Source organism: Anas platyrhynchos, chromosome 16 (assembly GCF_047663525.1).
Source record: "Anas platyrhynchos isolate ZD024472 breed Pekin duck chromosome 16, IASCAAS_PekinDuck_T2T, whole genome shotgun sequence".
NCBI lineage: Eukaryota > Metazoa > Chordata > Aves > Anseriformes > Anatidae > Anas > Anas platyrhynchos.
In genome coordinates, this window is record NC_092602.1 from 501,154 (window position 1) to 785,877 (window position 284,724).

The window sequence follows — 284,724 nt, forward strand, 5'->3', positions numbered from 1 at the left end:
TTTTTCTCTCAGGTCCTAGTTTTCGGAATTCCCTGGTGAAAGCTTAGGGTAACCTGGCATCTGCGTTGCCTCTTGGAATTGTCTGCAACAAGACTTTACTTCTCCTTTTCCCGTCAGCACTTGTCATTTGTGAGCTATTGCTGACAAGGTCACTGGTGCCGGATTTGTGGCCTGTCCCTGCTGACCCAGCAGGCCCGGGGTTTGCCCCTGACAGCAGAGGCCGCTACCATTGCCAAAGAGCAGCCGGAGGGCTCAACATGGCTGGGGCAGCAGCTGCTGTCACTTCTGAAGGGGGAATCTGCAGTAGACAGGTCTAACAGGGATGCTGGAAGTGATTTCCAGCAATGCCTTAGCCCAGAGAGGTCCTACAGAGAGCCTTTCACCACAGAGCTGGGTGCATGGGGTAGAGGGCCTTGCACAGGTGTCTGTGTGGGCAGCAGGCTGGCCCCTCTCCACAGCCCTCAGTGTCTGGAGTCTGTCTTGGGAAGAGCAGCAGCTGCAACAAAACAGTTCAGACTAATCATTTTTTCTGCTTTCAGCAGGGAGTCTGTCAGTGGGAAGGATGCTTATTTTACCTGAGGTCAAATGGCTGCACATCAAATAGGAAGCAAGGTGCATGCACCTCCATCCCCAGCCTGGCGTTGGAAACCTGTGGCTGGGCACCAGATAATGGCTGCTAGAGAATGGCACCAAGGCAAGGAAGAGCTTGTGCAGACCACCTTGGTTTGGGCATGTGGGCAATTCACCGATATATTCAGTGTCCAGGCAGCGAGAACTTGTAAATGGGTGTGCTGGCGCACCCTGTGGTGGGCCACAGTGGTGCCTGTACCAGGGAGCAATAGGGAGGCCTGAGCCCAGGCTCTGCTGGAAGGGGCGGGAGGATGGCGTTCCACAGCCTCTGCCTGGTGCCGAGTCACAGCCTGGCCTGGGAAAGGTCCCCCTTGGTGACAGCCTGGTGGCTGGTGCCCTTGGGACACCTTTGTTCTGGGACAATGGGTAGTGATGGGCTGTGTGGTTCATACTGCTTTGTCTTGGGAGAAGGCTCAGAGCAAGAAAATACCACTTTTTCAAGATGTTTATGAGTACATAGTATAAATGATGATATCTGTATAACGTAAAAAACTGATGCATAGTGTAGCGTAGTGAGCACTGTCACTCTGCTCTGTATTTGGCTCTGCATGCAGTCCTGTTATGGTAGGTGGGAAGAGTTTCTTGTGAATGTGTTTTCAGAATAGGGCTATAGTTTGTGACTGATACTGCTGTGAGAAATTGGTTCCCTGCAGACCTGCATGGCACGGCTGTGCCCCACGTGGCTGGGTTAGCTGTGTGCCAACATGGGCGCAGCTCTGACTCTTTGTGGACAAATTTCTGCCTGCTAAGAGTGTGTAATCATCAGCTATAAATTGAAACTTGTATGGCTTCTTTTAGTAAATGCAAAATTGAATTTTTTTTTTTTTTTGAACTACACAGCTTGCTTAGCTTCCAGATGGCAAACCAATATGAAGCAATGGAAGTGCAACATGGTTTTGTTATAATGGATATGTAAACGTGATATTTATTCACTGCAGTAGACTGCTGTGAACCATATTCCAGAAGTACCGTTTTAAATACATTACTTGGCTGCACAAAAGAGCGTGGTCTAAAATGGACTTGCAAGGAATCTTTCTTTTAGTGGATGTTTTTTAATCATTGAAAAAAAAAGGGGGGGGGGGAGGTTCTTTTGCCTTAATGTGTGGACTGGGAAATGTCAGAAAAAAGTCTGTTTGTGCTTTAGAATTTGTGGTGTGGGTTTTGTGTTTTTTTTTTTTTTTACCCTAATGTTTTTTGAGTGTACTCTGAGCTTGTCTCCTTTCCTTCCCTCCCCCAAACCACAATATCAGTCTGAAAATGTCCTGATAAGGCAACTTAATATGAATGTCTCAAAATTCAGTTGATTCAGCTGCATTTGGGAGCTACGTGATGTACTTGGAAGTGTTCTTGTTCCTCTATTCTGGTGAGCACAGAAGGGTCCTTGCCATGGGGTTCCTTGTTCCAGCCTTGTCAGTCTCAGCTGAATCTTTGCATTTTCAGAGGTGAACACCCATGTCAAGGAGTTGTTATTCTTCCACTTCAGGCCACGGGGCAACACTTTCACTGTTTTGAATAAATGGGAACAGGCTGAGCAGCAGAAATCTGCTCCTCCCTTGCATGGCGTGCTAAAGGCACCTGCAGGACCAAGTTTGCTCTGGTTTCCATGAAGACCTGTGGGGATTACCACCAAGTTACCTGGAAGCCCGGTGTCATTTCTCTCCTTGTTTTTAAGCTGCTTTCCAAACAAACAAACAAACCAAAAAACAAACAAACAAACAAACAAAAAAAAAAAAAAAAAACAGAAAGCCAGGTGACATCCTTGTTTTTGTTGGCAGCTGCTTGCGTCTCCTGCAATGGAAAGGCATGACACCTTCTCTTCTTTTGGCCACTGTATTTACTTGGCAGGATCTGAGACAAGGTATGGCTTACACATGGGGAACCACTGGCATCCAGCTCTCACACAGATGGTGTGAGATGCTTTGGGGCTGATACTGATGCTTCATGTCTGCCATAACTACTAAAGTCAACTGTAAAGCAAGAGAACCAAGTTACTGTTCTCAGCAAATTTGTAAACAAAGTGAACACTGCGCCCCTTGAACATTACTGGTGAGGCCACTTCCTAGAATAAGCAAGTGCTTTGACACAAATGGCTGCCACAGTTTTGTGAGGGCATATTAAAAGACTGTTAGATAACATGTACCTTTGCTTACAACTCTGGGCCTTCACCCTGACCTGGAACTGTGGCAACAACCAACCATGGGAGGGACAGGGATGAGGCTGTGAAACACCAAGGTGATAAATTCAGAGCAAGAAAAAAAATCTCCTTTGTATTTAATTAATAAATCTGTTCCTTTGTGTGAATTTTGACTACAAGGAAAAAAAATTTCACACTAAAAAGACTAAATATAGCCCAACAAGGTGTCCACCTGCAGCAGTTCAACAGGCTTTTCTCTTTTACACTTTTCTGTGGTCTAGTGTAGTATAAATAAATGCCATTGTTATGTACCCATGCAATAGATGAGGAACATGGGACACTGCTCCTGAGCATGCACATAGCATGCGTGTGTGAGTGCAGCAAATGCCAGTGCTCCAGAGAGGGAGGTCTGGCCTAGCCGGGGGGGGAGGCATGGCTTTCTCAGCTTGTTGGGCTTGCTCAGCACAGGCTGGAAGGATAGCCAGGTTTCAAGGTACAGCTGCAAGTTACATTTCCAATAATTTCATTACATCTACCCTTCAGATTTTATGGAGCCATTTGCTCATTTTAGGCAAACGGAAAGAATTCCAATTTGCTGCTAGTTCTGTCCCAGAAGAAGAAATAAGGCAAAACTGGGAGAGGCATGGCTAGGATTATCCTTTGTTACATGAGAAGATCGTTTGTACTTCCAACTTGCTAGAGACTGTTATAGCTTACTGTGAAGGTAGAAATCTTTCCAGTGATTTAACAAGGATTATTTAATCACCCACTTAAATGCAGTTGTTCTGGCTGTATTCTGACAGTCCATGTGAAATATGCAGTATGAGGAGGAAAAACAAAACAAACAAACAAACAAAACAACAACAAAAACAGGACTGAACGATTTTGTGTTGCATTTCCAAAACACTTCTGAGAAGTGAAGTGAATTTGGTTACTGTTTTGCTCATGCTATGGCTCCACAGGGCAAAATCTTACCCAGAAGAGAAGTTTTGCAACACTGAAAAGAGAATCCTGGCCCTCCAAAGGACAAAGAACAGCTTTACCTGAGTGATTTATATGGTTCCCTTAAGCAGTGGTGAGCTGTGCTGAAACTGTTTGTGTCCCATGCCAGTGGCTTCAGCAGGTCAGCTTGCTGGCAGGAAACCGACTGATTCAGTGGCTGTGGGCTGGGTTTGGCCCTGTCAGTGCTTGAGCTGAATGGATAGGGAATGAGATTTTTAAAAGCTGAGCTCTGATCAGTAACCAACAGAGATGATTGTCAGAGAAAGGTGATGGACTGTTTGCAGATTTTGAAAATTTCTATCAGTGGTATGGCCAAACCTGTCCCTGACTTGGGCTGCTCCTGCAGTTGTGGATAATATCCATATAAAATGTTATCTTGCCATGTGCAGCTTCTGTTTTCCATGGTGTTGGTGTATGTTCAGTTTTAACATGATAGTGCACTAGTGTTGCCTGCCAACATCCAGAAGTAAATGAGGATTGATACTGCTCCAGTTACTCAAAACCTTCGTGTTTCTAGCAACTGAACTTGTGACCTCCAGCAGGCTGGCACTGACATACACATCAGGAACTTCAGTGTGTTGAATGGGCACATGAATATATTCTGGATCCACTGGTGATGTATCTTTCAACCACGGAGCTACTGAACAGCATTGTCATAAAGCCTTGTTCCTGCTTTGCTTTTTAACCATTCCTGACAGATGGATTTTAACATCCTGATCTCTCCTCAAAGAGATGGAGTAAATAAGTGATTCACTTTAAATATTGAAAAAGTACAGTTACCCTTGTCAAGAAGAATAAAATAGCTTTGTAACTTGTAAGAAGCTCACAACCTGCTTGCCACAGATCTTAGCTCTGCAGACATTGTGTGTAGGATGACAGGCAGGCAAGCCGTGCTCACCAGGGGATCAGATTTGCTCAGGGTTCATCAAGGCAGGATACTGCACACTAACTAAAGCCCAAGATCTACAGGTCCACTCTGATGGGGAGCAGACACATGGGGCTGAGCCTGGGACTAAAACTGCTTGCATGGGGAAACACACAGGGAGCTCCATGGTCACCATGTGAACTTGCACTGTGAGCTGAAGGCACACAGTGGAGGTTTGCAGTTGTTGGTGCCTGGAGGAGGCAAGTGCTTTCCAAACCAGTCTTACATGAGTGACGCTGACCACCACAGAATGAATTTTGATGCTGTCATCATCACTTGACAGTCATTTTCAAGTAAGAGCTCATGTCTCTGTAAGTGTGCTTTGTGAGATCTTTTTGCAGCCTGTGGGTGTGGAGCCCCACAGCTGCGAGCGAGGCTCAGTCCCTTGCCACAGTGAACAGTGGGACGGGCTTGACAGCTGATACCAAATTCTTCCTTTCTCGGTCCCTTTTGTTTGCCGTCACTGTTAAACATTAACTAAGTTCAGCACCTTACTTTTGTTCCAGCCTACTGCACAAATGACCAGTGCTGAGGAGACACGTGGCTCTCTTCCACTTGCAGGGTCACCTCTGCTGCATGGGAACCTGTACCTGGTGATGTTAAATCTGTGCTTCTTATAATTGCTTATTGGTGGACAAGGTCCAAGTGGCTTTTATTTACTCTTCCCTGTCAAATCTGTGGTGTATGAATATTAATGCCTTTCACTGAAATGCTGAGAACTTAGCTGTTTTCTAGGTTATGATGTGCAGAGCTCCTTAACTGCGCACAGGTGACGTTGTTAGGAAGCAAGTATGTAGCTGCACTGAGCAGAGGCTAAGCTGGCAATGTGGAAACTGTGGGTGCCTCCTACCTGCAGTTACTGAAGAAAAGAAAGAGTAGAGAAAGCATCAGAAAGAGTCTGCAAAAAGTTCTCAGGGGCAGTTTTGTGGCAGCCACCAGCTGCTCTTGACTCCTTGGTTCAGGAGCAGTGTTTGAGTGAAGCCTGTTGCTTTCTAGATGCGTTTGTGCTTAGCCAGTTAGCATTATGTGTGCTGCCCATCTGTATATTTTGCTGGGTTAAAGCTCCTTCTGAAAAAGGCTGCAAAGAAATGTATTTGATTAACTTAGTTTGCAATGTTCATGAGATTTATATATATATATGATAAAGTTTTAATGTGTTCTCTGTTTTGCAGATCTAACTCCTCCTTTCTGTCTTCCTCGTGGAGCAGAAGACTACTGTTATAGGCTCCACTTGCTTCTTGTTTTCCTAACCACACCATTAATGGCGTTGCTACAGCTGCAGTCATTCTAGTCTGCCATTTCCTTTGCTACCTGGTAAAACTTGCTGCACTGAAAAAGTAATACCTCCAATGTTAGTGGTGAGAGGAGTGTTTTGTGCTTGTTACATTGCCTGCAAGTGTCAGAATCTCTGCTATGAGAAATACCCTGTTATAGTCAACTTACTTTAAATCAAGCTTTAGTATGGCAACATATTAAAGAAAATTTCCATTTCTTGCACCAAATGCTCATACACACAATTTAAACTTCAATCTTGGTCCACGGTTCTTCCAGTAAATACCTGGGCACACCCCATCTTATAAAGTACTAATGGATTACAGCTGGAATAGCAGATTAAAAGGAAGTTAGAACACCTGCCTCTGATCACCATAAAAACATCAGCAAAACCTTTTCCTCGCATTACTGATGGTTTGCTAACTGCATGGAAAGGATCTGTAACAGGTATTAATTAGAGTGGAATGTTTGCTAAGTGCTTGTGCTTTAAAATAAATACTAATATATCCGAGGAAGTGAAAGAAAAGCCATGGCAGTTAATTTCAATGGATCCTGTTAGTTTAGTGGGGAATCTGATCTTAACCAGTGTTTGAGATTGTTTAGTAACAGATTTATAATTTACATGAAAATGAGCTATATGGTGTGTTTTTTGTTGTTGTTGTTCCCCCCCTTAAGCAAAGCCCTCCCCCTGTACTAGTTTTGTTTGTGAACTATTTCATGGCCTGTCTGCCTAACCTCTGTTGTCTTACCCACCCCTTGCAACGCCTGTTTGTTTGTTTGTTTGTTTTCCAGTTTTGCAACAAGATTTAAAGCACCTTTTCCCCGCTCCATGTTATGGTAAAAATACTTTTCTTGGAGGTTCATAAGAGAGAACCAGATGGAAAAATAAACAACAATTTATTTTAAGGAGTGTTTTAGGCAATAAAAAATATATTTCACTGCATTGATTGCTTTTTTTCTGAAGGCTAGATTTCTTTAGCCCTCAAATACATAAACAAGTTGTTGTAAACTTTTTTTTAAAATTTAAAATAACATGTATTCATTTTGTCATTGCATTTCAATACTTGTCATTTCTCGAATTTGATTTCTGTAATATTATAGCAGCAAATTATCTTCAATTCGAAGCTTGTGGTAGCAGGATCAATATTCCCCCTCCCCCCCTTTTTTTCCTAGTTTATGTTACTCTATATTAAGAAAGTATTATTTCTATACCTCCATTTAAAGTAGGAATGGACATGTTGGATTCCATGAATTTCCAACAACTAAAGGAAGTAGAACTTGAAGGTAAGCACCAAATAATTTCATCATATAACTGCAGAAATGTTCATGTATGACTATATCTTACAATTTTGAATGGCTGAGGATTCAGTATATTTCATACAGATAAACAAGCTTTATTTGTCTTTTGCAGATTTCCATAGGTATTAACATTATTTTCTGAAGGATTAAACTTCCTTTTTTTTAGAAGAGATTGGTAAAATTGTGTGCAATGTGTTTTCTGATACAGAATTATTAAAATAAGGTATATAAAATAATGTGTTACTCAATGAGCTTACTTGCCATTTTTTCTGATTTACAGTCATGTTTGTAGCTGTTATGTTTACGAATACAGCATGTCATGCTTTTTGTTGTAACTTTCCCTCTTTGCATGTATTTACACTGGAAGTCAGAACATGCAACAGTCAGACTGTTCTAATTTTAAGACTACATCATAAACTTTTAGCGCAAAAGAAAGAAATATAAGTAATTTTCAGTCAATTCAAGTATCTTCTTATCTCTATTTAAATTGCAACCAGGAAATACTAGCTCAATCCACATAAGAAATTTCTAATTGCTGGAAAATATTTTAAAAACCCCTTCAGGTATAGGTTTTAAAAACAAAATTTCATGGGGACAAACTTCAGATTTCAGCAAACAGTCAGAGCTGACAAAATGAAATATAGGCCATAATTCTGAAAATTGTGCCTGATGAGGAAAAATAACTGAGCGTTTGTTACACAGTCTTCAAATTCAAATCAAATATTATCTGCAATGACTTTTTCATTATTATGTAGTATTTGTGTTGGACAGTTAGCAAAAGCAGACGCTTATTTTCACTTAGCATTAAATTGTAGATAACGGTGTCTTCTGAAGTTAATGTTAACTTCAGAAAATAATGAGACTATGAAAATTTAAGCTAACGTTTTTTTATTATTATTTTTTAAATATTCATATGCCAGTCTTAGTGATGTCCTGGGGTAATCACTGCTTGAAAATAACCAAATGAATAATGGATTATACATTTCTCACTGCTTACTCATTTCTACTGTGCAGTAGCAAAAAACAATCAGAAACTTTTGGCTGTTTCAAAGGTTTTGACATGCCAGTGTCCCCACAGAAATAACTTTCCCATCTCAACCAAACTATTATTTTCTCAGCTGAAAGAGGAGCTGATGTTCTGGCAGGTAACAGAGCTTCTGTGGGTGCACAGAATGCTTCAGGTGGAGCAGGACCAGCTTCAGGTTGGGATCTGGCTGCCCTGCACTGGGTCCCGCTGTGGCTGGGGGATGTCTCTGAGAATGGCCCCTCCAGGCGCTGTTCCAGCCGATGGCCAGAACGAGGAAGGGCTTTTTCCCTTTGGGAGTGTTGGGATTTCCCATGTTGCAGCCTCCGGTGCTACCTCTGCATTTCTGCCAGTGCCAGAGGAGCCTGGCTCTACCTTCAGGACCTCCTGGTACTGGGATGTCTACCAAGACGTGCCACTCAGTTGTGGATGACTCACATGGAGAAAAGAAAGAGAACCTGTTCGGTGGCTGTGATTAAATGATCTATGGAGAGGCTGTGGATAATTCTGTGGCATGTCTTTGATTCATGACAAAGAAATCTGTCATTTGCCATATGCTCACATTTTGTAGCAATAACATTTTTTCCCAAGAGTCTCAGATCTCAGGAACTGTATCAGAAATACTTTAAAGACTTTTTCTATTTGTGTTTTTTTTTTTTTTTAATTTTTAAGAATTAGTATCAGTAACTAAAATTTCTGCAGAAACAACACTAAAACCTAGTGGCAGTGATTGTTACTCTTTTGTTGACCACTGCAAAAATTTCAGTGGCTGACAATTATTTATTTATTTATTTATTTTGCTCAGAAATTCTGCACAAAGGACTTGATCCCAATCAATGAAGTAACTTATGAAGATGAATGCCTTTCTGCAAAGACAACTCAGACTTAGCTCTGCTGGGTGAGTGAATGCTCTTAGAGATGCTCCTGTCTCTTTTGCCTCTCTGCCTAATTTTCCCCTGCCCCAGGGAGCTGCCCTGCGTGGTGCTTACAGATTGCTACCCTAAACCTGTGGGTGCTCAGATGTCATGGAAATTCAGTTTGTGTCTGTCATTAACAAGTATTTCTGTGAGTTTCCTTTTGGGGATGCTGTTTCAGAGAAAAAAAATAAAGGGGGGGGGAGGGGGGTGGGTGCACAATGAAAGACAGTGCTCGTGTGTCTGGTATTGCATTTTGACAGCATAGTCTGAAACTTGGGACTGTAACTGGTTTTTATACAATGCTTGCAATTTAATAGCCTAAGGAATATTAAAAAAAAAAATCAGAAAAATAATCTTGGGAGTTTTCTAACTGATTTTATTAAAGACTTTCTATTTGCTTGAATTTATATGGAAAATGGATTTTAATCAAAAAAGACTAACTAGCAAGACCATAGCATTGCCTTGAAAGGTTTGACTCATTCTTATCCATACTTAGGCTGGAAATGAATGATTTTAAAGGAGTGTACAAAAGTAACAAAACCATCCCTTTGCCCAGGAAAACAAGGGTTTCCCTAAACTCTGAGGAGGGTGGGAAATGAAACTGAGATTATCCAGACACTGCAGCCTGTCATGCCTGTCACCAGGGTGTTTAGCCACTGGGGCTATTCTATTCACTGCTATTCTTGATAGCCTCCTCTTCTTCTTCTTACCTAATGCAGACAGAATTCAATGAGCAAACCATACAAAACAAAGTTCTGGCATTTACAATAACTTGAAAAAATAATACATCAAAAACAGCTTTTGGAGGCATATTTTCAATGTACTTCCACCTGAGGCATTGCTTACTTGAGGACAAACGGGACCCTTGATTAGATTTGAGTGAAGTTCTGGTAGTTCCAGTATACGCAGTACCCTGTATCGCTTACACTGCCCCATTGTGAAGTGTGGGTTATGGCTCTGATTTTCCTTCCCTTTCCTCCATATAGATGTATCTCAGTGGCTATTTTAATTTATTTAAAAATCAGGCAAAAGAGACGAGAATGATTTACTGATGTAAAGCGTATGTATTTTACATTTTGCTTTGCAATGCACTCTACTGACAGAATCTGGAAGTAGTTCTGCTGTTGCCCTGTGTCTTATTTTCTGGTACTTTTTCTGATACTTGTACTTAAAAAAAAAAAAAAAAAAAAAGGCAACAAAGCAGATTTTTTTTAATTCTGTGTTTTTCCTAGATTTGCTGTATCTTTTTGAAATGCAAATCTCAATATGAATCATCACAGTCGTAGAGGTACTAGTGCTAACTATTTGGGCTAGTTATCTTCCTTCTGTCCTTCAGAGCAGCCATGGGTTTCTCATTGCTATAAACACAGCAAACTCAAATTTAATTTTAAAACTCTATTTCCTCAGGTTGGAAGCATGTTTCATTCTAGAAAACCATGTATCTTGTTTCTTTCTTTAATTTTTATCTCTAGATTTACATGGCTTTCTGTTTTAGAATTGCATATCCAAGACTTGAACAAGGAATTCAAGGTATTTATTGAATTTGAACTTTGTAGAGATTCTCTCAACCCCAGTTAAAATCCTGGTACACTTATTTAACATGCTTCCTGATTTTAAAAACTTGTTTTAGCTCTGACTAGAATAGTAGCTAATGCAGTCAGCTGCTGCTTTTGGAGCGGGCTCTCTGTCTTCCTTGTTTCTTATGGCCTCAGAAGGCAGTCCAAGGTAAATTAAGGGGATGTGATTATTAGGGCTTCTGAAAGATTCAGTAGTCACCAATGAAAATGTATAATAAAAAGAACCAAGCTACACCAACAAGTGAAGTCCCTGAAAAAGCCCAGAGGCAAAATGGCTATAATTAAAACCTGAAAGCAATGAGTTCATAAAGAAGTAAACGAAGAGGAGGGCTCTCTGTAAATGATGATCTAAAAAGTGTTCTGGGTTGTGAGACCTCATTTCAAATGTATTCATTAAATAATATTTGAATCATTTAACAGTTTGAACTCTACTGCACTGTTAATATCTTCAGGGGATTTTTTTTTTTCAGTTACAAAGAAGTCTTTGTTCCTAGTCTATGCTTGGGCTGTGCCTTGGATATTAGTTGGAAACCTGATAGCCTGACATTGCTCGAAGTCTGTGAGTACAATGTGAGTCGTCTGCAACTGGGATTAAAACAGGCCTTTTGTACCAAGATGCTGAGAGGCCACGTGATCTTGGAAAAGCAATGGTTTTGGATGGCAGGAGATGTTTAACCCTTTGTGCTTGTGGCAGGGAGCCAGGCGTGTTGCTGCGGGAAGTAGAACCCGAGTGTTTGTAGGGGAGGAGGTGGCCCAGGGGTAGCCAGGGCCCATACTGCTGCGTGTATGGGTTGTTAGAATACTTGAGTAGTTCCTGTCAAATTAGCAAATAATGCCTTGTACAGAGAGCATGCGGGCATATCCCCCAGCTCCTGTCCCTGCCTCGCTGCCCAGCTTGTGCTTGCTCCCTTTGGAACAGGTCCCAGAAACAGAATTGCAGGGGTTGGAAGGGACCTCCAGAGATCATTGGGTCCAACCCCCCGTCAGAGCAGGTTGCCCAGGTAGGCGTCCAGATGGGCCTTGAATATCTCCAGAGAAGGAGACTCCACAACCTCCCTGGGCAGCCTGTCCCAGTGCTCCGTCACCCTCACCGTGAAGAAGTTCTTGCACATGTTGGTGCGGAACTGCCTGGGCTCCGTTTTGTGGCCGTTGCCCCTTGTCCTGTCCCCACAGACCACTGAAAAGAGGTTGGCCGTATCTCTTTCTCCCACAATTAAGATATTTATAAACATTGATAAGATCCCCTCTGTCTTCTTTTCTCAAAGCTGAACAGACCCAGGTGTCTCAGCCTTTCCCAGGTCCCCATGATATGCTGTAGGTGTGCTTTTAAAACTGGACAAGTCAGGGCTATGAACCAATGTTCACCAATGGCTCAGAAAGATGAGCTGTTCTGTAAAAATTCCTGAAGTAACGTTATAAATAATAAATACAGAATTATTTTTATTTGCCTAGTGATTTTTTAATTCTGGGGGATATGTTCTCAGGCTTTGCTCTGTACCACAGAAACTGCAGCTTGATTTTCAGTCAAGACTGGGTTTTTGGGACCCTTGCACAAGTAGTGCTCTGAACAAGAATTTTACCAAAGACCTCCAAATGCTGGCAGTGGGAACGTATTTGCTGTGTTAAATGGACATAGATGACAGTGAAAAGTGAAGGATCCTCAGACATGCAGCCCTGTGGGGGATACCCAGGAAAGGCTGGTGCAGGGTGAGTTCCTGCAAAACAGCAACATCTAAAAATGCATGTGATAACCTGTGCTGCTCCCCCAGAGCAGTACAGCTCTGTGTGGGCAGAAAGGCTTGCTTTTGCAAGTGACAGAAGAACTTGCAGACACAGCGTGTAAAACATCACCTGATTTCAACATGTGAAAAGGAAGCGCCAAGGTGTATGCTGTTGTGAACCTAACGCTTAGAGAAAATTAAGTCATCAAGGCTTTCCAGGATAGCCTCTGGTTTTCTCCTTTCACAATAGTTCAATTTATAAGATGATGAAAAATGAATTACCTTTAGTGGTTTTCTGGCATTTCCCACAGTGAAAGCTAGGCTTCTGAGATACTCAGAGATTGTTCCTGCTCCACCAAGTTTACATAAAGTCCCACCTGGGTCAAGTTTAAGAAAACAGCAGAACAAAGTCAGTCATATAAACTTAATAATAAAATACTGAGGGGAGTTAAATACTGATTATCCGTATAGAGAAGTACTATTTTTTTATTGATGTTTCTCTGAGTTATTCTAGGAAATAGAAAACTTCTACAGTTCCTGCAGCCAAACTAATTCTTTTGTGTTGTTTATATGATTCAATTCCTTTTTTCTTTTTCATCACAATCAAAAGTGAAACCTAATAATGAGCATTTTAGAGATGGAAAAAAAAAAAAAAGAGGTATATTGTAGTCTGATTATTGTAGATGGGAAGGTTTGCTTCACCATTTCCCAGAATTTTTGAGACTAAATATACAATCTCAATGTTGTATTTTAATCATCCAATTTTTTCATGATCTATGTTGGAAAAATTGAAATTAATGCAACAGGTATGTCTAAGTGCTCTATATGACTTACAGATTTTTCACTGAGCTGACATCAGTGGGACCCAGCAGATAATTAATGCAAAAAGCTGTTTGTACCAATGGAAACCCATACTGATATTGTGGAAAATATAGTAATCCTTACTGAGGTATTTGAGAAAATATACACCTTAAAGTTGCAGAGATTTTATTTTTAAAGTAAACCACCCTACCTTGCAGAAGAAACAAACAAAAAAATCTTTGTGGAGGGCTGAGTTATGAAATCTTTGCAAATCTCTGCTGAAAATATTTCAGTAACTTTTATTATTCAGTTAGGCATTTTTTTGAAATGGGAAGTAGTCAATTTAGTACTGCAGAAATCAAGTGTCTTGAGGAATTTGGTTCAAACTTTAAAGAAAACATTGTTGGCAAAACTAAGCATGAAATATTTACATCTGTAAGATGAACTTTTCAGAAACTGAATGCAAATGAAGCTTTACAGATGAAATTGTCTTTTACCTCCATTACAAGAGCATGGGGATCTGCACCCCTCTCAAAAAGGAGCCTTTCCTTACCCACAGCTCGTTCCAGTTCTCGGGCATTAGAGGAGGCACGCACCAAGAAGTATGGTCTCCTCTTGAGGAGTAAATTTTCTCCTTATTCTGCTCTGCGTTTGCTGCAGTACTGAGCTCATCTAATGACTTCACACATTTGCCTTCTGAGTTGTTCTAGTCACTGAGTTCACTTTGATTTTGAGGTAGAGGGGGTGTCATAGTTTCCTTAAGTATTCCAGGGAGAAGCACTGAAAACTTTCCTGGTAATGTCAGCCACCAGACTTAGAAACCTGTCCTTCAAAATGTTCAAATTCCTTTTATTGCATATCCCTGCAAGGGTGGAAATCACTGCCTGGAAAAATGTCTCAGCTTTTTTGCAAAGTAACTCTTGGGAGCCTGTACTCTAAAGACAGGACTCATCACTTCGGATGGTACATGACATGTAGCAGCAACCAAATGCTTTTTTGTTGTTCCAGATGGCTGCACTACCAAACACTGTAGAGGTTATTTAGTAGCTAAAATTTGTACACCTGAAGCCTTAAATATTAATGAAGGGTATCTTTATAGAGCTGGGGGTGTAAACACCATGGAAAAGTAAGATGTGGTTTTGCTTGATGGAACAGCTTAAAAGATTTCTTGCTAATGGCTAGCTGGGCTAAAGTGTTTTTTTTTTTTTGTTTTTTTTTTTCCTTCTCCTAGCATATGGGCTTGTTTTGTACAGTTTATGTGGTGGTTTTTCGTTAGATTCTCAGTGGTAATGAGCCCACACAGTTGATTGCTGCAGGGAGAAAAAAATCATTCTGAATAGGTTTGCTGAATAATTATGAACTGAGCTGAACTCTTACATTTGCTTACTAATTGTATGGTTCGTGATGTTTTATGTATGATGCATTCATTTTATTAAAAAGGATTTTCTTATTTTTTTTTATTTTTTATTTTTTGCTGAGCAGCAACTTTTCTCAGTGCAAGTTAAACTGGCACAGTGGAAAGAGCTGAATTCAAGTCTGATGAATTGATGTTTGAATTATTTAAAAAAAAAAATCAACCCCACTATTTCGTTTTCAGAGCTTGCAATATGAAACCCAAAATTGTGCTATTGTCTTGAGAGTTGAAATAAATGAATCCCCTCAATTTTGGATTTGGCAGGAGCAATTACTATTGTTAACTTAGAAAATAATCTCCTGCAGCTAAAACTATTTAAATAATGCCTTTCCCTGCTTCCCTCAAAATGACCAAAACCCAAAGATTGAAAGTAAAAAAAAAAAAAAAAAAAAAAAGTACTTTTCACTATTTGGTACATCTTCTCATGAAAGGCTTCCTCCCTCCTTGGTGTAGCGGCTGTGGCACTTTGTGACTGACCTGTTCCTGACTGTGATGGTAACAGTCTGGGGGAAATCTACCACGCTCCCCAGCATCGTGCTGGAAAGCCATGGTGTATGCGGCGCAGTTGTCAGCTTCTGGCTGTGTTTTGCTCAGGATATGTTCCAAGTTAGAAACCAGGCTGAGCCGCCTTCTGACATTTAGCAAATAGTAAATGTTTATACCAAGAGCCTGTATAACACTATAGCTGGTACAGTACCTTACCATTTCAATCAGCTCACTGTTTTTACTGTCAAAATATTTAGGCTGATATTATTTCCATATTTGTCATCAGACAGTTATACAATACTCCCAAGCTGCAGCCAGATGCAGGGAGTGCTTCCTGTGAGTTACTGTGCTGAAACTTTCGGTGTTGAAATTTGCTCCTAGAAGATGCTGATGTTAGGCCAGAAGGAGGTGAGCAAAAAAGCCTTCTGGTACAGCAGGCTGCGGAAGGAGCGAGCAAGCAGTTGGCCATTGCTTGCCGACTCAAGTGGCCAGCCCAGCTGATGTGGCCTGGCAGGGACACTTATGCTGCTTGGCACAGACAAGAGAGGACGGGAAACAAGCACCAGCGCTTGTCCAGAAGCATTCAAGATGGCCAGCCCATGGACCAAGGAAGTCTCCATCCCGCTGCTGTGTTCTCCTTTACAGCATCATTCTGCTCTTCCATAGAGAGACAGTGCTTCCTCCACCTGAAAAACAAATGGACGCTGCATCTTCCAGGAAATGCAAGGTGAGTCTTCTGAATCACTAAAAATGTGTTGTTTCTGAAGGATTTGGGCTCTTAGGTGGAAGCCAATATACATAAATAATTGCAGGAAGCATCTGTGAGAATACCCTCTTAAAAGCAGGACCCTCTGATTTGGAGAAGAGATGTAATTTTGCAGAGGCCTGAGGTCCTTTTACACCAGCAACAGTAATTCTTCACAGCAGAAATCTATCTGCCTTACTGGAGTAAGTTCCTTTCACAGCAGCTGTCACACAACTTTCATCGTATCTCTGGCGCAGAGAGACCAGGCTATTTCCCCAGAGATCTAGCTATACATAAATGCAACAACAGAGGGTCGGCTGTGATACAAAGGGTCAGCTACAAATGAAACCCAAGATGATTACAATAGTAATTAATTTTCAAGAATGTTCCTGCCATACATTGTCCAACTGGCATGTGGTATCTAAAGTGGAACATATCTTTTTATGCCATCCCACCACGAACACACAACAAGATAAGGATTGCAGCTAAGCTAGAAGCAGTGTTACTTCTCTGAGGACACTTTGCTTGCTGGCCTGTTGCAGCAAGGGCTGATCAGGTCCTTACCCATGTCAAAGATTTGCCAGTGCGAGAGCTTCAGTGCTGTTGTGTGACTGTACCAGGAGGAGTGGCATTAAAAATCCAATATTGTTTTTGTTTACCATCTTCTTCCTTGTTTTGTTGCACTTAAAGTTTTGATTGGCACTCTTAAAATTAATTCAGCTTTTTTTCTTCTCCCCCACCCCCTTTTTATTTATTTATTTTTTTATACAGGGCCATGAACTCCAGTCCTGCTGCCCGCGGCACCTGCACCCAGGGGAACCACCGTGCTTTTGGCACTGCGAGCCTGCTGCTTGTGCTGATGGAGAGGCACACGGCAACACGCCAACTGCGCTGCCTGGAAGGGTAACGCAGGGAAAGATCTCGCCCGCTGCAAGAACCTATTTAGCTGGGGCACGGTGCAGCCTCTACTGCAGTCAGCAGAAGTCGTTCGTGCGTGGGCCGGGTGGCTGGGGGAGAGCTGAGAGGGGCCTCGGCTCAGACGGGCCCCGTGGCGCTGAGCCCCAGCTCCCAAGCGGAGCCCTGCGAGCGCTGCGGCCCCCGCCTCTTGTCGGCACCACCGAGCTGCCCGCGGCAGCCGCCCTCGCCCCTCGCCGCAGCAGAACGCGGAGCCGGGACGAGGCCCGGGGGAACCCGTCCCGAGCACGCACCCCGGCGCCCGGCTCCGCGGGGCCGCTGCGGGCGGGGGGCGCCGGGGCCCGGCAGCCGCGGTGCTGCTCCCCCCCCGACGGCCGGGGCTGCGCGCGGGGCGGGCGGGCGGCAGGGGGCGCTGTGCCCGTTCGGAACGGCCGCTCCGACGGCGCGCACGCAGGCGCAGAGGGAGGCGCGGCGGCGGCGGGCGGCAGCGCGGAGCCCCGGGAGCGCGGGGCCGGGCCGAGGCGCTGGGGGGGTTGGGGGCGGAGGGGGGGGCGCGGGGCCGCAGCGCTGCCGGGAGGCGCGGCCGCGGGCCCGAACCGGCGGCTGCGGGGACACGGGCCCGGGGGAACGGCGGCTCCCCTTTGTCACCGCCTTCCCGCTGCGGACGGGAGTCGCTTTCTGCTCCTTTGTGCCGCCCTCAGGCTGCGCGGCTCCTGCTTCCTGCCCTGGAACCAGCCCGGCCCCGCAGCCCCCCTCTCCCTTGTCACTTTGCTAAGTAATAATTTCCACGTCCAATTCCATTTCTCTTCTAGTTCTGAAATCTCCAAGCCATCAGCAAGGAGGATAGTTCACATGAAAACTAATTACACAAAATCAATATTTAATCACAGCGCAGCATCCTGATCCTGCAGGAAAAAAAAAAAAAGAAAAAAACCTTCAAACTCTCCTGCCACATACAAATACTTCTCGGCCGCGCACTTACAGATCTCTCTTTATATTTATTTATTATTTTGTGTGTGTGGAGCTTTTTTTTTTTAAGCTATTGACACGTGCGAGCTGCGACCACCTCAAGCGCCTCGCCCTGCCGGCTGTTCCCAGCCCCCCGGCGCTATCGGGCATTTATTTCCCCCGGGGATGCCGCGCTCTGACTCCCCCGCTCCCGCGGTTGCGGGCAGGGCTCCGGGCGGCCCCGCTGCGTCGCCGGGCGCTGGCCGCGGCCGGACCCCGACGGGGCGCCGCGCTCGGGCTCTGCGCCGGCCTCGCTGGGGCGGCCTCGGGCCGAGCCGCTCCTTGTGCCGGCTCCGCCGCACCGGGCGGCCTTCGGCGCCGCGCTCGGAGCAGCGGGACACGCCGCGGCCGGCGAGCGGCGGAGACCCCGAGCCCCGCCGCTCGGATCCGGACACCGCGCCCCGCTCCCCGCCGCGCTTCCCCGGCCGCGCTCCGGGGCTCCGGTCCGCCGGCTCGGCCGGGCCCAGCGGCCGGGCAGGGCCGGGCCGGGCCCCGGGGGGCTCCGCGGGGGCTCCCCCGGCCGCCCGCGTCCCCCCGCGCCGCGGGAGCAGCGGCGGCGCCGGCCCGGGGCAGCGGCCGGAGCGCGCCGAGGGGGCGGGCGGGGCGCGGGGCCGGGCGCTCGGCGGAGCCACCTTAACGGCGAGCCCCGCCCCGGGCCGCGCGGCGCTCATTGGCGCAGCCCCGATGGCTGAAATTCATCGCTGAAATGCAAAACTTGTTGCTGCTCCGCCAGCGCCGGCTGAGAGCGGGGGAGCGCGCGCGAGGGGAGCGCCGCGGAGCCCTCCCAGCGCCCGCCCGCAGCCCCGGCCCCGGCCCCGCCGCCCCGCCGCCGCCGGAGCCCGGCGAGCCGCCGGCCGCGGGCAGCGAGCGGCGAGCGCCCGGCGGGCCGGCGATGCGGCGCGCAGCTGCCGGGCGCCGGAGCCTATGAGCGGCGCCGCGCCGCCCCGTCGGCTCTCGGGCAGCGCAGCGCGGCCGGCGCCGGGCGGCAGCGAGCGGCGAGCCGCCGGGGGTGAGCGCGGGCGGGCGGCGCGGCACGATGTGAGCGGGGCCGCCGAGCCGCGGCGGCCGGAGCGGAGGGCAGCGGGACGGCGGAGCCGCGCGGGCGGCCATGCCCTTCTGAGCCGCGCAGGATGTTCGGGCTGGAGCAGTTCGAGCCGCAGATGAGCAGCCGGAGCGCCGGGCAGGGGGAGCGGGGCTTCGGCCAGCCCGGACTGAGCATGAGCGCGCACTTCAAGGCGCCGGCCTTCCCCGGCGGCGGCCCGGCGGCGGCGGCGGCGGTGGACCCGGCCCTGGGCGCGCTGGGCGAGCCGCCCCTCCTGGGCATGAACATGAGCCTGGCCGGCGACGCGTACGGCTTCCCGGGCCGCGGCCCCGCCGAGCTGCACGGCGGCGGCATGCAGCCCCCGGTGCACGGCTTCTTCGGCGGGCAGCAGCCGCACGGCGGCCACGGCGGCGCCCACCACCCCCACCAGCACCACCCGCACTTCGGCGGCAACTTCGGGCCCGACCCCGGCGCCTCCTGCGTGCACGGCGGCCGGCTCCTGGGCTACAGCGGCGCGCTGGGCGGGCAGACGGCGTTCGCCGACGGCTACGAGCACATGGCCGAGAGCCAGGGCGCCGAGGGCTTCGGACAGCAGCGCCCCGGGAACCTGCCCGACTTCCAGCACCACAGCGCCGGCGCCTCCAGCCACGCCGTGCCGGCGCCCTGCCTGCCCCTCGACCAGTCCCCGAACCGCGCCGCCTCCTTCCACGGGCTGCCGGCGGCCGGCTCCTCCGAGCCCCACGGCCTGGAGCAGCGGCGGCTCCCCGCGCAGGGCGGCGTGGACTCTCTGGAATACAATTACCCCGGCGACGGCCCCGCCGGGCACTTCGAGCTGCCCGTCTTCTCCCCGTCGGAGCCCGAGGGGCAGCTGCCGCACTACGGAGGCGGGCGGCAGGTGCCGGCGGGCGGCAGCTACGCGGGGACACCCTCCCTGCCCCGGCCGCCGGGCATGGCCGTGGCCAAGGCGCACCCGCCGCAGCAGCACGGCGTCTTCTTCGAGCGCTTTGGGGGGGCGCGGAAGATGTCCGCCAGCCTGGAGCCGGGGGCCAGCACCAGGCACCCGTTGATGCAGCAGCAGCAGCAGCAGCCGCCGCAGCCGCAGCAGCCGCCGGGCTTGCTGGCCAGACAGAACTCCTGCCCGCCAGCCATCCCTAGGCAACAGCAAACAGAAGCCAATGCTCCCAACCCCAACTTGCAGGACAATGGGCCAATAATGCAGAACCAGCATGCACAGTTTGAATACCCTATTCACAGACTGGAGAACAGGAATATGCATCCCTACACCGACCCCGTGTTTAATATGCAGCACCCTCCTCCACAACAGCCACCAAATCAAAGACTGCAGCACTTCGATGCCCCCTACGTGAGCGTCGCCAAGAGGCCGCGGTTCGACTTCCCCAGCAACCCCGGCGTCGAGCGCTGCGCCTCCTGGGGCGGCAGCATGCACGGCCCCGCCATGGAGAGCCACCTCTCCCCGTCGGCCTACCCCGGCCTGCCGGGCGAGTTCACCCCGCCGGCGCCAGAGGCCTTCGGGGGGCCACTGCCACACGGTGGCCCCGAGCACCCGGCGCTGGCGCAGCGCCAGAACGCAGCCCTGGTGATGAAGCAGATGGCCTCGCGCAGCCAGCAGCGCCTGCGGCCACCCAGCCTGCAGCAGCTGGGGCACCACGGTGAGGTGGGCCCGCCCGGCGGCCTGCCCCCGCCGGCCTTCGAGCGCGAGGCCGGCAGCGGCCGTGGCTTTGACCCGCCGGCGCCGCACCTGGCCCCTGACGGCGCCTGGTTTGCGGGGCCGCCGCCACCTGGGGAGCTGCTCCCGCGGCGCATGGCAGCGCCAGGGCTGCCGGCCGAAGCGGCCCCCCATGAGCTGGGCCTGCAGCCGGGCGGCGCGGCTGTGCTCTTCCGTCCGGGTGCTGGCGGGCTGGGGCTGCAAGAGCCGCTGCGGATGGCAGGCGAGGGGCCGGCGCAGGCCCTGCCCTCACCCGGTGTCCACCCGCCCTTCGCGCCTGCCATGGGCGGCCTCTCGCAGCTGCAGTCGCCGGGCGGTGGCGTGTCGCTGCCCAACGCCCCTGCTGAGCGCCGTGGCCCTGCCGACTTTGCCGCCCAGCCAGGCTTCCCCTTCGGGGCAGCCGCACGGCAGCCAGCGGCCCACGGTGCTGCGCCTGCCCTCAGCGCCTCGCCGGGTGCCTATCCGCCACCCCCGCCTGAGTTCCCCCCGCCGCCGCCACCACGGCCTGCCGCCAGCAAGCTGGGCGCCCTCTCGCTGGGCTCCTTCAGCAAGCCGGCCAGCAAGGACAACGTCTTCGGGCAGAGCTGCCTGGCCGCCCTCTCCACCGCCTGTCAGAACATGATCGCCAGCCTGGGCGCCCCCAACCTCAACGTCACCTTCAACAAGAAGAGCCCGGCTGAGGCCAAGCGCAAGCTCAGCCAGGCTGAGCCTGACCCGCCGCCATCAGCTGCCCCGGACTACTTCCCAGCAGGACCGCCGGCAGGCGGGGGCAGCGCGGGCAAGGCGGCGGGCGCTGCCCCGCTGCTGCCTGCCGAGAGCAGCCTCTCGCCCGGCTACGCGCTGGAGCCGGCGGCCAGCGGAGAGGGGAAGGCGGGCGGCGGGCGGGGGCGGGGCCGCCGGAAACGGGACAGCGGGCACGTCAGCCCCGGCACCTTCTTCGAGAAGTTCTCGGCCACAGAGGGCAGCGGGGCTGGCGTCAGCCCGGGGCAGCCGGCGCCGCCAGCTGCGGGGGCCCCGCCAGGGGCTGCAGGCACGGAGCGTGGAGGGGGCACCCCGCATGACAAGCCCCTGACCTCACCCTCCTGGGGCAAGGGCGGCGAGCTTCTGCTGGGGGAGCAGCCCGACCTCATGTCGTCGCTGGACAGTGGTATCCAGAGCGTGACCAAGTCAGACGGCAGCTCCCCGCACGTGGACTTTCCTGACGAGGTCAGCACCAGCTACGGCAACGAGGACGAGGTGTCCTCCAGCTCCGACAACACCGTCTCCAAGCCCACCCGCAGCCCGCTGCTGGGCGGCTCGCCCAAGCTGCCCCGCGGGGAGCACGCACTTCTCAACGGACAGAAGCCCCTGGCCCTCGGCCTCCTCAATACATCTACCTCGACCCCTGACAGCTACGGGCTCAGCACCACAGCGGGCGCCCACCCTGGCACGCCGGGCATGGAGCAGGTGCGGACCCCCACGAGCACCTCAGCCCAGGATGAGATCCACCCTCTGGAGATCCTGCAGGCGCAGATCCAGCTCCAGCGGCAGCAGTTCAGCATCTCGGAAGACCAGCCCTTGGGGCTGAAGAGCAAAAAGGGGGAGTGCGCAGGGCAGAACGGGGACAGTGACCTGAGCAGTTGTTGCTCAGAGGGCGTTAAGGGTGCCATGAGCACCATTGACCTGGACTCCCTGATGGCGGAGCACAACTCCACCTGGTACCTGCCCGGCGAGAAGGCCCTGATGGAGGGGCAGGAGGAGGACAAGCCCATGGTGCCGTGGGAGAAGCCCAAGCCCCCGAACCCCAGCAAAGAAGGTATCTGTTGCCCTGCGCGGGTTCCCACGGGGAGAGACCCTGGGCTGCTCTCAGGGCAGGGGAGGTGGTGGGGCTCTGAACCCTGGACACGGGGCACACGCTGGCCCCAGACCCACTCTGCCCCTTGCGGGAGCCGGGGCTGGTGCCGGGCACTTTCTGGCACCACGGCTACCGGATAGCGGTGCTGGGGGCAGCTGATGGAGGGGACAAAGCGCCTGCTGCCCCGTGGGGACCGGCCGGCGCTGAGTGTGGTGGGACTGCCTGCCCCTCGGGTGACGGCCCTGAGCGCGGTGTCCTCTGCCGCCTGCTCTGTCCCCACTGGCTGCCTGGCATGCCCGGGGGCGCTGGGGAGAGGGGCTCACGGCAGAGCCCCGTCATGGTGCTGGGCGTGGGGTGCTGAGGAGAGGGCTCCCTGCAGAGCCCTGTGCCTGCCGTCCTTTCCAGTCATTCCCTCCAAACTTAGAGAAGTCTTCCTAAGCTGTGAAAGCTTGTATTTGTTAGTGGTGCTCTCCCGCCGGTTTCAGGTATTTTCCTGCATGTGTTAAAACCTTGGTAGCAGTGTGACATTGAACTAAAAGGCTCTTGGCATTTATTTTATTATTAAAAAGGAAATTTAAAATAAGCTTCCGGGTCTGGTATAAAACTTGCATAGTTGACATCTGCTTAATTTCGACATTAGTTGTCAGGTTTGATCCTTCCCCATGTCCAGAGGGCATCGTAATTCTCGAAGCTCTGAAAAAAATACATTAATGGAAACCCTCTATTATAAAAGCTGTTTAGGCTAAAGATAATTATGGATTCACTTGGTTTCTATTTTATCTTATCAAATACATGTTTTTTTTAAGCTGCCTGACTATATGTGAATATTGCAATAGATGCACATGCATTTACCTGCTGTGTGAATGCACACAGGTGATTTCTTGATGCGCTATACGTACACGTGCATAATTTGCGCAGTATAAACTCATTATGTGAGCCTAGGAAAGTTGTTGTTTGGTACTACTTGTGTAGCTGGGAATTATTTTCATTATGCCTAGTCTTACAGACGGACTTTTTTTTTTTAGTATTATGTGCTTAGTAATTTCACTAAGAAAGGTGTTAGGAAAATCAAAAGGGAGCTGAGGTGGTTTGAAAACTCATCAATTTCCTACTCCTGGTTCTGGTTGGCTTTCCAGCTTTGGCTTTCTGAAGCGTGAATCCTAGCCCCCACTGTTTGTCTCTTTGTTCATGTTTAATGCCCAGCTCAGGAGACTCTCATTTGAAGCGGGAGTGTTTAGCATGCACAGCAGACTGTAGGAAGCCCATCAGCATTCTCCATGCTTCACCCAGGCAAGGACATAAATTGGTTTGTTTGGGGCCTTTCTTTTCCATTTTTAAATGGAGTTGCACACAGCATCCTTCCTGGCCCCTTCTCTTTTATTGTTTCTTGTACACAACATCTAGATCTGACTGGATCAATAGCTAGTTAGCACAAATCACAGTTCCTGTCAGTTCTACCTTGGCAGACTCGAACACATATATACATTCTCTCACAACTCACACACACTCCTCCCTCTCAGACACACACATGCACATAATATGCGTATGTACAGATAGGAGCATTTACGCATTGTGCTACACTTAAAAATAGATTTTAAAAGAGCAGCTTATTCCATAGATCTTAATTTCATGGAATAAAAAAAGGAAAGAAATCCTCACAATCCTAACAAAACAATGAATAGTCTGTGCATTTATTAAAAGTGTAATTTGGCTTAGAATTATGTATATTTCATGTATCTGTGTCATATGGAGTGTTGCCTTCTTTAACAGCACTCCCACGTTCACTTTGATCATCACTATTCTTAGTAACATCTAGTGAAATAAGTAATTGCTTTCTGGTCGTGATAACCACAATGTTGCTGTTAAAACAGTTCATCACTTGGAAGGAAAACCATTTAATCAGTGCTCCTATATAAGGATATGTTTTAGTATTTCAAAGAGTAAGCACAAAATAACGAACCAGTTTTACAACAATGGATAGAGGCACTCATTTTGTTTTACACTTGAGTCACTTGAAGGATTTGAATGGACTGGTACTTCGGATGAGAAAATTCATGCACACAAGTAGAGAATTTACCATAACTGTTGTTGGAAGTGATAAAGATACAATAGGTGAGATAAAACAGGCCATTCTCTTTGGTTAGTAGAAATAATTTGACTTTACATTACCATACACTTGAGTGTTTGAAACTGTTTAAGAAAGAGCTTTATTTTTCTGGTGATTGAGATTTTAAACCATTCTAGTCAACTGAGATTTGCATCGATGGTATTTTTTCGAGCAGTTCCCTGTTGTACACAGGTAGGATGAATGCGCAGGTTTCAGACAGCGCTCTTCCCAGTTCCAAGCTGTTACTAAATGTGCTTAGTACTACACTGGAGGAGTGTTTGCTGTGGCACACATTTTGTAATACTGTGTAATATTATTAAGAGTGAAATTAGTCGTTAGAGCTAACTTCCCTAACCAACACACATGCACTGTTGGTGGGCTATTTCATTAGACCTACTGAGATGGGAGAGAAAATGTTCTGTAATTTATTCATAATATGAGGTTGTTGTGATGCGTGTTGATTCCTCTGTGGGCTCAGGGAGGGGTGGAAGAACGGCTCAGACTGGTGTGAATGACCAAGTTTTACCGTGGCAGAGCGCTGAATTCAGCATGCCGCCTTCTTGCTGCTCTTCTCTGTAGGAGTGGCGTGTGTGTGCGAGAGGCATTTAAGCCTCTGTTCTCCTGGAGCTCTTAGAAGGATATTTTTGTAATTAACAAGCTCTCTAAAACCCAGCAAAACCAGGAACGTTTTGAATATTCCATTAATGCCTGGATTACTGATGGAAACAACTTGTTCGAGTTGTTTTAATGACTGTTCACATTCCTTATAACTCATCACTTTTTCATACTCGTAGTATTAAAATGATTTGCTAATACCTAGCAATCTATCGGAGTTTTAAAGGTAGATGACAACAGATAACAGCATTTCAGACACCTGTGCTGTAGGTGCCCGTGTAGTATATATACACTTATATTATTTAATAACTGCCTTTAGCGAGTTCTGTGTATATGTCTGCATTTTTCTTCTCATTTTAACCTAATGGTGACTGCTCATTGTTTTTCACTGAAACGTAGTTTTCAATAAGGAATCTTCTCTGACATATAGTGTCTCGTACTAACACGTACTATGTGAAGAGGCTGTTTGTTTTTCACCAAAAATGCATTATAAAGTATCCTGCTTTCCTCTGCCATGCAGCTAGAGCTGGAAGTGCAATGTGACAATATTCAGTGTAGAGAGGTCATGTTGACTTCCAATACCATAGCTCTAACTAACAAAGAGTAACGAGATCAAATTCACATAAAAACCTAGCACTAGTGTAATGGGTTTCTGCGCTGCCTGGTTTGACTGAACCAGAACAATTTTCCTTCAGTGACATGTTGATTAGTATTCTCCAGGAACCCAGTAATTAGGTTCTACTGGGCTTTCGGCTTTAGTCATTAATTGAAATTTTGAAGGTCCCATACTGCATATGTCAGGTGAAGACATAAAAATGTAACCTAGAACCAAGCAGGTTGGTTGGAAAAAAGAAGAATATAGTCAGATATTCTGTGGCTGTTGCACTGCTCTGTGCTGATATGCAAGTGTGGTGCAGAATATTTTAGATGTTATCCTGGAGTTTTTGTAAATATTTCATCATAATACCGAACCTACTATTTGAATGAGCCAGCAGGCCAAAACTGTTGAAGAAGCAGGATGTAACATTCGTAAATTACTACCAAATATATTAACAAAGGACAAATTTGGTCCAGATGCAGCTATGAGCCTTTGTTTTCTTTCTTTTCCTGGTATGTTCTGTTGTGTGCTTTTATTTTAAATGCAGCTAAATTCTTTGAGAGGTTTTACCAAGGAAGTAGGTTTGTTTACTGGGGCTGACTTTGTCCGACCTCTTATGAGGTATTTCAAACACTTAAATATCATTTCAAGCAATATACGATTTGAAACGGAATTATACCATAGTAAGGATTGTTGGAAATGAGTTCATTGACTAAGCTCAGTGCACTTTGCAGTGATGAATCTGTGATTCCTGATGATGCTTTGTTTGCTTTAAAGAGCTGTTTAAACGTACACCAGGAATTTTAACTGTTAGTGAAAAAAATGCTATTACCTTTGCCAAGAAGTTATGCGATATATTCCGCAGCTATGAAATACACATCTTTAATAAATGATCTGGATTAGCAGGCAGACTTATGAGGAAAAAATACTCCCATTGCATATTGTTGAAAAGATTTCAGTGTGCATTAGGTTTGGGTTTAATATGTTCTTTTAAACTCTTCTGATCTATTCAAAAAACCGAGAGGTTGGCTCTGGTTGACCTGGTTTCATTTGGGTGACAGTAGTACTCTAATGTCTACTTTGACAAACTGTAATTTTTAATATTTTCTTACAAGAAAATGGTCCTGTTTAGAAACATATATATATATATATTTATTAATATTTTGCAGCACTGTACTTGTAGACTTTTCTAGCAAATATTAGAGAAGGCAAGAGGTAGAGTTTTTAGTATTACTTGCTATTGCTGCTATAATGCACTAAAATATTTAATGCAGAAGGTGTGTGAATTTATTGTGATTTCAGTTACTAGCGTAGCCACTCTATTTGTCTTTACATCCGTCTATCCACCTCTGGACTGCCTAGCTGTATTTGAATTAATGCACATCACAAATTTGGTTTGCACCATGATACTTTCTTCTAACAAAGTCTGCTATTTTATGATGGCTTGTTTTGTTGTGAAATTAGTTTTAACAGGGATGTTTTGTACATGCTAGGTGTGAGAGTGTGCATGACATTTGAGGGATATATTTCTTGAAATTAGTGTGTGCATATGTTTTAGTTCTTTACCTATGATGAAAAAGGAGATGGATTAGACTTCATATGTATCTATGAGCATAGGTCAGAGAATAGATTTATTCTGATCTATGATGTATTGCTTAATGTCTGCTCTTCATTTTTAACATGAAATAGCTGCTTTTTTCACAATGATCTAGTGCAACGCTGTGCTATAAAACCATAAATAAGTTTGCATAAATGCATAAAATTTATTAATAGTCAATACCTGCAAATACAGTTTGTTATTACTTATATAGAGCAAATGATAAGGCATTAAACAGTCTAACCTAAAATTATATAGACTGCCTTTATTTGTAACAGTTGACTCCCTTCTTCTGCAACGTTCAGTATGAGGTTTTGGTATGGCAATATGTCTTTATGTGGCCATATAAAATTTTAGTACTAGACAAATTACTGTACATTTTTAGTCTCAGGTTTCTTGTGTATTTTAAATGTGAGTAGAGTATCCACAGAAAGAGTGAATCCAGCTCTAAAATGAATCTTCAAGTGGCCCAATATATGTGTGTTTTTTTTGTGTTTTTTGTGTTTTTTTTTTTTTAATACAAAATTTACCAAAATATCAGGAACAGTTTAATTACGTAATTGCTAGCACAAACCTAGAATATCAAAAGTGATGAGTTAAATTGTGTTTAGTGGGATTTTTCCCTTTTTTGTTACTAGGATAAAATGTATCGTTCTTACCATGTTTCAGGCGGGAGTGCTTCATATGCAAAAGGCATAGATAATTAATTTCAGACTCAAAATACGTATCTGTAGCAGGCCTCTGCTCCAGCCAGTAGCAAGCTTTCTGTCAAAGTATTCCTTTTTCTTTCTCTACCATTGAAAAATCTTAAGCCCTTGAATATAACACAATTTGCATCTGTAAATGTATGCTTTTATTTTGTGGGATGTTTTTAAGATGGAGGTGGGGTTCTTTAGATATATAGAATTACGCATGTCATTTATTTGAGCACTGTTCTTAAGAGAGAGCTTCTGTTTATGAGTATATTTAGGACGTGGCTTGCTTCTCCACTTCCTCATCAGTAAGTTTTTGGGCGAGGGACAGAGAGCAGGGCACCTTCTAGAAATTAAATAGGTGAAGCTGTGTAATCTCCCAGGGATTCAAGGTCCACCCTGGCTTCCTTCATCTTGGTTAGAATTTTCAGCTTTTAAAATGTAAACTGTATTTTTCTCTGTTTTGTAGATAGACCCAATTTGCACATGGTGTTAATGTGACTGGCTTATGTAAAAATACCAATATTCTTCGCAGTTAGCTGCTTTTCCTTTGCAAAACACGTTTTTGTTGATGCAGTTAAAACATTACTAATTATTAGTGACCTTTTTTAATGCAAAGATTTATTATTTTTTTTTATTATTATTATTTTTATTTTACAAATTTAAATATGGATTATGTGTCAATGTTTCCGAGTCAAATACTTTTTAAATTTAAAGCTGAGAATTGAACAGCTGGATGTCTAATCCATTAATTTTTACAAGCTGACTTTCTTAATACTTCAAAGAGAACATCCTAGGTGACACCGCTTTGCAGCTCCCCTCCTCAACGCCCCTTCTTCTGGCCTCTCCCCCAGCGCTTTCCTCTAAGCCTTCACATGCAGCTCATCTCCTTGCAAATGACAAAAGCATATGTATGTGGGGAATGCATTTTCCTTAGTTGATGTAATTAGTTGTATGATTTGATGATCCAGAAAGGTACTCTCTATGAAGTGTTGTACTTTCTGCCTATATACTGATGCAAAAAATATCATAGTTACTATTTTTTCTAGTGGCTTTCCACCCTTATTTATTTTTCTATGGAAGCACAAGTGTTTGTGTTCAGCAGCCTTGTGTTTTGGGCTGGTGTGTTTCAAGTGATTCTGTGAAGACACCTTAAATCTGGAATGTATCCCTGTCAGCTGGTTCTGACCCACCCCAGCCATTTTTAAATATGAGTTTACAAAGTTTCATCTGGCCTTAATTATATAGTAACTGTTCATTATATCTTAGGATTTTGTTCCCTAATGTGCATGCACTGGTCACTGGTAGCTCCTGAAAATGAACCATTTCTTGTCTAAATGCTTAACTTGTGCTGTGTGTCTTTAGTTGCATAAGTCATGTGTGTTTGTTTTTAATTTTAGCAGTCTATTTGAGTCTGTTTGGTATTTTAGCATAAAAATGCAGTGCATGACACTGCGCTGTCTAATTTTTTATTGGCTTTTGAGGTTTGTCTGAAGAAGCTTTTTTTTTCTGTTTTGGTAAGCAGAAATCTGGTTATGTTTAAGTGCTGCATTGATAGATTTTTACATTAAAATAAATACAATTTATTTGAGAGTAAACACAGAAACAACACATGTATGAGCTCTGAAGAGCTCTGCTAGTTCCTCACTGCAGAATGTTGTATTAGAGACTGTGCCTTTCTCTAGTGGCTGGTTTGCCTAACCTTTTGGATATATCTTTTTCTGTGTGTAGCCTTTAAGAGATGAGATGAGGAAACCGAGTTGCTGCCCTTTTTTTTTTTTTCCTTTTTTTTTTTTTTCCTTTTAACTCTCTTAGCTTGAATTCTGACTGGTGGGCCTTTAGGACTTGACATTCTTGATCACAGAAAAACCTTTAATCAGTTAGCAGTTGTGAAAGTGTGTGGGTTTTTTTTTGTTTGTTTGTTTTTTTGTGGTAAAATATATTTCTTAGAGTTAAGTCTGCATTTAATTAATTTTGTGAATTAGTATTCACAAAATACTAGAAAGCATTTGTATTGCTAATAGAAAGATCATCCTGAGGCTGAGGAAGCATAGTTAATTGAAAAAGCAACCATTTGTAAAGTGAGGAAAATCTTAAAACACTTCATACCCTAATTAAGAATATACTCCTAATTTAAAATTGAAAATTTTAATTTGCAGTGTGAAGCAGGTACATGGAAAAAAAAATGGAAACAGTTCTAGCCTTCCTTTCTCCTCAACCCCCCAAAATGCAGGTTAAAAAGAAAGGCACAACTTTTTAAAAATTTATTTATTTTTTGTAAATACCCTGAAGCCGTTTTGCTATGAAGATGTAAATCGATTTATTAGCGTAGGAAATGGAGGCTGGACTAAGATTATTATCCGGTCTGAATTTTAGGAGCTCCTTCCTACAGAAATCTCCCCCGTCCCCTTTTTTTTTTTGAAATAAATAATCTTACCCTATCATGGCATTTTAAAGCCTTTTGGTCTTGGATAAGAGAACTCATAAAAAGCATGTGATGACAGTGGATGATATCTAAAAAACAGAAATGCAAATGCATGCCAGCGAGGGCTGCGTCCCCAGGGACCCTGCGTCCGCGTTCCCTCCCAGCCGCTGCTGGAGGTGACGCTCGCGATTGTCTGTAAGGTTAAAGCAGGCGGAGAGAGGCTGTGCGAGTATTCCTGTCTCTTGGCTAGATGGCACAGTTGGTCAAGTCATTTCCATTGCACTTGTGGATGCTTGGGTATTTGTTTGATTTAGATCACAGTGGAGTATATATCGAGGTCCCACTCTATTATTATTTTTATTATTTAAGATCGTCTGTATTGCACCATAAACTGACACGGAGCTTTATGCCATGCTTCAGAAGCCTACGAGACATTCCCACTGCTCGAGCTTTACCGTCCAAGCCAGATGGAACGGAGATGCTGCGCGGCGGGTGCTCGCCAGCGCCCAGTGCCCCTGCGCAGCCGCTGGGCGGGAGGCGGTGTGGGGCAGGATGGGGCTGTGGGGCAGGTGGGGGCTGTGGGGCAGGTGGCAGTGCCTGGGTGTGCCAGCAGGGCTGGGGCTCGTGGCTGGGTGGCACCGGGCAGCGTGCAGTGGGGCCGGCACTGCCCGCGCAGGGTGCGCGGAGGCAGCGTGTGTCAGGACGAGGGTGGGCAGCATCTCGGTGCTCTGAGCACTGGGTCACTCGCAATTTCCTCTCTTGCGGTCGGCGGTGGGAAGGGCACGGCGGTGCTGCCCTCCTCGGTGGGGTGCTTCTTCAATCCTGGAAAAAGAGAGGCGGCAACTACGGTTCTTCTGATACAGTGTGTGAATGTAATAACCTAAATACATTTCTGTCTGAGCAACAGGAAAAAGAAACTGACACGATGTGAGTTTTCACCTCCTCCAGAAGCCTAGGGATAGAAGAATCATGGGTGTTTCTTTTCTCCTCTCTCTTCTGGGACGAGAGAAGAGGAAGATCTTCCCCCCTGCCAATACATGTCGATGACTTGCGCTAGCTTGTAAATAGCGGCCGCACGGCATCACCTCATTTCTTGTGGTATAAACCTGTAGCTGTCCTGATGTCATACTGCTAAAAAAGGACATCTCTTAGACATGTAAGGCAGTTGGATGACTTTTTACATGTAATGTTATAGGTGGTTTTGATCTGACTCATTTGTTTTACTATTTTTTATTCGTTCCAGAATGATGCACTGATTTATTTATTTTTTTGCGCAATCTGAAGAATAGCCCATTTCCAGGCCAGATAGTATTTTAAAAGCAGGGAAATAATAGAAATGTGCCTATTGTTTGTATTCTACCCCCACCTCACCCCCAGAGGAATTCCACAGTAATCATAATGAAAATTGCCACAATCTATGAAACAATAATTCTGCAACACTTTAAAAAATAGTGTTATCATTCAAAGTGCAAAGCAGCTGGTATTTTATGGTGGAACAGATTTTATTGTTGCTGGATATAGGGTCAAACACTTGCAACACACTGTTGATTTAAACAAACCAAAAGTACAAGTGCTTTTTTGAAGATAAAATCAGTACTTTTTAAATTATTATTATTTTATTTTTCTATTTATTTTTGATACTGTAGTTCCCCTCTCTAAGTATAGATACATGCTGTTCTTTTCATGCTAGGAGAAAAAGCTAGCATCCCAACTCTGGTTGCTCTCCATACAAGTTCTTAAGTTTTAGAGGCAGAGGGAAAAGTAGGACTTTTTCAAGCACAATTAAAATCTCATATTAGCAATTTTGAGATAGGAAGAAGGGAGAAGGGGAGGAAGGGAGAGAGAGAGAGAGAGAGGGTGGCTAGCAAGTGACTTCTTCATTCTTGTTCTTTTTTATTGTTTGCAGTCAATGGGATGTTTTATACCATCTTTTTTAATTCATCGTAGCTGTCTGCAAAATGGATGTGAATTCAGATGGCTCAAAAACAGCGCTAGGAGAGTGTGGCAATTGTCACATGAAAATCTGTGGTGAACTCGGCAGTAACCTCAGTTATTTGGTTAACCTTTAAACTCTGCATGCAAAATAGTACTACATGTTATATGATAAAGTCATTTGTTCTGTAGATAAAGCAAGTTAATACACTGAATTCCTGATTTTTCTTACTTTAACAGAGGTACTTAGGAAAAATGAAGAAATTAATTTGCTGCTTTAGATACACCATTTTTCTGGACTGTAGGAAGGTTTGTTGTAGTCTGTGGTCAAAACTCTGATAAGGGCTCGTCAAAGTGCAGCCTGAATTTCTTGCTGCAGGTATGGTACTGTAAATCTTGTTTTTATGGACTGACAAACTTTTGCTTTTAAAATGTGTTTTTTTTTGTTTGTTTGTTTTTGTGTTTTTTTTTTTTTTTTTTTTTTTTTTTTTTTTTAAACAAACCAATGAAATTTTATTCCAAGTAATTATCCAAATTCTCCTGTATTCCTGAGTGGTTAAAAAGTAGTTTAAAAAGTCTCTTCCTTGAATCGGGCAAATATGAACTTCAAGAGCTGGAAAAGCATACATTGAGAGATTGTGATATAATTACATTTTTATGTCTACCTATTAAGCATAGTGAAGGGTTGGTTGTTGGCCTTAAATTTGGAAATTGCTTACTGTAAAGCTTAAAACAGAAGTAGATTCCTGTAATTAGTGCTTTGCAGTGAGAAGTATGGCAAGGTAAAGGGAATTAAAACTATTCGTTGTCCAGTTGTATTTCTATAACTGATCCACTTTCATGTATTTGTTTTGAAGGATAAAATTATTTGTAATACTGATTTTCAGAAATAAGCTAAAAAGTGTCAACATAGGAAAAATGAGGTGAAGAATATCAATGAAGAACAATTAGAAAATATACAACTTTAACTTCTCTTGTGAGCACTGATACATTATTTGCAGGATCAGTTTGTTTATTAACCACAAGGCCAGTATGCCATTTTGTTTTGTGCTTACTTGAGTTTGAGATACTTGATGATAAAAGTTTTTTAAATTTCAGATTTTAATTTTATGTTCACCCTTAATTGTACCAGATGAGGCAAACCTAGTCAAACATTGTCCAGTCAGCTTGAGTCTGCTTTCACTTTTCCTTGGTTTTATTCATTTTGCCTGATGGCAATATATGAGGCAAATTTGGATCCTAGTGTCAATTGCTTGAAATTAGTGTTTAGATTATACCCAATTTGAAATGGTATGGAAATATTTATAGTGAGAAGTAAGCATTTGTTTATGATGATAAAATTATTATTATTTTTTTTTCATTGTATGTACTAGTAAACAGTATAACTCAGAATATTCCTGTGCAGTTTTTCAAAGTGATCACCCAGCACCATTTTACTCCTTGTGTATGCTTGAGACTCTGCTACATTGAAGAGGAGCTGTTTGTGATTCATGCATGGAAGAAAGACCAAGCCTTCTCTTGTTCCTTAGAAAAAAAATACCTAAACTACAGCATTTTTCCTCTTCGTGTCTAAAACACAGCTTACATCATTAAGGATTTTTTTTCCCTCACCTTTTGCTACCATCTTTTAACATGTATTTTACTTGCCTTTTCCTTCCTTTTTGTGGAGCTTCTCTTGGAACCTGCTTTAGGGAGTTGTATTTTACATGTTTTTGAAGACCACTCCTGCTTTCCACAGTGGTCTGGCCCAAATAGAAATGTGAAAAGTTCCCATTACTGAGCTGTAAAAGAATACTGTAAATGGGTTATGCAGGAAAAAAAACCATTTAGATAAAAATGCAATTTTCCCTTTCACACACGCTGCTAAGAATTAATAGCACATTCTTTCTAAATGGGTACTTCTATATTATATTTTCACCTTAATGAAATTCTTTCCGAAACAGGAGTGTTTCATTTAAAATTTTAGAGCAAAATTGATCTGTCTTTAATTCTCAATGCTTCTCTCCCCCCCCCCCCCCCTTCACTTAAATCTCACTGAAAAGACTATTATAGACTCTGTTGGAACTTTCTGGAAAATACCCAGCAGGTTCACAGGTGTGTTTCAGACAGTATCACAGTTTGACTCTCCCTTCCCTTCACAGGATGCAAGTTATGGGGCATTTCTTACCCGCAGCTCTATTTGTGCTTTTTGATCGAGCGATGCACGTGCCACTTGTCTCTTGTTGGCTGTTACTCGGCCTGGGTCCGTGAAGCAGTGGTGACAATAATGTGTTGCTTCCAAGTCATTTTTGCAAGAAGTACTGCAAAAGAGAGGACTGCCCAAAGCAAAGGTTGGATGTTGGATTCTGCTTGGTGGTCTCTGTTGGGAAATGCTCCATCACTTCAGCACCCCTAAAGCAAATTCAATGTTCTGCAAAAACACGGTGTTTTCTTTGCGTACCTGATTTTAATACAAGCCTTCGCTCTAAAAAGCAGGTAACTGCCTAACGAGGCAGAGGAGAGGGAGGGGTGCCTGGTGGCAGCACAAGGCGGGTGCTTGTGGGGCTGTCCCACGTGCAGCCTGCCCCAGTGGTGGTGGGACAGTCACAGGAACTGGTCTCCATGGGACATGGGGGCTGGAGGTTTCACACAGTGTGGAGCTGTAAGCACGTAGCTAATTTCGGGTGACAGTAATTTCTTCCCATCTGCGGTGTTAGCATTTCCGTGCTGTTTTCTTTTTAGAGCAATTATATCACGAACAGGCCCCGATGTATTGCTGTCACTGACTCTGGCTTCATGCAGTCGTGGGTCATTAGCTTGCACATGTGAAAGCCAAGGTATTTTTTCTTCCTTCTGACAGCTTTTCCTTGGATTAGAAGGAGCAGCTCTCTGATATGAGTGAGTAGCGGTGATTCTTCCATTGATGCAGGTATTCATAAGACAAGCAAGTGCATTTGGGGTATAGCAGTCTTCCCAGCCACTGTGCAGTAATGTCATAAACGGCCAGTCTCAAGAGATAGAAAACCAAAGCATATGTTCATGCTTTTAAACTGTTTCCTTTTTAAAAGTTTTAATATAATGGTGGGAACAACCTTCATTGTAGGAATAGGACTAACAGAAAGATGCCTGCTTCAAGCAGCTTTTCATTGATGAGTTGCAGTGGGAAAAACGCTTCTATTAAATAAACTGTTTGGTGTTCTCAAAGTATTAGTAAAATAGTTCCTAGGTATAAACAATACGTGTAGTGATGAAGGCACGGATAGAGTTGATATACCCGAAAACCCCCATGTTCAAAATAAAAATGTACTTTGACAGTAACACAAACTGCTTATGACAAACTGCTCTGGGAGGGACTTTCTGCTTGGGATATCCTCCAAAATGTGAAATGTAGGAAAAATATAAGGAAACATCTTGTAAAGCCACTGTAGAGCACTTGTCCATAATACTGCTTGAAAATGTAATTTTGGACACCTTAGTTGAAACCAAAATCTAGCTGGACTGTTGCAGGCATCCCGTATTGAGATTTTAATGGCTTTTTCTTTTTTTTCCCCTCAATTTTTCTTCCCTGCTTGTGTTTATAGGGCCTGCTCCTGTGTAACTGCAGTCAGTGAAAATACTGTTTTTGACTTAAATGTTAAGTAAACACAATCAAAGAAGAAAACAGTGTTTGTGTGAGTCCATATTTGTTAGTTTGTTTTGAAAGTCAGGCTGGAACTGCAAAGTAAACAGTCTTGAAAATGATCTTGAGCATTTGTCACCCGGGTGAGTCAGTCTAGTGTCCAAGAGGTCAACATGTGCCCAATCACCGCCTGCTGCATTTCAGACAAAAGAATGGTAAGATTCGGTTTTGATGCAGAGGCAGCTAGTGCTTTGACGAACTTTGAATTAGTTTTTATTTATTTATCTATTTATTTATTTATGTATTTATGGGTGGACAGCAGTGCTTTATTCAAAACCATATGCCTTTTGTACAGCTGATAGGAAGTAAATTTGTGCATGCTGCAGGGGAAAAGAAGTTCCTCACTCCGTCTGCTAACAGTCTTGTATTCATTCAGACTTGCTCTTTGCCACCTGAGGAAGATTGTGACATCATTCCATTTTCCTATGTTTTGTGCATAGAGTTTGCATGGAAACAACCTGCTTCCATAGGTTTCTCCTTCCCCCCCCTCCGACTTGTGGATTGCTGGGAAATGGATCACAAAACTCTGGAGTAGGTTGTTCAAAATGTATTCTCAACCTTCCTTAACAAGTATTTATCAGTTTGTGCACTCCAAATTGGAAGCACTTGCAATTTTCAATTTGTGTTGCTACGTTACTGAAGTGACCTCGTATTGTTTTGTTTCCTTCTGACTCTTGCTCCTGACACTGCGCTTAATAGAAATTCTGCTTTTAAAAGAAGTGTTTGTAGTCAGCGAGTCTTTTACTGCTTATAGTAGTTTTCTGATAGCCTTCCAGTCAAAAATGAAAAAAATACTATACTTTTTATTAAGTGGGTTACATAATAGCTATTTATTCAGTCACAAAATTTCTCTTTTGTGATTCTCTTTTTGTGAATCATGGTAGTTCAGTGAAGATTTTAAATCATTATTTTTACAGCCAAATATGCAATTTTCCGGAAGCAATGTTGAAAATTTAAATATTTCAGTGTAGTTATTTGTAACTCACTAGTTTTGTATTAATAGATTGGTTCTTGAGTTTTTGTGCAAAATTAAATGTAACCCCCCCAAAAAAAAGATTGTTCAAAATAACTCTTGACAAGAAATATTTCTGAACAGTTAGTTTGCTTTCTCATTTGTTGTACTTGAAAATGTAGAGTGTTACACCGAGTGCTATTTTTTATTATTATACAGAAGAGGTCTGGAATCCCGATGAATTCTGAGTCCTTATTTTGCTTTGGGGCAAAACCACATGCAAATGCAGAGCCTTGATTATCTGCCATTCAGTAAACATCACTGTGCGGCACTAGTCCCCCCGCTCTTGAGGTGAAAAAAAATTACTACCAAGCCTGAGTGTCTAGGTCTTGTGCAGCCATTTTATTTTTAGGACATTGGAGTCTTAGAAGGAAAAAGAAATAGAACGAGCCAAAATACTGGCTGCTCCCAGATTTCTGTTGCCCAGTTTTGGTGCTGTAGGACAAAAGTGCCTGCTATTGGAAGTGTTTGCTACCCTTTTGTGAACAGTTAACTGTTCAAGGAACTCTGCTTGATTCCACTATAGGTATGAATTTCTTACATGTCACTTTTTTTTTCTCTGTTGCTGCTAATTGTGCCTGGCATGCACACTGCATAATAAGTTGTACATTGAAGCATTAGTTGTTACAGTAACAATCTTAATGGCCGTTGTTTGTTTGCTTGCTTTTTAAATAGAAACAACAACAACAAAAACACTTCTCATCTTCCAAGACACTGCTGTTAAAATAATTTTCTCTTTGAACATGTCAAGATTCTGTCTTTGATTATATACTGGATTGTCTCTCGTCATTGTATATTTTTTTTTTTGATAGAAAGACATTTTTCAGTTCATCACAGTTCATCCTCAATCCCAGTAGTTGTTTGTTTTTTTTAAAAGAGACTTTGTATTTAAGGTATTTAAGAATGTAGATAGTCAAGAAAATAATGGGTTTTTATTTTATATTTTCCTGTGATTTTTTATCAAAATCCTATGTGATATATAGCTTCCTTTTACAATTCGAACATGCACTTTCAAAATAGCACTGTCTTCAACTCTCCTTTTTGCTTTTGCATGAGAAATCATTTGAAATTTTTCTTCCTCATTTTCATTTGCAGCTTTGATGATTTACACTACACAAAATTATCAGTAATTCTACCACCAGTTTATGTAGATTTATAAAAGTTTGGGAAAATAAGAGGATGAAAAAGTGGTTTTAGAAGCCTACATAATGCTCATTCTGTTACTAAATGGATGTGAAAGATATTTTTTTTTTCTATCTTGTGTACTGCTATTCTCTGAATCTGGAAAAGCATTAGAAAACTAATGTTGGAAAAGAAAATGGGAGGAGATACGTGACTGAAAAGGCATTAACACTCGTTTTTGTGCTTGCTGAGAAAAAGGAAAAGAGGAAAGGATGAATGATCGTGGCCAACTTTTAAAAATACATGTGAAAATTAGAAAACACTTGGAAAGGGGAGTGGGCTGGTGCTGTGTGGTAACACCATTCTCTCGGCAGCTCTGCTGTTCAGCATCACTGCTCTCTGCTGTCTGCTGTGTGGGAGTGGTGGAGGCATGGCTCCAGCTATGCCGCTCCAGTGACTTTGAGGCCGGTTGGTTTGTTTGCTTGCTTGCTTTCAAGGTGTCTATCTGGCCTCGGGGCCGAGTGCTCTGCTGCTAGACCCTGCGTTTTCTGCTCTCCATGGAGGGCTTGTTTGAAGCAGGGCAAGCACTCGCTGAGGCTGCTGCCACCAGAAGCTGTTTTCTGTTTTGCGTGGGGTGTGGCGGTGGTCTGTCCCTTTCCCTGGGGACACGAGGTTACCTCAGGGCTGTGACTGGGCACGGTGCAGGTCTCCAGGTCTCCGGGCGAGGGGCAGGGTGAGCGGGCACTGGGAGCCGGGCTCCTTGCTGCCCCGGCCACCCATCCACTCACAGGGAAGGGGCTGGCGCGGAGATGTGCCGCTTGTTCAGCCTGGCGCCTTAAGCTGTGGTGCCCTGCTGGGTGTGAGGTTCACGATGAAAGCAGAGGGCAGGGGACTTCTGAAAGGGAGGGGTCTCTGGAAGGACCTCCCAAGCCTTCCAGAACAAAGTGGAAGCACAGGGGCAATAGTTGGGGTTCCGCGTTTCAGCCTTGCATGGACAAAATCGTTTTGGTCTGTGTGTATGCAGAAGTGCTTCCATCACTGAGTGATGTTGATGGCACAGGGTAGTGGGAAAACCGGGTGAAAATGGGGTTGGTAGAGCTGCGTCCAGCAGCGAACAGCTTCGTCCCGTGGGAAGTGGTTCTACAGAAATGGCGGCAGACCCAAAGCCTGGGCAGTGCCTAGAGGCCGGTATCTGATCGCTGTGTGCACGTGCACTTACAGTGGGGTATTGTACAAATGCATTACTTAATGCCTATATTTTTTTGAAGTGTTGAATACAACTAAATCAAAAGATAACCTCTGTTAAGGTTTGCCTACTTGATTTCATTTGATAGAATTCTTTGCTGTAGTGTTTGTAAATCCTAGATGTTTTTTTGAACAGGAGCTCTCTTCCCTTGTGTTTGGTAAGGAAAGAGCTAAAAAGAGCTCACTGTGTCTTTAAACGTGTGGATCCTCAAAACCTCTCTAGGAAGAAGAAGGGGGAAGGGACCCTTTCAGGATTAATTAAACAGAGATGTCTTGCCAGTAGACTTCAGGGTTTTACTGATAAACACCAGCCCATCACCCATGGCTGGTGGTGGCTGCTATTATTTAATCACAGCTATTAAAAGAAATCTGAGAAATCTTCCCTTTCTCCTCCTCCTGTCTTCCATTTATCTGTCCTCCCAACCTGTTTGTTTGTGTATGGTTAAGTTTTCTGTGCCAGTGAGAAGCAGAGTGGAAATGTCAGGGGTCAGGCTGCAGGCAGGCAGGGGAGCAGTCAGCCCGGCTTCAGCTGCAGTCTTTGACTTTCTGAGAAATCTGAGATATGTTCCAGGCAAGATTAACTCTTTGCAGCACAGCTGCCTTGCTGTGCCTGAAGAATATGAGTGAAGATAGGTATGTTAAGAAATTGGTTTCAGTCTCTGTCATGCGTATATCCTTGTAGTTTAATTGGTGATGGGTGCTATTGCTTTCATTTCATTCACCCTCTTATCTAAGACGAGCAGGCCTAAAATTTCATCTGTCTTGGCAGCTGTGCATCTGGAAGATGAGGCTGCATGGATACAAACCTGAGAAGGACGGAGGATAGAATATTTATTGCAGTGCTGTTATGGATACCTGTTTCTCAGCGTATTTTCCAGGAAACAAAGCATTCATCCACAAAGGGTGTGATACTTCTTTTTGAGTAGAGGCATGGCTCTGAGCGTGCCACTCAGAAGTTGTCTAAAAAAGATTCTGAATGCCCTTGTCTTCAGAATAACCAGTTCTGACATTGGACCAGTTAACCCAGTATCCCACATGCTTTAAGATATATGTTGTACAGCGTGCTAAATGTGCAACAGCCCTGGCTGATGGAGAAGTGACAGTTGGAGTTTAATGAGAGTTTTGGTTGCGTGACTCATGTGGCGCTACCTGCATCTCACCCTGCCCGTGCAAATGAAATGTGAGTCAGCTGAGGGTGGAGATTTTTGTTTGTTTGTTGCCTTCCCTGCATTTGTATTACAGTAGTGAACTGGGGTTCTTAAAATCTAAGTCTTGCCTGGTTTGACAGCAGCAAAGTGCAAACAGTGCCCTGTTTGAGACAGTTACAGGTAAAGACTAGAGGTAGCCCTTACACATTGGATAGTAGTTTCTTCATATTTGTCTTTATTTCCGTAGCAACGTTGTTCCTTTAGAACTTGCACATATTGAACAAATGGGCCTTTATCCAGGGAGCAGGATGTGCAGGAGGGCGTGAAGGGACAGTCATCCCTGATGAGTGCTGGAGTTGCGTTTGCGAACAAAGTCTTTTCACAAAGGGGTCTTGGTCTAGCTGCTTTGTTTCTGATCTTATGAAGGTGTCTGTAAGCTTCAAACTTCTTGGAGACCTTGTGTATGGGAAAGTAACTTGCTGTCTAATTAGCATGCACCCACAAGATTATTCTGTGCTACATAACCACTCTTTATAGGGGTGATGAATAGTCCACCGCACATTTCTTTGTTTTAACTTATGTGAGTTAAGTAATGTTATCATGTGTGTCTGGAAGAATGAGGCCAGTTGTGCTTGCATTCATCTCTCAATGGCTCCCTGCCAGGCCTGGAGCATATCGGGCTGCAGGGATGTTCCTGTTTTCTCTTTCACCATTTGTGCTGTGCCTCTGCAAGTCCGCAGCTCAGCAGTGGGTGAAATAGATGCTGCTTCCTCTACGTGTACTTGTACAGGAGCATTCTGTGTTCATGTCACTTCATGCTATTTGCATACTGTATTTGCTTTAAACTTACTTTTCCTCCACCGGTTCTCTGTTAACTTAGTTAATGTAAAGTTGTGCTGCTTGGCTGAGCCTTGGGGAAAGCTTTACTGAGTCTGTACATTTTTCTTCTGGAGGCTGGGTGATCAAGGAAAAAGCTGGGACCCTCCCTTCTAGTGTCTGTGCTTCTGTAATAAATGTTGTAAAAGAAAGTGCTGTTCAGCTAATATATTACTCCTAAATGTCAGGATATCTGGTTGTCACTGTGATGTTAGATTCTAGATTAGCCCCTGTGAGAGGTGTTAAAAAAATTCAGGGATCCTGTGTACAAATCTTCACTTAAATTGAACGATTCAACATCTTACTGCCCAACTTGATAGGCAGTTGTAAAGGTGTCATTTAGAAAGCTGTTTTTGTTTCCATCTTAGTGCTGAGTGTTTGTAGGCATGGCCAAGGTAAGACCAAGATTTATCCAAGTCTAAATCCATATTATGAGCAGTTTTAACAAATAGCTGGAGTTGCATATGGGGCACAAATGAACTGCAGTTTCTCATTTGCTACTCCTATAAAGACTCCCCCTCACAGTGAGATATGTAGAAACTTGTAGCTTTAGGTTTGAAGATGAGACTGTCCATATTGTGTTGTACTGGCCCATTTTGTTGATTTACTGTCTTTTGAAACTTTAAAGTTAACTTTTAGTTGAAGCAGTGAAATTCTGTCTATCCATGACTTTGTTCCTTGAACAGCTGTTTGCTCCTGATTTGTTTCTATTCTGAGAACGTCATGAAGACTCTCCACAGTGAGGAACAATTGGAAGAAAAAGATGAGCTCATGTTTTTCTTATCCTAATAGTGACACTTATAGGCTTCCCTAAGAAAGCCAGGTTTCTTTGTGTTGTGTTTTTTAAGGTGAATTTCCCCCACTGCCATTTCTCCTTCACATGGCTGTGTATTTCTTTTATCTGATGATTTTTTGTTTTATTTTTCTTCCAGATAGATTTACTTAAAAAAAAAAAATGCTATTCAAACAAACCTTCGTCCTCCATCAGGTTTATGACCTCCAGCTGAATCAACATATCTTTCTGCTGCTTTATGGAATATTTCTGAATACACTAAATCCATTATTTGGCAACAACATTTCCATCTCTTTCTGCAGCCAAAATGAAATGTTGGGTATACCAGAATTTAAATTTTTTCTGTTGTAGAAAACTTTTGAATCTTGTTGAACAAACTCAAGCTTTCTGACAAATCTGTGTTTTTTTTTTTTATTATTTGTTTGTTTTTTTTTTTGAGTTACTTTTCTTAGACTATTTAGAAATTGTCCACAAATTACTAGGAATTTGCAAATTACAATTTGAAAACGATTGTTTTTGAAGGGGTACATATGTGCCTTCTGTGTTCATTGGCACAGGGTGGGCTGGGTGGTTTCCATCTCTGATGTGTGTCTCTGCAGGTTCTTAGGGTGAGACTCAGGCTTTGTTCTTAGGTCTCTGGTCCTGTTTTATTCTTACTCAGTGGTGAAAGTGCTTGAACTCCTTTTGATTTTAGGGAAGTTGTTTCCTGAGGTCTCCTCTTATAAGCCACTACTTCCAAAACCAACAAGCTGCAGCTGGAAGTGTCCTAAAGAGGAATGAGATGTATTTCAAGGTAATGCTATAAATAAATGGGATGAAATAGATAAAGATCCTGGATGCTGTTTCTTCTTGCTTACTGTAAGCCTTCGGTAAACTACAGTTGTATTTTCACAAATATCCTTGAGCTTGTGTGGTTTAACCCAGAGCGTTAATGTACATTATCACCATTTCTTCTTGTGCAAGAGCCTCAGATGTGTGAGGCCCCTGGGAGTGATTGACTTTGCCTGTGGCAGTTTTGTATTATGGTCTCTCGTAATTGTGAATTATAGATATGGCAGAGGCAGTTCCAGGAGCTGCAGGCAAAACTGGGGAGAAGATGGGGGGAACTGAAGGATGAACCTCTTGTAGCAGCTGGAGGACTCTAGATGCCCCTACCCTGGCAGCCAAGCTGGATGCAGGTCTGACTTTGGGATATGAGAGTATTGCTTCTGTTGATTTCTTTGGGAACAAAATGACTACATATGTAAAAGGCTTCATCCAACTGTATCTAAGCCTTCTCCTCACAAGAGATTGATAATATTTCAGAGACAAATTCTTTTTTTTTTTTTTTTTCCCTCACTAGACTAACAAGTACTCATTTAATTTGCATCCTGAGACTAAGCGACCACAAACAAAGTTCTTTGAAGGGAATCTTCCTCTTTCATTTTGTTTTCACTTCATTTAAGGAAAATAGAGATTTCCATGTATAATTTGCAGGGCTTAAATATCCTACTTAGTGTTGTCATTTCTATTTCTTTCTCCCAGCAATTATGTAGAAGCTCTTGCACAAATCTGATGAGAGAAAGCTGGAATTTACATGTTTCTTCCTCTGTTTCACTCTGTGCATAATCACTATCTATTCATTGCCTTTACAAACTCCATTAATACACCCACTTTCCTTGCCTGTGTGAGTGGGCATTTTAATGCTATTTTTGGAAGCCTGTTCTGCCTATTGAAACTCATATTGGGCTGAAGGTAATATTAGTACTTTTGACCTGTATGTCCTCAAGAAGAAATGAGCTTCAGCAAAACTTACGAAAACGATACCACTGATTATTGAATGAGCTGACTGTTAAAGTAAATATTGTTCTTTCAGTTACCATCCCCTGGCTAAGGTTCAAGTTAGATGGTGCAGCCAGCAGAGTGAAGCTCAGACCAAACTCAGAGGCATTTTTTGTTATTTAACATGCATTAATAAGTTCTGTCATAATGGGGGGAAAACAACTCACAGGTCTATAAAACCTGGTTACAGGCCACAGGTTGGGTCACCACCTGATGACAGTTCAGAGCTTTTCTGTGACCGACAGTGAGCTCCCAGGTGCTTTGATTGGTGGTGGACAGTTGAGCTGTGCCTCCTGGAGAGGGCAGGTCTGGGAGGTAATCCAGTGCATGGAAATTGCAGACATTAGTCACCATTGATCGGATTAGTTCCTTGTTAAATATCAAGGTGGCAATTTAATGCAGAACATGTAAGTAGAGTTTATTTCAAATTTGGTCTGTCCTGAAGTAATACTAAACAATGTCCAGGAATTGGGTTTAGTTAATTGAGTGTGTATTTAACAATTCTGGTTGACTTTTGTGCAGACAGAAATTTCTCACTCAAGGTTTTATGCAAAACCTTTTATTTGCTCATGCATTCTGGCTGTCAAGAGATGGATTTCACATGGTCTGGAGTTGTGCATAAAGCTGTCATGTGATAATTTGCGTGCATGTGAAATAAATTTGAAAATACTGAATATAAAAACCAGCTTTTCCTTACTCGTCATGGGTGTGTGGGTTGTTACCGTTGGTGAAAATAGGCTCAAAGCATTTAGTTAGTGCAAGTGAGTGACGTACGCCAACAGTAGAGAAAACATGGAATCAGTCAGCCAATATTCACTCCTACTGCGGAGTTCTCCTTTTCACATTGCATACTGAATACAGAGGTAGAGACATGGCTGAAAAAGCTGCTGTCCTTTGAAGTGAAGATTGGAGAAGTTGTTTGTAACCTGTTGTCCTAATACTAGGTTCAAATGTAAATGTAATGGATGGAGATCAGAGGGGGGATTTAAGCCATTAAAAACTTTCTGAGATGAACAAAAGTGGTTTGATGACCTTTTCTGACACCTGCCACTGAGAAGCGTGTAAATATTTCTGTTTTAGCTGAACCTGTCCAATCCTTGCACTGGGCACGGAGACGTTTCCCTCAGAGTCACCGGGCAATAGGGAAGACTGAACTTTATGTGAAAGATAGCTTGCCCAAAGTGGTTGAGAATGCTCTGGTACCTGTGAACTATTCACCCAGATTAGCTTTAGGGCTCATAAATGTCTGTCATTTGACTGGCTGTCGTTCTTGCTGGCAAGTATTTTATGGGTTTAGAGAAGAGAATCTCCTTTCTTACAAATGCAGTGTTTGCCAAGTATTTTATGCATAACTCCTCAAAATGAGTCATGAAGAAAGTCTCTACAGCCATTGTGAATTGGGGGGGAAGAACAGGGTGGCTTTCTGTTTTGTTATGAGTTGAGGCCCAAGAAAATAATTCAGAGCTCCCAATGGGTTCACTGGCCTCTAAATGGTCAAATGTACAAGTCAGGCGAGTTCTGTCAACTGCGATGGGACATTGTAATTTCTAGGGTTCCACTTGTTTACTCTAGGAGCTACCCAAAACCAATTTGACTGTTCATGGCAGTTGGTTTGGTTTGCTTTTTTTATCTAGCTTTCCTCACTTGGGCAGGGACGTAGCTTCTCATACCACGCAGAGCTGAGGAGAGCGTGGATCAGTGGCAGCACTGGGGGAGATCAACCAGTTGTTCAGAAGCTGTATGGTTGGATTAGTTTAGGCCACAGGTGAAAGTTTGGCTGTCACAGCTCAGCTTTCACTTGCTGTTACATGTCAGCTGTGATTTGTCTGCTCTGGGGAAGGCAGGACTAAGCTAGCAGAAGCAATACTGCGGCACCATAGCTCATGATGGGATATGGTTTGCAAGAATGGTCTTTTATTATGTGAGAGCTAAAATCCCCTGCATCATCCTCTTCAAAATGGGGGCTGTCCGAGCTTTCCAGTGTGGTTTGCATATTTGCAGTAGAGCTAGCATGAGCATTATAGTGTTAAACTGAAAAGAGGAACTGGTGGTAGCCAAAAGAGAGGAAGGATATGAGTTAAAAACAGTCCATTGCACCATTCTGCCTTATTCTCATTTGTGGCCATCTAATAGGGATCAGGAGCTGGTACTATCCCAAGGTATACAATGATTTTTCTTCAGGACTTCTGTCTTCCCCACTCTCACACAAGTCTTATGTTTCTTTTCAGAGAACATAGTTGGAAAAAACTATTTCATTAATAGCTTTCAGAGAAGTAGGTGTAGATGGTTCATACTTTTCTGTAAAACCATTTTCCTAAATGGTGAATTCTCCCAGCTTGGTAGAGAGCACAGTTGTTGTTTTTGTTTGTTTGTTAGTTTGTTTTGTTTTGCTTTTTAACTGCAATGTCTTTTTCCTCATCCTGACATCATTTTCTCTCCCAAGCACCAAATGATAAGATGAGGGGAAATGGCCTCAAGCTGCGCCAGCTGAGGTGTAGGTTGGATATTAGGAGACATTTTTTACTGAAAGGGTTGTGCAGCATTGGAGCAGGCTGGCCAGTGAAGTGGTTGAGTCATCATCCCTAGAGGTCTTCAAGAAATGTGTAGATGTAGAACTTAGTAGCATGACTTAGCGGTGGACTTGTCAGTACTAGGTTAAAGGTTGGACTAACTGTTTTTAGAGGCTTTTTCCAACCTTAATGATTGTATAATTTGTGCTATATCTTCAAGGTTATGCAATGTGTAAGATGACTGCCACCTTTTCCACTGATTGGGTTAATATTTTTTTCTACTTACTGGTGTTTTTACCAGTTTGTTAGCCACATGCCAGTGTCGGAAGAATCTGTGTTTGTCTTTAAGTGATATTCATCCCTAGCTTTGTGCTAGGGCTTTAAGGAGCAAACTGCAGTCTGACTGTAACCCTACGGCCATCAGTAAGAGAAGTGACAGCAAACCCCTTAATGCAGCCGTGGGTTTGGGGTGCCTCCCTGTTGTGGTATGCTCATCCTTCCATTGCTCCTGTTGAAAATACGAGTGTGAAGTGAGGCTAAGGTAGAAAAAAGAACAATATGTATTCGCAGCAAGCACTCTGACTCTTGTTATCTAAATTCTGGGCAAGCAGTGAGCACTGATACAGCTCCATGCCAGCTCTGAGACCACTTAAAGCAAAATAAACATCTTTGCAGCATGGTCTGATACATGCTCCCCTTAGAGTTGCAGGCACCTCCAATTAATCATGCTGCCTGTGCAAGAAGAGGCTTTGAGGATCAGAGGACATTGCCAGACTTGATGGTCTGATGGAGGGGTGGGCACTGCCTCAACATTAAGGCTAAATGGGCTGTGTTCTCAGCCAAGCGAGCAGTCGCAGACATTCCTTGCCTTTCCTTTCCTTTCCTTTCTTCCCAGGCAAGAGATATCTTGTCTATATAGAGCAAAATCAAAAGCTTTAATGAGCAAAGCTCTTGGTTCTGGTCAGCAGGATGTATTAGTGGTGCGGGGCAATGCTCAGTGTTGTGTGTTTTTGACTAAAGAGCCTTCCCTCCTTTGTGAGGAAAAGGCTTTTATAGTGTAGCACAGCTGGCTAGATCTCTGCCATAAATCTATGGGCTGACCAAGCTGAATGACTTCTTGAAATGTTAATGAATGAGATATGACCAGTATGCTGGAGTTGGGGTATCTATGCGTAGCATTCATGATGAGCAAAGGGGAATCTCCTGCTCCCTGTTTGGAGTGTGCTTGTCATTATGTGTCGTAGGCCTCAGCTGTGCATCTCAACAACCATGCATGCTTTTGACTTTTCCTCTAATTCTGGTGATATTGAGGAGGGTGGCATCTTTAAGCATTTTATGGGCTTTAAGGATTGCACAAATCATGCAAAATAAATGGAGGAAAAAAATCAGCATACAAAAAAGGTTTCAGTAACAGCCCATAGCCGATGACAGTCTCTGCCCCAAGAGATTTAAAGTTAGAAGAGAGAGATCCAACCCAAAGCAGGGGTGCAGGATGCCAGAAGTGAGGGGAGCTGAGCAGTGCAATTTTTGTGGAGATGTGTTTGTGTTAATAAACAAACACAGAATGTGTGCTTAGGTATGCTCTGGGCTCGAGAAAATACCTTTGTGCAAGGTTTTGTCATTATTACACTGGTAGGGGAGGAAACGGTTCATTTGTTTATAAACAAAAATGAAGTAGCTTTGTTTAAAAATAAAATTTTATAAGTAAATTAATCTGTGGAGACTCGGTCCACTGTGCAGAGAAACATGAAATGTTTTCAGACCTTATTTTTCTTGAAAACTGAAAAAGATGATTCTGTAGTGTGTACAAATGCAGAGCTATGTGCCTGAACCAATATGTCAAACTGTCATGTGGGAGATTTGGTGAAAAACATCTTGTCCTAGGGGAATAATTTTAAACACTATATGTAGGTTTGCTGCCTCATAAGAGATCATTACTCAAATCTATTCCCTCTTATGGTAGCTTGGCCTCTGCTTAACGGGCTCAGAGTGAACAGAAGCCCATTACTGCATCCTTTAAGAGTGGTTATCGGGTGGTAGAGGGGGAACTGATCTCTGATCAGGGAATATAGTGTTTTTGGCCAAATCATCTGATTTAGCCTTAACAAGATCAGTAGCAATCCAGGAGCTTTACGCCTGGCTGGTCATTGAGGGCGGGCTGCGGCGGCCAGGCCCACGCTGTGCAGCGCGGATGGGACTCAGGGGCAGCGCCGAGCCGCGGCTGAGGCTTTGTCAGAGCCTGTGAGGAAGTGTAAGGGACAAGCCCTAAGGCAAGTGGCCGTTCCAGGGATCCTCACCTCCTGTTTGTCACTCTAATCTCTCAGTAACGCTGAAATGTAGAGTGGAACCCCTTCCAAACCAGACCGTTACCAGACTGTAATTGTGCACTCTCGCTCGCTCCCTGCTTGTCTCTGTCTCGTTTCTTTTGTTGTTACTGGCTTTGGCAAAAATTAGAGAAATTGCATGAGCTGCACCTGAAGAGTAGCATAAACTCCTGTTGCCTCTGTGTGGCATCTGCAGTAGTGCTGGCGGTACACTGTACCTTCCTCAATTGGTCTTATCTCTGATGAGAGGATGCACGTAATGCATTCTAGCGCTACCGGTGAACTCTTTTTTTAATGGGATTATTTTACCTAAAAGTCAGGGCACATCTGAGTTTGTGTAGTATTTCTTTTGGGTTGTCACAGTTAAGAGAATGTATTTAATTTTCAAAAATGTGCATTAAGATGCTACATGATGGAAGAGGCTTTATGAACAGCTTAATGTGGGCTAAGGAAACAGGCAGTGAGAAGAAAGCTGGAAGGAATGGAAGTATATACATGTAGTGTCTTCAGGAATGAGGAAAGTGTCAGGGTCTAATCTCACTAAAGAGAAATGTGTTATTCCTGGGCAAATGTGAAAAACCTGTCTGTGGCGTTCGCACTGAATTTTCTGCTCAAGAAGTCCTTGTCTTCTCCCTGTATCTTCACTGTAGACTAGCAATGCCTGTGACAGCAGCAAGGCTCCTTGTCTGCACTGGGGCTCTGTTGTGTGGTAGTACCCGTGCCTGCATTAATACTGTGTAAACAAACAGCAACCTTTTATTTTCTGAATTCATGCATGCCTTTGCAAAATAGAGCAGAACGAAAGAGCAGCTTCCTAAACGTGTAAGGTCATAGCAAAAGGAGCAAAAGGATAGAGGGACATGGGAGTAAGGCTGGGTGCGAGTCTTTTTACTTTTGCTGTGTTTTTCTGGTTTTGTTTTTTCGGGGGTCTTAGAGATTGAAATGTGTTCGTATGGGTAAAGCCTGTTCAAAAGCTTAATGTATAGCTTTTGCCCAAAAGCAAACTTTAATATTAAAAATCAAAGCTTTTTAAGTCACTTGCGAGTGTGAAAGCATCTGTGCGTATATGTGCTGCTGTAAAGAAGAGAAACGTGTTTTGTTTTTGTTGTCCTAGCTGGATGTAAATGTAATTCTTACATTTGGTTTTATGTGTTGCTGTAACTGATGAATGCTACAAAACTATTCAGAGAATACTCTTGAGATATTTACCTAGAACCTACAGTTTGTAGTGTAACAAATAAATTTGCTAGAATCTTGGAAGAACACAGGGGTGTGAGGGGTGTGAAAATGACCAGAGTTAATTCACTTCAGTGTTCAAATGAATGTCTGTAAATATTTTTTTTGACATAATCACCCAAATCTTCCAGATGTTGTGGCTGGCTCTTGGAAATGCCTGTGCACAAGCTGAGCTAATAATATTAATCAAACCTCATGCTAACTTCCAGGGCATTCAGTGATTATTGCAGGAATTTTCTCTGCTGTGAGCAATTTTGCACAGTTGGCTGGGATACATAGTTGTGTGTGTGTGTTTTTTTCTAGTTTTTATCTTCTGAAATACAGAGTATGGGCTGTTGCTACGTACAGGATAATGGGTAGGATGGAGTGTTATGATCAAGATAAAAGGAAGGAATAGTTTCCAGTGCTAGGGATTTAAGCTCAATACTTGCAGCAACTGGCTTTTAGGTCACTTTTAGGTCGCTTTCAGACTGACCGTAGCTTTTCTCGCTTGCTCTGTGTGACAATAAGCGACCACCCGAGGGAAGGGCAAATGGCAGCATCAGAGAAACGTCGCTGTAGCTGAGGGCAGCTTGCTTGGCTTTGCTGTGCAGATGGGTGTCACCCTTGGACTGAAGGACGTGCCCACCACCAGAGCATGTAGAGGAATGCTCTAGAAGAGAATGACTATAGACAGAGGATTCAAAATAGGCAAGAAATGGGGAAAAAATAATTAATTCATGAAGGCGAGTGGTGAAGGTGAAGGTGAAGAATTCATGTGGTGCTTGAGCCATTTCCAGACTCTTTTTGATCTTCGGACACTAGTGCTTTTGGTTTCATGTCTTCCATATGAACATGTTGTACGATGTTTTAACTCTGATCTCTACTTCAACATTTGACAGCAAAATTAACTGTTTTCAAGTGGCACACACAGTCCTGCAAACTGGGTAGTTTTATAGCATCTGTCCTGCCTTATGTCATGTCACATCCTTCAGTTTCAAAGAAGTCTCCACCTAGACTGTCTGTAGGTCTTCAGTATGGAGAGGGTTCTTCCTACAAGGGTATTGCTCATACAAATAACACTTCCAACTTTCTTGTGGTAGTTGCTAAAAGAGGCAGTTGTGCAAATTATGTTTAAACGTAATTTGTACAAAAAATCCTTGCTTTCAATTAGGTGTACTTCATGACTGACAGTGATTTATCTGAAACTTGGCAACTGCGAGGCAATGAAGTGATGACACCATCTTGCATTATCTGACTAATTTTAACCTGCTGAGTCCCATCAGTCTCTACTCACAATACCCCTCAGGACTGTGTGCACCACATAAAGCGGGAGCTGTGACATTGTTGGTTTGAATAGGGCGGAGAAACAGCAAGGAAGGCTGGTGAAACAGATCTGCTGGGAGAATATTACTGTTGTTACTGCTTGTCCAAAACAAGCATCAAGTGATATCTTGTGCTTAAGAACATGATTCTCATCAGGTGGATCAGAGCAACTTTCATTTTTTGATACAAAAGGTTCCTTCAGAAAAGCATTGTAGTTTTGCCAAGTCAGAAATATGTTTGAAAAAATTAATTTGCACTGGGTATTTTCCACTAGATTGGCTTTGAGAAAGCTAATGCCACTTTAAGACTAACTGCAAGCCCTCATTCTCTTCCTTTTTGTTTTGGATTTCAATGCATCATTTTTTGCACTCTTAATGAAAGGCCAAGACAACCTGAGCCCTTACATAATGGTATTGAGTTAGCACTGGTTGTCACTGTCCACATGATACCTAACTTCACAAGTTAGGGTCCTGCTCACCTCATATGTGGATGTTCCTCAAAGGATGGTGAATCCTGTTCGTCACTGTGGGATGCATTTTGCATTGATTCCTTTATCATTAGTTTGCTTATGGATTTTATCCACAGAAAGTATTTTAAACATAATTTACAAGTAAATAGAAGTATCTTTTTTATTTTTTAGATACTTCTGGTGTAAGAACTTCCTCACTTAATTATTGGCTGAGGACCTGGTGCTCTCTGTGTGTCACTGGTGTCTGAGTGATGGATGCAGACATTGCTGCTCGTACCAGCAAAGCACGGTGGAGCTCCAGACCTGTCTCAGCAGAGTGCCTGGACATGCGCAACCTGGCGCTGGTCTTGGTCTGGGAACGTGCTTTCTCTGCTGCTTCTGTCGGTGTCCCTGTGTTCCCAGCTGAAAGGCTGGTCTCTTGAAATCCTACAGTAAGTGCTTCTTGCTAAACACCACAGATATCCTCAGGCCTCTTGCAACAGCAGTTCACAAGTAGCACTCTTTCCTCTTTTTCTGCAGCAGAGGAAGAAAGCTGCTGTCACAAAGACTAATCTCAAGGCACTGGCTTTTCCTGTACTGAAACCAGCATGTCCTGTACATTCAGGGAGACCTAAGAATAAAAAAATAATGGGTACTGTACATTGCAATGGACCTGAACAAATACGAATGAGAAAAACATTTCTCTTTCTCAGTTCTTTGCAATATTTACTTAGGGTTATTGTTTGTTTATGTGTTTGTTGTTTTTATTTTCTCTGGTTTCCCCGAAGTGCCATGATAATCACAGCTTGGGATTTGCTCATCTCTACTTATGCATTAATACGTTAATCACGTATCGGTGGATTAGCCCATGTTGCGTTGCTCCCTGCTCTCCACCGTGCCTGCAGGATGCTGCAAGTGCACCAGCTCCACAGCACAGACGTGTCAGTGGTGTGTGAAGGGCCAAGGTTGAAGTACTCCCCCGGGGAGGTAGGAATGCTTGTTATTCTTCAGAGAGGCAGCAACAGACTGTACATCGAAGGGAGGAAGTCTGGGATGTGAGGAGGCAGTGAGTAGCAGGAAAGAAGAGTAAAAGTTATGAGCCTTTAGGCAAAGAAAGGATGTGCTATGCTAAGGCAGTCATTGAAATCATGCAATGATTATTACATGGAGAACTGCTTGTGCTTCGTCTCTGCTAGTTGGTATTGTATATTTATCAAAACTGAGTAAAAAATCCAAAGCAAATTAGAAGACACCGTAATCCATTTTGGGGTTTAGAAAACATCTATGTCCTGCTGATTTTCATTACAGCAGTAAGTGAGTAAATCTACAGAAATTGAAACCAAAATGACACTGTGCTAGGCCGAGGTGTGTAACATAGCTCTACAATTCATTTCTCAGTATGGTGTTATGATACTGTTTTCAATAAGAACATCTCAGATATCCTATAATCAAGTATTTAAAGCATTTTCTAGTTTAAAGCAGGGACTTCTAGACTGGTTTAAGGTTATTTTTTAAGGATAAATGTAATATCACTATAACTGAGTAACAGAGATGTTTGGTTCCTGTTTGATATCTAAGTGAAACAAACACGAGCTGCCCCATGAGGTGCAGTAAAGCTATAGACTGCTTAGGTCTGTGGAACACTGGAAGGACAACATGAAATAAAATCTTACCGAGGTTAAATTCACAGCTATTTTTTGGTAAATGTGGCATGTTCCAGCATCAGCCTCACCCATGCAAGATGCTCTGAGTCTATCAGAAAAAAAATGCAGTAGCCTGCCCTTGCTCTTGCTGCTGTTAGCTCTTTGTGCTCTGGGTGAATATGAATGAAACGGTGAAAGAGAGGAAATGCAGGCTGCCTGTCAAGATGTAGCTTCTTGCCTCGACTCAAGCTGTTACTCTATTTACTTGCAGTTTTTGATCCCACTAAAAGTCCTCCTTGCCGGGGCTGGAGAGGGCTGTCTACGCTGGCTGGAGCCTCCTCCCTGTCCGCAGCAGTGGCGCTCCTGGGGGATGCGTTATCTTTGAGAGGATTTTCTTTTGTTATCAGGCTGGCTTGTCCTGGAGGGAGGGGAGCAGCAAGCAGCCTCTTCTGTGCCACTGGCTGGCCAGCAGGAGCCACAGCAGCTACGAGCCACTGCTTTTCCACCTCAGAAAGCCTTTAAGAAGGACCCTGTAGAAGGGTCATTAAGGAAATGTGAGAATTTACAAGGTGAGGCCTGAATTTGGTGTTTTTTGTTTTGTGATTTGACTAAGAGCAATGGAGGAAATCTAAAGAATTGATTGATGTCAGGGAGGAAGAAGGTGATGAAGGAAAGATATCCGTGGCCACAGTGGGCATGGGAGGGGGGAAGGCACATGGAGGCAGACTTTGAAGATGACAAAAACGTTTTTACCACAGAGATTACTGAACGTGTTAAGAAGGAAAGCAAGGAAAATTAATGGGTAACAGCCAGAGCAAGTTGTGAGTACGTGGTTATATACTTTGTAAGCAGCATTTTAGCTACTTTTCATATTAATTGTAAAGCACAGAGGAAAAAGGCCTGGAACATTGTTAGGGGTGCTTTAGTTAATCTTTTCGTTTTCTGTGGTTAACAGAAACTAACAGGGGCTGAAAAATCATACAAAAATCTCAAAACATATAAATTATCAGAGAAATGTTGTCGCAGTATTGCATTAAAACAGGTAAGTAGGGAAGCCTGTACCCGTATGAGATGACGAGGAGAATGACAGGGGATACAGGGAGGCTCGGGGCTGGTTTCTGCTTAGAGAGGCTTCGGTGTTGCTCTCAGCCAACAGACGGTGCACAGGGGTAAGGACTCCCTGTAATGCTGTAGTCCAGAACATGCATAGCTAATTGCGTGTAAATCCACAACGTTCAGCCGTGTTGACGGCTTGACTTAAAGCCAGCACATGCAGAGTTGAACAGCTCGGGTGAGGAGAGACGGGTGGGATGCAGCAGCGCGGGCGAGGACGGGGCACAGGCGCTGGGTGAAGCGGGCACGGGTCCCCCTGCCGGGGCTGTCCCTGCCCAAACTCGCGGCCGCCGGCGCCCCGCATGCTGCTGGCGCAGGTGCACTGCACGGTTCTCATAACACTCTCTCTGTGAACCCTTTCCAGCCCACGACCTTCCCCCGAGCAAGACCTCGGCGGCGGCGCAGACTGGCAGCCACTTGCAGTGCCTCTCGGTCCACTGCACGGACGACGTGGGCGAGGCGAAGGGCCGGACTGCGGTGCCGACGTGGAGGTCCCTGCACTCGGACATCTCCAACAGATTTGGGACTTTTGTGGCTGCCCTGACTTGAACAAAAGAAATTATTTTTTTTTCCTCTTTTTAATTTCAAAGGGCCGCTACTGCTAGGTGGACTATTTTTCTAGGTTGGTACCTGCTTAGTGGCGTATGGACTGGAAAGGGTTAATTTAAAGTAAACCTCAACCTTTTTTTTAATCTTCTGCCACAGTATGTTACCAGTGTTAACCCTTCTGCAGTTAGCACACTTTTGCTTAAGATTTTCCTGCTAGACCACGTTTTCCCATTATTCTGTAACCTTGGCATACATTTATAGATGAGGCCTTTTCCTTTTTCATCTCAGCGTATGTCCAAGTCACGTATGTCATAATAAGACAAAGATACTACTTCTCCTCCTCCTTTTCTTCTTTTTTTTGTTTTGTTTTATTTTGTTTTGTTTTGTTTTGTTTTGCTTTGTTCAGTGCTTATTACAATGGTAATCCTGAAGAACAGCAGTTCAGGAATAAATGCCAGTTAAAGTGAAATTGTCATCATTATGTTATATATTGACACCCAGCTTTTGCCAGTCACGTACAAACCAAACAATTAATGCTCTCTTGAACATTCAGGCAGTGATCCTACCCTTTCCTGAGAAAATTGTTTTGTTATTAATAATGCTCAGCCTGCACCTCCCTCCCTCATTTGCTCTGCATCTCTCTTTGCGAGGTGAGGACAGGGCTCTGTTTGTTTGCTGCTCTGAAGCCCAGATACAGAGCTCTGTCATGAACGGGCTGGTTCAGACGCAGCCTGGAAAGGCATACAGATGTGTCTCTAAATAAGTCTATCAGGAAGTTTGCCTAGTAGTGAATTGTCCTTATATTCTCCACCAAACACCCAGATTGCAGTAGCATTGTCTTCCTCTGTCGCTCACTTTGAGGAGTGAGGGGTGCACGTGCTCCCGAGCAGGGTGTGCAGCCTTGCATGTTCTCCGTGGTGTTCCCAGAGTTGCCACTTTATAACTGCTGGAGGAAAAAATCAATCCCCCCAGATCCATTGAACTCCTTCTCTGTTGCTCTTAGCGTGCAGACCCGTGTCCTGGCCACAGGAGCATTTATCTGGGGGAGCTGCCCCAGCTCCCACCGTGGCTGTCCTGGTGCGGTGGCAGCAGGTGAGCAGTGGAGACAGCACAAACAAGGGGCTATGTGACCCAGGTCGGTCAGGACAGGGAGACTCCAAGTTAGACCCCCCCCCCGACTCAGTCTTGGTCCTGATTTTGCCATGCATGTGAAGAACAACATTATTAGATGGACACAATAAAAGGAAAACCATACTTTCCTGGTCTTGATAGATAATACTTGTTTGAGAAAAAAAAATGGAAGCAAACCAGATAAAAATACAAATGACACGATGATCTGACACTCCTCTGGTTTTACGTAACGCTGTCTATTATTTGTGCATCCTCTGTTTACAGGGAGTGTGAGCAGTCCCACCCTTGTTCAGGCCAGCCTGGCTTCCTTTGCTCTCTGACGCTTAGTACCATCACTGGGGATTTAGGTTTTAGCTGTGAAATAAAAGTCGGACTCTCTGGAATTATTACTTCTCCCATGAATTCATAAAATGTCCCTTCCCAAGGGATAGAGTTCTAAGACTGCTTTGTGTTTTTAGATGATTGTTTTGAGCCTTTAATTATTTTGAAGTAAGGTTTTCAATAGACATCAATGGGGAGGGTGTTCTGCCTACAATGCTAATGGCACAGCGCAGTCTGAAATTCTCACTCTTGATCATAAGTGGCATCAGAAAAATTCCAAGAGTTTAGAAAGACAGTTCTTTCTTGTTATTTGAATGTGCTCTTATTAACCATGCATGGATTGATTTCCTTTTATGGTTCTGGTCAGTGACTTGATTTTGGAAAAAAATTTGGGGTTCTGGACCTTGATTTTTAATATTACTTTACTTTTTATTGAAGCTGGAGCTCCCACTTGGATGAGGATTTTTGCCCATCCTGAAGCAATGGACTACGGAGTCGCCTTATGCCCACTTGGTTTGGAGCAAAAAGATGTGATATTTTGTACCTTTTATAGGTGTATTCGCTACTGAAAGTTCAGAGCTTTTCCCTGTACTTGCAATAAAATATCACTGTCCATGGTAAAATATCTTCTGGTAGAGTAACAATTACCAGATGTCACTCTGGAGGATGCTTCTTTGCCTGTGATTACTTAAGTCCCAGTTCATCAAAATAAGTGTTTAACTTTAAATCCTGTCTAGCAAAGCGCTTGAGGATATGCTAAGCTGTAGGATTTCTGTATCTGGGGTAAGTGCTTTGGTGGATTTGGTCTGCAGTTTTAATTGTTTTGTTTTAGCTTGTGCTTGTTCAAACTAGGTGTGTCTTGGAGTAAACCCAACAAAACACATGCCTAGACATACGATACTGTCTTTCAGCACTTACAGCTGAAAATTTAGGAAGAGTTCATGGTCTGATGGCATTCCTCTACCATAGCTCAGGCCTGATGGCTTACTTCTTTGTTTTTTCCTGCTGCATTCAAGAGAACAGGTTTTTCAAGCTTCCTCAGGTCAGGGATGCACGCCCTGTGCTACCAGAAGGAGACCTTTAAATGAATGCTGGATCAAACACTGCAAACTTTTTTTAAAGAAAATCCTTCTGTAAGTAGAAATACATTGATTCAGTTGGTCTTTATACATCCTTTTCTTCGGGTTTGCTCTCTGCAGCTTGTACTTCTGTTCTGGAGTTGCTCTCATTCACTAGGGCTTTATTTTCCCACTTGCTTATAGGAGTATAAATTGGAAACAATTCCATAAAGAACAATGGAATTCTAAGTATTTTAAATCATATGAAATGATAGGATGGGGTGTACTGAAACCAGGGGGCTTAATGTCAGTTGGTCAGCTGCACGCTTGGGAAGTGCACGGGGCTGTAGCTCTCAGCATCAGCTGAGAGTGCTCCCACATCGCTGGGACTGTTGGGGCTGATAGTGAGGAGTTAGAAACAATGGTTGACCTTCTTCTGGGCCTTATTGTCCATACAGTTTTGCTAAATAATATGGCTATGTGCAGTCCTCTCGCTAACCTGTACATTCATGCTTGCTGAATTCAAGTGACGTTACCAACTGAGCAAAAGGAGAAGACAGAAGCTCTGCTTGGAGGAGCTGTTGGCAACACAAGTACCAGTGTGTGCTTTTATGGTTTCTTTGCGTCTTGCCAAAGATCAGAACAGACACGGTACATATGACGGACGAGTACAAGTGTAACTTCATGCTCATAACCTGGTGTATTTGGTACTGACAACATACACAGAAGGCTAGAGCTTTCTCACAAAGCTTGTATTGCCTGTGGTAATTTTACTGCTCTCATTTTCTCCATTAATTTGACACTGAATGCACTGTTTTTTTAAATCTTATTTTATTTTTAACATATATAAAATATCAGCATAGCCCTACAAGGTAAAAATTGAAATGATTTAATTTTGGGAGTAATGACACTTTCAGCCAAAGAGTGTTTGAAAGCTGTAGTTAAAAACGTGTTGTGCAAGAGGTAAGTTGTGCTCTTTTGTGGAGAGGGAAACTGAGGCACAAATGTTGTCCACCTGAGCTGTGTCAAAGGCAAATCCATGACAGAGCTGAGCTATAATCTACATTTGACCCCTGGCTTGCAGCCCTCATCGTTGAGCTGTTCTGTGCTTCTGCACAGTGCTAGGCTTCTGAGGACGGCCTGGTACAATAAAGAGGGACATATAATGAGTTACAAGTTCCCCAAGTTGACTGCATAAAGACAGAATAATTTAAACTTGCACCTGCACATCATACATGGCTTCCAGAAGTGAGGGTGTTGTACTAAGAACTCAACGATCTGTGGTAAATACACTGCTAAGACGTGCACACTTCTGGCTTTATATTTTGAACAGCAGCTAAAATAATGTCTCCATATTTATTTTGGAAAATTCTCTCCATCTTGCCCAGCGTTTTTGGTTCTTACACAGCCCTGTGCTGTAGGTGCTGGTTTAACTGGGAGCTTGGAAGTTGCCTGTCTTCTTGTTCTTGGCGTTGAAGGCTCAATTTCCTCCTGACCCAGGTTGCTGATCTTTTTGGTATACGTTAAAAGAAACTCTGTACTTATTCTTTAAGTTAAAGTATAGTAGCAAATTGAGCAAAATATCTTTTGCATTTAAATTGAAATATCTCTTTGCCAAAAAGAAAAGAAGGGGGGGGGGAGGGGAGGGAGGGAAGAGTAGGACTTATTTATTAAATACTCCTGAGAAATTTTTCCAGGCCATTTTTTCATGGGATTAATAGTTCTCTGCTATTCTAGTTCAGTTGTTAGGAGCATCAGTGAGAGAGGAGTTAGACTCATTTTTATTTTGTTACGGTGAATTTCATCAAGTACGTAAGGATTTCAGTGTGTGATTTGGGTGGAAGGGAATGAACATCAAAGTCATGTCATCCGTGTCATTTAGGGAACTTTTTCAGATACTGTATTTAGATGTGGTCATGCTAAGGCTAGCTGACCTTTCCAAAACAGGAAATCAGTCTGAAAGCTTCCAGGAACCAATGATAAGGCAAAATGTTCACACATTTCTTAAAGAAGGAAAATGTAATGTGACCACAGGTCACCAAAATACTTAAGCGGGGCGTGCTTGCTCTACTGTTGGGAGGGAGGGAGGAGGTGGGTGGTGGGTGGGGAAAAGCAGACAAAAATAAAACAAAACAAAAACCAACAACAATTAACTGGTAAATTTTGATTTTTTTAAGCTGCAGTGTAAGGTTTTCTCAAATACTAGATTCACAGCTGTTCAATGGATGGTGCATAAGAGCATAAGCCATTTTTATAAAATTGTTTCTCCTTTATTGCTTAAGGCTAATGGAGAAAATAGTCTAATTTTGTCATAGAATTCTCTGTTAAAATTGTTGGTTTGAGTCCATCCGCTCATAGATTCTGACTGATGAAACTGCAGGCACTGATTTCCGGCAGTTAAAACTTTATCACTATTCACTACCCAAGAATATTACAGCTTTAAAACAGCCTTAAGCAAAAGGATGTTATTTCTTTGTTCTAAATTTGGTTCATAGAAAGGAAAAAAAAATCAAAACACTGGTAATCCGTACTGCATAGCAAACTCTTCTGAAAAATGTTATTGCACATGTAAAATATGAAAACTTGACTCTGCTGTGTGTTAGGCAATCCTGTAATCTTTTTTTTTTTTTTTTTTGGATTCTTGTTAAATTCATTTCTTAAATGCTTGGTTGGAAGACTGTGACAATAGCTCATGAAATTGAGTGTTATTTTTCTTTTTTTTTTAAATATGTAAAGTGCAGTCTTCTGTATTCATGCATATTGTACATATCTGTATATGTTTTACTGAGCAACTAAATAACAATAAATATGATGTTAATGGTGGCTATTGTATATTTCATATTGTACTTTTTAATTTTTGCAGCAACTCTTTTTTTTCCCTTAAGATATGAAGAAGTGAAATGATGGTATTCACATATATGTAAACCTTGGGCCTCGTGATAATTGGGACAAATTTCACTAGAGATCTGGCGAAATCCTCACTCTAACAATTGGCTTCTCTCACTGATACGGCTTCCACCCAGAGCCTGACTATTAAAAAAACACGTGTGGGGATACAATCTTTCCTAGTAACTAGGCTAGGAGGATTCCTAGGCTTTGCAGATTTCCTTTTTGCATGCAGTGAAGTGCACCTTTTCTTCTCTGGTGCAATGACAGCATGAGCAATAGGGAGTTCTTGTTAACAGCCCCTTGGCCAAATCCTGCCTCTCAGCTTGCGTGTTTCTGGTTCAGACCGACAGACACAGAGCGTAGCAAGGTTGGACCTAACTGGTCTGACCAGGAACATCCTTTTAGCTGAAGTCACTTCCCCTGTGTGCAATTACAGCAATTCCACAAAGTTTGCTGAGCTACCTCACCTGTGGTAAAGGTTCTTGATGAAGAAATACAAACCTAACCAGGACCAACAGCAAGTCTGAAATTTGGCAAGGCTCTTCCCTGCATTTGGAGGATCACTGATTCTGTCCATGTAAGGTGGAACACTGAATCTTTCGCAGAACATCTTCTGGCAAGATTTTGAGTTAAATTCTATGAATTAAAATTAAACAGGCTAGAGGTCTTACTAAGATTCTAAAAAAAAAATCCCTTCGTCTCTCAGTTATTCAAACTTCAGACTCTTTAATCCTTTCATATTGCTGCGAGCTTTCCAATGAATCCTTCAGGAGAAATGTCCTATGGTATTTTCCAAAGGAAAAAAAAAAAAAAAACAACAACAACCCAGGCAGTGCTCAAACATGTTTTTGAACCAAAGAAACACCCTTCCATATCTTTCACGCTCAGAGGAAACACAGAGAAGAATTTTCTTTCTTTCTTTCTTTCTTTCTTTCTTTCTTTCTTTCTTTCTTTCTTTCTTTCTTTCTTTCTTTCTTTCTTTCTTTCTTTCTTTCTTTCTTTCTTTCTTTCTTTTTTGTTTTGCTATCACATTCAGCGTAAGTTGAGATTCAGAAAGTTGTGCAGAGCTGAAAGAGCAGAATCATAAATTTTGGTGTGTAATGTAACAGGATGAACCAATGCATCTCCCACACAGCTAGTGATGTTCTTGCATCTTACCAACATTTCTTTATGCTGAATTAGGTATCTAGTAACTAATAGGTAATTCATTAAAATATAAATAAAATAGCAACACACTGTATTCACATAATCCCTCTGCATTCTTTTGTAACATTGAAAGCACAAATGGAAAAATAAAAGAAACTGTTTTGAGAACCACTTCAAGTCAGTTGAGGGAGAAAGCTTCACTTCATGCTTTTAATATTCTTGGAGGGACTGAACAATTTGCGGAAGAGACATAATCTGTTTTAAAGATGTGAGCTTATTTCTCATTATTTTGGGTAGGTATAGAGGTAACAGAAATGTGATAACCTTGGCTGTGAAAAGCTGTTTCATTCTTAAACGCTCTCCCATACTAAATCTGTTAATTATATGTTAGCTACATTGCGACTCTAGCTTTAAAAATAAATAGCTTGTTTACTTGTTTCTATGTGCAACCCTTCTGAGAAGTAAAACTTGTGTTTTCACAGCTTTTTGCTCCTTGCTGTGTAAGCAGTGTGTAGGTTTTTCCCCAACATCCATCTCAAGCCCATAACTTGTAAGTTTTTATTGAAATTATTTTTTTCATTTTGGTTCTTAGTGATTTTTAAGTTTGGGCTTCCTTTTGATCCAGAAAGAGGAAACAACGTTCTTGGAGGCTGCATGATTCCTTCTTCACAGCTGAGATCCCCAGGAATTGAGCTCTCCTGCTCTTCCTGTGCAGCCCAGTTTCCCCCCAGGGCCAGATGCATAGTTTTGGTCACAGGGAGCTTCTGGTGTTCCTCACTCCTCTTGATTGCCCTTGACTTCTTCACAGTCCTCCCATTCTAAAAGAGATGCTTGCATGATGGTGACTCTTCAGAGTTAAGATCATTATGCTACTTTCAGCTGTTTGGGTATTTGGGACATTCCAGTGCAATTTCAGTTTCAGCTACTTTGCCCAAGCACAGTCTTGGGGTTTTCTGGGCTGTTCTGCTCACCTCAGCATGTCCTCTCTCTTTTGCAGCATTTCTCTTTCCCTTCTTGTAAGCAGAGGCTCTGAAGCTTGTCTGGAGGAGATGGATGCTCCTGCAGCCATGCCTTGCGCTGGCTCTGTGCCGCTCTGCCCGTCTACTGGGTGCTAGGAAAAGCCCCCGTGCAGCAGCTTTCTGGCTGCTGAGCCCACGCCCTTCCCCAGCTTGTTTAATGCACTCTCATTTCTTTTATTTATGTGGTTATTTCACTAAAAAGGCCATAAGCTCTGATAACAGTTGGATTCATGCAGCCCCTAAGTACACATGATGGCTGTTTCTCAGCTAAACCGGCTTGCATGCGAAGACTCCTCTGCTGATAGCAGCTGGAGCTGCTCCTCCAGCGGCCACAGTGTTCCTCTCCTGTCTTTTCCTGGCACTGGAAAGCCAGGAGGAGCTCGCTGTTCATTGTGCATCGAGTAAACGAATGAACATCAGCTGATTGATCTCTGATTTCCTACTTCGTGCTGGCCTTACGTGTCGTCTAGTAGTGTTGTGACCTCTGCGGATGCTGGCACGTGCTTGCTTACCTAAATCACTTGCCTTCGTGCCCAGTGCTCTGTGTTCAGAGAGGAGATTCTGGTCTGTGTCAGTGTTAAGCAAGCACTACAGAAAAGCGAGTGGTTGGTTGGAGAGCTTTTGTAGTTCTTGCTCTCCTAATCGTTGCTCCCTGTGCTCTGAGTCTGTGCTGAGAGCTGAAATCTGGCTGTAGTGTGTCTCTTTTCCCAAGTCATTTAACTGACTTAATTATGTCCTTTGAGTTATTTTTTGCATGAGGCTTTGGAATTCTTGTCACGGAGGAGACCCTATAAATATGTATTGCATGTTCAGCAGTCAGGGATCTGTCCAGAGCGCAGCTGGATCCAGTGTGCCGAGATCTGCCCAGCCCCTCTGCAATCACCTGACAGTGCTAACAGCCTGGAAAACAAGTGGCTGCGTGGCAGTTTGTGCAGCTCAGCTTGTGCACGGAGGATGCACGTGCTTTTCTGTGAAGGCTGCTGCAAATATGGCAAAAGAACTCGGCACTGCTTTGTGACTATTTTTTGCCAGTAGGAGTTAAAAGTCATTAGCCCAAGGAGCCCTGAGGTCTGAACTATTCTAGGCTTTGGAAGGAAAACACTTGTCTGATCCAGTGTGAAGCTGCACACGGCAAAGATGAAGAGATGCATACGGCTTTGTTGTTTGTGGGTTTCTGTTTTTCACTCTCAGAGTCATTTAAAGCCTTTTTCCCAGGTTGCTGTCTGTGCTGACTGCTTAGAGACTACCGCTGATTTTGTGAGAGCATGGCAGAAGGCACAGGTTTCCCTGGAAATGGAAGTAAATAAACACAGAAATTAAAATTTCTGTGAATTACATTCTTGCGGCTGAGAAATGTTAGAAGACGGAGTTATGATTTGCTTTTAATATGAATCACGTACTTCCAAATATCTCCAAAATGCCTAGCTGAGGCAGTTGCTTTCCTGCTTGGTGGCCACGTTTGGTAGCCTCCACAGCCAGTTTTAGCTTTATGTTCAATATCATCACATACATTTTTCTTGTAAAAACATTTGAAAACTCTTTGCTCGGCTGAACTCTGTAATGCTGTGCCTGCTGGGCAGAGGTTGAGATAGAGGTGATGTCTATTCTCAGCTTTCCTTTTTTTTGAAATGTTGCAGAGCTTATTAATGATAATGCAGAAAGTGGAGGTGATGGGACCTGAAGAAAATCATTTAGGTCGTCTTTGGTTAATTAGTGCAGGATTGCTCCCTCTTCTCTAATTCCCAGAGCTCTGACTAGAACAACACTGAGAAAGCAGTGGGGATGCATTAACCTTTTATTTTAAAAACAGAAAACAAATGTGCAAAAACACCCAAAAACCCCAAGCCTTTATCCCTAGCTGTCAAGTGGGGATAACATTCAGCCTGATGGAAGGGGAAAAGATCCCTCCATCTGTACAGCCTCTGTTGTATTTGCACCACCACCTTCTAGCACCCATGGACAGTGGTGGTGCGCTGCCAGGGCCCTGCTGGGCAGCCCCTGTGGCCCCCCCGGCTGCCCCTGGCTAGAGGATGGTGCTTGGTGCTCGGCACGGCACGGGATGTGGGAACGTGGACCCCTTCCCATTCTCGCTTCACCTCGGACGAGTGCTCACCACAAAGCCTGTAGGCAACACTCAGCTTTATTATTTCCAGCTTTATCTTGTGTGTGTCACCACCTGTAAAACTGGCACAAGGGAAAAACTGGAAGCCCTGGTTAGCAGTTGTTGTGTCCTTTGGCATCAAATGTTACTAATCTGCAGAGAAACAAGCAGTTGAATTGGCAATCGATGTTTAAAGTTGAAGCATTAATTTCAGCCTCCTTCTTGAAGGAGGCTGAAAACTTTGGTGTTATGAGGGCTTATGTCCTGGTGAAACATCCTGAAGGGTTTGTAATACATTGGGGTTAACTGGCAGAGAATATTCAGTGCTGAGCTTCAGGAGGTGGGAACTTTTCTCAATTTCCTTTTATCCTCTGTAAAATGCCCCCTCTCCCTTCCCCCTTTCTTCCCCCCACCCTTTTTTCTCTTTATAAAGCTGGAATTCTTCCAGACTCTGCTCTGGGCTTGCAAGAAAACTTTACTGTGTAAATTTGCTCTTTGTGTTGGGAGTCCTTTGTTTAAACAGCATTGTGAGCTTGCTGGGGAGGGATGGAAAGAGGGGGAGCTGGGAGGAAGAATTTGAAAAGCCCTGACCCCTGATGAATAAAATCCAGCACATTAACACATTCTTCAATAAATTCATGATTGCAGATAAGGTGGGAGTCCCCAGGGCTGGGCTTTTCATTAACCCCCTGCTGGCTAACCCAAACAGACTGCAGTGTTTTGTTAGCAGGCTAGGACAAGCAGACCCCTTTTGTGGCGGAGGGGCTGAGCATGCATGGGGAGATCTCCTATAGGAAACCAGGTTACAAAATGGGGCTCTATTTCAGAACAAACTCCTTTTGGTTAGTTTGATGAGATTACAGAAGGGAAAAGGCCTTAACAAGGGGCTTATTGAAGCTAAGTAACTGTTCTGAATACAGTGAGGACCAGGGCAGAAAACATATGATTCCCAAGTAAATAGGAGCCTCTACAGTATGGCCAAAACAGCAAGGCTGGACATGCTCAGAACGGTTATTGTGTGGCTTGTAGGATCTGAGTGCACCCCAAGAGCGACCGCCGGCTGTGGATGCTCGCCCAGCACACCCACACTTGAGCGGGGTCGGGCACCTGCACGGCATGCACAGTGCGGATCACACCTCGTGTGATGTTTCAGGCTTTGAAACCATACTTGTCCTTCTTGTTTCTGACGGGAAAGTTCAGCTAGGGAAATGCTTTGCTTTTGTGGAGTTTTGTCCCCCCCAAAGCCTCCCTCCCATATGATGTAGGTCTTCTGGGTTGTTTATTGGAATATTTACGTTTCAAAAGGGTCTGAATTTTGTGGCTTTGCTCCCAAATCTTGTTGTGCCAAGCAACTCAGATTATCATTCAGCCCAAAGAAATGTATTTTGGGGTGAAAAACAGAAAAATCACAAGTTTGTTTCAGTTTCTTCCTGCCTGCTAGCAGTAACTCTGTGCCTGTCTGAGGCTGCTGGTGCACAAGACTGCCTGTCCTGAGGGCCGTTGTGCCTGCCAGTGGACTCCAAACCTTTCACAGAGCAGCTTGTGCCCATGTCAAGTGACTCCTGTCCCTCAGGAACAACATCAGGTATTCTGTATGTGATGCTGCACATGGAACCAGTTGTGCCATGCTGTGCATCCCTCCTGCTGGGGACGGCAGCCTGCAGGTCTCGCCAGCTGCTAGAGGCAGCACTTCTGCACCAGGGCTCTGCAGTCAACACCAGTACTGCCTTCAATATTCTGCCTTTTGACTTTGCAAACGTAACTTTGTTCTAATGCAGCTGTTTGGTGGGTAACTTTATTTATGTAAAATATATAATTTCAAGTTATTTCGCATTGCTACTAGCAGAAGGATTTTCTTATCTTCCACAGAAGACAGTTCCTCTCTCTCAGAGGAACCGATAATGTGCCAGACCTGATTGTGCTCCTGGGCCCATTGGTATCGCATCTCCTCTCGCGAGTGCAAGGAAGCACCACACACATACATGATTTATGGGGAGAAGAGCAAAGAATGAGCTCTGCGTTCCTGTAAACTCTCTGCCTGGGTCATGGGCACGCAGGCCCCATGTACAGAATCTTTTTCTGCAACTCCAGAGAAGCCAGTCTCCTCCTGGGGAGGCCCAGCAGAGTGGCAAGGCTGTTTGGGACTGTGAGCACTGAGTCAGGGACATCTTGGCTCCCACTGTGCCACGACAGGCCTAGGAGATGCTGGGTTTGCATTGCAGCAGTGCCTGCACCCCATATATTAGCTGGGTGAAACCTCAGGCTTTGTGTTGTGCTTATCACTTGCTCTGCTGGCACTATGGGGGAAACAGCTGGTGATTTTCACCTGAGATCCCTTATAAGCTAATAGATGTCTGCTGTGGCCTTCTCTGCCAACAGCACTGTGAGGAAATACAGTGTGGGCTGCTTTTAGTCTGTTTTAAACCATTTAGATTTCCAAGGTTAATAAAGATAGAGAGACAAGTATTATATTTTTAATTAAGTCAAATGATTTTAATTTATGAACCCTCAAGGTATCCATGATGCAGTGAGACTAGGAATTGCCGTTTTCCCTAATTAGCATCTGATGCCCTCAGTGCTGGGACCTGCCGGTGTCTAGCACAGTGCTCTGCGCAGGTTTTGGCCTGGAATAACCCCAGTGGCTTGCACCCTGTGTGAACAACCTCCTGAATGTGTTTGCCTTGTAAACTTGATACACCTTATCAGTGCTCGTGCTCACAAGCCTTAGTAAAGGCAGTCTATTGTGTTGAGAGGTTACTGCTGCTTCAGTGCAATTTAATATTTTACCATTGCTCTATCTTATTGACAAGATGCGCCTGGAAGAGGAAAAACACGGTTCTTTCCTTCAGGTAGGTAGAAATGATCAGCTCATGCTCTGGCCATGAATACCTGTGAATTGCTGCTTGTTTGCCTTGTGCTAGACTGATGGGCATTTCTTTCCAAATATCCTCCAAAGCCAGCATTGCTGACCCAGCAAGGGAATTGGGTTTAACATTTTGCACGTTAGGCTGTGAAGGGCTGTCATGTTGGACTGGGAGGAGCAGACACAGTTCCTTCTCATGGAAAATGCATCTGCTCCCTGCATTCCCTGCTTCCTGGGTCTCTGCTGGAGCTGAGGCACAGCGGGTGTTCCCTGCTGTGCACCCTGCTCAGGTGAGCAGCACCGTGCCACGCTGGGCATGGGTGGGAGGGGCTGCTCAAGTGTGTGACACTTCTCCCCCCCCCCTTTCCACTTATTATTGCAGAGTTTGCCTTGTAAGCAAAGCTGATTTGTACATGTTGGGGCTCATGCTCTTTATCCTGCTGGCTGTGTTGATGCGTTCATGCTCCACAGAGGGCTCAGCCGCTTGGAAAAGCCCCGAGGGCAGCCGGTGCCGAGTGACAGGGCCCAGGTGCTGGGGCTGGGCTCAGCAGTGGGGGGCTGCGGAGAGGCTCTTTTCAGGGTGGAGGTCAGGAGATTAATCTGAAAGCCAGGTTCTGTGTTCTTTCCTCCCTGGAATAATTCAAGTTCAGCTCCTTTCAGGCCTGGTAGCTCCCCAGCAGGCCTGGAGTGACGGCTGGGAGGCAGCAGGAGCCGCTCGTCCCGGCAGGATTTCCACCCGGGGCTGGCTGCCCACGCAGGCTGCCCGCGAGGGCTGGGGCTCGGGTGCTCTCTCTCCTGCACGGCCGCAGCCTGCTGCAGCTGGCCCAGATGCTGGCCCCACCGGTCGTGTCCACGTGCAGCTTTGCCACCCGCGTGGCCGTGGTGGCCCTGGGCAGGGCACCCCACGCCTGGGAGCTGAGAAGTACCGCCTGGCCAGGGGACAGCACAGGTGGTGACTGACCTGACAATTAAGGCATTTTATCTTAATCTGAGCTGCTAAGAAGTATCCCTTTTTCCACGATATACGATGCAAAGATCAGGCCGGGAGGGCCACGCGGGTCTCACGCAGTTTGCAGGGAGCACACCCGGTCGCATCCCGGCAGCGCTGTTGCAGCCTGCGATGGGGCCGGCTTGCTTCTTCAGCTCTTTAAAGGCTGTTTGTGTTTGATGGGCTGATGCGTATCAAATGCAACCCAGCTTCCCACTGTCTGCTCTGTTAAACCATCAGTATTGCCCTCTGAAAGATAAAACACCCCCTCCCCAAATTTCTGATTTCACACTGATGCCCAAGCATTCTTTGGCAATTTGACCCCATTGTATTAAAGTAGTTAAATTCCTTAAGCATGTCCTTCTGTGGATACAGTGGTAATATTTTTTACATAAATATCATCATGGCAACAGCGCTGGATACCTGGCTATGTCAGGAGATCTGTACCAGTGGGACTTTGAGACAGCAGGAAGCTCCTTTAGGCTGCAGATACAAACACCCACGATACAAACACACAGGACTGAGGAAGCTGCTGCATGTACCAAGGTGCTCTGACACCCCTTGCTGCCTGCAGCACTGCTGCAGCTTGCACAGCCGTGTGTCCTGGTGAGCAGTCCTTGTGCCTTGTGTGTACAAACACTGCTGGTATAGCCCAAAGAGCTGGGTGCGGACCAGCCACCGTGGCAAAGCGGGGGTGAATGCTGAAATGTTCAAACAAGAGTCTTTCTTGCAATTTCCCTTTACCTTTATGCTGGATCTCACTGAAAGCACTCTGGACACCCTATTTCAGTGCACAATGGGACATGGCTATTGGACCTGGGCTGGAAGCCCTTTCTGACCCAGGAATTACCCACTGGGTCCTTGGGCAGCCTGGGGAAGAAAGGCCCCAGGAAGGGAAGCAGCTTTGGTAAATGCAATAATTTAATTGTTTTTTTGCTAAGTGGGAGAGCTGGAGCAGAGATCTGTAACAGTTCTGCATCTGATCTGCTAGCCCTTGCTTCAGAAATTACCCTGTGTGATGTAGTCACTTGTGAGTTAAGATTTAGTTTCAAATGTCTTAAGTTATTATTGATGCTTGAAAAGGTTACATCTGCAACTCATTTTCTATGTCATTGACGTTCTTTTCTGACAAATAATTTCAGAAATATGCAGCAAAATGTTTTGGCCCACAAATGCTGCAGCTCACCAAGTGTGCAGACCACATCTTTACACATTTTGTAAGAAAAAGCTTAACTCCTCATGTGCTCTTGCAGCTCTGCCTTCCTCAGCAAGGCGTGAGGGTGACACAAAGCACGTTTTGCTGACCTGGCAGTGCCCACATGGGTGGTGCGAGGCATGGCGGAGCAGAGGGCGCGGGGCCCAGACCCTGCTGTCGGGTCTGGTGTACAGGGCTGGCCACGTCCCTCTCTCCAGTGGTCACTGCATGACGGAAACCCAAGGGAAGAAAACAGGTAGGTGATGTTCTAGTGGCAGCCAGATCTTTTGTTCTATAGCAACTTGTCTTAGGAAGGGAATACTCTTGGGTGCCCGTTCTTGGTAGTTTGTTAATGCCCAGGCTTTAAAGTGCAGGTGTTATGTGGTGTCAAGACTAGAGTTTTAGACAACAAACCCTGCTGTCTCATTGCAGATCCCAAAGGAGTTGTAGGGTGCAGGTCCAGCCTGCTCCCGAGGGACACCCAGCTACAGCTTGCTGGCTGAGGAGGGGGCACACCCCAGAGCCCACCCAAGCTCTGCACGCTGTCCCGACGTGCTGCTCGTGGCTGTGGCCGAGCCCCTTCAATACACGGATCACTGGCATGCTCCTGCAGCTGTACAACTGCAGAGGGAGGTGCTTTCACTGGGCTTCCCAGCTGCTGTCACAATGTGGTAATGATTTCAGGGAGACATAATCCAGATTGTTTGAATGAGAAAGCAGTAAGTGACCTTGGCTTTCTGGTTAATGCCCAGGTGTACGAAGGGGAAATAATAGAGAGTTGTCTCATAGGAATCATCATCAAAGCCAAGTATCATTCAAGCAATTTACTTTGGAAGGTGGAACTTGTCTTTTTATTTACCAAGCACTGCTGATGTCCAAGATAACATTTATATCAGATGGAAGCTTTTAAAGTGCTGCTCAGACAGGGCTGCTGACCTTCTTCTGGTCTTATTAAATGGTATGCATTTGACACACTCTTTTCTGTTATCTAAATTACCAGCCTGGCTGAGAAAGGTGGCTGAAGTAGTGAGCTGGGTGAGGTTAGATGTCATCTCAGTGTCTCTGCTTGATGTGCCTTTGCAGGCAGAGCTCAGCGGGAACTTAGCTATTGGGATGAAAGCCGTAGCTTAACCTACAGGCAGTTTGAAATAACTTCATTGTAGAGCGGTATCCAGAGTGAAGATGGGACTCCACAGGAACGCTTCCCTTTCCCCAGCTTGCCTTTGTTGTCGCTACTTTGGTGAATATTAAGAGGGGTTGCTGACCCTTGCAAGCCCACGACCTCTGTATCTGAAAGGCTGGTGGAGGAGAGCCTTCTTCTCAACCTTGCAGAGCCAGCCTTTCACCAGTACTCCCCTTTCTTTGCCAGCATGACACTATGGAAATGCAAGCTATGGAAATGCACCTTCAGAGCTGCCACCCTTGGAGCAGATTTGGTGCTCTCCCACCATGTGTGGCCAGCCGCTCCACCTCGCATGCCTCAGGCAGGGTCATGCCTTCCCTGGGAAGGGAATCAGCAGGCAGTCTGGCTCACATCCTGCAAGTAAGACCTGGTGGATCATGTGGCTGATAACAGTGCAGAGGGAACTTATCTGGGAAGAATGTGGGAGGCACACAGCTGAAGGCTGCATGTTGATCTAAGAAAATTGCATACGAGAGGCTGCAGTGACTCACCTAAATGCCTTTCCTGTGCAGCGTTACTGTATGCCATTACTCTGCATGCATAGGCTGCCTGTCCATCACTTGCCATCTTAATGCCTGGTTCTTCCATCATAAGGGTAATACTTAGAATATCATTTGTTAATTTTGGAGAAGGCAAAGTGGGGGACCGGATTTTAATTTTACAATATCTTCCTGTTTCAGGAGCTGTGATACCCTGTGTGTAGGTCTGGTGCTGCAGGTTCCTGCTGAGTTTGGGCAAGCTGCAGTGAGGGATCCAACACAGCACACAGTCTGAGTCTCACAAGGCACAGCACCTCTCCTGTAGATGTAGGAATTTGTTCCTTCCAGGAGCTGGACGTATAGGATGGAATCTGATGAATTCAGTGGCAAGGTCCTGGTTCATTGTATGAGGAGGAAAAGGTTCTGTAACTAGACCCTGCAAAATCCACTATGCCATGCTAGTTACCATAATGGACCGTGACTGTATTGCAAGAGCCAGCACAAACAAAGCTGGTTCTTTTTCCTTTGCACTGTTTGGTAGCTGGGCCTACCACAACTTATTTCTGCAGGTTTGTTGAGTTCTCTGCAGAAGACAGTCTTAGGAGCACTGATGCTATCTGAGGGGAGCCCTAGCCAACCCCTCTGGGGGGGCCGGGTGCCAGGCCTGAGGTCCAGGCTCATGCCATGCCCTGGGCTGGCCCACGTGCGTGCTGTGTTGCACCACAGACGCAACAGTCCTTGTGCTGGGGTCAGCTGCAACCAGAGCTGCCCACACCAGCCCTCCAGGGTTGCTGTGCAAACCACCCTGTGTCTCATTTATGCTTGTTAAAGCACAAGCGGGCTCCTAGATGGCTCTGGTGAGCAGTAACTTCATTAGTGACTGACCTCGTGCTAAATAATGCGACTGGCCCATTGTGTGGGGAAGCCACCCTGACATAGAAGGTGGCCCTCCTGTGCCATAGAGGATGCTCTCCTGTGTCACCCGTGCTCTGCAGATGGTTCCAGTGGTGGCTCGTGTGGCCGAGGCACTGCTGCCTGTGACCTGTGTGCCAGCAGCCCATAGCCAGTAGCCTCGTCCTCTGAGTAAACGGGAGGGAGAAGGGTTTTTGTGACCCTAAGCCCCTGCCCTGTGTCCCAGCAGCAGCCCAGCCCAGTGTGGACAGGCCCAAGGGATGCCCGTGGTGCATCTGGCCTCCTTGCAGCAGATTCCTCCCCAGGCGGCCGCACTTTGTCCTCTGGTAGGTGTGCCCCCGTGGCCCAGGAATATCTGAGTAGACAAAAATGGATGAGCTATTTCTATGGGGATTACAGCATCCTGTGGTCTAATTATTTCTGGCACCTTGCCCGTCTGAGTGCCTCTTCAGTGAAAAGAAATAACAGCTTGACTGGGATATGCTCTAAAAGACAAACTAACACAATTTTGTTACCTTCCTACTGAGGTGTCAAACAGCAGTTTTAAACACTTGCAGTGGAAGGGGTTGGGACTGCTATGAAAACAGCATTTTGCTCTATTACCAGGGCAGTTCTGCAGCATGCAAGCATTGTTCACACGCTTGTTTGCTAGCTGCCCAAATGTGGCAAATGCTGCGTCTCGCTCCTGGCACACAGGAAGGGCTGCACATGCTGAGCTGGCGTGTCCCTGCGGCCAAGGCAGTGGTAGAGCTGTGTGCCCCATCAGTGTGACCGGTGGCTGCTGCTCGGGGGCTCGGTGTGAGCCATGGTGCGAGCTGACCGGGCTGCAGGTAGCTGTGTGCAGGAGAGGCTGGATCAGCCCACGGGCTGCTGAGCGGTGCCGGCTCTCCAGAAAAGTGGCAGCTGCTGTCTACAGCTTTGAGCCGGGCAGCGCTTGAGATGCTTGCAAATCAGTGAGCTGTTCATCCTTGATAAAAGGCATTGCTGATCTCACTGCGTAAACGCTCTGGGCCTTAACAGGGCAGGAGATCAGTCTGGTGCTGTGGATACGGAGGCCTTCTCTGCCTTTTACTGGTGTATCCATAACCTGGTGATTTCCAAGATCCTCAGCTGAAAGTGATGGGAAAAGGGAACAGACAGCACTTCCTCGCAGGAGGGTGTGACCTTTCCAATTTGCAGGCAAATGTGTTGGAGGAGGGGAATTAATTGAAGTGACTTGATAGATTTCTTGCTTGTATGTAATATGAACTGTATCCTCAGAGTAAGAGGATTCGTGAGCTCTTGGTGGGCTGTGCTTGGAATCACAGTTCATTTCCCCTTGTTGTTGAAAGTCTAAATGAGCTTTCTGGCTGTAATGAGATCGATGTGCACAAGGCTTTGATAGAACTAGTCACAAAGAATGACTTCTCCTTCCGGAGCAAACGACATGAAAACGAGCATTAGGTTTTAGGGCTGACCGCAGCTCCTGGCAGGTGCTGGTGAGAGTCAGGCACCCACTGAGACTCCCCCTGGGGTCGCGCAGAGCTGCAAAAGGCCCAAAGCAGAGCAAAGGCAGCGCTGACCGTGCCTGTGCAGCCATCTGCCCATCCTGTGGGTGCTGCTGAGCCCAAAAAGGGGTGCAGAGGGGCAATGGGGGGGATTTGCGCTGTGTAAGAGGAAACTTTTGTTCCTGCTTTCGAATTAAACTTTTCTGACCTGATTAGAGAGTTTTTGTGGTATTCCCAGACTATCTGCCTGCAATGTGTGCTTAAAAGTAATGTTTTCTGTGATATTTTTCTCCATAAGATAATAGAAAATGCTGCTTGTACCTCAAGTTAGCTCAGCACTTGTGGGAAGATCATTAATTCCAACCTATAACCACAGCTAAAAAATATATTGCTCCTTAGCCCTCCGCTTCATTGCCCAAATGAAGAATGGCAACATGCAGACTTTCTTACAGAGACTTATGGCAGGGGGTTACTGTGCTGAAGTGAGACAAGAGACCTGCATGTTCAGCTGGGTTCCAGCAGCAGGCAGAGGCTGTGGGAACGTAGCTTGTGGTTTAACGGAACTGACACGCAGTTACTGCGCTTTTCTAATTGGTCCCTTTATTTGAAATTATTTCCTTGTCTGGCCCTGGCTGTTTCCTCGCCTTCCCTTCCTTGGCTCTGTTCCTCCGGGTGTGCGGAGGGACAACCCCAGCACCTCATGCCCTGAGCACAGGGCCCAACCAGCCCTCCCTGCTACCAGCAGGAAAAGTCTCCTTTGTGTGTGTTTGGCTTTCGATTCCGGTCATTTTTTTTCGTAATTTGCATTGTAGGGGCAAGATCAATAGAGCCCCTTTTTAAGTTGGAGATAAAAAAACATAATTAACAGTGTTAGGGCTTTAGTTAATAGTATTGGTTAAGGATCCTAAATAACCTAATCTGTGGTGTGTCTTTTAACTGCAGTTTTGGCTTGATCAGATGAAGGCAGCTAATGGGTCAGTTGTCATTTCTTTATGGATGGGAATATGGATTAACTTGGAAAAAGAAAATGTGTGTAAAGAGTATGTGTGATGCAGCTTGTACAGAACGTATGGAGACATGAATCACCTTCAGAGCCTTCAGGCAATGAGTTTAAAACCTGCATGGAAGTACACGGAAACCTTATTTATGTTGTGCAAGATGTGAAAGATGCTTTCGGTTGATGATGGTCCTTGGTAGCAAGTAAAGTTTGCAGGAGATTTCTTCACTGCCAGAGGCCTCGGGGTGCTTGCAGCCAGCCAGGCTCCCGGTGGGGTGAGGAAGGTCCGAGCTGACAGAGGGAGTGCGGAGCGGTGTGGAAGTGCCAGGGGGTCACGTCCCTCGCCCCAGCCCTGGTGGCTTGCTTCAACAGCCTTGCGTGAGCTGTGAGCTGCCAGGGCTGGTGGAAGGGCCTTCATGTGGCAGTCTGCTTATGGATCATGCATGCAGCACACAATTGTTGAAAATTAGCCTCCTAGCATTGCTGGATTTAGAAAAATATTTGTGGTTTAGTTTAATGGTTATACAGTAAGTCACTTGAGCTGAATTTTAACATATGTAAAGGCAGAGCAAGGGAAGACCCTGTGAGTATTTCTGGACTCCTGAAGTATCTCCAGACTGGGGCTGTTTCTGAGTTCCCAGTTTCTGCCCGTGGAACCAGTGCCCTGGAAGGGTCTCCTCAGCTCCTTGCTGCCCCTGCAGTGCCTGGCTCGGGGCTGCCTGGGGAGGAGCATCAAACCAGGGCTCATGGGGAGTTGGGTCTGTGTCCACCCTTCCAAGTGCACCAAGGAGCCCCAAAATGTCCCTTCCTTGCATGCACTGCGCTGTTGTGGATGAGAGCAAAGAAAGCCAGAGCGGGCTGCTCCTCTTGCTGGATCACAGTGCTACCTCGTGCTCTGCCTCTGCAGATCTGGAGGTGCAGAAGCAATCTGCTGCCCTTACCATGACGTCGCCTGCGGGACTCCTCCAGCAAGCGTCTTCCACCGTGGCTGGAACCCGGAGTAAAGGAGAAACGGCTGTAGCAGGAAGCGCTGGGCAGGGCATGCACGGCCACTGGGCTGCGGGTTTCCAGACAGGCAGTCGTGCCATGGGGCAGGACTGGTGATCCCCCAGCCATGGTGCTGCTACTGTGCTGCGGGCCCGAGCTGGCCCAGGAGTGTGTGGGAAGGGCAGGGGCTGTGCCGATGCCGGCTGCCTGCTGCTGTCTCTGCTCTGGGCTTTGTGCTGGCGCGGGTGGCACGCGCTCCCCGGAGACGTGGTGCAGCAGCAGGCTCTCTGGTCCCCTCCCAGCCCTGGCTCCCCTTCAGGCAAATGGACTCTCACACAGAGAATACAAATGTGTGATTCCTGCCCTGGGACTGTTGGCAGCTGCTCCCACAGCGGGTAGGCATTGTCCCTCCCTGGCCAGGCTCCCTGTCCCAGTGCAGGGTGCGGCGGGCGGCTGCCTGCCTGGGCCTGTGGCTGGGGGACGCTGCCCAAGAAGGGCAGAACCTGCAGTGGGAATAAAGTGCTGCCCAACACCTGGCCTGGCTGGTGGCAGCTGTGGTGCTGCTGCGAGGTCGGTGCCTTCAGAAGCCACATGAGGTGCTGGGGGGGAGCAGGGCCTGCGCCCTCCCGCCATGGGCCTAGGGAGCTGCTGGGAGCCGGGCAGCCGCCCCTCGTGTGCATCCTCCCCATCCTGCTCCAGAGGCAACTCGGCCACGCAGGCCCCGTGGCCATCGTGCCCTGCAGTTTTATTGGTGCTGCAGCTCAGTTCTGGTTCCTCCAAGGAGGGTCGGCAGCACAGCAGTGGAGCTCTGCCCATCTCTCACCCATTCTTTGGAAGCGCGGTGGGGGGACAGCCCTGGTTGCTTCCATGCAGCTGCCTGCTGGGCCTGGATGTGACATTTGGCTGGAGCTGCAAGGCCACCAGGACTGTGGAGCTCTTTCTCTGCAACTCATTCTCCTGGGGCACAAATTCCATCTCTTAAAACACTTAATAAACTGAATAACAATGGCTTGAAAGAAGTCAATGAACACAGTGACATCCTGGGGAGGTGGTGGAGTGCTGGAGGAGGAGAACCTGTGAGAAGTGCAAGCAGAGGAGCTGCTTGTGGAAAAGGATGCTGTCTTTGTGCTCTCTGGGTGAGTGCCACCGTCCTCCTGTTATCTCTGCTCATTTCTAATTGATTACATTTAGCAGAGTTCTTGGTGCCAGCAGTTCATAATCCTGTAGTAGATTGGTAAGCAGAACCTGAGCTTTTGATTTATTTGCATGCTGCAGAGCAAAGGGAGGGAATGTACTTGTGCACTTTCTGATTGAAGCAGGATAGGGACTTTGGGGAATAAATAATGTGATGACACCAGGACTCGTACACTTGTTCAGCTGCATTGATTTCATTCAAAGGGTCTCACAGTTCTATTGATCTGGGTCTTTCTGCTACCTGCAGAGCCTTGGGAGCAAGAGGGACAGTCCCAAACACGTGAGTGCCTGTATGATATTTTACCAAAGCCTTTTGCTGCTTTGCAAACAGCTGCTCAACAGCTCAGGGGTATTTGCTCAGGTGCTGGTGTAGGGGAACAGTCTCCCCAAAGGGTTATGTAGTTAATCGTTGCTAGCTGCCCGTTATGGACGGGAGAACAAGAACCTCTGTATCTGCTTATATATTTAATTACTCCATTGTAAATAAGCCAATACACAGGCTAACCTAACAATTAATAACCAAAAACAAAACAAAACAAAAAAAAACAACCCCACCCACATTCCCAGAACGGTTGTTTCCACTAGCTCTTCTCATGACAGAGCTCCTTGCTCCTGTAATAAGGGAGGACACAATCTTCAGGGTCGCTGATCCTCTCTGTCTGTGCCAGGCCTGTGTGCTCCCCATCCCCCTGACCCTCCTGGATAACCTTCTCATTCGTAACTGCTGGCCCCACTCTTGTCTTTCAAGGGCTAAACTTGTTCAAATGAATCACATTTGGCATATCTCCCTGTGGTGCCTCTCCAGATAAAAGTGGTCCCAGCTCGCATGCTCTATTTTTGTTTTGTTTCTGTATGTGACAATTTTCTCTATACAAAACCCTCTTTTGTCATTTTGTAGAAGAGATTATGGGGCAACAAGAGCCCGCGTTTTTTATATCCATCTTGCACTTTTGCAAGGCTCCACAAATGGCATTGTTGATGGCCAAGGAACAATGACATTTTTCTTTTCCCATATCTGATGTGATTAAAGGAGATGCGGAGCAGAAGTTACACTGAAGATTATTATGAACAGTGGGGACCTTGCTAATGGACACAAAACACAAGGGAAGATTTTGGCCCCAGACTTGCTTCCTGTAAAGTAAATCTCCTTTTTTTTTTTTTTTTTTTTTTTTCTAATCTGCAAAAATATCTGAAATTATTCCCTTGATAAAGACTGTAAGTGGACAAAATGCATCCTTCATGTGTCCTCCTGGCCAAAAGTGCCTTTACGTTGGACCCAGCTTGAGAGCAGCCACCCTCACTCCCTGGGGTGCTGCATGGCTGCGGATGGGTAGAGTGCATTTAGATCAAAAAGCTTGTGCTTTTGAAAAAAAAAAAAAAAGAAAAAAACACGCAAGCAAGCTGTTAGCCAAGGGGCTATGGCCCTTTTAGAAAGATGAGAAAGGAACTTGCATTTAAAGATTTTTAGCTGAAAGGGGCCTGAGACATCTGTGAAAGAGCAAAAGGTGTAAAAGATGTTTCTTAGAGGCTGGGTTCAGTCCTGGTTTCCTTGAAGTCCTTCCTATCAAGGAGGGTAGTGCTGGGGGGAAGCAGAGAGGTTGAATAGTCATGGAAAGAGCCTTTTATTTATTTATTTATTTATTTATTTTCTTCTCTCCCCTTGCTTCCTGAGTAAATAAGCCTCACTGTGAACAGGTGCCTGTTCTTCACCGATAACTTGGGAGCCATGTTGTCAGGTTGCAACCCGGTCTGTTGAGGAAGAGGGTCTGGAAGTCGGGGAGATGATAAAGTTTGTGCAGCGTGTTCAGGGGCTCGCTGTGTGCCTGCCCTCTGCCCATGCTGGCTGGGACAAGTGAGCCCTGCAGCAGCTGGACTGCACAGCTGGGAGCGTGTGGGCGTGGGGGTAATGCCTGGGCACTGGTGAGCCAGCAAGGGGAGGGATGTGGTGGTGCACAGATGCCTCAGTGGGGTAAGTCTCTGCCCAGAAAGTCTTCTGGGGCTGTCTTCTCTGTGTGCCTTGCATCTAGGAGCCCTCACCCTCTATCTTGGAAGGGGTGCTGCCGTGGTTGTCTACCTGGATGAGGGACTGCCTGGGTGCTAGCCTGAGTTCTGGAGAGGAAGGATTAATTTCCCTACCTCCCTTGGATTTGGCCATAGCCTCCCGTGTCTGTTTTGGGGATGGTCAGCCCTCACATCTTTTCCCTCTGTTTTCCTGCAGTTTGCATTGTCATGTACTTTGTTATTGATATGTAAAACAGCTCCTTTGTAGACTCCCAGACACTTCAGGCATGCTGAAAGGATGACAGTATCAGGCTGTGGCTGGGTAGATCCCTGCAAGCAGATGCAGATGCTTTCGGCACACATGGTGGGAGCAGGTGTGCTCTAGGCTGTGGTCACAGCCAGGGACCACCCTCTGGGCTACCCCAGGTGCTGAGCACAGGCATGATGAGTTAAGAGGGAACCAGGAGACAGCAAGAAAATGGTGGGCTGAAGAGTGCTTGTGTGCTTGGGTTCTTCCTGGATCCTGGGCCATCTGAAACCCAGATACGCACAAGCAACAAGTCTTGCTGCTGATGGCAGCAAATGAAGCAGTCTGGTCTGATAATTCACAAGGGATGGTGAGACCTTGAAGGAGCTGGACTGGCAAAGCTTTAGGTAACTGCAGTACCCACGTGGGCTCTTGGTAGCAAATCCCTAGGAGAGGAGTCATGAGCATAGCTGGCAGAGGGACGGGAGCTTGCCAGCACTGGAGGGTGCTTTCCATTCAGGTTGATTTTGTAAGCCCTACCCTTCATTAGAAGGCCTTGCTGGCTTATGTTTTGGTGTATCTCCTGTGTGTTCTGCTAGATTTTATTCTCTCTCCATTGAGAGAACCTTAAGCTGCTCTCTGTAACTTGGATTAAAATGCACGCAAGTGCAAAATACCTGGCCAGGAACTTATACTACCATCTGTTCCATGGACGGGAACTTATATTACCATCTGGGTGCTGGTGCCAAAGGTGGGCGAGCACGGAGATGTCCTGAGCAGCGAGGCAGAGCACGTGTGTGCATGCATGAGATGAGGTGACCAGGAGCATTTGGGTCTGCAGGCTGCTGAGATCTGCAAGATCTTAAACTTTTATTTCAGTTTTCAAAGTTGTGGAAGAAGGGCATCTAAGGTCTTTTTTCAGTGACTGGCACCCTCACGAGGAATTAGTCATCCTGGCGCTGACAGGGAGAAGGACATGCTTTGTATTGCAGTTGTATTCTGCAGTGAGCATACTGTTTGCTATTTGCTCTCCCCCCTTACAACTTCTCTGTGGACTCATACACCGAAACTGGTATTTACCAATGCATATTTGATCTACTGCGTGATGCTGGAATGCACAGCTGAAATACTGAGTGGTCTCCATCCCAAGGCCTGGCTGAGCCTCGCAGCAGGCCCTGCTTCACGGCACAATCAGCATTGTTTCTGCAGACCTGACTGAGGAAAGCTGAGGGGCTGTCAGATCCTATTCCCAAACACTTTCAGGTGCAACCATCCATTGTGAGGCTGTTGCAGGTCTGAGGAAGATGGGCTGGTGAGAGCACAGAAGGGGGCATTCAGCAGCGACCTGCTTGACCCACAGTTGTGGCCAACTGTGGCATGGTCTGTGGGGTCTGGGAGCTGCCTGCTGGGCTCCCAGCGTGCGAGTCTGGGAGCTCGGGTCAGTTGGGTTCGTTCTTGTTTTTCAGTACAACTCCCTGAAAGTTGTTCTTACTTGGTATTTCTCCTTGGGTTTGTGACAGCAGCTCCACTATGTATGTGTGAACCAGAGAAGGTTCATAAATAATCAAGTTTCTGGTGGCAGATGACTGATACCACGTTTGGTGCTCTCGAGCCAGAACAGATGGGTTTTCTGTCCCGAGGTCCATAGGCTCTTTCTAGGGAAAGAGGGGCACGCTGGGCTGCGTTGGGCCACAGCATGCAAGCTATGGCAGCAAAGATTATTGCCATGAAGATAGGACACCCTCCTGGTGTTTCCTCTGCAGCTTTCTCAAATGCATAATAGACTGCATTGCTTGTGGCAGTGGGGAAGCGTGTTCACACAATTCCCTGGAAGGAGAAAAAAAATATATTATAAAAAAATAACAAGAAGATTTTGGCAAGCACTTTCTGCAACACATTTGGCCCTGTGCTAGCACAGGAGGGGTTAATCCCATCTTGAAAAGCAGAGCGCTGATGTCTGCTAAGCAGCACAGTGCACAGTGTGTTAATAAAAGTGGAAGTTGTACAAGAAGGGAGAAAAGCTTTTCTATCCACAAGGTGAGGTAGGAATACAATGAATCAAAGACATAGGTATTTCATAAAGCATGTGGCAGGAGGCAGCCCTTGGATTACTAGAAATAATGTGATATATTAGCCCTTGATTTGGCAGAGTCTGCCTTATACTAAAGAGGAGGAGAGTGTAAATTGTGATGATTTGTGTAGAGTTTCTGACATTATCTTGGCAAAAAAGGACCATCTCTACAGATAAATGCACATGATCGAAATCGTGCATGTGAATTTTTATGTGCACTCTTATTCCATGATTAGAGGGGTCTTGGATGGACACTAAGAGATCTATAGTAAATGAGCCTCTCTAACAAATACCACTTGCAGTCTCAGGGGGAAGGTCCCTGTGTGATTTTACTCTCAGTTCATGTTATCAGACTGTGTGTCTAATCCTTAAGGAAATTATTTTGCCAATACCAAGACCCTCAGGGTTTTAATGAAGTGTCCCAGGCTCGGGGATGTGCCTGTGGGTGAAAGAGGAGCTCTCCTGCCCACTTTGGGGGCACAGGAGCTCCAGCCACAACACGCCTCAGCAGATGTGTGCTCTGACCTAGAAGCACAAAGGTTCGAATATCCCACGTCCTCCTGGGGAGACCAGGGGGCAGGGGACACGCGTGCTGTGCTGGGAGCAGGCAGCCTCCTGCTCGCTGCAGGAGAGGCAGGGTGAAATACCAAACCTTAGGGTAGCGCCGGCGCTGTGCTTCCTCTGTGGTAATTGGCTCAGTGACTTCCCTCCGCAAAGCTGCCCACTGTAAATTTGCCTGTAAATGAGAGAGAAAACAGATCCTCAATCTCTATCATTCTGACTTAGAGCTTCAGCTGTCCGAGTGAAAACAATTGAGAACATTTGTGCTCCCTTTTTTTCACCGATAGACTTTTTTCTACAGTTGTTGCTTAACACTCACTCTATATACAAACGCGCATTACTGTTTTCAGCCATGCATTAGAAATCCTGACAAACTGCCTGTCCAGGAAACTGGACATACTGTTAAAGTCATCACTTCAAAATCAGCTCGCTTTATATTTAGGCTTTCAAGTCAAGGGGTTTTAATTTAGGTGTTTAATGTTAAATTCCAGTTTGTGGTGTTGCAAGGCTTCAGGTTCTTAGTTCTCTCTACATAACTCAAGCTGCACTTTGAGCGCACTGCCGGGATGTGAGGTTTTGGACTGAGTGCAACTCAGCTGGCTGGAATTCGTGTTGGTTGGATTCTGTAGGGTAGACCAGCAACTGGGTGACTCTTCTAAGATCTGTGCAAGTCAGGTCAATGCTGATACTTTGACGGCCACCTTTGGGTTTGAAGCCCCTGGCGCTGTGCTCTTGAGCCAGACGAGGGGACTGTGCTGAGTGTGCCTGGGCTGCCTGCTGGCGCCTTGGACTGGCAAACGTGTGTATATGTGGGCATGGAAGTCCTATAACAGCACAAGCCCTGTTTTCAGAAAAGGAAGAGCATCTTTATGCAGACTCAGGTCTCTGGTGAAGTTCCTTAGCTCTCCGTTAAGGACAGATCCTGCTCCTGATGGTGGTGGAGCAGCACGTGGCGCGAGCCCTGTCTGCAGGGTGTGCTGCCACGCTGCAGTGTGGAAGCAGAGGGCAGAGGTGGTTCCTGCAGGGAGCCCCATCGCCACGTGGGCAGGGGCAGCCCTGGGGGGCCTTAGGGGGTGTACCCTGTGCCGGACGTTTTGCACAGCCTGTGTAACTCCCCGAACTATAATTCTTTCTCCTCTGTTATTTCACTGGCTCTACGTGTTCCTGATTCATATAACCCAGAAAAATCAACAGTTGAATTTAGTATGACTGAGTAATTCATATGGCACAGGTACTGACAGTGGTAATTCAGCCTCTAAATTATGATCATAAATTTCCACAGCATGGCACTGCTGAGGGGGGTGATGATTTTATTGGGCAAAGCGGAGTCACTCAACTAATTAAACAGGGAAAGAAACCTTCAGCTGCTGTTAAGCGCAGCGCTGCAGCCGTGCAGCCAGCTTACGGCACGGCACGAGCCTGCTCACACACGTGTTAGAAGTGGCTGCATTTGCTCTGGGCCTTGGCAGAGGCTCAGAGGCAGCGGAGGTGCGGGGTGGGCCCCGGGGCCGGACAAGAGCCACAGGCAGGAGCTTTGGGGCTGGGACACCTCAGTCTGGGTGAAGGACAGGCAGAGGGGCCCGGCAAGGACGTGCCCCGTGCTCCGGCTGCGGCGCTGCCAGCTGTGGTGGCTGTTAGGCGCTGGCACACGTCTCTGATGCCTGCATGCATAGGACTGACTTGGTAAGAACAGGATCTGAATTCCTGTGTCCAATGGTGAGTTAGTTTTCTAGTGCTGCTCTGGGTAATAAAAAGTCTTTAAACATTTTATAATTTGGCATTATTGAGAGGCTAAAACATTGCTATTGCTTTCTGTTTCTGTATTACAAAGGAACAGCTTTGGCCTTTGTATTCTCTGCTGAGCTCATGTATGGCGTTGTGTAATTAAAGAAATGCAGTAAGCAGTGAGCACCCCAAGTCTAAGAGTCAGGCAAGGAAATGTGACACCTCCTGGTCCCTGCTATGGGAAGGAGACGGAGTATGAGGACACAGTGCAGGTGCCAGCAGGTACATCGGAGCAGGGTGCCCAGCAGGGATCCTGGGGGTGCGTGGGACCTGACCCGCTTCGGATCAGGGATGCCTGGGGCCCTGGCAGCTGCGCCAGGGAGTGTCCCGGTGCTTTGCTCAGAGGAGAGGTCCTTGTGCTGCAGCCGTTTTACTGCCTTCCTTCTGTGAGCCTGTGCGAGCGCTGCTGTGGATTGAGCTGCTGTAGCCCCTGTTGTGGGCACTGCTGGTGTTTGAGCTGCTGGTATTTTCAGTGTGACCTGAGGGATGGGGAAGTGCCCCAGGTACAGGCTTTATGGGAACCTAGAACCTGCCAGGCAAGTGGCAGCTCAAATCTGCAGTAAAAATGCAGCTTGAGGAGTAGGAGGCACTCTCCGCTGCTCAGCTCAGGCTGGTGGAGGCCACGTGGAGCAGACCAGGGCCAGTTCCTGCCGGTGTGCAGGTGAAACCATGCTCACTAGCACAGCATTTGTGCCATCGTCCTGGGTGGCATCCATGGGAGCATCAGGGCAGGGTTCCTGCTGAAAAATACAGGTAGGCCATAAGTTACTGAACCGTGGGAGGGGTTTATGAGCCAGACATGCAAGAATAGTTGAAAGTTAGAGAAAATGTATTTATTACAACACTTTTCATGGGCAAGTTATCATTTTGTCAAACTTTATTAGAGAAAGTAATTAATGGGCTGTAAAAGGTGCTAGTGCGTAGCCAGTAAAAGACCTAGTCCTGTGCAAATTGGCAGTTCATAGATTTATGGTTCCTTCTTTCCCCATTTATTAATATGGAGAATGCACATGAAGTGTGTTATATATATCGGCCGATGAGCCATTGTCTGTGCATGGGAGCCACGCTCCTGAGGGCTGGCTGTGAGGGCAGGGGTCCAACACCCACCCCTCCCCACTGCTGCCCCTCGGGGTGCCCTGTGTGGCCTGGGGGTGCTCGGTGCAGGGCTGGGAGGGGGCGGAGGGGAGCGGGGAGGGGAGCGGTGCCTGTCCCGGGGCAGTGCTGCCGGGTGTCCGGGCTCATCGGGCTGTGCCCATCAGCCGCCTGCGAGCCAGCCTGCTGCTGTTACCAGCATCCCTCTGCCTAGCCGAGCACCCGTGGTGCCAGGTGTCTTCTGGAGGAATGGAAAAATGAAAAGGATGGTTGAAGCCAGGCCAGCGCTGTCTCCTGGCCTTCCCACCCTGCGGTGTTGTCGCGTGTCTCCTGAAACTCTGGGTCTGTGCAGAGCGTTCACCTGCCTGCGCTCACCTGCTGCTGCCTTCCTTCATCGTGCTGGATACGCACACCGCTGCTCCTCTGCAGGCGTCACTGCTCGGCTTCCTCTGCTGTACCCTCGGCACTGACTTCATTTGAACCCAGCCATTAATTTTTTTTTCAGAACCTGTCGGATAACCGATCTCAAAGCCTCCAGCACTTACTAGGTTCGCTTTTATTTTGGTAGCACTGGTGTCTGATACGCTCCTTGGGTGCCCAGGGTGTGTTCACGGGAGCCGTGATGGCTGGGGCAGTGCACATACGGTGTGCAGAGCACTGGGGCACAAACTTTAAACATATTTCAGGAGGAGGAGAGCAAATGGTTCCCGTTTGAAGGTGTCTGTGTTCTTCCAGCCCAACAGACAGCTGCTGCCATCAGAGGTCTTTGTTTCTCTCACCGAGAGATGGCTTGAGAAGCAATCAAACGCCAAGGAGAGCCGTGTGCCTTGCAGGAGCCATGAGCTGAGTGGCTTAGAAGCAGGACGCGTGGGGTGCCGCAGGAGGAGGGCAGGGATCGCAGCAGCTGCCGCCCATGGGCCGGGGCGCCAGGAGCTGTGCCAGCCCCTCCCGGGACTGCGGCGTGCACAGGGCTGGGCAGAAGCGGCGGCGGTTTCTATTCTGTGCTCTTGGCCTCCGTGCAGCTCCTGCCTGTCCTTCCAGCACCGGGACCTTTCCTTCCAGCATGGCCGAGTGCTCCCCTGGCCAAAGGTCCTTCTCTCCTTGGCCTGATCTGCTCCTGTCCCAGCTCTGCGCGCGGTGTCTTGTTTTCTCCTGGGGATTACGTTAATACCATTGATTGGTTTGTTTTAAATAGCTCTGGCTGCTAGGTCATTATTACTAGATGCTGATGCATAATTTATTGATAGAAATATTGGCTGCCTGGTAGAGGGGCATTGACTTCCACCTGTTAACCCTTCACCTGCCCGCATGACCTCTTGTCATTTCTGCAGTGTCATGATGCACAGCTTTTTCCAGGCTGTGTAGGGTGATTTTATTTTCCAGGACCTCCCTTTTTTCCTCCTTTGCAAGAGGAGACAGGCGGGTCTGCATTAGTGACTACCTTAACAGCCAGGAAAAAAAGTGTGTGGTTAAGTGGCTGGATTGAAAGTAGAGCACATGTTAGCACCCGTGGCTGGCACTGCTCTGTGCTGCCCTCGTGTCTCCCCTTTACAGAGATAGGCTCGGAAAAGTAGCTTTGCTGTTGTGAGCCTTGGCTGGAGGAGGATGAGCTGGTGCTGCTTTCCTCCAGGGAGCTGAGCCCAGCTGTTCCTGCTATTGCGGGATGCTGCCAGTCAATATGCAGTGGGGTTAGAGCCTCCGTTTCCAGCCTGGAGCTGGCAGTTTGCTGGAAACCTATTGGCACGGGCCAGGCTACTGGCAGAGCGTTAAGACTGCTGCATTAGGGAGCTGTTGGCCAGGCCCGGGGAGTGCCTGATGTTTAAAAGATCAGAAACATGAAACCAGAACTAGCCAGTGAAAACAAGGGATTTTGCTCAAGCTCCACAATTGCTGCCTGCTGCTCTGCTTCTGCTATTATCGCACCTCCTACAGTGCCAGGAGCTAATCCAGGCTTCCCTCCGTGCTGGACTCTCAGCTGCGTGGAGCTGCTGAGCCTGCAGCCGGTGTGACACTTGCTGGCCCTTGCCCCGAGGACCTGGGGCTTGGTGCTGCTGGTGACCAGGCATGCCGTGTCGGTGTCTTTCCATCACGCCCCGAGCACAGGGCAGAGGGTGAGACCCCTGCACCAAGCGTGGCACACCCAGGAGGCAGGCTGTGCCATTTGCCTACCAAATCCCAGCCGCAGTGGCTGTACAGTCTTGGGAGAACCGGGCTCCTACAGTTGTGACCTGCAAGAACCAGTGTGGCATGGGACCCATGTGTGTTCTTCAACAGAAAATGTGAAGGACAGGCGTGTATCTGCAGTACCAAACCTCTCTAGGACTTGTCTCCCACCAAGAATTCGTAGCCCTGAAACCTTTCTCTGAATTATGCCCTGCCTTTCGAATCAGACGAGCTGCCTATAAAGAGATACTTTGTGTAGATTATTGTAAGAAAACAATCTGGGATCAAGCACTTTCCTTTTCTGTAAGTCATTTTTAACCCCGAGACACAGAAGTGTGTGTGCTCTTGCTGTCTTTTTCTACCCCAGGGAGCATCTACCTAACTCCAAAGAGATGGAATGAGCCTGGAGCATAAATCCCCAGAAAGCAGGGGAGTGCTGTGCTCCTGGTACGAGACGGGGATCTGATCTGTCCCACCCACGAGACGCCTGCAGTGGGTGACATGAGTCTCACATGGTGAATATCCCTCAGAAACTGCAGAAACTGGGCCAGGTCTCTCTGGTGTAGACAGGCATGTATATACATGTGTATATATTTATACATATATATATATGTATGTATATTTGGGGGGGAGGAGGGAGGAGAGATGGGGCGAGCAGGGGAGATTTTGTAAAAGAGAGCTCTTGAACTCGTTTAAGACCGAGCCCAGACTGCAGAGCGTTGGGTTGCTGACTCCTGTTTTATGGTCCTGCCTGCCCATGCAAGTGAGTTTCATGCCCTCTGGCATCTGCCCTTCTGCGATGTGGTTAAAGCCCCTCTGAATGGATGCTCACATCCTGGCAGCGACCTGGAAGTGTTGTAGAGCTAAATGCCTCAGTTCTGCACTCGTCTGGGGAGACAAGGAAGCAGCTGGCTACTTTCTCAGCAAGCTATGGTCAAATGTCTTTTATCTAGCATTGTCCTGGTTTTCTTTGCGGTGCTGACATTCGTGCAGATCCTACTTTCTGTGTCCCTTGCCTCTGCTGCCAGCATGGCAGAAGTCTTGCAGGCACCTCTCCAAGCACGCCCTTCATCTCGTGTTGATCAATAGGCTGCTCGGGGTGTGCTGCTAGCTGTAGTTTTGCTGCTGTCAGTGGAGACCCACCCATGCCCACCCTCTGCAGTGGAAGGAAGGCAACCAGATGTTCCTTATGGGCTCAGGAGACAGGAACAGGGAAACAAAGCTTGGCCAGCATTCATGCTTCATATTGCTGGTGTGCTTTACTGGGCCAAGGAATGCTGCTCACACACAGCATAATTAAGGGCCTTACAACACAATTGTGCTAGGACTTTACTGAACAGGCCCAGAGTAATCCTCTGGTGGGTTCAGCAGGAACTGTATGTATGTTTTCTACACCAGTCTTTGGCTTTTGACTGGGACATGCATGCTGATGAGATGTAAGGGTATCGCAGTCTAGATCTGAATGCTTTCAAAGCTTCTTCAGAAGACCCTTGGTGCCCTCCTGGGCCAGGAAAAATACTCCAAGAAAGGCTGTTTGTATGGTGTCTGGTGCTCCAAGACAGAGGAAAGGAAGGAGGACGTGAAAATGAGTAATCTTTAGAAGTTATCCAGATCTAAGTTGTCAAAACATACTTGCAGGTCTTCCTGTTCTGCACCCCAAACTGGTTTCTGTAGTTTTTTCTGTAGGTTCTCAAAATCTTAGAGAAAAAGAATTTTTGGAAGGGAAGGAAGAGAAAATTGATAAACTCAGATGCTAATTTCACAACTGGAAACATAAGTCACGTTCACATGGCAGAGCAGCAGCCAGCCCATTGCTCTTGGTGTGTTTCTACCCATGGTGATAAAGCTTCACAGAGCAGCAGTGGAGGGAGCCTCACCCAGAGGCCTGACAAGGGCATTACCCCGTTGCCTGGGTTGCTTTTCCTGGCTGTGGCACACTGATACCCTGGCTCTACTCACTGTTTATGAAAGAAAGATTTATGCTTTTTGTTTGTTTGGTTTGGTTTTGGTTTTGTTTTGTTTTTCAACAAAAATGTTACCGTTCCTCAGGAAAGTTCATTTTAAGCCCTTTGAAGGTTTTTAATGAGCAGGTTTGTTTCTAGCCTGGCTCAGGCTCCCCTCCAGCCCCTCCAGTGCAGTCCTAGCTGCGCCCAGGCACGAGGATGCTCCGAGGGCAGCGAGCACTCTGCTGCCTGCGGCTGGCGGTGTCACCTCTGTGCTGCAGGTGGGGGTCATCCCCTGAGCCGAGGCGGGGAGGGCACTCACAGGAGGCACAGCAGGTACAGCACTGCGCAGCTAATGCAAGGTGTCTTGGCAGGGAGCAGGACATGAGGCGTGTGGGGCTGGGCTGAGGACGTGCTTCTCCAGAGACAGCAGAAGTAGTTTGATGTGCAACTGCAAAGCGCTGTTCTAGGCTGGGTTTGCTGCGGGCTGCTACAAGCCTCTTCTTTGTGTCCGTGCAGGGCTTCCTTCAGAGACAGCACAGGAGGGAGTGTGCTTTGGTTTTTCATCTGTCCCCACTTAAACCTCCTAGCCAGTTTTGAAGCTCCATGTCAGGCTGGGGACTCCTTTAGCACACAGTGTTCGTTCTCAGTGAAGCCTCGAGCAGCTGTTTTTCTTGGACATGTTCCCTAGGTTGAGAGTCAGCACATGCTCACCATGAGATCTATTTGGTAAGCGTGTTGAGAACAGCGATAATCTTGAGCTAGTTTGGCTTGCATCTGAGGAGCAAAGCATGCTCAGTTTAGTATTTGAACAATATTTTGGAGCTGGAGTCTGCTGTTAAGTTCAGTCCTATAACTGCAGTTCAGATAGTTACCACACGAACTCAGACGTGCACCTACCCAGTTGCCTGTCGTCTGTCTGTGGATGGCCCGTGTACCATGGATGGGGAGGAGAAATGGAAGAAGTTCAGTCATTCATAAAAATGAATAAATGAATCAGTGTTTAATGTGTCCTTTGAGATCCTTATGCACACAGCTTGCTTCTGCATCCTAGAGAAACAAACCTGTGCCCGGCTGTTCCGAAAATTTTTGCCTTTTTCCCAGAATGTATCTTTATGAAGAACTTTAGATCTTCTGAGTAGGGTCACAGTGTGAAAGGTCCTAAGGACCAGCTTGTCCACTTTCCAGTGTGTATATTCTCTTTCTACAAAGCGTGAACACCTGTATCAGAATATTGCAACTGGGATGCTTTGAATCATTTTTACCATCAACTGTGTTTGAGTCGCTGCTAACATAGAACTGTGCTTTACCTTTCTCAAAAGATCACATGAGGTGATTTAACCTGATATTTGGGGTTTCGCAGGAAGATTAGCAGTTGTTAAAATGCAAAATCATATGCTATTGATGATCCATCACCAGCAGCGATTTCTGGGTCATTATCAAGGTGACACCTCAGGCACAGGATGCCACCCAAGGCCCTGCCTACTGGGAGCGTGCTCACAGGGCAGGTTCCTGTGGCATCTGCTGTTCCAGGCTTTCAGACCAGCGCTGCCTGGTCCACATCTGTACTTCTGGCTGTGGCAGAGAAAAATCTATCTGATTTTTCTGGTCATGCACTGCAGGCCAAACCCTGTCTGGCCCTTTCGGGATCTGGCCCCATGGCACGAAGCAGCGCAGTGATGCTGTTCCCTTGGCACCTCCTCTTCCTTGTGCTACTCAGATGCAAAATCATTTTTGCCAGCACTGTCTGAGTGCTGTGACTGCCAGTTAAATCAATTGAGACAAATCCCCCTTATGATAAGGAAGAGCTGAGTCGATCCAGATGTAAAACAGAGGAAGACTGAGCGAGAGGTCTCAGGATGGAGGGGCTGTGCTGGCTGCTGGGCTCTGCATACCCGTGGCACACTGTGGTGCTCGGGTCTTTGGCCTCTGGAAATGCAGCTGCAGTAGCTGGGCACGCTCCTAAGTCTGCATACAGGAGTTGCTCAGAGAAAATCCAGCTCCAGGAGTTGTTAAAAAAGATTTGTGCCTGAACGCCCACGCAGCGTTTTGTACATTCACCCACTCTGACAGCGGGGGATTGGGATCCCATCCGAGCAGTGCTGCAGCTCAGCCGTGCGCTGCCTGGGATTTGTGGGTGCTTAATAGCGGGAGTCAAACACTACTGTACCAACAGAGAGATAATGTGGAACCGAACGCATGCTGTCCTTACCGTGTGCTATTTGTATGGAAGAATAATCCATAAATCAAGATATTACAAGGTTATTTAGCGATTCTTCAACTGTTATACATGTGTCAACAACAAATAAAAGAAGCATTTGATAGCATTAGTCCATGTGCCAGGAAATCCTCCTGGTTCCTTCCCTTACCTAAAGAAGGGGAGACCTAAGGCTATTTGGATTAGCACACTGTGCTGCGATGCTCCTGCACAGGCAGTGCTTTCTTTCAAAGCACTGCCAAGAATTTGCTTGTCACAGAGATGTGTAATGTGATTGCAGTGGAAAATACATGCAAATGTTTAGCTTCCTTTCTTTTTTTTTTCTTTTTTCTAGAGGGGAAGAGATCTTGATTAAACAGTAATTAAGAGTGTTTTGGACAACACGAGGCAGTCTCTCTCCCAGGTGCTTAATAAGTGCCAAGACTGTTGAGTGAAGTGTTTATTTAGCATAGTAATAGAAGGTAGTTATTGCCAGGCTTACCAGAACCACATCTCTATTGTATATGTAACCTTGGGCAGCATGTGCTGTGCCTACCTCCAGCTCCTCGCCTGCCTGTCTGCCGTGCTGCCGCTGTCCTGTGTCCAAGTGGGGAGCGAAGCTTCAGCAAGACCCCGATGCTCGGCACCTGTGCGGGCAGCCCGAGGAGCAGTCCGTGGTGCGGGGTGTGATGGCAAAGTCATCCCTTGTTGTGTCTGCGGGCAGGGAGGCGCTGAGCTGGGGTCTCTGCGGGTCTGCCAGGCACTTTTCTTCCCCAGATGCTGTCCTTCAGTGCTGCCTGCTGCTTGCGGCATGGAGTGGCTTCAATGACTCGATGAGGCCCTGGCAGGTCTCCTGAACGTGGCTCCTGTGCGGGATGTCCTGCTGCAGGCACTGTCCCAGCAGAGAAGCAGATGTGCCTGCCGATAGGCACGTCATGGGTCTGCATCTGGTCCCAGCTGGGCTGCAGGGCCGAGGCCCACACTGCTGGGACAGTTACTGGGCAAAGATATTTTCTGCAGCACTGGGATTATAGGGTAGAGAAAGCAGCTTGTCTTAGATTGCTGGCATTTTTTTTTTTTTTTCAAAGATGCTGTTTGCATTGATAGATTTTTGGATGATGCTCTAGCAAAAAAAAAAAAAAAAAAAAAAATCAATGTCCCAGTGATTGTACCAGGAAGGGCAGTCGATTGGTGAAAAAGCTGCAGCAGGCGTATTGGGAAATGGATTTTTTCTGCCCTCCAGACATTAGCTTGAAATTCTTTGAAACGAGGAGAAAACAATCTGTGTCAGAAATGAAAAATTAAGGAGGTTAATGTGGTGCCTTTTCCACTTTTAATTTCTTTGAATTCCAGGATGTCCTTGGACACTGGCAGGAGCAGAACGAGTGCCCTCCTGCTGGCCCTGCCCTGCCCTGCTGCTTTTGGGGTGCTCTGCGCAGCCCCCTCTCTGTCAGGACAGACGGACGGATGGACAAGCCGCTGCCAGGCATGGGCTCAGGGCAGGACCGGAGGCGCTGTGCCCGGGAAGGCGTTGTGTTCACTATTGTGCAAGACCATTGTTGTCGGTGTTTGTTAGCAATAGATGGGGGGAGGACACGTTTCTGGTAAGCTTGCTCTTGAGTGTTGCAATAACTGGATGTCTTTAGAGATCAGCTGCTCGATTGAGGTCATTTGCTCAACAGTGTTAACGAGCAGTAATTTAGGGTCTCTGAGGGGGAAGCGATGTAAAATGTTCAGGCAGGGGACTGCTTCCCGTGCAAAGACACTCGCTGTTTTTCTGTGAGGACATGCAAGTGGGCGCACACGTGTACGTGTGTGCGTGCGCTCCCTGCACCTCCTGCCGTACAGGTGTCTCCTTGGGACGCGGCACGGTGCGCGAGCCTGGTGCATGCTGGTGGGGAAGGGCTCTCCAAGGGGAAGGCAGAGCAGGAGATTTCATGCCGTTGTTTTTCTGCTTTGGGTAATTGTCTGTGCTTCAGCCTTTCTAAACAAAATGCCTCTTTCTTTACTGTGGGGACCACTTTTCCCAGTCCCTTGGGTGGTCTTTTTATGCAGGTTTTATCCACTCTATGGAAGGCTACAGGCAGCCCTCCAGAGAGATGGAAAAACCTCTGCTTGCTTTACCCTGTTGCAGAGGGAAAAAAATGAACTCCCAGAGTCCTCTTTTCGGGAAATTAAAAAGCAAGACAAACATTATAAAGGATCTTAACTGCCAGGAGGCTTTTCATCCCCGCTGAGCTTGGGGGCTGATTGGCTCTTCCCGAGCTGCAGCACCCTGCACTGCCCTGCCTGCCCGTGGCTCCAGCTGGCCTCAGCGCCACTTCGCAGGGCAGTTTGTGGGTTCTCCGGGAGCAGCCCCTCTGGAGACAGGGGCTGAAAAGCTCATTGGATCCTGCCTAGGCCAGGGCAGGGCAGACAGCCCGTTTGGGGAGGTCTGTCTTTTTTGCTGGCTGTGCATTACCTGTCAACTAAAGATGATTGCTTCTAATGGATTTCTAATTTGAAATTTCTGCATGGGGTGCAGTATGAATCAACTGGACAGTGGTGCACAAGTCCAGCTCACCTCCACTCCGTCTCTGAACTTCTGCATCATTGTGCAGGGTGGTCAGTAGAGTCCCGTGCTGTTTACTGATTCCTGTGTGCATATTTCAAGGCATCTTCTCCCCAGCAGTCCCGTGGACCCAGCGCAGGCCGTAGGGAAGACAGGGAGGTCCCATCCCACTGCTCCCATGCCTTTCTCAGCCCCAGGCAGTGAGTGCTGGTGTGCAGCGTGCTGGCAAGTGGCGTACTGGAGCTGAACCTGTTGTTCTCTATATCAGGAAAAGGAGCAATCTCCAAGGTTCAACTTTTTGTATTTTTCCCCTGAGCATTGGGATGGGCCATGGATGAGGCAAACCCTGGCTGAACAACCTTTTGTCTGCCTCAGAGCAGAGACTCCAGTGTGCTGCGGGACGTACCCTGCTCCTGCTGCAGGTGGCGGGGATTTGGTGAGGATACATGTGAGGAGTGGGTCTTTTCTCTCCTTACCTGAGTGGGCCAAGTCATATGGGTTTAAGCTAGGGCAGGATTTGGCACATTAAGTTAATAACATGGATCTAATTTAGAGAAGATGTGTATTTCCTCAGCGTCACTGTCATTATTTATTGCATCAAGAAGGAGGCAGAGACAGCGGCCACTTGTTCCATCTGCATGAAACTCTCATTCGATTCATTTCTTTTTATTTTAGCTTTGCAGAAGTGAAGAAGAAAATCACTGAAGTTAACTGTGAGGTAGCAGGGAACAGCAAAGGACATATGGGTATGTAAGAGAAGCAGATGGCCTATCTGACTAAACCACATCATATAAGTTTATGAGTCAGGCAGGTGCTCTTTCCTGCTGTTTTATAGTGATGTCTTAAGGATTTCCCTTTTGATATACGAGGGCAAATCGTCAGCCGAGCCCTTCTCTATCAGAGGCTAATCCAAAAGTAAATCACTCTAAAGCAGCAGGAGAGAGGTCTTGCAAGGCACCCAGTATAGAGATATTCTTTTGTTATAAATCATCGGAGTCATGTTCTTAAGAGATTATGCTGGAAAAAGCAAACAATATAAAAAGGTCAAATACAAATAGTAAAAGTGAAATAGTTTGTTGCCTTCTTCTGTCTACTCACAGAGGAGAGACCACTCAGCCGGGAGGAGAGATGGCTCGGCAGCCTCACCCGAGCGCGATGAGAGCCCGGGACGGGGCTGCTTGGCTTAGGCTGGGGGAGGAAGGCAACAAGGAGCTCTGCCCGCTGGCCCAGGGCGCCGCAGGGCTGTCCTGCCATGGGGTGAGCGCTCATCGAGAGAAGCAGCAGGAGCAGGGAAGGGCGAGGTGTGTGTTGGTCTGGCCTGTCGGGGATCAGTCCCTGCACGGCGTGTGCGAGGCAGGGCAGTGGGTGTGGGGTGCCCCTGGGCACACCGGTGATGGCAAGGCAAGGGTCCCGCTCAGCTGTCTCTGGGTTGTGCCCCACTGAACCCGGTTAGTGGGCAATGCGCACCTCATCTCTGCTCATACTGCTGTTGGGGAAATCCTCTCACCACAATCCTGATACATGATTAGACCAGGCATTAAACGGCTTTGCTGCAGCTCCTGGTATAATATCAAAACTATAGGGAAATGTAAGTGAAATAACACGCTTGCTGCTGGCCTGCCATATGGACGTGCTGTCTGAGAGGCTGGTGGTGATGTGTCAGCTCGGTGGCACATCCCACTGTGCAGTGCGCAGTGCTTCATTTTGCAGGAGAGATTTATTCCTTGTGCTTCAGTGAAGCCTGAGCCTCTGCCTCGCCAGGCAGGAAATACAAATCCGGGACCCAGCTCTCCTGCTGGGAAGGAGCTTGGCAGCAGTGCCCTTCATTCAGGACCACGGTCTGTCTCCTGTTGGCTCTGTGTCACTCTTCAGCATGCCCTGCTCAGAGCCCAGGGACACAACACAAGGCTGGGGAGCGGAGCAAGTGCCCTGTGCCCCGCAGTTCCCACCACAGTAACTGGTTGCAGCTAATACCTCTTCAGAAACACTGTACTTCTTCTCTGAAGGATGGCAAACTGTGTTTGTGGATGTCCGGAATCCCAGCACCCTTCTGCACGAGGCTGGACGACCTGGGGGCAGTTGATCTCTCTCTTGCCTTTTCTTCCTGCTCAGTGGTGTTTCCTACACGGTACCTCAGGGCTGGCTGTGCTTCACTGCAGCAGCAGGGGTTATCCTGTGCTGTTGCAGGGATATGGTGAAATATATATATAACCAAGTAGTTCTGAATTAAATTTTTAAATCAATACATTGTCAGTCTGATGTATTTGCCATGAAAAAATGGGGACTGATCAGTTAACCCTTGGCAAATTTATAAGCAACTAAACACAAAGAATTTTAGTTAGACATTTTTAGACATTAATAGACAGTCTTACTAATGAATGGGACTTGCTGCTGCCCCTGGCAGGGGCAGGTGCTGGATGGGGATGCTGCATGCAGCTCTGCCAGGCTTGGCTTGTGTATGCTGGAGGAGACTGGGCTAGGGATCAGGTGGTGCCCTGTGGACCTTATCATGAGTGCCTGTTAAAGACAAAACTTTCCTGTAAGATTTCTGTTTTCTTTTAAAAGAAACAAAAACAAAAAGCCTCCTAGGAAATGAGATGCAGAAGGTCAAGTTAATGAAGCAAGACTGCGCTGCTAAGTATTGAAGAGTTAAGATATGCAAAACTTAACCTCAGGTGCACCACTGTGACTCTGCCCCCTTGTGCATATTCATTAAAATACAGTCTCTAATTACATGTTGTAAATTGTCTGAGCTGCATGTGCCTTTAAAAACAAAAGTGAAAGTTCTGTTCTGCTGTGCACGGTAATACTGGTGGGTCATCATTATGAGGCCATGAGGCTGCTAAGCTGAGGACTGCTGCTGCAACTTTAGCTCTGCCAGGTCAGACATGAATGCCTGCCCATGCAGCCACGCGTTGGACTGCCTTGTATGTATGCCCACAGATGAGATCTGACTTCTGTACTGTCAACGTGCTGGTGCACATCGATAGAGATGCTGCTTGCATCCACCTAACACCCACGGATGCTCATTTGTAAGACTTCTCTTCTTCATCCTGACTTCTCTGGTGATGTTATAAACCTGGAGTAGCTGGACTGAAGTCAGCAGCTACCCAAAATGAATTGGAGGAACTGGACTGAAGCCCAGCTTAGTGTTCCACCTCCACTCCTGAAGGAGATGGTGGTCAGGCCTCAGGTAAACCTCCGTGCTGTTTCACGCTGAGCTCCAGTAAAATGAAGGAACACTCTGGTTTGTAGCCATGTCCCTTCCATGGTGCAAGTGCAGGAGGACAAGCACAGTAACTTCTCGGAGCAACGTGACATAAAGGGGTCTGTAGAGCTGAGCCATTGCCACTAGCCGTGTGTGCCTTGCAGGCTCAGCCACACAAGAAGGGCAATTAGGATGCAACAATGGGTGGGGGCTGGAATCTCTTGGGTTAAGAAAATGGATTTAGAGCATTTTAAAAAGATGTTGCTTCTGTTTTTCAAAATGCTTCTCTCTGATAAGAAGTAGCACATAAGACCGAAGTGAGAGGAACCTAGCTTTTTAACCTCCTAGAAACATTAGAACTATATTGGCTGTGTGATCCCTCTTCACATAGTGTCCACACAGAACTTACATATTGCTTAATCCTGTCTAAAGCCAACCAAAAGTGTGCAGAATCTCAGTAGTGTTTTTTCTCCTTTGTTAAGAGCTCAGGTGAGCGTTCTTTCCCTTGCCCAGCATCTTGACACAGATGATATGGGATACATTGTTTTGATAGAAACTTCCTACAGTATTTCCTGCAATAGAATGTGCAATAGGAGGCTTAATGGTGCTGGCATCTGATGTTTTTGTTTGTTTGCTTTTTTGTTGGTTTTTGTTTGTTTGTTTTTTGGTTGGTTGATTTGTTTTGTTTTTTTTTTTTTTGTTTTGTTTTCTTGTGGCCTCTTCCTGGTTAACTTCAAACCAGGTGTTAGTTAAAGGCAATGGTATGAACTCCAAATTAGAGAGGCAGGCTATTTACCCATTTCTGAAGACAGCTTTTAGGTGTCTAATTCTAATAAGTTGAAAGGAAACCCACCAGACATATGAGCGTCAGCTCTTTGCTGATAAGAACAGAGCAGTTCTGGGTTCTGTCTTAAGGCTGCCAGACTGCCATGTGTCCAGCATCAGCTTACACCCAGCGTGCTTTTGAATCTGATGCATAGTGAAGGAATAAAACTAAAACTTGGATAGTGGAACATAAGGTGTTAGCTACCTGAAACGAGTGCCCACTCCTGAAGCATAGTGATGCAAGCTGGGTTAGCTCCAGAATTGCTAATTGAGGTGTTTGCTTTCAGAAAGCATAATGATCAAACATCTGTCTTGAAAAGGGATGTAAAATATCCCATTTTCCCCTTACTTATTTTATTATTTTGAAACCTTTCTACAGCTCCGTGTCATTCCTGCCATTGGCTATTCTTTGGCTCCCAGCCCACCAAACACTGAGTATCTCAACTCAACAGTGTTGTTAGAGGGTGCTTGGTTATCTTTGAAGATTCAGATCTGCATGTCTTCCTCAATATCTGGTGCTAAGCTAAGCTCCTACCTTCAGTGTCTTTGCTGAGGAGCACTTGAACTCCACTAGAGTTTGAGTTTTAGAGCAGGAGGAGGTCAGATAAAACATGCTTTTTCTTCTAAGATGATGGTGCAAACAAAACTGTCCTAGGAAAGAGTTAATATTGGTCTGTCTGCAGATGTCCTGATGGAGTGAAGGCAAGCAATGATATTTTATATCATTTTGATATCTGGTCTAAATTAGGCCCGAGGGAAAAACTGTGGCCTATTTAACCCAGCATCTGTCAGTTATCATTATTTTCAGATAACTTTACAAGTTTCAAGTATAAAATTTATATTTGGGGGGGAATAGGAAATGAGGCTAACAGGAGCTGGATTTGGCTACAGTACTTTTGTTGAAACAGTTTGCAGCGGCCTTCTTGAAGTTGTTACGTGAGAGAAGAATTAAATGAGGCATAGCGATGTGGCTGAAGCTGTACACTCACCAGGAGCAGTGTGGAGGATGGCACAAGGAAGCTGAAGGGAGGGCATTAGCAGTGGTTTTCGATGATCAGTCTTAGTCTGAGTTGCAGCCTTTGGTTAATGGTGTTGCAAGGAAAAGGGAGTGGTCTGCCAGTGCCTTACAGCTGGGAAAAAGACAAATGTGATATGGGGGGGGAATTTTCACTAGCAGTGCAGCTGTGCTCATGTCAGTCCAGAAGACAGAGGGAAGACCTCCACAGGTATGCTGCCAACCTCCAGGTGTTTGTTTCTTTCTACCCACCCTGAGCACAGCCAAAAAAGTTCCTGGAGCAGAGCAAAGCCCAGGGTGAGTCACTGCTATGTGCTGGTACCTGCCCGGCATGTCGGGGAGAAGGGAGAGCTGGGGGTAAAAACCTTATCATAATTACCTGAAGCTTCTCTTGGTGGTTACCAGGAAACAACATATTTCTGTAATGTTTTTGTGTGGTTGCTCAATTATTAAACCATATGTGGTGCGTGTAGCACATTGGAAAGGGGACTCCTTCCTGCCTCGTGCAGATACCACTGGCTGCAGTCAAGCAGCTAAGCAATTTTTGTACCTACCGTCATCTGAAACCAAGCAGAAACTCTGAACTTCTGGTGACTGACTAATGCAATTGCCCTTTTATTTCTTTGCACTTCCTTCAGGAGTGAAGGGGCTCAAAAGCCTACCCCTGTTGTAAATCCTTGCTTGGGCTGCAGGCATCTCACTGAGTTGCAGAAAACAGAGTTTAGCACCGGTGGAGAAGCTCAATTCTCATCCTTCCAGCAGCCTCCCCTCTATATGTGCTGTGTGGTGTGGTAGATACTTGTTTTTTGACATATTGGGATGTGCTGAATGGATTTTGTTGAAACAGAGACTAGAATTTCAAACCTCTTGTATAGCAGCACCTTTCAGTGCTTCTGATTTTTGTAGCAGCTCGGAGTAGAAATTATAAATTGCTGGTGAACACAGCGCTGTCTTCTGTAACAGAGACTGAAATTTACAGATTACGTCAAACCACTGCTCACCCTTCCAGCTATTTTCTAACAAAAATAACGTTAAATTCTCTAGGAATTGAAGCATTTTTATTTATTTATTTATTTTTGTCCAGCGAGAAGAAGCTCCCAGCCCTGGGACTGGGGATGTGTTTTGGTATGTGGTGCTGGTATTTGCTGAGTTCTATTAGGCAGAAACTTACTAAAGTAGGAATCAACATCAGCAACTTCAGGAAATGATTATCAGTTAAAAAGAGTACTTGGCAAGTTGGGAAATGTTTATCTTTTATTACATGTGGGATAGAGCCTGAGTCTGGGATAAAGAAGGGCCATTTCAGAGACTCGATAACATGAGCTGCATTATTAGTCCATGCTGTTCATCAGAGTGAGGTGGTGGCAGGCTCGTTCTACCTCTCCCTCACCTGTGCACGTACCTGACTCCTTTAAATCCTGTGCAGGTACCCTTTAAGCTGTGAACTTCTGCTGCCTGAATCTCCCACATGTTTCTGTTGGCTATGTAACTGCTCAGCTTCTTCCTGTTTGCGTTTCTGGAAATATTTATTTGAAAACAGGAAGAAGGAGACCTCATTTGTAAGAGAAGGAAGGTGGTGCACAGTGACTGTGGGATGTTGTAGATGAGCATCAGGAGCTGCACAGATGCTCACCAGGACAGGTTATTGTGCTCTCTACCGGCTGAGCTGTGGCTGCTGGGGGGCTGACCTGTGCCACATGAGCACGTGAAGCCTTGCCGAGGAGTGGGCTCCAGGCCCACGCCTCCTGAGGACGGCAGCACAGTAGCAGGCCCTTTGGGGCTGTGCTGCTTGGTGGGCATCCCGCAGCCAGGCCCAGGGGTTCATTTCCCAGCTCCTCTCGCACTCCTCACGCAGCACATGCCTGCCCCAGTCCCGTGCAGTGGTGGGGCCCTGCAGATGGAGGAGAGGTGCTCAGGGGCACCTCAGGCACAGCCTCACCCTCCTGGGGGACCTGGCGCCTGGAGCTCACCATGCTGGCCCCCGCTCCGCAGGCGCTGGGAGCGCTGCCTCCAGGCACCCAGCTGCGCCCTGCGGGCTCCGTGTGCCTTCTTCCCGCAGGGCACGGCCGCGGGGCTGGGCAGCGGCCTGGCGGGGGAACGGGTTTGCGAGCTGAGGGTTCACTGTTCCAGCACGCACGCTGGCTCTGGGGTTTCGAGGTGTGCCCAGCCCTTCTTATGTAATCTGCTAAAATGCCACGTTGTGTAAGGCTGTTGTATAACCAGGGTGCAGGCAGATTTGGGGATTTCAGCATTGAAACAGCGTTTTCTGTCGAGCATTCCCTCCCTTGCAGCCTGGAGGGGATAAGTCCTAGGGACTTCCCATCTGCTTTACTGCACACCTGCTTTCAGCTGGGCGTTAGGACAGTGCTGGCTCTGTGGGTTGTTTTTTTTCGTTTTTCAGTTTGGAAAGATTATAAATAATAACTGTTAACACCTGGAGGCAGAGGGGTTTTGTGTCAGGTTTCCAGGTACTGCAGATGCTGATGTTAGGGATGAACAACGACTGGCCATTCAGAGCTACAACTCCCCTTCATAAGCCAACACACAGGCTAGCATTCAAGGTGTCTCTGCCCCCTTTGAAAACCGTGCTTGCATTGTGCCAGAGACCTGGGGTACAGGCCCGGCCAGGACTGCTCTGAGAAGCCTTTTGCCGTGTGGGAGAGCTCTCCTGCCTGCTGAGACACCCTGCACCAGGCCTGCAGGCTGGCTTGAACGTCAGGAGTACAAATGATTGCGGCAGGGTGGTGTGTCTTCTGGCTGCTGCTTTGCCAGCTTTGCAAAATCAGAGCTAGGTGGTAGCAAATTGTACAGGGCTCAGTGATGGCCAGCTTGCCTGCTAGCAGCTCCTGCGCTCCTGTACTTCTGGTTTATGCTTTGGGTCATATGTCCCTCACCTCGTTCCTGCTCAGTGACCTGCCACTGACATGATGGCATAGGACTACAGATAATCAGGGCTTTCAGGTGAACTAAGCACATTTCTGTTTATAGACGTCTCATGCTTTATTTATGCACTTTCTTTACATAGACCTGTTGTAATATATAAACACATTCTGTCCAGCACATGGTAGTAAACAATAAAATGACCTGAGATCACACTCCTGCACCTCACACTCTTAGACCTACCAGCGTGCTGTGAGTGCAACTTATCAGCTACAAAAAAATAAAAATAAAAAAAATCCCTCAGACAAATTAGGATTGCCCACCACCTGCAGTGCCCCTTGCTGTGCACTGCTGCTGCCCAGCTCACCCTGTTGTTGGTGCAGCAACTGTGGTTCCTGTGCCTCCTTCGGGGCTCAGCACGCTCCCCACCATTTGGCTGTTATGAGCCTGGGCTGGCAGCTGATGGTACTGGGGTGAGCAGAGGAGCGATGGACTGCTGTGTGCCAGGGGAGCTGTGGGTGCATTGGCAGTCCTGGTCCTGCCCCATGTGCAGGGGAATGGTGGGCCTGTGCTCATGGTGGGGCTCTCTGGGGGAGTAATGCACTGCCTGACTTTGATCGTGGGGTGGGGTGGCCTCATCCTGCTGCGGTGCGGAGGGTGCAAGACAGTGCCCAGCCCCTGTTGGAGTGGGCCTGTGGTTTCCCTGCCTCGCTGGGGCTTGTCTGGACTGCAGACACTTCTCCACGAAACCTGCTCTGGCAGGACAGGCCTTTTGCCAACAGCACGGAGCTTGTGAAGCAGCAAGTGTCAGTGGGCTCGCTGCCTCGCCTGCTTCCCCTGCGTGCCGAGCAGCTTGAGCGCGTGCTGTAAATGAGGCAGAGGGGCCGTGGTGCAGGTGGGTAGGAAACATGAGTAATGGTGACTCATCAGCACCAAGCAACATGGTGCGTGCCGGTGCTCTGGCAGCACGGCAGTGGTGGCCATGAGAGCTGTTCCTCCGTGAGTGTTATGCAATGGAAGGGTTGTCTTTAAGCTGAGGATGCTTGGCACAAGTGGTTGATTCCTGCTCCTGCATTTAGCAGCCGCTTCCCAGGAATGAAGGCAGATGTGGTGGGAGCCCGGTCCTTTGCAAGATGTGACACAGCCATTGTGCCTGTACGCGAGTGAAGAGCGGCTTTGCAGGAGTCTCCTTGTTCAGGCAGCGCTGCCTTGCTCCCTGCCCTCCTGTTTCCAACTGACATTACCATGGGCACCACACTACCTTTTACAAAGCTGTCTTGCAGAGGGAATGCCAGGTCTTCCACAGCACTGGCATCTCAAAGGGGTGCTTGAAACAAGCTCAGAGGGGAAATGTATCCTACTGCCTCTGATCACACTCCAGTGACAATGGCACGATTTGGAACATGGCAAACAGGCTTTGAATGTCAGTGCATTGTTCATAGTGAGATATGTGTCATGTTGCATTAGCTCAGGCCGACAGCTACCGGTGGGAAAATATTTCTGCGAGTTCCTCGGAGTGCCCCCACCTCCTACAGGCAAGGACTTGTGCCTGTCGTGGCAGTAGCAGAACTACCCAGCCAAACTGGGGAAGCAGTGAGACCATCTGGTGCCTGAACACATGCAAGGTCATCTGAGCCGTGTCCAAAGTGCAAGCCTGCCTTGTGCTGGCAGCATGTTCGTGAAGAAAGCATCTGACTGTTCAGAAGATAAACCATTGTTTTATTTCTTGATAACCTCTGCGCAGAGGAAGAGCAGTGGGGTTGGTGTGACTTGGTGAAAGCCACCATGGCCAGACAGAAGGCAGCAGCTGGCAGTGGGAAGCGGGGAAGCCTCCTTGTTCCTGTCCGCAAGCTGTGGAAATCAGAAGCTTGAAGCACGCTGGGTCTTTTATGAGCGTGGAGAGCAGGACAGAGCGCAGCCTCCTCCGGGGAGTGCAAGCAGCCTCGCGGTGCTGCACAGCCAGGTAACGCCACGGAGGGTGGAGCAGGAGCGTGGGAGGAGGTGAAGCCTGGCACTGAGACCCAGCTGGGTGGCAGGGAGGGACTGCGGCCGTTCGTTCAGAGCCTCGTTAATCTCCAGGATAGGAAATCTCTTTGGAGCCATCCTGAGTGCTCCTTTTTGGGCTGGTGTGACTCCTGCACATCTCTGGGCAGCAGCTCCTACAGGCGGGCTGGCTGGTGGGGGCCGTGGAGCTCCCAGCCACGTGTCAGGGCCCTCTGTGTGCCCCCGCCTCGCATGGCCATCAGGGTGCCTCATCCAGGCCCAGCTGCGTCACAGGGGGGCTGCAGCCCTCGAAATGCCTGCCTGCTCTCATTATTTTGTTATTCCAGCATCAGCTTTTTTGAGAGCCTCTGTCTTTATTTTTTTCCAATGTCGAAAAGGTGAGGAGGTCAAACGCTAATGCAGTATTTCTTTCCTTTCATAAAATGTACCTAGCAGATGAGGAGTGTCAACACCGATTTGTTTTTCAAGTGTTTCTGCAGGATTATTTTCTTGTTAAAAGTGACAAGGAGGTGCAGAACTGTCGGCCTTTAGCCAGAGATGTCATTTTGTCTTCGTGTAGGTGAATGGGCACAAGATGACAGAGCACTTTTTTGTGGGAAAGATGAAAAGCTGATCCCAGTTTAATCATTTCCTTGAAATGCAAAAGGTGAACACGCTCCTTGTCTTTCTCCAGTGTTCAGTAATGAGAGGTTGGAGAGAGGAAGAGGCTGTTGGGCCTCCGTTTGTGCAGGGTGTTTCCTAATATGTGTTTTTGTGGAACTTTTTTCAGTACTGATGTAAATGGCTTAAGCATGGTTATTCCTTTGCAGCCTTTTTCAAATTTCATTGCCTCTTTTGACAGCCAAATCTGATGTTGCCTTCAGCAAAGTAAGGTGTTTCCTCTTGTAGCTGCAGAATGGGCGCCCGGCTCAGGGCTGCTGGTGTGTCGGCCACCCCTTGGCATGCTGCTCACGTCCTGGCACCGGAGATGCACGGAGCCATTAAACGCCGTGCTCTGGTCTTTCGCAGCTGATGTTTGCTGGCAGTTAAGGAGACTAATAAATGACTCGCCGCTTGACGTAATCATTAAAGGGTCTGCGATGCTGTTAAAATCCTCTCCTCTCCTGCCTCTGTGCAGGCCTTGAGTGACCCTCCAGGAGAGGGAGCGTCGTTGATTAACGATGCCACCCGCTGTGTTGGTGGTGGGACGGAGCCGTGCTGGCGTGTGCGTCACCGCTTCTGGCACTGCCACTGCCAGCGGGCACAGGGCAGCGCGGGGACCGGCGGCTCTGCCCAGGGGGCTGGTGGTGGGCTTCGTCTGCGCTGGCAGGGGTTGAGCCAGGGGAGCCAGCAAAGCAGAGAGGTGGTTGTGTGGAAGGATTCGTGCCCCCGAGGCTGCCTGTGCACTGGGCTGCGCCTGTCCATGTCTCCTTTGCAGGGTTTGTACTGGTGGATGCTGGCCTCCCTCCCCGTGCTGAGGTGTCTCCTGTAGCTGTGGGCAGATCTACACATGCAGCTTCTGGAGCTGATGCTCATGGGGTGCGTGCCAGAGTGTTGCAACCTGCGGGAAGAAGCAAGGTTGTTCCCGTTGCGATTCAGCTGGGCACTGCTCTGGCTCTGCTTCCTTTGTAGGTTTATCTGTCCCGTGTGCTACTGACTTCGCAGCACACACGGTGTCCTAGCTGAGGCTTGGCCAGACAGGGCTTTCCTGCGAGAGATTTCCTTCACTCTGTGTTGTTTCAAACAGTTTTCTGCCGCAATCAGGTGCGGCAATGAAAAAAGGACACTTTGCACTGAAATCAGAATTGTGCCGTTAAGGTACGTGTGGATAGTGAACTCTGATATCACTGGAAGTTGTTTTTTCTCAAATTCTCTTGTTCTTTTCAGACGGTCTGACAGGTCGGTTTTGCTTCAAGTCGGTCAGAGTAAGGAAAAGAAATACACAGTTTTTAAAAGATTTCCACAGTGATACTTCTGCAGAGAGTCTGCATTTTTTCCTGTAGCAAAGCAATGCCAGAGACTAGCAACCACGTCTTATTTTTTTTATAAGTAGAATGATGAAAATAACCTCATGTGGCAGAGCCCAGTGCTCCCAGACTCAGCAGCTTTGTGCAGATTTCCAAAGCTCCAGAATAAGAGGTTCATAGAGAAAGCTCTGTTTTCTGATTCCTCTTTTCTCTTTAGAAGTTGTGTTCTGTTGAGCTGTAGCGGAGATACCGCTGCTACCAGTGGAGCAGCTCCTCTGAGCCAAACTGTTACATGCTTCTGTACCAACTGAAGACACTGACCCGCTGCATGGAATGTTTCCTCGCTGCCTCTCAGCCCGAGTGATGTGTGTGTGCAGACAGGTTGCTAAAATGGATTTTTTCACATCGGTTGCTAATATCTCCTCATGAAGGCCCCGCAGTTTTAGGACAGCCTTGCTGAGGCATTTTAACAGCGCGCCTGTTTGTTCAAGCTGGTAATAAACAATTTCCTTACATGTAAAAGGATGAAGCAAAGGTAGCTTTTGGAAGGGAGCCAATTTGAAGCTAAAGCGGAGTGCTCATAATCAAGCTATTTAGCTTTCATAGGGGAAAAAAAAAACCAAAACAGAGAAACAACTAACCTGGAGGCAACGTATGAAATGATACCTGTAGGGAGATGTCAGACAGCAGGAGCAGACAGAGCAGTGTGGAAGTGGGTGAATCAGTGTATTCTTTTGTCATCACTCCAAGTTCTGAAATCCGACAACTTTGGAGAAAGTTGTAGAGAAGTAATAAAAAGGCAACTGACTCACATGGAAACAACATCAGTGGAATAAATCTATGCAAAAACAAAGGGAGTGAGGCTCAGGCTGTTGCAAGAGAGACTCTTTGGTGGGGGAGTCCAGTATCCTTACATCTGTGCTGGTGGAAATGTATGTATTAAAGCACCAGAGGTGGGTCTAGCTTTGTCTAGAAATGAATTAGCAGAAGTAAATAACGTATACCCAGCTTCCCCTGAGTTCTGGCTTCATTAACAGTGATATCATCCTTCGCTTTTAACAGCTTCTGTGATCTCAGGGCAGAGTATTTTAAAAAATAAAATAAAAATCAAGATTATTCTTTTGTTTGGAGGAGGAAAAACAAAACAAAACAAAAAAACTGAAAAGCCCTGAAGTGACCTTTTATTCTAAGTGAAGAAACAGGCATGCTGATGGCTTTTTCAGATACGAAGACTCACAGCAAAGCAACCCAAATGCTAGCCAGCCCTCCTATATGGGAATGCTGCCGACAGCGTACACTTGGCCCTATTGTCTCTGAGCTTGTATGGACTAGTCAGTGGGAAATGAGGTATTTCCTTTTTGCAGCTTGCTTGCATTTGAGTGCTGGAGGTCAGATCCTGCCCTAGCTTACACCACGGTGAAGCCAGCATCATGCTGTTGGTTCTGTCCAGTTTACACCAGTGCGAGCAGAATCAGATTCTGCTCCCAGGTGTCTGGGAGTTTTGACCTTCTGGGTCTTTTGGGGCATCATAAGTTAAACATGTTCTGATTAGCCTGCACTGTAAATCCAACATTTTAATTCTTTCCACATGTAAGATCCAGTCTAATAAGCCAAAGTTTAAGTCCATGCAATCTATTTGGAATAACCATATGGATTAGGAGTCAGACTGTGCTTTTCTGCTTCTTGTATTTATACTAATATAGAGACGTTTGTTAATGCACATGTAGCTCACGCTGGTATCAATTTTTAAAAAATATTACACCAAATGGCTTGCATTAAAATATTTGAAAAGCAGTAAAACTGTGAAAATTTCCTCCTTCTCTCACAGACTGACACACAACTGTGGAACGAAGCGTCTGCAGGCAGCACCCTTTGTCTCTCCCAGCAGGCTTATCAGTGGGGCTGAGGGACCCCTGCGGCAGCGCTGGGTCACCCTCAGCCCCTCTGTGCCGTGCTGCGGTTCTCCACACCTGCTGGGCCAGAGCCACCAGGCACAAAGGGAGAGCTGCCCTGGGGTGAGGAGGACCCAGCTGGATCCAGCCCCCTCCCGTAACACAACATGCTGAACCAAGGTGAATTTTGGGCACGGAGAGACCAGGGTCAGTTGTGTGTGGTGCTGGCTGCCAGGGATGTCTGCCCTGTGCTGCCAGAGGTGTTCCAGGCAGGGCTTCACCCTGACGATGCCCTCCGCATGCTGGGAGAGAGGTTTGGAGATGAGAGCAGCAGGGCTGAAAGCTGGATGCTTGCTCTGATACTGGAGCTTTTGCATTTGGCAGTCATCAAGGTTTCCTGTCCTTTTTTTTTTTTTTTTTTTTTTTTTTTTTCCCTGTGGTTGCCTTGTTACCTTAGGAAGATCCCCTTCTTCCTGTCTTTCATTTGTCTTACCAGCGCGGTTCTTTGACTTGTCTTTCTGCTTTCCTGTTTTTCTCTTATTTCAAATCCAGAATTTTATTTTAAATACTATTTTATAAGAAAAATAACAATGCTGTGCTTTTTGAAGCTTTGCTATTGTGCTCTGCAGGGAGTGCCCCTCAGGAGAAGGCTGGGCAAAGCCTATTTGCAATCATCTTTCCTCTCAGCACCTGCCAGTGCCGGCTGGTGGTGGGCTTTCCTTGTCCATTCCCAGCCCTCACATGGTGCACGTGAAGCTCTCAAGTCCCTCGTTTACTGCTAGCACTTGCTTTGCCACGCAGTATTCCCATGCTGATCACCATTTCCTGAGCAGCAATGCGAACCTCCTTGACCATATTTTACCCATTGTTTCTGTTTCTTGTTAATGAAGTAGTTGCTTCGTTATGTTCCTGTAGCTGGCAGTATGAGGGCACTGTGGAAGAGAATATGCTGAGGATAGTGAGATGAATGTCCCCAAAATGAGGAAAACGATTTCAATGTGTTAGTGGCTTTGTTTGTTTTAAAGAGGAGTGGGCTTGGCTTTCTCAGAGACAGGGAACACTGATGCAGATGGGTAGTGCCTTCCCTGGGAGGGCTTGGAAGTCCCCTTGGTCCAGCGTGTGCAGGAGCAGCGTCCCACAATGTACCAACACCGAGGAAGTGCTGGAGCAAGCAGAAGAGTCCTCATCTCAGAGCCCTCAGTCTTTTACTCATGTTGCATGGTCTGATGGCCAGACATGGCCTGAGGAGTCAAATATCTTCTCTGGTCCAGAAGGTATTTCTTGTAAAGATGCATTTTGACAAAAGAAGGGAGCCTGAGTTACTTTTCCCAGGGTAGTGAAAGCATCTGGGCTAGGATTATAAAGCAGTCAGCTTGTTATGGAAGCCAGAGTCAGGACCTGGGGTCTGAATGAGTGTTGGAAAGCATTTCCAAGTGGGAGTTGCACTCTGCCATCCGTCATTTGTTCAGACGGAGAAGAGGGAGTCAGTGTGAGACATGGCAACTTCTTCCTCCCTGTCTCCAGCATTAATCTAAATGCCAAAAAGCAGACCTTGTGGAATGCACCGGCATTATTGAAAGCACTAGCCTCTAATTCCATATGGCATGAAAATATCCCCCAGGTAGTGTTTAACAGACACCCAGCACTGTCTCACAGCTTGTAGGTTAATGCAGCCAGCTTGGCTGTTTATTCATTCCGGTATTAGGCCATATTGAGGAGCCGTTGTGTTAGGCTGCCTAAGGTGACAAGAGAGCCCAGGGAGAGAGGAGTGCAGTGGAGACGATCCGAACGCTGTGCTGGAAATTGTTTATTGAAAGGAAAGGATCATATTACACTCAATTTTTGCTGAGTTTATCTTGGTTTTTATCAGATTACACACGGGATAACTCATCAATATTGTGATCCTGCTGACATGTAAGTGAGTCGCTGCATAATTCATGGCTGCTGCAGAGCTCTGGCAATAGGAGGCACATACTTAATTAGGCACTTCACCGTTTCACTCTTTTGGAGCAGCTCCGGGACTGCACCCGTGGAGGCAGATGCTGCGGTCACCGTGCCTGCAGCTGCCTGTGGCTGCCTTGCAGAAGTCGTGCTGTCACTGTCCCATGGCATCCCAGTACTCTGTGGCAGAGGTGCTGTGTTGTGGCCTCGTAGCACAGCCTTTCCCTGGGACACGTGGCAGCACATGCTGTCCAGGTGCCATGGTGCACGTTTGGGTGCAGGACCATGCAGCCTGTTGCAGGGTGGTTCAGCCCGTGCTATCTGCAGAAGGTGTTGTGGCAGAGGGACTCTCCGGAGCCACACTGCTCTTGAGGTGACCGGCAGGGACCTGCTGCACGTCTCTTCGCCTCCACGCACCAGTGTCCTCCCTGCGAACCGTGCCGGCAGTGGGTGCCTGGCCCTGCGGCGGGGCTGCCCATGCCAGCTCTCTGCGAAGGAGAAAACTTGAGGCTGATGCATGCAAAGTTCAGAGCTGAGCCCTGAGTCATTAAATAACACTGTAATAGGCAGAAAATGCAAAGAAAACTCAGTAATGGCCTGTTAATTTTTTAATGCCTTTATTGAGTAAGAGACAAAGTAACTAATTCCCTTCCCTGTGCTGAACAATTCAATAAATTAGCTTTACAAAGTTCGGAGCAGATCAGAGTACTGCAGCTTTGATTCCCGTGCTTCGCACTGGGGTACACACAACTTCTGCAATGTTTCCGTCCCCTGGGCAATATTTCTAGGGATGGAGTTAAAGGAATATTACTTCCTCTTTCTTCTTCATTACTACCTGGTCTTGCGAGGCTGCGTCACAGCCCACTAAGACTGTTCTCAGCTGTCTGAGAATTTAGCTGCTTGGGGGTCAATCTGTCTGTCTTCTGGCTCTCTTGCTGTCCTTGTGGTACCTATTACTCTTGCAGCATTATCAGCAAAAGTGCACTTTAAAAAGCTCTGGTTCTGCCTCCACATATCCTGAAATGCTTTGTGAATTGAGGTTGTGGTGATGGTGGAAGAAGAATAGGTGTATTACCTTCTGCATGATGTACAGCTGATGGTACAGGCATATTTTGACCTATGGAGCCAAATACACTCAAAGTAGATCAATACATTGAGAGTGATGATATATTCAGCCCATGCTGTGTGTATATTTCAGTGGTGACGTCTCTCACAGGGCTCAATTTCCAAGCATGAGTGAGTTGATTTGAGGCTTGCATCAGCAGCTGGCACCTAATGCGGGATTTACGTGGGCTAACTCCAACCAGCATCCCCAGGTTCAGAGCACGCCAGCCTGCGCAGGGTCATGGTCTCAAAATGACGTGGCAGGAGCTGCTGCACTGTCGCCACAGGCTTGGCAGAGCCTGCAGCAGGAGCAGTGATGCTGTGCTTGCTGCAGGAGGCTGCTGGCACCTAGGCTTGGCTGCATTTTTGCTGCAAAGGGGAATAGCAGCCCATGTCTTCTGCTCAGCGAAGCCCTCTTCACAGTTGCCTGAGGCGTTTCCCTTTGCACTGTGATGTTAGTGGCATGAAGCATCATGAGCCATGCACTGGCTGATCAGCAGCTGGGGCGTCTTTTCGAATTGTCCACGTTTTGTGCTGTGTGCTGCTGGCAGCTGGCGGATGGGAAGGGCCGGGTGCTCCCACCCTCGGACCTTTCTGCTCTGCCACCTCCGCCTGTGGCCCACCTGCCCACAGGATGTGTGCTCTGGTGAAACCTGGAAACCAAGGAGGGCCAAGGATCCGTCCCATGGGGTCCAGCCTCTGTGAGGGCTGGGGCCCAGGGCTGGGGAGGGGAACGATGTCCCAGTGGAGACAAGGCATCCTCCTGTGCCCTCAGGGAGCATGTTAAACTGTGATGGCGAGGGGTGTGGTGTCTGTTAGCTGTAGCGTTTAGTTCTGAGAACTCACATTACCCATAAAAACATCCTGTCCTTTATGAGTCTTCTCAAGTTTGGATCCAGCACCTTTCTGCAGCAAAGTCCTGAGCTGAATTACATGTTTATGGAAAAGCCTTGCTTAGCAGTTCAGAATTTCTCACTTAGGCTTCACTCATTGTCTCTTCCTCCTTTGGCTTCAGGACAGAGAAATGGTAGCTCCTGCTCTCCCTTCTCTGGGCCACGTCTGATTTTATATATCATCCTTATCAGACCCCTTCTTAGTCTCCTTCCCACGGTCAGCAACTCTCCTGGGGTGTGGAGTCACACTCACGCAGGGTTCAACGGTGGGTCCCTCCCCAGCAGCTGGTCTTTTATCTGGTTGTGTTCAAAGCCGTGTGTGTGCCTCCCTTTCTTTCACAAGCTGTTTGAAAATGTATCATGGATAGTTAGATTTTTTTTTTCCATTTTTGTGGTGCTTCCCTCCATTAATTTCCTGGTTGTAGTACATTACTCATGGATAATTAAGAGTGAGCTATTAATACAACATTTAATATTCAAGTGCAGTGAAGAGGAGAGAACAATAAGTCAAGGAATCATATACTACAAGGCATTTTGGTTTGGTGATGAATTTTTTTTGCTGGCTTTGGCTATCAGAGCATAGTGCTCCTTCCATTTAAGTATGGTCCTGAGAACTTCATTTATTGATAGAATACAAATAGGACATTAAATCAGGGGAAGTGAATTTGAATTGCTGGCCATATATACAATTATGAATGGGATTGGCTACTTCTATCTAGTGTATCTTAAGTTAGGAGAATTATGTTAGAGACAGCTAAAGAGAGTTTAGAGTGTCTTAAAATTAATGAGATTGAAGTCTGTCTAGGAAAAACAATAATGCCAAAATGCAGTTTGAGCACTGGGGCCAAAAGATTGCTTTACAGAAGTGATCATGCTTTATCCAGATGGAGAAACGTTGGTCTGGTAGGTTGTGCACCAGCATCAAATAAGTGTGTTTCAGCCTGAAGTGCTTCTCCTTGCCCCCCTCCTCGCACACTGGGAATGAATTGATTGCCAGTAATAGAGAGGAGAAGGAAGCTTGCAGCCTGACTCCATGCTTCTGCGCAGCTGGGAGCTGAGGCGATGATGAAGCACAGCACAGGGCTTCCCAGCCTTCTGCCTCTCCAGTTTCTGGTGTCTGATCCTAGCTCTGAGCTCCATCGCTGTGTACCTGCTGTTGGGTGACCGACCCACAGGTCTGCAGAGTCCGCTGCTGTTACAGGATTCTGGAGGTGTCCTGTGGAGCCTGCTCTCTGTTCTGTGCCGTGTCCATAGAGCTGTGCAGGTTTTCAGGTGCCTGCTTTTTTGTATCATGTGCTGAGGCAGCCAAGGAGAAGGAGTGTGTTGCATTTCTCCTTGTGCCAAAAATGTGCATGCATACTTTGGAGATGAGGAGTCAGATTTAGGTCCATGAGCAAATCCCAGGCAGGAGGTGGTGGCTGTGGCAGCGTGTGCCTGGCTGTCGGTCACCAGCTCCAGGGCGGGAGGTTCGGGTGGGCTCCCCGGGGAGCTGGGGCACCTGGGGCAAGTGCAGAGCCTCTGCCCCACATCGCAGCTGGGCGAGGTGAGAGCCTTCGGCACAGCAGTGTCCTGCCCAGCCCAGCTCTGGCCGGGGTGGGAGCACTGCGGGGGCCCTGTGGGAGGCTGCTCCTCCAAGCTGTGCCCCAGGAGCTCTCTGGAGACGGAGCGCGTAAAGATGTCACGAGTCAAGCACATGTAAAGGTTGCCATTTACAAGCAAGTAATTGCAAGAGTTACCACACAGCTGTCTCTGAGACAGCACAGGGTATTATTATTTATATCCAGTCCATTTGCACGCTGCTCGGATGTGAGTCCCTGCCCCCAGACAGAGCCATGGTGCTGCGGTCTGCCAGCAAGCACTGACTTTGATACGGTACCTGGTTTTGCTGCATCGGTTGGCCAGCTGTCTTCCCGTGATGTGGGGGCTTTGCAGCCAGAGGAGGGGGGCTCATCTGTCGCCTGTGTGCTGGGCTACCCCGTCCAGATTTTGCATGCAGAGATGTCCCAACATGGGGCTTCTAGCAGCAATGACAGCTGCACCTGATCACGCACACTTGCATGCACAAACACCACACATGTAAATACTTGTGCATTATTTTGTTTGATGAGCTGAATAATTGGTTGTTTACAAATCGGAAAGGGTAAGTGTGCTTGTGACCTTTCTTCTTGAGGATTGTTTATAGTTAATGATGATCCTGCTAACTATGCCCGTTTCTTTAATGGGGCTGTTCTCTCCTATGGGCAGTGTCTGTGCTCTCTGCATCCTAAACACAAAGTCCCTAATCTCTGTAGGGATAAAAAAGACCAACCGATCCCAACCGTTCTGAAAGAGGGAATGTAATTAAACATAGGAAGTATATTGATTCTCAATTAAGCAGCAACAAAACAAATTATTTACTGGTATAATAAAAATGTTGTCAGCGTTGACAGTATTTAGACATAGAGCTTTCCTGAGTCCATTGTGTACACACATTTATAAGTGTCATATAAATAGCTACTTTTGTCAATGAGAAACACTCAGTAGAGCTGCCTGTTGTAAAATAGTGTTGGCCTCTTTGGGAGCTCGGCTGGTAGCAGTGAGGAGAGGTCTGTGTCCAGCTGAGGCTGGCTAGCACCCCTTTGGCAGGCAGTGGGGCTCCAGCAGCGCTGGCGTCCAGAAGGCCGCTTGCCATTACAGGTGCCAGTGCCTGCAGTGCACGGCAGGGCTGAGGGCTGTGTTTGGTGAGACCTGGATCCTCAGAGGTGTTCTACATGCAGTGTAAGCATTTAAAACAGTTCAAGCATCCAAACCAGGTTGGACTTGAACATCCACCCTTGCAGACCCTGTGCCTGTGCTCCCGTGCTGGAGTTGGCAGCGCCTGGTGGAGCTGCAGCGCGGTGCTGGCTGCTGCTTGGCTGCTGCTGCTGCCTCCCATCCACTCCCCTCTCGAGACGGGTGCTCTCTGGGCAGATATTCTAACTGTTGTCTTATGTAGCTTGTGGTGGGTCTGCTCTCTGGGCATCTGGGTTTGGGTTTCCCCAACACCTGGCAGCCCCAAGATGCTTGGCTGGAGGAGCAGCGACTGCCAGGCTGCCAGTGTTCGAGGGGCAGCAAAGGGTTGGCTGGGAGCTTGAGCTGTTCTTCACCACTGGTTTTGTACTGGGCTCACCTGGCTGTTTACTGGGAGAGAGACCTACTCAAGTTTGGTGTGAGAGAAGTCAAAAAACAAACAAACAAAACCAAACAAACACTAATGCTAAAAGCAGCTCTGTGTGCACCACATCACTGGATGGCTGTGCAGCTCTTTTGACTTCTGTGACCTTCGGATGCAGGCATGCTTTCTGTGAAGAGGAACACCACATTTTGGTATTTTTTCCATTTCTTTAGGCTGGAGCAGTGTGAGTGTGTGAGGAATGTGGGGGAGGGGACGGGTTTCAGCAAACATTTCCTTACCAAAACAGCCCTGACCTTTGCAGGGCTGAAGCTGTCTGATACAACAGGCTGAACCTTTCCAGAGTAGAGCTCGAACCTGAAATGTTTCAGAGCAAAATTGATGGCTGCTGCTTCAGCCCCAGTGTTTACATCCAGCACTCGCCTGGCTGCTGCTGTGAGGGAGGGAGAGGGCCTTGGTGAGCCCACGTGAGAGCTGTTGGGTCTCATCCTCTCCTGCCAGCGCTCAGGGATGCCCATGGGCAGCAGAACCAGCCCGTAGGGTGGGGATGGATGTGGGATGGCTGCATGGTGCGGTGTTCTGGTGCACTCAGGCCCACGGGGCTGGAGGAGGAGCGGTGCTGCGGGCAGCGTACCCCACGGGGATGGCCGAGATGAGGCCGGTGTTGGCGCGGTGCCGGGTGGATGGCAGCGTGCGTCTCGTTGGGGGCAGGCAGAGGTGCTCCGTTCATCAGGAAGCAGAGGGGCTGTTTTTCCATGCACAGGACTTGAGTGCTGTTAATTGAAACCAAGCGGGGAGCGTTTCCCTGCTCCTACCGTGTGTGATAATGGGAGCCGGGGTGCGGGAGCTGTGCTGCCCGGCTGTCCAGCGGCCGGCTGAAGGAGATGCTGTTTGCGTGTCCTGTGGTGAATAAAATTAATCAACTCTTTACGTCTGAATGACAGCCCAGGGACTGTACTCAGGCTCCAGCTCTGTGTGGAGTGGCTTCATCCCAGTGCAGGTCCTCTGGGGCCTGGAGCCTTCGATTCATTAGTTGTCAGGCTTGTAGGTGGATTCTGCATTAGGTCTTTAATTTAGTGTATTGCCATGGGCTACTGACCACATGACACCGCTCAAGTGTGAGCAAATCTAACAAGGATCTGGGACTGCTCTTTAATTTGGTGAGAATAACAGAGTGAATAGGGGCCCAGAGAGTGTTAATCATAAAGCAAAACTAGTTGGAACCAGGTCAGTTGGTGCTGATTTTCAGTATAATGTGGATGGAGATGGTAGCAACAGCTCTGGAGCTGCAGCTGCAGTGTGTGCCCTGCTGCTGCCGGCAGGCAGGGAGCTGAGCCCTGTCCTCTGCTGGTGGGCGATGGGCCTGTATGGGAGGCACCATGCAGCACATCAGTGAGAGCGTGCCGTTATATGCTGTTGTCTTCTCTTCTTTTTCTCTTGCCTCCTCTCGTCAGCTCTGTGCTGAGGTCCTGCAGGCCCAGCACAGTGCCTGTTGGGGCTGATGGGCCAGCACGGAGCTGTGCTTAGCCCAGGAGGGTGAGCTGGGCTGAGCACTGTGCCTGGCTGCCGCCCTTGTGTCCAAAATGCCCTTGAAAAGGGGAAGATGATGTTAACGAGCTATGGGAAGTCCAGGAGGGTAAGCTTTTTGCTCTCCTGTGAAAAGGCAGTACTACATGTCAGCCCTAGCTCCTACCCACACATACCTTGATTGTACTTGGAATCACTCAGCATAAACACCTCCCAGAGCTGCTTGAGCCTTCTATTAAGTAGCATCCAGTCCCCATGGTTAGATTTGTTTCATACAATAAACAAAATTGTGCTGCTCTCCTGCTGGCTGTTCCTGGATGGGGTGCAGCTCCCCTCTGCATGAATCACACAGATTTATTGCATTATATTGGAGTGGTGCCTGAGCTTGGCTGGTTTCTTTAAATCTTTTTTTTGGAGAGGGGTGGGCTTTAGGAGAAGGGGCACAGAAATCCTCTGTAGTAATTCCTGTTGACTGCAGTGACCAGTGAGGCAGAACTGATCAACTGCAGGCTTCCCTGCTGCTGAACTCTGCCAACAAAGTGCTTACATCTGCTTTTATACTAATGGGAACTTTATGGACTGGTTTCCCCCTCCAAGGAGCAAATTCCAGCAAGGTCAAAATCCAGAAAGTTGCCACTTGACACCAGCAGTGAAGCCCTGAGCCAGCTTAAGGAGACAAGGTTGCACCGAGGATCTTTTGGGGCATGAGATCTAACATTATCGCATGCAACTGATAGCCTGGAGCCTTCCCAAATTCTCTTGCTGCAATCCCACGTCTTGGCTGCATGGCCCCTTACCTAGTCCCTGCGATTCCTGTGGGGAGAAGAGGGGTTTCTCCTGCCCAGTTTGGGAGGAGCAGGCTCTGCAGTAACCTGCTGCTTGCTGGCCCATCAGGGCTTTCCCAGATGCAGCCTTGCTGTGCCGGGGAGCAGGGCCTGCCTCTGGCCTCTGAGCCCTCCTCCGCTCAGGGCAGTGGTCCTGCACCAGCCCCGTGTGGCTCCAGGGCAGGCAGTGCCTGCGGAGCCGTGCTCACTGTCATGCATTTGGGAGAGGCATGTGGAGGAGGGCCCCTGGAGCAAGCTGCGTGAGGAGCCACACAAATGCCATGTGCGGCACGTCACTGAACTGTACCCTTCAGCACCATGCAGGCTGTGGCATGTTCAGCGCAGTTAAATACAGAGGTGCAAGGCTGCATGTTTTGGGAGGCTGGGGGCCGTGCTCACTGTTAGTGTAGCGTTACTCGAGCTGCTCCCACGGGAGGCACCCCGTGCCGTGAAGAGGTGGGTGCTCCATGTAGAAGCTTGAACACAGCCTGAGAGCTCTGACTGCGGGCTGAGCAGAGCTGCCCGGCGGTGGGGAACGAGGCCGCCTGGGCATCAAGCACCCACCAGCTCGGAGCCGCTCTGAGCTTGTGCTGTGAGTGTGTTGGATACCAAATCTGAAATGATTGCTTTGAGGGTGTGGATCTTTTTGAATTTAATAAATGACCGTTCCCCATTAATGTTTATTAAGGTGATGAATACTTTAATTTGTGCAGAAGAGAGTTTGCAGAAACATAACTTGCATCTACACAAGAGTTACTGTTCATTTTTCAGGAAATATAATCGGTCCAGACAGGGCCTGCTGAATTGTGGCCTGCTTTGGCAGCCTGAGTGTGAAAGATTATGGACGGTCTCTGATTAGCTGTCTCTTTTTTAATCTAACGTTGCCGAGGTCTAATTGCTTTGACTTTGACTGAGCAGAAGATGGTTTGCTTTGTGGCATCCCACGGAGCTGTGTTCTGTCTGTGCAGCTGCTGGCCCTGGGCACGGCGGTCAGGGCTGGGGATCCCCAGTGCATTTATCCACGGGTGCACATCCCACATTGCTCTGCCCAGAGCTCACTCTGGTTTTGTGCTGTGTGGGGTGCTATTGGACCCAACTTCTTACTGCTCCTCACCTGAGCAAAAACCTGCCCTACCCCTGGTTGTGCTTCTGGTATTGAAGGTGCTTCTGCCTCCTGTCCTGCGGGGTACCCACATGATGTCCACTGGGGACCATCCATCTGGGGCAGGTACAGCCAGGGAATCTTGGCCTCCTCTGCTGTCAGAGGCAAGAGCATTTGGCAATGGGGGGAGATGCAAAGCACACGTGCAATAATGTCTCTATTGTATATCTGGGCAGAATGGGCAAATGTTTAGCTTGTGGTGTTATGTTTTCAATGTTTGGACTCCACAGCTATGAGGGATTGATGAAGAATGCTTGTGCCTGCACTGGGAGCATGCAGGGCACACCGTGCGGTATTGCACACGTGGCCCTTCTGCCACTCCTGGACCCGTGTTAGACCAGCCCCATGCTAGAGAAGGTTCAGCTGGGGCTGTGGGCAGGAGGGGAGCAGAAGGGCAGCATAGCTTGGCTGCAACAGGCGAATAGGATGTGTCCTGACACCACAGCTGGCTCCTGACTGTGCCCTGTAGGGGCGCCTTGCTCTGAAATGGCAAGTGGGTAACCTGGCCCATACCTGTCTGATGTCTTGGCTTGGTTTCCCCTGCAGTGGCTGTTGAAGAGCTTAATAAAGCTGGAGAGAGGCAAGAGCTGGGCAGGACCTGGTATCCTGCCCTGCGCAAGTGGATCCAGCAGCTGCGCTGCTTCCTCCAGATTGCAGCAGTTTGGGATGTTTCGTGCTGGCAGCCCCACGCAGCCCCGCAGACCCCTGTGTGGAGGCCGTTCCCTCTTCTCCTTCCTTCACCTTGCTCAATGCTTTCCCTTATTTTAGCTCTTTGGAACAAAGCCCGTGCCATCCTCCAGGCCCCCTGTGGCATAGGAATGGCTGGGGTGTGGCGATGGGGTGAGGACAGGGCTGATGGACAGGAACAAAAGGTGCCCGCGGCAGGGGATGGAGAAGGGCGGGCAGGGAGTCTCCTGCCCTGCATCCCGGGGGGGCTCGCTGCTGCACAGTCCCCAGGCTCAGGGCTGCGCCTTGTCCCCAGCCGAGCCCAGCTCCGCTGTGCAGCCCACCAGAGCTCTGGCATGAGAGGCTCGCTCCTGGTTGCCAGAGACCTGGCTGCTTTCCTCGCAGCCCGCAGGAAGGGGCCTGGTCCCTGCTCTGTGCCGGGAGCTGGGTGCTTGCAGAGGGGCCGAGCTGCAGCAGCCTGTCTCCCCGTATCCTCCTGCTGCGGTCTGTGGCGACGGCTGCCACTAAACCAAGTGAAAGGCGATTTCAGAGCAGGCAGCAGTGAATGAATTCTGTTTTTCTCAAGCATTTAGTGTTGCTTTCAGTTTGCTTTGATGATGTCTTCTCACAACTAGTGTAAACAGACTGCGCGACGGGGAGCACTCACATGTGTACAAGAAGCTGCACATGAAAGGCAGAGGCATCTTGAAAGCCATAATAACGCTCTGAGTGCCAGTTAAAGGATTTGTCACCAAGAGCACTTTACAGATAGAAAGAACTTATTAACTAGTGTGACTAACAGCTTGCAAGGTTTAATTGATGTGTGTTTGTTGTCCTTTTATATCTCTCCCCCTCGTCTTCCTCTTGGCACTGATTCCAGCAGCAGCCTCTGAGCTCTCTGAATAGGTACCAGAATGAAAGCAAAGGCCAAGCGCTGCCCTGGGTCCTGGCCTGTGGTCGGGCTGGGGCTGCACCAGTCCCAGGAGCTTCTCCACGCTGTCCTGTTCCCATCCAGGAGCTGAGGCCGGGCTGATTTTCTTGCTCTCTGTTCTGTTATTCTTCCCTAAGAGATGCTGAGTTTTTGAAGATAAAGCTTTTCAATGCATGAATAGTATGGATAATTAATGTTTCTGCCAGACAGACTGCTCATTGCAAGATTGATTGACTATTAAGGTCATAACGCATAAGCCACCCACACGAAACAAACAGTCTAATGTTAGACTTCAGCTGAAGCTGAGAGTTGGTCAGCTGTCCACGGTCACAGTGGGGGCTTCCAGTCATCTGTCAACAAGTGATTGATTGATGTGGACACCTTCCAATCTTATTCTGATTATTCTCAGCAGCTTGCCTGGTGGCCATTTTTCAGGAGTTGGCAGCATTCAGACCTCCAAGACTCAATGCAGCGACTGCATGGGGGTTAACCCTTTCCTTTGATCTGAAATGTCTTTGTTATGGGCAACAACAGCAGCACATGAGGGAAGGACTGTTTTTATGAGCCCTGATTACAAAATATACTGGGAAACTCCCCGTGATCGCATGCGAGAACGATGCTTTGACTTTCAGGCATTTCTAATTAACTTGGCCCAAGTAAAGCTGCAAACGGGATCTGCAGAGAATCCATCTGGAGCAGAGCAGATACAGTGCTTTGTAACCCAACTTCTTTATCACGCTGTCTTTAGTGGGCAGTTTAATGTGCCACAGAATAAGCTGTGCATCAACACCCCAGCAGCAGAAAGACAAATTCTAATAAGTCAGGTAGGAGTGAGTTTTGGTATTGGGGAGGAGAGGGGGGAAGCAGGGGGTTTGGTTGTAATTGTTCTGGCATGAAAGACAATGAGTTGGAGAGCTCTGTTTTTAAGGATAGCTCTGAATTCACTAGGAGAAATGAATTGCCTGGATGCTTTCTATATCTATACATGAAGACGACATAGATTTTCTCCACAATATTTTATGTTCGTGTTATGCTTTGTATGTGCACATGCATGTCAGTGGGAAAGTGAAGTTACAATTATGCTACGTAGTGTATGCTTACAATATATGAGCATGTTAGAGGTTTCTTTGGTAGCGGGCACTTATTGCAGATTTCCATTTTCTTTTACATTTTTCAGCTGTTTTATTTTAACTTTTTTGGAGGGCTCTGTCACCTGGCCTGCTTACCTTCCCATTCAGTCTCCATCCATGGTATTAGCTTTCATAATGTACCCTAAAAAGCCTGCCATGGGGAAACATCAAGAGCCCTTTCTCCTCCACGAGTTAGATCTTTATGCAACTCAAGTGCATCATTGCATTTTTATGGTGCAATCTAAATGCTGTAACTTAACAGAGCTGGCACAGAACTGCTGTGCACAGTGGGAGAGCTGTGTTGAACTGCTGTGGGCTCTGGTGCACTGGCATGCATGCATTGGGATCCCAGCACAGACTCAGGACCCTTTACGGTCCCCTAGCAATCGGTTGCAGTCTGATTCATTATTTTTTTTCATGGAAGATGCTGCAATAGAGCCATGGTCCAGGACCCCTTAACATCAGCTTGTCTGCAGCCACTGGGTCTGAAGCCACAGCACCGCTGCTGTTAGCTGGGCATTTGTAACTCCTGTTGGGTTTTGCTAATCCAGTCTGCTCTCCCTCCCTTGCAGGTTGTGATTCAACCCAGAGCCACGTGGATGCCCTCTCGGACAGCGTCCCCAAGCAGCACCATGCTGGCCTTGTTGCCGACTGTCTGCTGGACTCCAAGGATCATCTTCCAGCACACAGCTGGGCAGCCTCCCACTCAGAGCTGCTGCACTGGGCCGGGTCGCTGGCAGCGGCGCTGACCTGCACCTAAGCAAGAGCACGATGCCCAAACACCTGCTAGGTCCGGCCGGCTCCAGGGGAGGCAGGATGGACACGAGTTTCAGCTAGCCTTTGCCCACAGGCAGGTGCACCATGGCCATGCTGACAGAGTGAGGTGGGGTGTACATATCTTTGTAGAGGGTATACTGGGGACTAGTGCCACATTGGGAAGGCTGATTTAGTTGCATAAACACCACCAGCCAGTTGCTTTCATAGAAATTGCCTCCCAAAGACATTCTCTGCAGAAAGGGTGCAAAGTGCAGAACTTCAGTGTGGCCAGAGATGCTGACCAGCCCTTCCTGAGACAAGGACCCTCTCCTTATCCACAGCAATGCTGCACATGGAGTGGCGGCATCAGCAAAAACCTTCCTGGGCTCTGCTCCCACACCCGCTCAGGCTCTAAGGTAGTTGTTACCCATCTCCCCTGCTGCCAGTTGTGCTGAGCATGGGGCTGCCTTGACTCCTGAGGCCCAGTTCCCTGCTCCGTGGGTGCTTGGCTTGGTACAGTGCCTGCCACGTGCCAGGCAGGGCCTCCTGCCTGCTGCGTGGAGGCTGACGTGAGCTGCCAGCCTGCCCGCAGCCTGGCCAGAACAGCCAAGGGCTGGGAGTGAGAGCAACCTTGCTGTGCTCCCGTCTCTGCCAGAACCTGCAAGCCTTGGTGTCCCTGTGCTGTGAGCCCAGCCAGCGTGGCCTTGGGGCTTTTCCTGAGGCAGAGTTGGTATAATAACACTGATGAAAAGCTGATTAATCCTTGTAAGTGAGCAGCAATAGCTTTCCTCTAGAACTGAAGAGATTACCACTGATTTGTCATCCTGATTGTTTCAAAGAGAGGTGCAATTAGTTGCTCTAATTTAGCTTCGCTTCTCACTGAGTGGCATGACAACTGAGATGTAATCAGTAGATTTGCACAGGATGGCAGCCACTGATGGGTGCAGCTGTGCCTGCCACCATTTCACGCTCAGAGGTTGGTCACCGAAATGGTGGAGCACCATGTGCACGAGGGCCGAGCTGCAGCAGGACCGGACCAGGGGCTCGCAGGTGGGGGCTTTGTTTTTGCAGCCCGCTGAAGGAGACAACAAGGAGGGCACTGCAGGAAAGGCTGCCTGCCCGAAGACGTCTGCTCAGGCTGTGTGGCCCTGGGTTGTGTTCTAGGACTAGTCCAGAGGTGAAGGTAGCTCTCCCCGGCCCAGCAGTAGTTTACCCAACCGCAGGCTGTGCCAGGCAGCACCTGGCCGGGTGCTGGTGCTTGCCTCTTGTTGACTTGTTTGGACCAGTCCTTCCAAGGGGGACAAACACAGTTCTCTCTCCGTAATGACTGCCTGTGAATGATCTCATAATGAAGCAAGTGCTTAAGAACCTGGCAGCTGCATTAGGCAAAATGTGTGTGCTTAAATCTGAGTATCAGCAGTGCTTCTTGCTGCTGCCATGTCAGATCTCAGAGCAGCCTTTAAGCCATGAGGTCGTGGCTGAATGCACCCGGAGGGTGCTAACAGGAAGGAAAGGATCCCCTCTTAGAAAAGCCACTTTGTTTCCTCCACAGCTTTACTGAAGATGCTGTATGCTGTTTGACAGACCAGCACAGAAGATGCAAGGATAAATATGAGGAGAGTTGGTCCAGGTTAGAAGAAGAGGAAGCATGCATTTAACGGCAGTGGTCTGCTATAGTCTCCATCCCAGGGTGATCCCAAAATGAGCTCTGTCAGCATGGCCAGGAGGGGGGCATTCCTCCTGGCTGCCACCTCCTCCCTGCGTGTCCTGGAGACAGACAGCAGGAACGAGGGCTTTGTGGAGCAGTCCTTGCTTTCCTGTGTCAGCAGCCCTGCCCTTGAGCTCTTGCAGAATGGGACTGAAGGCCACCACCGCCTTCTACTCCTGCTGAAGCCACGGCTTGCTGAGGTCCTTTGTGAGGCCCGAGTGGGGCCCTGGTGTGAGTCCTGTGCTGCAGGAGGCTCACGAGGAGACAGCAAGGGCAGTGAGTGCCTGCAGGGACCCCAGTGCGGGGCGTGTTCTGTTGCGTTGGGTGTGGGCATGACAGTACACTTAGGATGTATTAAAAAAATTTTTAAAAAAAGGCATGAAAGGAAACTTGTTTTCCTTCCTCTGCCTCCTGGTTATTGTCCCTCTCTGGGCAGAGGGGAGGGGAACACGTGGTATTTCAAAGTCTGTCCGTTTTCAGTGAAACAAGCATAAAAAATCAATTCAAAATGAACAAAATAAAGATGCTTTAAAAACAAAAATGACTTCTGGCTGTTTCTTGGTTGAAGCTGCCTTTTTTTTTTTTCCCCTCCCTTTCCTGGGAAGGCATTTTGTTTTTGCAGCACGCTGGCCGTGCTCGCTGGCTCGGAGCGGCTGCGCGCTGGCCCCCAGCAGCCCGTGCCCCCGGCCCCCCGCCAGCACCGCGCAGCTGCTCCTCTCGTGTTCCCGGCCGGCGCGCCCATGTCACTGCAAGGTCGTGCTTCTCCCCTGGCTGCTCGGCCCCAGCTCGGCCACCACTTGTCATCTGCCGCAAGGCTGGTGGCCCTGCCCCGGGGCACCCAGCCGTGCCCTGTGCCAGGATGGGCTCCTGGCCCCACCGGGCTTCCTGGTGGGGGTTACACCACTCCTTGTCCTCCCCTTGACGAGAGGGGCTCCAGGTCCGGTGCCAGCTGCTGTTCTGCACCCTCACTTACAGGGTGTGGGGTGTTCCCACCTATGCCCACTCCTCAAGCACGAACGTGGCCGGAGCCTGGCGCTCAAAGCGTGGTTGATGTTCTGGATGGGGAGGGAAGGGGGTGAGCTGCCATCCCTGGAGGGCAGTCCTCACATCAGGCGTAGTGCTGGAAGCATCGCCTGCTGTGCTCCTGTCCCTGGGCTGGGCACAGGTCATGGTGGCAGCCTCCTGTGTTTGGGGATACAATTCTGAAGGAGCGGGGCTGGTTTAGACGCCTCTTTCCAAGGCTTTCCCCCACAGTTGTTATTTATCTGTTCGCTGCCCTCTGAGCCTGTCCCCAGTGCTGTGACAAGCGTCCCCTGCCCAGGGCCGATGCGTGCAGTGAGGGCACCCAGCACATGGACGCTGTGTAGCCAGCTGGGTACGATGGCCTGTGTGTGCCATACCGCACGGTGCCACGGCGCTGCCAGAGCTGCCCGGCTGTGGTAGGAGCATTGGAGACGAGCCCGCCCAGGGCGTTTCCGTGCCCCTTGCCTGCAGGAGCACCGTGTGTGTGGTGAGCACAGCGTGCAGCTTCCTGGTGGCAGCGCTCGCCCGGCACGTGGGCGATGGCTGGCTCGCTCCTGCGTGTGCCGCGCCGGCGTCAGCTGGTCCCGAGGGCAGCCTGGGTCTCAGCCCCGCCTGGCCGGGCTGGCGGTGCCAGGTGCTCGGGGCCGGACGAGTGCCACCAGCGGGGACACGTTCCTGTTGCTGTTCCTGGCCTGGGTCAAGGTTGGCCCCTGTGACCTAGCTGAGGGGACACTCTGGCACGGAGAGCACGAGGACATTTTAAAGTGTTCCTGCTCCTCACTGCTAAATATAAGCCCCAGTAGGAAACCTACCTCTCGCTAGTTTTATGTTTCTTGCCTCTGCCTCTGTGCTCCCTAAGTCTGGCAGCGGGCCCAGCTGTCTCCAAGACTAAGATGAAAATACCCTTGCAAATCCCACTCATAAAAATACCTGCTATATTCCCAAAACATGCCTGAGATAGCTTCCAGAGAGGATGGAGAGCTAAAATAAGATGCATGAGCTCAGAGCCCCATTTTCCACTGGCCCCTCTGCTCCTGTGGCTGCAGCACACAGAGCTATGGACTGAAATGGAAGTGCTGCGGCATGAGGTGACTTTTAGCTGAGCGTTGGACACGCTGCAACCCTGCTGGCAGCACAGCCGCCGTGCCGCTGTGAACCTGACGTGCACCAGCAAACCTCGCGCTGAGTGCCTGCTGCCCAGTTTGCAGGTGCCGGGGCTCTTTCCCTAATCAACAGCATTAGCCTTAGCAGAGGAAATCTGAGCAGGGTACGCAGCTGTGTTGGGTCCCCAAACTTAAAGTAACTGCCCAGGATAACATGAAATGTCCTGTGAAAGGCAGCAGGGAGGCCTGCTCTGCCTGGTGAGGTTTGCATGGCCCTGTGGCACTGTTGGTGGCAGCTGCCTTTGGGATGGGGATGCAGGCGTTCTGCTGCAGACCTCAAAATCTCTGCTCATTGTTTCATTGGCGAGGTTTTAGCAACAGGAACTCAAGGGATGAAACAGATCCTTCTCGCCTGCTGAGCAGACCAAGCCTGCCATGCAGCCGCAGCTGCCAGCACCTCTCCTCCTCGCCACTGGGAGCTGGCACGAGCCCCAGGGCACAGGGGCAGCTCCTCTGGTGCTGCGCTGGGGACGGGCCGGCAGCTCCCAGCTTGCTGTGGGACCAGCACCTCCGCGCTCTGCGTTGGGTGCACGCTGGCATTGCCACAGAGAAGCTCATGTCAGCCAAGTGCCACCCCTCGGCATGGTCACGTCTTTGACCTGCTGCTGCTGCTGGAGCCCGCTGGTGTGGCATGTGAGAGCCCAGGGCTGTGCCTGGCTCCCCCAACACCCCGATAAATGCCCGTGTAGTGGCTGGCCCTGCTGCCGAACAATGCCCAGGCCACCTGGGGACATAAGTCCTAGGCCTTCATTTTCAAAGTTCTCTGCTACAGTCTGTAAATGCCTCTCAGATCTTTTTGTGTCCATGTGCCTTATTTATTTATTTATTTATTTATTTATTTATCTCTTTAGCAATTCCCTGCTGCTATTTTGAAGCCAAAACATTTTCTAGATCAGATACAGATGTCTCCTCAGCCATGTCCTGCCATTGTCTCTGCTGGGCTACTCCAAGCTGCCTATGGATGGGCACAGACATGCCAGCTGATCTTCCTCCTCCCCATAGGCAGGGATGGGACAGTTGGGAGCTTCCAGCTGGGATTTTCTTCTGCCCGGAGAAGGTTGGGTTTGGCTGCAGAGCTGCTGGCTCCAGGCAGCCTGGCTGCAGGCTCTGTGCCTGTGGCAGGGGACATAAGCATCGCAGGGGCTCAAAACCTGTGGCAGCCAAGGGAAAAGCTGCTGAGCCTACACACCCACCTGTGAGCGAGCTGATGGCAGAGTCCCCTTCTCATGCCAACCAGGCTCCATGTTAAACCAGTCAGGGACTGGTTTTGCTTTTAAGGCTTTTTTTTGGGAAGCCCTGTCTGCATTGTGCCCCTCCAAGGTTCTTGGAGGATTTTTGTTCTGCGAGGAAAATCACCGAGCAGCAGAGAGCCCAGAGGGGAGGAGAACCCTCTGGGCTCAGCACAGTGATGCTAATGGGCCCCGGCCGGCCTTTGTGTCCTGCACGCGGGGCTGCCAGCGGCGAACAGGTGGCGCGGGGCAGCGTGCGGGGTCGTGCAGCCCGGCGCCCCTGCGATAACATTATTGCTGGTGCCTTTGTGGATGCTCAGAGCTAAGCGTTATTTGGCAGGGCAAACGCTGCCCCATCTCTTTGGACAATTACTTTCTGAATCTCATTTAACACTGGGATGGATGGCAATATTCAAAGTTAACCACTCCACTTGCATTGCCTTATATGTCAGCAAGTGCTACTTAATGATCTGTGAATGGAGGGAATGCTGGGAATGGGATGGACCGCGTGTGAAATATCTATCTGGAGTCTATAAATAATGCAGCCTCTTTATGCTCTGCACAGTTCGGAGCTTCATGGGAGGAGCATCTCCCTGCTATGACTGGAAGAGCCTGCAAGTGATTTGGGAATGAAACAAAGGCGATGAAATGCAAGGAGAGGCACCATTCAGTTTCTGAAATACCCTGTACATGTGCATCAGCCGTTTCTGGCCAGCTCCTCAGCAGATGTGCACTGCCACCAAAGCCTCACAGGATGAGCCTGCGTGTACCAGGGTCCCTGACACCGACTGCACCAAGTGACCATAGAAGTGTCCACAGCAGTGGTGCCCCTGACTCCTCTCCTACGGCTCTGCACCTTGTCCATAATTACAATGTCACTGGAGCTGGGTGGGTGCAGAGCACTTTTGCAAACATTGGCTGCAGACACCAAACAAGTGGCAGTGTCCCCGGGTTGTGCCAGATCCTGCTGGCACAGGGATCTCTCACTGAACTCAGCTGCTTCTGCAGAAATAGTCTTCTGTCTCCCTCCTTTTCCTGCTAAGGAAAAGACCTGGTAATGGGGAAATAAAGGTGGATTTCTGTCAGAGTGGCTTTCTGTCTGGTAGGTTTTCTAGGGCAATGTGTGGGTTTCCCTGCGTTCTTGGAAGCCGCCAGTTTTTGTTGGAAATGCCACACGGAGGCGGGCTGCATCAGCACTGCCACAGTGTGGGTGTTGAGCAGCCTTTGGTGGACACACTGGTGTTGTCTCCTCTGCGACAGGGTAACAGCCAAATAAATCATGCTTCATTGCGCGTAGGCACATGGGCAAAATGCCCCTGTCCCTGGAGCTTGTGCTGGCCACTTCCTAACAGCCAGCAAATAAGCCGTGCCCTGCAGAGCTCGCGCAGCTCCGCGCAGGCTGTGTGATGGCAGGCTCTGCCTGGCTTCCCGGTACGGAGGGAGGGCTGCCTGGTCAGGAAAGGGTCAAACGAATTTGATTAATTATGGGATACGTTTCTGTCATAAACAAATATTCTGTCATTGCTCTGCATCTCTCCTGAAATTTACTGTACGCGGCACTTGCGATGACATCTGTATAATTAATAACCACCAAGCAGGAGTAGGCTCGTGGTGCATCAGCGCTGCGATGATTAGGGAAAGCAAAGCCCGTCTCCGGTGCAGCCCGGTGTTATCTGCCGCGGAGCAGGTGGAGCGGCCCCAGCTCAGGGGCTCGCTGCCGGGGCCGTGCCTGGCTTTTATTTTTAACACCCTGCTCCCAGGCGGTGACAAGCCTTCGCTAAGTGAGGTAATAGCCAATTGATTTTGTTCCGTTTTGCAGTGGGCAGTAATAAATCACACGGCTTGTCAGGGGGTGTTTCATGTTTTCAGTGAGAGTGTGCCAGCAATTAACCATCAGAAAGCTCTTGTGGCTCTGCTCTTGAAGACGTGGCTGCGGCCTGAAACTCAGGAATGCGGGGCCCTTCGCCACCAAAACAGAGCGGCTGTGATGGAGATTTACAGGGAGGTTTTATTTCCAGGCTCCACGGCGGACAGAGCACTAATTGATTGATGAGCTGGAGGAGCAGCCGCCCCGTTCAGGGCACGGCTGCCTGGGAGGGAACAGAGGAGGAGTGGAGCTGCGGGATGTCCCCTTCCTCATCCCCGTCCCCATCGGGCACAGGGCACGCGTGCTGGGAGCAGGGCAGGCCTGGAGCCATGCGGGCAGTGCTCGACCTGCTACTTTGAAATATCAGTGCCCCTGTCCACGCAAAGTGGCATCCCTGCGTCCTGGCTAGACGTGTGGCGGTGGGGGTGGCAGAGGCAGGATGCTGGGCAGCCCCTATGGCCACTGGGGAAGGGCAGAAATGCTGCTGGGGCTTCCGTCTGCCTTGCAGACCTGGTGGCACCGGTGGGCACACACAGGGACATGGCACCGTGTTATTTTGCTACAAGGGATGTTTCAGGGGCTTGTTGCAGAGGAAGGGGGCGTGGATGCTCACACTGTGCTCAGCAGCAGCTGCTGGGGCAGGAGCCTCCTCTCGCACTGACAGCCCAGGGCGCTGCTGGGGCCCCGTGGGGCACCCAGGCAGGGGATGCTTGCACAGACCTGCACCACTGGAGAGGGAAAAGAGACCGGGACAAAGCTTGCCTGCTCCTAATCAGCCCCTGTGTCAGCTCTGATTCTCAGATTTTCCTGGTGCTCTGAAAAATGTCCGTCCTGGCTGGCGCTGGTGCTGCAGGGCGGTGTGTGCGAGGCCCACACGTGTGGGCACAGATGAAAGGCGTTGCACAAGGGTGCAGTGCTCCGGCACGGTGCTGAGCCGGGCTCTGCACCGGGGACACAGGGAAGCACAGCTGAGTGAGAGCCAGAGTGTCGAGGCAGCACGGCTCAGGCTGCTGCACCCCTGCTGTGCTCTGGTGGGTGATGCTGGGGCCGTGTTACCGCAGCAATTACCAGGCTGTTTGGACAGGCATGGGCTGAGGAATGCGTTGATGGTGGGCAGTTGGGTAAGCAGGGTCCTTGCAGTCTGCTCCCTTCCCCCCTGAACTCCAGCTTGATGATTCCCAGATGGTAATTGCTCTGCTTTTATTTCCCTGTAACCTTTGTTACTCTGGGAAGGCAGAGTGCAGAGTCAGAGATAGAGGACGGGGTGAGGGAAGTGGCAGGGAGGGTCGGGACCCCGGGGAATAATACTGATTTCAAAGCGAGGCCTTTCACAGACGCTATTTGCATTTGGAAATAACGAGTGACTGATTTGCATTCAGGGCTGAAGGCAGCCGGTCCCAGGAGAGAACAAATGGGAGCAAGTGGTCAATTGATCCCCAATCAGGATGAGGAAATTATCTTTGGGGTTACCTCTCTCCTGCTTTGTGTTGTGGGGAACTCCAGCTACAAAAGAGCCTTTTCCTGCAGGTTGCTGGCTTCCCATATTAGCTGAGGTCATTCTGTGGTTTTTCTTCTTCTTGCAGTTCTGTGAATAAAACATCCAAAAGCAAATTAGAAAGAGGGTACAAGCAGAACAGCACCCCGAGCCTCTGTGTCACTGCCAGTTACATCAGGGCGGTGCAGCAGAGCTGCCTCTGCTCCCAGGCCAGGCGCCTGCCAGCTTACGAGGACATTTCCAGTGATGACATGTTTAAATTCAAACATCTTTCTTGGGGAAACTAATAAATTAAAGAGCCAAACTGCTCTGAAGTGGGTCAGATTAGTGCATCTGGGCTGCCCTGCCGCTGCCTGATGGTGGCATTGGGTGATCTCTGCTCCTGACCCGGGCAGCAGTGGTGCGGGGCCGTGTTCTTCTGTCCAGAGGACAGGCCCTGTCTTCTCCCTGGAGCTCACACAGAAAAACGTCTCCCCTGGGGGCTGTGAGGCCGTGCAGGCAGCTCAAGCCTGGCACAGCTCGGTGCTGGCTCGCGGGCCCGTGCGCTGCCGGCCACACGTCAGTGCTGGGAGCCTCGGCATGGCGCGGGGCTGTGCCGGCACACCCAGAGATGGGCTCGTGCCTTGTAAGGCATTGTAAAGATGCTGGCACTTGCCAAGTCGCAGAACAACAAGCTGAAGCTGCTTTGCCACTTCAAAGCCTGTATAAAGCAGGAACTTTTGAAAGGAGGTTGCTCAGCTCACCTTGATCTCCCTCGCTTTCCCACTGGGTGCTGCCACTCTGTGTATTCTCCAGCTGCTCATTTTGTGCAATTATTTTTATTTTAAGGTGCTTGGGATATAATAAATATGGTAATATTTTCTTTCATTTTTATGACTTGATTTTTTCTGAATCAATTGGAAGAATTATTTTAAGTGAACAAAATTAATTATTGCAGTTTTGGTTCCCTAATTAACACTGCCATCTGTATTAAAGTTGTGGCTCAGTCTCGCACTCTGTGATTTCATGTTGAAATCCTTGCAGTCAGCATAAGAGGATGATCCACACAGTGGCGTGGCTCTGGTGCAGGCTCCCTGCCAGCTCCTCAGGCCCTCTCTGGCTGTGCACCTTGGTGGCACGGGGCAGCCGCTGCCAAGCCTCCCTGCACCGCAGTGTCCTCACAGGCTGCAGAGCAGGGCCAGGGCTGTTTGGATGGGGAGTATTTCCCACCTCACAGCCCACCTTCATGCTGGTGTGAATTAGAAACAACGATCTTATGGACAATGGGACCAGCCTTTATGTGTGCATGCATGATGGCTGGGAAGGCCCTTGGCAAGGCTCACACTTTGTGGGGCAGGCTGGGCCACCTGTGCCTCCCTCCTTGGGGCCTGTTTGCCCAATAAGACCAGTTTCCCCATTGGCACCACTCTGCGAGTGCTGGAAGTTCTGTCCTGCTGGTACTGGCAGCCCACAACAAGAGCCCAGATGTGTCTAGGAAAGGGGCTGGATGTTTTCAGGGAAATGCAGCTGAAATTTCATGGGTTGGTTATGGGTTAAAATTCCAGATTTTACATTTTTGTCATGGAGATTTGTCCAAAAAAAGCTGTGGAGAAATCCCAGTGAATGCCGGTGAGTGGCACACTGTGCCCACTCTTGCCTGGGCTGTGCTCACCTTGTGGGGCTCACCTGACATCCCCGAGGACACCCCACTAGGAACAGGCTCATAACAGTTACTAAAGGGTCTCCAAGTGGCCCCGCACAGCTGTGCCAGCAGGACTGGTCCCGTGGCTGCTGTGCCACAGATTGCACATGGACAGAAGGACACTTGGAGGCAGTGGATGGATGGGAAAGACAGTCCTTCCTCCCCCCAGGCTCCCAACATTTTTCTGATTTCATGGGAACTTGTAGGAAAGGAGCACGTGTTTCATGCAGGCTGGAGGAGAGGAGAATTTGATGAGAGAGCAGGATTTCATGGGCCTCTGGGCATACAACGAGCCAGGTATTGTTCCTGGGAGGTACCTGGCTGCATGGGGGAAAATGCAGCTCATTGCAAAGGAACTAAAGAAGAACAGATGCAGTGCTGGCATGAGGATGAGGAAGCCCTGTCAGAGCTGGAGCACTGTTGTCTGTCCAAAATAAAAATCTAAAAACAACAAAACAAAACAAAAACAAACAGACAAGCAAACAACAACAACAAAACAAGTGAAAAGGGACAGATGAAGCTGTTTTGATGGACAGCATTACTAGATGTTAAGGCAGGGTGGTATGGCCCTATTCCACGTCCCTGTTACACCTTCTGTGCTTTTTTTTTCCTTCTCTAACCCACTTCCAGTTTATTTTTTTCCATCTTTGCTTTTCTTTTCCAGCAGCCCAAGTGTCATCTTTGCTCTGTGATTAATATGAGTTGTGAACTTGCAGCCTGGAGTTTTATGAGCTGCTGGGGGCTGCATGGGAGCCAGCGGCAGGTAATGCTTTATCTCCTGCTGCAGCGCTCCTTTCTCATGCAGGCTTCGGGGTGGAAAAAATTCTGTCTCCACTTGGACTCTATTTATTGCCACAGTGTGAGACTGATTAGTGGTGACACAACTCACATGAATCCAGGTAATGCCTCATGCGGTAGCAAGTGACCCAGAAACATCCTGGAAAAGTGCAGCAAAGGAAATCGCCGTTTGGAGTAAGGCAGGGTGTTTGCAGTCGTTAGCTGTCTTTTGATTCAACATGCCCACTGTGATCTGGTAGGATAGGATTTCTTCCCAAGCCTTTTGGTTCTAGGTGATGTTAGCATCTGTGAAATATGCTCACAGACAGTCTGGTAGAGCAGAGCTATTCTGCAAGAAGCCAGCAATTTTGTTTTCATGACTGTGTAAATGATGGTGCTGTAGAACCACCCTGTGCTTGCCTTTGCATTGACAGCAGTATTCCTGCCTCCGGTATCACTTAGTGCAAGGTACAGGCTGGTCTGGGGGGAATGGGCACAGCCGTGTCTGGCTGGGCTCGAGTGGCTCTGCTCTGCCACACCAGCAGTTATCACCGCTGTGACAGCACTTGCTGCGGTGCACATCCTCGCAGCATGCAGCAGACAAGGAGCTGGTTCGGGAGCAGGAGGTGTCTGCAAACATACGATGCTGTCAGGCAGACTTTGGAGTTTGGTACCTCTGGCAGAAAGAGGAAACTGCAGCACTTGACCTCTGCTTCCTATTTTCCTCAGAACAGTGCTTCTTCCCTCCTTTTGGTAAACTTCTCAACTAGTTGTCTGTGGAAATCATTCCTTATATTTTACATCCCACAGGTAGACCTAGAAGACAGGTTTATGTTGTGTTAACAACAGGTAGTGGGTGAAAGTTTGTCAACGTTTCAATCCATGTCAATGTTTAACAGCAGAATCTCCCACAGCTTGTAGTGTGCATAAACAGGGCTGGTTAAAGAAATGCTGGTTAAAGAAAGCTCAAAGCTCTTGGATGGAACTTGGAGTAATTTGTAAAAGGCAAAGATAAAAAAATAAAAACCAAAAAACAGCTTGAGTGCCTGTCCACGATGTGTTCTCCACTAAGGAGGGCAATGCACGGTGCCACATCGACCTTCAGTGCCCAGAGCTGCTGAACATGCACCAGCTGAGCCTCTGCTTGCCCTGCAGGGCGCACGGCAGCACCGCTGCACTGCCAAGAGGCACAGGCTCCGTTCCCAGTGCCACTGGTCAGGTCCTGAAGTGCAGCCACCTCTTTGCTTCAGTGAGCCAGGCAAGGGAAGTTGGTTCTGTGAGCACTGTGCGTCTGTGCAAAGGAGGAGGCCCTGGGCCCCGGAGCTGCCCTTGTTCTGCTGCCCCCAACCTCAGCCGGCTGCTTGGGGTGAGGCTGAGTCTGCAGTGAGTCTGAGTGCTGCGTGGCTCGGAGGAACTGGTGAGAAGCAGCACTTGCAGTGCTTAGAGATATGTTTGTGACTCATCGCTGCACATGTCTTATTTCTATAAAAAGAAACCAAGGACAGATTTGAAATTGTCAGTGTCTTCTTTGCCCGGCTAAAATCAAAGATTTTTTTGAATCTCTGCTGTCTGCTCTAGAGAAAAGGAATGTGTGGGGTTCCTAAAGACTGGGTATGGATTTTTTATCTCCAAACAATACAGTGTAAAATTAGAGCACAGTATACACTGGACACCTTAAACAGCGCAGATGTTTATATGCATGAAAGTACGGCTACAAGAACGGCAAAAGCGTTGCACACCTGCACTCTTTTGACTTAGGGTAAATGCTGAACTGATACAGATAGGCACTGCTGGCAGCATGCCGGTTTTCCCTGGTTTCTCACCTGCTCTTCTCATGTGAACTTGGGCTGCAGTGGCATAAGCTGCCATACAGGACCTTCCTAATGAGAACTTGTGTAAGACAAGGACTTAAGGCAGGATTTCCAAGTGTGTGACCTAGAAGCACAAGTCTCATTTATATTCATGAGACTGGGGCGCTTCTGAAAATCCCACCTGAACCCATTCATTTGTGTATAGGAATGAGACATTACTTGACACGAGAGAGGACCTCTTGCTTTAGCTAAGGCTTCCTGCAAAGAGAAAGCAGGACCTGGTTTGTTCTACAAACCCATTTGATTTCACACTCAGTAACAGCAAGTCGAGCTGAGAGGGGCAGGGAAGGGATGAGAGGAGGACAAGGCAGGGAGTGGAGGTGATGGGCTCTGTGTCCGTCTGCAGGGCCCCAGCTCAGGGACTGCCAGTGCCACCAGAGCAGCCCCTCCCCGTGCCCAGAGCCCTCCTGCACAGCACCAGGTGGGTACAGCCCCGTTGCCCAGCAGCCTCCTCCTTTTCCCCTTACGCCAAGCTGTTTCTGCATGCTTTGGGTGCAGAAAACATGGTGAGGGGGGTGTGCTCAGTGTTGCCTGGACTTGGGACATTGTCACCCATAACCCAGAAGAGAGCACGATGCCCCCAGCACATGCCTGGGCTGCGCACCCTGGTGCTGCCCTGGAGCCAGCTGTGGGGTGATGCGCCTGTCACTGCACAGATAAAGTGTTTAAAGAAAAAATCAACACTGGCACTCTGGAAAAGATAAATGGAGAGCTCTTCCCAGTTGGTGTTATTTTTAAAAATGGGAATAAAATTGGACACTTGTGCATGGAAGTGCTTATTTCCTTCATTTATTCATTCCTTACTGGCTCCTGTGCTGCAGTGGCCGCAGTTCCCTGGCCGGGTCTCATTGCTCACAAACAGAGATCTCTGAAACCACTCCTGAGCGAGGGCTTCAGCCTCAGTTCCTATTACAGATTCTGTGGGACAAATCAACATCTTCCCATTAGGAAGTGATGACAAACCAGTCCATTTGGGGTGATTAATTGACATCTTAAATTAATCACGAGCACTCGTCTTAATGCTGTGACTCAAGATATTAACTGTTCCACCAGTCGCATGAGAAAGAACAGAGACCATTACAAAGCACATTTGTCAAGCAGTCACTTACACAGCCATTGTGGTGGCTGAAAAAAGGTCAAGTGACTTTGTTATTGTTAAGTAGAGAGCAGACCGAAACTCCTAATTCCTTACTATGTGTTTAATGTGCCAGTTAAGTAGTGGTAATTGGCAGCAGCTGTGCCCTGGAACCAATGGTTTCTTACTGGAGTAGGAAGCCCTAATGTGCTAAATGGTGCAGGGTTGCTTTCAGGAGGGAGGTTTTATAAAGCAGGAGCCACAGATGGGGAAGTGAGCCCTGAGGAGCTGGAGGTGCTGCTGGCTGCTGTGGTGTGGTGCTTGTGGGCAGCCGTAAGGGAACCAGCAGGTAAGGAGTGAGTTTGTGCTGTTCTGAAGACTTAAAAATCAGTGGGTGAGTCAAAATGTGGTTTTGGTGGAGGCTAATGGTGATGATAAAGTGGTGCGGTTAGTGCAGGTGTTGCTCATGTCACTGATGCTTCTGTGCGGCTGATGGGAGCAGCTGAGTGGGGGTGCTGCAGGCAGCGCGGTGCCCTCGCTGCGGGAGGGTGCCTGGGGTGGGGGGAGGCTGCAGCCCTGTGGTGCCCTTGTGCTCCTCATGTGTTCCCTGTGTCCTGTGGTGCAGCCCTTTGGCTTGGGTGCCCCATTGGTCTGAGCGACTCCTTGGACTGGGGGAGGAGAGGGGCAGTGCTGGGTCTCTGGGTGAGCTCGGTGTGCATGGCTACAAGCCAGTGTCTGGCTCAGGCTGGAAACAAAGCTGTGGTGGTGAGGAGCAGGTGCTTGTGCCTTCCTACTGGTGCTTGGCATATAAACCTGGTGGGGTGCTCATGCCACGCTTAGTATGTGGAAGAGCTGATGCGCTGAGGTTGTGGTGGTCCAGCAGAGGATGGAGTGATCCGCACAGAGCTCAGTCCTGGGGCTTCTGTGTGTTTTTTTTTCTTTGGCAGTAGGTATTTAGAGGTTGGTCCTGTGTGGGGTCTTGCCCAGAGCTGCACCATGAGAACTGGGTGGGGGCTGTGGGTGTTACTGAGCGTGGGAGCTCCCCTCCTCCAGCTTCACAGGAGTGTCCCCACTGCACAGGATTTTGTGTTCTGGGACCACACGGGGGGATGGGGGAGAGAACTAAGGGGGGGGGGGAGCAGAAGCTGATGGGTTGAAATAAAGATGGTTTGATAGGATAGAAAGGGAAGGGGAATAATAATAATAGAACATGCAAAGCAAGTGATACAAATGCAATTGCTTACCACCCACTGACCAATGCCCAGCCTGTTCTGGAGCAGCAGTCAGCCCCTCCTTCCCTCCCCCCATGCCAGCTACCCCATATTAATTGCTCAGAACGATGCTGTATAGTATGGAATATGTCCAGTTTGGGTCGGCTGCCCTGGCTTTGTCCCCTCACAGCTTCTTCTGCACCTCTGGCCTTGCTGGCAGGGCAGTAGGACAAGCTGAAATGTCCTTGCCTTGTGTAAGCCCTGCAATAGCTAGAACACTGGTGTGCTATCAGCGTTTTTCTTGACCTAAAACACAGCACCATACCAGCTATTAGGAGGAAAATTAACCCTATCCAGGCCACAGGACACTGCTTTTCTGTGAGCACAGAGATGCCCAGAGTAAGGAGCTGCTCATGGCCCTGTTTCAGGTTTTATACCATCCACTTGCTCTGGGCTGAACCATGAAAATGTCAGAGCTGTGGTGTTGGCTGGTGCCAGGCTGTTCTGGCTCAGTTGGGAAGTTGCATAAGGGTTTCAGCCCTGTTTCCAGGCCTACAAAGTTTGCACAGCTTTGGGTAAACAATTGGTCTTTCAGGTGTAAATGTAGTGTGAACCGAATCTCCCCCCTTGCCTCCTGGGACTGCTGCTGCTTCCAGCCAAGCCCGGGAGTGCTGAGATGCACAGCAGAGATAAGCGGTGCTGGAGGTAGGTCAGGGATGTTATGCAAACTCTGAGCATCAGAGATTCTCCTGCTTGTTAAGGCACAGACTGGAGTGGTTCTCACCACGTCCGAGCTGTTTCACCCTGAACAACCTGTCTGCAGCCCAGGCTGCCTCCAGCTGGCTGTTGTGGGTTGTTGGGGGCACGGCAGCGTGGGTTGCAGCACAGCTCCCAGCTGCGGGTCCTGGCTGTGTCCTCTTGGTCTGTCTGTCTGGACCAGAGACCCCTCTCCTGCCCAGCCCTGGGTGCTCTGTCCATTTGCTGGTGCCCTGGTGTTGACGGCTGCAGGTCGAGTGCCTTTCCTGAGAGATACAGGGAGGCTGCTGTGGCAGCACGAAGCAAGTGGCTGTGAAGCAGAGCCAGCAAACAGTCCACTTCTGCAGCTGGCTGGAAACCTCTGCCTGGTAGCCTGGAGTCGTTACTTCCCTCTGTGAATCTGGAGTCTTAATATTTAAGTGCTTGGAATATTTATTTTTCATGTTGCTTACTGACACCAGGAAAGGGAAATGAGTAAATCTTTATGCACTTTTAATCACCTGTTAGTGGAGGAGCTGCAGGGCACTGCTGCCTTATGTCTAGAGATAAAAAAAAAAGTGTGGATTTGCCAGGGAGAAGCGGCTCGTACAGGTGCTGTGTGGATGCTGGTGAAAGGCACAGAGCAGCACCCTGGGCAAGAGGGAGCCATCAGCCAGAAGTGCTTTGATGGGATTATGACAAGGAGAGGAAAACAAATCCCCTTTCTCCCTGGCATGGCAGGGGACCTTGTCCCCTGGCAGGACTGCTCTGGTGGGGAGGTCTGAGGGGGAGAGGCCCTGGCTGGTCAAAGTTCCTGTCCCACCTTGCCCAGGATGGGGAAGGTGCCAAATGTCCAGGGTGCATGCAGGCAGCTGGGTTACCATTGCCACCAAGTGTCACCAGCCTTGGTGCCGCCTGGCAGCACTCTGCAGGGCGAGCTGGAGCAGGCGAGGGCTGGGGACAGCAGAAAGAACTGCTGCGACCTCTCCAGCCTTGGTAGCAGCTCAGGACTGACCTTGAGCTCTGCGTCCTCATGCCTCTGCTGCTCTGTCTCTGAAATGGGGGGATTTAAGAGAAAGGAAAGGTCTTCTGGGGGAGCTGCATTTAATCAATGTCCTTGAAGGCCTTAGCTGAGGGTCCTAAAGTGTTATGATGTTATCATTAATAAGGACAGCATTTAAAATGAAACAAGTGACAGGGACAATAGAATAGCAGCCACTTTAATATTCTCTACTTCATTCTGTACTTAAAATCCCTGTCAGTCTCCAGTGAGGAACAAGGAGAATTTATGATGAAAAATCAAAGATGTCCATGAAAATCAAGGATGAGATCAGTGGGCTGATAGATGACTGGCATATGAGTGCCTATCACCACCAAGGCACTCTTGGCGGGGGACAAACTGTAGCTTTCTACTCAGAGCTGCAATGCCACCCCTCTCCTTGCTGCCTTTGTTCTAAACACAGCTCTGTGCCCAGGAGCTTTCCTCTTGCCACAGCTGCTGCTGCGGTCCAAGGAAGGAGCACCCTTCTTGCTGTTCTGCCCCTTGTGCCATTGCTGGGGCTGGCGCTGGTGTTTGCTGGGGGAGCTCCTGGTGTGGTGTGACGGAGTGTCCTGCTGCTGCTCCCTGCCCGTGTCACTCTGTGTCCTGCTCCTCTGCTTTTAGGAGGTGGGTGCCTCCAGCCTGAGGAGGAGGAGCAGCGCTGTGCTGGTTTGGTAGAGCCCTGCTGCATGCACCGCAGACCTGCCAGCCAGGAGATGCTCCAGTTATCACCAGAGGCATTTCACTGAGCCCTGGGCAGGTGCAAGAGACACTTGATCAGCCCTTGGCTCCGTTCCCCATGCTGTGGTCCCCAGGCACTCTGGGTGCTGGTGCAGTGTCCTGGGTGCAGAGCAGCCCCTGCACACCCTCGCCTCAGGGAGCTCCTTGCTCCAGCAGTAATTAAGGTGACTTGCGGTAAGGCTAATGCTGTTCCACATAATGGTATAGGAGATAAATGCTCAATGCACAAAGGGAGTTTCTTGCTTTGTAGCCCCATTCAAAAGAAGATTCCTTTTGAGTGATCTAATAATGGCAGTGACAAATGCTGTTTACCGGGCAGTGCTCTGCAGCCTGGGGGAGCTGTGGCCGGCGGAGCAGCGGCCCCGTGGGAGGGGATGGCCCCAGGGTGTGGAGGGTTAGGGCCCTGTCCCTGTGCCACGCAGGTCCCTGTCCTGGGCAGTGGCCACCAGAGCTGTGCTGGGGCACTTGCGGCTGCTCTGCCAGCACAGCAGGGCTGGGGACGTGTGCTTGCAGCTAATTAGCAGCCCTGCAAAGTTCATCAATAATAGATCTTGTGGCGGCAGTTGATTGCCGGCTCACAGCGGGTGGGCACGGGGTGGTAAATCAGCCTGATTGATTGTTGACCACTCCAGTTTTTCCAGCAGTAATTTAAAGCAATTAAAACGCCTCCCTCAGAAATTAACAAGGTAAATAACGCCCCCACGGAGCTGTGCGCAGCGGGGGTCCTGCTGGAGAGCCAGGGCTGGCAGGAGCAGGGGGGCTGGTGGCCACCTCTGGTAGCCACAGCTGGTCCTCCCTGCAGCGCTGCGGGGCTGCCACCACCTGTGCTGGGGGCCATGAGGGAGAGGTGGGACCAAATGTCAGCAGGCTGCTGGCCCTGGGGAAGCTGGGGTGTTGGCAGGAAACCCCCTGAATGCTGCTGGCCACAGGAGCTGGATGGGCACAGGGCTGTGCTCGGCACCGTTGCTCAGGGCTGGGTGTGTGGGACCGGTGCTGGCCTCCTGCTGTGCTGCTGCTTCTGCGTGGCTGGATGTTGGGATCCTATCCCTGACTGTCAGAGCACAGCACCGCCTAAACGTTGGATTTTCCCTTTAATAGGAATTGTGCCCAGCCCTTCTGCTGCAGCTCCTGTTTTAATTGTACAGCCTATCAATCCTGCTGCTGCTGTGGTACACACAGAGAGGCTACTTCACCCATGAAGGGTGATTATCTTTTATGAGTGTGAAATACCTATAACTCATGAGGTGCAACGGGAAGGAAGTGAGGAGAGAAAGGGAGTCACTCTTCATGGATCAGACAGTCCCTTCAGTATATGGGAAGAGCTTGCTTTTAATTAGAAAGTGCACTTTTCAGCCTAAATCACAGCAATGAAAACGAGGTGGAGAAGCATTTGTAACAATTGCCAAAGCTTCCTTGGAGGCTGGTGTGACCCACAGGTGTTCCTGGGCTACTGCTCTTCCCTGGTGGTGTGGAGGAATTTCAGAACTGCAGTTTGGGGTGTTCAGGCACAACTGGTGGTTCGTGGTGACCGGGTGCAAGGTGTGAGTTCCTCCAGGCACTGGGCACCGGTCTGTCAGCACTGCCAGGCTGCCCTAAATCCCCCCAGCTCACTGCCACATGCCATTGCCTGGCTTTGGGTCCTCTTTGTCCTTGCAGGGTGCAGACAAAGGTGCTGCTTGTCATCTCTTGGAGTTCCCCTGGCTGCTTGCTTTGCACAGCACTCAGTGTGCTGCATGTTCAAGCACCCCTGAGCAGGGCATGTAAAGTCAAGCAAGGCCTTGCAGCCCTGCTTGCCAGCAGTGTCCCTGGCATAGACCACCAGCTACATTGCTCGCTCTTCAATGGGGCAGCCTGCAGGGACAGCTCGGGGGCACCGGATGTGTACAGGGATGGGCAATGTCTGCTCCCTGTCCAGAGCCAGCAGCAGCAGAGTTCTTCCTTGCACCAGGGTCTGCGCTGCAGCCCGAATCTGGGGACTGCAAGCAGCTGTGGGTTTCCCTCTAGAAAAACTCTGGCTTTGGAGAGCTGAGCAGGGTGGTTGCCAGCAGATCCTGTCTGAAATTTTACAGTAGTCTTTTCCCCATACACCTCACTGAGCTTTCCCCTGACGTCCTTGCCTGTGTATGAGAACCTGTGGGATGGTCAGGCTGCGGGGCTGTTTTTTCTGGTGGGTCCCACTGGTGCATGCTACCTGTCAGAGATCCCCACTTGGATCTGGGTGGTGAGTGTATTTTATGTCAAAAACTGTGTTTAGCTCTTTGACAATATTTGTGAATGCTCGTCTGTATGCTAGCCAAACATACCCACCTGGTTTCCAAGGGCTGCTAGGAGCCATGGACTTCAGCATGCACCTTTCCTGCTGTGGGGCTATTAGTTGCAGTGATTTGTAAATGTGTAAATTCCTTGACAGAAGCGTGGATCTCTTTTTTTCCCTCTGAGCAGTGGGGGAATGTCATTGATCTCTGGTGCTGTGCAGGATGCTGGTTTTGCTAATACTTTGCTTTGCAGTGATTTTTTTTGTGGGTTGCAAAAGTTATGCGAGCCTTGATCTCTCCAAGATATCTAATATCTCAACTTATGCCTTGTAGAGTGTTCTGATACTGTGCAAAGAGCGCTGGATAACAGCAGGAAATGATCACCCACCATGAGTTCAGGCATCGGTAGCTTGCCCTGAGACGTTGTACTAGCACAATTTGGGAGCTGCTCAGCCCTTTAGAAGATGTCTTTAAAAACTTAATCTGTGCAGAGAGCAGCCTCTACCACAGGCAGTCTGTGCTGCTACTGCCTTGAAAGGAGAAACTGGTTGTGGGAGGGAGGCTTCAGGTATCTGAAGCTGGCTGTGGAGGTAACTGGTGTGTGCCTTACGTAAAGCCCAGGCAGCAATTACGTTATTAGCCCTACCTTTTGGGAGGGCTCCTCAGCCTGTCTGCAGCTGTGGGGCAGTGATGTGGCCTGGACCTCCGTGGTGCTCTCCCACTGGGAGAGAAGCTTGGGGCTTGTCTGGAGCTGTATGGGGATTTCTCTGATCCCACAGGGAGCCTGCAGGGGCTTGTTTGGGACTGAGTTAATGCTACTGCAGAGAGGAAAGGAGCCCTGAGATGCTCTGAGCAAGGAACCTTCTCTGTGGCAGCCACGGGCTCCTTCTTTCCAGTTGCACTGGGCAGCCTGTTGCTCTGCCCCACTGGTGCTGGGGGAGAGCATTGGCACCCTGCTTGCTGTGCAGCACAGCTTGCTGTCAGCTGCCAGCTTCAACTTGCTTGGGAAGGGCACGCTTCCAGTCGGAGCAGAGCTATAACCCTTATATAACAGTGGCAACGTGCTTGGAATGAGCACCTTGTGTTTTAGAGCTATTAATGGTTTGTACAGCACAAGCTCAGGTTGGGCAGAAGCTAAGCCATGGCATTTTGCTGCAAGTTGGGAGCAGCAGATGTTCTCGGCTGGTGCTGGGGATGATGCGGGAGTCCCCGTTTCCACACTGTGGGGCTGGGAAAGGCTGGGCCCTTCCCGGGCAGTGTGCTGCTGCCCCTGGGACACCAAGGGGTGGGGGACATGAGGCAGGGTGGGTGTCCTGGTACCTGCTGTGGGAGGGAGCTGGGCACTGCCCCTTCCAGCCTCCTCCCCGGGAGGCTTTGTCTGACCTCTGGTGACCTGGGTGAGCACGGGAGCTCTGCGGTGTCTGTGGTAAAGCCACACCAGCTGAAAGTGATGGTTCGTATGTTCTAACAGGTGCTTAGTGCTAGGATTCCAGCTGTTCTTCCTTGGTCCAAGGATGGCTGGCCCAGGATGTCTCTGGTGGCTGAAGGCTCCTTCATGCCTGCTTTTGGGTGGAACAACCAGAGAATGACCAGGCATTGCCAAAGTGCTTGCTTTCTACAGGGGCTTCAAGTCTGCTGGGATCCCTGGTCAGACTTACAGGGTCCCATCTCATCAAGGCATGCCGAAGCCTGCTGGTGATGTGTGCTTCTCTTGTTTTGCATCCATTCAGCATGTTTCTGTTCAGAGACTCATGAATGTGCAACAATCTTCCTGTCCAGTGGAAGAAGGGTTCTTGTGATGTTTATTTAGACTAACCTGTGGAAAGCCAAAGCAAGTTGTATGTTAGAGTAATTTCATGGGTTTAAGGTGTGCTGTCCCAGCTGCTTAGGTTGAGATCCTGAACAAAAGGGAATGAAGCATAATTTGTCAGGCTCGTGTGTAACTGCGGTGCTGCCATTAAAAGGATATGATCTTACAAAAGAGGTAGGATGCTAAATCCAGCAGAGTAATTAAGCTACTCATCTAATTGAAAGTTTGATGATTTATTGAGCCATAAACCCCAATTCTTTCCACTTACTGACCAGGACCTACTATGTATGCTATTGCCTGATGGATTCTCATTTCCAGCTGGGCAATATGCTCCTTAAAAACAGCGTTAAAAATGTCACCAAGGAAGGCATCCTTCATACTGTGCGAGTGATTAGCCCCATCTGAAGTCTGCAGCACATCAGAATTATTCCTGCAGAGCACCGCAGGATCCTGTGATGGACGTGTGCTGGCCCTCATGGTTGCAGACTTCCTTGGGGTAGGAGCTGGAGGCTGGTGCTGGAGGTGTTCAGCAGAGACCCGAGGGGAGACTGCGGTGCCACCGGCGCTGTGCACAGCAGTTGGCAAGGTGCAAACAGTGATTTATGCTGGTCACCCAAGTCTGGTGTTGCATGGGGGGGGCAGGGACAGATGGGGAGGCTGTGCTGCCCTGGGGCTGGTGACACAGAGGTGCTCTCGGTGCCTTTCTGGCAGCTCTGAGAGAGCTTAGGATGTTTCAGCACTGCCTCCACCTTTCTTTACTTTTTTTTGACCCTTTGACCCCCTCACCCCTCTGTTCCTGTTAATTGTCTGGTGTTCCTACAGTTCCTGGTTCTGTTGAGGGCTGGGTGGTGTGGGCTGGTGCTCCTCCCTGAAGGAGGGCTGGTGGCAGCAGTGGCCAGAAGTGCGTGCCAGGGCCTGGCCGAGCAGAGGTGACTGCTGTCTGAGGGCATTTCCAGCCTCCAGATATTTTTAGCTTGGGGTTTCCTGAGCCGGATGTAAATGTGTCTGGAATTGTCGTGGTGGATGTTAGCTTGGGGGGATGGATATGAAAGGTTGCACTCTGTGAAGGTTGCTTGTATGTGAAAACTCACCTATGAATGTCAGAATCCAGACAGAGCTGACACAATAAATGTGAGAAAATGAAAATGTAGGGAACGTAAAGCAGTTGAGAATCAAGTGATTGCAATAGCTGTCTTTTAGGTGCACATCTGGACAGCAAGCTGCAGGAGTTCGGTATTCCCCTTGATCACAGAATGAACTCTTAAAACTTCACAGCATCTTCAGTCTCTGGTTAATGCAGTGCTCCTGGAAGGCTGCTCTCCGTATTTTTTTTTCCCCTGTCAATTAGGAATTTCTTGGGCCATCTTTTCTTTAACCTGTACCAATTGCCTTAATTGACTTCCGCCTTAATTGGTAACAAATCATTTCCACAGAACCCTTGTAATTCTTTTAAATCAATCAGCTCAGTCTTCCTGTGGGGACTGTGTGTGAGCAGCGGAGCAGGGGTTGCTGCAGCCGGGCAGGAGGTGCCTGAGCCTGGCTCCTGCCACGTCCGCTGCGGTGATCAGATGAGGGCTGCCATCAGGTGGGGCTGCCATCAGGAGTGTGCTGCTGGCTGCAGGGATGGAGCAGGAGGGCGGCAGCACTGCTGAGCTGGCTACCAGAGCCACCTGAGCAGGGCAGGGGATGGAGACGGGGGAGCATGGTGGGCATGAACTGCCAGAACAGAACTCCGGGGTAAGTGGTAGATTCTCCAACCCAACACCTTCAGACCGAGGTTAATGTTACTTCGAAAGGTGTCTTGGCCAAAGTAGTCGTTTTGCTCAATAGAGGAAAAACTGGTTAAAACACAAAAGCCTGTGGTACGTTGGAAATGAGACAGTATGATCTAGTGATGCCTTCTGGCATAAATATCTAGGAGCCTATGGAAATACATCTCACTCACATCAGTGTTCAAAACCATTAACTGGCTGGCCTCTGGTTGGTGCCACGTAGGTGGCTGAGTTCAGCACTGTCATTGTTTTGTTTCCCCAGTTGTCACACCCAGTGCAGAATACCTCTTAAATAATGGCAAGGAGAAGATAATGCAACATATAACAAAATCGGGCATGAAATCCCGACGCACTCTCTAAGTCAAGGAAAAATGATCTTAGAATAACACCACTCCCTTTGATGTACTTGTGGGCTGTGTAATTAGCTGTAACCAAAATATTATTTGATCTTCTGTGTTGAAAATCACAATTTGTTTTCCTATGTATACATAAGAATATACTTACAGCACTTCTTTGTATTAGTCACGTTTCTGAAAGCTGCAGCTGACCTCCCAGAACACCCAGAGAAAAAACTGGGACTTTCCACATGCAAATGGAAACATGCTTTGTTCTTGAAGGGTCTGTTCTGGGCGTATGAGTAGGAGGGTTGGTTTCTGCAGGTAACACACATCCTGCCCTGTGGGGCAGAGGGGATCAGAGCTCAGCTGCTGAGGCTGCCTCCATCCAACGTGGGGACTACCTCCTTAGAGGAGGCTGTGTACGGGGGTGTCTGGGTGCAGGGGGTGTGGGCCCTGCAGTCCTGGGCTTGTGATCCATTGCTCTAGGACTCGCACTCTTCTCCAGCATGGGGTGCACCTATGGGACTGGTGTTGTGGCTGTGCCACAAATCCTCCCCTGGCAGTGAGGAGTTGATGTGTGTTGGGGCAGGGCACGGTCCTGTGACAAAGCACACGTGGCCTTGCCTTTGCTGGAGGTGTGCAAAGCTCACCTGGTGCACGGGCAGGGAAGCTGTGCTCCTGCTGCTTCCAAAGGGCAATGAGCCCGCTGGCCAGGCAGGCAGCCCTGGGAGAGCTGCTGCGGCTTGGCGTGGGGAGAGCCACATCCCAGATGCATCCCTGAGTGTGTCTGCACAACCAGCTGCAGGGCAAATAATTACGGGCAATAAAGTTAGTTGAATTCAGCTTGTTCTCTGAGACAAGGCTTTACTCATTCCTAGTGTTGTTGGCTTCTCTGCTGCTTCCTTATTTATCCCATTTCTGCAGCAATTACACCCAATTGGCGTGTTTGCACTGGCTGGGTGCTGGCAGCGCCGTTCTGCGTGTTGGGGTGCGCGTGGTGCTGGATCGCGTTACAGGCGGCTGTGCTGGTTCCTCATGCTCGCAGGGAGCTGCTGGGTGTGTTTTGGGCAGAAGTGCTCCTCTGAGCACCTCCACTCTTTGCTTGGCTGGGAGGGAGGCTCGTGGGGGGGCCCAGAGCTCACAGTTCTCCCCAGGTGCCGGCAGCAGGACACAGCTTGCCCTGAGCCCAGCCAGGGGTGTGCGGTGCAGGTGGGGTGTGCTGGGGCAGAGCAGCGTGGTGGTGTGACATGGTGGAGGAGGGAGTTGCACAGCATCTTCCCCCAGCCCCCAGAAATACAGCAGGGGCTCTGGGCTCATGGGGGCTGCAGGACATGTGCCCCGGTGTGGGGCTGAGCACTTAGCAGCTGTCTCCAGCCCTGCCTCTAGGGTCACACGTCCCAGCCTGTGCCAAGCAGAGAGATGCAAGGTGTAAGCTGGAATCCTGGCATGATGCAGAAGTGGTCCTTCCCCTGTTTGAAAGTACTGCCACTCACTGCCCTGGACTTGCTCCCCGTATGGGCCTTCCTGTGCAGCTCTATCTCATCAGCTGCCCAGTAGAGAGTTGGGATCAGGAGGATGCTTGAGAGGTGCTGGGTGTTGCCTCCTGCCTCAGCCCGTGCTAGTCGGACCCTGGGCTGCTGAGGACTTGGAGGCTCAGTTTCACCTGGAATGTGTGAAAGACTTGGAGGCTGGCAGCTGGGAACTACCTTAACTCTTCTGGGCTTGTCTGGACCTTGAAGGCAGAACTGAGTCTAAAAGGGATTCACTACAGGGTCAAGAAGTGTCTGACACCTTCCGTCTTGTGCAGTGCTCTGCCTCTGAAAGCAGTGACACTTCTCGTGCGAGTCGCCCAGCTTGCTGCCAGTGCATCCAGTTTCCTTGGAAAAATGCTTTGAAAAGGAGTCAGGAAGGACCTCCCTGATTAGAGGAACGGCCCGCGACCTGCTTTCCATGAGGTCTGTTCTGGCATCCAGCAGCCTCCCAACAAAGCATGGATATCCTTTGAAGGGGAGGAGAGGCCTGTCCCTCCCAGTTGCAGAGATGATTCGTGGTATCAAAATAGCTGGCAATAAAATGGTCTGAGAGAACAGCTCCTCCTGAGTGCTTTCTCCACCACAGCTGGAGCAGTCCGCAGCAGGGAGCCGCTGAGCTCTCAGGAGTCAAAGGCAGGGGCCAGACTGGAAGCTGTGCTGCTGGCCAGCAATAACACTGACAGAAATGCCAAGAGCAGCTCTGCAGTCCTGCTGCCATGAGGTGTGATGGCCAGTCCAGAAATATGAATAATCACCTTTTGAAGGTCCACAGAAGCAAAATGTGGGAGATGCAGCCCCCGAGGACTGACATGCAATCTCCCCATCGTATCCTGGAGCACACTGCTGGGCTTGGGACAGTGGGCAGGGCCTTCAAGAGGCTCTGCAGAGGCTCTTAATTACCAGAGGTGATGGATGAGGTTTGTACACAGTGCCGAATCACCGCTCTGTGACCTCTGACAGCCATGTATTGCATCCTGCTTTGTCCTTTCCAAAGCAGAGAAGGAAAGCCCGGCACCTTCCTATTTGCAAGACAATTACTGCTTGTGCTCTTAAAGCTTTCCTGCTTCAGCAGCATTTTAAATCCAAGAGATAATCAGAGTTTGACTTGGCTGAGTTACAAGGACCATTTCCTTTCTGATTAGCCCCGTTGTTGCTCACCTTCCTTTAATTTCCATCCATATCTTTGCTTATGGGAGTCTCCATCTGAGATTGTGTGCAGCTTTTTGTGTTGTAGATGGACCACAGAACTTCACTAATAATTAGTGTTTGTCATCTACTGCTAAATATTTGGAAGGTTTCTAAGACCTGCCACGTTCCCCTTTGTGTAGGGGAAAGTGCTCTCAGGAGCATTTCACAGGGTTTGGGGATTCAGATGGGGATTCAGCTACGTCTGCCAGCACTGCTTTGCTGTAGTTTGCTTGCACTTGGTAGATTCTAGGAACATGTCCAGTATAAAATCAAACAGAACACGTGGAAGATAAGCTTTGTACTTAAAACTGCTCTGCCATCCAGTGATCTGGATTAGCTGCTCCTGTCCTTGAAAACCTAGACAGGACATGGTTTCTACATGCTGCCCATCAGCTCTTGGCTAATAAATATCCATATTAAAACCCACACTGAAAAAAGCACATTTGTCTAATCAGGAGGTCATTTGCTCAAGCTGCTCCTGGGTTGCAGTCTGAATCTAGACAGGACCTGACTCTTTCAGGTGGTGGGCACCTACATCAGTCAACAATAAGCAACGTGCAGCAAGACTCATGGTGCAGCAGTCCTCCCTTTGCTTGTCTTGCAGGTCTCATATCTAATGGTTTGCTTTCCTTCGGTTATGAAGATGTTGCCCACGAGTGGGCCAGAGCCTGTGGCTTTGGACCTCTGTGTTTGAGACCGCAGCCCTGGCTGCCAGAGGTGCGTGGGGCCTGTGGCACTCGGGTGCTGCTGGTGGTTCCTTGTTCCAGGGTGAAGCCCGGAGAGCCAGCCAAGAGGCAGGAGGCAGTGGGACCGTGGAGCTTGCTCTTCAGCTCACCTTCAAACCCAGGTCTCGTGAATGGATAAAAGTGTGCTGAGACCGCATTGGAAGTGGGCAACCTGGGCTTGTGGGGTTGTGCAGTGACAAACAGGCCTGAAAGTTTTACCCTGTACTGATGCCTCAGAAGTTTTCCTCGGGCAGGTTGAGGGTGGCAGCAGACCTGGCACGTGTGAGGCTGTCTCTGTCCCCTGTTGGTGCAGGACTCGTGTGCTGTGTGCGCCACAGGAGGCAGCTCTGCCTGCAGAGGTGAGCCTGGTTGGAGCCGCTGGCTGTGCCAGGGCCTCGTCTTGCTGCAGGATGTTATGACTTGGGCTGATGCTCGTGATGGCGTGCGGATCGCTCGCTCCGAATTCCTGCTGCTGACAATCAGCCAAGCAGATTCATGGCGCTGGTTCAAGTGGTTGGGAGGGGAAGAGCTCGTGTTGTAGTCCTGTCATGGAAAATGCCTGAAAATCCCCCAGACTTGAATGTATAACTGGGTGAGACCCACATGGTGTGAGGGGTAGGGACAAGCTTCGTCTGTATAGCAAACGGGGGCTCACAGGAACTCTGCAGCCACTCTGTGGGCTGCAGCACTGGGATGCTGCGGTGTTGGGAGCGGGATGGTGGAAGCTGCTGATGGTATCAGGACATGGAAGAAATAACTTTTGATAAGGCAAGGCCTGACCTGAACTTGTGCCCAGCACTTTGAAAGAGAAGGGAGCAAACCTGCTCGGTGGTGTGGGAAACCTTGGCTAACTTCCTTGTTTAGTTTTCCCACAGCCCTGTGCTTCCTGCTTGCCCTGGCTCTGGAAGTACCAAGATAGCATCGGGCTGGCCGTGCTGGTGAGATTCCGTCCCGGGTGGGAGCAGGACGTGATCGCCGTTCCCCAGGGCATCTGCAGGGCTGGGATGCCTGTGGGCACAGGAAGGGCTCAGGGAGGCTGGAGATGATGACCCGTGCCCAGGGGGGTATGGAGAGGATGAGATCCCAGCCGGATGGGAAACGTGAGTGAGGGGGTGCGGGATACCTAGGGCAGGGAGGGGGCTGCTGCTCTGCATGTGAGGTAATTTTCAAGATGATGCACCCTGCCCCGTGGGAGGGAGTGTGAGTGCCTCCGGCTGGTGGAGATTACTGGAGGGGAAAAGGGTGGACTGCGGGTCTGGCTCTTCCTCCCCCTCCCTAGGTCACCGGCTGTAAATTGGCGCAGCCTTTCTGGGCATAAGGAAAAATACCAGTAGCCTGCCAAGCAAAACAATAGGTCTTTCCACTGTTGAGCGATGTCCAGACAGTCTGGGCCTGTGTCCAGCTCTGGGCTGGCTCTTGACTAAGCCTCCCTTTGCTAGAGCTTTAATAGGAGGGAAAGGAGAAGCAGCAAAGAGTAATGAAACAGAGGAATGTCTGTGACATTTTTCTAAAAAGGAAAAATGTGGAGTTTCCAGTCAAACCGAAAGACTTATTGGGTTCGCTGGGAGGCTAAGTCCAGCTCCGTAGGACAAACTGCTAGATAAGGAAAACAATTTAGTCCCAAGTAATATTCACTTCAGGATGGTGTGCAGGCTCCGCCAGAAACTGTTTTGACTGCACCGTTCTCATTGATTTTTCTTCCTAGCTCTCAAGCAAACCTGGTGGTGCCCTGGGGGACTGTGGTGAGAGGCTTACTGGGGCCCCCAGCACCCCCACCTGCTGGGGGACAGGGGGCTCGTGTGTCCCCAGGCTGTCCGTGCCTGGCCATGCTGCATCTCCCCAGCGCGCAGTGGGGGTTTGCATCGCTGCTGTGCCAGGTGCTGCCAGTGGTGTCCCCTGTGTCCCCAGCCACCAGTCGCTGCCTTGGTGCTGGACAGAGCGTCCTGACCCTTCTCAGTGGGCCAAAAGCTGCAGACGTCTGGGAAAATGATTCATCTGTGATTTAATCAATAAGTAGGATTTTACAGCATGCTCACCAGTTCAGTGCAGGGCTCGCTCCACTTGCGTTGTACATGCTTTCATTTGCTGATGGTAGCGTTTCATGAAGGAGGGGAGGTTTGATGAAAGGTAAGTCTTGATGAAATGGTGTCAATAGTCTCCTGTGATTGAACTGTGGGCCTGGTTAGGAAAAGTGATGGGGCTGGTGTTTCAATTCTTTGAAGGTGTTTGACAATTTGACCAGAAAAACTAGCTAATAGCATATGCCACTTGGATTAAAAAGCAGTTTAATGACAGATTTCATAGAATGGTCATTAATGGCAGTGCTGCATCCCCTGGCATTCCCAAGGAGCATTCTGACATGATTTGATTTAATGTGTGATTTAATGGCAAGGATGATAGCAGCCTTTGGTGTTACTGGGGAAGCCTTGGAACCAGCAATTGCTGCCCAGCCCTTGCTGTGGGCAGCCCACAAGGCTCCCACCTTGTTCCCAGGATGGAATTCTGGCTGCTGGGCCCATCCGCCTCCTCAGGAGGTGGTAGCTCTGGCTTCTCCAGCAGCTGGGAGCTTCTGAAGGCAGCCTCTTCCTGCAGGGTTCCCTGGGTTTCCCTGTGCTTCCCCCAGCACAGCTCTGCTCATCGGCCAGGCTCAGTAGCAAGGCACAACTCACGTTTGTGTTGAGGATGTGTCTGGGGTGAGGCTGCGTCTTCATTTCTTATCGCTTTAGTTCATGCTCCCTTCTTGCCAGCACTTGTATTTGCAAATCATTTTCTCACTGACAAATGGATGCACATCACAAACGCCCCGCAAACAAGACACGGATGCAGATAAGAGACTGCGTCCTGTGCAGCAGTGTTGATCCCCTGATACCAGCCTCTCCCTGCATCAGACCCCATCCTTTTCACAAGGCAATCATTCAGACCAATGATTACTCCATCCACATCAGCACTTCTTCCAGGAGAAAACCTAGCGTGAGGAATGGTGCTTGTACTCCTGAAGAACTGAAAAGGCAGCTGTAGCACAGGCACTGCAGGTTCAGTCTCCATAAAGCCTGGCCGCTGCATGGGGGCTCTGTCCTGGCTGTGCTTGACTTCACATGATTTGGGATACACTTCCCTGCATTTTGTAATTGTCCCTCTGTGGATTGGGCTACTGTTTGGATTTTTACAGTTTTAAATGAAACTTCTCAATACTTGACTAATTTGGGAAACTATTCCTCTAAAAACCTGACCACTTGTGTGATGTATTTGTGAGCTGGGGGAGGTGAAATTCTCAGTATTTCCAAGGCTTGGACTATGTACATTGGTAAAACATGCCTTTTTCAGTGCAAACTGCCCAGTGCAGGGGAAGCCCTCTCCATGCCTTCCACCAACGCCCCTTGGTTGGACAAGGGTGTGTCTGGAGCTGGGTCCTGCCTCTGGCCCAGGTGTACCTCCCTGCCCTCTGCAGTGGGCATGGCTGGATTCACAGCCTCCACCAGCTGAAGGGCCAGAGATGAAGATATAAGCATGACAATATTCCCTCTGAGGGCAATTACTCAACAGGCAACAGCTACAGCACAGATGCTGGCACCCTGGCCCTGGCTCTTCCTCCTCAGGTTGCTTCGGGAGTCTGAGGCAGAAACTGAGCTCCCTTGCTGGAAGCCCATGTAGCCTCAGTGATAGCTACAGGGATCTCATCAAGCAGGAATTTCTTGGCAGGGGATAGGACCTGTCTGCCATATGGTTTCCATGTTCGGAGCAGAAGGTGATCTGTGGAAGTGGAAGGCAAAAAAAAAAAAAACCTCCTGTGGTTGATTTTCACTTGAGACTAATTGTTCAGCACAGCTCTGAGGAGGGAGTGGTGACAAAGCTGACCCTCAGCCCTGCTGCAGGCTCCCTGGAAATCTCATGTGGGAATGCCTCAGGAGCTCTTCTGTGAAGTATTTTGATCTTTAGGAGTTTTTATATTTTGACAGATCAGGTATCTGTTTGAAGGGCTAGACAATAAAATGTAAAACTGGCCAGAGCATCGAATGCACAAATACTTGTCACAGCCTGCCTGGCTGCAGACCCCGCTGCCCTGCCTGCCCCTGGCTGCCTGGGAAGCTCACACCTCGGCAGCGCATCACACGAAGGGAAAATATTGGCTGGTCAATGGTGGTATGGCATCTTTGTGGCTGTGTCTATCTTTGAAAAGCCTGTTTCCCCCCTGGTATGTGAAAGCTGTGTAAAGCTAGTTATGGTGAGATGCCTGGTTAAGATGCCTGATACCTCTGTCTCTCTGGCATTCTGTTCTCCAGCCCGAGCACATTTGCAGTGAATGTATTAGAAGGTGTTTTGTGCAGAAGGTGTTTTGTGCTTCCACATCTTTCTCCTAAACCCAATGGTAATCCAATAATGTATACTCCTGTGAGCATAGCAATACTTCTAAAGACTGACTAGATAGATGAACAAATCTGATCTGCTTCCCTCAGCAACTGTTTGCTGTGGTGAAATACCCCTTTACTAAAAACTTAAGCCAGGACTGAAGCTTGTGTTATGTACTCCAACTGCTGGAAGCACGGGCAGTGTTCAGTGGAGAGAAGAGCTGTGTTCGCTGGGAGGGGCAGGGGGGGCTCTGCTCCCAGGACCTGGACGCAGCTCCCAGGAAGGGTGCAGGGGGCTCTGATGGCCAAGCTTGAGGCTGAGCACAAGGAGTGGCACTGCCTTCCCATTGTGGTGGAATGGCGAGCGTGTATTGTCAGGCTGAATCTGAGCACAGTACTAAGCTCCTCTGCCTGAATTAAAATTCACTCTGCTCTAGGAGGGCCTGGTTTGCAAGCTGCAGCTTCCAACTGGCAGCAACAAAGACATAAATGGCTAAGCAGATGCAGAAGAAAAGTCTCTGTGTGCCTGAGAGACAAAGGCACTCACTACTCCTCAACAAATATTTAGGCCATTTCTGTTGCCAGAAGCATCACAGGCATCCAGGACACATTTGCAGCAGAGCCGTGACCCACGGCGTCCGCGTGTCTCAAGCCCTTGGCCAGCGGTTCAACGCCTCGCCATGGCCGGCACCAGGCGAGCGCACCTGGCAGGGAACCGCTGTGGAGCCTCCCGCAGCAAAGCCTGGAAAACAGGGAGCAGATCTGCAACGTGAGCCTGGGGGGCGTGCAGGAGAGGGTGTGGGAGGGAGGCCGGGGTGCTGTGGCACTGTGGCACAGCCGCCTGCTGCTGCAGTGAGTCCGGCATGGCCAGCCTGGCTGGGCAGGAGTGAGTGCGTGGTGCTGCCCTTGGGTTTGTTCTCCAAAACGGGCAGCAGAAGCCAGTGGCAGCACTGCAAGGGGCTGGTGCTCTGGGCAGCTGCTGGCTACTGCTCACTTTTCCAGTGTCCCACCAGTCAGTGGGAGCTGATTGGAATCATGCTCCTCCTGAAGAAAGTGAGTTGCTGCTCAGCAAGCGCTCGCTTGTTCACACACACAGCGTTGTGCCTGCGTGCAGTGCTGGGGGTGCTGCCCCAGGGGTGCTGCTGCTCTGTGAGGTGTCAGCCCCCAGCTGGCTGTGCTGCGAGGGGAGCACGGCCCCGTCCTGCAGGGTCACGCAGTGTGCACGGCAGCATCGGGTGTCTCTCTTTAAGAGTCTCATTTCCATTCTGATGAAAAAGTTGCTAATCAGAAATAACGAAGGACAGCCAAATAAATAGCAGTTGGTGCATTTGAATTCTTTCGACGTCTTTGCAGTGTTTCTGTGAAGGCACGGAGTGTTTTAAAACATGAAATGTAACATCAAAACAGTAAAAGTAGATCAGAATGTTCTGTCTTGAGTTTCAAACAATACCCTGGAAATTTCCAAGTCTTTCCTGTTTGTCCCACTATTCACTGGACTCCTCTGTGCCCTTCTGCTGTTTACGATGGCAAAACTATTTGATTTTTCCTACTCACAGGCATCGATCTGGAGGCACTTAGCATATTTTGTGAAAATATTCCCTCTCCAAAAGTTTCCTAGTGCGCTCAGGCAAAGTGGAAACATTCTGGTTGCTTCAATCAGATCCCTCTGTCCTGGAATAGCCACGGTGCCTCTCCTCCATCCCCCAGGGGACTGCAGGGGCGGGAGGGACCAGCTGGGTTATTCTCATTAGGCAGCCTTGGGCCGCTGCCAGGGTTTAGCTCCAGTAGTTCACGACGGAGACCCACAACCTCTCATGACTTGGGGTCAGACTAAAGCAAAGCTCCCTCCTCCTGCTTTAGTTCTGGCAGGCAAATTCCATCACTGCACAAATATTTTGGCAATCAGCGATAATGGGAAAGGAAATGCAGAAAAGTCCAGTCCATGAGGAATTCTCTAAACTAGGACACTCCAAGAAAAGCAAGCTGGCGAGCGGTGCGGCTCCAGGCCCTCTCCAGCCCCAGTAACAATGGCTTTTCCCTTATCATCTGGTAGAAAGTCTTGCTGCTGCCTTGCCTCTTGCTCCCTGGTGTTTATTACCTAGGAAATGCAGCAGTGTGTGATTTGTAACAACGGGCTGCTCTTTATGGAAGTGTTTTATGCTCTAAGTGGTTACAGCAGTGTGGGATGGTGTGTATATTTTGGTATCTATAAACAAAGCAGCTCAAGAATGCCTTGATACCAAAGGTTGATTTTGGCTTTTGATCAAATACTTAATGTCTAGTTTTTTGCCTTCCCTCCCCTCCCCCTGGAAAAAAGAGATCAGTTGCTGAAATGAACAAAATAAAAGAAAACTGTGAAGCTTCCCACTCATGTGATTCTTTGGGGCAAAAGGGACAATTTCCAGGTCTTTGGAAGCCCTGTGGTGGGGCAGCTCACAGAGCAGGGGGAGCCAGCGCTGTGGGGCCAAGCCTTTGAGCCCCTCCTGGGGCAGGGAGAGGGGCTCTGGGAGTCCTTGGGAGGCCGGGGGGCAGCTCTGGGGGGAAGCCCTGGGGCCTGCCGGGAGGAGGACTGGCAGGCTCGCTGATGCACCCCCTCCAACTCTCCAGCTGAGCATGAGCTGGGGAGCACCACTGTGCTGTGCCCTGCTGTGCTATTCTGTGCCCTGCTGTGCCGTGCCACGCCATCCCCTGCCGTGCTGTGCCCTACCCATGCCAGCCTGGCCACTGCACCCGCTCCCACCAGGCTCTGGGGAAAGCAGGTCATCTCCCACTCCCATGGCACGTGGGGTCTGTGGGGTGGCAGGGATATGGGGGTGACACCCCCACCCTAGCACCACTGGTTTCCTCCCTCTGGGGAGCAGCCGGGAGAGCTCTAACCTGCCCCAGAGACCCAGGCAGCACTGCACCTCCAGCGGTGGTTGTGTCTCTTGAAATGTATATGGTGGCACAACACAGTAATATCCATTTTCCTGGTTTGAGGAACTGGATTCTTGTGTTTCATGCTATTTTGGTATTCATTTCAGTTTTTATCATTTTAAGGTTCATGCGTTTCTAATTGTTATGAATACCATGCTAAAATTAATAGTTCTATGGTTGGTTTATTACATTTAGTAAAATTATGTGCATGTAATGTTTGCCAAGAAAAGACGCAGCAGAGACTTTAATCATGTAAAGATGATAATTTAGTTGTTACACTTGTTGAAATGATGGGATTAATTTTTTAAAAGTTTGCAAACTAGAAAAGAAATGTAAAACAATAATTTAGCTCGACAAGCAAGCCAGCAGCTGACAGATATGTCCAGGCCAGTGGAAGAACAGACACATTGCAATCACAGCTGGGAGAAAAGTGGCACCGGTCGATTTTATAATTATGGGAGGTTGTATGATTCAGGCCAGATAATCCATGACTTTCTCTGAATTCTGAATGTTTTACAATGGCAGAGTGCTTAGTGTTTGACTGTCTCTGTAAGAGATTATGTATTTTACTTGTGCATGGAGAACAGAAAACAATTCACGAAATCAAAACCTCTGCATTATGAGTTAATTACGGTGTGTTATGGTGGTCCTCAGCGGGACTCACTGGCCTTGCAAGTCCCAGGAAACTGAGATTTTTAGTCACGTAGAGTCCTGCGTCTCTTCTAGTTCAGTCATCCTTCTGCCTGTTCTCAACAAATCCCTTCTTGTCCAGGGAGCTACCAGCCAGCAAGGGAGGGGGCCCATGCTTTCTTCTGAGCCCCCTGGCTTTTTTATTTGAATCAGCTGATTTTTTTTTGTTTGTTTTTGAGAGAGAGTGAGAGAAAAGAGAGAGGCAGAGCACATGGGGAACTTCACACGGTCCTTGCAACAGAGCTCAAAGCTTCTGGCTGTGCATGGGTTTGCATTTGCCATACTGTGTAATAGGTATTATTTCACACTTGCTGGAGAAAATCTGGCTATAACTTAGGCATTAATTCTGTGGAGCATTTTGTAGCAGATTGTCGGGAAAGAAAAGAGAAATGTAAAATAAGTCTTGTTTACTATAGATGATGATGTGGCAAAATAACTCAACAGCCAGTTCTCAGGAGTTTATGACAATAATCATGAATATGTTTTATAAATGTGTAGCAATGTGAGTGGACTCAATTCTGGCTGAATTTAAATAATATGGCTTTGTGCAGCAAAGCCTAAATCAAGTGGCTATAATTTATGCTGAAATGTACTACAGGATGCATTTATTCACAAGTATGTGCTGATTGTAGCATTGTGCCTGATTTATGGTGTTTTACTTTTTCATACGAAAATCCCTACCAAAAATAATATTTAGCGTCTCCTTTTATTTACTGAGCCCCAGCAGTTCTCTAGGCACGGTGGCGGGGGATCACTTATCTTCCTCCTCAGCAGCCCGTGTGGGGCTGGGCGCAGCCTGGGTGCTGTGCAGGCAGAGCCGTGCCGTGGGTGTGCTGTGGTTTGGGGCCCCGGCACCTTTGGTGCTGCACAGGGAAGCCAAGGCCGGTGGTCAGTGGTGTGGCCAGGCTGGCTCGCTGTGTGCTCAACCACCCCAAGGGCTCTGCAACAGCCCAGCTTCTCGCTTGCTTGCAGTCATCACAGGCAGCGCTGGAGGCTGGCATCCTCCAACAGCCTTCTGCTTGGTGCCCGTGCTCTTCTGATGCTCCCCAAGTGACTTGTGTTGGTGCTAGGCGTCATGTCAGGGCCCCTGCCAGGTTTGGTGGCAACGTGGCCACCCATGCCATCAGGGAAGCTGGTGGCTACCTCCGTGCTCAGGCTCATCGCCCCCTGGCCTGCCTGCCCTATGGAGGGTCTTTGACAGCCATTCGTGACCGTACAAACTCCTCTCCCCACTGGTCTCATTCAGCACCTTGGTAATGCTCAGGAGTTAGAATAAAGCTTGGATAGACAGCGGCAAACTGACATTTCCTGACTTGAAAGAGCTTGACCCTGTGGCCCGAGCAGAGTTCTTTCAGCTGACGGTGCGCGTGTAATGTTTTAATTGCGTGTGACAATACCCCTGGCACAATTAAGCTGGGAAGCTTCATTTATCACCACTACCAAAGGCAAGTGTCAGCCTGTGAGCACCCTTCTCTGTGTGTAATTTTTTGGAAGTCACAGAAGAGGTTTCTAAAGGCAGGTAACTGGAAAAGTTTGGGTGATATTCCTGGACTTGTAGAATTGCCTAGACAAAGTGCCATATCTCTGGCTCTGCTAGAAAAATACATAATTCAGAGGCTAAAAGAAAGATTTATTTAAAGCATTTGAAATCCCCAAATAAATCATTTCGTATCATAATAGAACCCTAACCATCCCGGGAGTGTGTACATCCATTAGAAGAGAGTTAAGATCCAGCCTTACTTTCTTTCTGGGTTAAAATCAGTTGTGCTGAAAGTTTATCAGTGATTTATTCTGCAGAGTGACTCCATTTGTAATTCTCCTTCCTGAAAGTTTCAGCACCATTGTTTTTAATGATAAGAACTTGTTGTAGCAACCCCTGTCCCTAAACACTTGGAAATTCTTGTTTAAATAAACATGCAACTTGCAAGCAACATGCAGCTTCAATGTGTATCTTATTAAAAGCTGGCACGATCGGAGGCTCCCGGCTTTCTTGCCAATGTTTGGAATACAGTAGCATTTTTACCCTGTACCAATAAATTTCTGTGCAATGAAAGGCCATAATATTTGCTGTTTTAAGGGAAAACTCTGCTTAGTTAGGTGGAGAGGTGGAAAATATTCCTAATAAATAGGATCCAGAATGAAGCAGGTAAATATTTAGGTTGTTAATGTTGTGTCTGTCTTACACAGGGCAAAAGCTCCCACCCTTGTTTTGGAGGAGACATTTCACAGCATTTCCAGAGAGGTCTCACAGTGAGGCATCCGAGGAGCAATTGACTTGAAATGTACCCAGAGCTAGACTGGGAATTTCCTCTTGTCCCTTGCAGAACAGTGCAGAAGGAACCCAGGTTAACAGCTGAAGTTTTCTAGCAGACAATTGCACCATGGAGCTTTCAAACAAATATTTCAGGTGCCTAGTCAGGTCTGACTTTGTGCTTGCAAGGAAGGAAGCTGGCTGGGAGAGCAAAGCTGGGGGAACGTGAGGGAGGCAGAGCAAGCCAGGGCTGCAGAGACCAAAGGTGAGGATGAAGAAATCTTGCAGCCTTCACAGGACAGGCAGATGGACTGTGGCTGCTGTGGTGTTGGAGTGCGGAGACAAGCAGCAGGTCCTGCGGCTCTGCTCCCTGCACCTCTTCCAAAAGGCCACAGTGGTCCCCGGGCAGTTTTGCTGGTGGCAGGCGCCCAGAGCCAGGTTCTCTGTGCTGGAGTGGTGGCCAGGAGCCTGCAGCTGGGAGTGCTGGCGCCTGAGGGGCTTGGAAATGAGCTTCACGTTCTGGGGGTCTGACTGTGGTGGTGCCTCCCAGCACACGGCCAGTGGCAGGGGTGGCTGTCCCCTCTGAGCCAAATTCTGCAGCTGCCTCCTGCTCCTGCGCCGCCCGCACACAACGGGCTCGTGGCAGCAGAGCTGCGGCCGCCGAAGGAACTTCTGCTGTCTTTAAGTTAGTCTTCTCTAATTAGTTCACTATTAATTAAGGGGCTCTGATGTTATGATGTGAAAATTAGCTGGCAAACCAGTCTGCCATTATCCAGAATTTGCAGAATTAAACTCTGAATTCCAAAATAACTTCTTCATTAATAATTTTGATTTTCCAGACATTACACAGAAACACACTGGTGATTAGCAGAAGTATGATGTGTTCTCATTCACAGTATCCCTAATTAGTAGTAATTTAGTTATTAACTCTTTGGTGCAAACGAGCGGGGACAGAACTGGGGAATGCTGGCTTCCTTCTGCACCGCGGCGTTCCCCCCGCCCCCCAGGGGCTGCGACTCCTGACACAGAAGCCCCCCTCTGCTCTTGCGGTGAGCGGGGTGGGCCGGGGGGCTGCCACCTCAAGGTGTGTGTGTCTCACCCACCCTGCAGCAAGCAGGGGGAAGGCATGGCCAGGGACCAGCTCTGCCCTGCCACAGAGACGGCTTCCAGTGCCCAGCGCAGCACTGCGGCGGTGTGCGGGATGTCCCCTCCTCGCCGCACAGCCACCACCGGGGCTGCTCGGCAGTGGGCTGAGGCATTACCTGCTTCGTTCATAACTCAGGGAGAGTTCAAGTGGGCAGGAAGCTGGCCCTCTGCCTGGGAGAATTTGTCACAAGATTAGAGAATTAATGGGAAAATACAATATATTAAAGAATGAGAGATTTTGCTAACCTCTTACCTTGTCTTAGCCTTAATTGCCTTTAAAAATCACAGGATACAATGAATTACCATTGATTTTTCTCAATAACATTTATTTCTGCAAAAGCCAGCTGAACTGCGGTGAGAGGCCGTAGTTCAGAGGGAGCTGCCAGCCCTGCGGGGTGGGCTGGGTGCACGGGCCTGGGCACTTGGCAAACGGGATGGGATGGTGCCAGGGGCAGGCCCCGAGCCCCATGGGTTCCCTGGCCCCGCTGCAGTGCCCAGAGGCCAGCACGGTGTGGAGGAGAGCCGGGAGGTCTCCAGCCCTGCTCCCTGTTAACGCATTTTTATCTGACACGCATCTTAGAAACGAGCAGTCTTGGGAGGTTCAGTGGGGCAGGTCCGGACTGAGAGAGAGCATGAAAGATTTATAAAGCCTTTTTGGTGGCAATCGATACTGCTTCTTATTACAGCTGCATTCTTCCAAACTCGCCCTCGTTGTTCATTTTTCCACCTCTTCTAATTTGACCAAAAATGAATGGATGAAGTACCAGGGAGGGGCCTGCATGGTTGAGAGATACCAGTTCAAGAGCTAAGCCTGGTAATTAATCCCTTCATCTGATTCCTTCCACTGGCGAGGGAGTTCATTGCTGAGCTACAGCATCCATCAGTACTTACACATTGTGTGCCTGCGACCGCAGCCGTGGGTCGTGCCCAGCTGTGCTCGCGGCTACTGCTCAGCGGTCCTCGTTCAGAGAGCTGGCACTGTGGGGACAGCGGGCACGTAGTGGGAACGACGGAGCAGAAAGTGAGAGGAACCATGGGAACACGGGTCGTGGTGTCAGGCTGCGCGTTCAGGCTTGCTGTGAAGTTCCTGGTGAATTTCACACAAAAATTGCAGAAATCAGAGAAGAATGTTCCCATGGCTTTTCAGTGGTAGGGAGGAGGTTCTGCCGGCAGGAAAAACAGCATGGGAAAATGCAGGAAGGCATCTGCAAATATACCAGGCAGTGAGAAGAGCCGGCACCACCGGCTCCTGGGGAGCGAGTGAAGATCTCACAGGGAGAGATCATTTGGCTGCTAACAGCCCTGAAGTGTTCAGTAAATGTTTCTCATTTTCACTGCAGTTTTAAAAAGCCTTTCATGGCCATGCAGTATAACATACAACCTCACTGAGGAGGATATTCACTGACAGACCTTGGGAAGGCCACCAAGATGGACCTTTCAGGAGCCAGACAACAGATGCACTTGAGCATTTTAAAAGAGCAGAATGAAATCCTTCCTGGACTATTAACAGTAACGCTGCGTACTCAGTGCACTGAGAACATTCCAGAGGAGAAGAGTTTGTGCCAGAGTTTGCAAAACATGACGAGGGTGAGCTGAATTGCTAGAGGTTTGTCAGCTGGCAGCTTCAGACAAAACCATTGATAGGCAGAATTGAAGGTGTAAAAAAAAAAAAAAAAAAAAAAAAGAAACACATCGGGAGGCTGCAGGCAGTGCAGCAGGTCCAGAGCAGAGGCACCGGGTTGAACTGAGGCTGCAGCCGGTGTGTACGATAAGGAGAGATGTCAGCAGTTCTCTTGTGTTAGATGATTTGGAGGAAGGCAAACAGAGGCAGGTGAGGAGTCTCCAGGTTGCTTTGTGGGAAACACTCCTTATCACAGAGGAGTCCTGTCTACACTTCAAGCACAGACATGGGATTTGTATCAGGGACCAACACAGAAAAGCCCTCAGGTCTGATCTCCTACTTAACACAGGCCAGATGAGCACGAGGATCCCTGTGGCCTTAAATGTATGATCTGTTATTAGAAAACACCTGGCAGCTTGACTGGCATCACTGGGAAGGGACAGGGGTAGGAGCTTTTTTGAACTGAAGCTCTGCTCCCATTGCCTTGCACAGGGGTAGCCCCAGGCAAAGACTAACCTCAGAGTTTGCTAACCTTGCACACAGAGGCACGTACTGTGCCCAGAGCATGGCTTTTTGAGTGATGAATAGCAACAGGATAAGCTCACGTTTTCAGTCCCAGCCAGCCAGCATGGTCTTGTGTGTGCCCACCTGATGGCTTACCTGGCTCCTGGACTGGGAAATCTCACAGTGACATGCCTGGAGAGCCTCCGCGTGTGACTGCACTCCCCGCTCACCACAGCCCAGCAGCAGCTCCAGAATCACCTTGCTTGCTACGCTGTATGCTGCCCTCCCCACACGGAGCCTCTGCTGCCTGCTAGATATTCATGGTGGCTGCTTGGAAAGCCACAGTCATAATGGGATCATTTTCCTGCAAGCTGTTTCAGAAGACATCATCCAGCCAGTCATATTTCTGTGCAGCATCTGTCAGGCTTCTGCACTTCAGCAAGCTTCAGACAGGACCATTTATAGTTTCAATAATGGTTTATTCAAAGACAGGTTATGATAACTTCAATCTCTCTGTTTTGCAGATATGATGTAATTTGAACATGTCTATGGAAGTTTGAATGAAGGAATTGTCCTGTGTATATGATGAATATTCTAATTGAGAATAATATTCAATAAAGGCCAAGACAGGTGCTTTCTCCTTCTTGGGATTCCTAATTGCTGATGTGTGACCGGAATTTGTATGTCCTCTTAAACACCTTTCCAGTGGTTTCCCAGATTTATTACTGTTCCATACTACTGAACATTTGCATAAAAAGAATTTAAATTAGCCTTTGCATTGGTATTTGATATGGCAGATCTCACTGCCACATGCAAATTCCACATGCAAAGGCGGCACCAGTCAGAGGGCAACTTAAATTTTTCTCTGGTTTTGGAAATACCTTGGCTCCCTGCATACAGACAATTCAGAGTTGTCCTGATGCAATGGTTACTGCTGACTTCTTTCTGGCTTGCTTGGGTAGCTAGATGTCTGCAGAATTCCTTCCACAGTCCCCAGAGGCAAGCAAAAGTGTTTTGGAGTGGAAAAAGGATTGCGGAGATTTTTAAGGAAACGTAGAGATCTGGTTATTGATGCTGCTGGAGAAGGGGCAGACCCCACTGACTTCCATCCTCAGAAGTGCTGACCCAAAAACTGGTGTCCTGCAAACATCTATTACTGTACTGGCAACAGCTGGAAAATTGCAACTGATTTTAGCACAATCTAGATTTTGCCCATGACTGTTTCTTTGGGAAATGTCACCATGAAAGCACAGCAGAGACGGAGATGAGCACAGCCCTGCCCTGCTTCTCCTTCTAGAGGTCCCTCCAGACAGCCCAGGCACTCTCCTCTGTGCCGCTGTTTGACTGAGCTATTTAAAAGCATGGGCTGGAGCCTCTCGGTCTCCTGGTTTCTTGGCCTCCTTTTCTCCACCCACCCTGTTGGTTTCTCTCATTTTTCTGGCTGTTTTCTTCATTTGCAAACCTCCATTTCGCAGTTTTTCCCTGCGCTCTTCCAGTTCGCCCTGCAGTTCTGCTGACTGTGCAGGCGAGTCCAGGACCCCTGCAGACCACCTGGGAAACAGGATGCGGTCTGAAGCTCTGGATTAACTGAGAGATTGCACTTAGCTCCCCCTTGACTTCTCCATTTCCATCTCCCGGTCTGATTGGGGGCCTTTAGTCCTAGCAGTCGGAATCCTGCTCACACTTGAAGTGGCTTGAGGAGAGCTGGAGAGCCTCGCACACCAAGCAGTAAGTGGAGAAACCTGAGACATTCAGGTGCTCGTACAGGCCTTCTCCCTTCACTGAGGTCTGATCTGACGAAAGCTCGGCCCTGCAGTGCAGTGATAGGGCTCCCGAGGCAGCTCCTTGGTGGCCTCGAGCCTGCCCTTGCTGGCACAGGGCGCGTCTCTGTCCCACGCGCGAGATGGTTCTCAGCTGGCTGAGGCTGAACCCTGCACAGACACAAGCAGTGTGTTGATGGCTCTGGGTGAGTTTCCCCAAGTCCCACATGAAGAATAGAGGTTACACCATCAACTTCAGACAATTGAAGTGTAAACTTAGGGTTTTGCATACACTGAGGATCTGACAATACTTTCCCGGTGCCCATCTTTCTGAAGAGCCTCTGGCCCTCAACTGAGTGCAGCCAGGGGCTGTCCAGGGCCTTCCCGCAGCTGCTGCTCCCCTGGCTGGAGCAGGGTCCTTGGCCACTTCCCCAGTCCCCATCCCCATCACATTTGTGCATCCCTGTCACTGCTGCCGGAGCCACAAGAGTGAAACCTCATCCTCTGGGTGGCTGAGAGGTGTCGGGAATTGCCATTGCATCTGCAAGGTGAGTCTGGCTGTGCTGCCTTTGAAATACTACCCTCCTGCAGCAGTGGCTGGGAGAGCACACAAAATGAAGCGTATTTTGAACCAAGTGAGGGACCTGGTGGGATGCATGGGCCATGTGCAGGTCTCTGCAGTGGAAGTGCCTTCTTTTCCTGTGCGGTTCTGGATGCTCCTGCCCCCTCCAGTTACCCTGCCAGACTGGCAAAGGCTCAGATGCACACAGGTACGTGTTTCTAGCTGAGCTGGGACAAAAAAAAAAAAAAAAAAGCTGTAGGAGGGGAAGCAGAGGGGTGAGATGTCTGCGTCTCCTGCTGTGGCATATATCCTCTGGGTGTACATCAATGGTTTGTTTCTGCTGCTCATTATGTGACAGAGCTGGCTGCTACCGCAAGTCGTTGAGGCTTTGGAAGGCTCATTTGCAGGGCCCTGCCTCGGTGGGAGGAGATCTGGGAGATCTGCAGGAAGGCAAGCAGGGAGATGGTGGGACCACTGCCCCTGTGCTGTGCCCGGCTGTCCCGCTGTGAGCAGGACAGGGTGTCACAGATCAGCCACGGTGTCACTGGGGGGGGACAGCTGTGTTTAAACCCAGAACAGGAGGCTCCTGCCGAGAGGCTGCACCCTGAAGCTCCCCGGCTGCCAGGATGAGCTGGGGCGCGTGCCTGGGCAGCACGGCCCAGCCTGGTCCGAGTGCCTGGTCCTCCCCGGTGCCTGCAACCCCAGCAGTAAGTTAATGAGCAGTAATTAGAACATCCAAAGGAGCAGGATTTCTTGATTGTGTGCGCACTAAGGGGAAGCGGAGCCAAACGCAAATCAAACCAAACACCTTGCCAGCCTGCCAGAAGTGTGCGAGGGGCTGGAGGTGCCGAGCAGCCGGCTCCGGTTAGAGGAGATGGCCCTCTTTCCCATTCATGTATTTTGTATTATAAAATGACTGTGGTTGTCATAGCAACATAAAGGGAGCAGATCTCATTACTGAGGCCTGGCCACATTATTTTCTCCAAGGAATTTCTTCTTTTCATTATTTTTCTCCAAAGGTCAGTTATCCTCTGAGGCAGGGCGGGAGATTCTGCGAAAGGTGAAGCATATTCATGGCAGAATTCCCCTGGTGGAATTTACAATCATTTTGCTTTTTTATACTTGTAGAAAGATTTCTTTTAGTATAACATTTTCTTTTAACCCTTTCTGTGTTCTGCACATAAAACCAGGCTAGTGACTAAGAAGCTTTGCGCAGGGATTTTCCAGAGAAAGTGGAGAATTAATGTCACATCATGCTTTTATTAGAACATAAACCAAAGTGTGTCGTACTACATACAAACATTTCTCTGAATTTTGTTTGCCTTTAGCAGTCGTGCAAAATGTAAGAACTCTTTCAAACTTTGTTCTGAATCTGTTTCGTTTCTCACTGTAAAGCCGTCGCTGTCGGCCGTGAGCCAGCTCGAGTTGTGGGGGGCTCAGAGCGTCCTGTGGGTCTGGGATCTGGAGGCTCTGTTTGTAAGTCCTCTGTCCTTATCTAGCTTAGTCAAAGGGAGCTTTATCCCTGTGAATGCTCAGGTGCTCAGCTCAGCTGGAGATGCAGAAAAATGTGAGCACAACCACGGCGTTATGTGCCGGCTGAGCATGTCAGCATGACCCGCCGAGAGCGGGCAGCCGAGCAAGCGGCTGGCTTCCCTCACCCGCGGGTTGCTGTTGCTGCCTGGAGTAACTTCAGCCTGCAAGTCAACAGCACTGCTGCAATTCTGTGCCTAAGTGTAACCTGACCAGTTGTGACTGCTGCATTTCGTCAATTTCAGAATTTCACACAAACACCCTGGTTCCTTTTCAAATAAATATTTCCCATTACCTTGTTATTAAAGCTTTTAAACAAGCATTCCAAGTCTAGCTGCCAACACATATTTTCTAAATATAATCTAAAAAAGGAATGATAATACTTAGCCAAAGAAGGAGGAATGCAAATTGTACCTCTCTGGTGTTATATCCATGAGGTAAGGCAAGAGACCTCTCCAGTACATTGCTTATGAGGTTGCCAAGGATAAAGAAGCTTTTCCAGCTTTGTATAGTTTTTAAGGATCACTTGTCCTGAGATATGAGATGGAATCAGATGTACTAAAGGAGGGAGTGGTTCTGCATTTTCTTATAGTATTCAAAGATCCACAGTATCTCAAAAGTTTTGTGAGTACGTATGTATTTTGTGGCATATAGATGTGTACAGAAATAATGTCTTGTACTTGTGTTTACATATATTGGAAAATAATTGTTAAAAATGTCTTGTATTCTACTCACACCTGCATCACATGCACGTTATTAGTTCTGTGTGCTCAGAGGGCAGCGATCTCAGTTCTCCAGCGTGCAGGAGGCTGGCCCACCCAGCTCCAGAGCACAGTCTTAAAGAAGTAATTCAGTTTGATATCCTGCTGTTATTTTTAATTTCTTTGATTTAACATGGGTAAGCTTAACGGTTCTAATATAACACTGAAACACCATAGAAATTTATCATGTCTCTTCTCTCTTACAAGGAAGACAGTAGAAAGAACTAGCAATAGGTAGAAGAGAGGCTGTGGAGAGCACATGGTCATCAAGTCATAGAATCATAGAATCATAGAATATCCTGAGTTGGAAGGGACCCTTAAGGATCATCAAGTCCAACTCTTGACACCGCACAGGTCTACCCAAGTTCAGACCATGTGACTAAGTGCACAGTCCAATCTCTTCTTAAATTCAGTCAGGCTCGGTGCAGTGACCACTTCCCTGGGGAGCCTGTTCCAGTGTGCAACCACTCTCTCTGTGAAGAACCCCTTCCTGATGTCCAGCCTAAACTTCCCCTGCCTCAGCTTAACTCCATTCCCGCGGGTCCTGTCGCTGGTGTTGATGGAGAAAAGGTCTCCTGCCTCTCGACACCCCCTTACGAGGAAGTTATAGACTGCGATGAGGTCTCCCCTCAGCCTCCTCTTCTCCAGGCTGAACAGGCCCAGTGCCCTCAGCCGTTCCTCGTACGTCTTCCCCTCCAGGCCTTTACTAGGTAGTGGAAATCTGGTACAAGAAATCTAGGTACAAGTCTTTACTAGGTAGTGGAAATCTGCCCCCAAAAATGATCGCTTTTTTCTATAAACTTCAGTCATGCCAGGATTTCTGAGAATGATTTCTTAGTGCGCAGCAGAGCACAAGTGTGCGTTCAGTGGGCAGCCCAAAGCATTAAGCAGAAGAAGAGCTGGGGAAGGCAGAAGAGCCTCGTGTTGGAGACATGCAGGATCTGGGTGCAGAAGCTGGATGGGAACTGGAGCAGTGGCTGGCCTCACAGGGTTCCTGCTGCTCTGGTGGGCTCTACCTGCAGCTTCCCAGGCAAAAGATCCCCACCCTTGGCTCAGAGGGCTCATCTTGTCCTCTGTCTGCTGTCTTTGCGAAGAGCTACTCCTGCTTCCATCCACCTGATCCGCAAGGCTGCACGGCCACAGCAGTGCAGTGGCCCCTTGGTGGCTGCTGTGGAGCGCACGTGGCCAGAGGGGCTGCGGGTGGTGCCGAGCCTGGAGGCCCGGGGACAGAGAGGCTTTGCCAAACACGCCAGCGTTTGGAAGCTCCAGGATCTCTCACAAAGCCTGTGTTAGAGATACTGTCCTCACAATCCTCTTAAATGGTATCCTTGGCACGGTGATGAGCACATTACAAGTGTATGAAATCTCCTTTTCTGCAAGGTGGAAAGGAGCTGGGCATTTCGGAGGCTTCACAGCCTTTCCTGCTCCGTGGAGTTAGCCTGGCCGCTTGCTCCTGCTTTGTAGAGGGGAGGCTGGGGCAGAGGAGCTAATAATGCTAACCCACTCCAAAAGGGGTCTTTTAAAAATTGATGAATGCTAATGAATGCCCTTAGCTGTAAAAATAATAATGCCTGGCCATTTTACAGCACTTTTCATCAACAGTACTGATAATAATTTAGCATATATGTCAATATTGTCTGCAGCAGAGGCAAAGCCATTACCACGGCCAGTGATAGTAGACGCATGGTGACTTCGATTTAGATGTCCGTTTTCTGTAAATCACATTCTGCATGCAAAATGAGTATTTGCGTATGCAAATGAATAGGCATCTAAGTGGCCATGTGTGCTTCCTAATGTCTACTTTGCATGTTCACTTATGGTAATTTTGCTTGGTGATCAAGATCATGTAGATTTGTGTGTGAGGTCCGTGGCACACTCTTTATGATGGCAGAAGAAAACCAAGTAAATCAAAATGTCTTGGTTTCAAAATGGTTCAGGAAGCCCTAGGTATTATTTAAAGATGAGATTAGCAGCAAACCATATACTGCACCAGTGAGCTTCCCTTGGAGTGCGCGAGAGCACAACGCCCCGTCAGAAATCCCAGCAAAGCCAGGATTTGTAATGAACACATACATTCCAGCTGAACTCTGGCTTTGCAGATGCCGTGACAATTAGGTTGATCTGCCAGGTGATATTGCTGTGCAGCGCTTCACGTCGTATTCATCACGGGCTGAACTGCTGCTTAATTTTAATTGCATGCTGCAGCAGGTAGATGGTGTCATATCACATGCACTTCAGAGCGAGGCAGAGCACTTGGAATATATTATGAACACAGGTTATTATAGGGCTTTTAACCGTGCATTTAGCAGTGGTAGATGTAAAGCTTTTAGCTTGCACTCCTGTTTATTAATTAATAAAGGGCCCTGTTCTGACATTACTTACGTCCTCCTCCGTCTCTCATTTTAGATGCTGGTCTCATTTAAAATGATAAGTAGCCCAATGCACTTCTCGTGAAATTTGCTTACAGCTGGCGATCTCCCTGTCACAAGCACACCAGGTTTGTGCTGCCGTCTCCTTCAGGGCCCCTCAGCCTGGCTCCTCCGGCAGGCACAGGACAGATGAAGGTGGCTGCGAGGGCTGGGGCCAGGAGGCAGCCCCTGCTGGGGGACTGTCCTGCACCTCACACTATGGGCTTGGTTCCAGCCTTCCCAGAGCTGCTGGTGTGGGGGCTTGGAGTTTTGAGCCCATCCTCACGGAGACTGGTGCCTCTCGGCACCCCTTTCAGCAGCAAACGTCTCCGTGTTATGTCGGCTTTTGCTGGAATTCACCTAACACTCATCCTAGGCGCGGGCTGCTCTGCTGGTACGTGTCTCACTTACAGCCTTTGCTTCCTTTTTCCTCCTACCTTATGGTGGGCCAATAACTCACAACAGAAACAGCTTCTTCTGATTGAGATCTCTTCAGGTATTTTTGTATCTGTAGCTCTAATTTGGATGACAAACCCCCAGTAGCTGTGATAGTGAGAAGGAAAATGCGTACTGATAGTTAAGGCAGAACAGAGTGCCGTGATAATGTGGTATTTGTGCTTATTGCAAATATGTGCTGAATGGAGAGAGGCTCTTCGCTCTGTGGGAGTATCTGCAAGAACGCGGGAGGGAATCCCGGCTGGCACCTGTGCTGCGGCTGGGGGTGTTATCCCAGGGAAGTGCCAGTCCTGTCCCTCCATCCTTCCAGGAAAAGGCAGGAGGTGTGTTTTTGTTTTAAGAAGTTGCAGGAAAGATGTTCTGGGTGTGAAGCTGCATCCTCCGTGCTTCTGCAGCTGCAGCCTGGCAGGGGAGCCTGCAGAGCCGGGGTCCCACAGCCCCGCTCCTGACCCCCCAGCTCACAGCAGAGGGGCACCCGCAGGGCTGCAGTGGGGCCTGGGGGGCTGGGGCAAGGGCTGCCGGCCTCTTCCTCCTCCTCTTCCTCTTCTCCTCCTGTGTGCGCGGGGGAGAAACTTACTGGCTAACGCACCAGTCCTGGAATTGCTGGATCAGCCTAATTTGGCTGCTCATGCGTCGATCCAGCCCTGTGGATTAGCATTCCTCCAAGGTGCAGCAAACATTAAGCAGATGTATCAATAGTAAGAACATTTTTTTCATAGACGTTAAAGGTTTGTTTTCATTAAGTATTCTGGAAATGTTGCTCTTTGTGCCTGAGTATTTGGGTTATGGAGCATACTGCAAGCTCGGAAATTTGCTTTTTTTATTTAAGTTTTTTTCTGACTTGAAAGGCTGGTTTTTATAACAGGCCAATTTCAGACCATTTGATATTGATATATGAAGATCCTCAGGGATTATTGTAATGCATTTTTCATCCTGCTGTGATAGTATCATATAAGGAAAATGGGACTGACTGTTAAGTACAAATTGAAAAAGACATGGTCATTTAAGATAACTCCTTATCTGTATACAAGGAAATGGTATCAGGGAAATAGACCACCAGTTGACAGAAATAAATTTTGCCTCAGGCTCCTCCTCCTCTCCCACAGCTGCTCAGGCTCTCCTGTCCGTTCCTTGATTCAATTACACTCGGAGCCACTTCTCGGTGGGACGGGCGCTGGGTGGGTGCCCAGCCCTGCCGCCCCCTGGCCTCGCCCCCTGGGCCGGGGACACGCAGCGTTTGCGGCTGGGCGCGGGGAGCAAGCGAGGGACTTAATGAATGATTTCTTTAGTTGAGCGAGAGCTGTTTGTTTTTATAGCCCTTATAAAAAGATAGGAAACAAACTCAATAAGCCAAGTCACACTCGATCCAGTCTTTTTTTTTTTTTTTTTTCCATTCCTGGCATTTTATCTCAACTCACTCTATTTTAATCGGCTGTAAATCAGTGCTTATTATTATGGTGTGAACAGTGTCGATGGGCCCGCTCTGCGCCCAGAGGAATGGTGCTCCGTGCCAGCACCTCTCTGCAGGCGGCTCTGACGATTCACTGCCTGGTGGCGTTTGTTGGAGAGTCCTCCTCACAGAAAGCTGCAAAACGCATTAGAATTTATGATCATTTTGGAGCCTGAACAGGAAAAGTGTGTTTTTCCAGATCCTGTGAGGTAATCACAGTGCAATGACATATGTTGCAATTCCCTATATGCAGCAACGCGCTGTGGCGAGCATAATCTCTGAAGTGCGCTTTCTCCTCCTCAGCGATTATGGTATCACGTTTGGACTCCAAGCATTTTGACCATTAGTAGAATGAGGGTGATTACAATTTGGCATAAGGTACTGCAGTCAGAAGCCAATGTTTAGAGACAGTGGTATAAGAGAAGTCTCATAATTGGAACTGTAGGGGGTTAGTTTGCCAGAGTATCTGTTGCTGGCACCAAATCCTTCTTGGCGCCGCACCTATTGTAGCTGCACTTTGGCCCACACCTTGCTTCATACTGAGCCTGCAATTAAAATACAATCAGTTGTCCCTGTCCAGCTCCTGGATAACAGTTGTGCAGCCCAGATTCCTATATGTGCCCAAACAACATTCAAGGCATCAGTGTTTTAACACCGCATGCTCGCTGCCGGTGCCTCTGCCAGGGCTCACGTACAAATTCAGATGAGAACATCTCAAAGTTTGATTTAGTGTCAAGGCAGTCCCCAAGCAAAATCCCTAGGCTGCAACATGGCATTCCTATCTAATCTCCTAGGACTTTGGGACTTCATGTCTCTAGATCTCAGATTCCCTTTTATGTTATCCCTGGGCAGTCAGCGTCTATTGTATTTAGTGATGAAATTTTTGTTATTATTTCCTTGTCAAATATGTATTGCCAAGTATTGCTTCCCAGTAGTGATACAGAGGGACACAGCAGCAGCCTGTCAGTGCTGTGGAGCCTTTCTTGTCCGAGGCAGCACAGCCCTGCAACCAGAGCAGCCACTGGTGCTCATGAAATGGTGTCGGAGAGGCACACGAGGATACTTGGGAAGAAGGTTGGATGTCAGGAGTCAGGGACGCAGCAAGACATCCCGACAGCTGGAAAAGTCCTCGGAAAATTCTAGCCAAATACTGGTTTGCAGCAGTGAAGCAGGAACAGCTTCTGCCTCCAAAGAGTTGCGGATGCCAGAGTTTCCCTTTGCCCAAGAGATGCCGTCTGTGCTGGAAATGTGCAGATCCTCACCTGCTGTGACTCACGGCGCTTTCCAGGAGACGTAAAGTGGCTGTGTCTGCTGCGGGAAGCTTTGTTCCTGGGCAGCAGCGGTGGCAGCCTCGTTGGCGTCGGCGCAGTGGGCAGCGGCGCTGAGTCCCCAGGCTCGGGTGGTGAGAGGAGACGGCTTGCTTTTCTGAGAAACATTATCCCATTTGGAGCTCACACCTGGCGGCACTGGGCCCCTTCCTCAGCCGGTCGCTTCATGTAACTGGCTCAACAGCATGCTTTGTAATTAAAATATTATAGCTGGAAATGTTGACTATCTTCCAAATATGCCAGGAGGTTTCTGTTTGCACTGCTTGAAGCATAAGCTGGCAGTGAAGGCTGGTGCAGAGCAAAGACAAATGCGTTTGTGTTGGGCTGCACATTGTCTCCTGCTCTAACATCTCTCTAATTCATACAGTGCTGCTTTTATTTGCCACAGCCTGTAATTTCTTTCACACCTAATTGAACTTTGTTTTAAAGTCTTGTGTCTAACTAATGTCCAGAGAGCGCTTCAACAAGGACTCCTTGGCCTTTCCTTCTGGTTCTCCATAAATACCTACACTGGAAGGCTTTGGGAAGCCACCGCAGACGGCGCGTGGGTAGCAGCAGGTCAGGACATGGCTTCTGAAAAGGCTGCTGGGTGCTGGCAGGGCGGGCTCAGGCCTGGAGGGGGGCAGCGATGCTCGAAGCCCTCCTCCTGGTGCAGCTGGGACGTGAGGCTGCATCCTGCAGGAGCAGCCCCTGACAGCGCCCGTGGCCAGCACTGGCGGGGCTGCACCTGAAGGCACTGCGGCCACCAGCAGCCGCCGGTGGTCCCGGCTGGTGCCTGTTGGTGGCTGGGCTCCCACCGCACGGTGCTGCGGGGCTGCTGGAGGACAGGGCCTGGTGCACGAGGAGTGCTCTGGGAGGGGCCCTGCATCACCAGCTGGTCCCTTTGCTGTAACCCACACGTCGGCCTGAAACAGAAGCGTGGGCAAAGGAATAACCTGCCTCCTTCTTCAGGGGCTGCTTAAGACTGTACAAGGAGATAAGCAAATTATATGGCCTTAAATATCTGTGGGATCTGTGATTCTCAAGACAGCCATCAAGGCAGGGCTAACAAGGGCACTTTAAACACCGACTCAGGCATTTCTACTGCACAGATCCTTGTCTCAGACTTTCCCCTGGGAGAAAAGCAGACAGCAGGTTTGTTAAAGAAAAGTGTTTTTTGTATTTTTTGTAAAGTTTTTCAAAGTGATTTTTTTTTCCCCCTGCTATTGCTGAGGAAACCGAACGTTTTGTCCTTGCTGGCCCTGAGCTGCAGCTCTCCCTGCTGCGGTGGGGAGGCCACGTGTGGCCCGGCAGCAGTCGGGAGGTCAGGGACGTGGACAGGCAGAGGCAGCAGAGCCGTCAGGACGGCCCCGCAGACACCTGCGGTTCTCAGAGTCTCCACGGGGGTCCTGGGTGGGAGAGCCGGCGAAGGCTGCACTGCAGACTGGTGCAGAGGCCAAATGGCCCTGCCCTGGTGTGCGGAGATGGGCGATGCCTCGCCAGCCCAGCGGGCTTTGCTCTGTGGAGCTGTGTTGGTGCAGAATGATGGGTCTGTAATGATTTATCAGCTGCTCCTTGGGTGCCCCCCTGAGCACCAGCGCTGCACGGGGCTTTGCAGCCAGCTTAGAGGGAGAAAGGTGAAGGATGAACCCAGCTCCTGGACAGCTGCAAACCTGAAGGGAAGCAGTCTCAAAGCACTTGTTTAAACCTGTAATTAGAGATCACCGCTTGCTCTGAAATCTGTACTTCATCTGGAGCCTGCAGATCAGAGAGAGCATTTCCCCCTACAGACTAAAGCAGGACACATCCTACTGGCATGTACATATTTACACCTGATTTTACTAATTCCTGCGTGCCGTGAGGAGACACTGACCAGACACAGATAGTCAGGCAAGTTTTTTTTGGCTCAGACTGTGGGTGCTGCATTTCTTTTCTCCCCCCAACAGGTTTGGAAGTCTTTGTGCCTAATCAGCTGCAGCTCTACATTTATGGAGCAAAGCATTAGCAGCTGGTAACATAGCACGACGAATTGGGGCTGCCTGTGCCAGGGAGCCTTGCAAAAACTCATTGGGTTCACCACGAGCGACCTGGCTGAGGCATTGCGCGGGGACACGGTGGCACAGAGGCTGGGATCTCCACGGGGAGAGGCAGCGGGGCCCGGGGGAAGCGTGCCCCCGAAGGGCAGGCGGCGTGAGCCCGGCCGTGCCCTGCCCGTGCGTGCTGGCTCTTGGCTCGGCTCTGTGGCAAAAGGCAAGCAGCTATCCCGCTGCTCCCTGCTGAAGCGGCTGCTTCAGAAGGACCCTGGTCGTGCTCGGGGTGATTTTCAGAGCACTGAAGGATATTATTCTCTCTGGCAGACTCATCAATACTTTTAATTAGCTTTTTTTTTTTTTTTTTTTACCCTGCTTCACTTCCATTCCCTTCACAGATATCAGGCTCTTAACAGATTTGAGTATGTTTTGAACTGCCATACTCAATGCCATTTAAATCACTTCTCAAGGGCACTGGGCCAGGGATGTGCAGTGGCAGTTTAAAAGGATTAGAGGCCTTTGTTTTTTCACAAGTGGTTCAATTTACAAAAGATCAGGGTTCAAGACCTGCACACTATAAAGTGACTTAAAGCCATGAAATCTATTTCTCACTAATTCTAGATTACTCTCTACTTAGGAGCCCAGGGTGCCAAAAATGGTGGTTTTTGTTAAAATGATATGAAATCCTAATGCAAGTCCTTTTAACCGCTGTTGCCTCGTATACAATGTCATGCAAATTCTGGACCTATGTGAGCAATTATGTAGCAATGAACATGATCATTTTGATTAAACCAACACATGTTTTCAAAGATTTTATTTAAACTAGATAACCGTAAAACTTTGTCACTTAGCTTCTCCTCTTGGGCATACGCACAATGCATTAAACACCCCACGTATCTCTTTTGTAAAGTCTGAGCATTAATTGCTCGCTGCTTATTCAAGCAAAGCCCCCATTGAGGTAAATGGGATTTTGTCTGAATAAAGGCTGCAAAATTGGACCTCTTGTCTGTAGGAAAGAGATAGGAGACCTATTTGTACTTTGGGATCTCCTGCTGCAAAACTGGAGCGTTAAGGAAGAGAGACTTTCTGTTAAAAAAGTTTTATCTTACTCAGCATCTACTGGTAATTTGAAATCGAGAGCCCATGGCCCATGCGATCATGAATAAAGAACAGTGGGAGAAAGTGGGTCAGTCTGGCAAGAAGGTAGGAGCTGCCCCGATTGTTGTTCTCTCAGCCATTAGCTTCACAAGAGAATCCTTTTTCTCACTGGACGACTGTACTTTATTTTTCTAAAGCAGTATCCCTCTGACAACCAAAAAGGAATACTGCATCTGCAAATGAATGGTGCCTGCAAAGAGACAACATGAAATTTTTAAAAAGCATGGTAATAAACGCTATTCAAAAAAAACACAATCTCTGAAAAACACGGCCTATTGAAATGACAAGCCGAAAATCATTTGCTAAGCACTGAAATGGCCCCTTTTGTCACCCCAATCCTTCTGTTGACAGTTACCTTTCAATCCTACAATTGTGCAGTAAGTACTGATTTTTATTCAATGTTCTATTCACCCTGCGTATTAATGAAAAGAAAAAAAACTTGTAAGAATAGCCTTTAATAGGCTGATAGACAAGGCTCCCCTATTCTCCTGCTAGAGCTCCTCTTATCAGCTTCTCACAGTATTGCTTGCTTGCTCAATTCTTTCCCTTTTCTAAACTTTGCTCACCCATCTGGGCTTTTTCTCAACTGAGATGGAAACATTTTTATTTCAAAAGTCTCACTGACCTTTTCTTCTCCCCAAGACAGCACGTTAGGTAAAGCACCAGCCTCAGACAAGGCTTTTTCTAGGCTCAGAGTACAATGAGTGGATCTGGTCTCAGCCCATCTGGAGGCGAGCCCCGATCTGCACCAGCGGGTGGACGGGGAGGTTCCGTGACACGCTGCAGCGGGGCCTGGGAGCAACCAACCCCAGTGCCCTCCAGAGCTCCCAGCAGCACGGCTGCACTGTGACCAGCTGGGGTGGCTCTTCCTGGGCAGGCAAAGGCTTTGCCACTCGTTGGCCAAACACGCTGCCATACCTTGGCCAAAGCTACGGCTCCCATGCAGTTATTGCAGTTAGGAAGTGTAAAATGACAACCGGAAGGTGTTGTTCTTGGCTAAGCATATCTAGTGATGCTTCTTCCAACTTTCCAGTAGCAATGAGCGGTGTTGCAAAACCTAGCAATTATATTTATTACAATTCAAAATCAGCTTTGTAGCACGTCCCTGATCAGAGGCATTCCCACTCTCATGGGGGCTGCTGCCCTTTGTCCACTCCCAGCACCGCTGGCAGAGCACCGGGCATCACCGCGACGCCCTGGTACCAGCCGTCACCGCTGTGCTAGGAGCTCGGGTGTCACAGCCACCAGCCAGGGTGAGCCCACAGGGCCCCGAGGAGCTGCTGGAGACGTGTGGGCACCGCAGCTGCTGGGCTGGTGTTGCTGGGGCTTCATGGCACAGCCACGCTGCAGGGCAGTGAGCAGGGATGCATCCCTGAGCCCAGCTCTGCACGCCTGCCAGCACAGCAGTAGCCCCCCGGTGAGCCCCCGGCCCCCTTGGCAGGCAATGTGCAGCCAGACGTGCGGTGCAGCCCCATGGCCTGGGCTGCAGGCAGCCCGGAGGCGAGGGGCCCCTCTGCCCGGCCGGGTGTGTGCCGCTCTGAGCCCGCTCCCAGATGCGCTGCATCCCCCTGCTCCGGAGGGGAGAAGCCTCCTCCTTCTCCGCATTCCCCGCTCATGCAGTTTTTCTTTCCAGTAGGGAAATTCAGCACATAACTATCCAGGATTGCAAAAATGTAAACAGTCTGTGTTACATGTCTTCAAATTACAGCCCCGCTGCTCTACACATGTGCAGCTAATGGAAGCACTCTGCTAGCGCAGGGCCTGGGTCCAGGCGGGCGCCAGCGCCTGCCCAGTGCTCGCTGCCCCGGGGTCCCCTCGCTGCTCTCCATCCCGCGCCCCCCGGCTCCTCTCCCCTCACCAAGGGCAGCTCGTGCTGGCCGAGCTGCCCAGCGAATATTAAATAGAAGAAGTCTACTTAGCGGTTGTTTGAATAGAGGAAATTGTTTTACATTGTGATGCAATATTTCCACACCGGGGTCTCATTTATGCAGCATATTAAAGTCAACACACTGCACATCTATCTCCATAAGGAGCCAGGCCCATTATCCCCAGTTACTTTTAAGCAGTCTTTTGCTTAGTTCTGACGTGCCTGCCAGTGCCATATATCAAAAGGAATGCAGTTCTTTAAACTGCAGCTCGTGATTGATAGTTTAACCTTTTTCTCTGAGGTTAATTCGATATATGCTGGTGTAAACTATAAACCAAAGCTCCAGCCTGTCGGGAGGAGGTAATCTACATGGCACTCTTTATGAGATTTCAGGTGCTGCAGTAATTACACTGTCTCCTCCTCCCTTTGCCCCTTCTTCCCTCCTGGCGAGAGGAGGAGGTTTCCTGGCTCACTGCTGGATGGTCTCAGAGCCCTCAGCGCCCAGCTCTGCCCGGTGTGTGAGCAGAGGGGTGTGCACTGCTCTGGACACCACCTGAGGCTCCTACATCGGTGTTAGGAGCTCCTCAGCTCATGTGGGCTTTTGGTGTGGCTGAGCTTGTCTTGCTCTGGGATGTATTTTGGTCTCAACAGCTAATGCCGATCCTGGAAGTCAATGGGAAGTGGCGGGACAGTGAGCTCCGTTCTCAGCATGATCCTTTCGGGGAGCTGGAGGTCTGTAAGGCTAAGCAGCTCAGGCAGAGCAGGGATCTCCCACCACAGCTTTGCTGCCATTTCTGAGCCCTGAGCTCCCCCGGCACTCTGCTCCTCTCACCCACAGGCAGAGCTGTGGATGATGCTGACTTAGGTGGGACCACACCAGTGCCCACGCCCAACTAAGAGCTCCATCGTGTGGCTTCATCTGCCCTGACCCTCTGGTGAAACCCTGACCAGGGGGAGAAGTGCCCTGCCCTCTCCCTGCCCTCGCCCTGCCCTCGCCCTGCCCTCACCCTGCCCAGCCCTGCCCGCTCCCTGCTGCTGCTGCGGGCCCCAAGGCCATCGGGTGGCCACCCTGGTGCTCTGGAGGGACAGGGGCCGAATGGCTTGCTGGAGCTCAAACCTCTCTTTGTTTCTTTATTTTCTCTTCTCTGTTTCATTTGTTGCCTGGCTCCCTCCGACAGAGAGCAGGGGGTTTGAAGGGATGTGCTGCCTTCCCATCGCTCTTTTATGGCATGTTGTCAATAGAGCCCATGGCAAAGAGAACCGGCGTGATGGGGACACGTACGTGACATCTGAGGGTGCTGCACCTCTGCGTCCCACTGCTCCGAGCCTGGGCGGGGGGCTTTGTTTCAGCTGGGAACATCCAGGAGGCCGCAGACCTTCCTTGGAGCTGTGGGAATCTCCCTGGGTTTGTGAACTGAGGGAAGGAGAAGTGCTGAGCACGAGGGGTCAGGGGACAGCTGCAACTTGTGGGATAAGGGAGGGCCCGTGTTCCAGGCAGAGTGCCAGGACTTGTATTTGCAATTTTTCATACAGCTGGCCTGCCTGCAGCATCTTTACAAAGGAAACGGGGGGAAACAACCAGTCCTGGAGCAGCCTGGCCACAGAGCCCTGCGCCGTGGCCCATGAATTACAGAGGTCTGCAGATGCCGGCTCCTCCCAGGCACTATTTCCTCTGATCCGGGCTCGTTCTGATCGCAGCACAGAGCCGGGGGGCCACTTGTGCTGGCTGTGCTGGCAGGGGCACCCAGGAAGGTGTCTGCCCTCTCCTTGGCCCCCTCCGTGGCTGGCAGGACCCGGAGCCCCACAGGAGGCTGCCCAGCAGCAGGCTGTGTGTGGCACAGCCCTAACTCCGTAACGCGCCTTAAAAACGGCGGTGGTTTGCACATCCTTTTGGGCAGTGTCCTCACAGGGTCATTATTTCCATAGGAAATAACTATTTCTGTTCAAGATCAATAAGAATTGTGGAAAAAAGGGGAAGAATTTTAAAGGCTTGGTTTAATTTAATCTGTTTCTTTGCAGGACGCTCCCTTTGGTAACAATAGGAATTCGATTCCTGCCAGAGCAGACTCCTTAATTAGACCCCACAAAATGAACAGTAACGTGTCTCTGGGCTGAAATTCTCCCTTTCTGGAGCTTGCAGAAAGGAGGGAGTTTCTAACTCATAATTGCATCTGAATGCAAATGGCTGTGCCAATGTGAATATATTAAAAGCAGCAGCGTCAGCAATCACTGTGAAAAAAAATACATACAAATGAGGCACTAGCTTATTGCTCCATTTGGATGCTGTGAAATGGCACCTTATTGTGTTATTATAAGATTTCTTGCTTAGTTAACAGAAAATGCTTACAATTAAGTCTGAACTCATTTAGTGCTCAGACTAATTCACATTAGAAAAGGGATGTGACCCCAGCTCCAGATCCCTTTTCTGTGGCTCTTACTTTACATCGGGTGGCAGGTTTCAGGCCGTGGGGTGTGGAGGCAGCGCGGGCATCTGCTGCGAGCCTGTCCTGGTCGTGCAGAGCCCCGGACAAGTGCTTGAGTTGAGGTGTCCTGAGCTCAGCTCAGACAGTTTTGGTCTTGGGAGTCTGGCAGAGCGCTCCGGGGCAAAGGAGCCTGCAGAGGCAGGCCCAGAAGTCATCCAGGGTAGGGCAGGTGTGGGGAACAGAAACGGCAGCAGGGGGCAAGTGGGAAGGGGCAGGTGGAGTGGGGCAGGTGTGCTTGGAAAACCAGAGGATTAGGCTGGGTGAACGGAGTCTGAGAACGGAAATACTCAACAAACTCAGCTTCTTTCCCTTTTGCTGCCCACAGGCACCTGGAAATCCTGCACCTGGAAAACCTGGAGATGATGTGCCTTGTAGAAAAGCCTCCCTGGTACACCAGATAAACTCTTTGCCTGGTAACATGGTAACAAAGGCAGGTGCCATGTATTGGAGAATAAGATAAATATTGAAGAAGAGTTCCACTGCAAAAAGTTGAGCTTGCATCACGGTTAGGAGCTCTGGCTTAGTACATTTGAACAAAACAGCCAGAATTAAGATTGCAATAGCTGCCTCAATTGTAACGCTCCCTAACTGGACTGCTTGGCTTTGAAACAGTAACATGATTTTATTATACAACTTCTGTGTGATTTCAGCAGTGCTGCATTTTGTACCTTTCCAAGTGGCAGCTGGTTCTCAGCCTGTGCAGGCTTCACCCAGGTGCACCAAGGGAAGACAAGCGTAGAAAGATTTTCGGCTGAGTGCTGCTGGCCCCGGGACGCTGACCGGAGAGGATCACTGGACAAGTTGGAAGGGAGCCCGGCACAAGCCTGTGCAAGGGGGTGTCTGTGGCAGGCAAACAATTGCTCGGCACAGCCCTGTGCTGTAATCAAAGCTGGCTCCCTGCCCTCTTTCAGAAAAGCTCTGATTGATCCCTGTATTTCAGCACCAGGGAGACATGAATCAAGCCCTAGGCGGGGCAGTGGACGCTGCTCCCGAAAGGTATTGTACACGGCACGGACAGGCTGCCGCGTCTGCACGAGGAGACAGAGCTGTGCACCACTTACCCAGGTCTCTGCATGCGGGCAAGACCCCATGTCCACAAAGCACCCTGAGATGCTGAACGGCTCTGGCTGAGCAGGGCTTGAATGGGGTGCTGTGAGGCACGGAGCCGTGGGATGCAGGAATCCCCCGTGGCTGCAGGAGGGGTCTCTCAGGGGCTGAGCTGGAGGTGCTGGGGCTGGCACGCACACTGCACCTCCTGGCACGCCCCTGCCGTGCAGAAGTCTGTGCCGAGGGTGGTGGGTGTTTGGGATCCCCCCTTGGCTTCAGCAAGCTGCGCTGGTGAGGGCAGCTGGGACGCCCTGGTGTGTCCTGGGCCGGAGGGTGCAGTGGGGCTCAGGTTGCAGGGAGGTAATTTGCTGGTCTGGGTCTCCTGTCAGCTTAACCCTCCCTGGGGCATTATCTGCATCTAGTCTCTTCTCAACTCTGACTTCTCATTATGGTACCGAGTAACATAAGACGCCCAGTTGTGCCTGGGATTAATTAATTAATTATAAGGGACATTACACAGACTCCAGGAGGCTGAGAAGCACAGTGCTCTGCCGTGCACCAGTCCATGCCCAGGCAGGAGGATGGGTTCCTCCCCTACCCCAGCGAGAAGGATTTTCCCCCGAGTGCCTTTGGTCTGCAGAGCTTGCCTGAGGGCTGCGGTGTGGTTTTGCCCTGCCTGGCAGCTCTGCCAAACCAGCGATGCGGCCGGCAGGCCCCGTCAGCACGTGAACAGCACAGCGTGAGTCCGACAGCTCCTGCTGCCCTTTTCCCAGCGCCGTCTGTGCGTTTGGGCTGTTCCAAGGAGACGGCAGCAGCCCTGACGCTGGCAGGACTGTGCTCCTTCCACTGACACCGCTGAAGGAAGCCTCTCGCAGCCACGGAAGTATAAACACTTTTCTTGTACAAATAGTAATTGTAGAAAGAGGCCTGTGGATAAATTATTATCGTGACCCTCATTCTGGTGTGAAAAACTTTCTCTAGCTGCTGAGTGAAAAGTCAAAATTTGCATTTAAATAGAAAACGTTTGTCAGCATGTAACATGCAGGGACCTGTGCTGCAGGGGTCCCTGGGACAAGGCGAGAACACCGCGGGCGGTAGCACCACTGTCCCCGGCAGCAGGGCAGAGAGCTGCTGGTGCTGGTGTTGGTGAGACGGCCTCCAGCAGCCCGCAGCTGTCCCCAGGTCCCTGCTCACACTTTGGCTCTACCCCCTGTTGAGCGTGGCCGAGGGTGGCATTTGGTGCACCGTGCTGCACGGGGCCAGCTGGGGATGTGTGGCTGCCACTGAATGTCCTGCAGGGTGAGGGCATGGGGCTGACACTGCTGCTCCTCCAGCTGCAGCACTGGTCCCTGCAGCTGAGCTCCAGGTGAGCAGATCTCTGCTCGGCCTTGGGCTCTGGCCGTGCAGGCGCAGTGCGCAGTGATGCGTCAGGAGGCTAGTCCAGAGCAGGACCTCCAGCTCTGAAACCACTGCAAGTGACTCAGAAGTTTTTGAAGCATGCAAGACAGGCTAAGGCACTTTCTGGGGTTTCAGCGTGGATAAAAGCTGCTGTTGTTGGCATAGTTTCTGCTTTACATGGTTTTTATGGTTGGAAGCGGGACTTGGACAGAAGCCCAGTGGAGTCAAACTGGGTTTCCAGGGCAGGCTGGCACGCGGTAGCTGGGGCTCTGCTGTCCCTTGTCTCCTCCTGCGCACCCTGGAGAGGGCACCTGAGCTGCTGGCCACACGGGGTCTGGCTGGGGCTTCTGTGAGCCGCTTGCCAGGAGGGGAGTAAGAGGTGCCCCCAGACTGGGGCCTCTCCTGCCTCTCTCCGTATTTGCAACATGGACCTAACCTGTAAAATATAGTTTTAATAGCCCTTCTGGATGAACATGCATGGTTTCGGTGCCCCAGGCTGCCCACGAGTGCCCACCACCGCCGCTGGGCAGCCCCTGTGAGGGCAGCGCTCTGCTGGGCCTGCCTGGCACGCGCCTGGGAGCCTCTGCCAGAGACTGGCCCGGGCAGCAAGGGCCATGCACAGAAGGAGAAGTGCAACGCATTTTAGGAGGTATATAAATGAATTAAGACCCTTTTAAAGGTTAACAAGGTCCACTCTGTCTGTCATTAAAGTAACTTCATGCATTTAAATTTTAACAGTCAAACCAATTAGCAATAAAAATGTTGTATGAACTGCATTTTATTGGATTCCGGTCAAGTCAGAATTGGTTAAATGTATGATGTCTAATAGATTTTTCTACATTTCTCCCTTCATTTTAAACACAACCTTTACTTCCCAGGTGCAGTGAAAAACAGCAGTGCCTGTGGAGAGAACCAAGTGGGAGCACTTCTCTGGTCACAGCTGCATCCCCCTAAGCTGTGTGCTCAGGGTGCCCAAAAGCCCTTTCTAGTGAGAGCAGCAGGTAACAGAGAGCAGTCTTTGGCAAGAGAAATCCATGTGCTAGTGCAGTAGTAACCTTGTCTTCTGTGTCACGGCTGCTAAGAGGTGGAACAGTTGCTTCCTTTACAGAAGTTGTAATTATCCGAATTAAGTTTTCATTATTTTGGTGAAGGCAAACCTGGCAGCGCCACACCTGCAGCGGGGTTGTGGTGTACGTGGCTCCGAGCCACGCGGCCCAGCATGGCTGTGCAGGCAGGGTGGGATGCAAGGGGGTGCAGGCATTTGGGGTGTCCCTCAGTTAAACTTCAGCATCCCCACTGCTGGTAGGAAACAGCACCCTGAGCAGCAAGTCACGGGAACACACGTGAGCTCAGGGGAGGTGAGCACCCTTCGGAAAACACTCGGCTCTCCCGGTCCTGGTGTTCTGAACCACCCCCACCCCGCTGCAGCAGGGCCCTCTGCGGAGTTCCTGCCCACCTCGTGGCTGAGGACAGTAAAGGAAAATCATCTGCACAAGGGACCCAAAGAGCTGATGCAGCAAGTTCCAGGCCTCAGTAAAAATTACAGGATTACAGCACATCTTGTGCCAGTAATAAGTACCATGTGAATCGGGATGTTTGCATAATTGCAGGCTGTCGGATGGCCAAGCAGCCATTGGAGCGTATTGCAAAGGAATCAGTTCAGAGGAGATTTAGATGGTACCTGATTAGTTAAATTGCCAGCACCTGTTCACTTTTTATTGCAAACATAAACATGAACAGTTTCAAACAACTCAAGAAGTGTTTGATGCATCCAGCATTTTCCAGTTCAGGGTTGATAACCTCTGGCAGTAAGAGAGCACAACACTGTGCTGGGTGAACGTGAGCAAACCTCTGGCCTGGGCTTGTTTCAGTCCTGAAGAAACCAAGGAGAGGTTATTGTGCCTGACCACACACGACCTTCATGGGACTTTCTTTGGAAAAAGATGGCAGGGACAAGTGGAACAAGAGTGGACGAGATGGTCTAATCATAAATCTGTTCCTGCTTCCATGCAAAAATCAGAAAAGCCAAACTCAAAGCCGTAGTGGAGGGCATTGGATAAATTCTCTGCGTATGGTCATGGCAGTGCCTGTTTCCCGCAGAACCCCGCAGGCAGCACACAGCACAGGTACCCGACAAACGTCAGTGAAAACTAGCTTGTGCTTAGTTGCAGGACACTTCCACGAGAGCACAAAATTGCAGAGCTTTTTGCAGGAGGCGAGGATCCTGCAGGGCTCCTGCCATGTGGCACTGGGGAGGGGGCCTGGTCTGCATCGGGTGAGAGCTGGGCTCTCACCTGAGGCCGTTTCAGTCCCTCCAGCAGGGCGGCATCCTGGTGGCCTCGTTACCTGCGGGGTCAGACCTGAGGTGACAAGGGGCGATGTGCTGGGGCAGCTGGCGTAGGACCGGAGCTGTGGAGCACGCGGGCAGCCTGCCTGGTCCCCGTGCCTGTGAGGCCGGCCCAGCAGGACGAAGGGCGAGTTCTTGCGACACCACAAGCAAACTGAGCATCGCCAGCCTTCAAGCAGAGGATCCAGCAGGCTGAAAGCTCCGGCACTGCCCAGTCAGCAGGGCAGTGGCATGTCTCGGCCTCAGGAGGGGATGGGATCTCTGCTCTTGGCAGTGTTGCTGTTGGCACGGCAGGCACAGCGCGTCCCTGCTGGCAGTGCCATGACGCCGGCACTCCCAGCACTGGTGGCACCACTCAGGCTTTGCTCTTGAGTGCTCGCAGTCTGAGGGCAGGCCAGGCACCGGGCGTGGAGCTGCCTCACCCAGGGCTGTGCTTCAGCTGCTGGAAGGGCTCAGCACCGAGACTGCACCCCGTGCACAGCAACACCAGCCCCTTCTGTGTGCTCTCATGGACTCTGCAGGACGCTGCCCCAACACCTCCCTTGGTCCCTCCCCACTTCGTGTCCAGACACCTCCCTGGTCACATCTCATGCTCATACAGCTGGGCACTTATTTCAGCAACCTGAGCCCTCTTGATTCCTTGATCTCCTGTCCAAGACCATCCCTGTCTTAGTCCACCAGCAGATCACGTCCCAAGAGATGTGATTTCAGGTGAAATATCAAAGCAGAGCATCAGTCATTGCAGATATGAATTTTGCATGACACGCTGTCCAGGAGTGATGGCCATTTGGGGCATTGTCATTACACAGCAAGGCATCGTTTCTGTGACAGACTGGGTCTGCAGCTTGGTCGCCAGCAGCAGCTCATGCTGAGCAGCTCAGCTCAGACAGGGGCGTCCCTTTCAGCCCTCGGCCAAGTGCGTATCCCGCTGCCCGCCAAGGGAAGCGCTGCTGGAGCCTCTGCTCCCCTGGGGATGCTGCTCCCGGTCCCCATGCTCTGTGCCCTGCTTGTGCCCCGCCTGCCCCCGCTGCCTCCAGCAGCACCATTCTGGCACCCAGCCGAGGTGCGGCAGCAGCCTCCAACCCCAGCTCTCTTGGTCTTGTCCCAAGGCCACCCCCTGGCCCTGACCCGGCTGAAATGTGAAATGTTCCCTTTCTGGGGCTGGTGTGAGCACAGGGATCCTCCCTGGGGACCTCAGGCACGGCTGGGAGTGGAAGCCACAGCAGACAGCAGCTGGCAGTGAGCTGTGCCTCCGGTCCAGTAAAGGAGCTCTGTGCTTCCTTCCCTTGCTGGTGCGGACAGGGTTTGCTGCTGGGCTGGGCAGAGCTGTCTCCCCGATGGGCTGATGCATTGTCTCTTTGTGTTGCTAGAATACCCAACATAAGCCTGGGAGGAATCGGGGGCCAAGGAATTAAAACCTGTTCAGTGCTGATCACCGATCAAAATGAAAAATTAGCGGGGGGAAGGGGTGGAGGGAGCGGGGTTAACTCTCAGCAGAGCTGTGCCGAGGGGCTGCACGCCCAGGCTGCGGCTCCCAGCACCCCCAGAGATGTTGTGGAAACCAGATGTTGAGGAGCAGAAACGAGGGGGGAGTGCGGGGCTGGTATCTGTTCATAATTACTCTTGATTTTGTGCGATGACATTGAGATTGTAGGCAAACATGAAAGAACACTTGTGGGGACAGCAACATTCATGCCGGCCAATGGATTAATACAGCATGACTGACATGCTCAGAGCAGGAAGGCGCACATGGAAGTGTTTTGCTGGGTTTGATGTTCCACAGGCCCAGGGTCCCCCTGGCGCTGCTGCTGCTCGCCCCCCTGCTCAGGGCTCAGTGCCTTGCACTCAGAGCACCCCAGGGCCTTCCCGCGGCACGCGCACGGCGAGGACGGGCCCCTCGTGCTGTGCCAGGAGGAGGCTGGGGGCCACATGACGGCTCCGGCGGAGGATATGGGCTCGCCTGCCCTTGCCAAGTGCACAGCTCCTCTGCAGCCCCACAGAAGCTGGGGCATCCACTGGCATCGCCTCCAGGAGGTGGGGAACACGGGGCCAGAGCGGGGCTGGGTGCCCGGGCTCTCGGGGGCACCGGGACGAGGCCGGCAGAGCTGGCTTGCTCCAGCTCAGCAGCTGGAGGCCTGGGCCAGGCAGAGCACTGGAACAGATCCGCATGCCACCACCAAGGAAATCTGGCCTTGAAACCTTCTTCCCTCTGGACATGAGGAAAACTTCAGCTCATTTCAATGAGCAATTAGCCAGGTCCATCAGGAGTGGGGAAGCCTCCCACTGCCTTCAGCTGCATTGTTAAAAATGAGTTTAACCAAGTTTCTCCACACTTGGAGGAAGCAATAAAGATAAGGAGTGGTCATACAAACACTGCATTTACCAGCTTTAGTAATAGCATCATGTGTCAACAGCTGGAATGCATTCTTCATAGAAACTTATGATTTTTATTCAAAAAGGGGCTTGCATAAACAGCCCAGCATAAAGCTGCCCCCGAGGTCTGCGTCCCCAGAGCCAGTCCATGGGTACCACGGGGTAAAAGCTCATTCAGAGCCTGGGCTTGGAGACCAGCGAGTTCCAGCAGCCCCAGCACCCCGGGCTGCTAGGGGAAGAGGGGTTTCCCTGGGGTTTGTTGGTGCTGACAGAGCACTCGGCTGTGCCGTGATGGGGTAGCTCTCAGGAAAGCCGAGTGAACCTCCTACCAAAGCAATTCACCGACTCAGTAACAGTGCATCAATGGTTAAAATTTAAAGCTTAGCCACATGTTTCAGTTAAATTGGAGCAATTAACAAGTAATCAGATTAACAAAGTACTGTATTCTGGATAAAAGGATTTTTCCTTTAGTAATTGCCCTGTGGCATGCACAAAGTAAAAAGCCTACAATTTAGGAAATGGGATCAGAACTCCAGGCTGGCATCACGGTGCTCCCCCCAGCCTCGGGGTGTGCTGGGGGACACAGGTAGCGCCTGCCTTGGGCACAGCACTCATGGTCCCCAGCACCACCTATGCAGCCCCTGGAGCAGCCCCTTCCTTTGGAGAGGAATCTAACTTGATTTGGCCCTGGGAGCCTAATACAATGCATTCTGAAGAGTGGTCTGAAGCAGCCTCAAAGCAGACACCTGGTGAGGTTTCGCCCAGCAGGTCGGTTCATTCACACCCTGGAGAAGGACAGTCCCCTGAGGGACAGGTGAGATGCGGGAGGCACCAGCACTGTGCTGCTGGACCAGAGGGGAGGTCACTGGCCAGCCTGCTCACTGAGCAACCAACTGAGCACATTCCTTTTGAACCTGGGAAGAAACTGTTGCAATTTCTAATTTGTAAAATAATGGAAGAAGGAGTGTGTGAATGGAGAGACCCAGCAGAGCAGATGGGCAGCACGAGCTGCCCAGCTTCACAAGCAGATTCCAGACGCTTCTGGGATTCCTCGCACCAGCAGGGCTTTTTTTTTTTTTTTTTTTTTAGTGGTTTGGCATCCTTCCTTTCGTAACCTTCATGTTTTGCAGAAGCAGCCTTGCTGGGTGCGTGACTGGGGAAACACGGAGCAGCACTTTGCGTCTGACCGGCTGGTGCCAGCAGCTGCCAGACTCTCCACAACGCTCATGAATTGTTTTGCTCCTTCCCCTGCTTTCAAACCACTATTACCAGCCCTGTTCTTAATCATCTCAGGTCAAACCGAGCTGCAGCCTGTGGTTTGGCTGCCTGTTTGTTTAACTCTGTGTGGCTGGGAAGGGGTCACTGTGGCTCACAGGCTCGGGCAGAGCTCAGCCCTGCAGCCAGCTCACTGCTGCCTTCCTGCTGCTGAGGAGCCACGGCAGCTCCTGCAGCCCTGCGAGGGGCTCGTGCACCCAGCGCCTCCCCTGCCTGGGCACGTGGCTCATGGCAGCGTAACGATGCCGAGATGCCACCGGTGCCGAGATGCCACCCAGCTTGAAGGAAGATCCTACGTAAACCGTAAAGTTGTGTATTATCAGATCTGGATGCACGTTATTTCGGACAGAGTTTGATGTCTCAGTGGAAGTGCCCAGCTGGCTGCTCCACCCAAAGGCACAGAAAAACCTGAAGAGCAGTTAAGGGGTTCTACAGCTTTGACTCCACACTCACCACTGAGCCTCAGGAACAAGTAAATTTAAGGAAGAAAAGGCAAAATCCTCACCAGTTCCTACACCATTCTTCACATTTAAGAGTCCTACCATATAGCAGCAGCCCCAGAGGAGGTGATTTGTACCCAGGAGGTCCCATCACCTACAGCAGCTTCCAAGGACACATCTGTGAGTGCTGCCCTCACCTCTGACAGTGCCCAACCCTTCTCCAGCCCCAAGGGCACACCCAGCATGAGGGTCCCTCCACAGACCTCACCTGGAGAGCTGAGACACAGCCACACGCCCAGGTGCTTCTCCCCAGAAAGAGAGGGAAGGAAGGCAGGCACAGCCCCCTCCTGCTTACGCTGCTTTTATCACCTGCAGCAGGGCCCATTTGGCTGGGTAACTCCTGCCATGCCAGCTCAGAGCACCCCTTGCCAGTCAGGGCTCCGCAGGGAGGATGCAGACCTCTGCTTTGCTGAATGCTTGTGGCATTCGTGGGCAGTCGGAGGATTAAGCGCTAACCCCAGCGCGCCCGTGCGTGTGCCTGCAGCAGGCGCAGCTGGGCCAGCCCGGGAATGGCCGCTCTCCAGAGCAGTAATGCTTTACGCAGAATTGTTTTCTCTAGGCCAGGATTATCGTAATGATCTGGGTAGCTAGCCGCAGCTCCAATCCTATTACTCCATTAGCATGGGCGTTATAAGGTGACACTCTGCATCTGCTTGACAAAACACAGCTTCAGACTTTGCGCTGAGCATTTTAACTGAAAGGAATTCAGTTTTCACTTGAAGAGGATTCTCTATTATTATTGGCTTATAGCTGCTTAGAAATAAACAGCAATAAATACTCTGCCAATTTACTTTCAGAATGTTCTCATTTAAAACACTCCATGCAGAAAAATATTAACAAAATAAACTCCTAGCTTATAAAAGGCTAAAGAGCTTTTTTTTTTTTTTTTTTTTTTTTTTTTTGAGTGTCAATGTTTGTAGAAGTATTTTCTAAAGAAGCTGCAATTTGAATTAAGCAGCCATTGGTAACACGTTCTCTCAGGGCAAGCCACCGAAGATTGCTGTATATATTTGCTGTGTGCTAGCAATTGTGAAAGCTAATAGCGAACTTGGCAGTAAGGAAGGGTGGCAGAATATTGCTGCATTTTGAAGTCAAGGGAAAGCAGTGAGCGATTGGGCTTGGGAAATGTGTACACCACACTGCTACATGCACAGAAAGACCCTTCCAGTCCCTCCAAGCCATCCTCCAGGAGTCATCTCCTGTTACATCTCTATTGTTTGCTGAACATTTGCAAGCTGGGTCTTCCAGCTCCTAGGTATCAGTGTGCAAGCTAAGAAGCACACTGATGACTTGACACTGAATGTAACAGAGTTGTATTGTTCTTGTAATGAGTCCCAGCTCTTGGATGGAAGACACAATGCTTACACAATTACATTACAACAGAATAGGATTGCATTAGTTAATGGAGATGACCTCCAAGGAGGAATGTTCTCCTCTTATTAATTTAAGATAATTACATTAAGTTCCCTTCTCAAACTCAGTCTACGAGAGTGTTTTTCCACGGTCTACAGCATGTCAGTTCCCCTGTAAGATTTTCAGATTCTCCCTCAGTGCCCACTACTGATACACACACGTAGGCTGCACCCCTCTGCAGGGGGAGATGCGGGGCTGCAGGGAGGCTGGCTCCAGCAGACGGGCTCTGCTCGGTGCAGTGATCGTGCTCTGTGCATTGTGCAGAGCCCAGCACGCCCAGCTTTCTGTGAGCCTACAAGGTGTTGGACACCAGCACGTACCTGGTATCACTTTACTGATAAGGAAAATCACTTGTTTTACTAAAAATTGAAGGAGCTTGTTTTATTTGGCAAAAATTCTCCAATGCAAGGCACTCAATGGGGAAGGGGATGCAAAGCATGCTCTGCAGGTTGGGTGCCTACGAACGTGCTGTTTTTCCTGACTGGAAGACCTTCAGATTTAGAGACAAGCCTCACTCCATTACACCCCTTTCTAAACTTGGCATGCATTAGTCCAGTGCCAGCCCGGGAGGTGCTAACATGATAAAGTGTGAAAGCCTGAAATAAAGCTTAACACAGAGTTTGGAATGGAGTTGTTCAGCATTATTGGCTTGTAAATTGTTCCTGTGATGAGATTTAGTAAAAGACTGAAGAGGTCCTTTGGCAGTGGGAGAGTATTTATGATGCTTTTGTACTAGTACACGAACGCTTTCTTGTTCTGCCTGTGTTTGTGGCTGCCCTGGAGGCTGTGTCCTTGTTTATTACTACTTTATGTACACAGGTGCCAGGGAGGTTTGGGGCTTTACCCGTGCTCCTGCTGTTAGGCACTTACCACGAAGGTGGCCATCAGGAAAAGCACGAGTTTGGAGTGCCCGGCGCGGCTGTGAGGAGATCTGTCCCAGTGGTGCAGGCTCTGTCTTGCTGCCTCCCCAGTACCTGCAGCTCATCGCTCTGGTGTTGTGGCAGCACCGCTGAATCCTGCCTCCAGGGCCGGATCCCACGGTGTGCCTGGGTCCTGCTGCCTGCTGGAGGCAGCTGGGCAGAGCTGGCGCACTCTGCCCTTGTCCCTGTTGCATTTGGTCGCACCACTGATGCCTTCATTTACACCTGCTGGATGGCCAAGGGCGGTTTGCTGCTGCCACCAAAGCAGATGCACATCATTAGGCGCTGAGCCCTGCCCACTGGGATTCACAAGGACTGAACACATGGGAAGGAACTTGGTGAATTTAGTGTCGAATATGCCCAAATGTTTCCCCTTGTGTCAGGATGGAGGTCATCAGGAAGGGAGGACTTTCAGGCCAGTGTTTTCATAGGAACAACAGAGACGTCTTCCCTTAACACTCCTGTCACGTACACAGCCATCGTGCTGTTGCTGGCAGCCGAGTGCCTTTGTGTCCCCATGCCCATGCTGCTGAACATCAGAGCGATCACTAATGCCACAGCTTCTGTCCTGCATGCTGTGGAGGGGCACCTTGGTGGTGGTGGTTCTTGAAAACCACAGCGTGGCCCCCTCCAGTGAGAATTTATGGATGCACGAGCCCACAAGGGGTGCACGAAGAATAACGCTGTGCATGGCTGCCTCGGCTAGCAAAGGCACAGCAGACCTGCCCTCTTCTCTGTTTAAGCTTTCCAAGGCAGGAAGCAGAACCTGTGTCTAAGTGCCGACTGACACACTTTCAGAAAAGATTGCACCCCTGGGATTCCTGGGATAAGCGCTGTAGCAGGTTGCAGCGTTTACGCTCCGGTCATGTCAGGCCAAATGGGACATGCTGCCCCTGCTGACTGCCGGGCTCCTTGCCACTGGGAATCTCGCATTTGGGTTGCAGGCACACTTGGGACTCCCCTATTTGTACTGACAAAGAAATGAAAGCTGAGCTAAAGCCTAGCCATGTGCACAAACTGAAAGAAGCCTTGCAGGGCTAGAATGGCAATGGCAGAAGGCTTGCAGCAACTCTTCCCGCTGCGCATGCTGCCAAATATACGCAGGTGCACGGGGGCAACCTGCCTGTGCACCCTGGCGTAAACTGTGCCTTAGTCTTGCCCTGTTGCAGGCGTCCCTTGCTTTTACACCAGCCTGTCCTGGAGTTTCGGTTGCTCTGTGTGGTCCAGTTCTCCGCCAGCTCATGCTGCTGCAGAACTGTTCATCCCATCGGGATAGCCACAGAAATCCCACCTCCCCTTACCACGCTGCTGCAGGCATCCGAACCCCTGGGAATGGAGGTGGAATTTGCCCTTTCACTGTTGGGTCTGGAGGCTGGGCCATGCTCCTCCTTTCTTCCTCCTCCTCCTCTTCTTCCTCCTCCAGCAGCAGGAGCTGCTGCACCGCACCCCGCCGCAGCCCGTGGCTGCAGGAGCTGGCAGGGGAAGCGCTGCAGGGACAAGTCCCCCACGCTGCCAAGGACGCAGGCACCACCCGCAGCTGCTCGGCTCGGCAAAACTCTCTTGGGAGCCTTAGGCAGCGTGAAGATGCCTTGAATGATTCCTGGCTCTGTGGATGGGATGTTTTATGGTGTCCTCCCATCTTTGGCATCGTCAGGGTGGGACTTAGGTGCTGTCACGGGGTTCATATTAAACATGATGGATCTTATTGTAATCCTTGGAGCCTACGTAAAAAGATACTCTCTAGACGTCTATAAAACATGCTGGGATTTGCAATTAAAATACCTGGGTGGTGACTGTGTGCCCACAACCAGCTTTCCCCTCCCTCTTCAGTTTAGAACAGCTCCATGCAAACCCTGTTTTGCAATTGTTGTTTAAATAGCAAGTTGCCTTCAAAGGAATATATTTAGAATGGAGGGCTTTCCCCCCATAAGTACACTCTGAATGTTTGAATGATTTCAGCTGCTTTGGCGAGAGTTTCCTGTGATATCATGATCTGATCATTTCTTTGTGGACTTACTGTGCTAAGCCCTGGAAGGCTTGCAGCTCCCACGGCTCTGCTCTGCGCAGCACCATGGGCTGCACTTGCAGGCACACAGCGGCTGGGTGCAGGGTGATGGACGTGGAGACAGTGATGAGCCAGCCGGCTCTTCTGCAGGCTGCTGCAAGCAGCTGGGAGAGCAGCTTTCTGCTGGGCATCCACTGGCGTTTCCCTCTGGGAGCACTGTTTTCTGTAGGCACTGTTGCAGAGGAGCCGTGCTTGCATGACCACAGGGGGACAGCTATCATGGCCCTGACCAGATGCTTTCCCTGCAATTGTGTGTGTGTGACCATCACTTTAAGGTCTGCAAGGAGTCTCTGTAAGGCAGAAGGTGGGTAGGCTTATTTAAAATAAAAATAAAAATTAAAAATCTAGCATAGAGAAGTGCAGTTACAGTGCTCACATAAACAATTGCTCTGATTTATACCTGCAGCAGGAAGAGACCAGAGAGAATTTTGCTGTATGTCAAACAAATATTGATCTTTTAGTTTTGCAAATAACTGTTCCACCTGCCCATAGGTAACGTGTGGCAAAGTGCCCTGCCCCACTCTGCTGTGGACAGCTGCCTCCTCGGCTCTGCGCCGCAGCCAGTGCCTGGTGGTGCCCAGCCAGTTCCCACCCTTATCTGCTGCTTTCACATGTTCGGGAAGGTGGGAGTCAACAACTGTAGAGCTAATAGGTTTTTGGCTAGGTCACAGTCAGGTTTCTGTGAATTTTTCAGCAAAAGCAAGGTAGCAATTCAAGAGCAAAAGGACAAGAGAAATATTTGCTTTCCCGGTACAAACACGTCCCTTCTGACCAGCTCAGCCCTGCAGGCCGAGTGCTGGAGCCTGTTCAGTGGAGGCAGCACCAGGGCTCTGTGCTCCACAGCCTGCTCTGCCTCGTGCTTGGGGCAGGAGGGGGGAGCCCGAGGCGAAGACCTGGTCCCCAGCCTGTGCATCTGAGCACCCCGTGCTGAGCAGGCTCCTTGCAGGCTTTTGTTGCTGGGAGCCACCACAGTGCTTGCTGGAGGAGCCCTGCTGCTCTGGGGATGTGTAATTAGCAGCAGGGAATGCACAGCCTCCCCAGGGCAGCTCTGAACACATCTCTGCAGCTCTCCAAATTTTTTGTCCAGGTGGTGAAGCTGAGGAGGGCTGGTGCAGCAGGATGAGCTCCCCTCCCTGCGGGCTGCTCCTCGCCTTCAGTAGTGCCTGCTGCTCAGCCCGGCTGTGTGCGGGCTGCCTCGCGTGTGAGAGCAGCACACGGAGCTGTCTGGGTTCTGGTGTTGGACAAAATAAGGTACAGAAGGATGTAAAATAAGCCCTGAATTATTCTTCAGAGCCTCCTTGCAAACCCACCTAGAAGGAGCTTGGCTGTAGCAGAGAGCTCGGTGGCTGGAGCTGCAGACCCATTTTTCAGCTGCTGTTGTGCAGCGCCTGAGAAGAAAGGCAACTCCCACTGGATATTTTCGGTGGGGGCTGACACATGTTACTGCTGCTGTAGCTGACATCAGAAGAAAACTCAGACCACTGTGGTCTACTTTGCTCTTGGAGATAGATTTTTGAACAGATATTTGTTAAATCACTCTACCTCTCCTATTTTCTTGAGCTGCGTAAGATGCTGTCTTCCACAACCAAGTAAAAGGTATCGAAACAAAGAACCTCATGCACAAGATACAAAAAATAAACTGTGCCTTAACTACCAGAATGCAAACATTTGTGCAGCGAGCTGTATACATTTTCAGTGCAAGATTCCCCTCAATATTCCCCAAAGAATTTTAAAGTATGTATTTTAAATCAAGAAGAACAAAGTCTGCTCCCCAGTTGTGAGAATGGAGGAGCCCACTGTAAGGCTGTGGCATGCAGCACTGGAGTAGTGCCCCTTGGACCGAGGCACAGGCATAAGGTTTTTCATACGATTGAAAGAAATGCTTGACTAAACAGCTTTGTGTGCTCTGAAACGTATGCTGCAGTCCCATTTGAGCAGCAGATTTAGAAGTCCCATGGCCCAGAATTTTTCATACATGCTGATCTTGATGGTCAAATCCTGCTTTCTGATCCCAGAGGCGCGAGCAGTGCTGGAGGGGTGCTGCTGGCTGGGAGCTGGTGGTCAGGATGCCAGGTGGTGCCTCTGCTTCGGCTCCCTTGGATGTTTTACCTTGTGCAAGGCGCTGAGCCCTCCCGTGCCCACCTCCAGGGCACATCCAGCTGTCCTCTTAGCTCTGGGCCTCCCCAAATACACTTACTGCAAGGCTAATCGCAATAAGAGTTATTCCAGCAGGGCTCCCCACTTACTGCTCTGAGCGGATGGAAGGGCCTCATGGTGACCCCCCTGGCCCTGGCTCTGGGGTGGGTGTACTGGGAGGCACTGGGACATGGGGCTGGTACCCAGCCATAGCCAGGCATTTGGGAAAGATGAGCAGTGCCCTCCCTGAGCCAGGCAGGGAGGGGATGGGGATGGGGATGGGGATGAGGATGGGGATGCGGATGGTCCTACATGCTGCTGGTGCAACGTGGCCCCAGCTGCCTGGCTCTGGGCACCCACCTGGGGTGCAGGGAGGGGGTGCTGCTTCTGCCACTGGCTGCTTGTCCCCTCCCAGCCTCTGGAGCTGCACAGGGCTGTCCCTGCGGCTCTGGCCCCGCACAGGCAGCTGCCCGGGGGCTCCAGCAGATGCCTGCCAAGGTTTTTTCTGCAAATGCTGCTCACCAGAGAAACAAAGGGAAGCAAGAGACCACAGACGTGCAGCAAACGCCTAAATGCAAGTGTTCAGCTTGTTGGGGTTATGCTTGTCTCTGTCTCTAGTGCTAATTTGAGTCAGCATCCAAGCCCAGATCCCTTCCATCACACCTTTTTTTGGGGAAGGGGCAGAATGTAGCACTGATTTAAGCTGCCGTGTAATATGCACCTCGTACATTTTCTCCCTGTGTGAGATATTGCAGGATTTTCACAAGCCTTTTGGGACAAAAGATAAAGTCAACAAGGAGGAAAACATGTTAGCAACAGAAAATAGGATTCAGACACGGGTGAGGGTCTGCCAGGTCGTGCTTCTCGCCCCAGCCGAGCTCAGGCCCCCGCTGCTGGCTCTGAAAATGCTGGGAATTGGATTTTGTGTGCGTTTCGCTGGGGGAGGGCGATGTTCCTGGAAATGCCCAGGAGAACTTTCTGAGTGCCGTTCTCAAGGTAAAAACCTGTAACTTTATCATCTTCACATAATTTGAAAAGACGACCCCTGTCCCCAAGGCACACAAAGAATAGCTTGATATGTTGCTAACAAAGCCTCTTAAAAGATAAAGAGCAAAATGCAAGGCAAGGAGAGCATGCCTGGCAGGCAGACAGAAGCTGGCCAGTATAGGCCAAATTCTTTAGGAGTTGAGTTTCCGTTTGGGCTCAGCTTTCCCGCGGATTCTATACACCTAAAGAAAACAAACCGTAATCCTATCTGGGGCCCAGCACTCTATTTATTTCACCTGGTGAAAAGATCTTGCCAATTCCTCCACACTGAAAACCAGCAGCTGCCCAGCAAGGGAGTTGGGCCATAAGTATGTTCTGCATTACAGAAAATTCGATATTAAAATAAATGCGATCTTATGAGGACGTATTTGCACTCTTACTGTGCAAGACATTCCTCCAGGTTTCTCTCCTGTTTCACCGTGTGATTTGGATCCTGCTCTCCGCTGTTCCTCAGCCCTAAGTAATCCAGTTAGACAAGCTATAATCCGCAGATTACAAGCGGGGGAAGCGCACAGCCTCTGCTTGCCTGCTCACACTCACACGGTTTGTGCGGTTTTAGGCAGGGAACCGGGCAGAGGAGCTTGCTGGCCTCCTGCAAACACCTACTGCTCTTTTAAATCGCTCAGAAACCAGGTTCCCTCCCCTCGCTGCTCCTCGGCTTCCTTCCTCTCCTATTCCCGTGCCTTGGTGCCACAGCCGCGGGCCTCAGGGGGGTTGTGGCACCGGCCATGGTGCTTGGGGTCATGGTGCTGTACGGGGTCGTGGTGCTGTGTGGGGTCACAGTACTGTGTGGGGTCATGGTGCTGTGCGGGGTCACGGAGCTGTGTGGGGTCACAGCACTGGCCCTGGGCGGCCGCCCCATGCAGAGCAGGGCTGAGGCCGCAGAGCAGCCACCGCCAGTGGCGGGGGTCTGGCTCAGAGGGGTGGGCGCCGTGGGGGTCCAGCGGGCTGGGAGCCCCCCACCTGCACCCGCTGCTGCGGCAGGGAGAGGCACGGCAGTGGGGAGGTGCTCCTGCTAGCAAAATGAGAGCAAAACAAGAACCGTTGTGTTTCTAGCGAGTGAGGAGACAAAAAGCCAAGCATTTTCCACTCTCATTTCTCTTTCCTGCGTTTTGTTACTGATACCTCCCCATGGGCATTAGAGCTCTGACAGACGAGCTCTGCAATGGATTAAAGGGTTACTGTGCTCAGCTGTCAGAGGTTGCTGTCCCCTTCGTGGGGATGGTGGAACAAGATCCGTGCCGTGCCCAGTCCCTGCTCCCCACAGCCAGGCACAAGCCCCGTCCCCTCCAGGGTAGGGCAGGACGGAGCTGGTGCTTGGCTGCGAGCTCAGAGAATGAAAGCCCGAAGTATCTGCAGTATTATCACGCTCCTTTCAAACTTTCTTTGGAGATGGATGCTGCTGACAACATCTCCTTAGCTGCTTCCCAGGCTGATATGTCACACAGGTGTGCAGGGAGGGGTGGTGAGGAGGTACAATCAGCATTTCCACCAGACATTAATTCTCCAATACAACCCAAGTGAGAGGACCACTTCCAGAGCTCCCACTTGCTGCAGCTTTGGGCAGGATAACACCAGCAGCTGCTAGGACAGTTTGTATTTATGCTCACTTTGTGGGCTCACAATGATCCATTAACATTCAGCCTCATCTATGCCAGATTTTATTCTTCTAATTATTTTTACTCTGCAAGTACTACTCCAGGAGCTTGAATTATTCCACCATCAGATTGATAATTTCAAAATGACCAAATTAACTTAAAGTCCTTATAAATGACTTGTACACGTGTGAACATTTTGCATATCTGAGTGGCTCCTAAAGCCATGGATGAAGAAAAATCCTGCAAGGAAACAGTGCCCCTGCTTGCCGTCAGGTGAAAGTCTGCTTGGGGAGAGGGGTGCAGAGTGGGGACACATGGAAAAGTTTTCTTTGTTTTGTTCTGAAGGAAACTTCTCAGTGTTGAACTATAACAAAGAGAAGCTTTTGCTCTCCACTTAACTTTCTAAAACACTAGAAAAATTAAATATTTTTCCAACCCCCAAAAGGGTTAGGACAGTGTGAGTTGGGCCTTGGGGAGAAACCAAGAGAGCAGGCGTACCTGCACACACCCTAGGAAACAAACGCTTACCCAGTAAAATATTTGGATTTCCTACTCCCTTTCTCCTGAAAGTGAATCCTACATGTTAAAAATTTCAGAATAATTTGTTCTTTATGCTGTTTTACGAAAACTCTGCAGCTACTAAAAGAGGTGAGCACTTCCTCTCAGCACCTCTTTCTGTGCTATCCCGAGGGTAACTTAGCTTAGCAGGCATTATTTTAGTAATAGAAGTCTCCAATACTAAGAAACCAAAATAAATCGTTAGATGTGAAGGCTTGATCTGTTCTTAGGAGGCCTAGAGGTGGATTTCTGACTTATCGGATGATCTTCTGCCTAAACCTCTAAAAGGCATACAAAACCTCTCCCCCTCTGGAACCCAGAAAGAAGCCTCCTCTCCTGATGCAGCTGCCCGCACGCAGGGCGGTGCCGTGCTCTTGTGGGGCAGCTCCCGGCCCCTGGTGGCATGTCCCTGCTGTGGGGTCTGCAGGGTGAATGAGCCCCTGGAGCCAGCACCCAGACAGTGCAGTGCTGTGGGCATTTGGGGGGCCCAGTGGAGCTGTGTGATGAGCTGTGGGCTGTGTGACGGGCTGCAGGCTGCAGCAGGGCTGCAGGCAGGGCTGTGTGATGGGCTGGCACAAGGAGAAGGCTGCAGGCTGCAGCTGAGCAGCCGAGAGCAGGGGTACCCAGCTGCGAGGTGCCTGGGAAAGGCAGTGGAGCTGCAGTGAGGGGCGCTGAGCTCCGAAGGGGCAGAGGAGCTGTAGGCGCAGAGCTAATGCATATTGTCACACACCGTTTCCAGATTGAACAATCAGTGTCACAGCCAAGTGAAGCCTTTTGGAGAAGGAGGCACAGCTCTCCAGCTGTTTAAATCTTGATGGCTCTCAAATAACAAGATTAGGCAATTGTAGGCTACAGGAAGGATACCAGTAATTACCGCCTGATTGGTAAGAGCCATAATTAAAGTGCAGCGCATTTCAACTCTTGCAGCACTAGTCCGACCCACTCCAAGTAGCCATCCCTCCATTTGGTTCTCATTTATCTGCCTCTCCAAACATAGCCTCTTCTGTACTTGGCCGAGCATCTCTTGTGGCTGGTGATGGTTGTGGTCATCCATGGGGCAGCTCCCGCCGCCTCTCCTGGGCTGCTTTACAGCCTGCTGCGTGCTCTCCCTTGGGAGCAGATGTGCTCTTTCCCCCCTGCCTGTGTCCATCCCTGCTCTGGGAGCTTGCGGGTTGACTAGCATGCTGTGCTGCCAGATCCAGATGGTAATACTCAATGTTCTGGCTCCCTCTGGACAATCCTTTCATCATGCTGTAAGCTGCTGTGGTGCCACTGTGTGAGGGTGAGCACAAGGGAGAGAGGAGGGCAGGAACAAGTGGCTTATTTCCTTGTGCCTCCATCCCTGTGTGCTGCAGGGAGGCGATGCCCTGCCTGGGAACACTGTGTGGTCACTCCCCTGAGGGAGCACTGAGGAGAGAGAAATCAGTGAGGTCCTAAGTGCTCATATGCTGATAGGTTTGTTTATCGTCTATCTTTGGTGGTTCGTGTTTTTTTTTTTTTTTTTTTTTTTTTTTTTTTAATGTAAAAGGGCCTCCTGCATACATGATGTCACCATTGTATGAAAATAAGAGCCATAGTATTTTCCAAACATCTCCCTTCACAGCACTGACTACACCCAGCCACTGCTTCAGCCACTGCTTCCACCGCGGCACCACGAGCTGTCCCTGGGCCAGCTGGAGCACCGCAAAGATGTGGAGACAATGAGGAGTGCTGCTGTCCTTCAGCTGTGAATGAATGTTTACTACAATAAGGGCAAGTTGTCTACCAGATGATGGTTAATAGCAGTCCCTTAAACCGGTTGAGTTAAACCCTGCCGTGATTGAAGGCAGCTGCTGGGATTGATGCGCACCCTGCCTTGCTAACTGCGCTACAGCTCGGTGATTAGTGTTTTCCAAAGGGAGCCATCGATCACCTTGGTGCTTGTTTGCTCTCTGGCTGCTTGGTGGGCGCAGGTCCGTGGGCTGCACGTGCCAGGCAGCACCTCACTGCCCGCTGCCCACCGCAGGGCTCTGTGCCCCTGTGATGGGGCTTGGCCGGCGGCTCCTGGACTGTGCAGAGTGCAGTGCGATGTTCGATGTTCGGGAGCGATGCCTGTGGGCAGGGCCAGGGCCTCTGGCCAGGCTGCCTCGTCCCCACCGGCAGGGCAGGGAGTGCTGCAGCTGCCCCTTCTCCTTGGGCACTCCAGCTAGGACCTCAGCGCGCGTACTGCCATCAGCACAGGTACCTCCACCCCTCCAGGGCACCCGAGTGGTGCTACCAGAGAGCTTGCTGTTAGTTCTGGGCAGTGGAGAATCTCCCTCCATTTGGCCAAGCACCGTCATTCACCGCCACTGCTCCTGCACGGGGGGAAGAGGCGAGTGGTTGAAGGACTCCGAAATGCCACAGGGCTCGCTCAGTGGTTCTGCAGCTCGGAGTCTTGGGCGACGTCTGCAGTCCAAGGGTGCATGGTTTTCTCCTGGTTGCTGCAGCAGAACATCTCCATGTGAAGCTGGCTTTTTTGTCTCGGTAAACTGTCAACCAAGCAGGAGTTGGATGCTCTCTGATAAAAATGATGATACTTTTTGGAGGAATGTGGAGAGAAAGGAGTGAGGGGAAGAAAGCAGTTTTATCTTTCTTAGGTTAAATTTTCAGGATTGGCTGAGTGATGGTGCTGTTCAGCTGCAAGGGGGTCATGGTGGACCTGCCGTGTGGGAACAGAGTTACTGCTCTGCCAAGGAGATATTTAGCTGGCTTGCTTTTTCAAGGGATGTTTGCTTAGACGGTAGCTCACATCCACCAGGCTGAAAGGAAGCGCTTCAGCCTTCCCGGGAATGGTCCCGGAGTGGCTAGTTAGCTAAGATGGAATTAGTCTCTTGGTGGCTCAGTTGTTTCTGATTAACTTAAATATATACACTGAGTCCAAGCTGCTAAGCACAACTGAATTTGTGGCCTGTGTGTGGAAATTCCTGGGTGGTCCTGGGCTCAGAGGCTGCCAAGAGCCATTGCCGCTGGCCGGCATCCCCATCCGCACATGGCACAGGCACGGGCACGGGCAGGGGCACAGGCAGAGTGTGGGCACAGCGTGGGCAGGGTGGCAGCGAGCAGGGGGCTGCCCTCCGAGGCGTCTGCACCCTAAGGGGGTTCTGAGCCCGCGCACAGATCTTGCAAGGGCTTGGGTGTGCATTTTTGTCAAGATCATATTTTCTCATGCCAATACTTGTAGCTCTCTTTGGGAAAGCTGCTGACAGCCAGCAGCGTGGAGGAGGGTGCTGCATAATGGTTAAATGCCATATAGCGACCCCTATAGTTAAGGTTACATGAGAATTTCTATAGGCTAAAAATTTTCCCAAACATTCACCTGCTGAGCTTAAATTTTCCATGCTTGTTGTTTGCCTGAAGGTGAATTGTTTTCAAGCTTGAGAAAAATTCCTTTGGCTGTGTCTGAGTTATGGGAGAAGAGAAAATACTCTCTTCCCACTGGAAAATCTTTAGTTAGTTTTTTTTTTCCCTCTTTTTTTTTTTTTTTTTCCTTCTTCAGACAGGACTACAGAAAAAAGTCTGGAGTATGAAAAGCCTTGAAACTTGGCCTGGGCCAAGCTTTTATCCAAGCCAAGTACCTCAGTTGGAAGATTAAAGTGAAGGATAGAAAAGGGGATAAGAAAATGAGAGACTGGGCAAAAGGGGCTGGGGGAGGGAGTAAATCTGTTTGAGCATGTTCTACATTTCCATGATTATTTTTTTCTGTTTCTCTCTCTCTCCCCTAATAAACCTTCATGAGCTCTGAACTTGCAGTCTGTGTGAGTCAGGGTGCAGTGACAAGAGCTGTGCTTTTGGGCTGCTGGGCAGGAGGGTTTGCTGCCTGAGACCTGGGGAGAAACACTCCAGATGGGGAGAGCTGCGTGCTTCGTTCCATGCTCAGCAAGCTGAGAGTGCATTTCTGTATCCAGCTTTCCTGCCGTAAAGCTATATTAAGTCATCAGCTAGAATGATAGAACCAGCGGTACCTTCCCTCTTCTCTAAAACATGCGGTTCATAGGAGGAAGAGCTCTAATTCTAATGAGCGCTCTGCAAATTTTCATGCTAAGAAATATGGGGGACCTTTTTAAAGTAAGCAAGTTACTGGCAGGATCTCTGTTGGTGTGGTACTGAAGTTGGTACTGAAAGAAAAATAGAAAAAGGTGGATTCTTACACTGACTTTCTCCTCTGTGGTGCTCACAAAGTCAAAAGAACAGATGTATTTTTCTCGTTAAATGTGCAGGTCAGTGCACTGGACCAGACTGAAAACCATGTATTAATGTGCATGGTCTTGTATGCATTTTTAGTTTTTGGAAATCTGAAAGATACGTTTGTGAAGGACAGGTCTGCTGCACACGTGGCCGTCCAGGCTGCAGGTATATGCCTACAGCAGAGCACGTACACACACCGCACTCAGGGGTGCTAGTCAGGGGGTGTAAAGGCGTGTGTTCAAAGGTTTGGATTCATCCTTAGCTATCCAGCACAAATTGTGAAAATACTCATTGCACAATATTCATGAGCTATTGCTGGATACAAAGCGTGAACATTGACTTCTGTGTTCCCTGACTTTTTTTTTTTTTTTTTAAGTTATGCAACCAGAACATTGCATTCCTGTAATTTTTGCATCTTGTGCAGGCCCCTGCCTTTGGCTGGCAGGTCTTTTCTTGAAGGATGTGTGATTTCTGCCTTCCCCGCAGCCGTCTTCTGCAGCAGCCTCATGTGCTGTGCTGCCCCTCGCTGCAGGTGCAGTGGCCGTGAGGGCCGGTTGCTGCTTGTCCTGCTTCAGGGATGTGGGACTGCCAGTGACCTGGCCGGGCTGTCCCTCCTGGCCATGCCCTGCACCGACGGGCTTGCCCAGCCGTGCTGCTCGCAGACCTCCCCACCCTGCGCCGGCTGGAAGGCTGCTCTTGCTGGGGGCATCAGGGAGAGGTCAAGCCCTGCATCTGCTGCCCCCCACCCTGCCCCAAGGAAGGGGCTGCTGCCGTGCTGGGCTAATCCCGCTTTCAGTGATGAGTTTATTGGCTTCCAGCATATCTTGCTCTGGTATTCCATGCTTTTTAGTTTACTTAACGTAGCTCTTCCAGCTGTTCCAAACATCACAGAGAAAAGGAAACAATATCTGAGAAGTCCCCCCTTCTCCGACCAGAAGCTCTGGTGAGAGAGACAATATTTGCATTGTGCCCTGGCTTCTCCCCGGCGTCTGTTCTCAGGACTGGCGATCCTGCTCTTGAAGTGGTTTGAGGTGGAACAGAATGCATTTGTGCTGAGAACAGCAGAGGGATTTTAGTCACTTTCTGAAATGGGGAAAATTGCCTCATTTTTCAGCATTTGGCCTGCAATCCCACACTTCCCTAGCTCTATGTACAGATTAGTTCATACTTTTTTGGTGTTTTTGGCTTGAAATGAACACTCCCAGCCAGCGGATAGATAATTCCACTTGTGCCGATCCCCCGGGGCACATGCAGGGCTGCAGAAACAGGAAATAGGAAACGTATTACATACCTTTTCCCCTCAATTTTATTTTCATAATGCATGGAAAATAGCAGAGCTCTGAATTATTTGAAATTTTAGAGTTATTTAATATTTATTTTTGAGAAACAATCTCTCTTTCAGGCAGGCCTGGCGCTGCTGGACCAGCAGCCCGGCCAGCTCCGGCTCCAGCGGGTGTGGGAGGCACTGGTGAGGCAGGGCCGGGGGCATGGGGGGGCTGCTCCCCGCTGCAGCCCCCAGCAGCCCAGGAAGGGGTCCCTGGAGGGTTGCAGAGACACTCGGTCCTTGGGCTCCAGCTGCAGGGATGCACTGGGGCATCTCTCCCCTGCCCTCTGAGGCTCACAGCACTGTGTCTGCCTGGGGTGGTGCCTGGACATGGCTTTGTTGCAGGAGCTGCTTTTCAGCACCAGTGTTTAAAAATCCCAAGTTTTCATCTGCACTCCAGCAGAGTGGAGGGGTGTGTGGGGCAAGGGATGAGGAACTGCTCATTGCCAGCCTCGCAGAGCTTCGCAGCACGGCAGCTCCCACCCTGGGATGCCGGGAGGAGCGATGCTCCCTTGGCAGCAGCTGCGTGCACGTTGCTGCCCTGGTTTTCTCCTCCTTAACACAGACCATCAGAGCAAAGAAAACCCTTGGGCCCTCTGCAATCTGGCTCAGTACAAGACTCCCCGAATTAGTTTTCTTAACAAAAACAGTGCAAAGCAGTCTGCGAAGGACATCAAGCTCTGCTCTCAGGTGAGCACTGGGGACTCTCAGCATGAGCTGAGTGCTCTCAGCATGACCTAGCTGTTACTCCAGATGTGGAGTAACAGGTCCAAGCAAACATATGTTCTTGCTGTTGTGCATCCTTGGCACTCGCCAGAGCAGTGGCTCCGAGGAAGCGTTGCTCTGGGAACTGCTCAGGACTGGAAGTGGCTGCAGCTGGGTACAGAGAAGGCCCGGAGTGCCCATGGGTGCTGCAGTATGTGCAGCCAGTGCTTCAGGGTGTCTGCGTTTATCCACAAAGTCTGGGGATGAATTTTGTTTTCTTTGGGGGGAGAAGAAGGAAAGGAGAAGATTTAATTTCAGTGTTTTATTTCAACGCTGATTTAAAACCCTAGCCTAACAGTCTGTCTTCTCTGCATATTACAGTGCTTCACTATGGGGCACTTCTCGCACGGTGCTTTATCTGCACGCTGCTAACATGCTGCAGCGCTGGGGGCAGGCTGTGCCCTTGACGGGGACACCATGGGCTCAGGGCTGAGGGTGAGGGCTGCAGCCCCTCAGTTTGAGTAGCTGCTGCTCTCCGATCCTTTTTTCCCTGGCTGTAATTCTTGCACAAGCCCAGTGGATTCCTGGTTTATTCTTGCTACAATAGAAATAAAATCAAATGGCATTTGTAAACTATACAAAAAGCAAAAAGCTAAAGAAAAGAATTAATGAAGGACTCATTATCTCAATCTGATGTTTTGGTTTCTAATTTTCCTCTCAAAAAACAACCTCCCAGATGTGACAATCCATCTAATTATTGCTTGGCCTATGGAGGGGTTTAACCGGCGCGTGCTGGGACTTGGACAGTTTCTTATTAGCAGCGGGGGAAAGTTGGGATTGAAAAAGCCTTGCATTCGGCTTGTGTATTCTGGGGTGTCAGATGCTCCTAAGTGCCTTACATTTTGCCAATCCATTCTGCATCTCTCTAATTTTCAGGGCTTTCAACACTTTCTGGCGAGCAAAGCCTGTGGATAACCCGAGTAAATGACTTTTTCCATGAATAGAGATTGGCCAGGGAAAGCTGAGTGATAAACAGAATAATCCTTTTTGTGCCTTTCCCAGCTCCAATCTTCTTTGCACACCAAATAAACACTCTCAAGCTGCTTAGAGCAAAATCTCTAATAGGCTGTGGTGCTTGGGCTGTGCAGGGCTTGGCGCTGTGTCAGATGGAGGGACAGGACAGTGGAATAAAGTCCCAAGATTTTTTTTGGGAATTAGTTTACATACCCCCAAGCATAGTGTATTTTGGCACGCGGTCTGCATTACAATATAATCCACTAGCACTCAAAATAGCCTCAGCCTCAAAAAGGATTTTTTGCTCATTTTTCTGGCTTTTCCCAGCGCGCTGTGTTAGGACGGGGAGCTCTGCAGAGCGAGACCTGGGAAACGTCTGGGTTAGATGGACACGAGAGCCTGCGGCCCCGGCTGGGGCCAGCCCTCAGGAACCTCCCTTAACAGCCAGGCAGAGGACAGAAAGCACCGGGCGGCTGCTCACAGCCCTGCGCGGACCCTGCTGCGCCCGTGGGCTGGCCTCCTGCTCTGCCAGTGTCTGTGACTGCCAGTAGCTGGGGGCTGGGGGCTGGGGTCTCTGCCCAGCTGTGCCAGCACATCAGCTGGGGGGGATGCTGGTGGGGCTGGCGGTGCTGGTGCTGGCTGCTGACATTTCTTCGTGATGTTTTAGGGAGCGGTGTGGCACTGCTGTGGGAGACACCACGGCAGTCTGAGGTTCGTGCCACCAGAAAGCCTCGCTAGGAGAGCACAGCTGGGCTCTGCCCTGGCAGCGGCAGCACAAGGGACCCGCTGGGTGCCCGCCTCGGGTCAGGACCTCAGCCCTGCACTGTCTTCTATGCAGGTCCAACACAACTGCGCTGCAAAGAGCGGCTGACTTGCCTGGATTCTGCAGGAGCGCTGTCTCTCATTCATGTATTAAAAACGGCTGCGTAGAAATAACATAAAAATAGAGCATTTCGCACTTTCAGAGGCAGTGAAGTGAACAAATGAGTGAACTGTGTGACCAAAACACAGGCCAGCCCAAGGAACAGGTGGTAGCTCTTATTGTTGAGTAAAAGAATGATTTTGCAAGTAATTGGGTAAATTGCTCAGCACAGCACCTCTCCAAGGAAATACCCTCTTAAACACACAGAACAAATTTATTATGTACTGAGATGCGGCTGCTCACTAATGCACATTAAAGCAAGCTAAATCTGTTCTAAAATATCCTCCATGAAGGTGTGATAGAACAGAACCATCTACAGAAGTTCTACCTTTGACTAAAATAATTAAATCATTTGTTTTTTGCAAATAGTCCAGACTGACTTTAATAATAATATTAATATTAGTAGATGATATTCTTACATTATATGTTACATATTACAGGTTATAATCAAAATCAAAAAAGAAAAAAAAAAAAGAAAAAAAAAAGAAAGAAAAAACAGGTTTTGATCAATACTACCTGCATTAAATGAAGCCTAACAAGGCGTGTTTGTTCTGTGGCTCCTCAGCAGGAAAATGCAGTCAGGAAACCTGTGGAAATGTTAAAGTGTTTACAAGTTGTAGGGAGACTGACCTTTTTATCTGCTCTCCAGCACAAACAGCCCGTTCTGCTGCTGGTGTGGGCTGCCTGGAAGGAGGCAGGGCAACCAAGCAGCAGGGGACTCCACCCTTACCGCCATCACCACCACCATTTTCATCTTCATCTTCATCCTCCTTAGCACTTTCAGAAAGAAAACGTTTTGGAATAGAAGTGAAAATGCATGTTCTTCTTGAAGGGCTTGGGTCCTCTCTTACTGCACCTTTGCTAGTTTTCTTGTAAGCAAAAGTCAGATAACTCATGGCTCAGCTGCACAAGATAGTGGAAGGCCGTGTTGCTACCTGGAGATCCAGAAATCCTCAGGAACCTGACGTCATGAGCGTGGGTGAAAAAAGGTACCCTGCCCCTGCCCATCAATGCCACCTTTCTTCTGGGAATGGTTTCCTGCAGCCTTCTAGCATAACCTATCACTTGTTGGGTTAAGTCTGCATTAGGTGGTTCATATCCAAGCCCTGCTTGTAGTTAAGTGCTGAGAAGGGAGGAAGGGAGATGAACATGGTCTCTGCTCCTGTAGGATTTAACAAACATTGTGCGCAGGGTTGTCCTGAGTTATCCATTTCTGCACGAAACAGTGTCTCGCTGCATTGTGCCTGGAGCCTGCTAATTAGCTGTAAGTGATATAATGTGACTGGGATTTCAGCTCAAGCGTGAATGACCTATTCCCAGCTAGTCATGGCACTTGGCATGAGTGCTGCTCGCGGACAATGCATGCTGGGAGGCATCCCCTGCTGCTCCGTGTCTATAGCCTAACCAGCTGGCACAGAGCCTGACCTCGCGAGCTATTTGTTGCTGTGTCTCTTGTTCCTGTGCTCCTGATGCTATGAGCACTGAGCATGAGATTCCTGCTTGCCCTGCAGCCTCCAGGCTGGCACTGGTTTGCTGCCTGCAGGGACCAGGAAGACTCTGTGAGGATGAGCTTCGTTTTGCTTCCCTGCTGGGGCCAGTGGCCAGGACCTCATGAGTCTCCACGGGGGCTTTGGTGCACGCCTGCTGGCCTGTGCCCAGTCCCACAAGTGCCGTGCAACACCATAAACCCTGGGACGGCCCCAGGGGAGCAGCTGGACTGCTCTGCGCAGCACAGCAGTGCTGGGGGCCCTCCTGTTGGATTTGCTGCTGGTACCACCAGGTACATCGCCACTGTTGGCTGAAGACTCGACCTGACACTTCCATCCTCCAAAAAATAGGCCTAAACTTTGTCTGCAGAAATACACCTGGCAAACTCCACAGCTTAAAATTAGAAGTGCAATTTTATGTCTAAAAGCTGATAATGGATGAACAAGTCAAACACAAAAATAAGTGGGCACATGACTAATATTGGATGAACTTCTAGAAATTGGGTGCCAACAGATCCATGATAAAATTCTCCCACAAAGTAAACATACAAAGACTGTTTATGTGCTAATTTTCAGTTTCTGCTGCATATTACAAAAGTAAGCTAACTGCGGTTAAAAATACAGAGTAACAAATCCTCTTACCAGAGAAGTTGCAGTTTTCAAATCTGCCACTCTAGTCACAGTATTGATTTCCAAAGCCATCTATCCATAGCAAGATAACCTACTTGGCCAAAATTTCTTCATTGTGGGAATGACACTGGGTAAGGAACAGACTCATACAGGGACACGTTGAGTTCTGGTGGGTGAACATCTGCAGGTTCCAGCTTCTGCTGGGGGAGACTGCATTGCTCTGAGCACGCCGTAAGCTGAATGGCTGGGAGTGCCAGTGCCTGAAATACTCTGCCTGACTTGCAAAAAAAAGCCAGTCCTCTTTGATGATGCAGAAATCATTTTACTTGTTGGAGCAGTGAATGTTAATGATTATTAATTGTAAAAGGCTCCCCAGGGGCTATGTGTGTGCGGGACTACTGAGTGCTTTGCAATTCCAGCATGAAATGAGTTACTCCACAGCATTAAAATGAGAACAACTCTCACTAGCATCCACAGAAAGTAATTGAATTGTTACTGTGTGGCACCAGTCCCTTCCATTTTACTCAGCATTGTCACCAGGAGCCAGGCACTCTTAGCAGTAAGACATAAAACCTGAATTCAACCTGAAATTTAGGTGGAAAAATATGTTTTCAGCCTCCCTCTGAAACTGTTGCAAGGTAACCCAGCGTGCCCCAGAGCAGCAGGGTAGTTTTGCCACAGAGGTGTTTGTGTTTTGGCAGCTGTCACAACAGGGGCAGGCAGGCAGCGCTGAGCGCAGGGGAGAGGTGCTTGCGGGGAAGTGCCTGCGCAGAGCGTTTGGCTGAAATGATCACAGAAATGATGAAAAGAGTGGTTGCAGCAGACAGTCACAGGATTATTTCTGTGCAAATGAGCAATGTTATTGCTAGACTCTGCTTTGCAGGGTGCTCAGAAATGACCAGCCCTGCTGTAAGGGGGTGGGAAAGCGGCTTCAGCCCAGTGGTGTGGGTGCTGGAGCTACAGCAGCAAGCGTGCTGCTGGTTCAGCTGGGCCAGGGCCAGGCAGGCACGGCGTGGCCGTCATGCACAGTCCACCCATGGCTAGGAGGTCGTGGGATGATGTGGCACAGGGACTGTGCATGTGGGACTTCAGGAAAACTTGTCTAATAAAAGAAGTGGCCTCTTTAAGGTGTACCTTCCCCTTCTGTGCAAGGAAGATAAAGTAAGATCAATAAACCAATGGTGACTTTTAAAACACGGGGAGAGGTCACAGCCAGAGAAACAATCTGATCCACAATGCCGAAGAGTTTGCACTGCTCCTGCAAAACTTGCTGCTCCTACTGCCTGGCACTGATGGAGTGACTTGGGAATCTCCCAGCCACAGTACATAGAGCCTTCATTTTCTGGGCAAGGAAGGAAAGTTGAGAGCTGGAGAATTAAATGCCCTGATGAAGGGCACCTGTCGGATTCGTGGTCCTGCCGCCTGTCCTGCCAGTGATGTATTGCAATAACACATCGCAGGAGCAGCGGCATTTGCTGAAGTATGGCTGCAATAGATCACTGGACCAGCGCGGCTCGCGCCATACATCAGCCGGGCTCCCCGCGCAGCAGCAGGCGCTGGCACTGCGGGACCGGGCCTGCCCCTCTCTGGGTGCTGTGTGGCGTGGGCTGGGAGCTGGCACCGAGGGGCTGCAGGCACATTGCAGTGCAGGGCAGTGCCCTGGGAGCATCCCTGTCCCAGAGCTGCTGGCTGCACCCAGTGTGGTGCCCCTGCCTGGGGTGGGGGAACGCCCTGCGGGCCAGCTGGCCATCCCCATGAGCCGGGGCACCAAGTCCTGGCAGAAGAAAGGAGACTTTGAGATGTGCATTTGTCCCCTCTCCCAGTGGTCTCCCTGGTGCTGTGTGAGGTGCCCTGCTCCACACCCGGTGCCACAGGCTCCTGCTCACAATTCCCAGCAAGGAGCAAGGGGAGCAAAAGTTTATGTTGCCTTTTGTACCTGGTGATGCAAATTGTAGTTCCCTGGCCCTCAGCTTTTCGGGCTGAGAGGCTGAGAGAAAAGGGGCCTTTTGAGAGCTTAGAGCAATTTGCTCGCTGAATGGGAGTTGCTGTTCCTGTAACACGAGTTGTTCGCACACATGCAGTAATGTCCTGTTCGGCGCTTATGTAATGCGGTGGAGGGGCTCCAGCGAGGGACCGACCCCGCGGAGAGGCACTCACACTGTCTCGGGGCCGGCAGAATGAGCCGGACTTTTCCAGGCCCTGCTGAGATGTTTATTTATAACTCCTAACGTCTGGCAGCAGCCGTGCCAATCAAAACACGCCACGGGTTTTCCAGCGGGTTGGGAGCGCTCCTCTCAAAGAGGGTTTTTGAGGGGGGCCCAGGACATTTGATAGGAGGTAAGCTGTAAAATTAGTTTCAGAGCAGCGGGTTGTCTCCTTCCCAGCACGCTTGGCTGGTGGTGGCGGCGGCAGCGTTAACCCCTCACGCCCGCCCCACTCACACCCTTGGGGCCCCTCTGCCTGGCTGCGTGGCCCTGAGGGGCTTGGGGCTGCAGGACAGCTGCTGCCATCGTCCTGCCTGTCCCTTGCAGCTTGTCCCCAGCTCCCCGCCACAGGGACACCCTGTGCCCTGCCTGTCCCCATTACACTGACCCGCTCTGCTGGCTGTCCCTGCTGCTCTGCCCTCACACACCGTCGGTGCTTGCACCCACGGCCACCCGCCGGCACTGTGGTGCCTGGGGACAGGGGCAGGGCGCGTGGCTGCCGAACCCGGTAGTACACGGCTGAGGGCTTCAGGGCGGCTCTGACTTGATGCTCCGTGAAGGTGACCACAGCTGATTGTTCACATTTCATGATGGGCAACTGCTTTACCAGGCAAAGTTGTGTTCTAATTAGAGAGCTGGAAATTTCCAGAATACAGTCTTTAACAGCGTAGATTCACCGAGGCCGAGTGGACTGGCAACTGGACTGCAGCGACGGTGTGGACAATGTTTGTGACCTCCGGAGCCCTGCGTTCCCTGATCTGCTCTCAGCAGCACATCCCCAGAGCTGCTCCTCTCTTGCTCTGCTGCAGAGCACAGTGGGAACATCTTTACCCACAATTAACCCAAATGATCCAGGGGATGTTAGAAATGCTCGCTGTACGAGCTGGTGCTGTCAGCAGAAGGGGCAGCCCCAGCCCAGCACACGGCTCTCACCTGCTGTCCTGAGGCGTGAGGGGTTCTCTGGGCAGCGGCACCTGGCCTAGAAAACAGACCCAATAAGGCATTGATTTTTGTTTTCCACATGCACATCTGCTAACCTCCCTGAGATTCCTGCACGAGGAGCAGAACGCTGGCCAGCGAGCCGGCTGCACAGCCTGTGCTGGGAGAAGCTGCCCTGGAAGCACAGGGAGGTGAGGAGATCATAGCAAGTGCCATTTCCATGGCTAAGTGCTTGCTGTGCTGGCAGCCAAGAAGCAAATGCCAGCAACGGGCAGCAACAGGAACCTCTGGACTTGTGCATTCATCCTCTTCCCACACAGACTGCTCTGGTGGCTCCTGGGCTCTGCTAGCACTAGGGGGAATTTTCAGCTGTGGCTGGAAAATGTTGGACCCACGAAGGACAAGAGAAAGACCTGGCTTGGCAAGACTCAAAACATCTGAAAACCTCAGTGTGGCACGGATGTTTTCAGAATCAGGGATCTGTTCTTTCAAGCTTAGTTGTGAAACTAATGTTCTCTTTGTTTTCTGCTGAATGATAATGAATCACTAGAAACTTGGAACCATTTTAAGGATGAATAAATGACACTTTCTAAGCTCCATGTTTATCTACTATTCTGCTACCAGAGCGATTTCATAGCAGAGCTATCAATGAATTTAATTTACATAATGGTTTATCATATACTTCAATATTTCAAACACACTTCATTAGGCACCACCGCCAGCAGTTACATGCTCTCTTATAGTTCTTTGCAAACTTTGCTATGAAATGCAACCTCTCCAACTATTAGTGGAGCTTTAAAAAAGAAGGGAAAAAAGAAAGCCTCAGAACACCAAGAGCTAGGCCTGTCCTACACCGTGGTCAGCAGCACTGCCCAGGTGAGGGACAGGCAAGGAGCCTCCCCTGCCAGGAGTGCGGAGCTCTGGGCATCAGGGGATTTTCTGGCTTAAGAGGTGGCTGCAGAAGGTGAGTGAGAAACCAGCCTCTGCTTCTGGCCTATGCCTATAATTAAAGACTTCAGCTCATTTACCTTCACCTTTTACGATTTGCGTGTGTAAATATGCGTGTGTGAATTCTATGAGCAAAAAGCTCTGCAATGATACATAGAGAAATAATAAAAAAGAGAGGCATAAATATATTTTTAAACATGCTTTTTGAGGCAAGCCAAGCAGAAAGGAGATATGGCCATTTTTAAGGACTAGCTGATAGCCTCTCTGATTCATCTGACCTCATCAGATCTTCCCTTTTCTTTCAGATTGCTTTCCTAAACAGGCAAGGCTTATAGGCTCGAGGTGTCCATCTCCTGTGCATATTCCTGCAGCAGGGAGCACCAGGAGCAGGAGGGGCAGGGAAGGTGCTCTCCTGAGCCAGGTCCAGCTGGGATGTACCTCCAGGGCTTGCCCTTGACAGATATCCCATGAGGGGATGTCTGTGTAACACTGGGACAGGCTTACACCCACCGGTGCACTGAAGAGAGGTTTTCAGGCAAGCAGCCTGGGCTGGGGTGGATGCAGGCAGCGGGTGCGTGCAGGAGGCATGCAGCGCGCTCACCGTGAGCCACAGCCCAGGGGACGTTGTGCCGAGTGAGCTATAAATAGGAATTGCTCCTACATGAGGCTCCGCAAGCAGCGATGTGGCCCTCCGAGACCGTGTCCCTGTCACAGTCTACAAATGCCAGTCATGAAATGAAACAGCGCGTTTCATACCTTAAATAAAGTGGGCTCCTTGCACAGCCTAGCAGAGCGTGGGCAGACGTGGGAACACGAGGTCCTTGCAGAGACGGGTCTCTGAATCACTCGTCTTGTCTCTGCTGCAGCCAAATCTGGGCTGCCGCAAGCAGAAGGATCCTCGGCAGTGCCTGGCACAACGCTGCAGGGTTGAGCATGTTGGCTTTTCCCAGTGTGTGTGTGTGAGCATGTGTGTCACATTCTCAATAGTGCCTTCTTACATAATTTATAGCATGGATAACATAAAGGTTATTTTAAAAAATAAGCCAACCTTCTTTACATTTATTAAATTTGCTGTGGCATCCCATATGCACCTTTGCAAACTCCAGTATTACCCACAGGGGTCTGATCTGCATGTCACATTAGGCAGATGGAATATTTTATTTATTCCACCTAGGCTGTAATAGAGAATTTAAACTGTTTGCAGCAACATGTTTGTGTTCCAAAAAAGGTGCGGATGTTACAGCGTACCCTGAAGTATTTGTGTGCTTTAAATACACAAGGTTGTTGGGAATGTAGAGCTCAGATGAGCTACTCTGTGATAAGCATTTTTTTCAGTGACATCAAGCATTTTTAGTGCTGCTAGAAACACACATTTTTACTAACAGATTCTATATTCATTAGAAGTTGGTTTTCACTTAGATTGAGTCTTTGATATTTGGTTTATTAATTTTTGCAATAACCTGAATTTCACACTTTTGACTGTTAAAAGTCATTGTTGTTGATAGAAATGAAGAAACTTTAACCATTGATCTGTGGTAGTTAAACAGCGTGTTCCTGCCTTTTAGTAGCTTCTCAGAAGAGTGTATTAAAGATTCAGCTGTGCTGTGATAAGAATCTTGAAGGATGTATATGTTTGCATTGTTTTTGGCAAGAAACATCCAAATGATCTGTATTTATTATATAAAATTGATTTTTTTGGCATACATGCTATTTTTCATGGATTTTGGCCTCCTACCAACACAAACAGGGTGATCTTGAGCAAAGCCATGCATTTTTAAGTCTTTATTTAGAGAATTTTCAAAAGAATCCAGGGTCATGAATTTATCTGTGAGTTTACTCTTGCTGCAGACAGCAGAAATGGTGGAAAACCACATTTCCAGCGTGGCTGCAAGGTGGCGGTTGTTGTAAGGGTTTTATCAGAGTTCACAGTTAGTCTCTGCAAGGAAGAATGCAGAAAGAGACCGATGGGTGCCGGGGTCCGGTGCGGACGGTTGCACCGCCTCGCTTCACGCCTCCTCCCCACATCCTGTGAGCGCCACCCGTGTGCTCTCCCAGCCCTGGTGCCGGCTGGTTTTTGACACGGTTTACCCGTGTCCCCCGGCCTGCAGGCAATGCCTGCCTGCTGCGTGAGCCCAGCGCTGTGCCCCCACCGCCAGGCCCCGAGGTCTGCGGGGCGCGGGAGCCTGCACTATTTCCCTCTGCTCCTGGAGCATGGGCAGCCTTTGGGTTCCCCAGCAAGGACACTGACACCAGTGCCTGGCGGTGTGTGGGATGTGCCGCCCACCCCAGCTCTCCTCTGCGCCCAGCAGGCGCCAGCTGGGCAGTTACTGGGAGGGAAGTTACTGGAAAAGCACGGGGAATCTCTGGAAATGGCACCAACGAGCCTGTGCACTCTGTTCAGTGCTGGCAAGCAGCATCTCCACAGAGCTCCTTGTTCAGGGGTCTGAGTTGAAGCCCCGTGGGTTAGATCTGTGCTTCAAAGCAGGCAAAATACCCGTGCCATGGCTTGGTGAGAGCGGGTCACAGACCGTGTCACCTCCAGTGTCCGGCCGTGTGGGGCTGGCAGCATGGATTTCCCCTTGCCAGTGGAAAACTTCCCAGGATACTTCTCCCTGTAGAGGAGGATTTATCCCATTAACATGGGACCCAGTCCTGAAACCTCAGCAGAGTTTACGTTCGCAGTTCCTAAACAGAGACTTCAGACTGCAGTCCAACACCCCAGCTTCCTCCACAGATGATTGCTATTTTGGTTCCACAGGTGGTGTTAATATATTCCTCTTTAGACTCCACTTCCTTGTACAGCTGAGTACAATGTAAATAACATCTCAGTTGTCATTTAGAAGGAAAGGAGTGAGATGACTGGAATTGGCAGAAAAATCACAGGCTGCGATTTCACTTGCAGTATTGATCATAGACATATTATACTCTTCTGTTAATGTCAGCCTTATTCCTCCAGCTCTAGAAAGTTGCTGAGGACATGGGGCTTGTCAGTGGAAAAAAAAAAATGAGGCTTTGAATGTCTGGAAAGACACTGCAGGGACAAGAGGCTGCTGCCCGGGTATGCTGCAGCCAGGCAGCCCCAGAAAACAGTGTGCTTCTGAGAAGCGGGACGCTAGGTAATGGGGCAGACATGCGAGTCAATAAACAGCACTGTCAGAGAGCTGGCCCGGGGGAGCAGCTGGAAGTAAGAGGCTTATTCATAACTTTTCCGAACTTTTGTAGAGGGTATGAAACAAACAGCAGCATTTCACAATGCCCCCGCTCAGCTCCCACCCCATCTCTCCTGCCCCAGTCTGACCAGTATTAGCACTGGGAAGTTAGGGAGGATTAGGGGGAAAGCATTAGCTGTGCCAGGCAGTTGGGCCAGCAATAAGGCCAGGCAGGGTGGCCAGGGGCCCTCTGGCCCGGCACTGGGTACTGGTCTAGGCTTTTTGGGGCTCAGTGCTCAGTGCCATAACCCCGCAGCTCTGCTTACTCTAGCAGGGGCTTCTCAATTTCAGACACATCCAAATCAAGCTTCTTGAATTTGCTTCTCTCTATGCTTTTGTTTTTGTTTTAAAAGCAAGGACAGAGAAAGGGAGTTAGCAGATCACCCTGTTTAGGGGAGTGTGCTTGTTTAAGATGATGAACAGCAAAAGCAGCGCGTAACGTGGGTGTGCAAAGACAACTGCTGCAGGCGGCACAGTTTTGATTAAAGTCCCGTGTCCCTTAGCACGAAGGGCGTTCAGTACAAGCAAAGTGTTGGTTAAGAAATTGTGGCACACAGGTCCGTCATGACCCTTGCTTTTTAACTATCAATATATTGGGATTCTCTTATCAGTGTGAGAGCACTGTATGCACTCTGAGTGAAGACAGCCACCTAACCACGCAGATAAGCCGGAGGCTCATTGGAGATGTGCTGTCCAGGAAGGTGTCAGGGTTGGTGTGGAGGTCTTGCAGCCTCAATCTATTCTAAACATTCCTTGCAGAAAGCCCTTCTCTTGGAATTCGTTATGATAAAAATTTAATTTGTATGTCTTGAAAAACTCTGTTGAACCTGGAAACCAGCCCTCCTGGAGACTCACGAGCTCTTGCCTTTCAGAACATTGTTTGCAGAGATAAAAATATTTCTGCCACACTTGTCACATGTATTTGAAAAACATATTAATCATTTAAACAAATATTAGCTCCGAAAGCCTATAAATACATTCACTGGGAGGAATATACCCTTTGTTGTAATATTACAATGAAAAATATGCTAATATAGTTGCCTAATTGCTTGTGTTTGAATAACCTCTTTTGTGACAATAAATGTTTGTGGCAGCATCATTCAAACAAGAAATGGAGAGTCTGGTGCCAGCAAGGATTACGTGTGCCTCTGCAGTCACTCCTGATGTGAGAGGAGTCTCCTGCTCCTGTGCTTGGGAGCTGTGTGGATGGAGAGCAGACACCAGGGCAGAAGGCAGCCCGGTGGCTGCTGCCCCGGCGGGGATGCTCCCGGCTCCTCCACCAGCACCCGTGTCTGGGGAGGTGAACAGGCAGTGTGAACTGAAGGTCACGGCTGATCGCTGGGAGAATCGAATCTGCATTGTACTTAGCCAAAAAAAAAAAAAAAAAAAAAAGCAGAGCACGAGTAAGGGACTGGACAGGAAAGGGGAAAGGACAGACCCCGGCCAGCTGCAGCTGCCTGGCCCAGTCCCCAGGCGTGTGCACAGGGCCCAGCTGGGCCCGCTGAGCAGCACAGAGGAAGCCCCACAGCCAGAAATGTCTTGGTGCCTTTTTAAAACTTGCTTTTTGCTCTGCTACTGCACGAATTGGCAGGAGGCTGTGTAATTTATAGGTGAGCCTTCAAATGGGGAAGCAATGGGGTAAACCCAAGGCAGGAGCAGGCTCCCGTGGGCAGAGAAGGTGGCTTCCCTGGGGCAAGGACCAGGTGTCTCTGACCAGCATCCCACGAGATAAACCAGCTTCTCAGCCACGCTTGCTGCCTGTGGAGATCTCATTAGATGCCTTCTCCACCCTCTCCTTCACACACTTTCATTGGTAATGAAAGCATCTTCACCTGATCCAAAATGACTCCCAAATAATGTATATTGTGGGGGTAGAGCACTCAAAGATATATATATATATATATATATATTTTCATACAAACTCAGCATTTCTTCTTATTTTCTAAAGGCTTATCACGTGATAATAATTTAAATAACAGTGACAGAGCAGACAATGCACTACTCTCGCTACTCACAGAAGACATACAACCCTGGAAGCCTCCCCCTGCGCGTCCCACTAGGAGGTTGTGTTGTTTGCTCCTGCACTGAGGGCTGGGCCTCAGAGCTCCTGGGGGTGCCGATGCCGCGAGTCACATCTGTGGCTGTGCAGAAGCTGCATGGGAACGGTGCCACCCCCACAAAGCACCCTTTATACTGTTGCTTCCCACAGCTTCTGCTTTGCGGAGATAAGGATCTGGGCTCTCTGGTTACAGCTGGGGCTCCTGGGCTCTCAGAGTTATCTGAGCATCATGGCAGGGTGAATTTCTGGAGGTGGAATGATTTGGGGTGAGTTAGAAGAGCGTTGTCTGTGAATTGTTCGATTATGAATGCCTCGCATCCCCTCGCCGTGTCGCATTACCAAAGCTGGTGTCAGTGTCTGATGTAATGGAAGATCCTCGTGCACAGCCCTCCCTGCAGCAGGCACAAGCCAGGGGCTGTTGCTGTGGTTTGGCGTGAGCTGATGCCCGGTGAATCTTCAGCAGGAGCCAGCTCTTGGGGTCCTGAGTGGGCACCCCTGTGGCTGCAGCCCAACCTTCTACCTGCCTCCCTGCATGTCACCTGCTACGACAATCTGAGTTTGAAGGCACATCCCTTCTGCCCCTCTGTCATCAGGGACACCCAAATCAGGAAGGAGTTAAACATAACAGCACTTCAGGAAAATATTGTAAAATCCACTTGAAATTCCCATCAAACTCAATTAGCAGGGCAATGATATACCTAAACAACTGGAATGGGGCGACTTTTTATGCTTTGCTGGATAGCTTCCAAGTTGATAATTAAATTGTGCTGGGCCACAAGATAAGTGGCTATGAGTGTGTCTCATGCAGAGACTTTGGAGGCCAATGGCCTGGTGGCCACCAGCCCTGCTGGGGTCCCTGCCAGCTGCTCCGTGCTGGGTGAGGCCACGAGCAGCTGCTGCCAGGGGTCTGCCCCGCACAGCCAGGCCCTCCTGCTGTCCCCTGGGGTGGAAGGGGCTGCCTGCAGGGGCTGGGCTGGAGACAAGGCTCAGGGTATCCAGCCTTGCTCCAGAGGGCTCGGAAGGGCTCCTGCTGCCTCCCCACGTGTGTGCGCCTGACTGGCAAGAGCAGGGGCGTGATTTTTTAACAAAGAGCTTGCTTTCCAAAGAATATAGCTCTGTGATGAGTGACAATATTTGTTAATTTGGATTTAATCTGGTAACTAGTGGAACAAAATACTGAAAGTATTTTGAAAAGGATATTTTTGGCAAAACAAAGGCTTCGTTTTAACTTGGTGAAAATGAAGCATTTAAGCCTTCTGTTTTGGAAGGATGCTCTGATTTGAGATAAAACTCAGTTTGGTTAACAAAAGAAAGTGGAAGGGATGAGAAGGAAAAGCTGCATCCAAACCTTGTGGAGCAGGTAACTCCCTTGAGGGGGTAGCGAGGAAGCTGTGGCCAGGGCACTGGCAGCACCTGCCCGGCGCAGAGGGCTGGGCACAGGTCACCAGCGAGCAGCTCAGCGTACAACGAGGTGGCCCCAGGGGTCTGCAGCTGGCAGCTGCCTGCGCTGGGGCAGTGCTGGGGCAGGCGAGGGCACTTGTGCCAGGGCTCCGTGCCCCCTCTGTTATTTTCTGCTCTTCCTGCTGCCCCCTGCTCTGTCCTCCTTTGACTCCGAGGTGCAGAGTTCAGCTCTGCACAGTGAGCGTTGTCTGAGTGTGGCTTCTCATCTCCCACATTTGGGTAAGTCAGCCATGGAATTATCCTATAATGTGGAAATCATACAATTTCTCTCTGATCTTCCCTGAGCTTAGCATTTCATCTCGCTTATACTAAATGCAGCATGACTAAGTAGGCAAGAAAGGGATTTGAGCCCTTTTGTTACTTAAAATGTGAATTAGACGTTCCTGAGGGAAGTTTGTGTCACATTTGCAAGTTAAAAATGCATCAATTATCTGTACATGGACCCCTTCCAGTGTGATGGTGAAGGAGGAGCAGAGCTGGTGGCTTCAGGAGCTGCACCGCCAGCAGACACTGCTGCTTGCAGGTGACAGGGTGGCATCCTTCTGCCCAGGCTGAGCTGTGCCAGCTCCAGAGCTGGGAACTTCAGCGGGCCCAAGCACAGCAGAAAGTCTTGGTGGGACTGGAACAGAGGTGCAGAGAAGTTGCTCCATCACCTGCAGCCAGGGCAATGTGTAACATGTTCTCAGCGTGTGCTGCTCTCCTTAGGCTCCTAAAAGGTTCTGTAGGACTGTGAGGGGAATTAAAGCGTTTGTGTGAATGGGGGAAAAAAATGGAGCAAGGCCATCTAGGTGCAGCAGGTACAGGCTCTAGTCTAGGAACTGGAACATTCAGGGGTGTACAGAATCACAGCGACAGGCTGCTCCTTCCACCTAGCTGGAATTTTGCTTCCCTAGCAAAGGCTGCACAGAGAAGCAATCGCTGTCTGAGCAGCAGTTCTCTCTGATGCGTCACTAAGGAAAGAGGATGAGAGGGATTTTCCCCTGCCCACCCTTTGCCAGCTGCGTTTGGATTGTGCATGTGAGTTGGCTGCGGGTGCACGAGGCGAGGCACCAGCAGCAGCTCCCGTGGCCGCGGTGCTCGCGCCGCAGGGATGGGGCAGCACGCAGAGCAGTGTGCCAGAGCCTCGAGGACTCTCAGCGCCACTGGGTGAGGGCCTCTTGTGCGAGTCACTGCCTGGGGGAGCCGGGGATCACAATGCTCTCGCCGTTGCTCTTTCCTCCCTGTAGTGTTGCTGGGTACGGAAGGCACTTCAGCACTTCACCGCTGTGCCTGTAACGAGGGCCCAAGCGCTAATCAGCGGTTAGAGCAATCTGCCGCTGCTCTTACCCTCCCTCCTTTTCTCCTGGCTAGGAATTGGATGAGTGCAATGCTTAGTGGCACTCTAACTTGCAGTATAAATTGCACTGCTGTGCATTGCGAAAGGTCAAGCTGAATGACTTGATGAAATGGATTGACCTACTGAACAGCACTTCAGTCTATTTAAGGACAACCAATTGCGGCAAGAAAGAATAGAAAAGCTGAGCTAGATGAAGGAGGGAAAACGGGCATTAAAAAGTACCATTTCCTACACCTGGATTATCCAGCATGGGGTGCAGTTGCAAACAGAGCCAGCGTGTACCAAGCCACATGTTGCTGGGCGCCATCTGACAGCGTGGGTTTCCTCCTCGTGCCCTGCTGGGGCTGCGCTCGGCCCTAAAAGGCTTTCCCTGTGCTGCCACCATCCACAGAAATCCATGAGGGAAGCAGCTGTAATCTTACATATTACTCCTCCGGTAGCAGTAGAGATGCTTGTTCTCTTGTGCACCTGCAGGGCATCATGAAATTGAGAATGCTGAGTGACCTCCAGTGCTGCACGCCACGAGTTCGGTGTGTGCCTGATGCTGAGACGTGTGGGGGCTGCGGGAATGGGGCCATCCAGGGTGGTGGCCATAGCAGGAGGACACAGGTACATGGACCCGGTGTTCTGGCATCTTGTTTTTCTAAGGCCAGCTCGGGGAGTAGCATTCATAGCAGGACTGGCTTGGTTTGACTCTCCCATGGCAGACAGCATGCACCAAACTGGCTCAGAACATTTCAGCACGGAAAGAGTTTGCAGAGTTCCTCCATGCATCCTGCCCACCACGGCTCCTGCTGAAATGGCACGGCCTGGGCTCCTCTGGAGGGAGGGCTGAGGGTTGGCTGGAAGCAGCAGGAAAGGTCCGCCACCTCCCTTCCCACAGCAAGGGGACCTTTGCAGTGTCACTGTTGCTCTTTGTTCCTTTTGTGGGTTTCTCCCTGTTGGCAGGCTTTATTGATGAACATTACCTTGTACCTTATGTATATTTACAGGTTTTTGTGTGTGACTGGGCAGCCAAAGTACTGTGCAAATGTTGCAAAATTGCCCATTTTCTGGGTTGACTCTGGATGCTGAACATCTCTGAATTTGGCTCAGAATAGAAACCTTCACACCTGAACATTTCGTGTTGCAGCTGTGTTCAAGGGCTGAATTAACAGCTGTGGCTGTGCAGCATTGCATATGATGTGTTCTTGCATCAGATCTTCTTACGGGACTTTGTCCTAAGCCAGGAGTCTGAAGAAGCACTAGGCAATTTAGGGAATGGGCTACATGGCTTGAATAGCAGATGCTCAGAGCAGTACCTGGTGAAGTAATAACTGATGCACTGGAATATAATTCTAAGGACTGTTTTAAAATAACAGACTCAGAAATTGAAGCCCATTTGTGCTTAACTAGCCACTATTTTTGATGCAAAAGTATGTGAGTTATTCAGTGTGAATATTTAGGATATGCTGAGCATAATTGCAAGAGCTATGGTAAAGCAAACCCCACGTTTAATCTGGTTTAGGTTGATTTCTTATGCATTTTCTCACAGGATTACAATTGAGCCTCCCTACTGACAGGACTTCCTGGCTGCTCCTGTAATTAAAGCACAACGGTGACCTGCACTGCAGTTTAGAGGACAGAATTATGGGTATTTGTTCAGTAATGATCTCTGCCATAAAGCACAGTGCATTATATTCCATTTATGATCCAAAATATGAACACTCATGAGCAGCATTACTGTGGCATCACGGCACAGTGCGGCTGTGTTTTTGTGTGAGAAGGGAATTTGCATACCGAATGTGTAACTACATGGCAGCGATTAAGTCACAGGCACTACTGGTCTCTCCTTAAATTGCAGAGGGCACAAATATCAGTCACTTGCATTCACTGAAGCCATACCTGCAACTCTTCTGTGCTAAGCACAGTTTGCAGTGATGCTGAAGCAGCGCTGAAGAGGTTGCAGACAGAAGGGAGCCCAGACCAACACCAGCATCTCCCCGTCACAGGCTTGCAGATTTCCTTGAGGCACAAGACATTTTTCACACCAGTGTCAGAGCCCCTCTCCCCTACTTCTCCAAGTGTCAAATCTCATTTGTGCTCCAGCTCTGGTGACGACATCCCTCTGGATAAATTATTCTATTGCCCGATTGACCTCTTGGTTATGAATATTTTGCCCTAATATTTTACTTGAGTTTTCCCTTTTCTATTTTGAGGCTCTTGATCTTTGGTGCTGAAAATCTCTGTTCTTTCCTCTTTTGGGCAGCCCTCTATCACTTTTCTGCTTCTGAGCTCTTTCTGTGCCAGGCCTCCATGCTATGGAGCCCACTGCATGGAAATGCCGTGTTGTGTAACACTGGAGAAGGGAATATTCCCCAAGTCCCCACACCGAGGAGCAGCCAGGTGCCTGGCAGGTATGTGCCCCAGCATGCGGGAATGCTAAGCACAACTGGCAGCTGCTGAGGGAGCTTTCTTGTCATGTAGAAAGGGGAGATCAAATGGTTGCATCCTCAGCCTTAAGTAAAAGGAGCCGAGGCATGAGGTATGAGCAGGGCGAGGGAACCAGGAAGATCAACTTCTTGCAGCAGCAGACAAAATAAACTGCATTAAACAGAAAAGCGCATCCTGGAGCACCTTGCACTGGACCTGAATCTTCTGTGTTTGGTGCTCTGCGATGTGGTTGGCACTGGGGCGGTGTCAGGACACCGATGCCACCAAGCGAACGTGGGGGACCAACCGTCCCAGCCGCCTGCAGAGCCTGGTAGGCAGATGCAGGGAGGGAGCAGGGAGGCTTCGTTGTGGTTCTCGGCTGCTGGGGCTGTTGGAGCAGCTGAAAGACTGCGTTTTCCCTCCAGCCCAGCTGTGGTGCTCAGCAGCCTTTGGGAAGGATCCCAGCTGCTAGGAATGACAACTTTACTCAACAGGCTGAATTGGGAGCTCTTTCCAGTTCCAAACACCCTTTTTGAGATTAAAAAGGTTAAAGGAACCCAGCTGCTTTCAGAGTTCAGCAGCTGAGCTGTGGGGCGGGATAAAGGTTCCCCAGGATGGGAGGGAGATGCAAACCCTTCATCTGCCCTTTGGGTGAGTACTGCAGGAGCGTTATCTTTAAACCAATACAACATGGGACGAGCTGCGCGGTGCTGCCTGCCCTCCCTTGGTCCTGCCCCCAGGGTCTCCACACTCACTGCAGCTGGAGGGCAGCGGCCCTGCAGATCCCTGCCCTGCGCTACCAGCTTTAGCTCCTGGAGTGCGATTTTGGCATGCTCAGGAGTGGGGAGGCACTGCAGGCATGGGTGGGCAGGTGGAGGAGACCAGGGTGACGATGAACCCCGTGTGCTTGGGACGTGACCGGGACTGTTCGTGTGCTGTGCTGATGTGGAGGCAGGGTGCTGCTCTTTGAGAAATCGTGTAAGATGGTGAGTCTGCTTCCAAATTCTTCCAAGGACAGCAACGTCTCACCTCCAGAAGCAGCCCTAACCATGGGGAACCCTAATTTCTTTCCAGGATTGAAGCAGGGTACCAGCTGTGTGCTAGTTTAAACCAACATTGGTTTTCATAATGTCCCTTTAAACCTGATATAGATACAGTTTCACAGGGCACTCTTGGGACAGAATTGCTACCACCTAATTGATTTTGATTTTATTTTCGCTGCAGCAGTGTAATTATGAAAGCCAGCTATAATTATTGAAACACAACTAGAAGTATTTCATTATTAAAATACCCTTATGACTTATTATTAATTCATTAAATAAATTTGGATTATATCCCTCAATAATTAATGCACTGAAGTTTATTCTGCAAACTCTTCCTTATATTAGTAATGTGTCAGTTTTTAGTATTAAAGGAAAAAAAATCCATCAAAGTATCAGAAAAAAGCATCAGCTCTTTATGAAACGAAGTGAGACCAGGGAGGCTTTGGTCAGGTGTGAAGCCAGCCTCGCAGGAAGCCGAGCTGACAGCCTTTCAGGCTCTGTGTGTGCTCAGGGACCATCCCTTATGGGCTCTGGTAGCGGCGCGGTGTCCCGACGGCAGGTCCCGCGGGAAGCTTGAGCTGTTTCTGCTAGCAGAGGATGAGTCTACAAAACTCAGCTTCCCCACTTAGCAGAGCCGAGTTTCACACGTTGTATTTGATGTGTGTTTACAGGAAAAAAAAACACAACAACAACAGACAAAAACAGAGACTGAAGAAATGTGTTGATTCAGAAGCTGCGCTCCTGCTACGGAGCTTAACCGAGGGGGGGGGGGGGAGATTCCAGCTAACTGCTTGCACCGAGTTGCTATGGCAGCCGGAGTTTGGAAAGTAAACAGGTTTCGGGAAGGGCTGCTCCTCTCCTGAGAGGTTGTCTGCTAGGAATAACTCCAGAAAGCAGAGGTGGGGGAGAGCCCAGCTGCAGCCATGTGGCTGCTTCCTTGCCCCGAGGCCGCGGAGAGGCGGAGGGGTGGCGGTGGGGTGGCGGAGGGGTGGCGGAGGGGTGGCGGTGGGGTGGCGGTGGGGTGGTGGTGGGGTGGCGGAGGGGTGGCGGAGGGGTGGCGGTGGGGTGGTGGTGGGGTGGCGGAGGGGTGGCGGTGTGGTGGCGGTGGGGTGGCGGTGGGGTGGCGGAGGGGTGGCGGAGGGGTGGTGGTGGGGTGGTGGTGGAGTGGCGGTGCTGCAGTGGCCCCTGATGAAATACTGAACACCCAGGGAAGCAGAGGGAAGTGAAGGCGTTCCCACCAGCCTGCTGCAGTCTCTGTCATGGTGCTCTTTGGGCTCTGAGCTCTGCTTACAGCCCCTTTGCCCATCCGTCATCCTCTTTAACAGCAGCACCCCCAGGCACTCACTGACGAAGTTCTGTGACAGCCTAACCCTTCCTCACCATTCATGAATGGATGAAACAGTGCTAGTAAAAATACCAAGAATAAAGAATCTGGGGCACGTTGTTTTGTCATTGGGTGCTGGGGAATGTGTGGCACAGCCTGCTTTGTAACCTACTCAGCCATGGAGGGAGAACACCCCAGGTCTCAGCTAGAGGAGTCTCTGAAGGCTCAGGCTCCCACCTGGGCTCCTTTCCAGGGGATGCAGCAGTGTGAGGCCAAGCAGCTCGCCAGCTTTGCCTATTGTCAGGGACTCTTTCTCTCCATCTCCTCCTGTCAGATTGAATGCCCACTCGGCACATGTGGATGTTGCTTTGCCTGGTGTCCAGGGCAAGGTACATATCCCTGCAGGGACTGGGAGTGCTGAGCAGAGAAACCAGGTGCTGAGAACCCACAGAAACGGCCGTGGGCAGGCAGGGAGCTCCCTGATAAAAGACCCTGTTAAACTCCAGAACAGTCAGAAAAGAAAAGAGTAGGTTGTCCTAGGAAAGTAGGAGCTCAGTGCTTCAGAAAAGAGACCACGAGCAGGCTCTTGATGCTGGTCTGCTAGAGAAACAGCTCCCTTACAAAGCATTTGTAAAGCAAAAATAAGTCAGATAAATGTGTGTAGGTGTTTGTATGATTTAATCTGAATTATCATATTGCTTACGTGAGTCAAAGTAAAAGATGCTTATGTTTAGGAACTCTTTGAAGTATTTATTGTACTGTTTCCTAAAGAATTAAACTGCTAATTCAGAGAGCTCAGCTGGATTTACTGTTGTCTGGCTGACTTGGCGAGACAGTTGGGTTTGCCGGAGTCCCATGTTTCTGCAGGCAGATGCACTGCATGTGAGCAGATCAGTTTGCTCACACGCAACTTGCTCTGACACATGCTAGACCCACTAGAACCAGCAGGCATACACCAGACACACAAGTAGGTACAGCAAATATGTCCTACACGTGATTTTCACATTTTAACAGGGCACGTTGCAAGGCTCTGTTGTAGGAGTCAGAAGGACGTTCATACCTTTGTCCATTTTTCTTGGGAACCGCTGCTAAAATGAGATGAAGCTGATAGAGGCACGTGTCCCTGAGCACCGTCTTCAAGGCTTTCTCCGGGGAATTGAAATGCCACTCCGGGAGGCAGCTAATCCAGCAGCATCTTGGCTGTTGTGTCAACCTCATCTCCAGCGCCTGCTTGTCTCACCAGCTGCTTCTCCGCTTCCCTCCTCGCCTCTTCCCCAGCGCTTCCCTCGGAGCCTCTCCCTTCCGAGGCTGCCCTCTCCCAGCCCCCAGCCCCTTCTGAGCCCCGCAGACTGGGTTTGTTCCCTGTGTCTCTGGGCCGTTGCCTCCTCCTCCCTCCCTGCTTTGGGCAGGGTCTCCCAGGGACAAGCCCTCGCAGTGCCAGAGGGAACCTCCCAAGCTTCCCACCCGCGAGCATCTCCCTGGGCCCGTGTCCTTCAGCAGACCCATGGACAGTGAGGACAGGTCATGGATTTGAGACACAGTGCTGGAAAGTAAACCTGCATTTTGTCAGCAAGGAAAGCCCTCGTCAATACCTGATTTTAAGAACAAGCCTCCTGAAACTTAGGCTTTTCCAGCTTCCCTCACACTTCCTATAGTTTGTAGTTTAATTATCAAAATATGCTGCACTTCTGCACTGATTCCCTCTCCTGAATGCTCCTTCTCTAGCATCCTGCGATTCTCTATGACCTCAGAGGGTAAAGCACTTAAGTTGCCCTTGAAGACAAAAAGAGAAAGTCTTGTCTGAGGTGAAGTCAGTATCTATCCAATTTTCAGCTGCCGTCACATCGAAATGAGAAATCTGAAGCAGAGCCAGGCACAAATAGCTGATAACAGACTTTCAGGTGCACCTCTTCACTTATCACTTCTAGGGTCACCTCTGTTTCTAAAGACTTGTTTTCCTTAAAAAAAGATTACTTAGGACATTTAACAGTGTGGTGTTGTGATAACAAAACCCTGTGAGGCTTTAGTTTTATGCCTGGGCTGCTGCAGAGATGCAGAGTCTCCTAATGCCGGTAGTCCTGAATTTGTTTCTGAAATTATTTCATGAATTAAAGCAGTGAGAGCAGAGAAGGCAGAGCTCTCCCTGCAGGATGTTTCCTGCCCCGCCGGGCACTGCAGGCTGGTTGTGGCTGTGACATGGCAGTGGCAGGCTGCTGCATGTCCCCTGGTGTGGGATGTGGGTCTCGTCCCCTTCCCCGCTGGGTTCTCCTCGCCCTGTGGGATAGGATCGGGCTCTCTGAGGGCCAAGCCGAGCTGGGAGCAGAAAGGGAGTTATAAAGTGACGGAAACACAACTTGTTTTGAAACAGGGTGCTTGGCACATACGGAGAGATGCACACAGACTGGTGCACAGATTTGTTTAGCAAACAATAACCTGTGTTTTGTGCATGAATAAATAATTAACCTTATTTAAAAGGAGGAGAAAAAAACCTTTTGCTGTATACAAACCTCCTCTTCCCTGTCTGCTGGGTGCAGGCAGTGTCCCTAAGCCCCTGTGAGCACATCCCGTGGCTCATCAGGTGGCACCTGTGGTGCTCTCCTTTGCTGGTGACTGAGGGGACCCCACTGGGGCATCGCCCCCTGCACGGAGCGCACGGTGCGCAGCTGGGCTGATGGCCAAGGGCAGGGGCCTGCTGGTGCCAGCGGCTTCTGTGCGTGGGGAGCAGAGCCCTGCCAGCACCTTCACTTGGGTCACTTGGTGTCCCCCCCACACACCAGCATGACCATTTTCTCTGCTGCACTTTCTCCTGCCTGCTCCAGCTCAGACTTCATGGAACAAGCAAAGCCTCTCCCCATCTGCTCATGGATCATTTCTGGGGCTGAGCAATCCAGCTCTGGTGAAGTGTTTGTGGACAGGCAGCCTCCAAGCCATCAGCCATACCCTGTCATTTCTGCTTCAGCACTCAATTAGGCTCAGAAATGCTGCAAAAATACCGAAGTGTGGAGGCGCTGCAGGTTTGTTTGGCCGAGTGAGGTGTTCTCCCCTGCGCATGGCCCAGCAAGCAGGCTGGTTTAAGGCCCAGGGGCTGGTTCCTCTCTGAACTAACCCCACGCTACCACAGCACACAACAGGCTCTAGCTCCATCTCTGTGTCACTGTTATCCCTCTGTCTTCTGCTGTTCCACCTGCTCAGACTTCTGCCTCCCCCAGGCTTTACAATTTGAATTGTTTTCTGATGCTGAGGGTGCTGCAGTTTGAACACAACAGGTCAAATGCAAGAAGCTGAATGAGTGGTTTTTTTCCCCTCATTCCTCTGCAGTTAAACTGAGCAGATATCAGAAGCCCTGGGAGTTCAGCAGCAGAAAGCTGGAGCAAGCAACTCCTCACGTGGGGAAGGCAGCACACCCACCAGAGCCCAGGCACTGAAACAGAGAGAGAAATTCAGGCAGAGGCAGCCACAGCCACGTCTCCTAATGCAAGGGAATAGCCGTGTGTCTCTGGGGGAGCCCTGAGCACTTGGTAACCTCTATGTATTGTAGATTAAAACAGAAAATATTGTCCTGCTGTCTGTCCAGAGCTGTTCCTGCTCTCCCTTGTGCTGGAAGGGCAGGAGATAGTGGAGACTTTAGTTCACAGCCTGCTGTCATTGAATTACCCCCATGGGCTTTTGGTAGAACACAAAATGCGAAGTCCTGGGACCAGCTGGTGTCTGCAGGAGCTCCTGTGCACACTGCCTGGACGCTGCCCCAGCCTGTCGCTCTTTCTTTGCCATTTGCAGAAGTTTTTCTCTTCGGTGTCAGGGAGTAAGCATGAAAAAGCACCCCAAATGCTAACATTGTAAAGGCTGAATGGGAAAAGAGATGAAGGAAGAACTTAGGATACTCGAATCCTAAGCAAACAGAGCAGAAAAGTCATCCTTGGGGAAGGAAAGGAGAACTCTCAATACTTTTTGTGCCATTGTTATTGCCTACATAGTTTTTAGACACATTTGGCTCCTGCACATACCCCCAGTTACCCAGCACATGTGCATTCATCCTGTAGCTCTTGGCCTGGAGAAAAGCCCTTACTGCTTGCAGGGACCAGACCCGCTTGGATGAACTCCCCTCATTTCTTCTTTTGCAGGGCTGAGGCTCCTCCTGCCACTGGCATCGAGTTTCCATACTCCTGCAGCAGTCCTCTTCCTGCCAGCCAGCCGTGTTCCTGTTTTCTTTGTCGTTTTAAAGTCAGTTCATGGGCAAGTGAACGTGGGCAAATCCAAGCAAGGGTGAACTACCTAACGCCAAGAAGTCTCAGCAAAGCACACCCCATCCTGCACAGTGGGGTTTTGCACGGCAGTGCCGTGTTAGCTGGGGGCACACACAGGTGAGGGGCTGGGGGCACACCAGCACCGGGCACCCCGGGCATGACAGCAGTGGAAGCTGCAGCGAGCAGCAGCAGCAGCAGCAGCACGGCTCCTGCCTTGGTGGTGCGGCAGGGGTGGCTGGGGGCTTGCAGCTCAAGGGGTGTTCAAAGCAGCGGCCAGGCCCCAGGCAGAGATGGTTCTTCTTCTGCCATTTCTAAATTTCCAGGGCCAAATACGAGGCAGAGAAAAGGATCCTCCATATGTGCCTTGCCAAACACTCGCAGATGCAAGCCCAGATGGCAGCTCCCACTCTGCAGTACCTTCTCCCTGTTCTTTTCACGGTGTCGGGAGCCTTCCTTGGTATCAGATGCCGAGTGTGTATTTGCTGTTTATGTTCAGGGAGACTGGAGCTACTATTTTGGAGCAGGGAAGGGAATGGAAGAGCAATCATTTGTGCTGATTGCTAATTTGAATAAGCTTATTTTTTAGCTTCAGCACCACAGGATCTACCTTTGAATATCAAACGAGGACACGGCACGTTGTTGCCTGTGTATATCGATGCCTGCGCTGCACAGTGCTTTGGGCTGGCAGGGCCGGGCTGTGTGGCTGGTCTGGGCTCCATCCCGCCCGGTGCTGGTGGCAGCCAGCAGTCCTGCCCCTCTGCAGCCCTGCCCGTGTGGCCACAATGGAGCGCACGGTGGCCCAGAAGTGACCGGGCTGATTGCCATCGTGCTGCTGGCCAGGCACGAGACCACACAGGCTGCCCTGTGTCACCTGCAATCGCCAGAGAAATGCAAGTGGTCCCTGGCCAAGGATGACCCCTCCCCACAGCAGGGCCATGCTATGCCGTGCCGTGCCATGCCGTGCCATGCCGTGCCGTGCCATGCCGTGCCGTGCCATGCCGTGCCATGCCGTGCTGTGCTGTGCTGTGCCATGCTGTGCCAGATCGCTCCTCCAGCGGGTGAGGGACGTGCTCGTGTGCCGGGGCAGCAGCACCCTGCGCCGGCTGGCGTCAGCCCGGGGACATCTGCGACCCCCCCGCTAGCCCCGAAGGAAGGGAATACCTGTCAGCGTGCCAGACCCTTCAGATGTCTCTTTCTTATAGAGAAGATTTTGGGATAAAAGGTTCAGTCTAATTTATTCCATCAGTGTAACAGTTAAGCATTCAATTACAATATTGGAAACAGCTTTGCAAAAGAAAAGCATCGGAAAACCAGAGCTGCCTTGCACGGTTTGCAGCGCTCTGCAGTCTCTTCCCTCCCACCCTTCCCTGCTGCATGTTGCTTACCGGGGGCCCTGCTGTCACAGCCCTCTGCCTGGGGTTTCTGCCCCCAAACCAGCAGTGGTTCCTGTTGCCATTTCTGCCGCAGGGAAACCACCTCCTTCACTCCCACCCACCCCTGGAAGGCAGTTTCTAAACTGGTCACTTTGTGATTCCAGTTCCTGCAAAACTGAAGGTGTTTCCTGTCCTCCCCGTCTTATCCTGGTGCCCCAAGAACCTGCAGGGGAGAGCAAAAAGAAAAGATGGTTTGGAAACAGATGAAACCTTGAGCAGACCCAGTGGAGGTGAAAACCAGACCTGGGTCAGAAGAGGGGGGAATGTGGGGAGAGGCTGGGAGGGGGTGGCTGGGCATGGAGCAGTCCTGTGGGAGGGCTGGGACCAAGCTGGGGCTGGGACCTGCCGCATGCGTGGGGCAGCCGGAGCCCCCATGGCCAGACACCAGCATGGCTGGGGCACCCCAGTCCTGGAGCTGCCATCCGCAGGGAGACCAGGGCAGGGGGATGTGGCTGTGCCTGCTGGGCTCTGCCCTGTTGGTTATAGGCACTGACTTTCTGGAGCACCAACTTCGTCCAATTTAAATAAACAAACCCTGAAAACAGGGAATTGTAATTGAAATGCTGAGAGATTCTTATCGATAGCATCAGAGGGTGCAGTGTTGTAATAAGCAGTCCTTCTCAGATGCTAGGAGTTATTGAGGTTGCTCCATATCTATGACAGTTTAATCAGATCTTGAAAATCAGGGACATTATATTTTGCACCTGCTCATGGAAAAAAAATGAATGATGCGGCTCCCCGTCATGGATCTTTTATGCACAAGGCAGGCTACCGAGAGTACATAATTCAGAGGGGAAATGGAATTACACCATGAATGAAGACTAAGCCCAGAGAGTGGTTGAATGTCACACCGGGTGGAAGAGGAACATCTCTTCTTTCCTCTTACCCAGCCTTGACAAATGAGATGCAGGTGAAATTTATGGAGGCTCTTCCACCACCAGGGAAGAGAAAGGGCTGTGAGCACCAGGAGATTTTTAAGAGAACATTTCAGAGAAAAGCTGCCTTGGTTGGGGTGACCAGGACACAGGAACAGATACGTTTGCTTTTCTTCTCCTTTTATTATCTTGAGTATGTGAATATACTTGCTTGCTTAATCTGTGCATTAACTTATCCTATTGCCAGTACTTAAAATGCATGAAAAACATACAGCCAGAAGGTTTAAATACAAATCCGTTCACTTATAAGTGGCCTTAACATCTGTGAAAGGTTCCAAGTCCTTAGACAAGAAGCAAAATAATGGATTTAGTTTTGATTTCTAAAACACCACCCAGAGGTGAGGAGTGAATTCAGCAGAAATCAGAATGGATTTACTTTCATTTTTCTGTGGAAGCATGAAAGCAGAGACGTCAAAGAGAGTTCATTGCTGAAGGAGGTTCATTATCTGTCCCACCCAGAACGTGGGAGACTGAGCTGGAAAGCCACTACCTGCAGAAGAGCCCCGTGCTGGTGCAGGGCATTCGCAACTCGACGGTTTCTCCTCTGCAATCCCCTTATCGCAGTGTCGGATGTGCAGAAGCTCAATGCACAGTAGTCACCATAAGGCAATAAACATTTACCCACAGCTCCCACAGCCAGCCGTTAGAAGCTGCCATTGCTTTATCTGATTAATCAGTGAACTGAACAGCCAATGATGCTGCATTTAGGGGCTACTACTGCTGCATGTGCTGGCCCCAAGCCCCCACACGGCTAATATGTGCCTGTCCTGAAGTGGCACACGGCAAGGGCACGGCTCCTCGGGCCGGGCAGATGCGACCGTGCCTGCGGCTCTGCTCTGCCCCACGCCATGGGCAGCAGCTGCCTGTGGAGCCTGAGCAGGGAGCGCGGGTGGAGCGCTGCTCGCTGCCTTCCCTGGGGGTCAAATCAGCTTACAAAATGCTGCATAAGTACTGCTGAATAAAGAGCGGAGCTTTTGAAGCTGCTATTTGGTCATGGAAAGAAAGGCTAAAATGTTTGTGGCAAATTATTCATTCAGCTCTGCCAATAGAAGCGGTCACGTCAAATCAGACACAAAACTGCAGCTTTTCTGGTGTCGAGCATTCACACTGCAGTTCTCTTTGATCTGCTCTGGGTGAGAGGAGGGCAAAGGCAGAGATGCCTCCAAGGAAGGAGCCTTTCAGCAGCTGCCCTGCTTGTGCCTTGTGCCCAGGAGGGTCTCCAGGCCCGTGGCTGTGCCTCCTGCGAGAGTTTCCTGAGCAAGCACCGTTGCGGTCAGCCTGCCTGCCAGCAAAGCTGCTGCATTCGTCTGTCTGCGGGAAAGTGAAGTGTGTTTGAGGAGCCCATTGTATCTGACAGTGCTTTGGAGATTGTCCTGAAGCGCAGCATGATCTCAGGGGTGAATGCAAAAGCAACGAGACCAAGGTCAACGCCACACAGTGATAACAAAATAAGCTCTCTTACTTCTCCTGCCCCAACAAGGGTCGTGTGAGACTCTGAGCTCCTGTCAAGCGAGGCTGAGCAAAAGGTCTTTATCCTGTTGGCATCTGTGTAGCTATTCCGACCCAGGCTGAATACCTGGCTTGCTCACAAGATCACCTTCTAACTACCAACAGCAGGCAAATACCACCAAAAACCCACTGCCCCCGGGGCTATCTGCAGCATCTTCACTTTCCCCTGTGTCTGGCTTCATGTAACTGCTGCGGATGTGGCATCTTGTGGGATGCTGCAGGCTCAGAGGCCAGTTCAGCAGCTCAAAGGGGTAGCTATGAGTAGCAGGGCTGTGACGCTGGCCCTCAGCACGGCCCCAGAGGCAGCAGTGTGGTGGGACAGGACCTTTCCCACACTCAGAGGCGGCGTTTCCTTTTTCTCATCTGAAGTCTGTCGGAATTTCTTTCTCAATTGCATCTGGTTGTCATCCTCCCATCCACCCCACATTGACTTTTTATTTCTCTGAAAGCCTTCTCATTCCTTTTCTGCCTTCCCGAAATAGCACAGGCTTCTGCTGGCGTTTTCCCCAGCTGCCACGTGGGCAGGAAGGCTGCCCTCTGCGGAGACTTCGCACCTCCGGGAGCGGGTGTGCTCCCCGCAGGGAGCGCTCGCTGCTGGCAGAAATCTCCTCCTCTGCAGAAGCCCGCAAGCCCAGAAGGATTCTCATGGCAAAGCTTTTCCCTTGCTGGAGAAATGTGATAGCTCTTGGACAGGGTCTCTTCTAAAGAACTTGTCACCGGGGAGAACTCCACTTTGAAGTTCTTAATCCCGCTCCTCCCTCTGAATGAGATCCCCAAGAAAGAGAGCTCTCCATTCTTCACGAAGCTGAAATACTTAAAAGAGGAAAGCCTTAAATATTAATGGAGAGTCTTGCACTGTTTTTGAGGAAGCATCGTGAAACAGAAAGTGCTCCAGGAAACCGCCGCAGACACACGGTTCTCACATGCAGCTGAGCGCAGACATCCAAACATCTGCAACAAACCCGCAGCTGTGGGCTCTGGTATCCCTTTCTGGTTAGGGCTATTTCTACAGAAGGGTTTGGCAAGGGGCTAGAGTTGGTCTTTCAGCAAATGCTGATGTTTTCTTCATGATCACACGTGCTCTGTGTGCTGCCAACCCCTGCTCAGTGCTGGTGGGGCACAGCAGTTTGCTGCCTGGTGCCAGCATGGGGCCAGACAGGCTCCGGGGCGCTTCAGAGCGGTGCTGGCAGGAGCCGGCAGGAGCCAGACACATCTGGAGCACAAACGGTGCCGTGGCCATGGACGGGAGCGTGGTGGCTCCCAGCCCACCGGTGGGCAGCCCTGCTGTTGGCCGCAGAGTTCTGTTGCATGCCATAAGGTGCCAGGGCCATGGCTGGCCGCAGCAGGACACGGCGCTCACCCTGGTGTCAGCAAAGCCCTGCCCTGCCAGATCTGGCCTTCACCTGGCTCTGCGTGATGGAACCCAGCAGAGCAGAGCCCTGTTCTGCTGCTGAACAGCACCTGCTTGTCCCGGGCAGGAAGGGCCGCCGCGAGCAGCTGGTGCTGTGCCGAGGAGCGCCGAGCTGTGGATGAGGTTGGGTATTTTTAGGGCTGTGGAGAGAGAGACGCATAGCTGAACTTCTGTGGTGCTGGCCTGCTGCTGTGTGCCCTTAGTTACTGCTGTGAATTTTGAATCAAAAATTGCTGTTTCTGAAAAAAAAAAAAAGCAAAAACAAAACAAACAAACAAAAAAAAGCAAACAAGGACTTTCTCCAGCTTCAGTTGTGGGCCAGGAGGGGAATGAGGACCAGAGTGCTGGCACTCTGCAGAGGGGTCAGACACACGTGTCAGTCAAAACACGGGAGCAACGGAGCCACCTCTGATATCTGCAGTGGCCCTTTCTCTTGTATGTGTTTGCATGGGCATGTTCGGTAAGCAGATTCATTCATCTTGGCTGCAAATGTTACTTTAAATCCAGGTGGTACAGCGTAAGAGACAGTTTAGAAATTATGTAGCTTTCTGACTGATGAGCTCCTTTACTGTTGCCATCATTCCCCTAATAATTATGCCCATGCACAGCTCTGCGTTTGATTGTGCTGGAAGATGGATTCACGTTTCCTGCAGGCATGCTGGATAAAATGACTTCCGTTTCAAAGCTCTGTTTGCAAAGTTCCCTTTGTTCCTGCTGTGAAATCCCTGTGTTGAGCAGAGCCCATTCTGCTCCGAGACGCTTTTGAACACCATCTGGGTGGGTTCCCTGGGTTGCCTTCAGATTGTTCTCAGGATGCAGTCGGTGCTTGTCATTCAAGCTGATGCATAGGCCAAGAAAATAACACCAAGAATAATGTTTTGGTTTATGCTGTCAAAGAAAGAAAGGAGAAACTAAGTTTCAGAGCCGAGCTCTGGGCAATTGGTCTACCCTTTACCTTCTGAAATACTTGCTCCCTGGTCTGGTTGCCAGATTCGGACACAGGTCAAGTCAGTGGATTGAGACTGGGCAGCAAATAAAAGGAGAGCCAGGAGTCCTTTCTCCCTCTTTTTGCTTCTTCAGAAACCTTCTTTTCAGATGTTCTCATGGATCCAGCACAGACCTCCTGCCTGGAGAGGCTCCCGGGGCTTCCTGGACAAGCCAGCTTCCCGTACTCCTCACCAGGAGGGATCGTGGTGGCCCCAAACAGGCAGGGACGGCTCTTGAGGACAACGTCCTGGAGGACAATGGGAATCTGCGCGCAGCTGCCAGGCGGTGCCGGGTGCTGCCCAGGCACAAACTGGGCGGTCTGAGCGTGGTGAGCGCCTCGCAGGAGCACATTGCGAAGTCAGGGGAAGGCTTTTTCTGCAGCAGAGCACGGCACACAAAGAAGGCAGGCTGTGAACGGGACATTTTGCTCCCAGCCTGTGGCTCCTGCTGGCAGCGCTGAGTGGCGCGGAGCCATCCAGCCCGTGAGGCAGAGCTGTCACTGCAAGCAGGAGCTGTCCTCCCGCCGGCACCCCGGGGGACGAAGCCTTTTCTGGTGCACAGGAGCAAGGCGGGCAGTTCCCTTCTCACCGTGTCGCTGCCCGGGGTCTTAACAATGAAGAGAAACAAGGAAAAGCAATATAAACATGTCTGTGTCAGCTCAGATGTGCCTGTCGAAATAAGAATTTGAGATGAGACTTTGAATAGATTTTGGTATTGGGAAGGTCGGCAGTGGTGGGGGTCTCACAGCTCCCCGGCAGCGGGTGCACAAACGGAGCGGTGACTCCTGGCTCGGGGTGGGTGCAGCCAGGAGCATCCCTGCACATGTGGTGGCTGTGAGAGCTGCACAACCTGACTTCAGAAAAGCCTCTTCTGAGCCACTGGTGGGACAGGGAGGGTCAGTTGTAGCTTTGCTGGCACACAGGTGCCATTGGAGCGGGGGACATCCATTATCCTGGGCTTTATCTGCACTCCTCTCGGCTGGAGGCATGGTGAGCCTGCTGGAGGAGCCCCCCATGGTTGCAGGCACATGCACCTTCCCAGGCAATAAAACATCCTCCACCTGAAGGCACTGCACAGTAAATTTGTTTTAGGCTTTTTCTGCTGATTTTGTTCAGTTTGAAATGGCTGGGGAAGACTTGGAAGCCTGGGTTTAGATGCTACCTAAATATATTTCAAGATTGCCATACTGAAGAAATGCATCGTCATACACAAAACTGGAGGTGTCTCTGGTAAACTAGAGCACAAACACAGGTGAAAATGGGATGCCTCTGTCCCTCGCTTCCCTTGTGCTCAGGCTCTGAGTGCAAATGCTGCGTGCAGTAATGATGGCAATTAGACAGGATGGCTACATTGCAATTGTGCGTGTGACAAAAAGAAAACAAAGCTTTTGGCTTACTTGGTGTGCAGGGCTAAAGGAACTATTACACATTTCAGGAAAAATACTGGCTTACACGTCTTTGTTGACCTTACTGGCACACAGCAGTAAATAGGAGCGCAGGACTTGCCAGGCTGCATTGGATCCAGGTTTGTCCGGTCCCATGTCCCGTGTTTGGCAGGGACGTGGACTGAAAGAATTCCCCATGAATACACTACAAAGAAAAAGCTCCATTCTGCCCCCTCACATTTAGCAGCTGACACATGAAGCATCCAGGTTCCATTGTAAGTTATTGCCATTTTGATTGCAGCTGTTCATGCTTTTATTCACCTCAGCAATTCCCACTCCTGCCTGACCTGTACAGCACTCCCCACCCCAAGGGGAAATCGTGGCCATGAGTTCCTCTGGTTAGCAAAAGCACAGAAAAGTAATTACTGCCACCCAGCAGTTTATGGATGCTAAGTATAATGAGAGCAGGATTTGCGCATGATAGCCAGAAAGCGTCACATGTACAGTGAACAGAGCTTTGGACCCAGTTTTCTGCTGTTTTTATAGGTTATTGATAGATTTGATAGATGCTTTTTTTTGTTTGTTTGTTTTTTTTGTTTTTTTTTTTTTTTTTTACTGATATGTTTATGAAGATTTACTTGCAAAAGCTAAAAACCAGACACTGTACCTTATGTTTTTTAAAGTACTTCTCTTTTACGTCGTTCATGTTAAGGGTGACTACAAAAGCTAAGACATACCCTATTCCCATCCCTGCGCTGCCCAGCACGTTCGGCTCTGCAGGATGTCCACAGGGTTTGGGATGGAGCTGGGGCTGTGCTTCTGAGACCTGGGCAGAGCGGGGATGCCGGCCCGGCAGAGCCTCCTGCGGTGCCTGGCAGCCACGGCTGGGCTCGGGGGCAGCTGACAGGGCCTGGGCTCCAGTGGGGTTTTGGGTGTAGGGTGCCCATCACCGTGTTGTAGGAACAGAGCCTCACCCACCGCCTGGTCAGGAGCCACAAACCTCGGCACTGAGAGCATTCAGAACCTCCCGTGCCTTGCGTATCCCTGGCAGACCCACTGCTCACTGCTGCAGCCATTCCAAATGCACCTGGCAGGAGCCAGGCTGTGCTGGCTACAGGCTGGCAGTGGGGACAAATCCTGCAGGCAGCAGAGTTTCTGGCTGAATTGGGGACATTGAGACAACTGGGACATTATTATGCCTGCTCATATAGTCATCACCAATTAGCATTGTGAAGTGTTTGGTGAGACAAGGCTCCAGGACCCTGATTTAGAATTAATTTCTGCAGTGGAGCTTTGAGTCCAAGTTAATCACTGTTGGATTTGGGATTACCATGCTTGTAGGAAAGGCTGCTAAACCCACCACTTTTGTCATGATCCAGCAGCTCACAGGGCTTAACTCCTCACTGAAGGAAAATGTGCATGTCAGAGAGTTTTGTGATCCCTACGGGCCATTGGAGCTGCTTCTTTGGTAGAGGAGAAGAAGAAGGAGGGCCCTCACACACTGTTTCATTTTAAAAATGATTAAATTGAAGTTGCACTTAAATTCAAATCAGCCATTCAAATTAACAATTCTAATGTTCCTGATCTATTGATCTGTTGGCTAAGACCATTTTGAGCAGACTGTAATTAAACCACAAAAGCCTGGACACCAGTAATGCTGAGAGAGCAGCACAATAGCTAGGAGAGATTCATACAGTTCTGGCCTTAACCCGTTAAGACCCTTTTTTTTTTTTTTTTTTTTTTTCTGAGAAAAGCAAGCACTATGCTGTCCCTCTTTCCAGATGCCCTGCAGCGGGCAGTGCACCAGGTTGTGCCTTTCCAGGAGAAGCGTCAGAGGCAACACATTTTCCTAGTGATGCTTTGCAGCTCAGCAGGGGCAGGATGGGCCGTGCTTCTGCTGTCCGTTCCTGTGGGATTTCGGACAGAAGCAATTGCTCCATTTGCAGTGACCGGCAAGGTCAGCAGGGGTGCAGGGAGCTCCCACCAAGGCAAAAGGCCAGGAGAGGGGAACCCAGCCACAGGGACTGCTCGCTCTGAGCTCCCAGCCGAGGCTGCTGTAAGAGGTGGGTATGGCACAGTCTGGGGGGACTCAGTCCATTCCCCGTGTCACAGACTTGATTTATGTTGGTCCTTAAATGTGCCAATAGCAAGACTTTTTTGTTTCCACTGGGGGAGCTGGAGCTGTGGGTCTTTGTCTTAAGTTTGCCATCCTTAGACTCATGCTGGAAATCTCTGCTGAGCCGCAGGCAGCAGAGGACGGGCGTCTTGCAGGCACCACCAGGAGGGCTGCAGGGCTGCGGGGCTGCACTGCCATTTCTCTCTCAGCAAACTTTGTCCTTGGAAGCAGGTGCTGTGCTCTATCCCCGGAGACTTCAGGTTCTGCATATTGGCAGAATCAGTCCTCAAAACCCATCTATGTCTTTTTATTTATTTTTAATATAAGCAGTAATTGTTCCCAATGCTTGCACTACTTTCCCCTTTCCCACAACCATCTAACTCTGTTTATGGATAGCTTTCCCCCTCTTCTCCCTCCCTAGCATGCAGTGGGTTTAATAGCTTTGTACACACCTGACAAATGATCCAGCAGGACAGAAAAGTGAACTCACAGGCTGAACTTTGTGTGGTGTAAGCCCGGGGTAACTGCTCTGACTCCAGCAGGTCACACAGATGCACTGGGCAGCAGCCTTGCTTTCTTAGCAGGTCTATTGACTGGGCCTGTATAAACACCAGCTCTAATGTCTGCACAAATATTTCTGTCAAAATGAAAACCTAAATACTGAATGATGATTAGGAAAAAAAGGTTTATTCCTCCATTCTATTTTGATTTTAATTACAAAAGGTTAGCATTTTTAGTGCAATTTAAACAGAAACAACACAGGAAAAGGTCAAAACACAAGGGGCCTAGAACATCTCTAATCCCATAATGGAGAGCAATACAAGGCTCTAATATTTGAACAATCAACATAGACTTTTGTTATGAAGACCAACATGTGATGGAAGAAGGTAAGAGGCTTTTAGATCTATTAGAAAACTGGTGTGCTGGGAATGGAGGGAAATGATGATGGGAAAATTAAAATTCAGCTCCAGCAGAAGGTTGCAGTGTTCAACTTGCAGCTCAGTGCATCGATCTGTTCCAGCATTTGACTTTCAACCATGACAAAACTGTGGGCAAATTAATTGTTCTCCAGGATATTAGGCATCAGAGTCTATTAATCCTCTCTGGAGTCGGATGCTCCATGAATACTAATGAAAACTGAGAGCTGCAGTCATGTCTTTCCCAGTCTGACTCAATGCTAGTGCTGCTGCTGCTTCCATGGGGGGCAGGGGGAGGGAGGGAAGCCCTGAGTGCTAGTCAGCCATTTGCTGCTTTTATTCAGATTTAAGGCTGATTACAATTGGAAAGAATAGCGTAATATGGCAAATCCTCCTCTCCGAGCCGGGGAGGGTCTGAAAATCAGAAAGCGAGAGGCAGTGTTATGTGTTTTCCACAAGGAAAAAGTGAAAGGCATAAGTTATTTATGCAAATTCTAGATCTGTATTCAGACATGTTTTAAGGAAGATCTCAAGAAATCATTTCTTAATTACACATACGTATCACACTTACTTCGCCTGCATCCACGAGACTGAAACATGTGGAATGAGTAGTTCATTTCTAGTTATTGTTCTACAAACATGCGAGATTTCCTTCAGCTCTTTATTTCCCTTTAAAAAAGACCTCCCCCTCCCCTCCCCAAACCTCCCAGTACTCTTCAGGGAAAGGAGCCCTGCTCCTGGAACCTCTGCAGATTAATACTTAGCACTAATCTGCATACTGCCATAAAGGAAATGGAGGCTGCAGGAAAGGGATATTGAAGGTGTTTTACCTTCACTAACACTGCACATTTAAGCAATCCTCTGGAATTCCAGCGCAGCTTTAATTGTCCAGACTGAAGTCAGGACCATATTCTCTATAATTAATCCACAGAGCATAATGTTGCCTGGTGTAAGTGAATACTCTTCCAAATATTTGTCCAGCTAGTATATCAGAGCTCATCCAACATGTTATTCCAACTTCTCATTTTGTTTTAGAATCAGCTTGCGCTAAAGCAGCAAAGAAAAGCATCAATACTGGGGTTTGAAACAAGGAGCTTGCCATTGATGAGCTAGTGTTATATTCTCATCTAAATGCATGGAAGTTCCCTGTGGATCAAGATGAGAATATATTATATTCACTATGCTTTATCCTTTTGTCTCCCCTTTTCCCTTACAGTTGCACACAACACTGTATTTACAGCTTAGAGAAACCTGCAATGATTGCATTTGCAGTGAAACAGCAGGGCTGAAAAATTTGGGTAATGAGGAACCCACGAACAGGTTGCCAGGCAGTTTGTTGTTCAATGGAGTAATCGGCAACGTGTGAATCACTGCAGAGTGCTTGCCCTGTGCTGAAGCATGCAGACATCAAAGAGCTACTCAAATTCTCCAAGCCGTATCATTTCAGAAAGCCTGTGTGTGAGGAGGACATGTGGCAGTGCCTCACGTTTACCCAGTGTACATGTACTTCCCAGAGGTAAGCTTCCTTCAGGCTCCTGTTTTCACCAGAATGGAAATGCTGCAGTGCAAAGAGAGTAATGCTATTAGTCTGTGCTCTAACTGAGAAGATATTTATGTCTGTGCAAACACAGCACGCGCCTTCCGCATGATTTGGAGCTAAATGCAGTGTTACTTAATTAATGCATATGTAACACACAAGGCTATTACACCTATTAGAGCTCTTGGACGATTAAAATTCCAGAGGTCCTCTCTATGACGGGTGTCCATGACAAAGGGCTGGAATTCTTCACTGTCCATAAACAACTGGCAAGGGCCAAGGAAAAGCAACCAACAGCCAGAAAACAGAACCGGGTTTGCCTCAGTTCATGAAAGTAGAAGCGAGTCTCACAACCCTGCCCATGAGATGTCTGCCCTGGGGACAAGTGGAAACACAATGTCCCCTGCTCTCCTGACACTTCCCTTTATTCCCTTGGAGCAGTGCTCTGTCCAGAGCTGTAGCAGGACTGCGGGGACGATGGTGGAGTAGTGGCAGAAAGATGAGCTGCAGCCTTGAAATCGTTGGTGGCTGGGGTGTGCTGGGAACATCCCTGGGGATTCCTGCTGGGTTTGCTGGGACACAGCAGGGGAACCAGGGCTTTCCCAGCACCGAATGGCTGTGTCCCCTGCACCACTGCACTACCGCTTTGCAATTTTAGTTGCAGTGCTGCTTTCTTTAGCCAAATAAAGCCTGCTGCTTCAGGATGCGAATGCTGGTGTAATGGCAGCGCTCATCTGTCATGGGACAGCTCTCTGGTCTTCGCACTTGTATCCCCTAAAGCTCCGTGCTTCAGTCTGTACCAGGCTGTACGGGGGAGGCCCCGTGCGACGGCGTTGGCGTGCGAGCTGCCTCCCGCCCTGCTCCGCATTACCAGGTCCTGCGTTCCATTTCAGAAAAGCTGACTTCAAGTAAAAGAACTCTTTGAAAAATCACGAGGCATTTTATTCATGATTAGGTTTTGTCCAAAGTCTTTTGACAAGAAAATAGGTGATCCAGCTCAGAGAGCTTTTCTTTTCTGGTACATAAGAAACCCATTACACATCTTTTTTAAAAAACAAAAACTTTCTTATTCTCTTTGAGCGAGTGTGGCCAGCTGTCAAAGGAGCAAACTCAGCCTCCAAATGGATTTAATACAAACCAGGCCCAGCAGACTGCCTTGTGCATTGTTTAACCATTGCTTCAGTTTCCCCTCTTCTCCTTTGCCGCATCAGGTACTTGCCATTTAGAGTCATAAGTTTTTAATGTTTAAAATATAACACATTGTTTCAGTTAATGTAATTGTCCTCCTCCCCCCCACCCCACCTCTTCCCCTCCAGTTTTATCTCCTTTCTCCTGGTGGTTGTAGAGTGGTGGCAGCTTTCTGCTCTGGGAGCGGGGTTTTGGGCAGCCCGTGTTCCCCGGCCCAGCTCAGTGCCAGGCTCTGCTCCGGACAGAGCAGTTCTCAGCCTTTTGCTCGCTTTTCCCGTCACCCTAACCACAGTCCTCTTCCTTTTAAATCTGCTGGCTCACCGTGCTGGCAGAAGTTGTGACGGGCAGGGCAGGGTTGGTCGGCAGTGCCCCAGGGCTCCGGGGACGCCCCACGACCGAGGCACAGCCCAGGGGGGTGGCAGCGCTGTGACCCCTTCTACACGATTCGGGGGAGCCCTTGCTGGAGACCTAATCTGCCAGTGTCCTTGAAATGCTACTGCATTTCTGCTCATGTAAGAGATGTTTACTCTTCCTTATTACTGATCATGCCAATACTTTGGCTGCAAACCATGCAGGTTTAATAAGACCGCGTACTCTATCCCCAAAGTCACCATTGTTTGCTGGCCACTTGCCTTATGACCTGGCCACAACTCCTCCTTCCAGTGATGCAAAAGCCGCCCTGACCACACACAACCCCAGTGGGAGTGCTGATGACAGCTTGCCTGGCTGCTGCCAGCTCCTGCTGCAAGGCGGTGAAGTCTGGGATGACAAATGGATGGTGACCAGTGTAGCGAAAAAAAATCCCAAACGCAAGAAGGAAAATCTGTTCCTGAGGTGGAAACCTGAGAGCAAAGTTCACTTGGGCATTGCATGCAAGTAATTTCCTAATGTTTATTACAGAGATGGGGGCCTCACTGTGGCTGGCAAGCATCAGCAGCTGGGTATGTGGAAGTCCCTTCTCCAAACACATGTGCCCTGCGCTGCAAGGCTTTGGGCATGGCGAGGGACAGAGCGGGCTCCTCTGAGCCACAGAATGGGCTCAGCAAACACCCCAGCTGTGATTCATGTCCTGGCAGTGCTGCAGGGCAGCTGGAGGGGAAAGATAACTGGGTTCAGTGCCGGGCCTGTGGAAGGGGTCCCTGTTATCAGAGCCACTGTTGTGATGGCTGTAATAAACTCACCAGTCTCCAACTGGAAAGCAACTCAGGGTTTTCACACCCACTCTTCCTTGTAGCAAGCTGTTGCAGAACCTCACACATCTCACATGAAACCTTCTTCTTCCCACCCTGAATATATGTATGTAGTGCATGTTGGAAAGAGGCTGGAAAACAGGGAGACTTAGGGAAGCATTAGCCTCAGGTGGTCTCAGATCCCTGGGAAGAGGGCAGGGGTCCCTCCTGCGCACTCTGCACCTCAGGTGCCCCCAGGACCTTGCCCTTCCACACCATCCTCATGTTTCCCTGCCCAGCACCTCCCGTGCTGGCCCTGGTCCTTACTTACCCCTGTCCAAACCGTCCAGAGGGGAAGAATGGCCACAGCGAACCCTGCAGAGCACCCTGACGGCACCTCCAACACGGGGCCACTTTGTCCCCATGGCCACTGGGACATGGACAGGAGGAGCCATGGGCTCCTGTGCCTACAGCATCTTTAAATGCTGCTGGTCTCCTCTCTCCTGCTTGCGGGAGGCATCAGGTACAACACGTGAGCTGTGGTGCTGACATTCAGACTCCTCTCCTGCTCCTGCTCTGTAAGCAGTTTGCAGCACGGGTTACCTTGTTCTACAGCTTGCACGGTGCCTGGTGCAAGGGGATTGATCTCTTATTGATGCCACAGGCATTTGTCTAATAGAAATGAACAAAAATCAAATACTAACAGTGAAAATACTGCTAGGTCTGGAGTGCTATTGACTTTGGGCTCTGCAGGATCTGTTTGCCTGGCATGCTCTCCCTGCTTTTCTTCAAACGTTCCACCAGTGGAAAAGGTAACAGACACACATCCTATCTGCACCACATAACCACACCTTGGTTCAGCACGTCTTAGCACTAGCTCTTTTCCTAATTCCTTTCCAGAGTCCATGCTGCTCTTACTGTAGAAAAAAGACATTGTTAGTTTGTTACAGGAAAGAACGGAATCCCTGTGGCAGACACAAGAGAAGATTTAATTATGGAGAAAGTAATTATTTATGAAGTTCATAGAACTTTATATTTAGAAGAAAAACTCTGAATGAAAAGGCACGCTCAGAGGAAATCCTCTGTGCCCTGTAACTGCAGATAAAGGGACGTGGTGAGGTGCACGTTCAGCCTGGCTGTTTGTTGGCTGTTGGACATAACCACACTGAGGCTCTGAGAACAGAGCAGGCTGAGTGGAGGCTGATGTGCTGGGATTGCCCCTGGGAGGGAAAGAACTGAAGAGGAGGGACTTGAAGACGATCCCTGTTCGTTGGCTGTTGTGTGCTCTGTACTCCTAAACCACCTGGCTGAGATTACTGGGCTACTCGTGCTTATGTTTCATTCACCTCAGGCTAGTGGATAAAACTATGTAAGGCTGCAGCAGTGCTTGTGTTACTGCAGTGTTCGAGGTGAGTGAGTTACCCAGTGGTAAGCTGGACATCAGTCCTGGGCAAATAATGGAGAAGTTGATATAGGAACAACTTGAAGAACTGAGGAAGAGAAATGTAACTGATGGCAGTCAAGGGCATTTACTGAAGAGAAGTGCATCCTTTGAAATAAAAAGTATTTTATATAAGTAAATAAGAAGTCATGCATATCATATAGACTAAGAACAATGTTTATGCTGTTGGAGAGGGAGACAGTAGCACATTTCCTAATGACTTTGACAAGCATCCAAAGGTCACAATGGGCAGAGGACACGGGCATACTTCCCTGACCTTGTGATAAAGAGCTAACTCATTCAGTGGGTATACAAAAAAGATCAGTAAGTAGTAGTGATGCAATGCTTTTATGGCTTAGTAAATTTGTACAGTACTGGTGAGATGGTCACTAGAATATTGCCCACAGTTCTGGTGTCAACATTGTTAAAGGGATGTTGAGGGTGTAAAAAAAGCAACAAAATTGTTTATGAGATGCAGAAAATGAGCTACAAAAAAGGAGAGAAAAAGCTCAAATGAGATCAAGAAGAAGAGTGAATACTTTCATTAAATCTTGAAGCACCTTCTAGGGGAGAAAGTACCAGGAACTGAGGGCCTCAAGTCTAGCAGAGAGGCAGAATGGGAGCCAAAGGCTACAGGCAGAAGCGAGACGTTTAACATGGAAATAAGGTTCAGACTGCTGGGAGGGAGAGTAATGACTGACTGGAAAAAACTACCCGTGGAGGTTGTGTATTTTCCATCTCCTCACACTTCTAAGACAGGCACTGCAGCCCTCGGGGAGCTAGGTGCGAGCTATACAAGTTGTTTGGCTTGGGGTGGGGGGAAGGAGCTGAAATAAAGAGTCTGGAGCTAGCGCAGGCACGGGGAATGATCCGGGGGATTCTTCAGGGCCCTAAACCCAGAGCCACCATCTGCGGGCAGCCTGTCGCTCCCGGGGCAGGCTCGGCGCGCGGGGACCAGGGCTTTGCTCTGGGTGTGGAGCTGTCCTTATTATTCCCATTGATGTTGCTTCACAAAGTGTTTCATAACTTCCTGAAGAAACAAAAGCATAATCCATCTGCATGAATTTAAAGTGGCAGCTTCAAAGCTTCAGAGGAGCTGAGCAGCTCACCCAGCAAGCCAGCCAGTTTTGTGATCGAGTCCTGCTGCTTGTTCAGCCTCCAGGGGACTCACTCCAAACCGGCACGGATGTTCAAAAATGGAAAAGAAATGGATCAGGAGGAAAACAACAACAACAAAAAAGCCTGGAAATATTAGTGCTTTCCGACAGGTTTGAAAACAAACACAAGAAAGAAAAGGGAAAAAAAAAAAATCTCTTTAAAATGAAACACTTGAAAGTCCTCCTTTGGGGCTGCAGAAAATCTCTGTGATTTCAAAAATGTGCAACTTAGTGACAAAAATACGCATTTTATTTCCCTGGCACCAGCAAACCAACAAAATCCCTGTTTCCTCCCGTTTGTTCCCTCTGCCGTATCCTTGGCAGGTTCTGCCCTGGCCCTGGGAGCAAGGGAAAAGCACAGAGCAGCCGCTCAGGGGAAGTCTGAGGACAGACACTTCTGGGAGACTGACAGCAAAGCAGCCAGGGGCATGAGGAAGCAGTGGTGTTAGAGTGTGTCCCGATGCGGTGGGGACACGGGGCTGTGGGCATCAGGGAGCTGGGGGATCTGCCTGAAGGAGCCCTTGGTCACAGCTCTGGCTTCTTCAGTGGACAAATAAATATTGGATACGATGCTCTGCAAATTAAAAGGTGTCTTAGAAATGTGAGGCAAGAGTTAGTACCCACTTATGCTGCCAGAGAAGATGCGTTTAACGATCTGCTCGTGACTGGGGTACGCTTCTCCCGTTAAAGATAATGAGCAGCTTTGCTGGGACCACCTCCGCATGACCATGTACCTCCTGCTCCTTTGGAGCTTTACCACGTACCAGGCGCCCCAGCAAAGTGCAAGAGGCAATGGCACGGGAAGGGACGATGCCCACGCCTCCACCTGCAGCTCCACATTTCCTCCCTCCCCAGGCCACCCAAGGCAGCTGTTACTGGTTCACTTCTGAAGCCCATACCTCTGGCCTTGCCTGCAGAGCCCTGTTGAATTAGTGGTGCTATGTCTTGATTTAATTTTTGGTCTCCTTTGATTCTAACAAAGCAGCAAATTGCTTCCTGTAGTTGTTTTACTTTTATTTATAGGGTAATTTGCATCACGAAGACAAGTTGGCCTATCAATAACAGGAGACCAATTAAGGTCACCTGTCCCCTCCTCTCTTTCTGAGGTCTCATCTCTCACTTGTACATCTTCATCTGGGTGACGTGTCGTGATTGATTGGCTTGGGGGAGGCCTGCTCCTGCTCTCCCTGTCTGACTGAGCTGATTCTCACGCACATTCCTGAAGCTTGGTCAGGTTGCTTTAGCTGTGCAATGTTCTCCAGGAAAAAAAAAAAAAAGAAAAAAAAAAAGGACTGTTTGTAGCACTTGCAGTGAGAGTTATTTTGCAAAGAAGAGAGGTGCAGTTGTTCCCTCGGAAGGAAAGTAGAAGGGAAAATATCTGGTTAACATATTAATATTTCATCATGAAATGTTGTCAGGTTAAATTCATTACCGAGTACAGGTTGTTCTACATTGGAAGAATTAAGCCTGACTTAGGTTAAAAAAAACAAACACATGTTCTCCTCCCCGCCTTCCTGCCTGCATCCCTGCAGGATGCCAGCTCCTTCTGCCACCTCTGCTGCACCACGCCAGCCCCGGGAGAGGCAGCGCTGGCGAGGTGACAGATGAGGAGGGCAGGGACGGGCACAGGGAGTGGGTGCTGGGCTGGGGCTGGGCACAGAGCCCTTGCCCGTGCTCCTCCATCATTTTCAGGCTAGCCCACTGCCCTTTGCCTGCCATGAGCTGGGAGGTTCCCCACGTTCCTCCTGCTGCTGCAGTCAGGCTGCCTGTGCCAGCGAGGCGGCAGTGCCGCTGTGCGGGGCTGTCATCAGTCGCTGCATCCCCACTCCAGACCGTGGCACACACTGCTGGGGCTGCCCCTTGGCTGCCAACCAAGGCCCAGAGCCCTGTTAAGCACGAATCCCAGCCCTAACTGGTGGGCCCTGCCCAAACCAGTGAGCCCAGCCCAGCAACTGTTTTGGCTGGTTCTGGGTTTGGGATGCGCACTGGTTTGCACCACCGATGAGTGTGCCCACAGCGTGGCAGCAAGTCAGGGATGGGAGAAAGGCTGGATGGCCAGAGTTACGTGGGCGTCTGGGGGTAAGAATCCCTCCCTGGCAGCTGCTGAGCCACCAGACCAGTGCTTTTGCCTCTGGAGGTGGGGAGGTGGGGGAGGCAGGAGAAGGGCAGGGCTCTGTGGCTGCTGGGTGCGTTGCTGTGCTCAGCTCTGGCGCAAGGGAAGCGAGTGCTGCGCTTCTCTGCAAGTCCGTGCTACCGAGGGAAGTCATCTCCTCCGCTTTTCTCACGCAGGATCAGGCAGCTGGCTGTGCTTTTGAGCAGTTCTGGTGCTCAGAGCTGCAATTCTCATCCTTCCTAGGACAGCGCATACTTACACTTTCATTTATTCCACCTCAATAAACATCTGAAGCTATCCGTAGGAAACTTGTACTTTAAAGTAAAAACATTCCCCGTATACCTCCTGGGGAAGGTTTTCCTTTTCTCCAAGTAAGAATTTGATCCTGTAAATGTGAAAAATGGGAGCGAGGCTTGCAATCCTCTTTGGGCAGAACTCTGAGATCGACAGATCAAACTCCCCGTGTGAAATCTGAATATTTGAATCATCATGCAATAAATCTCGACATTCTCAACAGTGCAAACAGACAGCACAAAACGAAACAAACCATCTGCTTCTTCTTCAGAGACACCTGAAACATACCCCCTAGGAGCTCTAAGCTGGCTCCAGCCACCAGCAAACCCTGAGTTCCTGCTTCCAGTTGTTATCAGGGGACGTCCGTCGCTGACACCTGTGGTTCTGCTGGTGACTATCCCATCACTAGCACCGCATTATGGCCCAACAGCTGAAAGCTGCTGGATGACCTGGAAGTCATCCAAGGAAACCTCTGTATTATCCCTTAGCAAAAAAGAAAGGAGAGACCCCAGCTCAACCTGGCGGATGCAGCCTTCGCGCTGCTGTTCAGCATCACCTGCTGCTGCTCCTCTGCCCCACCTGATGTGCTCAGCCCAGGAGCAGTGCCGGTGAGCCACCAGTGGTGCAGCTGCTGGTGACTTAGGAAGGACATCTGGGAAGAGACCAGGCACTGCTTGTTGAGCAGTTCCTGCCTGTGGCCCACCCCAAAGGGCTAAGGAAATGCCCAGAAGCCCCCTGATTGCCTTCCTCGCTTTTGGTGCCTGTGGCTGCTATGTGACCTGAATTCCCCAATGAGCCTTGCCCTCCCTACCCTCTACCTGGCCTCTTTTTGGAGACACCAGTCTGAAAACATTGTGAATCCCTACCACTAGATACAGCTGTTTCTTAAGCCAAGACACCCTGTTTATTTGTCCTTTTAAACCATTTACCTGCATGAGAATACAGCCCTGCCACAGGAAATCAAAGCCTGCAAGGGACTGGTGTTCCTGCCCGAGGGACAGGAGCGGAGCCAGCCTCTCCTCATCCCCCTGCATCCCTCGGGCAGGGGGTGCCCAGGGCCACCCACAGGAGCGTGGGTGCATGTGGGGTGTGGTGCATGGGGTGCGTGGGGCGCATGGGGTGCCCCAGCTCTGCCTGCTCCAGGGGCACCCAGTGCTCTCAAGGGGCTTTCCAGGTGCAGGGGGATTTGTAGCCCAAAGCATCCTTTGTTGCTCTGTGTCAGTGGTGGAGGAGGAGTGCAAGGATAATTTGTGCAGAGGGTACAGCACAGCCCTGATCCGAGAGCCTGCAGAAATGCAGGTCTGTGGTGAACGCAGGCGACCAGTTAAGAGCATTATTTCCACTTTTCATTCAAATGATCATTTCCCTTCTGTGCCCAAGACCCTCTGCAGGGAGTGTGCGTAGCTCTGAGTGATTCTGAGCGGTTGTACCTGGCAGATACGTGAACCCTTCCCTACGATTTTGGAGAGAGGCATCTTTATGGCTGAAACAATAGTCTTCCCTTTTGGAGTTATTTGTTTGCACATGTTCACAGGGAAACAGTTTTAAATGTGGTGATAATGAACATCCAATCAGTTACCATAGTGTTCAGGGATATAGCCATGGCAGTCAATCTGCAATTGCAAATCTGCATATTTATGCAGTTTCATTAATTATGTATTATGCAGCATTAATCCCAATAATATGTGTACGCTTGTTCAGTAGAACAGAGAGAAAAGACTAGCCTAGCAGAAGAATTAATCAGAGAGCCATTCACAGATCCCACATCACTTTGGGTTGCAATTACAAGTATTTTTACTTACAAGGTTTTGCATTAGAAAATTAATTTTGCAAGATTTTGAGGTCCCCACGTAGCCACAAAAATTTAAGTTAAGCTATGAAAAATAGCTCCTCCACGTCTTCTGGTAGCAATCACAGTCGAGCACAGGAGGGGCTTTTAAGAGGGATTCCTGTCAAACAGCCTGTTAATTATCTCAGCTTTAAGAAGAAACCAAATTTCCTGGGGCAGGGACTGTTTGTGTTTTTTTTTTTTTTTTTTTTTTTTTTTTTGTACTGTATTTATGCAGCATCTGGATAGCAGTGACCTAGCCCACCACTGGGTGCTACAGCATACAAACAATATAATGACTTGGAGCCAAACTAGATAAGTTCTCTAGTTGTCATATCCCTCTTTTTGTCCAAGAGGGAAGACGCTGTTAAGTCAAGAGCTGCTGCTATGATATCTTACAGAAATCCCACCCTCTCCAAAGACAGCTCTGCGTTATGTCTCGGTGCATAAGAGGATTTTGCTCTTACTGCTTTTATGAGTACTAAAAGAAATTCAGGCAGCATGCAGGAAGAAGAAGAAAAAGAGGCAAGCTTCAAGCACAGAAGTACTTCTGAGGTGTGAGGGTGGGGGCAGAGGCAGGGGCTTGCCGTGTGCCCAGCACAGCAGGACACTGATCCAGGGGGGGCCACGCGTGTGGTCCTGCACTGAGCGCTGCCACTGCTGCTGTGCCATGAGCACGGTGAAGCTTCTTTGATTCCACAGGCAAACACGGGAACTGGCACCAAGTGAAATTTACTGTCTTTGGACAGCTCTTTGGCCCTTGTTCTCAGCAGCAGGGACAGCTCCCTGGTACGATGTCCCTCGGTAGGATGCAGGACTGCAGCGCCCCGGGCACGCGACGTGGGCACGCAGCCTGCCTGCCCCTGCCTGCCCCTGCACGCACATCCAGGGTGTGTACGATGCTTGAGGGACCCAGTGGTGTTTACCCTGGTAATAGTGACTGATGTATAATGCATGAGCAATGTGTACGACTGATGTAATAAAAAAATATAGGCAGGACATTTAGCTAGGAAAAAATGCAGAAAGGTAATTCCTCACACTGTCGTAATTTGTGACATTGGCTTCAATTTGTTTTCATTAGCGGTTTGCTAATGCATTTATTAGCCATTACATACATACAGCAAAATGATGAGGTTTCCATATCTATATATGCAAATATAATATGTCTGGCACATCTATTGATAGAGTGGGTAAATATCGGGCTAGTTCTCATTATCCCCGTGAGGCTTTTCTGGATTATTTTTTTGGACTTTAATAGAAAGACCACCCACTTTTTTCCAGTGTATTTTATTTCCTATATGTGGATAGCTGGTAGATTGCAAGAACACAGGATCCTTTAAAATAGGCAGAAATACACCAAGAGCTTCAGGCTCTGACAAACTCTTTAGAAAATAGGGTGATTTGGGTCCAGCTGTGTAAATGTTTTCAGTTTCGCTGCTGAGGCCCTGAGTTTGATTTTGTGCCAAGACAAGCCTTGCTCGAGTTGTTTTTGGCAAAGCCTCCTGGCTGAGGAATGTCAGCATCACTTTCAAAATATGATGGTTTGTAATTTGGACCACAGAATGAAAACTGAGCTTCTGGTACATTTTGCCATCATCTAATTACCAGGTCCCCAATTACAGTCAAGGAACAGTCTATGTAGCCTGGCGCACGGGAAGGTTATTCCCATTGTAGGAGATTTCTCCATATACATTTCCCTTAACGCATTCCTGAAGCGTTAACAGTTTTTCAAACCGGCCAGCGCGGGCTGGCGGGCGAGCGCCTCGCGGCCGGCCCCGCTCAGGAAGCGCTCGGCGTAAACAGCGCGCGGCTCCCACGCTCCCGCGCCAACGCTGCCCCGGCCGGGCAGCCCCAGCACGCGGCCCCGCACCTCCACCACGTCTCGCCTCGCCCCACCACCACGTCTCACCCTGCACCACCACGGCTCGCCTCGCCCCGCTGTCCCTTCTCACCCTCCACCATCCTGATGTGCCCGGTGCCAGAGCTGCCCTCGCATCCCTGCGCTTCCCGTGCATGGCTCTGTGCAGGGACGGGGACAGTGTGGGATGCTGCAGGGCGGCGGGTCCCTGGCTCTGCTGGCTTCCCACTGGCTTCCAGCTAAACTTTGGGTTTTCCGTGAAACTGCTGGCAGAAGCACAGGCCAAAAAGCTGGAGAGTCTGCTGCAGGACGAGCCACTCTGGGCACAGCTTTCCCTGCACCTCGATAGCACGTCAGGCCCTAGAGAGTTTGCAGGGGAGCAGAGCAGCAGTGAGACAGGTGGAAAGGCAGTGCTGGGCACAAGAGGAGCAGCGGTGGGGTGGAGGCAGGAGGCACGGCACTGCAGGAGGACACCCGGCCCTGGTGGCTGTGGCTGCGGCTGCTCCGCCAGCTGGGCACAGAGCGCTTCCCACAGAGGCCACCAATACCTGCAGTGAGCAGGGAGCGCTGATAGATATGCTAATTTCATTATTCATGTACATAATTACAATCTAGGGGTTGGGAAGCTTTTTAGTTAATGACGGTTGAGAGGAAGAATTTACCTAACTTTTGAAATATGCTGTAATATTGCTTAACTCCTGAATCACAGAGCTCCTCCTCGCCTCCCCACGGAGCAGCAGCGATGCTCCAGGGCTGTGAGCTGCCTGGTGGGTGAGCGGCTGCCTTGGGGTGGGCAGAGGGAGGGAACGACTGCTGTCATCCCCTTGCGTGTGTTTGACCTGTTATCAGTGGCTGCTGGCATCCACTGAAAGATGCTCAGAAGTACTGGGAGCAAGTTCTGGATGAGGGACCTGGGCCCATCTCTCTCGGGCCATGCCCCAGCCTGACGGAGGCTCGTTCTCACCCGAGGGATGTGCTCAGTGGTGAGTGGCTGGGAAAGCACTGCTCCTGCACCTCTGCACGGGGACGGCTTCTTCATGTTTTCAGCCCAAAAATGTTAATGGAAAGTTCATGCTTCCCAGTTCCCACACTGATGCTGGCCTTTGGTTCTGCAAAAGAAACTCAGGCGGAGGGCGCAGGCAGGGCTTAGCTCTCGGCAGCCCCAGGCCCCTCTCTTCCTTCCTCCTGACCGCCGTGCCCTGGGCAGCTCGCTTCGGTCAAGAATTTTTATAGTTGCCTTTAATTTTGTGTACCTCTGCATTTAAGGTCAATGAAAGCAGGATCTGCTCGATGCCTCTGAAAATCAGACTGACGGTATCTCAGAGGTCAGCCACTTCAAAATGAAAGTGCCCAGAACTAAAAGCCATTTTTGGTTATCTGGCCCATAACCTCTGCACGGTTCTGTGTCCTTCTCCTCAGATCGGAGTGAATAATATTAACCTCTCTTGCTAGAGGGCAGAATGGCTCAATCACTGCTTACAGAGTGCTTCGGAGATGAAGCAGATGAGCTGAGAATTATTTTTATTATGAAGACAGGAGCTTTGTAAGGAGCCGCTGGCACCTGCAGCCCTGGCCCCTTGGCTGCGCCTCCCCTGGCAGAGGGCTCTGGACTCAGGCACAGCGCAGGGGGGGTGAGGAAGGGGCTGCTCTGGGTGCTGAGAGGGCTCCGTGTGGCCTTGGAGCAGCCCCAGCCGGTGCCTGCTGCTGCAGCTCGTGGCTGTCCTGTGAGCAGCCCGGGCGGGAGGCTGCAGCCGGCTGCTGGTGCTCGGAGCTGTCAGCACAGCAGCCGCCCCTCTCGGACCACGTGCTGCATCACCCAGCACATCATTTCCTTCTCTTGGGAAATGGGCCTTTATTCTCCCCTAAGTTTTCTAGTGCATCACTCCGGATCTTGCCCAAATGTGCTCTGGTCTCAGCTTTTTTACCCTCTCAGCTTCTGCACCCATCCATTTGCTTCTCCAGAGAGATCCAGCAGCAAATCCCCCGCAGCGTACCTCACCTGGCACATCTTCCCTTTCCCCAAAGGATGACCTTGAGCGTCTGACCTGCGGCGGGGTGAGCAGCAGGCACAGCGCTCAGTGCGGAATGGAGCTGCAGGGAAAAAATGTTGCTTGATAGATAATGTACCCAGAAAGGAAAGCTACCCTTTGCTTGCCCTGAGTAATCACCAAAGACAAATTTGGGTGCATCGTCATTACAAATGCCACCTGCTAATGCAGCTTAAGTGCTAATTCTTGTAGCTATTCCATTGTAACAGCAAGAGGTTTATCTTTAATTGGGTTTCATGCTCTAAATGCTTTGACGACAAAGGTTTGAACAGGTGAGGCATGCCTTATAAGAGCTGAATAAATATCTGTGCAGCATCGAGTATAATTACCCGCTGCCCCGTTCCAGACATTATGAAACAGAAACTAAAGAGTGCCCTGGTTTGGTAGCACAATGCCCCTAATTTGAAAAGAAAAAAAAAAAAAAGAAAGAAAACAAACGCGGATTTTGACTTTCACCCGTAGCAATATTGGCTCTTCTCATGTCTTGTTCTCAGTGTTTAGTGAAGAGATTTCAGGCTCTGATGGACCAAAGGCTGGTGGCCTGGGTCCGCGCAGTGCTGGCAGGGCAGGAACGCCGCCTGCGCTGGCTGGGTTCCCTGCGCTGCATCTCCAAAAGTGTCAGTAATGTATTTCCCCTCCTTACCAACACACTTTTAAAATGTTAATACAGAGTAAATTACTTTTCTTTTTATACTTCTTAAAATAAGATTTCTTGCTAGAAGATGGTGTTTCTGGCTGTCGTTATTATGCCTCTCCTTTATTACAGCCTATATTAGATGGACTGTAGAGATCTCATACAGATTTTATAGGAACTATTTTATTTATAAGAATTTTCCTAGTGTCAGATGGATCTGACACATCTGGAGTCCCCTTATCCACTCCCAGCAGAAATGTAAAGCACCCACCATACGCGGCTCTGGCTGTGGGGTTTGGGTACTCAGCGAGGCTGGGGCTGAGCATCTCTGGGGCTAGAAGCGTGTGCAGCCAGAGCTGACCCTCTGCTCGGTGAAGTTTGGTATCAGCAGCCTGTGTCCTTAGGCATACGGCTACTAGGAGCAGCTTTTCCCATGGACTGAAGTCCCAGCCATGTACTGGACAAACCTGGCTCTGCTGCCCTCCTCCTGGGTCCTGGATAGCGGTACCGCAGCTGCATGTGTGTTCTGCTGTGTTCTGAGGTGTGAAATTTCTGCCTCTACAGGTGAAATAGTAGACCACTGGTTTTACCCAGGGCAACATACCTTCTTGCATCAAAATTACGGTACCCAAGGAATGCTCTGACACCTTGTGCGAGACCCACAGCCCTGAGAAACATGGGACGGTGCCACCCCCATGCTGCCCGCAACCCGAGGAGATACAGGGATTGTTTCCCTTGTACAGCAGCTTTAATTAAAGGGGTCTCCTGGGCTGCCTGCTAAGGATGGCATTCTGGGTCTGGGCAGGGTAAATTTACAGAGGGACAAGTACACTGCATTCCCTTGTGCTGGGATTTGCATATCACATTAAGGAAAACAAGACAAGCAAAGCAAAAAATAAATCACCCAGGCCAGAAAGGTGTACTTTGTTCCTACCCCAGGCAGCAGATTTTTATAAATAAACGAGGAAGAAAAGCCAAGAGCCCTTTGAAGTCTTGTTTGGGTTTTGCTCTTGCCACTCTTCCATGGTATTATGGTGACAGTGAGCAACCCAGAGCTCTTTTTGGTGTCATTTGACTCATTTTCTCCCTCTCACCACGTAAAGTGGAGGTGGGGAGGACTCAGTGCCTTTGCTGGTGCCGGGGGCATGGGGAAGGCACGCAGCAGGCAGGAGTGGCCCTGGGAAGGTGCCAACACAGAGTACCTGCAGGGCTGCTTCCCTGGGGAATGGCAGGGGATCAGCCTCTGCTTTCTGAGCAATCAGCATGGCCACTGCTGGAGACAGTTAGCTGCTTTGCCTCTTAGCTGGCAAATCTTTCCCCAAACGTTAGCTGATATTTGGCTACAGCATCTCAGAGCAAGCAAGGACACTAGCTCAGGAGATGCTACAAGAGACCAAATGAGACTGAAATTGGAGTGTTTGCAAGCAGTGCAGAATATGTAAGGGAATTCAGACCAGCAGAGCCTTTAATTCAGGCTGAGATTTTCTCTGCTTGAGGCTATTGGATGTGCCTGAGTTCTCAGCAGAAAGCAGATCATTCATGCTGTAAAATCCTTTCTACCCCCCGCCCCCTCCTTTCTCCTTTCCTACCTCTTCAGTACAGGTGGGAAGAGCAGAGTGACGCCTGTATGGTACCTGTGCTGGTAATGTGCCTCGGCTCCAGAATTACACCTGGCGTTGCGGAGTGCCTGAGAAAAGCCTGCTTGTAACAGGTTATGGTTTACCCAGTGACAGAGCAATGCATCCCTGGAATGGCATCCCTCCCCTGGGATTAGTGTCTGAATGTGCTCAGATCCATCAGGGCCGTGAAAGTGCCCTTGCTCAGTAACCGAGAGGCAAATATGTGAGAAATAGGATTGCTTCTATAAATAGCAATGGGCTCATGAGAACATTGTTTATCGCTGTGGTGGGTGGTGTGAAGGCTACCCTCCGCTTTCCAGCAGTGGAGAAATAATACTAGCCTGCTCCCAGCCCATTTATAGCAAATGGAAAAGATAAATGCATTTGGTGGGAATTTTGAATTCCATAAAGGCTTATTCATTGTTTTTAGTCCTCACTTGCTTTCCCAGTGAAGACTAAATCACCCATCAATCATACCCCCTAAGCTTCTTCATGTCTCTCATCCAAACGCTTGCAGAAATGCCCACAACCCCAAACCCCATCAAATCCAGATCCCTCCAACTGAAGGAGTGCATCACTGCTCTCAGACTCCTCTTTCTGGGAAAAAATAGCTGTTCCTTGTTCTATTTCTGGGTGACTCCGTAGGCACCTCCCATGGATGCACTGTTATGTTTTCTGCTAAAGCACATTAACATCTCCAGAGAACTCTAGTTGTCAGCTAAAGCCCCAAACAGTTATGTGCATGCTGAATTTTAAGCACCAGAGTCAACAGCGTTAATCATGCGCTTAAAATGAAGCACTTTCGTAAGTCTGCAGGATCAAGGTCTTAAACTGTAAGATCCTTGGAGCAGGGTCTTTCATTGTGTGTGTAGAGATTAGCATTCAAATAAAAAACATTACTAAGAACTGCCCAAACAGTCACGATAATACCCTGCTCTTTGAGGAAACACAGTCAATGGGTATTAGTGCAGGAGGCAGCCGGGGCAGGAGGATTGTGAGCCTGTCAGTGGCTTCTCGGCAGCGCTATCGCGTTCCTTGCTGTCCCTGGCGCTTCCCTGGCCCCTCTGCCTGTTGTATAGGTTCCTAGATGCTTGCTGTATGGTAGATGAATTAAGTTATCCTTTCCGGTAAGTGCATTTCTCAGTCACATTGTTCGCCAAAGGAGCTGTGAAATCCTAGCAGCATTTCCTCTTGTGCATAATGTCACATTTCCCAAGCTCTTCTCCCTCTTGCCTCCCTTCCATCAGTCTTGTGTGCAGAGCTGAATATGCCCACGAGCTAAGGCACAAAATATGCATGATATGCTCCATCATGTAGGACCAAATCATTTGCTCCCTCTATAAATCTATAGCCAAATCACTTTGTTTCCACATAAGAATCTCACGCTGTGTAAAACTAAAGGAGGAAATAATCATGTGTCTGTTGAGATGTTTATCTCCATCATTTGTAGTCCTACTAGCTCCTCGGCTTTTAATGAGGGAAGGAAAAAAAACGTCCTCCCCTCCCGTAGCAAAGGTTTTGCAGAAGGAAATGCAAATGTGTTCCCCTCCCTTAGTTTGCCGTGTTGCTGTAAAACAGCAAACTTAATAAATCCCGCACAATTGGGCACAAGTCTTGTTTCCTTAAAAGCGATGTTCTCTATAATTGTCTATGACACAACAAGCTACATATTAGTTATTTTTCCCTTAGTAGATCATCAGAGCACAGTGAAGCATTGCAGCTGAGGTAATTGAATGTCTTCTTTAAAACAATATGCTGCAAAAAGTCTCCTGACAAGTTCCAGTGTCTTATTTTAAACAAATAATTCCACGCGTTGCGGGGGGCTGTCTCCATAGGGGAGGGCGCATTTTGGGCTGTCAACAAATGGGCACTTGCTGTCTGATGCCTGAGCATGCCAGTGAGCACTCAAAGGCTGACATTTCGGGAAAGCCTAGCGTAGGTGAGAAATGCTTTAATTCATGCTAACCCCGTGGACTGAAGCCAGAGGGGGACTTGTTTTTCCCATTGCTCCCATAACCTGCACTAACGGGTGCGCTGTGCTGCCCGTGCTCACCCCTTCGGGTGCTGCCCTGCGGCTGGAGCCTGGTGGAGCCCCCAGGACACCGCCTCTGGCTTGCGAGTGACTCCCTCTCAATGTTCACATCTTTGTGATTTTAAAATGGGAAAAAGGCTGAAAGGGAAAGTTTTTAATTATCAGACTCGCTTAACACTGATGACGATGACTCTGCCAGCAAGATCCACGCAGTTCGGTTCTTGCTGTAATGTCAGAAATGCTGCTGTGAGCTCCCTGAAAGCACGGTGTGCTGCTGCCAGCCCTACCACTGCTTCTCTCCTCTTGGTCTCAGGCAGCAAACTTTCCCATCTTCTGCTCAGGAAGAGAGGAGTGAGTATGGACTTCTGTCCCCCGCAGCTCTCCATGGGGGTTTCGGGCCACCCACTGGCCCAGAAGTTGGATGAAGGCTTCTGACACCACATCATGGGCTTCATAGCAACAAGAGCGACAAAAATGGGTGGGGAAGAATTAAAATGAAATAGAGAAATGTCAGAGTACCAGTCCTATGTTTGGTGGTTTGCAAGAGGCTGGACAAGGTGTTGCTGCTGCAGGGCTGTGTTCATAGAAGGGGACAGGAATCACGTCTGTCAGACCATGCTTGGTGCCAGGAGGCTTCCCCCGGGGGTGTTCTCTGCCTGACTCCACGCTCCCAGCAACTCCGTCCCCTCAAGCCCACCCGGCTCCACGCTGCATCCAGCAGCACGGCTGGGGCAGGGGCGCAGCCAGCACCATGGGGCCGTGGGGGCTGTTGCTGTGCGAGGAGCATCGCGTGCTGCCCCGGGGCTGAAAACCCTCCATGTGCAGCTGGGAGAGAAGCGAGCCCAGAGCCTTCCAGGAGCATCTGTGCATGTGTCCCCATGCGTGTTTATGCATTTGCATGTTAGTACAAATGTAGTTTTATGTTCTTGAAAGGCTATATTCTCTCTTTAAAGTGTGACATTTTCTGGAAGGAATTTCAAAGGGCTTTGTGCAAGGTGTTAAACAAGCTCTTAAATAAAATTGAAACAGAGAGAACTGAAGTAAAGTGAACATTTAAAAATGTATGTGTACATTTAATTAGTCCATGAACAGTGATAATATGAACTGCTAAGACACATTTATTAAAACTAATGCAGGACAAAAATATATCTTAAAATTTTGATGTGATAAAAAGACTGTTTAAACATAAAAAAGCTTCCCTGTAGGGTTGTTTTTTGGATATATATATTTTTTTCTTTTATGCATGTCATAAATCCTGGGAAAGAATCATTCATTTTCTTTTCTTTTCTTTCTTCTTTTTTTCCTTCTCTTTTCTTTTGCTTCAGTCCCTTGCACTCTTACTTTACTACTGAGAAGAAAGTAAGAGGCAAAAACCATGACAGTTTTCCTTGTTTTCAAAATTTGTGTTTAAGTTGGATATGAAAAATTTAAAATGTCGTGAAAAAATGTACACTGAAAAGTCATTAAGTAAGCCTAATGTTTTTCCACCCACCGAAGAAGAGCATCCCAGCGTGAGGCTGCATGCCCCAGCGCTGTGTGCCGGCGCAGCTCCGCTCCCCGCACTCTCCGCAGCCGGAACCCATCCTGCCGGCACACCAGTAATGTATGCCACTGATTGCGGGCGTAACTACCCATCCCATGAGGAAATTTAACCGTAATGCTAGTGCTATTGCAGCAACGGAGCACAGGAAAGAAAATATATTTTCTTGTTTTGTTAAACATGTAATCAATCCCTCACATACTCTCACTCTTGTCCTTTTAATTACTTTTTGCTGTTGCAGCTCAGTCTGAGCACACAAACTGTAAAAAAAATGCTGCTTGCGTTAGCTGGTGAGAGTTATCCAGCAACTAATTTCTGCCCTGGCCCACTTCTGCGTATGCCAGCCAAGGTATCTGCTGGAAAACCCAGCTGCATCACCGCTTACCTGGGGTCAAGCGAGACGTGCCGTGCGCCTTCCTGCAGGGCCCACTCGTGGGAGCCCCTTGGCACCTCCGGGAGCCTCCCAGCACCACTCGGCATCAGGTCTGCAGCTCTGCAGGCTGGTCCTGCAGCAAACCCCCCTCCTGAGCCCCCTTCCTGCCGAGGGAAGGGGCTTGAGGCCACCCTGGCCACAAAAAAGGCGAGTATTTGATAGCTGGCAAGCAGCCCATGGCCCAAGGGCTGTGCCGAGGCGGGGGCAGGCAGGGGGCTACCTGGGCCAACGCAGGGACCTGGCCGTGGCGCACACCCATTGAGCCACACGAGCTCCTCTGAGTGCTCCAGCCTGATTTGCTTACCTCCGCAATTATTTTTATTTGCTGTTTGCTAATCCTGTTAACGGAATGGAAAAAAGAAAAGACTAATTCGCTTTAACTCCAATGACTTGTTAATAATTGATGTATTGACGAGAGCAGGCTGCCTGATGACCTTAAACAACCACCCAAATCCTGTGTCGAACTGTTTGACCTTTTAAGCCAGTTCACATTCTTCCTGCAGAAGAAACCAGTGTCCACTTTGATTTAGTGCAGGAAAATCCCCCTTAACCTTCAGGTGCCGGTGAGGATGTGTTTAATTTACAGTAAAGCCAAGTCATGATCAGCAGGAGAATGAAAAAGTCCTTTTGTGGTGGAAAGTTATTACCACCCCTTCCACAGTGATGATCTCTCCAGCTCAACAAGCCAATACCTCTTTAATTATTGAAAAGAAACCTTCAACAAGAGGATGTGCAGCTACCAGGCTGCAGAAACAGCAGCCATGGACTCAGCTTGTGTGAAACCCCAGCGCGGGGCTGAGCAGCAGGACTTGTACTCCTTGCCCTGCTGCTGGCTTTGCAGGAACCTCTCCTCTCTGCAGGGATGGTTGCACTTCTCATGCGTGTCCCTGCCAGCAGCTGCCCTCTGATTTGGCCCTTATGAGGCACGGATGGATGGGGGGATGGATGATGCAAAGTGCGTAATGCTGAGCAGCCTGCCATTGCTTGCCTCTGCGCAAGTGCAAGAAGAGTTCTGCCTCTGCCTGCGAATCCCAGGATCTCCACCAGTCTCACCAGGACACAGGAGGGGCAGATGCAGCCATTAGGACGGGAAGCACTCAGACCTGATCCGGGGCACCTCGCAGGGCACTATGGCACTTGTCTGAGCTTAGCCAACACTTGGCTGTTTGGGAAAGCACCCATTGGAGGGCTGCACTAGGGCACTACTGTCTGCGATCAGCGAGGAATTGCTGGCCAACAACTGAACGTCTTCAAGTTACCAGAAGGGCCAGAAGCTCAATTCTCTGGGACACAACCCAGGGACAGAGGCTGGACAGCGGGTGCACAGCCCGGCCCTTGCTGGTTGCTGGGCTCTGAGCAGGGCAGGCACCTTCCCCAGAGCACACTGACACTGGGAGCGTGACACCCATCCCTCGGGCAGCACAGAGTGGAGCGGTGCTCTCGTGTGTGCTCCCCGAGTGCTCCCGGGGGAGCTGGGCTTCCAGCTGCCAACACACAGAGAGGCGACCCTGCTGTGGTCAAGCCCCTTGCTATGCTTCCTCCGTTATGCCAGCAGGGAAGGCACGCTGTATAAAGACTGCTCTGCAATTATCAGTAGGAAAATTTGAGACTTCACCAGGCTGCTTAATTAAGCCCCCATGTGGCCTCTTGGAGATTCATCACACTGCACTGAAAATTGTTCCCACCACCCTTGTGCCTCCTGGAAGGGTAAGGAGCACCAAGAGAGCCTTTGTTTAGGATTTTCGGACCCTGGTGGCAAAGAAGTCCCAGAGTTTTTCACCGCTGTGCCATACGGTGAGGGTGGTGGGGGTGCAGGGACAGCCCGGTCTGGCAGGAGGGATGCTGATTTAATCTGACGGGAACTGGTTTGCTCAGCCCTGTAGGAACAGCTTCACATCTTCGCTCCTTTTGTCCCCGCCTCAGGGTGACACCAAGGAGCGGGCATGCTGTGCCGATCCCGAGTGCGTGCCGCTCCTTCTCTCCAGGCCCGCCGCTGGAGGCTGGAGCTGGCGCCCAGGGGAGAAGCAGAGCACCGAGCGGGGCCCTACGTGGGCAGAGCTGGGGCCCTGCATGGGCACCCACGGGCACGGGGCGGGGAGCAGCAGGGGAGGGCGCGGGGAGCCGCGGGCAGTGGCTGCGCACCCACCAGGCAGCTGGCCCCGGCCTGCGCCTCGCCAACAATCGCCGCATTGTCTGCGGGGCTGCTCCAGCCTCCGACCTGGCCGTGAAGCTGGAGGCGGCCTGTCAGCAGGGGAAGCTGGAGAAGGCGGCTTTGTAGAACCGAGAAACTCCTCCACCACAGAGCCTGCGAGCTCATTTACATACTCCTAGTTTAATTCTCCTAGGGTATGCAAATATATGCAAACAGCAATCCAGAGAGAGTCAGAAATAGCACAGAACATTAAAATCACCCTACTTGAATATTGTTTTATGCAAACGATGTACGCACGCAGTGTGTAGCTGATTTAAATAGAAGCAATGTCAGCATGGCAGTTATTTACCCTTCCAATGATCTTAGCAATTTTTTTTATTAAACTTATATAAAATATATTGAACAGGCACCAAGAACACAGAGAGTATTTTAATGTTAGCCTTAACTAACACTAAGGAAAGGGCAAACTTTTGCAGCTGGCTATGCACAAAGGGCAGTTAAGTGTTGTTTTTTTTTTTTTTATTTTATCATTTGCCATTTGCACGAACGGTATGCAATTTGTAAGCCCGAACTCTGCTGGTATTGATTATCTGAACGCCATTTCTGGCACCTCGGAGGGAGAGCAGAGCCGGGGAAGGCGCCTTGCTGCGGGCTCGCTGTGGGCTCGGGGCGAGCTCGCGGCGCTCCCCGCCCGGTTTCGGGAGGCGGCGGCTCCTCGGCGAGCGGGGGCACCGCACCCGGGGGGGGGCTGCGGCCCCGGGCCTGGCTCCGGGGGCTTCGCCCCGCCGCACGTGGGGAATCGCCCCAAAGACCCCATCGGCGCGGGCCGGGGCCGGGAGGGCTGCTCCGGCCTCGCTGCGGGGAGGAGCGAAGTGAAACCTCCCCGGGGATTCGGGAGGGCAGCCGAGCGAGATTACGGCATCCTCCGAAAATGTGCTTGCTCGGGAGGCTTCGTGCGGGCCGGGCCGGGCGCCAGCGGCGGCGCAGGCAGCGGAGCGGGGCCGCGGGGGCTCTGCGGGGCGCCGGGGCCGCGATGGGGCCGCTCCCGAGCCCCCCTCCCCCCGGGACGGGAGCTCCGGAGCCGGGCGGCCCCGGGGCCCCGCGGCGGGGGGCAGCGAGGGGGGCAGCGCCGGGAGCCCGAGCACGGAGGAAATGAAGGGAGCGAGAGGGGGAGCGGGAGGCGAGGAGGGGGAGCGGGGCGAGCAGATGGCTCCGTGCAGCCCGCGACAGACACCGCGTGTGCTCCGGCGGCTGCGCCTCGCCGAGCTGCTCGGCCCCGGCCCCGCCGAGCGCTGAGCCCAGCGGCCTTTCCTCCTAATTAAACATCCAGGGCGTGACAGATGAGCCCCGCACCGGACCCAGGGGATGCCACCAGCACAGGGACACCCCCAGCACAGCCCCCGCAGGGACATCCCTGGCCCAGGGACGCCCCGCTCTGGCACAGTCTGGGGGACACCAAGTCCGGTTCCAGGGCTTTTGCTCACGGTTTCACCATAAAATCAGTGGCCCCGAAGTCCCCTTCTGCAGTAGGAGTTCTGCCAGATGCCTCCATATGAGAAACCTCAGAGCTGAATCCGGAGTGGACACAAGAAGGCATGTTGCTCTTCAATTTATTTTAACTATTATTGTGCCAAGCTATTTGAATGATTACGTCTGCAAGAGAAATTACTGTACAGTGTAATTTTTTCAATCAAGCTCACAATTGCATTTTATCACTCATTCTGTTAAAGATATGTTAGAGCTTTCATTTTTGCTTCTAAAGCCACATCTCTGCGGAGGCTGTAAAACATCTAATTTTTAAATACATTTAGAACAAAAAGGTTCTGAAGGCGCCGAGTGAAATATCAGGCGTCTGTGCCAGTCTGAAGGGGAGCATGTTGCAGCAGGCAGCGCTGAGCTGGAAGTCACATTGCATTACCACCACGTGTCAAGTGCTGCCAGCAGCCCGGGGAGGACCCGCAGCAGCCGCGCTCACCCACGTGCCTGCGTACAGACGCCGGTGCTGGGAGCAGCTGGGCTCGGTGCTCAGCGGGCTGTGTGCTCGACACCCCACGTAGCCCACAAGGAGAAGGCATGGCGGTGCTGGATGTGGCCTTAGGGGCTGTGGAGGCTGCAGGAGCCCACGGCAGAAGCACAGAATGGAGCTGCTCTGCTCTCTCTGGGTGAATGTCGCTGTCTGTGTACGAGTAACCCGGCCTTCCAGGCTGCAGGCGCAGGGGATTACCATTAGCTGTGTTAGACAAGCATTGGTACATTTTGTATGCTGCCGAATTTACAGCTTACATACTTGCCTTTCAATAGGTGTGTGCACTAGAACCGGGTCACTGTGCGGCTGTTGGAAGCAGCATTTAACATCAGCACCCGCTGCCCTGTTCTGTTGGGTGTGTTGGAGCAAACAGAACAAAACAGTTTGGTTCTCTCGTGTCGAAGGCTTGGATGCAAAAGAGATTCTGCAGTCCCTGCGTGCTGAGCGGCATTCTGGGGGAAAAGAAGTGCCTGGCTGGTGCTGAAAAAACACTGAGAGTGTAAGAGAAGTTGTCTGGTCACAGTGGAATTACCCCTGGCAGGGGTCCTGCCCCACGCCTGTGCTTCATTCGCATCCCACTCCGGCTTCGGGGGCCCCGTGCTGGTTCCCTGCCCAGAGCCGATTTTCTCCCCACCAGCCCGTGGTGATTCGGGAGCAGCTCGTGGCCGCTGAGTGCCTGCGGGCTGCCCGGTGCCAGCTGGAAAGCTGCAGCCTTGGGAGCTAGCATCGTGCTCCTGTGTCATCCTTCAAATTGTTTTGGGGGTGGGTGCTCCACTGCTTGGTTCTGGCATTTCTATCATTTCCCAGATTTCCAGCTTCCTTACTAGCAAGGCGAGCCTAAATTCCGAGCCTTGCAGGGCCCTTCTGGGCTGCGCGGGGCCTGTGCTTTGTTCCTCTATGTTTTTCTCATGATGAAAGCCAACCTTGGTGCTGAACAGAGGGGCTGAGAGGCTTTGCACTTGTTTTCAAAAACAGTGTGAGATGACAGAGGGCTGACGGGCTGCACCGACTGGGGCTGCAAGTGGTTCGAAAGCCGTCACAACTGGGGAGGGCCACTTTTGGGAAGGGTTTGCTTTGCCCAGACAAGTGTTCTGCTTGGAGGCTGTGTGGGAAAACCACCTCAAAACCCTCCTGGCAGGGAGATGGCCGGGCTGGGCTGCCCTGAGCTCTCCATGGGCATGGGCAGCGCTGCCCCTGCTGCTGGGGCCGTGGGGCTGGGGGGGACAGCCCGGGACCTGCCCGCAGCCGGGGGCTGTGCCCCGACACGTGTAAACGAGCAGCTCCGAGCTGGGACCATCCCGGGCGTCGGGGAAAGAGGGTAGCCTCTCCGAGAGACCAACAACAACAATTATCAATGTAGATGTTAGTGTTTTTATCACTCGAAGCCTTTGGAGTGGTTTTCAATTGGGACCCGGTGTTTATTCAGAGAGATCCTTGCTGCTGTGACCTTCCTGAACTGCCACATTCCTTTTAATTATGATTGGCAGCTCATGGAAATTTGGGCCCGTGATTGGCAGCTGAAGGAACTTTCTTCCTTCCCACAATTCTTCAGGTTCCTTCCCATCAATAGACATAATGTTGGCTACTTTTCTGGGATAAATAGCAACCTTTGCCCCCCTCCTTTATTTGGCAAACGCTCAACACTTCATTCTTTTCAGAGAGCCCCTTGGAATGCAGCTGAGAAGGGCCTCAGCAGCACTGCCCTCCTCCTCTCCTCCTCGGCTTCTCCTCGGCTTCCCTCCTCCTCCTCCTCCTCCTCCTCCTCCTTCTCCTCTCCTTCTCCTCCCTCCGCTCCTCACCGCCCGGCTGGGACTTTTGTGCGAGAGCAAACAAAGGCTCATTGGCAACACTTCTGGATTTCATTTCAAAATACATTTGTCACTCTGGAATAAAATAAACTGATTTTTTTTGCCTTTTTTTTTCTCCTTAACTCCTCCCTCTCAGGTTTCCCCGCAAGCAGCTCTGGTACTGGAGCTGTTGGACAAATATGTGCAAAGGGCAAATGAAGGCGCGTGCTTGCTCCCAGGTCAGCTCACTTTGCTCTGCTGGGGTGCACAGCAACTTCCACGCTCAGCATTCTCAGGCAGCCGGGGGGTTCAAGAGGGAACAGATCCTCATGGATCCTCACAGCTCCTCACAGCTCCTCACGGCTTCTGGGGGCTTCCTGGGGCTGCGGGAGGAACCAGCCCTTGCCTCAGCCTCCTGAGCTCAGCCAGCACCCAGCAACCCGCAGCCTGACCCCGCTTTTTATCTCCTTTTCAAAACCACCACGGTGATGTGAAAGCCCAGATCACAGCCAGGATGCTGTTCGTGGGCAGCGCTGTCAGTGCCGCTGGATGGGGAGCTGGGGGAGCTCCGGGGGTGCCTGGGGCAGGGGCTGTCCTGCCACGGCCGTTCCCTGCCCGGGCAGGCACGGCTTGCTGCGTTGCAGTGAGTAAATGAAGCTCAGCCCCGGCTCCGGAGAGCTTCTTGCTCTGAACAATAGGCAGCTACAGAAGGATTTGGGAAATGATGAAGGGAATACTTGAAGGTTGTGTTTGGGAGGAATGAGGAGGCTCCCAGGCTGCAGAAATTGCTTGTGTGCACAATGCAGACACTCACACTTTTCCATCAGCCCCAAACCCGAGTGTTTTAAAGGCTGATGAGAGACCTCGAGATTTTCTGTCATCCTCCAGAGCAGGCACAGCCCCAGCACCACGCCCCCATGGGAGAACTTTGTTAGTGTCGGGTGGGGAAATGCTGGAAGGGGGGACAGGGAGAAAACTGCACCGGGAACAGTTATTTACTGTTAAATATGAAAGGGGCTGTTTCAAAAGGACATTTTTCCCCAATTGTTTTAATGCTCCTGTCTGTTTTTATTCTAAACTGTTTCACAGTGCAGGAATTGCTGAAAATTTTAAAAGTAACTGATACCGGCAGTAAGCAACTTTTACTGGGGAGTTCTGTCATTTAAATGCAATTTAAAATTACATAATTTTTTTTTTAATTATAAAATAAGACCCATTTTATGAATTTTCTTCTAAGAAACCTCTCCTTTTTGGAAATGCAAAGCAAACTCACAAAAGTTCTTTTAGCGTTGAGTAGATGCTTTGCAGCCAGATATCTTGACAAGACAGTTGCAGGAAGTTAGTGAGATTCACAAAAATTTACTCCGTGATTTTTTTCCCCTTCCTTTACAAGCTCTTGATAGTTGTTTTCTGGTAAATACACTTTTTTTTTTTTTTTTTTCTTCAAAGTTTTGGTTAACTTCCAAGCATCTGGGTTGATTCTGTCTGTTAATTCTGTGATTTATGGGGTTAAAAAAAGCAATGTCCATTTACAGCTGGCTGCTGGGCGCGAGGTGGGTTGGCTTGGCCCCCCAGGCCACCCCCGGTGGCTGCCTGTGCTCGGGGGGCTCTCGAGGGCGGCAGCTGGGGGGGGCTGCAGCGGGTGCCTGTGCTTGTCACGTCCCCTTAGCACGGGGCAGGCACTGCAGGTGCGAACACACGAGGGAGGAAAAGCAGCGGCGCGGACGGGCGCTGAGATGTTATTAATGGCAGTGAGTCTCCCCCGGTGTTATTTGCAGTACAGGAACTGTGCAGAGCCGCAGCCACAAGAGCCAAAAAGGGTCTCTTGCATAACCCCGTCTGCTTCCGCCCCAGGCAGGATTTTGTTCTCAGGTCCAGGCCCTCGCAGCACTGCATTTCAAAGAAACCTGGCCCCAGCTGCTCCTGGCCAGGGGCTGAGGTCTGGCTGCAGAGGAAGCCAGGCGGGCTCAGTCCCGGCCACGGGGGCTGCCGGCCACGGGGATTTACAGTGCAATAAATTGTGTTAATTGGTGGCAGATACCAAGGAGGCAATCTGGGAATTGGTTTCCTATGGCAAACATTCTGTGCATGTGAAGCGAGCTGCTCTCGCGTTGGTGACACCCAGCAGAGCGTCTGGGGCCAGGCTGGGCTGTGCCCTGTGCCCTGCGCTGCCGCTCCCGGCAGGCACATGTCCGTGTCCCCCATGTCCCCTGCTGCCATCCCGGCTGCTTGCTCTCGTCCTTTCCCCACGTCCCTGTCCTGCTCGAGGCGCTGCTTTCTCCCAGCATGGCTGCAGGAGTAGCAGAGATTTGTGCCCCCTCTGCCGCCTGCCTCTGCCCCGCACAAACACCTTCCAAACACCTGCAAGAAGATCCAAGGGCACAGGAACCAGCAACAGAGCTCCTCATGAGTTCATCGCTCACGATCATTCATGAGCTCTGCCAAAGGCTTTCTGCGTTTTGGGTGGTTGATAGGAGCTCTTGCCAGTATCCGTCCTGATCCACCCGGTGCTGAAAGAGCCGTGCCGGCAGCGGGCCCTGGCCACGAGCAGGGAGGGGGAAGCTCCCCCCAGGCAGGAGGCCTTCTACACACAACTTTGAGGAATGTCATTATCCCACACTTCTGTCAGATTGGGTTGAAATCTGCCAAGAGATTAAGAAGTTATTACAGCAGACATGTAGCCAGGTACAGACAGGCATGGACAGCCCGATCACATAAATTGCATTTCATTAGAAAACGAAGCTAAAACCATGCTGGATCTCACCTTCCTCCCCACACAGCTTAATCTTCCTTCCCTTTTCCATGCCCGTGCTCACTGGACAGACTGGTTTCAGTAATCTCTGATTGCTCCCGACTCTTCTCTGAACTCTTTCTGGCTCGGCTCTGGCCCATGAGCGCAGAGCAAGCTGTCCTGCCGGGGCTGTTCCTGCCCATGGAGCTTCGTGGGGAGTGGGAATGCCAAAACAGAGCAAGTGAGAAGCAGAAATAAGGACGGGCAGCAGAGAGGGAACACAGAAACATTGCTTAGGTTCTTGTGGATGGGACCAAGAAGGCGAATGCCCACGTGGAGCTGGTAGCGAGGAGATGTGGGGTGAGCAGGAGGGGTGCAGCTGTGCGGGTGACCGAGGGACCCAAAGAAGCCGTGAGCCTGCCAGTGCACGGGAGAGCCGGCCTGGTGCGGGGGTGAGGGAGGGCTGGAGTGGAGCGGACTTTTGGGTGCCAGGGCTGTGCGCTGCCTGGTGTCGGAGGAGAGGGGTGCTGGAGCCAAGGCTGGCTGGGGCTCGGCTGGCGGTGCTGAGCTGGTCACTGTGAGCCTGGCTACGAACACACAGACTGGCTGCTCCCACAGCAGGCGTCCTCCCTGCATGGTGCTGGAGGGGTGCAGGATGCGGGCTCTCTGGAGATGCTCTGGTGCAGCGGGCAGGGAGCATCCCAACGGCACGGGGCGGCTGCTGGCACCTCCGCCAGCTGCACACCCGCAGAGCCGCAGCAGCTGTGCTCAGGGGGATGTCCTGCCCCTGCCCTGCCCTGCCCTGCCCTGCCCTGCCATCCTGCCTGTCCTCGCCACAAACCCCGCATCTCGGGTGCCGGCACAGCTGCGTGTTGGCTTTCTGCTTGCTAATGAATCAAGTCAGCTCCGAGTTCATCTCTTTGCTTTGTTTTGCAGGGTTGGTGTTCTTGGATCCTGGAGAGAGGTGCCTGGGTTTGTGCTGTGCAAAGTGCTGAGTAGGGTCAGTGGTCCAGGCACGCTGGGTTGTGCAGTCTTGGCAGAATAAACAAGATGCAGAGAGCCACTGCCTCAGCACCAAGGCAGCCAGGGCTGGTTTGGCTTAGCTAATTGGAGAAAGAATAGGGCGATCCTGCAGAGAATCAGCTCACGCTGCGAGGGTCTGGTGTCAGTGAGGAGAATGGGACTACTGGTCCTTGTTTAATGAAGGAATTTCCTTGCAAAGAGGCAGAGACTGAAAAGAGCAAAGGTGATGCTGGCCCTTGGCGATCCCCGCACACATGTGCAGGATGACTCTCATGACCCCTTTTGTGCAGCATCTCTCGGTGTGAAACTGCATCGGGCAAAAGGCTAAGAAAAGCAGTGAGGAAGAGGAGGGTTTGTGCTCCAGCGTGGCCAGCAGTCCTAGCCATGGCTGCGTTCCTGCTGTGCCAGGCACTGCTTAACATGGAGCTAAAAGCACTCATCATCCCAGAAAGCTTGTTAGTAGAGCTAAGTCGCAACAGATGGATACAGACGGATGGGGAGCGGAGGAAACAACAAGGCAATACCAGTAGCATGATGTGCGCTCGCTAAAGCACAGCAGCAGTCTAGCTTGGGAGGCAATGGAGAATTTCAAGGAGCGTTTTGGTTCCTTTGGGATGCTCACAGGTGGTTCGTCTGAAGCATGACAGCCAGCATGAGACAACACACTTGTTTGGAAACCCAGCAAATGGCTGATGAGAGGAGCAGAGCTCGCCTGGTCCCGGTGCCAGCCCTGCACAGGGTGCGTGGTGTAGGCAGAGCAGGCTCCGTGCCCCACTCCCCTCGCTGCATGGCCAGGCATGGTCAGAGCACTCCCTCTGGCCCCAGAGGCTTTCATGTGCAAACAACGAACCCACAAGGTGCATCTCTGCTAAATGCTGCCCGTCCTGCTCTCAGTGCTGGCACCTGGGGCTGTGGCACCGCTGCTGAGGGCAGTGTGGGGCTGGGCTGGCTGCAGCTGCTTGTAAAACCCCTTTGTGGAGGCCAGGCTGGGATCAGAGAAAACCCATCTCTTGCTCGGTCCCCGTGAGATCAGCCTGGCACCGGACTGCCCAAGGAACGAGCTTCTGGGTGTCGGAGGAGCCGGTGCTCAGAGGCATCTGTGCCTTGATGCTCTGCTGTGTCGTCCTTGCTCCCTGCTCCTTGTCCAGGCTGGAGCTGCGTGACCCAGGGTGGCAGCCAGCTCAGGTCATGGGCAAGGCTTTCCCAGGGCTTGTGCAGCGTGGCCACTGCTAGCCATGCTGCAGTGAGCCCCCCGTGTAGCCAACGGCGCTGGCACAGGCAGCACGCCTTGATGTGCTGTATATTAAGTGGAGTGGCAGCTGCGATATTGCCATCTAAAACTAAGTACAAAATTTACAGCAGTAAATTCTTCTCTCTTCAGGGTGGTTAATTATCTTAATTACTTTTATTATCTTTTATCTTTTAAGATCCTAAATTGCTTATTTCTGCTTGTGTTGCCAAAGGGGGTTGCATATTTTTTACTGGCACACGCTGTGCAGCAGCACCGATATGTGTGTCTGCGTGGCACACTTTAAAAGAACTTTGATTTATACAAGACTTCTCCTTGGGATTTTAATTGTACTAAATAGGGAAAACAAAGTTCAGTGAAATATTGACTGACTGAAGAGCTGACAAGTGGCTCTTTCCCTTTGTTTGCCGCGGGGATGGAGCCACTCTGGCTGCCCACCGGCCCACAGGGAGGGGATTTTGCTTTCTGGGGCTGTGAACGCAGCAGCCGCCCAGCTGCAGCCAGCCCCGCACCGTGTCTGAGGGGCACCCAGGAGCGTGGGGATGGCTCCCTCCTCCCCATCACCTCCTGTGCAAACACCCATCCTCGAGGGAACTCCTTCCCTCCCTCCTTCCTGCTTTCCCTTCCTTAACAGCACTCCTCTCGTTCCTTTTTGGAGAAAGAAACCTTCAGCAAAGCTGCCTCGGCCCCTGGGGAACAGCCGGAGCGGAGCTGAGCAGCAAACAGCCCAGCTCCAAGGAGCAGCGAGGAGGGAGGCAGGAGGAAAGGCATCTCCACCCCACAGAGGGACCTCTCTAAACGCTCCCAGGTGCTTTTCAAATGGAACTGGAGGTTTCCTACACGTCTGCTTTCAATGCCGAGCACACGGAGCCCAGGGGGAAGCCAGCGACAGCAAGGGTTGCCCAAACTCTGCGTGTGCTAAAGGACCTTGTCTTATGGCATTCAGCTGACAGAGAGGGAAGGAGAGCTTTTCATGTGCAAAACAAAGGCAGAGAGTGGGCTTTTCTTTCTCTGGTGCTAGGGAGCGTACACTGAATGCCGTGCACCCCTGGCGAAGAGGGGCAGCTCTCAGCCCTGAACAATCACGACATGAAAGGCAGAGAGGGGTGGAAAAGAAGTCTTCCCTTCTCATTAGAGCACATTAGTCTGTAGCCTCTTTGGCAGTGATTATGGGGAGCTCCCTGTCACCCAAGTAGAATTGTGGATGTAATTACTCCAAGAAATGTGTAATCCTGCACCTTACAGATATTTTTTTCCTGTCTCCCTTGCCCCTATCTTTTAATAGCAAACAGCAACAGAAATGTTACAGCCCGCTCGGCTTCCTCCCGATTTACCTCACTGCCTGCCTGCTGTCAGCTGAAATTTATGCTTTGGTTTAGGAGCAATTTTTAGTTTGGAAGCATTGTCCTGCTGCCACGAACCATAAATAACCCGCACACATCCGCTGCCTGCCCGCGCGGCCCTGCTGCCTGCCCGCGGGGTGCTCGGGGCGCAGCGTGTGGGTGACCAGAACCTGTCCTTGGTCCGGCACCCCGGGACTGGAGTCCCCGTCCGCCTGCCCTGGTTGGGGTTTGGGGTGGCCGGCAAGGGTGGCAGGGCACAGCGCAGGTCGCTTCCAGCCATGCTAGGGACAGCAATGCCTCCAGCACCCCCCGCTCACAGCTCCATGCCCCCCGCGCATCCCCAGCATCCTCACGGTAACCCACAGCACAACCGTTTGTGCTTGTACCGAGTGCTTCCAACGCAGGGGAGCACTGCCTGGAGCTGGCCTGGGATCCTCGCCATGCGCAGCAAGCCGAGGAAGCGAGCTGCTTGTTCCAGGGGGTGCTTCTGCAGGCCAACGGCGGTGACACGGTGACAAAGACCTGTGAGCAGAGATGTGTGTGCTGCACAGATCGCATCTACCCACCCAGCGGCAGGGTGCATTGCCTGTGTGTTTGTAGTCAACACATGAAGAGTGCTGAGCGCCGGGGATGCCGCCCCGTGCAGGGATCTGCGCTGCCGTGGTGCTTGGAGAGGCAGCTCAGGATGGAGATCGGGGCTGCTTTTACCAGATGCTTTTATCAGATGCTCCCATCCTGGAGGCAGTCACTGCCAAGTGAGCAATGAGGGCATCTCTGCCACGAACCAGGCCCTGTCCCCACGGCAAAGCAAACCTTGGAGGTGGCCAGCAAGTGGCTGGGGCAGTGCCAGTGCCAGCCCAAGGCGAGGGTGAGGCCCTGGGCACGAGCCTCTGCCAGGGTGGCAGCTCCATGGCCCATTCATGCTCTCTGCAAAACATGCTGAATAATTTTAATGATGAAACAGCAGCCGTGGCGTTCATTTTAAGGACATGCAGTGGTCATGAAAGTAACTTTACCAGCAGCATCTCAGGAAGACAGCAGCCCCGCAGGGCAGCTCCTGGATGTCAGGAATGGGAATTCTGGCTGGGAGCTTCGGAGTTGCTCAGCACTGCTCCTCCCTGCTCCCATCAGCAGCTCTGCAGGCTGCCCTGGGCGGCGTGGCTGGCCCTTCCAGCACTGCTGGGCACGCAGCGGGGCCCCGGCTGCCCGGAGCCAGGCAGCTGCAGCACGGCAGCAACTGCTGCACAGCTCAGATGTAGCAGGGCAACAGCAACTCGGACAAAGGCACTCACACGCCTGTAAGACCTGTTTCCAGAACACAAAGCATGTGGAAGAATTTCCTTTCAGAATTAAACCCATTGTGAGAGAGAAAGACAGAAGCCACAGTGTGATTGTCTCATGGAGCATCAGCTGCCTGGGGAGCTGCTGCACGCCCAGGCAATCTTTGGCCAAGGTGCCTGCAGCTCCGTGGAGCACAGCGGCCACCTCCAGCTGCCGGGCCCCAGGGCTGGCACACGATGCCCCGGCCAAGCCCCAGTGCTCCAGGAGGCGGCTTTCCCTTCCAGGTGCTCTGTGCAGGAAGGCAGAGACATCAGGATCCGCTGTTCCTCTTAAATTGCAAACTTTTCAACTGGAAAGGAACAATGGGGAAAAATAAATGTGCCCAGGTCGACTTCCATGTTTAAAAGTATCCCATGTCTTTAAGGCAGTGAATTTTAAAAAGGCACATAATTAGCAGGCTGCTTCCTCGTCTGTATTCTTCTCGTCTGCCTGCCCACATAAACATTCGGCACACAGCACTTCCAGACACTTTTTAATAGAATCGCTTAAAACAATTAATTACCAGAGTTTTCATTCAAGCTGCAGTGGAAAAGATACGCCGGCAATAAAAGGCATTTATTCGTTGGTTTCTGGAGGCCTGTTTGTTATTAACATGTAAATTAAATCATCACAGATGTTCCATTTTTAATCTGGGGATGTGAAGTGCAGGGCTAACCACGGCCCAAACAGCCTGATTTTATTACACACACATTCATTAGGAACCAGCAGTATTATTGGATATCATTTTTCTTTGATGCATTTTTTAAACCAATTATCGGTATAATTTGTTCATTTCCCTCCCTATTTGTTTTTCTCTTGCCATTTGTGTCAGGATTCTCCAATCAAGGACGATTGCTCTGGCTCCTCGTGGCCTCCCCGCTCGCTGCCAGCCGGCGCCTGCACGCAGCCCGCGCCGCGTTCTGCTGGGCACGGGTGGGAACGGGTCCGGCCCCCCGGAGAGCAAGAGGAGGAAGGAAAGTGGCTTGCCATGCACCAGCAGCAACAGACGGTGGGACGTGGAGCACTGGAGAAGCGTGCTGTGGAAATGCAGCCCAGCGTCCTTCTGGAGAACCGTGCTCCCGCGGGGCTCCCTGCCAGCCAGCAGCGGCCGTGGGAGGGACGCAGGGATGGGGACAAAGCCAGACCCTCGCAGCGTGGGGTCCAACAACGGTGACAGCTCAGCCACGGGTGGGTTTCACTGCTTCTGCTGTGGCTGTGCATGGCTGGAGGAGGAAGGCTTGGTGTGCCTCGTCCCAGTCAGAGCTTTCCAGACCTCACCAGGAAGGGGACACGCTGCCATCAGCTAGCAGTGCCAGCCTGTGGCTACTGACTGCTGCCCCCAGATCCCAACCTCTAATCTCCAGGAAAAACTGAGCCATGGCCCAGCAAGAGAGCAGGGTGCTTCAGCAGCTCTCCCCACAGGCTCCCGTGCACACCCCCCACGCGGGCTGTCCCCCAGGGCTCGGTGCTGCACGCCCTCCTCTCCAGGCCAGTGTGGAGCCTTGGTAGCCCCAGGAGAAATTCTTGAAATGCAAAAGGTTTGGGACTGCATTCAGCCCTGTGTTGATGCAGTGAATCTAGCCCAGAGATAATTGTGGTGCAAAAGGATGATTGAGCCTTAAGGAGAAAAAGTGCTCTGCCTCCTGCGCTGCCTTTGGGACAGCCGGCATCTTGCACACAGGCACGGATGAGAAGCAGCAATGCTGGAAAGAGGCTCCTGCTTTGGGTAAGGGACTCCCTCTCCCATCAGGAAACCTCTAAGCAAAGCATTGCACAGTCTCAGTCTAATCAGCAATTTCACTTTAATTTTTTGGTTAGTTTGTTCTGGGTTCTGCAGACAAAACTCCCATCAAATCCATGCATGGAGCAAGCATCATTTCACTTGGGGAGGTTTGCCACAGAGGCGGCGAAAAATCTCTCTCAGGAGGAGGAATAGGAAAATAGTTTGGTCAGCCACGAAATGTGTTAATTCCTGTGGGAACAGCCCTGTGTGCACAGACCTCACACCTCAGCACAGGCTCGACAGACCCCTGCTGTGCCCTCTGGTTGCTACCAAAAGCATTTACCGCTGGCAACAAAGGACATCTTGGAGGTTAGATCAAGACAGAAATGATGCATGTGTCAAACAAGCGTTTCTTGACCAATGCAACTCACAGACAAATCAGGACAATTTAAATGCAGTTAAAACCATTAATGACAACAACTGCACAAGCCAATTGGATAAGGATTCAGGAAATGAGTAGTCATTTACACATAAATGTGAGACCGTCTGAGAGAGGGCTTATTAAAAAGTTCACACAAATCACGTGGGCTGACTTTGCACAGATTATGCATTTAAGAAATAACGAAGAATAACTCAGAGAGGCCAGAGGCTGAAAGTGAACACTTTAGAAAGAAATAAGATATTATTCAAAATGTCTGCTGCCTCCATTTCAACTTGGTGGCGGTTTGAGCCGAAGGTTGTGAGCTGTGTGCTAAGAGATGCAGCAGATGCAGAGATCCAGCAGCCAGGCGAACCCCAGCCAAAGCTATGATGATACAAATGGGGTGGTATTGGAGTCTCTTCTTCATCTGAGCAAAAACAAGCTTTGTGAGAATGCGAAATACATAAATATTTAATTTTACCTGGAATAATTTTCTAAAGTGAAAAGACGTTTTTTCTACCCAAAGAAACTAACATTTCACCCTGGCATGCTGCTCACGCGAACACAGGCGTTTTTCTGAAAAACAGATAAATTGCTACTGGGATCTAATTCACAAGGATTCTTAAAAAACAACAACAGAACACAGACAAAACCAAAACAACAGCCCTGAAGCAGAGGGAAAGTGGAGTATCTGCACTAACAAAATTAACATTTTTTCAGCCGGACCCAGTCCTGTGAGCATCCCACACGCCTTGTATCACCCTGTGTGTGCTGGGCAGCACGGGAGGCTTTCAGGGGCGCACGGTGACCGCACGTAGGTGGCACTGGCACCAAGCCCGTCCCTCCTCTGTGCCTTCAGTTCTTCCCTGGAGGCTGGGAAGTGCAGCGGCATCCCCGTGCAGTGGCACTGGCCTCCTGGGGGCCCTGGCTCGGCTCTGCCCCATCCATCCTGCCTGGTCCCGTCCATCCCAACCCATCCGTCCTGTCCTGGTGCGCATCCAGAGCCCTCCCACCCGCGGCTCAGCTGCTCCTTTTCGCAGCAGCCCAGTGTCCTTGCCCTGACAGCTATGGGAGCGGGAGGGCGGGGGAGCCTTGCAGTGACCAAAAAAGTCTTGAAAATGCTTTCATGCTAAAAATCCCATATTTGACAGAAGTGTGAGATACCTTGAGGCTTTCTATTGATTACCTGGGAGCAGGAGTGCACCAGCGCTTTGAGCTGTCACAGTTCCAGGCATTTCTGAAAACGATAGAAGACTGGAACAAAAACACAACTAAGGCTCCTGACACAGTGTGTTAAGCAATAAAACATGTTTAATTGTGTTGTCTTAAGGCTATAACCATTCGCTGGCTGAAGGTCATTCACTACCCATACCGCCAGTGGGAAAGAGGTGCTCTGACAGGTGGGATCCGAATAGGAAACAGATATCTGCGAGATTACGGCGTGAATGACACTGAGATGCCAATGATGGTGTAGTTAAAGGAAACAGGACAAGCAGCAGGCAGGACATCTCCTGGCTGGCCGATCTATACAGGGGATGTTATAGACACAGCTAGTAAGCGAGGGCAAGATCAGATTCAATCAAGTATCCTCTGTGGCTGTCTCATCACCACACGGCCTCTTCAGTACGTGCTTGCCTCCTGCCCTGTGAGCAAAGGGCCCAAGGGCACAAAGCACAGAGCACCCCCATCGCCCATGGGGGCTGAGCAGGCTCCTGGTGGGAGCTCACCTCTGCGCAGAGTCCCTCCTGCCTCCCCCAGGGTGCACCACCACCACGCGCAGCCACCCTGTGAGCACGGAGATGGTGCTGGGCCGGGAGCCTGGAGTCTTATAGGTGCTTGGCTCATGGGCAGAGGCGCAGAGGGCTCCCCTAGGCAGGCATCCAAGAATCAGTGCCTAGGAACAATCCACTTTAACAGTTCATTAACCTCCCTAATAAAATGGCCCGAGCTAGCATTTCCTTCCACACGACTCTGGACTCCGACCTTTTAGCTCGCAGTGGAGCTGTCTAGAAAAGGCAGGCCTTCTGTAAAAGGAGGCTACTGCAATGGAATGGAAAAAAGGTGAACGTGACGAACAGGCTGGAAGCAGGTCCCCAGCCAGCTTCCTGCCCCACAGCAGGAACAGCCTGGAGTGGCCCCATGGATCTGACGGGAGAGGCAGCGGCTCGATGCTGCTCAGGGCTGCTACCCTGTCTGGGCACGAAGGATCCGGTCAGATTTTGAGTCCAGGAAACCAAAATGATGAACTGGAGCAAGGAGTGGTTTTGTATTTAGTGTTGCTCTTTTTCTAGCACCGTTTGGCTTTTTGTTTTAGAGATATCAGGTGGTGGGGACTGGAAAGCTGCAGCAGGGAGCAAGCAGGCTGTAGCCTTTTCAGTAGTCAATCCGAGAGTATGAACTCAAGCCATTGCCACACAGGGCTTGTCTGGAAGTGTAAACCAGGAGCACACAGGATCGCCTGGCCCAGAAGGGGAAATAACTGAGGAGGACCGTGTCCTTGGTGAGCAAGGAGAACACGGGGGACACCGTGTCAGTGCCTCTTCTGATCTGCAGATATTAGCACAGAGTGATTCTGTTTTCCATGGTGAGAGGCATCGTGACCATAAAGTGAGAATTTGGGAAGAAATTACAGACGTTCCTGGCCCTAGATGCTGCCTGGTCTCCTGGACAGTGTGTGCAGATCTACCCTTCCTAGCTGGTCCTGCCAACTTGTGTGGTACAGGGGCCCTGCATATGGAAAAGGTTTGAGGTGTCTTGTGTTTAATGAGAAACAGAAAAGATTAGGTTGTAGCAAGGTATTTAATTATTAGGATATTTCTGCTCTGGCTGCATCCTTTGCCTCTCCATGCGGGAAGTGCCAAATTACATGTCACCTCGGAGGGCATATTTTCTGTAGTTTTCAGAGCTCCTACAATGGCAGCCTCATGAATATTTACTGAACTGCTCAGATATGCAGCAGTGGGAACAAATAAAAAAAAAGCTTGTATTTGCATCTCCCACAGACACTAACAAACCATGTGGCTCTGGTAGGGAGAAGATGGGAGATTGCTGTTGCCTTTCCAGAGGGATAGAGAAAACAGCTTCTCATATAATGAGATTGACTTTTAAATTGAAAGTGTTACTGGTTGTGCTGCACTTCATACTTCCATGCTGTGCATTTACTCCCTAGGCTCTAACATTAAGACATCTTATGTACAAGCTGGGAGGATTCAATTAGAGTTTCTGTTATTAATCAATCAATTAAGCCACAATCCTCGGTATATACATTTCCACCGTTAAAGAGGTGAGATGCTGGTGTTACAAACTTTCGGGACGTCATTTCACCCAGATAGGCGGGCTGGTGTTGGCTGCAGAGCTTGTGGTGCCGCGTGCCGCCAGCCATCCTGCGCTGTAGGGGGCCGGCTGCGGGCTGGTGGGGGACAGTGGGGACCTGGGGGGGAGCTGTGGGAAGGGGCAGCTGGTGGCACGTCCACCAACACCACTCGGCTGCGGTTGCTTTGCTGCCGACAGGGCTGTGTGCTCGTGGTGGGGCAGAGCCTGAAACCATCCTTGCCTGGACACGTCTGCATGGGAGCTGAGAGCTGCAGAAGAGGACACGAGAAATGTTCCTAGAGAGTGCCTGGGCCCTTCACGAGTTATCCCATCCCTGAGGGCTGCCGGCAGCTGCCGGTGAGGACGTGGCCGGGCTGTGTTTGGCACACGAGGCACAGAACCTGCCAGGCCTCCCTCTCTGTCTTTGGAGCACTGTACCTGTGGGACTGCACTGGGATCAGGGCTGCCTCCAGCCACACACACGCGATGCCAGAGTGGGGGTGCAAGGGTGCAAACTGGGCAAACTGGGCTGAAACCTGACTGCGTGGCAGCGTGTGTGCTTCTGCTCCAACCACCAGAATAATTCATCTCTTTACTGGCTATAAGCATGTGCCCGGCAGCTAGACCTGTGCCAGACGGGGAGGAAGGGGGGAGCTGGGAGCAGCAGGAGCTGCGTGCTGGTGGTGGGGCAGTCTGTGGGCATGATGCAGGCTGTAGTCCTGCACTGCCCCCCTGCCTGGCCGTGGGGTGGCCAGGGCTGCCCAGGAGTTGGATTCGATGATCCTTGCAGTTCCCTTCCAACTCGGGTTATTCTATTCTATCATCCTGTGGTTCTATGGTGGGGGCAGTCAGAGGACCCCGCACCAGCGCCTGCTGGGCAGCTGCAGCCCCTGGAGGATTTCATCCTGCTGGGGGCCAGGGCTTACAAGGAGGGGCACAGTGAAAATGAGCTCCATGGTTCTGAAGTTTGAACACCTGAAGAGAAGTAAATGTGTGAGTGCTGTCTATAGGCAAGGGAAAAAAAGAAAAAAAAATAAGAAAAGGGAGGATTAAATGGCAATGTTACCTTTACTCTTGTCAAATACCTAAGTAGAAACATTGGTTAATGCCCTTAAAAAAGGCCCATTACCACAGGGCAGAGAGTCAAAGAGTCTGGCTGCCCTAATACTCAGTTATCTCGTTCCTGGATAATGGAATGACCCCTCGCCTGCCCGAGCTGTACTACGATATAATAGCATGAGCCGTGTGAATAAAGAGGTTATTTTTGGAATCCAATTGAAACAGTGCTGGAGCTTGTGTGACAGGGGAAGGATTGAACAAGATGCAATGTTCTAAGGGAAGGGGAAAAAATTGAATTTTGGGGAAGGCACCAGCAGCGAACCGTGCCAGGAGCGCTGCCCGGGCGCTGTGGGGAAGCTGGCGCTGGGGCTCAGCTCCTCTTCTCGTGCCTGTTGTACATGGGTATGAGGTGAAGGAACACAATATAATGCTAATTCTGGTGCACAGTATCCAGTACGTAGGACTGCAATTCATCAAACAGTGAGAGACAAGAAGCACAAGAGATTCAGCATAAATGTAGAGATGAAGATGAATATTAATTTACAAAGCAGCACAAAGACAATGGGACTCAAGGAGATTGATATCACAAACTCCTGTTATTCAATCAGATTACGGTCCCATCTTCCCCAAACACCAATTGCTAATCTAGATTTGAAAGACAAATCCTCCTGCAGAAGGGCTTTGCCTTTATCTTGTCCGTCTGATGCTTCTACTTAAGATGTTACTCCAGTTTTGGGGGGAGCTGGGGAGGAGGAAACCTTCCCGTGCAGTGTTTAACCGCTCCATGGCTGAAGCACTGCCAGGAAAGCGCTCAGTCACTGTGCCCCAAGGGCTGCCCCGCGCCACTCAGGGCTGCGAGCACCACGAGCACCACCCGCAGCCTGCAGGGCACCAGGGCCGGGTCTTGAGGGGCACCGATGCACCCATGGAAGTTTGTAGGTGCCAGCCCGTGCTGCTCCTCATGCACCAGGGCTGAGCTGACCATCCTAACAGGGAACACTTGGCTCGGTCCCCAGGCCCCGTGAAGGAGGCAGATCGCAAGGCTGGCACAAACCCCACACCCCCAGGGGTCCCTGTTCCCAGCACCTCCGGCTGCAGTTTGAGACTGAGAAGGTGAAAATCCCGAAGGCCTGAGAGCTCCTGGGAAATGTCACAGCCGGCACCGGTCTGCCTGCTCCGGCTCTCAGACGGGACACAGAGGCACGTGCAGAGGGGGTGCACCTCTCCCCTCATATCTCAGGTGCTCTGTAAGTGGTGTTGAATGAGAGGAAATGAAACACGGAATCCTTTCTAAAGAAGTTAGGGCTGTTATCAGGTGCTGCAGACAAGTTAAAACAATGTGTAATTTGGTTGGGGAACACAAAGCAAGAGGCAGCTGAACTGCTTTTCACCTATCCTCCTTGGGACTTCCAGAGATTTGCAAGGGTTCTGCCTGCTTCCACCAAGGGGCTGACGCGGCGGTGCGCTGAGGCCTTTGCTAACAGCAAGTTACCAAAGTGATTTGTGCAGGGGTTTACATCTCCTAGCAGTGCGCACACCTCTCCTTATGATCACAGCAACCTCACTCTGGCAACTGTAGTGATCAATATTTTTTTCTATTCTTATTGCTTCTTACAACCATTTATATACTCTTGTCCTAAAAAAATTGTAAGCTGTCCAGGGCTTCATTTGTGTTTGGGGACTCAGGGCTCCCCAGCAGTGTGAGCTCGTGGTTATTAGCACTGCTGCCGGTATCAGCACTGTCACCCTGCCGTGGAGGGGCTGCTTGACACCGTGTCTGGCAACCTTGGTCAAGTAGCAGCTAATTTCGTGTGTCACTGTTCCTTCCACTTCCCGTTAATCATGGACAAATGCCTCTCAGCTTGGGATGTGCACAGGCAGGGCTGGCAAAATGACCCTTGGTGGCATCAAGGCCAGGTTCTGTTGTACCCCCCAGAGAAAGGCAGAGCCTGGGCTCTGTGAGGGCTGGCACTTAGATCTGGTGGCAGAGGACAAACTCCAGGGAGCGGGGTTTCCTGCGGTGTGTGTGAGGTGCACGAGAAACCAGAGCTTTGGATGCGGCCCTGGGACCTGGCCTGGGAAGGGCGGCCAGGCCCTGGGGAGGATCCTGGTCCCCGTGCTGCAGCCTGGCCGCGGTGCCCCCAGCCCTGCCCTGTGCTGTGACATCATGTCATGCGGTGACATCATGTCGTGCGGTGACATCATGTCATACAGTGACATCATGTCATGCGGTGACATCATGTCATACGGTGACATCATGTCGTGCGGTGACATCATGTCGTGCTGTGACATCACCACACACAGTGACACCGCCCCGTGCATCCCACAGGCATACAGCTCCTCTGCTGTGCTTTGACAAACACCCGCCTAATTGGAAGATGAGCAAAACTTGAAAAGAGATGGTAATTACCAGTGGGGTTTAAATGCAGTTTGTGTTTTACTACTTAAAAGTAATTTAATCAAAAAAGCAAAATTGCCTCAATTTGTATTAAGATCCATTATTAAAAACATTTTGTGGTTAAACTCACAAGCTGAGATTATGATCTTGACAAGGTAAGCACAAAGCAGGAGCTGGCCTGGATTTGCACACTGCTGAGATCTGCCAGAATCAGGACCCCGTAAGTGCCTTCTGCTTTCCTGAGGCATCTGAAAATACAGGTTGTTACTACAAAATTTCCAGGTTGCAAATGGAGTGTGATAAAAAAGTGAAATT

General features: G+C 49.7%; 1 protein-coding gene and 2 long non-coding RNA genes across 9 annotated transcripts; all 3 read left to right on the top strand.

Annotated features, from left to right (window-relative positions):
• Positions 1-6,423: 6,423 nt before the first annotated feature.
• Positions 6,424-17,224, top strand: LOC119718555 (uncharacterized). 6 transcript variants are annotated; one of them, XR_011803851.1, is made up of 7 exons: positions 6,424-6,603; positions 6,756-6,800; positions 7,188-7,247; positions 9,092-9,184; positions 10,676-10,733; positions 11,251-15,929; positions 16,719-17,224. It is a non-coding gene; the product is annotated as an uncharacterized lncRNA (long non-coding RNA). The 6 variants fall into 6 exon arrangements; XR_011803852.1 differs by having other exon boundaries at positions 7,191-7,247; XR_011803849.1 differs by lacking the exon at positions 6,756-6,800.
• A 1,357-nt stretch (positions 17,225-18,581) lies between these two features.
• On the top strand, positions 18,582-123,906 carry MN1 (MN1 proto-oncogene, transcriptional regulator). 2 transcript variants are annotated; one of them, XM_072024664.1, is made up of 2 exons: positions 18,582-22,433; positions 121,474-123,906. In XM_072024664.1, exons 1-2 carry the CDS (start codon positions 19,001-19,003, stop codon positions 121,659-121,661), a joined length of 3,621 nt encoding a protein of 1,206 aa, XP_071880765.1. In that variant the 5' UTR covers positions 18,582-19,000; the 3' UTR covers positions 121,662-123,906. The 2 variants fall into 2 exon arrangements, with proteins under 2 accessions (XP_071880765.1, XP_038043438.2); XM_038187510.2 differs by lacking the exon at positions 121,474-123,906 and adding an exon at positions 55,057-60,576 and having other exon boundaries at positions 18,583-22,433.
• An 11,864-nt stretch (positions 123,907-135,770) lies between these two features.
• On the top strand, positions 135,771-163,023 carry LOC119718557 (uncharacterized). The gene is made up of 2 exons (XR_005269689.2): positions 135,771-135,895; positions 161,582-163,023. It is a non-coding gene; the product is annotated as an uncharacterized lncRNA (long non-coding RNA).
• Positions 163,024-284,724: the final 121,701 nt, after the last annotated feature.

Excerpts from the sequence above, each read along its gene's own strand:
- MN1 (XM_072024664.1), top strand. The coding sequence starts at position 19,001 with ATGTTCGGGCTGGAGCAGTTCGAGCCGCAGATGAGCAGCCGGAGCGCC. Across the intron at positions 22,434-121,473 it reads CCCGAACCCCAGCAAAGAAG|GTTGTGATTCAACCCAGAGC; the intron begins GTATCTGTTGCC and ends CCTCCCTTGCAG.